We start from the raw sequence: 288,358 nt of genomic DNA on the forward strand, positions 1-288,358 counted from the left end.
TCAGTGACCACCTGCCATTCCATCAGATGCCAGCGAGACGCCAGAGTCATGTGACACTGCCACACGTGCATCCTGAAGTCCCAAAGGACAGTTTCTTGGCTCCTTTTCTGGGAATTAGCAGATCCAAAGGTGTGCTTCTCACCCTCTTTCTGTGAGGTGGAGGAGAGGGAGGAAGGAGAGGCAGAGAGCAAGGTGGACCTAACCGTCAAGCTCAGGCTCAGAGGGACCCTCACCAAGGCTCTGGCTGTTCTGGCTTTGAGGACAAGCAGCCCCCAGCTTCAGATCAGACCAGTGGTTCTCAACGTGTGGGTCGGGACCCTTTGGAGGTCGAATGGCCCTTTCTCGGGAGTCACGTTATCAGATACTCTGCAGATCAGATATTTACGTCCTGATTCATAATAGTAGCAAAATGACATGAAGTAGCCATGAAAATAATCTTACGGTTAGGGGCAGGATGTCATCATAAAATGAGGAACTGTATTAAAGGGCCACAGCATTCGAAAGGCTGAGAACCACTGGGTCAGACCCATTGCTCCACTGGTACTTATATAAGAGATCCCAAACTCAAGTAGCCTACAGCATTGGACTGGAAATCACCCAGCTGATGGAGAGCCACCCAGTGATGCTACCTCGTGACACAGATATGTCCCCCCAATAATCCTTGCTAATAAAAAGATCCTGACCTAACTTCTGAGGACCTTTGTGATTGTTTTCTGTGGTGCTGAGAACAACATGGGTGGGCAAACAAAAATCCTTCTAGAACCTTCTAGCTTAACCCAACACCTAGCCAGGTAGGTACAACTAAATAGTTAAACCCAACCGAGGCCACAGAATGTAAGGAATCTAGAATTAGGGGAGTTGCTTTGGGTCACAGAAGGGCCACAGTAGAGACCTACCCTGGGTATAATGGAGATCAACTCTCTAGGAGGACCTGTTCATGATGAAGTCTTTCGCTGCAGCTAAAGATGCAGGGACCAGTATTGCATGGGACCCCGAGTGTGTCCTCCTCTCCTCTGGCTCCCCGTCACCCCTGCTGTTCCCATTTTAACTCCTGTAGCTTTAATATATTCTGACTGCACGGGCTGAAATGAACGCTTCCAGCTGGCGGGGTAGAGGTCAGCTTTGATTCCTCCCTGTCCCCAGGAGCCTCCAGAGGATTGCCATCACAGTCACATCTCTTCTTTAATAAGGGAGCGACCCGTCATGGGCATTCCCATGTCAAAAATAACATAACCCTAGGCAGGTGGGACCATGTTCATATTTGCTTCCCCGGGGTCACCCGTGAACCTTCACCGTGATTAGGTGGCCCGCCATGCATATTGTGCCGTGTTTTGCCCATCTGGCATCTGCTTCTTCCGCATGCAGCAATGAAGCCCTGATATTGCTCTGGGCAGCTTCCTCGTCCCTGTGTAATCATTCCTCGGCTGCCTAGCCTTGTCCACAGGGCTGCATAGCCAGAGGCCACCCACCCCTTTCATAGGAAAGTGGGGCAGAGAGAGGGTTGGGGCATACCGTTCCTGAAACGGAGCAGCCAGCCCGGTCAAACAAATGCACTGGGCGGACTGGAAACAGATGGAGTAAGCTAGCTAAATCAAGTCTCCGTCATGTAAACTTCCTCGGGAGGGGACAAATGATAGTGTGCACTTCTTGGGGACAAGCCAAGGTAGCAGTGGCCTTGAAAGGTCCCTCTGCCCAGCCTGGGCAGCCTGTTAGAATCTTGTCTCCTGTTCTACCACACATGTGGTCTTTGTGAAGCCTCGCCATCTCCTGCCTCAGTTTTCTCCTCTGTGAACATGGAATCCCTGCAGGACAATCACAGAGCCATTGGGATGATTGTGGATGTGCAAGGTGTAGCCCAATCTGCTAGTCTGTGGCCAGTGTGTTGGAAATGTCAGTCACTGCTCCTGGTTGTGTGGCTGCGGAATGCTTTTGCTATCCCTGTATGGTTCTTGTGCCCAGGTTGACATTGACTTATGAGAGGTTCCGTGGAGAACCTGGCTCTTTATAAATTGTGTCACACTGAAGTAGAGACAGAGATTGGGGGGGGGGTCTCTACTGAAGCATCATGGTTACGTTCGCCCACGTACCCGCTCTGCCAAGCTCTGCTGGGAACACTGCAATCTGTCCCCTGATTCTTGCAGCATCTCAGTTAGAGCCAGATCTGATTTTCTCTGTTTTGCAGATCAAGGAACTGAGGCCCCTAGACATCAAATCACTTGCCCAGTGCCCAGCCAGTACCCAGTGGAGCCGGCATCCACGCTGCAGGCAGGCTGACATGCAAGTCTACCCTCTGTGTATTTGAAGTTTCCTTCCTGCTAACTCCTAATCATGTCTGACCTGGTCCTCCAATCTCTGGAGCTCGCTGCACAATATAAGGAATCTTCTTGGCCACTTAAGAGTTGGCCAAACCCTTCCTTGGATCAGATGGATTTTGTCTGTTCCCATTGGGATCTGCTGAACTTCTTGTTTGCTTTGTGCTTCTTGCTCCCCAGTAAACACTGATTCAAAGTTGTTGTTTTATTAAACAGAGGATTTTGATTATGTATAAAGTTTTCAGACATGAATCAGAGAGACCAGACACCCCTACACAAGGCAGTAGTCCCTATCGCTCATGGGCGCACTATCTGCCTGCCGCTGTACGGACAATTATGGTTTGTCAGCTCACTGTGACACATCTCAGTGAGATAGCATTCCAGGGTCTTCCATTTCATTGACAAATGACTAGAGGCTCTGGGTGGTCACGTGCCCAAGGCCCACAGCACTCATCCCAGGATGGCTGGCTGACTCAGGTTGAGGGAAACATCCAGGCAGGAGCCACCCACCCGGCCAATGCTGCACTCTTGGTGAGCAGCCTGGGCTGACATGCTGGGGCCACTCCAGGAGGGTTGGGGTTCCTGGGTGAAGCCCCTGAGCAAAACAGAAAGTCTGAATCAGAGCTAGTGCTTAGCATGTGAAGCAGCAGGAGGCAGGGGTGAGTGCTCCTGGAGACCAGAAGACATGCCTTCCCAATGCTGTGGCTGGCATCTAGGGCGCCCCAGGACTCCTGTGCAGAAAGCTTGGTTCTAGAGTATAATGCTTCTGGAAGATGGTGAAACCTTTAGGGAAGACCCGGAGGGAAGAAGTCAGGGTTTTTTGGGGGGGGCAGGGGTTGGGGAAGAAAGGTGTTTTTAAAGGGGATATTAGGACCCTGGCTTCTTCCTCTCTTGGCTGCTATCACGACTAACCAAGACGTGAACAGCTTGCCTACCCTCCATTTCTTTCTTTCCTTTAACTTTTAAAAGATTTACTTTATTTTATGTATATGAATACTTTGCCTGCATGCACATATGTGAGTTCCATGGATCCCTTGGAACAGGAATTGCAGACACTTGTGAGCTGCCATGTGGATGCTGGGAACTGAACTGAGGTCCTCCAGAGGAGTACCCAGTGCTCCTAACCACTCAGCCATTTCTGCTCTCCATGTCTACAAGTCCAAAAATCAATGTGGATAATTAACCACGGACTTAAGCTCTGACTGCCAGAGCTAAAGTAAACTTTCCCCCTTAATCTATTACTGCAGGTATTTTGTATATGACAGAAGGCCAACTGGCACCATAAGGTAGCACGAACCTGAGCTTGCAGGGAACTTCTGGCTTCATTGGTGGCAGGCACTGGGAGGTGGAGTCGCTGCTCCCAGGTAAGAGTGTCTTCAACAGAACAGGAATTACCTCTGTCATCAGCAATCAGGCACGAGTGACAGATTTGTATGACCCCCATGCCCATGTTGAAGCCCCAGGCTCTCTACTGCTTTGTGATAACAATACTGGCCAATCCTCTCTCTGCTACAGGATCCAACATAGCTCTTGAGCATACAGCTCCCTTGGGGAGAAGGAAGAGAAAGAGTTTGGCAGTGACTGGGAAGGGCTGCCTGCTATCCGCTCTCTCACCTGTTGGGCAGTCCATAGTTACATGATTATGCCTTGCTGCAAGGGATGCTGGCTTGTGTCTTTTTTCTGAGATACAATGTATCCAGCTACATCCAGGAGGCTGTAAGCTACTGCAGAGGGATGGACTCCTGGGGATGCAGCCCTGCCCCAGGGCACCAGGGTGTGTCTGCAGCACTGACAGCCTTCCATCTGTGACTGGAACCAGTTCCAGGCAGGTGAGGGAACTCAAGAGATGGACAGCAGCCTGCGCAGATGGTCCCTGACAAGCTGGAGAAGGGAAGTCAAGCTGGGGAGTTCAGACAAGCTGGGATTTTCAGTCGTGAGACTCATTTTCCTAGAAGTGATTGGAGGTCACAAATTCAAAGGTGAAAAAGGAAAGACGAGAGCTGGGAGATCTGGCTGCACGGGGAAGGAGCTGGAAACTGTTGCTTTGGTGTTCATGCCCCAGCGTGAGGGCACACTGCAGATGGGGCATTGTTAGTTTTGTTTCTCCTGTTGGGCATCACGAGCAGCTGTGACAGGCCTTGGCACACACGTCCTGTGACTCATGTGTCCCCCCCTTCCACATAAAGCCCCGTGCCCAGCCCCCGCCCCCACCAGCCTTTCTTCCCTTGGTCTCTGACACCGCGTGGAGAGCTCAGTGGATGAGCTATTCTATCCATTTACTCACGGACACGTGACCAGAGGCTGGCAACCACTTCTCAGTATCCACCCCAGGCCAGACACCGCAGCAGAGAGTAGACAGCTAAAGGGAGCGGGGAGAGTCAGCTAGTCTGCCTTTTATCCAGCAGAGGCATTAAAAATGCACATGGCTGCATCTGCTGGGTGAAGCCAATGCCATAACTGTGAGCTGCCATCCTGTCCCTGGCACTGTAGGCCATCAGTTTACCTCCCCTAAGCTAGATCAGGGTCTTGGTGGACACATGGAGAAGGGAGGTCAAGGCCATGAGGGGAAGGGCATCTTAAATGGAGTCAGAGTAAGGCAAATGAAGATAGTGTCCTGGTTGTGGCTGCCATCATCTCCAAAGCCAGGGCAGCCCCAGGCGGGGCTACTCCTTTTATAGTCCTCCCACAGGCTGTCACATGACTCTCCCCAGGGCCTGCTATGTGCAGCCCTTCCTCAGTCCCCAGCAGCTTCTAGTGGGTTTGTATGTAGAACTCCATGAATGTCGGCTTCACACAGGTCCCCGACATGTCCAGACTCAACCCTGCCACTGACCATTGCTGACCACAAGCGTCTAGCTGATTGCAGTCCTATTTGTGCTTGCAGAGGTCAGAAACAAAGGTGGGGGTACCGATTTCCATCTGGATGCGCTGTCTTCCCTTGACATGGTCTAGCGTCCGAGAGCAATCGTGTTGTGTCGCCACCCCCCCACCCCCGCTTATCAGAGAACAGACAATGGCTCATCTCAGACACAGCCTGAGATGCAATCACAGAGACTTTGCCTCTGGCTTCCTCCTCCTGATCAGTATTCCTCAGACGCTGACATCCCCATGCACACACCTAGATTCAAAGTGCTAACCTAGATGGAGCAGGCAGTCACTTAATGGTGCAAAGAGCTGACGTTCCAGGAGTGTCTGTCACCCATTTCAGGAACACTGATGATCCAGCAAGTCACCTCGCGCCGTTGGCTTCCTCCGTGACAGCCGGAAGATAGAGGACATCATATCCATTGATGATGCCAGTGAGTGACTCGAATCCCTTGTGAGGAGCGGCAGAGCCTGTGGCTTGAGGACACAGACAGACTTCAGAGCCAGCATGACTGCCAGTGTGACTCCTGGAATACATGGGACTCCAGTGGTTCTCATGGCCACTGAGTTTGGAGAACAGATCTGAGGCCAGGTTTTCTTCTCATCTGGTGGCGGTGCCGTGTCTACTTGTGGTATCGGGGCTGACAGCTACCAAATCTGCTTCCTTGACCCCCCCCCCACATACACACACACACACACACACACACACACATCTTTCTGTATCATGGCTGTGGCTGCCACAGTCACGGGGTCAAGGAGTTCAAATGGGCTATGGTGCTTAGGTTTCTGTACTCACTGTTCAGGCTGGTGACTGTGTTACCTACTTGCCTTATTGCCGCAGCAACAAAGAAGGAAGGAAGGGCTTATTTTGACTTACAGTTCACAGTGCTGTGGTCCAGCATGGCATAGCCATGCAAACAGGAAGTTCTGTTCATATTGCATCCATACGCAGGAAGCAGGAAGTGATGAAGACTGATCCTCTGCTCACTTCCTCCTTTTTATTCATCCTGAGACATCCATGCATGAATTGGTAGCACCCACAGTTGGGGTGGATCTTCCCTACCCAAATGAACCTAATCTAGACAATTCTTCACAGGCATTCCCTAGATAATCCCCCACAGGTGTGCTAGAAGGCTTGTCCCTAGGCAATCCTAGATCCCATTGATAATCAGTATTGACCCCTCATAGTTACTGAATGGCCACGGGTCATGAATTCACACCAGGACTTAACGCTCATCAGTCTAGCATCCTCCACCTTTGGTGACAAGTAACCCTTGCTCTCTTAGAATATGTTTTTAGTTCCTCCCAACCATGTGGTTCTGGAGAGGTATAACGCTTCTGTGGGACCCCACCCCATAGGTCTGTAAACACTGGCCTTTATGAGTCATTGACCTAGCACAGTGTGGGCAGTATCTGGGAAGAGGGGAGTCAGAATAACTTAGAGAGGAACTTACACAGGCCATAGCAATCCCCACTGGTCCCAGTAGCAATTTTCTTGTTTCTTTTCCTCATAAGTCCTAGTTCTTTGTGTGGTTCCTCACAGGACAAGGCATTTCTCAAACCAATAAGTAAGTGAGTACAGAGGCTGTCAAAGCTCAATAATGCTGTTGGATGACTAGACGAAAGGACAAGAGAGAGAACCACAGAAGCTTTCTCTGTCATCTATCCATCAGCCATCTACCCACCTGTCTACTCATCCATTTATCCAGCCACCACCCACCTACCTACTTATACTCCTATCCATCTCTCCATCCTTCTATCCAAACATCCAGCCACCCAGTCACCTATTTATCCATCCATCCATCCATCCATCCATCCATCCATCCATCCATCCATCTATGCATCCACCCGCCAACGCACACATCCATCCACCCACCCACCCATCCATCCGTCCATTCATCTGTCCATCTGTTCACCTACCAACCCATCCATCCATCCATCCATCTACCCATCCATCATCCATCTTTACATCCATCCATCCATCCATCCATCCATCCATCCTCCCATCCATCCATCCATCCACCCACCCACCCAACTATTCGTCTGTCCATTCGTCCATTCATCTGTCCATCTGTCCACCCACCAACCATCTACCCATCCATCCATCCATCCATCCATCCATCCATCCATCCATCCATCATCCATCCACCCATCAATCCATACATCCCTCCTATCCATTGTACTACAGCAAAAGCCGTTACTCTTTCATCCTCTTTCACTCACTCTTTGTAGTCTCTTTCTCAAAACATCTTAAGTTGATCTTTGTTGTGATAAAACACAGAGGGTCTCAAAGAAGAGCCTCTATTTTCATGGACCTTTACAAAGCCAGCAGCTGCCTATCTGTGTCTATGACATACAACGAAAGTTTTTAAAATGAGAGAATGAATGAATAGGTGAGTGTATAAGTGGGTAGATAGATTGGTGTGAGGGTGGATGAGTGCATGGCTAGAATAAAGATGGATGGAGGGATGATGGATGAGGAGATATGTATAAAGGTAGACTGGATGGGTGGATGAGTGCTGTGATGTTGATGGGTGGTGGACTGATGGGTGGGTGGGTTGGAGGGGGGACAGACAGATGATGGATGAGTGATAGGTAGATACGTGAAGGTATATTGGATAGATGGGTAAGTGATGGATAGATGTATATATGGATCAGTGGATGTGTAAATGGACAGATGGTTGGATGGTAGGTGGATGATGTATGGATGGATGAATGGGTAGGTGATGGATGGATAAACAGGTGAATGGGAGGACAGATAGATGGAAGATGGGTACACGATAGGTGGATATATGGATAAGTATATGTTTGTTAAGTATGGGTGTGGGATAATTGAATAGAGGGGTAGATGGATGACTGATGAATGCATCATCCATGGATGAATGGATGGATAAGTAGATGGATGGTAGATATATGGATAAATGTTCATTTTCATCTGCACTGTCTGGAAGTCAGTTACTTCTCCAAAAGAAATCGGAATGGGGCAGAGACATCATAAAGGCCATATCTAACCTTATCAGTGGCCTTTATTTGTAGTTGAACCTCCACATACAATCAACTTGACAGCAGTGGCTCCTCCTTTGATCAAGTTAGAAAGCCAAGCATCTAGCATTCCCCTGCACATCACATTGGGCAATCACACAGGTGCTTCTGAGCACTCCCTGGAGCCAAGATCTTGGACGTTGTTCCTCAAGCCCACCTTCCCTTCTGTAAGTGTGATGAACCCAACATCTCAAATGTAACCCAAAAGAGATGAGGTGTCATGTGTGCTGTGTGGGGAACAAATGTGGTCAGGAGTGGACACATGAAGTGACCCTCATGACGGATCTATTTATGCAGGTTCTATTTATCTCAATGCTGATCTCATTAGGGGCGACATTTGGTCTAGGCCTTTACCATGGTCTGTTGCCTTTCTAGGATAGACAATTTTGTTCCTTTCCCCCCGAGTCCCTCAGCTGATCAGGCTGAGTCGCCAGCATTAGGGTTCATTTCTCTATGTCATCCACACTGAGTCTCCATCCCTGACCGAGCTGAGACATTCTCAACCGCATTAGGAATTAACCAGCCCAGGGATTCAGACATCAGCAACTCCATACCTGGTTAGGTCCATCACTTCTCTGGGTAGGCTTCTGGACATTTGGTCAATTGGCTAGAGAGTGGGTAGTCCTGGTCCTGAGGGAGCACAACCAGTAAGTGCTAAAGCCACAGAACTGGAATTCCAGCTGCCTAGCCATGCACCCCTGGGGGTTGAAGGTGAAACCCAATGGGGTGAAGTCTTAGCGTGAGAGTTGAGAGAAACACCAGAGGTCAGGGAGTCTGCAACACAGTCAAGCTCGGGAGCAACAACTGTTGCCATGGTGCGTTTCTCCCCTCAGGGTGTGTAGAACTGGTCTGCCAACAGAGAACGGGTGCATTCTGCAGAAGTGTCCCAGGCCTCAGGGGCAAGGCCTGTTGCACAGTGACTATGAGGCCAGCAAGCCTGCTGGTTCTGGCCCCTCTAGCCAGGACTCTGTATTAGGAAGGACACCTCTCTTACATGAGAGAGCTGACCCAGATCAGTGTGGCCCGGCTCACAAGAGGCTTTCCCACCCCTCAGGGCAGCACACAGGTTCATGCGGAACTTCTGAGGTCTACAGCTGTGACAGCTAGTCTTGGTTGTCAATTTGACACACCTGATAAGAGGGGGCCTCGACTGAAGAATTGTCTCCATCAGACTGGCTTGTGGGTATCTGTAGGGGATGTTCTCTTGATTACTAATTGATGTAGACGGGCATTGTCCACCATGAGTGGTACCATTCCGAGGCAGGGGGGCCTGGGATGTATACAAAACGTAGCTGAACTTGAGCCTGGGAGCAAGCCAGTGAGTAACATTCCTCCATAGGTTTTCCTTCAAGTTTCAGCTCTACTAGAGTTCCCACCCTGGCTTCCCTCAAGGACGGACTGTAACCTGGAAGATGAAATAAACCCTTTCCTCCCCGAGTTGCTTTGGGTCATGGTGTTTATTACAGCTACAGAGAGCCAACAAAGACAAGATCAGGTTCCCTGACACTGGGCTCCCTAGAATAAGGATGGTGTGGCCCCCATGCCTTTAGGGATCTCAAGCTGTTTTTGGACTCCTCCTAGGTGGTTCTCACTGGAGGGTAGGTTCACTGTGCACTGGTTGCAACCCCAACTGAGGATCTCTCCTACTTACAGGGATCATCAAAGGCTATCACTGGCCTGACCACTGGAGCTCGAGGCTGGACCACTCCGGTCCACTGCACTGTGCGCTGGAGTTTCCATCACAGGCATGAACCTGGTGAGGGAGAACCCTTTCTCACAGCAACCCCAGTGAAGCACCTTTACCCCTTGTAGACAGGCAGCAGTGGACAACAGAAATCTGGGGTCCATGGAGAGCCAGTCACCATGGCTCAGGAATGTTGCTGAGGTGATGGGTTCTTGTCTTTGGAGCATGGTGTTGCACTACTGCAGAGGAACTCCGGCCAGTGGCCAGAAGCCTACCCTGGGCTTCACATTCTGGTGCCATATGATAACTAGGCTCAAGCATCGAGGGATGCTATCACCAGGAGCACAGGGCAGAAGTCAGCCAAGCAACTAGCATTCCCTGGACATCCCATCAGGCAATCACACAGGTGCTTCTGAGCACTCCCTGAGCAGAAGTCAGGTGGGGAGTGAGGGAAGCCCTGAGTAAGTGTGTAAAGAGTGATGGAATCCTGAGGGAGTGTGTTTTGTTAACATGGACACGACCATGTCAAGGACCCAATGCCTCTGCCAATCCCGTGGAAACGGCAAAGCCTCCTCTCCCCTGGGCTGAGGCTCAGAGGGACATCAAAGCCTTCCTCTGGTGTGAACGGTGGCAGTGTGCACAAGTGTGAGTGTTTACAAAGGAGTGTTGTGGAGGATCTGGGCTTGGTCCCACTGTCTCACAGCCACTTGTAACCCCCTTTCCAGGGGATCTGATGCCCTCTTCTGGCCTCCTTGGACCTGTACTACGTGGAGTACATACAGACAAGCAGGCGCATGCGCGCGCGCACACACACACACACACACACACACACACACATAAACAAAAGTTTAAAAGCCACAGGAACACAGGGTAGTGATGGGTCAGTCAAGTATACTTTGTGTGATGGCTAACCTTGGTGCCAACTTGACCAGGCTGGGATCAACTAAAAAGGAAGCTACTGGGCACAGCTGTGAAGTTTTTTCTCCAGTAGGTTATTTGAAGTAGAGAGACCCACTTTAACCGTGGGTGGCATCTTCTGATGGCAGCCCAGAGGAAAGGACAGGAAAGAGGGAAACTTTGCTCTTTTCTTTTTTTTTTTTTTTTGCCTGCTTCCATTCACTCTTGCTGGCAGCCTCATCTCTCCTGTTGCTGCTGCTTTCCTTTACTGATGTTAGAACCAACTCATTGGGACTATGATGTAGGCCTAGAGGACAATAACTTTCCAGGAATCCCCCAGGCCTACAGAACTAGATGGAGACTGCAGAGGCATCCAGCCTTGTGGACTAAATGATTACTGTGTTCTCAGCCTTTCCAGTGAGAGACAGCCATTGCTGGAGTACCCAGACTGTATCCTGGACGCTAAGCTAATAAATGTCTCTTTAATATACATTAATTTTATCTGTTCTCTTCCCCTAGAGAACCCTAAAACACTTGGGGTCCATCCTACACTGTCCAGGCTCTGGTGGCAGGCCCTCTCCTCCAGCCCCACCTGCCGGCCTTTGGTGGGAAATGCAGCCACTTTCGGTTCATTTGCCACATGCTGCCCATCTGGGCTCTAAACAGACCACCCACCTTCGGCGCGACTGTCCTTTTGTCTGAGTTCTCTGGTTTCCTCTCAGCCAGTGATTCGCCAATTCTGCTGCATGTTGGGTTCACCTGGGAGCCTAACGAGTCCCCACCACAAGCCAATTAGCTGAGAATTTCTGGCAGAGGGAAGCAGGCATCCGTTCCAGGTCCCTGGGAGGCTCTGGTGTGCAGCAGGTGTGAGAGCCAAATGCTCGCAGCAGCATGCCTTGGGCGTAATGAGCACAGCTTCTGGGGAGGGGAGGGCTTGTTAAAATGCAGGCTGAGATTGGGAGGCAGGTGACACGGATGTGCAGGTTTCCGATTTGGGAGACGCAGAAGCCTGAGAGAGGGAAGGATGTGACTTTCATTTGGGGATGATTTCAAAAGGTGGGGAGACTAGGGGTTAATACGCAAGAATTCCACGGGAGAGCATTTGCCCAGCATGCTCAAGGGCCTGGCTCCAATCCCCAGGATCATAAAAACGTTTAAAAAAAAAGGAAGAAGAAAAGGAAAGAAAGAAAAGAAAAAAAAAAGTTAAGAGTGAAGAACAGCAACAAACCCACTATTGAAACCCAGCACTTGCTTGCTGCCAGTCTACTCTGCAAGGAGAGGTGGAAGGGATGGATGCCTGGCAGCTGCCAAGGAAGGGCAGAGGGCACATGGGTAGCTATCACCAACATACACAGGAGGCACCTAGCACTGTGACCCAGGGCAGAGGCAGAGGAACTGCCATGCCCACAGCGTCCTTCTCTCTCCAGGCCAAAAGGACAGGGACACCTTAGGACTCTCCAGTGTCTTCGGATGCCAGCAGGTTAGGGGAGACAGCTGTGAGAAGCAGATGTGGCTGTCCACCAGACCTAGGCTCTTTTTAGACGCTGGAATGGCTGAGAACCATGGAGGCTGACTCCTACTCAGAAGATCTCGGTTCTGGAGACAGACCCCCACCCCCAGCAGCAATCGGAGTGATATGAATGCAGAAATCCAGGAACTATCTACTCACCATGCGATGGAGATGGGACTGGCTTCTGTTGACCTTGGACTCACCAGACCCACTTCTGTTAAAAAGACAGGCAGGTAACTTAGAAAGAGGAACTCTGCATGCCACCCAGGAGCACAGCGTTCATCTCTCAGTTGGACCACTCTGTCCATAGGCGGGACCTGTCAATCTCTGGTCAATCTCCCCAGCAACGATCATGGGAAAACTCTAACTTTCTACTCTTGGTGATTAGGATTAAGAAAACAGGATGGGAATTCGTATTAGGAGTGTTTGTGGGAGGGCCTCCTGGAGAGGTGATATTTGAGCAGAGACCTGGATGGACCAGGAGTGGATTGATGAATCGATGGGTGGATGTATAAATGATGGGTTGGTAGAGAGGTGGCTGGGTGGATAATGGATTGATGGGTGATGAGTGGTAATCAATGGGTTAGACGGGTAGGTGGCTGGATGGATAGTGGATTGATGGTAATGAGTGGTAAGTGATGGGTAGATGGATAGAGGGATGGATGGATGGTGAGTGGCAGATAGGTAAGCGGATGGATAGATGACCCAGAGGACCAGCGACTCTGGATGGAAGAGGTCTGGAAATTTAGTATCTAGCCTCTCGTTTTTTTGTTTTCTTGTAGACATTTCTTGCCTTCTATATTCCTGCATAGGGGCCTGGACAGCTCCTGAACTCAGAGATCTCTAGGCTGTCCCCGTTATTGCTATCTGCCCTGAGAGGAGATCTTGGACAAAGTCCCACTTCCAGATTCTTGTTGGACACTACTCACACAGCTTCCCTGGGCAGACAGAAAAACAGACACATGGAGGCAAGAACTTACCCAAGGCTCAGAGGGCTGTTGAGGCAGGGACCAGGAGAGCAGACCCGTCTACCTGCTCAACACTTTCTTTATGCCCAAAACTGCATATGGAACATTCCCCCAGGTCACACTGTGCCATCTGTGTCTTCAGGGAAGCCTAGGTCCTCATAGGGGACAGAGGAATCTTGAGGAGGCAGAGGCTGTTCTCATGGCTGTGGTGGGCTTAGGGGGCAGGCAAGGGGAAGGCTTTGAAGGACCTGAACCTGGCTCTGACCCTGAGACTCAGGATCTCAGGTTCTGCACTCAGGAAAGGGGAAGATGATGAGGGCACAGTGCAGGAAACCCAGGCATGACAACTTCGATGGAACATGTCTGTGTCACAGACGCCACAGACATCCCTAATGCTGTCTCCATTCCTCTGGGACAAACTTCCCTCAGAGAGCCAACGTCTCTGAGCATCATGCTCCCTCATGTCCCCCTTACACTACCTAACATTCAAGGACAGAGATTGGCTCTGTCGTTCTTCATAGTCACCCTTTCTCTGGGACACACCTTTCAAGAAATACTATTTGATGGAAGGATGAATGGATGAAGAGATAGATGAATGAATGAATGAATGAATGAATGAATGAATGAGTGAATGGATGGATGAATGAATGACCAAGTCAGGCTTTGATAATTCTTCTCAACAGGACAAGCATGACTCTAAGTTAATACCTCCGCTGGTCAGTAGCACCTGTGGGCTCTGCTTCTGAGTGGATCTATTGTCATCTCTGTCCTGGTCCTTGACTTGGCCTCACCCACTGGGGACCAGAGTCACATCAATGGGGCACTTTGAAGACCAAAAGGACACAGCTGGCACTCCCAACAGAAACCTGACATTTCTGGGACTTGTGTGTGTGCTTACAAGGGGAGCCAGTCAATGCACACTGCCTGGCCATAGTCCTATCCCCTCCCCCATCACCGTAGCAACCACTCCACTGTCAGGAATCCTCAGGCAGGGACTGGAGCATCACTTGTCTCTCTTATAGACTCCCATGGCTGTGCACTCATCCACCTTCTCTTCGTAGCCCCAGCCCCCGGATACAGGTTCTCGTGTCCCAGAAACTCACAGGAAAGAGGGCTCCCAGGCACCCTGCCCCCCAGCACCCGACTTGATGAACCTCTCAGGGCCCCTCACCTGGTAGAAGACATATCACTGCTTCACATGCGACAGATCAGGGAAGCGTTGTGCCCGAGTCAGCCAGACCTATGTAATTTCTACATTCTGGACCGGGGACTCCGATAGTGCAGGAGTGACAGCTTACACCAATTCTGCCCCCTACTCCAGGTGGGAGAACGGTGGCTGCCTCTATCGCTCAGGCCACAGCTGGGAATTATCATGGTCACCGTCACCACCATCGTCACCACCACTATCACCATCACCACCATCACTACCATTATTGTCACTACAATTATCTTCATCACCATTACCATAGTCATCATCATGACAATTATCACTGTCACACCCCCCCCCACCAGCACTTATTCCATCACAGGACCATAAGCTCAATATGAACAAAATTTGTGTGTCGTCCCCCTTAGCTGGCTTTTAGAGCCATGCCTGGCACATTGCATGCATATTTATTGGATGCATGCAGGAGCTAATGAATGAATGCAAAGGGAACACTCAGTGGGCTTCTGCGATGATGCCAGCATCCCAGGGGATACACAGCTCACTGCTGGAGCCCAGATGCCACAGGGCCACAGGGAAAAGCTACCTTCGGACCACTCTCAATGCTCTTCTTGCCTGGCCTCCTCTCCTGGCACCCTTCCCATCTCATGGGGCTCCATGCAGACTAATTGATTAAATGCCCAGGTCCACTAAGTGATGGATTTAGCATCAATACACGCTGCCCTGGGGGCAGACCTGGGCAGGAAGCTCTCTAAATAAAGACATCTAATGATGAGTGTGAGACCTGGGTACAGGGAGTCAGGGGAGGAAGCCACCGACCGCTCCATTAGCCAGGACCAGAGTGGCTGAGCAGCAAGCCTGAGGCCTCAGCGGCAGAGTGGCAGGAGGTAAGCCTGGCTGGAGGGCTGGCTGAGCCACTGGGCAGAGGCCATAGGCTCCCATGAGTGGCCCTGGTTCCCCAGCCTTCCAGCTGGCCTGCCAGCATCTCAGGAGAGATCTGAGGGATCTTAGGGTAGCCACTGAGCAGGGCCTGATATAGACAGGTGGATTTGTATTTCATCACCTCCTGGGTCAATGTGGCTGAATAGGGACTTGCGATCTGTACCGCATTCCCATGTCAAAGAAGTGGAAAGGCTCCCTGCTGCGGCTTGCTGTTGCTTTCGATGATTTGCCACTTGGAAATGTCACTCAGAATGTTTCTTCTAGATAATTTAGTTCTTAATTAACTTCTTATATTTCCCATACTCCACCTGGAATGAAGCTGGATCCCAGGTGTTTCTGTATCAACTCACCCAGTCCCCCCGCCCCGCCCCGTCCCTGCTAAGATGCCCAAGGCTTGGGAAGGTATTGGATGGAGAGAAAAAGACTGTCTGAAAATCCGGCCACTCTACTCCTCAGCAGGGACTACACTGACTCCCCCCAGCAGCTCACCGTTTTAGTACCAATGGTGGTTTCTAGCCCCTTTGTCCTTCAATGACAGGTGCAAGGGGGCAGAGAGGACAGAAACTAGCCTTAGGCCACCCACAGTGTCTCTATAGTCTCATTATTCCTGCCTGCTTCTCCCTTACAGCAGCCCCTCTCCCAGGTGCCTCTTGCCCTCACCTTGCTGCTGGTCAGTTTGTCAGAAGACTCAGCAGTGACCCTGTTCGAAGACACTTGCTGTTGGTTCCCACGACCTCTTGGCTCTTTCCTTGGGGTTGACATGGGTGTTCAGACCCATTGCCCCAGGGAAGGTCCCATGCCATGGAGAGTGGAGCCAGAGGCTTTGTTTTTTCCTTGTGGCATCGAGTTGGAGGACACATGAGAAGTCTTGGTGGATTTGACTACATCACCCAAATGAAATAAGGCAGCCCAGTTTGACAGTGGACGGAGCAGTCTAGGGAGGTCACAGTTGAGTGACCTGGGGAAATAAAAGAGGAGAACCCCAGAATCAGAGGACTGACGCACCTAAACGGGGAACCCCAGATCAGCTCCTCCACAGATCCCACATCACCCTCCCACCCTCTGACCACGCTCTGCCTCAGACCTGAATTGAGGATGGAGAATGGGCTCTGATTCCTGACCGCACAGGTCATTTCTGTGTGTCATCCTTTCCTGATTTACTGAGGGAAAACTGACGAGCCCTCTGCAGAGAACAAGTGAGATGTGTGCCTACACAAGTGACAAGTGACTGTATGCCGACAGTGTCCATGTGTACTCATTCTCCTTGCCACAGATACTCTCCACACGCTCCCTCTGCCCTCTGACCTGGAGATGACTGACACCACAGATGCCAGTCTCAGCCTCCAGTGAGCTTGCTCAACAGATGTCCCAGCAACAGGGTGGTATAGGGACAAAGCTGGTGGATTCCCCAGCACCACCTAGAACAATTTTCTCATGTCAGTATGGAACACAGCCCTCTCTGAACTCCTTGATGCTGTCCCCTGTCCTGATGCTCAGGCTTATGGTCTGTCCTTTGGTCCCCAAGTCTCTGATGGGTTCCTTGTGCCTCCCTACAGCCCTGCGAGCAATGTCCTCTTTATTTTTATTTCTTCTGATCTCACCATATAATGCTTGATGGTTTGGAATTGGCTATGGAAACCAGGTTTCAGGCTGGGGGCACATGCTATTGTGTTCGGTCAAATAATCTTAAAACTTTTCTTGTAAGCTTCTGAGCTTGATTCTGTGCTTGACAGGGCCCTAGTCTGTGCCCTAAAATAACAAGGGACTGATAGAGACCCTGAGACCATTGGGTATCCCCCAAGTGCTGGGGAATGGGTCTGGGTAAGAATCAACTGAGGGGAACCCCCCAGAGCTCAGGTATGGAGATAGGGCAGGAATCCTCTGGGTGGTTTCCAGCAGGTGAGAACTGTACAGGCAGCAGTATAGGGAACTCAGAGCTTGGATGAACAGATGTGGGCCACAGCTGCCCTACTCCACAGCCTCCTCTCTGCTCCGAGTACCCATCCTCCCCCTTCCTGGATGTGAATTCGTAGTCTGCTGATGTTCAGACACCGGTTCTTCCAGATGAAGCTGAGAATGGCAGGCTCTGGCAAGGATGAGCTGCAGAGACAGGGTCACCTACATCTTTCCTGGAGCCTGGCCTGGCTTTTCCTGAGTCCCCAGATCAGCAGGGCATGGATTCCTATGGCAGGTGATGCACTTGGGGCATTCCTCAAGTCAGGGGAACAAACCTGAACTCTTAGCCTTTCTCTCCTCTGCACCAAGCAGGGAGTGACATGACTCCTAGAGAAGACATATCCCTGGTCATTTAGGGCCACTGTGCTGGGTGATGACTGTTTTGTCCTAGGTGGAAGAAGCTGTGTAGGGTGGCTCAGAAGAGTACTGTCCACACAGCCCCATGCCTCTAGGTTCCTCTGGTCACATTTATATGATGACCACTGGGGAATTTATTAGGGACAGTTACCATTCCAGGTAATTTCATATTAGCTCCAAGTGTTCAATGGCCTTGTAAAAAGTCACAGCCGCCATTAGCAGGATAGCGTCCTCATCTGCTGTGTGCTTTGGAAGTCAAAGCCGAGCCGAACCTCCAGGCTGCCTGCAGCCCGTGTCCCCTCAGGCCACTAAATTACCTGTCTGGACAGCATTCCAGGATGGAGTTATTAAATGCAGACACGCTGACCGTCTTAAATGGGCTTCCTGTAAATTTGCTGCGGGAAAAGTGATGAGGGAAAGGAAGTTGTGTGCCTGGACACAAGCGACCAAATGCTGAGGGAGCAGGTGGAGGTAGAATCATCCCTGGCGTTGGGAACTTATAAGGCGCGTCTGAACTCCCTAGGCGTGCCTGCTCCCAGGTAAGACTTTGTTCTTTCTGCGGGGTGTGAGACCCCGGACTCACCAGTCTGGAGCAGAAACGGAAGCAGTGTCTGTTCGGAGCTGACTTGTGGATGCCTGGCTCCATTTTAACACGAGTTCTCAGACCTTTAGCAGTCAGCTCTGTGTCTCCCTCTGGAGAGGAAAAGCTCTAGCCTCAGTTGTGATTCCCAAACTCCGGCTCTCTCTCCCCTGCGTCATTAACTTGCCCCACTACAGTGAGGCTGGGTGCAGCTGACCAGGGAAGGAGAAGTGTCTCCATTTTGAACCCCTAATAGAGGGAACAGAGCTGGGAAGAACAGTGCACGGTTCAAATCCCAACCCCTGGAATAGCGTATAAGTATGTGTTGGGGCATGGGATGAGATGTCATGGAATGTCACTCTATCTCTAACCAGGGTCCTGAGTTTGATTCCCAGTACCGAATAGACCAGGTATGGTGATGCCTATCATCCCAGCAGGATCAGAAATTCAAGGTCATCCTTGGTGTCTTACAGAATTTGAGGTCATCCTGTATTCATGAGCTCCTGTCTAAAGAAAAAAAAATGGTTGAGGCAGAGGCTGATCAAGTATAAGGCTGCCAAGAACTTTCAGATAGTATGATTCTGTGACCGGGAAGATGGCTTCTTCTAGAAGCCAGAGGTTGACTCTGTCTCTCCACAGTGAAGGCCACACAGGGTGAAGGGGCTCCACACTTGAGCCTGCATTCAGGAGTACTGACACGGGGTCAAAGTCCCACCTCTCCTCATCCCAGGCCACAGTCAGGAGGGGTTGGTCTGTAAAGGGTCCAGGGAAGGTTGTACCTAAACCTGGGGCCCCGTAGGTGCACCCCACCATCCTGCTCCGTGAGCGTGTGCACCTGAGAAGGAAAGTCAGTGCCCTGTCTCCCCTCTTCTCCCCTTTGCTGTTTCCTCTGCTTGGGAAGAACACCTGACCCAGGTCTGCAGAGGATGAACCTGGTCATAGCTGCCTGTGGTCCACAGTCCTGTTCACTGTGTCCGATGGGCTCGGGCTACCTGCGGGATGGGAAACTGGCATCCTCCTAGTTTCCCTGTCCCTGCCTGTGACCAGCCCTGTAGTACCGCCATCTCTTAGCCGCTGCTGAGCAAAGCTACCGCTAGCTCAGCCTGAGGACCCAGGAGCGACTCCTGCGCCCTGACTTGCAGTTACAGAGGAAGGCTTTTGGGCAATGGGAGAAAATCTTGGGAGTCCAAGCAGAGAGGCTCAGAGGTCTGCAGCCTGGAGAGAGGCTTCAAGACTCAGCTCACCTTTAAAGGGGGAGCGACAATGCCTATGCATGTTTGCTCTTGGCCCAGCCCCAGGGCCTCAGATTCCAGAATCCAGGGCTTGGGGCCTCAGCCCTTTCCCATGTGGCTAGTGTGGACACAAGCATTGGTGGCAGTGTGCACAGGAGGCAGCAGGGGGATGGCAGGAAGTCACTTTCACCTCTGCTGGTCCCTATGAGCTGTGGGAATGATGGACTCCTAAAGCTGGGGCTACAAGGTACTCTGTCCCTGTTCTGGGTACAGTGGGGGACTTGTGGGAGTTTCTTTGGGTGTGCATTAGGTTCTTAAGACTTTTACTCTGGAGGGGGGGCAAGAGGGTATGTGGGTAAGTGTGGGAGGGGCCAACAAGGTCCGCAGGGCAGAGAGGCAAAGGGAGGCTGACTTTCACCAGTGGAAGGGGTTTTGTACATTCTCTGTTCCTAGTGAGCTCTGCCACATGGACCAGGTGATTCTCTTCCTCCAAGGCCTCAGACTAGTTCTAGGCACACTCCATGAAGACAAGTCCATTTCCCTCTACTGTCAAGGGGCCCTGTACTTGGATCGGTGTCTGTCTTGGGGCAAATTTTCATGAGGTATCTGTGGAAATGTAGGAAAAGAGAAGGTAGGCCAGCATTAGTCAGAGGAAGGACTCTGGGTCTACTGGCCGGCCAGCACCAGCCTAAAGTTTGAGTTTTGGAACTCTTGAAAACTGATAAGCCAGGCATGGACCTGGGACCCTTAGGTGCACCGGAGCTTTGTACCTAGGGACCTGCTTTCTGGAGTAGAAGCTACTTCCGTCTGCCTGCTACCCTTCTCAGTCTAAGTGGGAGGAGGGGCCGTTGCATCTGCAGGCTGCCTCCTCTTCGGTGATGCTCTGTTTGTTCCACTCCTAGTACTGCAGTGAATCTCCATGCCCCATAACTCTGTGCCCAGTGTCTGGGTGTAATCCCATGGGTGCTCAGCTCTGCCACCATCCTCCTCAAGGAAGAAATGCTGGCTGACCGTCTGTCCTGCAAAAGACGTGACCGTATTACATACCGCATCACTGAATCATCAGACAGTGGTTAGAAGCGCGATTTGCCATGAGTGTCCTGGATTTTTAGCAGAATATTAAATGCATGAATCTGATGCAAAAATTCTTAGTATCAAATAAAAAGGAATGCCGGAATTGTTAGCATTAAAGGGTATTCCCTAATAAGTAAGTCAGGCTAATTTAATAATTCAGGAGGCAGCCCTGAATCCAAGCTGATGACGTTCGTGCCTCAGGACAACACTCAAAGACATACCGGTTATTTATTCCTTTAATTCCCCTGAAATGTGGCTATAAATTCGTATTACAAGATTTTAATGAATATTCATTTTTAAAATGAAATACGTAGTTGCTCTAGTTTTTTAATGGAAGGTGGAGGGGGTTGAAGATGGCGGATACCGATACTGCAGATCTGAATTCTGGGGCAGCCCAAGGACCCATGGGTACCAGGGCAGGAGACCTGGCAACAGGAGTCTGCAGGGGGTTCTAGAGAAACACTGGATGGGCACAGTGCTTTACAGTATGCAGTGTCCTCCCACCAATTCATGTTCATGTAGTGTAGTGGGATTGTCACATCACATAGACATTTACTTAGTCATGGGGTCCCCTGAGCCACTAGTCCCCAGGGATCAGCTGACTTAGTCTGATAGCTCTATCTCACCTGGGTAGGCTGGGAACACTTTCCATCCTCCCACGATCTCGTCCTGCCCACAAACATGCCCTTACAAGAAAGACGTGAATCCTTCCGGAAGGATTGTGGCATCTTATACTGTGTGTAAACTGTCGTCTTTGGACAGAGGCACTGGTCTAGATTTTTAGGTCACTGCGGGTGACCAGGGAGGTGTGTGAACAAGGAGGAGGAAGACATCCCCCTACTCCCCAACCCCCACTCTCAGCCCCCGGTGACTGAGGAAGCATGAGCACAGGCCTAGGAGGGAGTTCTTGTTCCTTGTGGACTCCTATGCCCTCTGTTCTGCTGTATTTGGACGTGGAAGGGGCAAGGGCAAGGCCAGCCTCTCATACTCCCTCCTGGTCATTGCCATGGGTCCTGGACGGCAGCAAAGGAGGGGCTCTGGGCCTTGGGCAGTGAGAGCTGAGTAGCTGACTGTTTATTCCTTTATTAAGTAAAAACTGAGTTGATTTAAGGAAAAAAAAATCTAAAAAGTACTGCCAGAGATAGTGGCGTGTATCCGGCCCACAAAGTGTAGAGGTCAACCGGGTGAGCCCCTTGCTCCACCAGCCAATATATCCCTAATTAGCCCAGGCTGCCTCACTAGCCCATTTCCTCCTTCAGTCCAGTTCTTTCTCCAGCCTTCTACTTGGGATGACTTCTCACCCCCTCCCCAATTGAGGTTCCTCCTCCCTGGGACATCCTGGAAGTATATACTACTGTTCATTTGTTTTGGTTTGCTCGAGGCAACCTTAGCTGTCCCAGAACTCACTTTGTAGACAAGGCTGGCCTCAAACTCACAGAGATCTGCCTTCCTCTGCCTCCCAAATGTTGGGATTACAGGTGTGCACCACCATGCCCTGCTGATCCATGTAGCTCTTTTTTTTGTTTGTTTTTTGTTTTGTTTTTTGAGACAGGGTTTCTCTGTAGCTTTGGAGCCTATCCTGGAACTTGCTCTGTAGACCAGGTTAGCCTCGAACTCACAGAGAACCGCCTGTCTCTGCCTCCTGAATGCTGGAATTAAGGGCGAGTGCCACCACTTCCTGACTGATCGAGGAATTTTCTAACCAGTGTTTTGTTAGTGTCTCTTCTCTCTTCATCTGCTTCCCCAACAGGATGTGTCCTGTCTTGCAACAGAACAGACATCAACTTCTTCCATCCAGGAGGGAAGAGAGAGGACTCTCAGTCCTAGGCACACCTCTTCCCATTGCAAGTCAGAGACACTGGGCTAGTGGAAGCGAGATGCACCTGATGCTAGACGCTCCTCACTGTAACAGGACTCATGTTTCCGTTTCCAAGCAAGAGCCGTCTGACATCTCAGGAAACTAACTTTTATCGGTTAGTTAATATCTGATAAACCAACATCACTTGGGCCCTTCCACTCATGGCTGCTCCAGCCCAGAGATCCAGTGGCTGTAGGACTGACCTCACATGGCCAGTCCAGCCAGCAGAGAGGGTACTGTGGTAGAGCCTGGAGCTCGCCGGTATCCAAGAGGCGCCATCTTAGGTTCAGAAACCCACTCCCTTTCGTCTGCCCTTGAGTTGTTTGTGCTTCTGGCTCTGTTTATATTGCTCACTTTTCTTTCCTTTCTTCACGAAGAATCAGTCCAGTGGAAAAGCCAATTAAAACAAGGAGAGATTAAAAGAGGGGCTTCAGAAAGAGACAGTCACTACACACGCCTTTAAACAGCCCTGGGAATAAACAGCTTAGAGTCTACTCACATTAAAATTAAGCAAATATTTTATATTGTTTCTATGGAAATGTGCATCACTTGTAGTACAAAAAAGTTTATCCCAGGTCCCCTGGTCTTTGTGTCCACCTATGGCCCTTTCCCTCGTGCCGAGGACTGACCATTCAGTGAAGTCTGGAGTGGGAATGCCTTCTTCAAGTACGGCATCCTTGTACATACTGTTCTGTGGGTTAATGAAACTTTGTCTCAGGACCGTGAGCCCACATTTTGTGGGAACAGAGGACAGTAAGCGTCCTCAGATCCAGGTTGTGTGGGACTCGACTATGATCAGTTTCCAGGAGGAAGCAGGGCCCTGCCCCAGTTCTCACTCAACCACAAGCAATGCCCTGGGGTCCACGGGACAGCAGCAGGAATGCTAATTGAGAACCGAGACCGAAAAGAAACATCCAGATAAACTCCATCTCTGGACAGTCAGCAAGCCTCATTAGTTCCTCTGAAACCCCAGGGATGGGCAGCCGACCAAAGACCATGATAGTAGGGTACTAGCAGGAACCAACCCCAGCTGGTAAATTTGCACGTGATGTGTCCTCAACCAAAGCTCGTGCTGAAGGCTTGGTGCCCAGCTAAGGGTCCAATCATTGATAGGTAAGGATAGGAGATCTCTGACCTAATGAATGAATTAGCAATGGTGGATTTATAATAAATGAATTAGGAGGTGTTATGCATAATAGAAAGTGAACGTGGCTGGAGGAAGTAGGGGCATGCTCTTGGGGTTCTACCTTGTCTTGGGTGTCTCCTCTGCCACTTCCTGGATGCTCCACCACACCCTTCCACCACGATGTTCTGCCCCAACAGGCCTACTGTGATGGGGCCAAACAACCTGGACCATTTGAAACCTCTGAAATGTCATCTGGGTCTTTGGTCACAGCAACGAAAAGTCGATACACCCAACTCAGCACAACAGTGCAGTTTACCTGTGGGGCAGTGGGATCATCCTGGCTGTGCTCAGGAGAGACTCAACAGGATATCCAGGGACAGCTGCTGTATTGAAGTGAAGTCTTCATGCTGGTCAGGACTCAAACAAATTGCGGAGGAGTCAGGGTCCCAGGGGAGGTGACCGGCCTGAAGGGGGTACCGTCTGTGACCCTGCCTGTAGCTTGCTGCCTGAGGTTTCTGAGGCCAGGGATGGCATGCCCTTTGCATCAGCAAGACTGGACACATTCTCCACTGTTACAGAGTCCTTGGAATCGAGGGTGAGCTCTACAGAACTTGGAGCTAGCCCCTGGGAAGAATATAGGAAAGTGTAGGCTGCAGTCTCTGGGGCAGGACCAGATCTTGGCCTGTTCGTTTAGCTTTTGCCTTGAGCCCAGGGACACCAAGACCCTTAGGCTGAGCCTTCTCTTGACTGGGGGAGGTGGTAGACCTTGGGGCTGGGATTCTGCCTCTCAGAGGAGCTGTCTGTAGCGCATGCGTGGAAGCAGGGCTCTGTTACTGGTGCTCTCCTGTTGAGACTGTATTTATTCTTTAAGACTTAAATGTTTTAAAAATAATATGTCTGGGCGGGTACCTGAGGAAGGCAGAAATGTCCAGTGCCCTGGAGCGGGAGTTGGAAGTGGTTTTAACCTTACCTGACAAGCGCTGGGAACTGAGTTCAGGTCCTCTGCAAGAGCAGCAAGTGTTCTTACCCCAGGTCATCTCTCCAGCTCCACCTCGCAGCCCTACACTTTGGCTGGATCCTGGTTTCTTCAGCGACACGTCAGCACACCACAATTCATTTGTGGAGCTCTATCTGTGTTGCATTGTCACCTAGGCTTTCTCAGTCTTCTGATGGAACCTGTTGCGACCCATCTCTGTCCTTGCTGCCTCTCGGCTATTGAGCCTGGAACCCCATTTCTATTTATTTTGGCTTGCACATTCAGGGAGTCTCAGCTTCTCGTAGTGGGGAAGGCGTGGAGGCAGTGGACTGTGGGTGTGTGTGGCGGAGCCTTCTTCACATCAGGGTACAGTACAGCCGGAACCAGACAGAACAGGCAGGAACCAGAGGCCACCACTAGTGACCCACTGCCCACATTCAGGCCCCGCCTCCCTGAGATTTCACACCCTCCCTGAACAGCACCACCAGATGGGAAACAAGCAAACAAAACAGGAGCCTGTGGGGACATCTCAGACACAAACTCCAGCACCAGTATTCCTGCCTCTGACTGCTTCCCCCCACGGAGAGAAGCCACTAGCTCCTCTCATTTAGACAACTACGGGGAAGGCCTGCTATTTTCCCTCCAAACGGCAGTTGGTAAAGTGACTGACATGTGGGTTTCACAGTGTCAGCGGTCTGCGAGGTGTGAAGGGGCCCGACATCACACGGTGATGAATTGTCGGTTTGCTTTTGGATTGTTGATAAACATTTCTAAGCATAGTTGGGTTATTTCTTTTTCAGTGGCCTTGCTTCCGGCTACTTACTGGAAACCGACTCAAAAGTAATAAAAACTGCATTTAACACTTGACAGTCACTTAGTCGGAAATGGCCCTGTCCCAAAATACTTGACGAGTACTTGACTCCCATTAGCTTACTCTCCTCGAAGGCTGGAAGAACGGATGCTGTCTTCGTATTACTTATTCATCTGCAACTTGCTTCCGTTGTCTTTTTCTGGAGACAGGTTCTTGCTATATAGCCCAAGCTGACCTCAGGATCAACTCAGGATCCTCCTGCCTCAGCTTCCTTGATGCTGTGATTTTCAGCATGTACCTGACTTTGGCAACTTTTATACAACTGGTTTCTTTTGAAAGGAGAAAAACCCAAAAGTAGGAGAGAAAGGAAAAGGGGACCATGACTCATGCCTCCTCCAGTGAGGGGGCTCACACCCACAAACTCACTAGGATGCCTTTAAGATGAGAGAAGATGAGGTTGAGAACGTGACCCAAAAGGGACGTCTGTTATTGGGATAATGAAGTTTATCTACCCCTGCTAGGCCCTCTGTGGTCCCCTGGAGGGGTGAAGTCAACAGGGTGCCAAATTTGCATTACCCTTTCGGGCATGCTCTTTCTCCTCATAGTCCAGTACCTATGTACGTAATAGAGAGGTCTTCCCCCTGGACCTGTTGCGGTCCTGGGGGACCTTCAGATTGGAGGGGCAGCACCATTTGAAGGCGACCTTCTAGAATGTTCCACACAGCAGACATTGATGCATGTGTGTGCTGGTTACCAGGCCTCCAGGCTTGAGAATTAGTATCTCTAGAGTTGGGGGGTCTCAGAGCCCCCAGTACATCAGACAGGCCAGGGAGTACTGCTTTGAAATGATAGCTCTTAAACAACAAAGGGAGAATCTTCTAGGGGCTTGTTGAAATGTGTATAGGAGAATTTTGCCTCTGGAGTCTAATCTGGTAGCGGTGTAGTGGGGACCTGACTTTTAAAGTGCTGGGTGGGATGGGGTGGGGTGGGGAGATGACTTAGCAAGTTAAGTGCTTGCTAGGCAAACACGAGAACCCGAGTTTAATTCCCAGGATCCATATAGAAAAACCTGGTGTGGCAGCACACGCTTGTCCCAAATCTGAGAAATCTGAGACAGGAGGATCCCTGGGACTTACTGGCTAGTCAACTTATAATCGAGGAGTTCCAGTCTAAGGAGAGACCCTGTCTCAAAACAAACAAACAAACAAAAACCCAAGGTGATTGGCACCTGAGGAACAGTACCTGAGGTTGTTGTCAGGCCCCCACAAGCACAAATGCGTGTGTCTGAACCCATACACACGTGTGAACCCACTTACACATCCATACAAACTCCTCACCCACAAGTGCTGGATTACTCTGAGTATCAAACACTGTGCTCTGTAGCAAATGGGGAGTTTAGCAATGTGTCTCCATGACAAAGAGAGCATTGGTGGTTAAAATAGATGTCAGACTGGTGGCCTCATGGGCAGATACCCAAAGTCTGGTGGTCTGGAAGCTTCTGAGCACAGAGCTGTGTGCCCAGAAGGAAGACACATCACATAGGGAGCTGTCAATCATCTTTGAGCTGTCAATCATCTCTGCAATCTCCCTCTGTTCCTGGAGTCAGTCCCTCTTAGTAGATTCCAGACGTCCGTTAGAGACACCTATGCACATTCCTGTGCATAACCCCCATTCTCTCTCTCTGTCCCCGTCTCTGTCTCTGTCTTTCTCTCTCTCTCTCTCATACACACACACACAAGCACACGCATACACACACACACCCTGCAGTAAAGTCCTGTGCTGAGCTCTCCTTTCCAACCTCCTTGTATCAGTTGCTTTTTCCATTGTTGTGACAAACGTGATGTAAAGAAAGGAGGTTTATTGTGGCTCAAAATCCACCATGGCAAGGAAGGCATGGCAGCGGAAACGTGAGGCAGCTGGTCAGTCACATTGCATTCCCAGTCAGGGAGCAGAGAGAGATGAAGGCTGGTGCTAAATCACTTTTTCAGTCCAGGATCCCAGCCTAGGGAATGGTGCTGCCCACATTCAGGGTGGGTCTTCTTTCCTCTTAAGCCACCCTGAAAACACCCTCACAGAGAAGCCCTAGAAAGTCTCCTAGGTAATTTCAAAGCCATTCAAGTTGACAACAAGGATGAACTGTCACCCCCTCCCCTCTTCCTGTTCACCCCCCCTTTTGTTTTAGCAATGCAAAATATATATGCACAGAAGATGGACAGATATCATTCTTAAAGGCTCCACAATATTCCATTACAAGGACATGGCAAACACATGGAATTTAGATTATTTCTCATCTGGTCAAAACAGGGAACAGTGATCATCTGTACATCTGTCCATCTGCATGTGTGTGAGTAGCTACATCACCAGGATAAACCACTTAAAGTAAAGCTCCTGTCTAGCTGAGTTATAAGCACGCTGTATTTTTAAGACATCACTAACTCTCTAGGAAAGGTTCTTTGTAAATCGTATTCGTTATGGATTCAACCAAGCATGAGTTGAGATTTCTTTTTCCAGAGAGGAAAATGTGTCTTCACTAAAATGAATGCAGGCATTTCCTTGTCATTATCACCTAAACAGCACAGTAAGTACTTGTGTATTTTACGGTCTTTGTTATTTTCGACAGCTAGAGATGTGTTAGGGTCTGCAGGATGCATGGATAGGCTGTGTTGCAAGTACAATGCCAGTCCATGCAAGGAAGTTGGGAATCAAAGCATTTATTATTGTAGGGGTCTGGCACGGGTTCCCCGTGGACACTGAGAAGCAGCTACTCACATGCCTCCTTTGAGACCATCCTGAGTTTGAGTGGGCCAATATTGTATGAACAAAGTATTCCTCAAATAGCCTACCCAAACCTTGGCAGGTTGCCTTTTGCAAAAACTGGCATACTGATTTTAGGTGAGTACAAGAATAACCAGGAGGGCTGACCAGCTGGGTTGAAGGACTCTGCTGTCAGACACGACACCTATAATAAAGTCACGATCCCCTGATCACGGAGCTTTAACACCCTCCACGTAGTGAAGCAGGCTGAAAGTAAACACATAGATAACACATACACACACATACACACACCACATAAACACACAAATCCATAAACTAAACATTTACCACACACAAAGCACATACACTACACACAAATATCACATACACAAGCACAGGAACACATACCACACATAAACATATACCACACACAAACATTCATATGCAGCTTGCAATACACAAAAAATGCATACAAACACACATTTAATTTATGGAGAGTTGCCCCCGGATCCTTTCCTTTTCTAAGAGCTTGAGTGAACTTTTACGTACGTCTTATCCCTCCTCGCCCTTAACCATTTAAGGTAGAACCTTGGTCTGAATAGGAAAGAACCTTTGGAGGATGATGGGGTGGGGTGGGGGTAACTTCGTGGCTTTGGGTCAGGGAAAGACTTGAAACCAAAAATAAATCTATGAGGTATAGCAATGGCTAGATTAGAAATACTTGAACAAACACTGATCATTTGGAACATTTTGGAGTGAAAATGTAAGTCACCAGTGGGAAGGGTTCTTCACTGCACATGTATTGGGTGACGCACTCGTGTTCAGAACATAGGAAAAGCATCCATAACCCAGAGACCCGCATAATACAATAGAACATGAACCAAGAGTAGCGTCTGGTAGATCTCCTAGTGAAAGCAACCCCACATCAGCGCTCGCTCTCTCTCTCTCTCTCTCTCTCTCTCTCTCTCTCTCTCTCTCCTCTCTCTCTCCACATTTCACTCTTTACCCAACTCAAGAGACCAATACCTTTGGGAATTATCTGTTTGTATTTTGAGACACAATGCATAAAGGTGTAATTTTGTGACATCCACCACTGAGAATCGTGGGTGGGGGGAGGTGTTGCAGAGCCGAGTTCTTGTGTGTTATTAAAGTTAAGCTGGTCTAAATCCAAATTAGAGTGTAATAACCTTAAGTCATTACATGTAATCCCCATGGTAACCACAAAGAAAACGCTATAGAATACACACAAAAGGAAAATGAGATAGGAATTTAAACATTTAACGACAAAATAAAAATCAACTCAGCACAAAGGGAGATGGTAACTTGGAAAACGAAGGAAGCTAGAAAGCAGAACAGAGAGAAGTGAATTTGTTCTTACCAGTGACCTTCCAGGGAAAGGAAGTTCACCTGCTACCGCTGGCATGGGTCCGAGAGGCTTCTGCTCAGATAAACGACTCAGATGCAAGTCTCCTGCCTCTGCACTTCTGTGGCTCCCCAAGTCCAGCTGTGCAATCAGTGTGTGCATCCTGCTTCTCCAGGAGGCCTCCACGTGACTGGAGTCCTGGTTCACACCCCTGCCCCCTCCACCAACCCAAGGTACTGGCAATTGCATGGTTGTCCTAGGCTGGGTGGCCGCTGTCACTTGGGCTTCTGCGTTTCCAGGTCTCTGCACTGGGCATCTCTGTACACACTAGCTTGAGTCGGATTTGACTTTCCAGTAGATGAAGACTGGAATTTATCTCTTTACTCAGGAGTTTCACAGCTAAGCCCACATGATTCCTAGGCTCATAGGAAAAATACGGACAAGAATGTCTTCCACAACTTTCTCAGAACCCAGCAGTGCACTCTCTAGCTATCCAGTGATGTCTTACTTCAACAACTCAGATGGGCTTTGCACCACCCTTAGCAGCAAAGGATTATGGGGGTACCATGGTCCACCCATCAACTGGAAATGAATATACATGAGAATACATGGCTATACTCACGATATATAATGCCTATTGATTAGGGCCATTCCCTGCCGTGCCCACTGAAACCTAATGTCTTCCACGGAGAGAACTCTGAGAACTTTGCCACACCCTTAGAAGAAATGACATCAGGACACAAAGTCACTGTATGAAAAAAAATAGGAAGGTGGGGAGGGAGGACCTGTGTGGAGGAGTGTGGTCACTCATGTGGTGCTTAGCTACAGACTGAAGGTGTTCAGCTTAGCTGGAGCAGGCATTCCTACCTCCCTCTCAGAACCTGGGCTGAGGGTGTGTGTGTGTGTGTGTGTGTGTGTGTGTGTGTGTGCATGTGTATGCACTTATGTGCAGAACCAAAACCATTAACATGGCCACTCTGAAGCCCTGCAAGTTGACACCTGCTGAAACTCTTCATGGAGTATGGAGATACACATCTTCCCTGCAAGCTGCATCCCCCATAGTGCTGACCTGAGTAGACAGGAAGCTGGCCCAGGGCTGGGAAGGCAGCTGAGGATGTCACCCTCACGCTGTGGGTCAGGCTGTGTCAGGTATGGCTAGGGGCAGTGCTGGCTGCTGGTCACGATTTCAGTCTTGTGTGACTCCTGAGTTTCCCCCTAGAAGGGAAAGCCATGAAGTCATTCTTTCAAAACAGGACTTTAAGAAACCACTGCCTCAGGCATCTCTGGGACTCTGAGTAGGACTGGAGCCTCAGGGTAAGTGACCATACATCGGAAGAATGTGACAGAAATGTTTGAGTGGCAGCTTCTATCTGTTTTGAGCCCGGAAGCAGGTGAGGAAAATCCACTCTGGGCCTTGGTGGCTGAGGAGGACTCAGGAGAGCAAACAAAGACCTCTCCCTGAGCTGGGAATTCACGGTGCAAGCTATGCATCCCGTGAGGATCTGGTACATGCGGCCCTGAGCACCACTGAGTACTAGCATGCACTGTTTCCTGTGACAGCCATCTACCCAGAGGTCACCTGACACATCCAGAACCCTCCCCACCCAAGAACTAAAGGAGGGGGGATTTCCAGTGAAGTTGCTTTGCCTGTCAAAACAACTCTTGCTAGGAATGTCCCCTGAGGTACTATCTACTTCTGGGACCCCCATATGGCTTAGGTTGGAGCTCTTTTCATAGGGTCTTACCCAGGATCTGGCCTCGGCTTGACCCTAAGGAATCCTTCAGTGAGGGCCGAGGATCCCCCCCCCCCGCCCCAGCTCTGTCCTCTCACATCCTGGTGATTCCTGGCCATTCTCCTCATTCCTACCCTTTCATATGGAGTCCAAGATACTCGCTCCACATAGAGCCTGTGAGGGGAGGTCCTCCTCCCCGCTCCAATGGCATTGTGCAGGACACTGGAGGTTTCGCTTCCTGTTGGTGTTTTGCCTACCATCTTCAGGGCATGTGCCTGCCACGGGGATCAGGGACTAAGAAAATGGCGCTTGTCACGCTTCCAGCAGAACATTAGTTTCTGGAACTCCATCAACCGCGACCAGCCACTGGGCAAATGGCTGAAAAGAAGGATTGCCCGTGGCTTCACTTTGAGGGCTGCAGTCCCCAAGCTGGGCTGTTTCATCATCTCTGCGTTGTTTTCCCCAAAAATTGCCTTCTTTAGTTTTATGCCTGGAGCCCGTGACTGAATCTGTTCCCACGCTTAGCCCTGGGTAGGAAGAACCACAGAGGACACAACTGGTTACCTGCAGGCTGAGTGTTCAGTTTGGATTTGACTTCCTGTGGGGCAGGGATGACTGGGTGGGGGGCGCGGAGGCTGGAGAAAGCCAGGCAGTCAGTCATAACACCAACAGTCTCTCCAGTGCCCCCTGCCCATTCTGTGTGGGCAGAGAATGAATATGCATGCTGTTGGCCATGCCATTTGATTTGACCCAGAGGTCTGGGTAATTGAAGAGGTGGGTGTAGCTTAGCCGGCAGTAGGGAGGGCCAGCCCCACGATGTAGGGTAGAAAGAATTCTGTTCAGAGGGAGCAGGGAGAAAGACTGGAGTCACTTCAGGCCCTACTCCAGCCCTAGCACATCTTGAGCAGTGGAGGAAGGGAGCAAAGAGATGAGATTCACCCAAGGGGTCCTGGGGACCCGACGATAGTAACAGGGTGTCTATGGGATTTGGCTTCTTGTGGAGGCTGAGCCCTCTTAAGAGCCAAGGTGAGAGAAAAGATAGGTACTCGCTATTCACCTGGAGATCCGGTGGGAGGGGAGGTGGGAACCCGTCCCAGCTGCCACTTACCATGGTGGATCCGCATGAATAGTTTGTACCCAGAGGCAAAGGCCCTGGTGAGAAGAATGGAGAGGGCTAAGGCCTGGGAGTCCCACGCCCATGTGCTTTGGAATTCCTGGGTGCCACTGTCATCTCTATTTGGCTGAGAAAAAGAGTGGGGTGGATCCTAAGCCTGGGAGAGATGGGTGTCACATGGGTCCCCATGGAGGGGTGGCCACTGGCCCCAACGTGCTTCAAGACAGGTGGGTAGATGCTGGTGGACTCTTTTGCTGGAATGGGTTCTGTGATGTGGAATTACCCATTATCTCTGACTTCTGAAGGTTGGTTCATAGGTTTCAGGCCTCGCTGGCCCAAAGCTAGTGTGGCAGACAGGAAGTGGCCCTTCTGGGAGTGCTTGTGGCTGCCCTGCGGCTCTATGGAGCATGGTGTACAGGACCTCACAGTCAGCATATGTCCACCATGGTGGCAGTGTCCAGCTCGGGCCCAGTAGGACAAAAGCTGATGGTTTACATTTTCTGGGTGCAACAGTAGCCACCACTGGCAGTCTGCATGGGGCGAAACCTTCTCCTACCAGTAGTCCAGGAAGTGGTTGCTTAAAGTGTGTGCTCATAGCTTCCGGTCTTTGCCCAAGAACCCTGCCCAACCATCTCTCAAGTTCTTGGCTTGAATAAGTCATGTGCTTTGGGAAGTCACAGGGCATCAGACACTTTTCAGAAGATCCTTTGGCCAGTGATGGCTTCCCATAGTCTCCCTATGCTCTGAGGAAACTCTGTGTGTGTGTGTGTGTGTGTGTGCGCGCGCGCGCGCGTGTGTGTGTGCCTGTGCACTAATGGCTCTGCACACCCACGTGTATGTGCACAGGTGTGCACGAAGAGGCCAGAAAACAGCCTTGGTTATTGTTTGTCAGGTTCTCCTCCCCTCCTTCCCCTGTTCTCTCCTCCCGACTCATTTTAAAAAGACTTTTTAAAAAGGTTTATTTATGTGTATGCGTGCCTGCATGAGTTTATGTCTGCAGACACCCATGGGAGCTAGAAGAGGCCACTGGAACTGGTGTTATAAGAAGCTTTGAACTGCTATGTGGGTGTCGGGAACCGAACCTGGATTCTTTGCAAGGGCAGACAGTGCTCCTAACCACTGAGCCAAGTAGGCTAGGCTGGCAGGCCAGTAAGTCCCAGGGATCCACTTTGTCCATCTCCCCATGGCTGAGATACAAACGTGCATCACCACACCCAGTTTTTTGGTTTAACATACATAGGAGGGATCAAACTCAGGTTTTTGTAAGACAAACTATTTGTTGACTGATCCATCTCCTCCACCCCCAGGAGGCCTTTCATCCAGGATTTGAGGACCGCTGTCCAGGTCTGTGAGCATGAGGCTAGAGTGAGATGTCTGGTCTTAGGAGACACGAGGAGCTTTCCCTAGGCCTTTCCCATGTCCTGAGGGCAGTGACAGGATTTCCAACCCTCTCTTTCACCACGTGCACCCTTTCTCTGATGGGCTGACCCTCCTGCCCCCGAGATGATGGCCAGGCCCTAGTCTTGACATCTGCCACTTCTGTCAATTAAATTCTTGCACCCAAAGTCTTCCATGCAGAAGACAGTCTCTCCTAATTGTTCATTTTGGGGTCTCATCAGGTATTTTCATGCCAAGAGGTTGTGGCTATGATGTTAATGGAAAAAAATTATATTTGGCATTTCCGTTCACTTCCCACCAAAGGCCCCAGGTCTTGTTTCTTATTAGATTTCTGCTGGCAGATTTACTTTTGCATTTCCTCTTTATTACAGGGCTTAGGGGAGTCAGAGGTGCCGGAGGGGGGTAGATACAGAGCTATTTGTGCCTCAAAGCTCTCAACAAAGGACAGGCCTGGGACAGGCAGGGGCTTGGGGGGTGTGGGGAGGGAGAGTGTGATCTGTCTGAGGGGCATTCCCCTGTGTCCCTGGCTTTGGGGACATAGCTGGGGGTGGGGGGTGCAGAGTCCAGTGTGGCTAAACTTGTGGGTTGTTGAAGAGCATGCTGGCACCTGCTTTCCCAGAAGAGGTGGCGGCGGCTGCTGGCCCTGCAGGCCATGCTCTGTGCAAAGGCCACTGGCTTTTCTGTGTGTACTTGCTGTTAAGGGGAAAGACAAATCAAACAACGAGAAAACATGTCCTGTAAAACGGGAAGTTGACAAAGTAGCTGTCAGCATGTCCCCCGCCACCCTCGGGCTTCTGTTCACTTTTCATGCATTAACACTGTACATGTATTGAGAACAAAATTGCTTATAAAGTATGAAAAAGCTTTTTTTTTAATTATTTCACATTGTGCCCTGGGCATTTTCTCAAGGGATTTGGGCCTGTGTTATTTTTCAGAAGGCAGCATTTTTATTTATTTTTTGACAGTTTCATACATAACCCCCCCACACACACACACTCTCTATCCCTAGACACCCTCTAACAAGCACCCCTTCGCCTCCATGCTTCCTCTCTTTTTTTTTTTTTTTTTTTTTTTTAATTCACTGAGTCCAATTAGTGCTGCCGGCTAGAATATTGACTGATCTTGTTGGCTGGGTCCTGTGAAGGTGACCGTAACTGTAGTTAATGAATATGACGGCCATGTCATGTCCCGAAGACATTTCATACCATCCCTCTCCATCCTTGGGTTTCTTTCTGCTCCACCCCTTTCCACAGTGTTCTCTGAGACATGGTTGGATTGACATCGATGTCCCATTTAGGAAGAACACGCAGTAATCACTTTTTCTCGTTAGTTTTTCCTGTTGGGAGTCCCTGCACTAACTGCTGCCCATTGCACAAAGAAATTGCTGTGACCAAGCCTGGGCAGAGCTGATCTATGGGTGTAAACACAGGCAGTTTGACAATGTGTCCAGTTAGCAAAGCAACAGTAGCACATTCCCGGCTAGGGCGTATGATCTCCAGCCATGGACTTTTAAGTAGTTTTACAGCACCAGGCTGGAATTCCTTTCTGTGGAGCAGGCTTCAGATCTAAGCAGAAATTGTTTGGTTACCCCTAGAACCTTCATGCCACTATTGTACCATAGGGCGCATCTAGAGCAAAGCAGTTTTGGCGGAGGAACACACCCACCACAGGAAGCCGGTGTCTCTCTTGGTATAGAAAGAAATGCAACAGAAGTGATTTCATGAAGATAAAATGCATGGGTTGTGGTTGCCCAAGGCCTGACCTACAAGTTTCTGGCTTCAGAAACTATGATGGGAGACGAGGTGAGTGAGAGGGAACTGGAAACAGCACCTTGGAAAGGCAGAACAACATCACAGGGGGCTACGTTGAGGACTCTGCAAAGAGGCAGAGGATGGAATGCACCAAGCAGAGCTATGTTGGGGTGTGCATAGGAAATGAGGGGTCACCAAAGGGAGTAAATAGAAAGATGTCCTCCCTGCCTGCTGCTCAGCCACCTCCATGTTTATTCCATTTCTGAGATAGAGCTATGGTCGAAATTGAGTTTGTAGCCTAAGGCACACATTTATCTCACATAGTGTTAATGACAGAAACAGAGCGTGTGTGCGGGTGCTTGTGTATGTGTGCCCATTCTCGGATCAGGAAAACATTCTGAGTGTACACAAAGGTAGAAGGCAGGTCACACCTATATACACCCCACCGCTTGACATCAACCATCACAGACCTTGTACCTCCCCGGGGATAGACTCAGGAAGGTAACCAATCAGCAGTGATCATAAAGTCCAGAGAGCACTAGGGCAGGGCATGGTCCAGAGTCCAGGGAATTGAGAAGGCCGGTAGCTTATCAAGTTGGAGAACTAGTGAGCCCAGAGTTGTTGGGACCCTATTCTGAGTAAGAGGGTGTCATCCAGCTGGTGGGTACATGGCTATCTCCTCAGTAAGCCAGAGTTACAGAGCTGCGGTTAGCAAGAGGCAAAGGCCCAGCAGCAGCCTACAGCATTTGAAAAGCAGGGACTACGTACTTTGGATGAGTGTCCCTTCTGAAGGATCCTAACATGTCAAAGGACTCAGCACTGAGGTCAGCCTCCAGCCCAGAGCTGGGTGGAGAGGACCAAGGGGACCTGGAGGAGGAGGGCAGGAAGCACACTGCCCATCTCATGCTGGATACTGATGTGTCCCCATGTGCCCTGACAAGGAAGCTGCTGGTCCCCCTCACCCATGCTGCGCCAATTGCAAGCAGGTCAGCGGGCTCTTTGGTGTGGAGCTTGACATTGTAGTCAAGCACAGTCGAGTCCCCAAGGTCGGAAACTCATCATCAAGAGGCGGTAGCCTTCAGAAGGAAAAGGATCATGAGGGTGGAGCCTCATGGTTGGGATAAGGATTGTTACAAAATGACTGGAGAGTTGTTTGGCCTTGCACACTGAGTAAGATTCAACCAGGAGGTCTGTGAGCCAAGACACCTCCCCTCATCTCATGCCAGGTCTGTAGGCATCTCAGTCTCGGAATTCATCTTCCAGTACCTGGAGCAGTACCGGGCTGTTATTTATGAGAATCCTGGTCTATGACAGGGACTTTGCCATGGCAACCTAATAGGACTGTGTCAAAACCACAGGCCATATACAAGCCCTTGGTTCTTTAGACAACAAATATCAGTAGCCAGATCACGCTGTTAGAAAACATTTCCCAGCATCTTCACATCTAGAGCAGTGTCCTTCCTACCCCTGAAGGACGTTGCTGTCTCCAGGGGCCTTGTGAGGAAGCCAGTCAGATGTCTTGTCAGAAGATTGTGTTCTGATTTTAACTGGTGGCTCCTGCAGGGCTGGTTAACTTGCTTGGCGTCTACTGAAGGCTGCAGACTGGACACTGAGTGTTGAGAGTCCGGGGTTTGGCTTCCGGGATGATTGACAGGCAAGGTATGACTTCTGTGTGTTATCACACCCCAATACAGATGACTGCTCAGTCTGATCAAGAGTTCTTGTGGCAGACTTTGGATGGTAGATTCTGGTTGGTTTGAAGCTCTGATACCTGATTCCACTGGTATAGGTTTCCACATTCATCTTATACTGGTGGATTAGCATCACTAATGAAAATAACAGTTAATTTAAAAAAAGAAAGTGTTGAAGCTCCGAATTTCCTCATTCCTCCTGAAATTGATTGCTATAGACAGATTAAGCATACTTTTCCCTCATCCTCCAGGGGTGTGAATCTCCTGGAAACACAGTTCACTATATATCAGGACAATGTTCTATTTTTATTTTTTGTTGCTGTGATAAAAACGAAACAAAGAAAAAGCAGCTGAGCTATGGTGACCCAGCTTTAGCACTTGGGAGACAGAGACAGGAGAGTTCAAGACCAGCGTGGACTACAGAGCTAATCTAATTCCAGGACAGCCAGGGCTACACAGAGAAACCCTGTCTAAAAACAAACAAACAAACAAACAAACAAACCAAAACAAACAAAAGGACCTCTGACAAAAAGCAACTCAGGAAAAATGGGGTTTAGTTCAACTTATATTATGCCAGGTTATGGTCAGTCACTGTGGGGAAGCCAAGGCAGGAACCTCACACAGCTTCCACTGCAGTCAGAGGCAGGGAGAAAGGAACGCATGTGTGCTCACTCACTTGCGCTCAACTCCATTTCTCCACTCTTACACAGTCCAGGATCCTTTGCCTAGGGAATGGGGCCACCCGCAGTGGACTGGGTCTTCCCACATCCATTGTCTTAATTAAGACAATACCACAGACACGGCTACAGGCTGACCCAATGTAGGCAGTCCTTCACTGAGACTCTTTTCCCAGTTGATTCCAGTTAACAATTTTTGTATCAAGTTAACAATTAAAGCCAGCCATCACAGCAGGATAAACGAGGCTCTCCTTCCTGCGTTCAAGTAGCAGACTGACAAGTCGATATTCTAGCCCCATTTGGGAGTGGACCTGCGTGTGTGTGTGTGTGTGTGTGTGTGTGTGTGTATGTGTGTGTCTTTTCTCTTTTCTACTTACACAGATACTATTTTACTAAAAGCTTTCTTTATTGAACCGGATTTCATACAACAGAAATAAAACCTTGAAGCACATGACTTAACGGCATTTAGTGCATACCTTCCACAGCGGTGCCAACCCCACATCTGACTCCGTCCTTTGGTCTCTGTTCTGCTATTCAATGCTCTGCAGTCCATCTTCATGGGGACTCCGGTCATTGCATCCCCTCTAGTTTTAGATGTGAGCTGTTCTGTTGCACGGGTAGCCCCCCTTCATCTCTCACAGATCTATTACTGGATATTTGTGTAGTTTATGGGTTTTGTTGTTGTCGTTATCAGGATTGGCCCTGTGAGCATTAACAATGGCTGGTATTTGAAGGGGTTTGGACTTAGTGGCAACACTTCTGGACCCTCTGGTGATTTTGTATCTAATCAGAGGCCCACCAACCAGTTTTCCAAGGGAGCCATGCCATTTTCCAGCCCCCTGCAACGCAGTCACAAAAGAGGCCACACTTCCTCTGTGTTCTGCCAAGTTCTTCTTAGACTCTGTCACATCCTTATTGTTAGTGGGACTGCTGTAGCTTTGAGTTCTCCGTTTCTTCCTGAGTCAGCTTTGGCAATATGTATTTGCTTCTAGCACCTTCTGGGTTCTATCTAGGCCATCTAGTAACTGACATCAGATCTTCACAGCACTGTCTGAGTCACTGAGCTGCGCGAGGTGGTGGTGCCCCACATCCGTTCTTGGCGCTTACGGCTCCTCGTGTGGCCAATGTCTTCCCCTTTACTGGGTTGCCACTGTCCTCGTTGTGACTGTATTATCCCCCTCCCTGTTAAGTGAGGGATACACTGGATGGCTGGGTCCTGTTACAGCGTGTCAGCCTTGGCAGCCTCCCTCCGTAGGAGACATCAAAAGGACCCCTTAGTAATCGGGTCCATTGAAGCAAATGTTCTAACAACTGAAGACCTTGGCTGACCAGCTCTGTTCTGTGCTCTCCCAATTCCCTCCGTGCCAATAGCTCTCTGCACAGCACTGGAGTTAAGGGGCTCTCTCTCTCTCTCTCTCTCTCTCTCTCTCTCTCTCTCTCTCACACACACACACACACACCTGCACCCCCATAGACTTCGACTCACCATCTCTGTAGCATTTAAGGCTGTCTGGGGCTTACATGCTTAGGGTCTGGGACTGACCTGAGTGGGGCTTGTAAGGGATGCTGCCAGGCAGAAGGCAGTGCAACACCATATAGAGACTACAGACCCAGAGGTCCTGCCTGGCCTGGTGGTAGCCATGGCAGTTCTTGGCAGGGGAGCAACACAGTGACAGGCAGCCGTAAGAAAAGCATTTTTTGCTAGCAAGAACCTGGCTGGCTTCAGCCGCTTGCAACTCAAAATCTTGGCTCTTAAAATATTTCCAAATGTTTAGAATTTGTTTCTTCTACCCGTTACTAAGACAACCCACATAGTCTGATGAGCTAGTGGTGGCCAGGGTAGGGGGGACGCACAGAGAGAAGGAGAGGCCAGGGTTGTTCCCTGACAGTTTATCCTCCCTCAGTCAGGGAGGGGAGCACGCTGGTTAAGTATTAGAGTATCAGCCACTGACTGAGCATCCCAGCAGGCCAGATGCCTGTGTCTCAGAGTGCTTCAAACTTCATGTATCCAGGGGGTGGGAGTGGGGTGGGGGAGACACACAGGAAGTAGGGAGAGTCACTCTGAGCACAGCTTACACTGGGGAGACAGGTGTCAAGCGGAGAGAATGCCTTTTAAATGTCCTCAAGCTGGTGATGGCTCACCCTCCTCACTGGCCAATTCCTGCTCTGCTTTTGGTGACTCATCCCAGCCTGCAGTGGGGGCTGGACGGGAAAGGACATTACAAAACAAAAACAACAACAGAAAATCACCAAACCATTCTGTAGAGACTGGAAGCCCCTGCGCCGCTCCTTGCTTGTCTGAGAAGAGGGAAGCAGAGGTCGGAGGAGAGAAGGTCCCCACAGCTGGGCCATCTGTGAGAAGGACAGAGCTGTGAAAAGCCCTCAGAGAGGGACACAGGGCAGCATTGTGTGGGGAGCAGGCTCCCCTCAGCCGAGGGTTCCACCCAGCAAAGTTTAGGGATGAAGATCAGCCAGCTGCAGTGTGGGACTCTCCAGGGGTCACTGAAGGTCTAGTTCTAGCTCGGACCACAGAGTGGGAAGGGTCGCAGTTCTCTGGATAGGAGGCAGGGCAGGAGTCTGGCTGTGAGGGAGACTGCGCTGAATCGGCCAAGTATCTCCCTGCTCAGGACCCTGAGAGAAGAACGACCATGACCCCGTGCGCATGCGTGCGTGCGTGCGTGCGTGCGTGCGTGTGTGTGTGTGTGTGTGTGTGTGTGTGTGTGTGTCTTGGGCGGGATGTAGGGGTGAAAGGGCGGTTTCATCTTTGTCCTAAATACTCTCAGTTCTGCTCCTCCTCCCTCCCCAAGCTGCTGCCTCTTTCCTCATCTGGCTGCCCTCTGATCCCTGGTACCCAGTAGGCACCCCGGTAGCTTTCACGCTCCATAAAGACACCCAGTGAGTGCCCAGGGTGACAATGGTGATGACTCAGACCTTTGTCTGGTGCTGTGAGCAACAAATGCCAACAAACAGCCCGGAAAGGATTTGTCAAAGGCCTAGATCTGGGAATCCCACGCACAGAGGCCTGAGTGCAAATCCTTCTCTGCTGCAGTTGGGGAGCCGCTGAACCTGTCTTCCTTTCTGGGCCTCAGTTTTGCCTTCTGTAAAGTGGGAAGGAGGATAACGAGCAGAGACTGATAGGCGGTTACTAGGACAACTAAGGAACTAAACGGGCAAAGGCTGAGGCCAGCGCTCCACCCAGGCAGGAGTGAGGCTGCCCCCCAGCACCAAGCATCCCCCCAGCTTTCAGTCATGAGAAGCTCGCAGGGTTCCCAGGGAAGGTGAAGCCGGCAAGCATACTGCAAGAAGGCGTGACAGGTGACCTCAGGGGAGGAGAGTGGACCAGCCCTGCCTCTGCTCAGCTGGGATTTCATCCCCTTGAGATGCTCTCCCCATGGGCTCTCCCAGTCTGCAAGCCTATTTTTGTCGCCCAAGCCTCATTTTCTGAGTGACTGCCCCTCCTGCTGTGTGACTGAGACACAGCCACAGGCCTCTCACTAATTGATGAGAGGCAGCAATCAGCCATTTACAGCAGTGCAAGCGCTGGTAATGGGATTTCTAATTCTGAAGGGAAACCGAGTTAAACTGTGTTCAGAGCAAACGAAAGCTTGAAATCCAAGATGTTTTTGATTCAGAGTTCTGTTCTAGTAAGTAATGGTTTGGAAGTTGTTCAACTTCCTGTGAGAGACCAGAGATAATGTCCCAGCGTCACACAAATGTTGGGGAAGAGGGAGTGACTTGGTCTCCCCCCAGCAGACCCTGTGGTTGCGGCCTCAGAGAACATAGGATGGAGTTTGCCAGGGAGTGTGCATCTCTGCCTCTGCCTCCAGTATTAGTGAGAGAGATGCCGAGACAGCTCTCAGAGGAGTGGCTCTCAACATGTGGGTCATGACCCCTACGGCAAGCCTCTAGCTCCAAAAATATTTCACATTGTGATTCATAACAGTAGCAAAACTACAGTTATGAAGTCGCAATGAAATAATTTCATGGGTGGGGGTCACCCCAACATGAGGAACTGTGCTAAAGTTTTGCAGCACTAGGAAGGTTGAGAACTATTGTTCTAGAAGGACTCTGGGCACCTTGTGAGGTCCCAGTTCCACACTGACCTCTTCCTAGTCAGCTCCAGGCCTCTGCTTTGCTGATGAGGTTGGAATAAAGGATATGTGGGGTCTGGTGAAAGAGAACATAGCATAGAGGGAACAGTGCCTGCCCCATCTGTGCTTCAAAACCATCCACGAAAATGACCTTGCTGGCCAATGGCCTCTTACCTATCCCTACAGCTTGCAAGGTTAAACACCATCCTCCTAAACGGGACAAGCATAACAGTGTAGAGGAGTCCCTGAAAGGTGGGTGGGGAAGGCCTGGAGATCCACAGTGGGTAGGAAAAATTAAAAGGGAAATGTATGTTTCTTCGTGTTCAGGGGTTCTAAAGTTTATTTGTTTGTTTAGTTAATGTGTATGGTGTTTTGCCTGCGTGTAATCTGTGCATCGCATACATGCATGGTGCCCGCAGAAGCCAGAAAAGGATATTGAATGCTGACTTACTTAGGGTTTCCATTGCTGTGCAAAAGCACCATGACCACAGCAACTCTTACAAAGGAGAACGTTTAATTGGGGCTGGCTTACAGTTTCAGAGGTTCAGCCCATTGACATCACGGTGGAGAGCATGGCAGATGGAAGTATGGGGATGTGCAGGCAGATGTGGTACTGGAGAACTCTACATCTTGATCCAAAGGCAATAGGAAGTGAACTGAGACACTGGATGTATCTTTAGCCCAGGAGACCTCAAAGCCCACCCTCACAGTGACACACTTCTCCAACAAAGCCACACCTCCCAACAGAGCCACTCCCTATGAGCTTATGGGGACCAATTACATTTAGAGTATTATAGATAGCCTGGAACTGGAGTTACAGGTGACTGTGAGCCTCCATGTGTGTGCTGGGAATTGAACTCATGTTCTCTGGAAGAGCAACCATTGCGGAGCCATCTCTCCAGCTCCAATGGTTAGAATTTCCAAATGGAAGGGTGCTCAAGGGAAAGTCTCAGGGTTCCATGGCTTCCTTACCTTGTTTAAGTGTCCAGTTTCAATTGCTCGTGGGGTTTCTAAACTGGTCCCCGGAATCCTAAGTCAACCTACCTGAAACCATCAGACCTGGAAGACACCTCCTACTCCATTGTGCCTCTCCTCGACTTGTGTCCACCTCCCCTGCACCTAGGACTGTGTCCCTCCCCCACCTGTGCCCCATTCCCCTGCACCTGGGTCTGTGCACCTCCCCATCCATGTCCCCCTCCTCTGCCCCTGAGTCTGTGTCCCCCTACCACCACCACCTGTGTCCACCTCCCTCTGCTCCAGGGTCTGTGCCCCTCCCTGGCCTTCACCACTCCCCTGCCTCTGGGTCTGGTCAGAGAGAACTGTTCTGCCCCCCCCCCATAGGCCACCCTCCCTCCTCTCCCCAGTCTTGTGCAGACCCTGGCAGGGGTGGCACAACTCAGCTTAGCCAGCACGCATGCTGGCCCCCTCTAGACCAGCAGGCTTCACACCTCTTCTACAGAGCCCAAGCCAGCGTGCTGAAAGGGATCTTCTCCCGTACTTTCGAGCTGGTGTTTACTATTTCTTTTTTAAAGCTGAGACCGGTTGCACGGGACACAGCCCCTGTGGTTTGCAAACACTGACACTCCACACTCTAACTGGTGTCTCGTCCCCATGGATCCAGTGAGCCACCGACAACGCGTTCCCTCCATTGTCTCTTCTCAGCCTCACCTGTCATGAAATCTACAGGGGAAGTTCACAGGCCCCTCCCCAGACTCTCATTCTCACTGTTCCCCGCATCTAGGCTGTGCTGAGATGCTGACAGATTCCTCTGCAGAGCTGAGTTCCCCAGAGCAGGAGCTCCGACTCTCTGGTCACTTTCACTTTCCTCATCTGCACCCCACCCCCAACCCACACCTGCAGGGCTAAATTCTAAATACAAAATAGTTACTGTGCCTGCAGAGCTCCAAGGGTTAGCTGGTTCTTCTGGATCACGTGTCCCTGCATTGTGGGCAGCTGAGTTATCAACACAGCATCAGCAGCCTCGCGTTTATCTTATTATATAAATACGCACCTTCATTATGTGATGTCATTTGTAACACCCCCAGAGTGCGCATCATAGGTTCACCTAGTTAACACTGAAGGCAAACACGCCTTTCTTTAGGAAAGAGATCATGGACTTTTCTTGTGTGGAGGGCTTTCCTTGCCTTTCTATGTAGACCAGTCTGGTTTCAGACTCATAGGGATCCACCTGCCTCTGCCTCCCAAGTGCTGGAATTAAAGGCATGCGCCACCACAGCCAGCTCCTCTCCTTTCCTACAAAAGCAAAAGCAGAACCAACCAACCAAAAACCCAACCGTGGCAATGGGTATGCTTGTGCAGCACCATCTGCGGCTTCACCCTCCACTTCTTCACGCCTCGTGAAGCTGAGCATCACTTCTTCCCCTTGTGGAGCTGCTGCTTGTACTCTGGGGAGCAGAATGTCTGTGAAACGCTTGCCGGTAAAGAACACTGGGGCCATTGTTTGGCTGGTATTGCATCTGAGGTTATTTTTATGTTCTGCACACAAGTGCATTGTTGCATATGAATTGTAGATGTTTCCTGCCCAGCTGCGGCCAGCCCGTCCTCTCTTAACAGTGTCTTCGGCAGAGCAAAAGATTTTAACTTTGATGGAATCGCCCGATTTTCCTCCACGGCTCTTGCTTTCGGCCTCCCCTATGCCAAGGTCACAAAATGGCTCCTTTCCTCCTCTGAGAAATGACAGTCTTGCATTTCACATAGTGTCCTTGATGCATTTGGAGGCAGTTTTCACAGAAGGTCTAAGGTTGTCTTTGCTCAATTGCTAAGATGACGTGCGATGGAAAAAAATCTCTTTCCTCTGGCCAGTGGCCTGGCAAAAAAAACATGATAAATAATAATATTTAATGGAGAAATCATCTCAATCACTCCCACTTGTTGAAGGAATGGAGTGAAGGGCAACCGGGCCAGGAGAGACCTTACTCTCCTTGGCATCAGCACAGGCGATGGACACCCTCTGTCTTGGTGTGGTGCTGGCATCTGTTTTTCCGGTCCTAGGAAGGAGTTACCAGCCCTAACACACAGTCCCCCCCGTCCCCCTAGAGACATGAACACTCCAGTGAACCACATCTCAGGTGGCCTTCAGGTTCTAACACTTTCCGTGATCCTAGGCTTCCAGAGTGTTTTGGGATTGGTCTGGGTGCTGAGTGAGCCATGGTCCATCCCACTGCCCCTGGATTGGAGGCCGAGTTCCTCCCTCTTTTGCTTGGAGGCCCAGTGCTGCCCCAGACTGCCTCCTTTCTGATACCTAGCTCTTGCTGGGAGCCTGGGCATTGTCACCTCTCTGAGCTCTCTGAGGAGTCATAATTGTGCTTCTCAGCAAGGAGAGGGTAAAACGACATTCTCACACGAATGAACTGATGCTCTCCAAAGCGCTGATCTGAGATGAAAACTGAGGTTGATAGAGACCACTTCTCTGGGTTGGAAAGTTGGCTCAGAGGTTAAGAGGACTTTGCTTCTCTTACTGAGGACACGGGTCCAATTCCCAGCACCAGGATTGCAGCTCACAACCTCCTGTAACTCTGGTTCCAGGGGATCCAACACCCTCTGCTGACCTATGCAGGCAGGGGACACAGACACTCTGTGCTGGCCAGTTTTATGTTGACTTGATAAATGCTGGCGTCATCAGAGGTGAGGGAACTTTAGTTGAGAAAATACCCCAGAATATCAGGCTGTAGACAAGCCTGTAGGCCATTTTCTTAATTAGTTATTGATTGAGGAAGACCAAGCCCATTGTGGGTGGTGCCATCCCTGGGATGGTGATCCTGGGTTCTATAAGAAAGCAGGCTGAGCAAGGCGTGGGGAGCAAGCCAGTAAGCAGCGCTCCTCCATGATGTCTGCATCAGCTCCTGCCTCCGGGTCCCTTCCTTATTTGGGTTCTTGCCCTGACTGATGTTGATGTTGAGCTATAATATGGAAGAGCGAATGAAATAAACCCTTTCTTCTCCATGTTGCTTTTGGCTGTGTTGCTTCATCACACCAAGAGAAACCATAACCAAGATACATATAAAATAGCATAAATAAATCTAAAAAAAATTTAAAAAGAAGTCACTGCTCTGTGTGCAGCAGGGTCACAGGGGCTGCTCCTCTGGGCTGAGACCTTGACCCCACATTTGTCTGCTCTTCAGCGTCACTCACTGTGGGTGAGGGGTGCTGGGGAAGCTCCTGCCTAGTGATGAGGAAGAAGCCGGACGCCTGAGTCACCTGGGTCCTTGAGCGAGCGGTTGAGTGTGGGTAGCTGGGGGAGCAGATGAGAGCAGACAATTCTCTTAAGGTCATATCACAAGTGAACTTTATGTCCCTTGATCACACCCAAGTCAAAATCATGAATGCACATGGCCGGCTCTGGAGGCTTTGACACTAGGTTTCTGTGTCTTGCAGATACTTGTTCTTCTGGTGGCTAAAGTGACAAGTGACAGGAGCAGGCTCACTGATGGTGTTTATTCCCTGTACAGAGCCCTGGCACAGGATTCTAGTCACTGTCTATGTGAGTCCCCAGGACTTCAATCCTGTGTTCCCCACAGCACACCTTTGTACTGAAGCCATCGTTTGTCTGTGTTTCAGATAACTGAGTCAAGCAGCTTTGATGGTACTCAATCCTTGAGCCTGGGCTGACTGTAAACCCTTCCTGGTCAGTTCTTTTTTCTACATGCTCACCTCGAGGACAGCTGCTACCTTAGGATTTAGGCATCGTATACACATGGACACACATGAGCTCATGTTCTCCTGTCCCACCTCGGGCCATCTGACTTGTTGGGGTCTGAGAGGTACCTTGGCTCCTGGGGAGGCTCCAGGAGTCTATACCTCGGCTGGAGGAGAGGGGGGAATCTCAGCTTCAGAAGACAGTCAGGGAACTTGTCCACCTGGCTTTATAAATCAAATCAGAATGAGAGTCCAGGACGGCAGAGTCTGTTTCTAGATGGCACCAGGAAGGGGATGTTCCTGGAACAGAGTCCTGCCCCCACGAAGGAGATGACAGGTCATTGGCAGGAGTGTGTCAGTGAAGGGAGCTTCACATTAGAAAAGAACATGAACTGCCCCTCAGATCCCAGCGTGATCTCCAGGAACCCTTTCTCCCTGAATGGCTCGCATGGGCTTAAGGATGCCACAATCCTCTTTGCCCTAAGTTCTCTCCTTTGGGTATAAGCTGCAAAGAGGTGAGGGGTGGGTGGATTCCCAACTCCTTCCTGATCTCGTGGGACATGATGGTTGAAATAATACTCCCCTGGATTGTTAAAATAGAACACTGACCAATCAGAATGGAAGGCGTATGCAATCAGGCTGAACCTGGGCCAATCAAGATGGACCGTGGAATGTGCAGAATGGAGTGTGGGTCAATTGGGATGGAGCATGGGCCAATCAGATGAGAGTGGGCCAGTCAGTATGAAGCATGGAACACACAGGGTAGCATGTGGTCCTATTACAGAAGAAATGCCCACATACCCAAGGCGCGGGGAACTGTGCATCTAGCCTAGGGCCACATTGTACCTCCTGGTCTCTCTTCTCCAGACAATGGATCTGTGACAGGAACCCGAAAGATCCAAGCTGCCTCCCCTCCTGTACAGGGTTCACCTCTCTAAGAGAAGATTTTATTGGGCAGAGGGACAGGAGTCCTGGAATGTGCTGGTTTTTCTGTGTTAAACCCAGGTATCTTAGATAGTGTCAACTGCCAAGGACACATTCTTCCTGCACTGAGTCTCTGCAGATCCTTACAGCACAGATGATTTAGACGTGTCCCCAGGAGCTGGCTGCAACTTGGTGAATTAATTTTTAATAGTCAGTTGACACTTATTGTGAAGGATGAATGTCCTCGCCAGTCCTCATCCATCCCATCCTTGGGACCAAATGCAGGACATCACTTTAATTGCTTTACTGTGTGTATTTCCCACACAGACTTTACAGCTGTGAATTTCTGTTTATCATTGGGGACACTTTTACAGCACTGTTTGCTGCTTCATGGAGATCTTTGGCTCCTGGAAGGCTCTGGTAGGAAGGGAAGAACCCGTGGAAAGCATCTGTCATGCCCTAAGTATCTCCTCAGCTTTCTTGTGACCAGAGACTGACACCTTCAAGGACAATCCAGTCAGAGGTTACAGCCCAGGATGGGGGGATGCACTATACCTACATGTCCCATACTGTGTAGCTTAGAGTTCTCTCCACTGCTAATCTGTGCTTCTCCTTGACACATCAAAAGAGACAGTTTTTGGGGGTGCGTTCTACCCAACAGCCTTTACCCCAATGTCTATTCCAGCACCCTAAGGGTGCACCCATTCTAGAGTTTGAAATTCTTTCCAGTCCAGGGACAGATCACAGGGCCAGTTCTCAGACAATTGGCACCCTGCCGGCAATGCAGGAAAAATAGACATTCAGATAGCAGGATATTAGAGGCATCTGCTAAAGTCAAGAGCACAGTAAAGATGCCAGATGTAATTGTCAGGGACATTTGGTGAAGGTTCTGAAAGTTACACGGGACAAGAAATACATAATATGAAATCAAATGGAAGAAACACATTTATTAACATTTGCAAAATATGTGTCTGCTTACATTAAAAAGCTGAAATTAACTAACACTATATATAGTGAGAATCTCAAGGAAAATCCAAAACACAGAAACAAAAGATTTCCTCATGTGATAGGGGTGGGATTTCACCGGGACCACTCATAGGTCAGGAGACTTTAAGTGAGAGGCTCTGACCTCCTTTCCTACTGTATGTGACTAAAGGTAGGTATGGACACAGGACGGCCAGTGGGAACCCAGAGAGGAGGGTGCCTGAGGGATTACTGAGACCACAAGTCCATGGTCACTCTTTGCTTTCCTTAAGAGAGCCAGATCATCCCCTTGAGGTTGAACTAAGATGCTGAGTTAAGGTGTGTTGTCATTAAGAAGGAAGGGTGAAATGGTCCTCACTTCAGAAGATCATCAGAGGATGGGGAGAAGTTCTTAGAGTCCACCTGACACTACCCAGAGTTTGGGAAAGGGTTACTGTGTTGACTCCATGTCTGCAGGATGGAACAGATGGTCTTCAGCAGTCCATCATTAGAGGGCGAGACTCACTGTACTGATGTCACGTTCTCATCCCTGTCATCCTAGGGCATAGGTGATGAGGACAGCAGCCACCCCAGCATGTGATGACTCACAGAACTCCCCGCACACCGCTGGGAGCCAACTGAGCTGGAGTCCCCTGCTCCTAGCTGTTGTTATTGTTTATGTAACCCTGGGGACCTGCCTTGTGAATCTTGTGACTTTCTTAGATTCCGAATCCTGTAAGTTGCACGAGTTTCTTTCTTGCCTCAAGGAGAAAGAGTTTCAATGCAGAAGAAAGGGCTACAGGGTTCAGGCAGTCCCTTTCTTGCAGCTGCTTGCCTGGACGGAGTACCTCCACACGTCTGGGGACTGTCCAAGGTGCTGAAATCTTCTTTGGCTTCCAGGACAGGAATGTGGATTATGTCCCTGTGAGCAGTGCTTGGGACACTCAGAACACCTACCTGTATAGAATGTATCTGGTGTTCTTGTCTTCCGTAATTCCAACACATTAACCATAAGAATGTATCTCACGTACAACATCCCACCTAGAAGACACTTCTGGCCAAAAGTGGGAAATGCGACTTCACCATGAGGAGTCCGATTGGCCACCATCCATGAGGCTTGCTTCCTGGTGTGCTCAGGTCTGTGACACTGGTGACAGGGGACCACAAGGTGGGAGCATGCATCATCTCAGCAATGTCCATAAAACGTGTATGAGTACAACCCTGTATAAATCCCTTGGCCCTCAGAGGGCTGGGCTGTCACCTTGGTCTGGAGAGTAAAGCCAAGGAGTGGGCCTAAGCAAGCATCTCAAAGGAACAAGGAGTTGGCAATTGCCTGGAAACTGCTCTCCCTTGTACCAGCTCTGAGTGTATTTTTCCATCACTGGGAATTGAGCGTCTTTTAAAAGTTTTTGTGACAATAGGTGCAAATGAAATTTAGAGTGTTGTCAATGTGTGTTGTTCACAGAACTGGGAGAGACAGACTCACATAGCAGGATATTAGAGCACCTGCTGAAGTGAGGAGTGCAGTGAAGATGCCAGGTGTCGTGATCAGGGACGTTTGGTGAAGGTTATGGAAATGACACAGGATAAGAAGTAAATAATATAAACCCAACTGGAAGAAACCCATTTGTCAACATTTGCAGAATACATGACTGTTTACGAAAAAAAAAAGCTGAATTAACAAATACCAGCATGAGGACCTAAGGGGAAATTCAAAATACAAAGGCAGCAAAAAATATCTTTCTTATTAGAATTCACCAATTTGAGAATTAACTAAGATTTGAGATAACAGAGCAGCAAGGCATGTAGTGAGTGAGCAAGCCTTGCAATGCTGTCCAGTGTGTGTGAGGATGGCTTGAGAGCTCGCCTGAGAGAGGGGAAGACCCTGAACAAAAGGGGAGGGATGAGGCATACATAGCTCAGTTAGTAGAGTATTTTCCTAGCATGTGTGAAGCCTTGGGATTGATCTCCAGTACAATAGGAACCAGGTGCAGCGACTGACACCTGCAGTCCCATCTCTAAGGAGGTTGAGGTGCAGGAACATCAGAAGTACAAGATCATTCTCAAATACATTGTGTGTTCAAGATCAATCTGAGTTACTTGAAATCCTGTCTCAAAAACCATAGAAGAAGAAAAAGAGAAGGAGGAGGTGGAAAAGGAGTGGGGAGGATGAGGGGGGAGAAGCAAGGGGTGAGAGAAGTGGGAGGAGAAAGCAGGAACTGTGGGAGAAGACAGGCCACATTCCAAACAGAAAGTCAAGCATGGACCAGCTCTCCACCCTCCTATGCTCATTAACATGCTCAGTGCGACACAGAACTTGTTTTGAGAGAATCACAAATGGATCAAGGAATTCACCATGAAGACAAAGCTCAAGAATAGCAAAGTGTGGGGGTAGAATAAAAGAGAGAATGGGAGGAAGAGGAGGAGACGAGAGCTGTCCTAGATTTCACTGCACAGGGGATAGAGTCTGTGGGTGGGTGGAGCCACAAGGCAGAGCAAAGAGGTCAACAGAGCAGGCACTCAGTTCCAGACACAGGGCAGAGAGTGAGCGTCAAACCCCAGGAAGGAGCTGTGGCTCATTTGTAGCCTTCATGGAGAGACATAGTATTGAAAGAGTCCCTTCTTGCTAAAGAAAATGCAAAATTAAACTTTTACTTCATAGTCCAGATACTTTCAGATGGACTTGAACATTAAATACAAGACAAAGCTGTAAAACTTTGTATAGGAATATCTGAAAACCTAACCCGGGGATGCACACAAGACTAACAAAGCCAGAAACTGCAGAAGACTGAAATAAAGAACACACGCTGAAATTTCAAATTCCTGTAGGATGAAAGATCTTGCTAAGAGATTAGAAAAGGAGCCAAAGGAAACATTCACACAATAAATAACAAAGACTCCCATACAGAATACGTTGTAACACCCTGTATAACCACGTGATCAAGATAAGTAGCTGTATAGGGAATCAGCAAATAATATGAACCATTCAGAGGAGAGAATATTAACAGTCCCCAAGTGCAGAAAATGCCCCCCTCCCAGCAGAGCAAGGAGAAAGGGGGTAAAACAGGATGCAGGGCATTGCTGGTTCGGTCGAGGGAAACAATATATCAAGGGTTAACTAACAGGCTAAGACAACTCTCTCTCACCACATAGATGAGAGGTGGCTTAGCATCATGAGAAATGTTGTTGCCAACTGTGAAATAGGAACCGCGAAAATATTGGTGATGGTGATGATTGTAATGGTGCTGATGATAATACTGATGATGCTGGTAATGGTATTATGATGCTGGTGATAATATGGATGATACTAGTGATGGTCATGATGCTGGCGATGATGGTGATCATGGTAACCATGATGTTGGTGAAGGTGATGATTGATAGTAACAGTGATTGATGATGCTGACATTCTTGCTTCATCTAAGGAATAAGATTTGGTTCGGTTACACCGTGACCGAGTTCAAAGCTGGGCAGGGGTATTTGAAATAGACATATTATTGTTATCACTGTCTTCCCGCTTTCCTTTTTAACACAGAGCTACCTTCCCCCACCCTCCCACCCCCACCAAGCCATGTCTTCTATGCTGAGTTCCCTCTGCTTAAGAAACCTTGGCCAGAAGTGTTTAAGTTGGCCATGTGGGGCTGTGAAGAAGGCTGGCGTGATGATTAATTGCAACTGTCAACCTCCTGAGATCTAAACTGCTGCCCGGGAGATACCTGTGGGGAATTATCCGATTAGGCTAATTCAGGTGGCAAGACCTGCCCACTGTGGGTGGCACCAGTATATTGTCACAGTCACTGAAGAAAGCAGGAACCATAGTCCACCTTCTAGGACCCTATGTGTCCTTGTCTCACTCAAAGTTCTAACCAACCTGACTCGCTCCTTCTTGAGGAGGGTCCCTAAGCTTTGATAAAGCCTCTGTGTTTTCCCAAGTGCCCCTCGGCCCTGTATGCCACCACTCAGCTGTATCTTTGTACACTTGGGTGTTTTCTTATTTCTGGGACACCCCTGTGTGTGTAACGTTAAAAAAAATTAGATGTGTGCCTTTTGTTTTGTTTACTTGTATTTGTTAGCTTAATTCGCATGTCTCCAGCTACTGAACCCAGGAGAGTGGAATAAATGCTTTTCTCCCCACAGCGCTTTGAAATGAGTTTTCTCACCTGTGTCTCTGCCTGCCCACCCACAATCAGTGGAGATTTCCAGCTAACTCAGGGAGGGTTTGTTAAAGCGAAGGCATAGATGCAGTCAGAGGAAGCCATTGTCCCAGCAATTTCCATGTTAAAGCCTTTCCCCAGAGTGCTTCAAGTTGGGGTATTTTGGGCCCTGCCAATCAGTGTGAGGTCATGAGGAACCTTCTGGCTGGGATTCTGTGGAGCTTTGCATGGTGAAATCACAGGTGGGAGGTGGGACAGTCACAGCCTGGATGCATACGAGGCAGGGTCTGAGGGTCTAAAGTATAGTCTACAGGGACCCCGGTCATAGCTGACTCCAGCAGGAACCTACCTATCTCCGGAGCCTTCTGTCCCCTCTGGGGCTCATGAAGCAGCTTCAGAATCTAGTGGCTCAGGGGACACTGCCTGTTCCTCCTCCCCCATGACTCCGACAACCCGAGACTCAAGCCCCCTCCAGTATTTCCTAGCCTGGACCCCTGTCTCCTCCTCTGATGGGTCAACATTCTGGTGATGTGTAGGACTGCTGTGATCCATGATGGAAACTGGTTGTCACCCACTCTTTGGTGCAGTCACTGAGGGAGAACTTCACAGCCAGAGTCCCTGTGCTGCTGGGGAGGTGGGAGTTTGGGGGTGGGGCCATCTCCTCAACTGCTATGAGGTTTATGCATTATCTTAGGCCCCTTGAACTTCTGTCTCACGTCAGAGTTCCTCTGGCTACCTCCAGCCACCCTCCTGGTGAGTCAAGTGTCACTGGGGTAATTTATCACATGAGGGAAATACTTGCATTTAAACTGTTTTTCTCAACTGTAAAAAGCAATACTGGGACTCACACTCATGAATAAGTTTCAATTTGCCTTATGAGAGCCCAACACCGTGGGAAACAAAGATGGCTGGGGCAGCTGAGAGATACAGGGCACAGATGGCTTCCTCCTGCCTCTCTCTCAGCTTTACCCCTGGTATAGGATAGAAACTGTGAGGTCACCTTTTATGGTCACACTGTGAAGGGCTGGGTCCTGGGGCTGGGGAATCTCAGGGTCTCCATCCCCATTCCCAGGCCAGGGGGAGTCTGTAGGATAAGGAGAGAACCCTATATTCTCAACAACCATGGCCATGATACCCAAAGACTGTGCAGGGCCCAGGTCTGAGGATCTAGGTGAGCAGAGACTCTGGCACATCCTGCTATCCATGTGTGCTAGGGAGGGTCTCCCCTCTGCAGGAAAGACGCACAAGGACACAGAAAGATCTCCAGTGTTCATCTCAGAAATGCCATCCCTTCCGTCCCCTACCAATCTCATGTGTCTGAATTAAAACACTCCGACAAGTAGAGGAGAGACAGACGCGCACGATACCTGGTGAATTGAAACAGCCCGGTGGAAATGCATCTGGTTTCAGCCAGGCACAAGATGAATGAGCTTCTTGGGCTTGCGGATTCAGAGGGAGGAAGTTTTTAAAAAGATCAAGAGCTTCGGAAATGTCCGATCTCATGCCTGAGGAACAAAGCACACTCTCCTCAAACCAGAACAGGGCCAGCCCTGCCTCCCCAGACCCTCTTGTCACCCCATTGGTCAGTGAAGTCCACCTCAAAAGGAGCCCCTGGATGTGCTAAACCTTACCCCCAAAGTCATTTCAGAGGCATGGCTGACAGCTCACTGTTGTGTGTGATGTTGTAAATGAGGCCCCTGTGACATCCCCCTGTCTGTCCCCACACTTCCAACTGGTAGTTGAGGCCGGGAGGTGGTTCAGCAGTTGGTGGTGTGTATCAGTCAGGGTGGGCTATGCTGAGCTGCAGTAACAAAGAAGCCTGTGGGCTCAGGTGTATCTCCTAAGCAAGGCCTCAGTGACCCTCATATAGTGACTCAGGAACCCAGGTCAGACCCTCTGTTGTTTACTTACCCTGGATCCTGACAACAGGGGAGAGGAAAGACTTGGGGAGACCCTGAATCTAACCCTAAACTATAACTCTTACCCTAATTGCAAAGTCCAATCTCAAGCTCTTAACGGGATGAAGATAGCTCCTCTACTCCCTGCCCCCGTGGAGCTGGTTATGACCTTCAGGGGACATGTAGGAGTGAAGGCTGCTTAGAAATGGCCAATCCCCTGCAGTGAGGAGCAGCTGTCCTGTGGAACCAGGCAGGTTTGGGCCAGCCTTGCTAGAGAGGAACACTGGGAGAAGCAGCAGGGGCCCTGGCCTCCCTGCTGTGGGAACAGCTCCTCTTCCAGATGGCAGGACCCAACAGAGCAGGGACAGCCTTGGGGGAACATGGAGCAGCAGCCCCTGGACCCAGCGCCCCATGAAAGATTCATCCCAGAGCCCCAGGGCCTCAGTGCCAGCTGTGCAGCCTCCTTGATGCAGGGACAACGGACTAAGTGGGGTCTGCCTCCCTGAAGCTGTCCCTAGTCTCAGGGCTGCAGGAGCATTTACATCAGAGTCAAAGAGGAGCACCTGTGCCCACTGTCACCTCTGCAAAGCTCCAAACCACGTGGCTTTGTTGTTGTTATTCTCTACATGCAACCTTACTCCATGAAATCAATAATTGATAACCTACTTCCTCAAGCCGGCCCCAGCCAGGGCCAGGCAGAGCACCAGGACTTCTGCTTGGGGCTCAGGACAGAGGCTGGGGTGGGCAGCAAGGGCAGGAAAACGGCACACACAGGTACCAATGCTCGGCATGCAGATGAGCTCAGCTGCCCAGGTCCCCACTTCAGGGGATGAGGAGTCACATGGCCTTGGGTCTTGTGGGAGGCATACTGTATGTGGGAGCTCAGGAAGCCAGGGTGTGGACACCATACTACCTCTGACCTCCTACGTTGGTGTATTCTAGACTCCTAACCTGCCTGTGCCTAAAATTTCTCACCTGAAAACCAGGAGGGCCTGCCCTGCTTCTAAAGTTGTTCCTGACTGACCACCGAGGGTGAAGGAGCCCAGATGACACTTGGTTTTCCATGGTGGGCAGCTTAGAAGGTGACACGTGGAGCCCATGAACATGATCTTCAAATTGCCCAGGACACAGAGTCCCTTGACGTGGTACTAAAGAAACTCTAGCTGTGAATGGGTGGATAAGCAAGAGGATGGATGGATGGATGGATGGATGGATGGATGGATGGATGGGTAAATGAGTAAGTGAATGAGTGAGTTGCTAAGTGAACGAATGAATGAATGAGTAAACAATTTAGTAAAATGAACGAATGAAGTTTTGAGTGACTGCTCCTTTGTCATCCCCTCTGCACCTATGTGTATCACTAGTGGAGCCCATGCCAGTGTCCTGGGCTTCGGTGTTTATGGGCAGAATCCCAGGCCTGGCTTCATCCAGTTCCTTCTGTCATCAGGTTTGCTTTTGGGCACGGGTCAGAGCATAGTAAAGCTTCCAGGCACAGACTAGGAGTGAGTGAGGTGTTAAACGAATATTTCAGGAGCACACTGGCACTGGGGAATACAGCTGGGCGCAAGCATTGAGCAGTTCTGAATTCTGTGAAGTCAAATGCTTGGCATGGATGTCTGGCCTTCAGCAGCAATGAGTTGGTGACACCTCCTAAGGAGGAGAACCCACTCCCCTCCCATCTTGTGGGTCCCCATCACTGGTTCCCTATGACCTGGGGACCCTGTTGATATTCAAGCAAGGACGGCCATTGGTCCTGCCTTTGAGAGGCCACTGTGCCTTCGTGTTAATGGACATGAAGGACAAAGAGTGCTGACCTGTAATGAGCCGATATAAAGCCGAGGGGACGTGAGAAGGCAGAGTGACTGAAGTCAGGTTGTTGGCAGTTTAAGACACGATGTTACAACTCGAAAGTGTTTTCTGTGGTTCCCACAGTGAGCGTGAGAGGAGCTACAAGAGATGCAGGAAGGATAAGTCATGGGATGTCCCCATGAAATCAACAAGACAGCAAGGAAGGCTGTGAGGGGGAGGGAGGGACAAAGGAACAAGGCAGAAGGTTAAGCAGCCAGTGGCCACGCACAGCTGGAGTGCTTCTATCCGAACTTCTTTTGAGACATGAAAGAGCCAAACTCTGAGCTTAAGGCAGAGCAGCTAAACCAGAAATAAAGCAAGATCCAAACACAGGCTGTCAGGAAGATAATTTATTCATTATTTTAAAATTTTTGTTTACATTTTTATCTTATTATTACTGTGTGGTATGTGTTGTGTGTGTGTGTGTAGTATGGGTACACGAGTATCCAGGTGCATGTGTGGAGGTCAGAGGACAATCTTGGGTGTAAGTCCCCACTGTCACCTGTTTGAGGCAGGGTTTTTTATTTGTTGCTGTGTACACCAGCCTAGCTGGTCCAGGAGCCTCCAGGGATTCTCCTGCCTGGTTCCCATCATGCTCTAGGAGCACTGGGATTGCAGGTGATCGGCCGTGTCTGACTTTGATATGAGTTATGTGTGTTTGAACTCAGGTCCTCTCGCGTGCACAGCAAGCACTTTACCTACTGAGCCATATCCCTTATCTTCTGTTTTGTCTTTTTTTTTAAAAAAAAAAAAGTCTTTGTGTGTAGATATGTGTGAAGACACTTTAGATACAAGGACATACACAGATTTAAAAGGGAAAGGCAGAAAAATGTATTTCATACAGATGGAGACAGAAGGGAGAGCAGAGGGGGCCACAGGTGTATTAGACAAAGCAGACACGCAGAGGAAGCCTGCCACGCGAGGCAGGAGGGACCTAGCATGAGGGGATTCAGCAGGAGTCACACATAGTCAGTGTGTGACTATGATGGTACCTGCCAGGAAAGCCACGGTGAATGAAACATTCTCAGCATTAGTGAGGGGTCTCATGCCACATGCCCCAGCAGCAGATTACAGCAGGAACCCCAAGAACAGGTGGGTCAGCCAGAGAGACCATGAGGAAATAAAAGCCCTGGAAGACACTGCTGCCCAGATGCACACAATGCCACACATAACACCAAAACACACCGTCTTCCTGAGGCAACAAACCTTCCCCAGGATGTATCCCATAATAAGCCCCAGAACAGAGCCTTGCACATGGGAGAATGCTGAGATTGTGCCAGGTTCTTTCTTCCACCACAGCAGAGGGCGCTAGGAGTGAGATGCATTTGCTGATGACATGTTCTTACTCAGAGAAAACCCCAAACATGACCATAAATGTCAGCAAGGATGAACAAAGGCAGCAAGGTCACAGAATGAGCAACACGTGAAAACTAGCCTTGTTCTGAGACAGCAACTCGACCAGCCCCAAGGAAGTTAGGCAGAGGATTCCACTTTCAGTAGCAGTGAGGAGGACACACCCAGGAAGGGACTTGGCCAGAGAGACTAGGTGGAGGATTGCAAACACTGCTGAGAGAAAACAGAAACACATGGAAGGACGCCTCATCTTGGAAGAGTGGTATTGAAAAATGGCTGTATTACCCAACACAACCCACATCCTGCCAGTATCAAAGAGGCTTTGGGGGGGGGGCACAACTTAAATAATAAAATAAAATTCATAGGGATCTCAAGGGACCCCCAAAGAACCAAAACAGTTTTGAGAAAGGAAAACCCATGGCTCCTGACTTTGGGAAGGCTGTAAGACTCGGGAGTCTGTCCAGGAGGTTGTGGACATGAAGACAGACAGACAGACAGACAGACAGACAGATAGACCAACAGGACAGAACAGAGAGCATGGGAAGAAAACTTCAGGGCAGTGGTAGACTTTGAGAAGGGGTCAAGGTCAGACACTTCAACCCATGGTGCTGGGAAACTCAGTGTCAAGTTACTTTTCTAAGGCTAAGATACCATGATAAAGAGAACTTGTAGTAAAGCTTTTAATTTGAGGTTCATGGTTCTAGAAGATTAGCATCCATGTTCATCATGGCCAGGAGCATGGCAGCAAGCAAGCAGGCATGCAGACACACAGGCATGCAGACACACAGGCATGCAGACACGCAGGCATGCAGACACACAGGCATGCAGGCACACAGGCATGCAGGCACACAGGCATGCAGGCACACAAACATGCAGACACACAGGCATGCAGGCACACAGGCATGCAGACACACAAGCATGCAGACACACAGGCATGCAGGCACACAGGCATGCAGGCACGCAGGCATGCAGACACGCAAGCATGCAGGCATTGTGCTGGAGCTGAGAACTCACATCTTGATAGGTAAGGGCTTTTGAAACCTCAAAGCCTACACCCAGTGATACACTTCCTCCAAGAAGGCCCTGTCTCTGAATCCTTCCCAAATAGTTCCACCAACTGTGGACCAAGCATTCAAACTTACAAGCTGTTGGGGGCCATTCTCATTCAAATCATCACACTCAACATCCACATGCAGGTTGAAGCTGGGCTCTTTCCTCACACAACATGAAGGATGAACTCAGACAAGTCAAATGTGCAGGCAGGCTCAGGAATAGCTGTGGAGCTGTTAAGGGGAGATGGCAGGGGGAGGGGGCCAGGGCAATCCTGTGTAGTGATGTCCTAGACCTGTACAGACAGCAAAAGTGACAGCTGAGGATGCAAACAACAATCTCAAAGTTTTGGAATGTGTAAGAAAGGGGGAGTTGTGAAAGGGAATGCCCCACTTGCAGAATGGACAAAATGCCTTCCTACCTCATTAGTAATCAGGGTTAATCCCAAAACATGTAATCAGCTTCTGCCACTCAGCAGGAAAAATAAACAAACCACCCCAGTGAAGTGAGTAAAGGACTTAGACACTTCCCTGAAGCTACATAAATGGCCGCCAGCAGACACACTGAAAGACACTCAAGGTCACCAATCCCTGGGAAAGTGAAAATCAGACCACAGTGCCCCATCGCTTATGGAGCAGCTACCACGAAAAAGTGAAATCAGAAAGTAACAAAAGTTGGCAAGGACTTGGAGAAATAGGGATGAAAATTAGCGCAGCTGCCCTGAGAAGCAGTGTGGAGGTTCCCCAGAACCCACAAGCAGGCCTGCCTGTGACCCAGACATCCCATTGCTGGGCACTTATCCAGAACCACTGGCAGGATCTGGAGGTTTTAACTCATGTGAGCCAAGATCTCGACACGCCCAAATATCTGGATGTGTGGGGCTGATGTGGTACGCCCATTCAACGGAATAGCATCAGTCTTAAAAGGAGAAGGAACTGCACGATTATACTTACCCAATGTGTCTAAAGTGGCCAGACCTGGAGAAACAGTAAAGAAGGTGTTGTTGCCAAGGACAGGGGCTGGAGGTTGCTCCATGGAGACAGAGGTTGTTGGTGGGGTGAACATGTCCCAGGTATCTCTCACACTCCAGTGTGTACATGGTTAAGACTACTGTGCTTCCCAGTAACAAACATTTAAGATGATCACTGTGTCTCAGGCACCGCGTATACAGAGAGAAAGGTTAGGCAGGAGTTGTGACATGGAGGCTTCAGCCAATGGCCTGGAAGGTGTCCAGAGTCACAGGTCTTCCCTTCACTTTTCTGTTGTATGGCTTGCGTGCCCTTTATTCCTACCTATGCCCTAGAAAGGAGTCTCAATCCCTGTCTCTCACTGTCCACAGATGTACTCAGTCCGTCCAGATGCCTGAGAGGATGGGGCACTCAGACCTTCTACCGGGATGCCTCCCACCAGCCTCTATCCTTGTAGGACCTCTGACTCACACCAGGTGGCAAAGAGGCCAGTGTCTGAGGTGATGGAGAATTGAGGGAGCTGGGAGTGGAAGAACTCGAGATGAGGCCCCTCTCTCCATCCTTTCATCCCTCTGTGCCTCCAATGTCTCAGGCCCCCTCTGCTGTGCACTCAGGGCTAATCAAGGGTGTGATTGCTGAGAGAGGAGACACAGTCTGTGGGTGCATGGCAGAGTCCCCCTCCGCACTGCAGTGATTAGACCCAATCCAACCAGAGCAGGACCAAAATAGCTCCCTGCGAGCATCCGCTGAGCAGGCAAAGGCCATTGCTCCTGCAGAAGCATAGACTCCTCTGATGCCCGAGTGAGTGCACTGGCTGGCTTGTGAAAGAGTGGGCAGCAGGATGATTCTTCTAGAATTGCAGACCTGGCCCCTCTATCCTCAAAGCTCTTGGTGGTTTTGACCCTGAATCAAACAAGTCCAGACCAGAGCCTGGTGCCTCAGGTCTGCAGAAGCCCCTTTGCTGTGGCCTTCTGATGGCTCCAAACTCACTCCCTGTCTCCTATTCTCCATCTGGAGTCTCAGATCTTTCTGGAACAAGCCAACTCCTTCACCTCTGGACCTTGACACAAGCTGCTCCCTCTGCTAGGAAAACTCTCCCAACAGTCCCTGCTCCCTACATCCGGGTTTCTCCAGCATGTCCCACCCATGTCCTTGCAAGGGGTCATTTCGTAGAGGAACCCCAGCAGTTGGGCAGTGAGCATTACCTCATGTCCTCGGCCTCCCCCATCTCAGGGCATGATTCGGGCTTACTCGTCATAGGTGCCATACTGACTCTGGGGCTCGCTTGTATTGGGAGAGAAAATACTTTTGAACACTGGAGGGATCCATGAGGGTATGCACATTCATGGCTGTTATCACACTTGCTGGTTCTGAACTTGGGTACAGGTTCTGGGACCTTTGATGCTAAGCCTGAGCTATGAGTGCTGGGTACCACACATACTAAGTGTGAGCTGGGGGTGCTAGGTTACAGGTGATACATGTGAGTGTGAGTGTTGGCATCGGATGTGCTGTGCCTGAGTTGTGGGTCCGGGCTACAAGCTGTGGGTTTGAGGCTGTTGGTGATGGGGTTATGGGTACAGAGTTTGATCTGTGAGTACTAGGCTGGGGGTACTGGGCTCATGTACTAGGTAGGAATTTGGCTTCTGGATCAGTGGGTGCTGGGAATGGGTGTGGGGCTGTTGGGGGTTGGGATTGTGGGTGCTGGAGTTATTGGCGTTAAAACAAATTCACACTGGCTCCTGTGAGCTAACTGTCCAACCATCAGAAATTACCTGCTGATGATTAAACCCCACCATAACCATCAATTAATTATATAAACTTATAATGAAACAAGCTACATGGGAGGCGAAGGTGTCTGTGCCCTTGCTTTCTGCATCATTCTCTGACCTCCACACATCACAGTGACAGCTGGAGTCAGAGTCCCGGAACCATGGCCACTTCTAACAGTGAGATCCAGGGGGCTGCCTTTCTAGACTCGAGAAAGCACATAGCCAACACGTTGTAGAGGGTGCAAGAAGCCAGGGGACTTTTGTCCGGAGTTCAAGAACTGCATCCCAACTAGGCAAATCTTTCCACATAGCGAAGCAGGTTTCTGTGACCTGCTTCCCCTAAACTCAGGCTAATGTTGAGCTTTGCGCCTGGCTTCCTGGGACTGAAATCACACAGGAGGTTTCACTACAGCCTGCATACCTGCCCAATCTGTGCCTCCGCAGAGAATGGGATGGCTAGCTTTGTCATCTTGGCACAGCCTAGAAGTACCAGGGAAGGGAGTCTCAGTGAAGAGCGGTCTGGACCAGGTTGGCCCATGGGGTGTTATCTTGGTTGCCTTAATTGATGTGGGAAGGCCTAGCTTGAAAGTGGGTGGTACTATCCCCTGGGTTTGGTCCTGGACTATGTTAAGTGTAGAGAAAACAAGCTGAGTGTTAACCACCCAAGCGTTCATTCTCGCCCTGCTCTTGGATATGCTGTGACTAGCTGGCCCAAGTTCTTGCTTGACTTCCCTGCAATGATAGACCGCAAGTTGGAACTATAAGCCAAATAAATCCTTTATCCCCTGCATTGCGCTTTGTCAGGGAATTTTATCATAGCCAGAGAAATAAAACCGGGACACGGGTGAGCTGCAGTCGGCTGGACTCTTGATGTTTAGAGTCAGCCATGGCGGATTCCTCTGCAAAGAGGGATCTCATGGTTTTGTCAGTGAGGAAAGCTTTCCCAGAGGCCTGTGATTCTCACAGAGGCCGAGACAATGAGAGGCTCACTATGCCAAGAAAAGAATTTGCCAGAGGTGGGAGAGGCTGATACATAGGCCAGGCCCTGGAGATGCCAACTGTGCAGGAATAGCTCCAGCAACCAGGCCCAGACCCCTCCTGACATGGTCTTCCCCAACCTCCACGGATGTTGCTGGGCACTACTTTTCTGGGCTTTTTTTCACCCACCAGGCAGAGCAGGGAGTCTCAAAATCCAGAAGTCATGCATTGATATCCTGAAGGCAAGAGCTGATGGAGAAGCCACAGAGGACCATTGCTTCCTGGCTTTCTTAGAGTACCCAGGACCATCTGCCCAGGGGTGGTACATCCCACAGTGGGCTGGCTGAGTCCTCCCAAGTCAATCAACAAGAAAATGCCCCACAATCATGCCCACGGGCCAGTCTGTTGGAGGCATTTCTTTTAGTGAGCTCCATTCCTCTAGCATGACTCTAGTTAGTGTCAAGTTGACAAACACCAGTGTGCCTGTCTTCTGTGGGTCTGCTGCTCCCACGGTACATGTTCCTGCCCTTCAGTGTCTTACTCGCTATTTTTCATCATTATTATGTACCTGGAGTCGAGCCTGCAGGGTGGGGAGGAAAAAGAGGAGGTGACCGATGGCTTCCTCCCTTTCTACCACATCAGAGAGAAGAAGAAAGAACAGAGCACCTGCTAAGAATGGGGGAGGTGTCCCTGTATGATGGCCAGCAAGTGGCGCTGCCCTTGCCCTTGGAACACCTGACACAGGGCACATCTTTCTCTGGATTCCGAGAGGCCATGCTAACATGGGAGCCCTGGACCTCCCTTCTCTCTTCTCGTCTGCTCTCCTCTCCTCACAAGGCTTACTAACACCCACTGCAGTGGCTTTTCCTGCCCCCATGCACCTTGCTCTGAAAGCCTTTCCCATGGTCTTGCGGAAGCTCCCGTCCTGATGGCCCCACCCTGCCTTCTCTCCTAATTACCTCTCGCCGCTCCTCTGTGGCAGGCCGGATTAAGCCGTGAAAGGCAGGCTGTAGCTTGGATATGCCCTTTGGTTAGCAGCTGGAGCCTTCTGGCTTGGGATGCTGTTGCTAAAATTAAGAGAGATGTTGTTTGCCCCTGGGCTCTGCTCACACCCGCATGAGGCGCACCCTTCCTTGAAGGCTCTGCTGCCTGGGGCCATAGCGATGGGTGCCATAGCAACCCACCTACACTAGAGCAGGTAGAGTCCTAAGCCGGGGCTAATTTAGTGACACTTGTCCTGGTGAATGGAGCACCAAGTCACCTTGAATACAAAGCAGGACTGTACAAGATTAGAACTAAGAGGCCGGTCCCCAAGGGCTGCAGAGAGACAGAAGCACCATTTTCAACCCCTGTGAGTGTCTGTGGTCATGGCCATGCACTCAGTGAAGACAAAGGAATCGGGGAGATTTAAAGGAATAGAAACCGTCTTGGCCAGGCCCAGGACACAGTGGCATCCAAAACCTCTCCTAGGGTCCCTCCACATGAAGCCACTCAGTATGTGGTAGGAAATAGCCATCTTCCTACAACATGAGACCCAACTGCTGGGGCTCCTGGTGAGGATGGCTGACCAGATGGTGCCCTGGGGGTCTCCAGCTTGATTTGGGTCAAGACAGGGGAAGCTGGTGCCGAGGGATATGACCAGGAAGGCAGCTTTCTGCAGAGAAGTGAGGAAAGAGAGAGGGGACTGGTGGCAGGAGCTGGGACTTGCTGTCCCCTAAAGGAGGAAGTTCTTGGGTGCAAAGTTTAGAGGCAAAGGGTGGTGCTGGAATGGTGTCAGTGTGGACCGCGAAGGAGTCTGGAGGGACAGAGAGACATGGAGGATGGGCAGAGTCCAGAGCAAGGAAGGTCAATGAGGTATAGGGTGGATTCCTGGAGAGAGAAAGAATAATGGGCTTTGCGGGGGACGGGGGATGAGGAAAAGAGGAGAGAGGTATGCCATGGACAGTGTCCCATCAGTCGGGGCTACCACAGAACCACAGTGTCCCCTTCAGCCTCCTGGCTCTCCCAGCCTGACTCTCTTTGGATATGGAGTAGCTGACAGGCCTCAGATCAGTAACAGGAACAGCCACATCAGCATGTCCCTGCCGTGCACTTAGATCTGGGATGTGTCCATGTTGGATGTCCCCATCACTCATAATGTGTCAGGACCCATCTACATCAGCAGCCCGAACTGGACCACATTCGTTCCTGAGAGGGCACTGTGACAACTGTCCACACTTCAGAGGAGAAACTGAGTCTGAGCATCACAATAAAGCTTGTGCCCCTCTGAGCCCCAAGCCTCCTGCTGCTCTGGAGGCTGCATCCCCCATATGCAGAAACCTAATGTGCTCCCACACCATTCCAGCCCAGTTACAGTGCTTTCCTTTCCCATTTCCCGGAACACAGTTAGGTCTCCGGGAGCAGCAGGTGCTGGAGTGAAGCCATGGCTGTGTCGCCAACAGTAGTCAAAGTGGCAGCTTTGCATCCTGTAAATCACAGGCGGAAACAGCGCAGCATCAATCAGGGTGATAATTGCTGCAAACCCTCTGTGGGGGAGAAATGCAGGCTCAGCAGAGCCTCCTGGAGACTCAGCCCGAAGGATGAAAGCCTTATGCGAACCTCATCATCAAGGGGCCCAAGCCAGTGCCACAAGTCTGGAATTACTACAGCCAGAAACTCAATCTATTACTCAAGTGAAATAGCCCCGGGCTCCCAACTTCATCTTCCCGACTGCATTTAGAACAGCGCTCAGAGAGTCTTAGACTCTGAACCTATGGATTTGCAGCTGAAAGACCTGTAGGCATCGCAGGAATGATTGCACAATGACTGCTGATCGTGGAGGACCCACGGCCACTGCATGTGAAGGATGCGCACCTTACGGCCACCTCTGGTCCCCCACCTCAGCGCAGCCGACAGCTGTTCTTGACCTTCCATTTGAAGTCGACCCCTCCCCTGCCTTTGGTTCATGTGGGCCAGGGGAGCCTCCGTGTTCTTCCCTTGTGTGAATCATGTGACCCGGGACCACCTCATAAACATAGCATCCTGTTTCGGAGGTGCTGGGGTGAGGCGTGGAGCTTGCCTGGGCTGTCCCAGTCTCTTCTCTGTTGATGTAACAAAGTATCAGAGACTGGAAAGTTACCAAGACAAAGGAGGTGTTGCCGTAATGGTTACATGTCTGTAACCCCAGCATGTGACAGACAGAAACAGGATGAAGTTTGGGGCTTGTCCTCTCTGGGAACAGCAGTTGGACCCTGCTGTCATATGAATGTCTAGAAGCTGGGAGCCGTGGTCCATGACTGCGTTGTCAATGGCGCTTTAAACGAGTCTAATTTAGGAAGTACTTGTTCACGATCAAGGGCCTGTCACAAAAATACACTGCTTTGTTTTAATTCCCGAGGGAGTCAGTGAGCTAGCCACAGTTGTCTCTGCCTACAGGACTATGCAACCTGGGTGGTTCGTATCCGGCAGCTTTCTCAGCCATAAAACTCAGCAAGCCCCAAGTCCAGAAACAGATACTCAGCTTTGTCACTGTGCCGCCCCCAAAGAGCAAACAGAGACAGTCATAGCTGCTGTTGCCTTGCAAGTATCCCGTGAACACTCTGCAGTTGCTCCACAAGCTTTGGGGCTGGGGCTGAAGATGGCACCCTTCATTTAACAGGCAGCTCTGAAACAAGAGGCTGAAGATCTGTGTGTCCCTCCAAGTGACATCCACAATTGCTGAGCCCAGTTGGATGGCTGAATGAGTTCAGCAAAGCCCAGTCACTTTGTGTGAGCCCCACTGTCCATCCGCTCCCCGAGATTTCCCTGTAAAGTAAGTACCAGTGCTACCGTGATGGGGCCATGCTGTCTGGTGCCCATGATCCCAGCGTCTGCCCTACTCTTAGACCCCAAAGGGGAAATTCCAGGACTATGTGTCAGGTGGGCCAAAAACTGATTCTATGCTCACTGGTCTGTGACTGTACCTGCAGTTCTTGATAATTTTGCCTTTAAATTTGTTTCATGAGTGAGGTCTGGCTGTATCTATGCTGGGGCACATACCTCATTCTCTCGATCTCCACAGATGCCCTCCCCCATCCTGAACTGCATTTTCTCACCCCTGGATGCTGATTCCTGGTATCCCAGCCCTGTTCAGCTTTTTTTCTGCCTGATGGCTGCTGCCTTCACCCATGGCAGTGCCAGGGAAACCATGTCTTTAAAAAATGAAAAGATTCATTTATTATGTATAGTGTTCTGTCTGCACGTATGCCTGCAGGGTAGAAGAGGGCACCAGATCTCATTACAGATGGTTGTGAGCCACCATGTGGTTGCTGGGAATTGAACTCAGGACCTCGGGGAGAGCAGTCTGTGCTCTTAATCTCTGAGCCATCTCTCCAGCCTGTAAAACTGTCTTATCCTGTAATCTTTAGCAGGGGCTTGGGGGTCAGGTTCCAGGAGTGCTGGATTCTGAGTGTATTTATCTAGTGACATCACCACTTATTCTACTTATGAAGAGATTGCCCGTTGTCTAGTTCCATCACGTGATTCCTCTAGATTGGACACAGATACATCATGTAATACTCGAGACCACCCCCCTCCCATCCCACCCTGACTTGCCTGGTTCTCAATTCTATGTGTTCTATATGAGCATAGGGATAGAACCCGGCCCCCAGACCCTGAGGACCCAGCACTTGGGGCCCTAAGAGCAGTTCAGTTACTGCTTCCCTCCCAACTCTTGTGCCCTGATGTCAGGAACAAGCAGGCACCAAAAGAACTCAGTTGATGCCGAGTGTCACCCCAGTCACAGCCTGAGTTCAGGAAGGAAACAGACTACCTCAGTTAGGCTATCATCTTTCAGGACACACCCACTTCCAATGCAGGCATTTGACTCCCACCTCTTTGAAGATGCGTGAGGGGCATCTCGTTCCAAACCCTTTTTCTACTCTGCAGCATCTTCTTCAGTGTTTGCAGTACAGAAGGCAACAAGATATAGGAAGGAGGAGAGAAGGGACTGGACGACAATAATAGAGAAGGCCACAAGTTGAGAGGGACAGAGGGCAGCGGAGGAAACACTGGTGAGCTCGGGCTTCCTGCCTCTGTCTACAGCTCCCAGCTGTGTGCGGGAATCTCTGGTTTGCGTGTGACCGCTGGGTCTGAGTGCAAAGTCTCTGCCTCTGACCTCGAGTCTATGTGATTGGCCCCTCTCATTGGACGGGAGCATCCCCATGACTTTATGCTCATTCTGCAGGGAAGGGGCAGTTGACAGCTCCTTGTATGTGGTCCAGAACAAGGGCAGCATAGCCTCCTACACACTGTGACGTTCTGCACCCACACGGCACATTCTCTGGAGTTCCTCCAGACACCTGGAAGTCAGGCTTCCTGGTGTCCCATGGGTACCTGATCTGCTCTAGAACCAGAGACCGTGAACCACGATCTGCTTTCCCTTCTGGTCTTGAATAGAAACTAGAGCAACGCCTATTTCACTTTAGAAATGAATATTCATTAAAGTCGCTTAGTACAGATTTATGCCTGCATTTGGAGGGGCAAATTAAAGAAATAAATAACTCGTAAGCCTCTGTGTTTTGTGCTTAGGTAGAAATGCCTCCATTCCCCACCCCCACCCCCAGCCCTTAAGGCCATCTATTGAATTTATATAAATTAGTTAAACTTGGATATTAGTAAATAGTCAAAATTGTACCAGTTCCCTATTTTTTATTAAGGACAAATGCTTATGCAAAGAGTTTGGATTTATTGTTCTGACGTGGGCTCAGTGAACTCCATGTAATGAACACTTTTTAAACAGAATTCAGTAATATTTTGGATATGACTGAAGTCCCAGGCTCTTAGGACGGATGACCAGCACTTAGCTTCTTCCCTGGGGAAAGGCCGTGGTAGGGGTGGGGGTACTATGGAATTGTACCCAGGCCAGGAGTGCCAAACACAGGGATTCAACGCTGTGCCAGGGAGGGTGCTGAAGGGTGAACCCTGAGCTGGTGGGGTCAGAGGACTGCCCTGGAGGAAGAAACCTGAATGTGCAATAGACCCTCCATTTTGCAAGGACTGAGACTCCTGGGGGCAGAACTAGGCAGCAGGCAGATTGGAAATGGCTTGTTCTGGAAGACCTGACCCTCCAGGCACAATCCTGAGGGGTCCCAGGTCCCTGCCTGACTCACCAGAGAATCTCACACTAGATAGATTGACTCTCTCAGTGATGACATGATGCCAAACAAGAAAGCGCTGTCCCTGCCAGCAGAGCCCAAGGCCTCTCCTCAGACTGTTCTGGATCTAGAGACCCTGCAGAGACATCAGTTTCTGGGGTGCCTCAGGGCAACTCTGTGGAGCTGGCATGCAACCCTGGAAACCTCCCCCGTTTAGGGTAAATCACACTCTTCCCCACCTCCCAAAGGCCAGCTTGTCTGTAGGATCTGTGTAACCGATCTGGGACTTAGTCATCCTAGATCAATGGTTCTCAATCTTCTTTTTTTTATTATTAAATTTATTTATTTATTTCTTTATTAAAGATTTCTGCCTCCTCCGCGCCACCACCTCCCATTTCCCTCCCCCTCCCCCAATCAAGTCCCCCTTCCTCGTCAGCCCTAAGAGCAATCAGGGTTCCCTGCCCTGTGGGAAGTCCAAGGACCACCCACCTCCATCCAGGTCTAGTAAGGTGAGCATCCAAGCTGCCTAGGCTCCCACAAAGCCAGTACGTGCAGTAGGATCAAAAACCCATTGCCATTGTTCTTGAGTTCTCAGTAGTCCTCATAGTCCGCCATGTTCAGCGAGTCCGGTTTTATCCCATGCTTTTTCAGACCCAGCCCAGTTGGCCTTGGTGAGTTCCAGATAGAACATCCCCATTGTCTCAGTCTCAACCTTCTTAATGCTTTGGCCATTTAACACAGTTCTTCATGCTGCAGTGACCCCAACCACAAAATTAGTTTTATTGCTATTTCATAACTGTGATTTTGCGACTGTTATGAACCATGATGCAAATAACCCACAGACCGAGAACCAAGGGCCTAGGGGGGGTGTGTGATTCCTGACTTGGCAGCCAGCCATTAGCAATGACTTGATGTTATAATGCCACTTCCAACAGGCTGCTTAAGGGGGACTTGGATCACTGGGTGGGATGAGAGGTGGGGCACCAGAAGCCACTGTGAAAGCTAACCCCCCGCAGGGACTAGGTGGAATTCCTGGGCCTGTTGGGTGACCTGTGCTATCAGGCAGTTAGGACAAGGGAAATGCCAGGGCAGTAGAATACAAGCAGAGTGTTGTTAAATAAAAATAAGAAAAGGGCAGCTCTGCCGGCACAAAAAAAGTCCAATTAGGTCAAATCAAACCAAATCAAAATGCCCATTGTTTTATTAAGTAAGACTCTCTCGGGTGGCTGAGTGCAGGGCAGGGAGACAGGACAGCAGGGAGCCCATGCAAACCCAGAACCACGTGTTTTTCCTCTGGGAGCCCACTTAAATACCCTGTGGGAGTGGTCTTGACCCCCTTCCATGGAAGGGTCAGGACCTGGCATGTTGGGATTTGGAGTCCAGACCAAAGCAACTCCCAGGCCAGGGGGGCTGGGTTGGATGCCAGAGGCTGGAGGCTATGCTCTCAACTTAACAGGTGTGAGGTAAGGACATCCTCACCAGTGTGACTTCCTCATGGAGCAAGGGTCTCAGAAAGAGCCGGCGCATCTGCTCTTGACATAGCCACTTAAGAACTGAGGACGATGGAAAAGGAACTCAGGACTCACCAGGTTGATGTCTGTTTCCAGCAATCTCTCCGGTCACTTTCCCCTACCTCTCTGTCACAATCAACCTGTGCATGGCTGCTCAGAAGGACTTAGAGAAAGAAACAGAAGAGGGGACCACGTGGCCTAGGACTTGAGGAGTATGAGGCAACTGGCTTTCTGGGCCCAGATGCTGCCTCATCAGACTCTTCCACTTCCCACTGAGGGGGGCAAACATACCTTCTCCCTGCCTCAGTCACCGCACAGCTCAGGGAGATCAGCGGAAGGTGAAGGACCTCCCTGCCTGCTGACTGCTATTAATGACTGTGTACACACTGGTCATGCAGGGCAGGGTCAAGGGGCCTACCCTTTCTTGCAGTTTGGAATCAGAGGCTGGATCTGAAAAAGGCTTTGTTGTTCTACCTTCATGGTGAGCTGAGGCCTGAGGTGGTTCTAAGACTCTCTCTGGGGACTCTAGCGATGGCCACGCTAATGCTCTCATTAAGGAGCATTGTCCTTTCTGGAAAGCTCCACCTGTAATCCCAGCTTCAGGGCACAGGGAAGGTTCACTTGAGCTAGCTGACCTGGAGGCAGCCTGGCTCAGCGGGTGCTGAGGGATGGGGCTTCGATTGCCTGGGGTTGAGGCACTTAGAGCTGCTCACACGGGGCCTGTATAGATGAGAACCAAGAGGACAGCAGGAGCAGGAGCAGGAGACAGCACTGTGGCACCAGAGTGATTCTGGTTAGATACACAGACAGGTCCCGGTTCTGCACTCTGTAGACCCTGCTGGGGTCTTTCCCTGGGGCAGAAGAAATGAAGAGTGTCTCCCTCCATAAGTGTACACACCCGGGGAGCTGCAGTTGGTGGACCTATGGGGTCCCTGGCTCGGATCCTTGGGGGTTTCCTAGGATTCTCAGAGGCTGTGACTATGCAAATATGCTGACTTCTGCCTGTGGACTGGGGTGAGGGGAGGAGGGACTTGGGCAGGGGCTCTGCCCCTGTCTCACTCCCAAATTCAAGCTTGGGTGGAACCCTGCTGCAGCCTCCCTGCCATGGAGAGAAGTCTTTGGCTTCTCTAGCGGCACAGCCGCCTGCAAGTTCCTGGCTTGTCTATGTGTCCTGGTGTTTATGGAATATGAGGCTCCCAGGAATAAAACAGTCAGAGTATTCAAAACTGAACAACTAAGTCCGGAGTCCTGCCTCCAGCCAGGGGTCAAAGAGCGCCAGTGAAGCTGGGCTTACCGGCAAGCTACTGGAGGCCTGGCCGTGCTTCCTTAGGGAAGGGCTTTGAGTCCTCATTCAGAGAGACTCTGTGTTGATGCGTCTTCTGTCCTTAAAAGTCTGGACCCAGCGTAAAGAACTCCAGCTTGCAGATTCTGCCTCAGTTGATCTCCACACCTGGAAGGGGGGTAAGGACCTTCGTACAGAGCAGCGGCGGTACAAGAGAAAGACACGGGCCCAATGAAGACCAGTATAGACACCGGAACAGCTCTGAGGGCTAGACCCATGTTAATCTGTCTACACTGGCCCTTTGAAATTCCCAGTATCAGAGACCAATATCTCTGTCTCCTTTTCCTTCCCCAGCATTTGGGACTTGGGTCTCTATGACCCTCCTCTTTGCTCCTTTGTCCTACACAGCACTTCCCACGACCGTTCTTCCTCTGCCCTTACAGGAAGCGGGCTTCTGGGGCCAACACATCTTTACTTTTCTTCAAGCACATTTACAGGAAGTTGCCTTCCTGGGGCCAGCGTGTCTGTATTTAATAACTCCATCCTGGAATGCTGTCCAGACAGGTAATTTAGTGGCCTGAGGGAACACAGGCTGCAGGCAGCCTGGAGGTTTGGCTCGGCTCTGACTTCCAAAGCACACTGCAGGTGAGGGCGCTATCCTGCTAATGGCGGCTGTGACTTTTTACAGGGACATTGAATGCTCCTAGCTAATGTGATGGTGCTAGGGAAATTACCTGTAATGACAGCTCACCCATCATTGATAAATTCCCCAGTGGTCGTCATATTAATATACCAAAGGACACTGGCCTCCTCCTTACAACATCTCTGCGGGCAACATCCTGCTGAGCCACCCTGAACAACTTCCCCTGCCCGAGAAGGAGACAGACCTGGGAACAGCCCAGCATGGGGACCCACTGTGGCTTCTTTGGTATGGCTTGCAACTTCCTGTCCTGATGCAGGGAGAGCCTAAGAGTGTAAATCTGTTCTATGACTGTGTCCTTAGCCTCTGTCCAGAGATGGACACTAGGCACATTCTTATGGACCACATGCTACAGTGGTCTGTCTCTTGCTGTTCTGAAGCCTCAGATCCAGCGGAGATGCCAGGGAGGCCCTGAGGAATGCAAGCATCCCTATCCTGCAGGTCTTCCCTGTGAAACACCACACACTGCCATGTGTCTGAGCATCAAGGGACTATGCATCCACATCCCGGAGGGGAGAGAGAAATAAGTGACTTTGAGGAGAAGGTGGGACTGGTGTGGGTGGGTCCCCTGCACCCATCCAGCTCTAAGGAAAAGGACAGTGCGTGCTGGTGGGTGTTAGTTCTCGTTCTCATCCCTCATCACTAAGAGTCATCCAGAGGATTCCTTCCCAGTTCCCACCTCCACTCCTGGGGACTCGCTCATGGATTTGCATATGGTCCCCAGGCCCCAGGTCGGGGGTGGCCTCAGCACCACCCTCTAGTCAGAGAGCACGGCAGAGTAGTCAGCACACGGAAAGTGATGTGGAGTGTGGCGTGATGACATACAGTGAATGACCGCATTGCAGAATGACTGGCACAGAGATGGTCTACACATGGACATTGGCCACAAACAGTAAGTGACCGCACACACAGAGTGACCATAATACAGAGATGTGAAGGCCTGTACTGTCTGTTATGGAGCCTATTCTCCTCTACCCTCAAGTCAGGGGCTTTTGTGAAGCAGGGTCAGAGGGTTGAGAGTGGGGTGAAAGATCTGATTTGGGGTGAAGTGAGTCTATTCTGGGGTTCTATCTTTATGGAGGGCCAGATCCCCTGATTCTGGGCTCTTCCGCTTTTGTTTTGTTTTTTTCCCTGGGCTCTCCTCCAAGCTTCTCTTGCCTGCTCTGCTCACTGTCAGACCGGCCACTTTTATCTCATTTAAATGACCTGGTCAAACCTGCCAAAACTTCCCACATTCCCTTCAACATGATGCCATGGGTCCCAAAGGCAAACCAAAGCCTTGGCTTCCATTATCATTACCCCTTGCCTTTCTCTGAGGCAGTGATCTGATATCCACACTGTTGGATGAAAGAGGCAAGGGCTGGGGAGAAGAAACAGCCCAGGGCTAGAGCAGATGCTTTCTGTGGTGGTTTGAAAGAAAATGTCCCCAAGGGAGTGACACTATTAGGAGGTGTTGTCTTGTTGAAGCAGTTGTGACCTTGGAGGAAGTATGTCACTGTGGAGGCTGGCTTTGAGGTCTCATATATGTTTGAGCAACACCCGAGTGAGACAGATCGCTTCCTGTAAGATGTAAGGACTCTCAGCTCCTTCACTAGCACCATGTCTACCTGCATGCTGCCTTGCTTCCTGTCATTGATGATAATGGACTAAACCTCTGAACTGTAAGTGAGCCACCACAATTAAATGTTTTCCTTTATAAGAGCTGGTGTGCATGGTGTCTCTTCACAGCAATAGACACCTTCAAATAGGGTGATTTCTGGGTACTCCCATCAGGGTGGCTGACAGCAAGGCAAGGGTAAGAGACACCTGAAGTAGGGTAGGATAGGACTTTGGGGTTGCAAGAATATGCTGGGAAGCTTTAGGCAAGCTCTCTAAGCCTTGGGCTGTTCATCGAAGAGTGAAGGAGTGATACACTCTTACCAGGACAAAGAGTTAAATACAAGGTAACCAGGGACAAGTCAGCTGCATCTCCAGGCATACAGAGCAACCCTTTGTGGTTAAATATCCTTGAGGCTGCAGTTAGGTTGTTCCCACAATAACAGAAGCTGAGGCACCAGGACATTTTCCTGTCTGTCGTGCATGTGCACTCACCAAAGGTCTGCTGCACCCTCCAAAGACCCGGGCTTCACTGCTGCAACATTTGCAGCAAACTTTAGATCTCCCCTCCCTGGGAGCCTTCTAAAGATTCATGGGGGGAAAACACCCTGAGTAAGAAAGTGGGTCCCCTGTGATTGGAAGAGAGAAAAGGGGGCCACCTTACTCCATGAATATGCTACCAGCTTCCTAAACATTCATAGACCCCACTGGACCACTGTCCATTTCAAGTGCACTGCATTCCAGTCTCGATGTTGCTTTGCTAAATAAACTTCTGCTTAAATCAACTGTATATCCGAACTGAATTCTTTCCTCCAGCAGATGAGAACCAAGGGATCCCTGTAGCAGACGTGCAAAGCACTGAGGTACCTGTGAAGCCACGGCTCAGTGCAATCCTTGCTGAAGGCTAGAACAGCCAGGGCCTGAGTTGTCATTGCATCTCTATCCAATAGCCGCCCCAGGGTCTGGGCAGTTCAGCAGGAAAAAGCTGGAGGTATTGATACAGGAGCCCCCAGAATCCAGGTTCCAGGGAATATAAGCAGCATTAAGAAACAATTCTCCAGAACACATTTCGGCATGATATTTTCAAGTGTCACCTTCTCCTTTGCAAGCAGGAGCCAGCAATGGCAGTTCTTTCACGTTCTTCACCAAGGTGCCACCCCAAGTCCCCACTCTGCCTTCTATGGCCAAGGTGTAAAATACTCCTTCCTTCCTTGCCAGGCATTGTCTAATGGCTGTCCCAAGCTGTCTGAGACCTCTCCAAGAAGGTAGGCCACGAGGTCTAGGACTTGTCTCTTTAAATGTGTGGGAGCCTCAGAGTTCCTCATCAGACAGTCCTCAAAGCCTCTGCCCCGCAGCCCAGGCTGCCCCCCAGCCAGCCTCACTTGGCTTAGAGGCCAGTGCAGTTGAGGACTCACATCTTCTTCCACCCTGTGCATCCGTTCCAGGTTAACAGAGCTTTCTCCTGCATCTCTCCACCAGGTCAACCCATCATGAGATATCTTTATTTAGAGAACTGTCTGCCCAGTTCTGCCCCCAGGGCAGCCTGTATTGATGGTAAATCGATTATCTAGTAGGCCTGGACATTTAATCAATGAGGCTGCATGAAGCCTTGTGAAGTAGGAAGGGCTCCAGGGAAGGAGGCCAGGCCAGAATAACATTTAGAGTGCATGGGAGGTCACTTTTATGGTGGTCCTGTGGTGTCTATGCTCTAGCAGCATGGTAGCTTGAATGAGAATGTCCCCCATGGGGTCATATATTTGCAGCGCTTAGTCCCCAGATGATGAACTATTTGGAAGAATTGGGAGGTATGGACTTGTTGAAGGAGATTTGGTCCTGGAGGGGATGTAGCCTTGTTGGAGGTGGTATGTCTCTGGAGGTGGGCTTTGAGGTTTCAAAGGCCCAGTGTCTCTTTTTCTTGCTGCTGCCTGGGAATCAGCATCTAAAGCCCTCAGCTACTGCCCCACAGCCACTCCTGCCTGTGTGCCACTATGCTCCCTGCCATGATGATAACAGACTAAGCCTCTGAAACCATAAGCAAGCCCCCGATTGTAAGAGTTGCCTTGGTCATAGTGTCTCTTTACAGTGATAGAACCGAGACCAAACCAAGCAGTAAACTGTGTATCCCGTCGAATGTTGGCGTCACAGGAGAAGCTCACTGGGTGCTTTCCATTCTTTTACTCATTAACTCCCATGTGCATCCAGTCAACACATGTGGGCTGTGCTAGTCATTCTCCTAGAGCCAGGCAGGAGGGACAAGCATGCAGATCTTTGCTCATTCTGAGCTTATGGTCCTGTGAGGGAATGAGTGTTGATGGCGGCGGTGATGATGATAAAGGTTATGGTTGTGATGGTGATGATGGTGTGATAGTGTTATTAGTAGAGGTGAAGGTGGCGACGATAACGATGGTAGCAGTAATGGTGATGATGATGCTGACAATGATGACAACAATAGTGTTGATGATGGTGGTGGTGATGGTAACGACAGTGATGATGTTGTTAGTCATCACAGTGAAGGTCATAATTCTCATTGGTCCACAGGGTGATGCGTGGATTCATTTCAGGTCGGCATTCTTTTCCCCACTATGTCCCTGGGTGAAATGCAAGCGCCCACCCAGAGGGGTCTTCACAGAGCAAAATGTGCAGCTCTGGAAACGAACAGTTCAATAGAGGAGTTGTACGTAGTGAATTGCAGTAGAAGCTAAGACCATTTACTCCCTCAACTGCCAGATCCTGCGCTGTCAATGGCGTGAGAAATGATCTCTTATGGCGCCAGCGAAGAATCCAGCAGCGCCCTCCATGCCGCCACTTGGCCTCGGATCAGACCTCAGGGGTGTTCCCGAGGCCAATCCTTTTCTTCTTTTTAATGTCCCCTAATGGACATCCTGAACTCTGCCATTATTTTGCAGTGCTCCCTGCCAAGATAAATGCTGCTTCACAGCCATCTGCCACGCTGGCCATCCTGGGCTTGGCTGTTGGGGTGCCCTGGGGCTCAGGATTGATCACAGGAACCAGGAGCTCTGACTCAGAACAAGTGACAACTGGAACCGATGCTCACGAAGACTAAACGTGGCCATTATCACCAGCCTGCAGCACTTCGGCTGGACGGATGCCTGTACAGAGCCGGCCTCAGTGTGGTCTGACATCTTCAGGATGGGCTGTGAAGGACCATTGTTGCTACCTTAAGTGGAGGTGACATGCGGACTGCCATTGTAGCGCCATCAGAACCAGAGACGTGTCAAGGCTTGGCAGGGGAAGACCCTGGAATCTCAAGCTCTGGCAGGGAGGCCCTGAACCACCTGCTGGTTTGGGCATGTTTTATCAGTGCCTTGGCTACTGGCTCCAGTTTCCTGTGGTGCCTATGTGTGTACCCGAGATCCTGTTGTCCCTTGGTCTTTTTGCCCTCTCCTCAACTGCTGTGTTTAGGGAAAAAGTTCTCTTGCTCTCCCTAAGACAGTCGAACATCCCCAGATACAGACTTTAACGAAAGACACACAAATGCCAACCATGGTTTATTTTCTTATTATGGTGATTCATTGGTCATGGCTTGAAAAATAGAGGAAATTATAGAGGAAATAAAAATAAAAACCTGTGCATATTTATATACGTAAAACAAAACGACAACGCCATTGACATAAAGGTAATTCCAATTTGTTCCTTTTAAAATAAGCTTTAATTACGATGAAATACAGGAACATAAAATTTGCTAGCTTTACTGTATAAAGTGAGGGCATGGCTGCTCCAAGGGTATGGTGCAGGGGAAGGTTTTTATTGTAGATTTGAGGGAGAAACAGTCAGAGGCATCTGGGAGGGTCCAGAGCAGGGAGAGAATGTGGTAGACCACACGCGGCCAGCAGATTGGACAGGGCCATGAGAGGAGGGTGGGGCAAGAGAGGGAGACAAAAGAGAGAGGGACCTTAAGAACACAGAGCTGAAATGGCAGGATTGTAGAGGAATGAGGAGTTGGGGGAAGGAAAGCTTGTGGGCTATAGAGGTTTAGGGTAGGGGACTGAGTGAGAAGAGCTGACAAGAACTGCAGATGATTTTGATACTTAGAGAGCCTGGGGGCCAGCATGAGCTTTGGTATGCTAGCAGACACCACAGTTAGCCATCTTGTTCCCCTGTCCCCCAGTTTCTTTTGGACCTGATGCCTTTTTCCCTCTGATACAGGGCTTCTCTCTGTAGTTCTGGCTGTCCTGGAACTCACTCTGTAGACCAGGCTGGCCTCAAACTCAGAGATCACCTGCATCTGCCTTCTGAGGGCTGGGATTAAAGGTGTACGCTACTGCCAGGCTGACACTTAGCTGTGTTCAGTTAACATGTGAACTTGGGTTTGGTGCTAAGCACACAGCCCAGAGACCATCACTGTGATCTGCCTCTCCCAGGACTGCCATAAGCAGAACCACTCAGAACCATCACCACGGTCCGCACCACTTGAGGACCAGCAGCACCACCCTCCCTGGTGGCTCAAGGCCTCAGAGCTGCGCATCTGCTGGCGATCAGCTCAGGTGCTGAGACCTGCAAGAAGAGTCAGCTCTGTGTGACACTTGGTCTCATCAGGCAGGAACCGGATTCTCATGGACCCTGAGGCTTGTTCCTCACTTCTGTGGGTCCCCACAGGCATCCTGAGATACTAGAGAGACCAAGGAGATGACAACAGGGTAGCTTGTGCTTTTGTCCAAGCTTTCTGTGGGGAGGTCAGGACACCGTAGACATGGCAGTTCCTCAGCTTTTGCCCCGCCCCAGTACCTGAGCGTGCATGGCCCCCTCTGCCCTTCCCTGGAGAGCCTTTCAATGTATACCAAGTAACACTGGGTTTCCACGACGATTTGTGTTTGCTTCTCTCGACTGTGAAGTTGTTTTCACAGTTCCAAATGTCCAGAAATTTATTCAAAATGCATGGTGCCTCCAAAATAGGCCCCCCAATCCCTTTAGGATGCTCTGGGGACTCACTCCTTCTTAGGGTCCATGGGCAGGCTGCCAAGGCATTTCCTGGAGCTTGTTAGAGACATGGACTCCCAGCTGTATTAAAATCCATAGATCCAGAACCCGATTCCGCCAAGGCTCCAGGGATGCAGGTGGCTCCAGGCTGTGGAGAGTCGGGACTCATGTTGACTGTACAATGGCATCTCCTGAAAACTTGTGTTTTCACCCAGAGATTCTGGGTGACTTTTGACTTCTTATAGATCTACTAGTCCCAACAGTTGGGGTCCAAGATCTCCTGGACATCCAGGGCCAGCATGTGGAAAGTGAAAATGGCAATTAAGAACTAGACACCTGTGCCAGCCATGGTCACTCTGCTTCGAACTATCCTTGATCTAATAAATCAAGGGTGGTCATTTGGGGGACCAGCCTTGTATAAACTCAGGTAGACCCGGCATGCTTGTTTCCGCTCAGGTGTCTGAGTCCTTCCACTCCATTCGGACCAGACAAGAAGCTCCCCAGAACTGTCAGCCTTGGATCCTGAAGTACCCAGTGCCTGAGAGCTGAACCAGCAGAGTGTTGCTAAAACTCCTTCCTGGTGGGGACAGTGTAAGTAACATCTGTTCTTGTCTGGAGGTTCCAATGACAAACTGAGGCACAGTTCCACCAAAGTTCACTTGTGGGAACCAAGGAGTTTATTGGGGTTCATTTCAGAACATAGGTGAGGGGTGATTTACAGGGGTGTGGGTGCTCTTCTGTGCCAAAGGCCGCAGTGAAAGTCGACTTCAGCAGGGATGGTGCGACTCCCCACATCTCCATGGGGTGTAAAGAGTCAGCAAACCCAGCAGGAGTATACCCTTTTACAATGGAGTGCAGCTGAACTCCTCAAGATGGTGGCTGCTTGGCTCTGAGGCTAGCCACATACCACACACACCTAGAAGCTAACAACTCTGGGCACTGAGAGCCAAGGGCCTTATGCTCCAGGCCTTGGCTTTCAGGACCCTACCTGAAGGTTTATTGTTGTAGGATTTAGCCAGCAGCCCTTGGGAGCTCTTGTAATCCTCTCAACTCTCCACAGTAGCAGAAGCAACCTGCTAGTGTTACAGCTCCCAAACAGCCTCCAGAGCTGGGACTCTCGGCCCTATGGTGACGGTGTCACCCTCGAGTGCCAGAGACCCTTGGTTCTTTTTTGTTTTGTTTTTCAAGACAGGGTTTCTCTGTAGCTTTAGAGCCTGTCCTGGAACTAGCTCTTGTATACCAGGCTGGCCTGGATCACAGAGATCTGCCTACCTCTCCCTTCCAAGTGCTGGGATTAAAGACGTGCGCCACCACTGCCTGGTTCTTAAACCATGACAGCTTCTGGCAGCTTTTCTGTGACCAGGGCCGCAATCTCTTGTCTTCAGTTTTTCCTAGCTCTGCTGTCCCTATGACTTCTGCTCCCCATGTTTTCCGTCCTAAACGCACTCTGGAGATTTCCAACTACCCTGTCACCATTATTGTCACCTCTTGTCACCCCTGTTGTATTCACCATGATTCTGCTTCTGCTTGCCACCTTCCCTTCCTGTTACCAGCTTAGCCCATTCTACTAATGTGAAGGTCAAAAACAGACAAGGAAAGACCAGCAGAGGAGACTAATCAAGTGTTGGGCCAGTGAGCCAAACAGCCTGCTCATATACTCAAAAAGGGGTATGGCCAGGATGATTTAGCCAATCTAGTGAGCCTTCATGTAAATGAAGGACTGTGCTTGCACCAATCAAAGGCCTTAGGCTGGAGCAGTAGGGTAGTCCTCCCCATCTGGCCCTAGAGAGGAGAGCTGTAGGGTAAACAAGGTCCTCTAGAATTTAGAGACTTGTGTAGGCAAAAAGATCTAGTGCAGGCTGTTTAAACCAGCTGCAATTAGAACAATGCTTTCGCAGCCAGACTGGTGCACACTGGCAGCAAGTAGCTGTGGCTGCCATGCAGCTTCCTGGAGGTAAACTGGGGAACATGCAGAGGAAGATGACAGAGGGGGGGGAGGAGGGAGGGAGGGAGGGAGGGAGGGAGGGAGGAGAGAGGAGAAAGGAGAGGGAGGGATGGAGGGAGGGAGGGAGGGAGGGAGGGGAGAGGGGAGAGGAGAGGGAGGGAGGGAGGGAAGGACGGAGGGAAGGAGGGGGAGAGAGGAAGGAGCCCCACAGTCAGCCTTAACTTCCACAAACAGAGATGGTTAGATGCTTATGACCAACTTTGTCATGAATGGTCTTCTTAAAAGTAAGGATTAGCCTGCACAGATGGAGCTGATTTTCATCTGGGACTTGTGTGTGTGCCCCAGACACTGGAGCAGCTGAGGAAAACACACACAGTCCCCAGCGAAGGTTGTGACAGGTCCTGGGGTGGGTGACAGAAGAAGAGGACCCACTGATGCTGCCCAAACATTGATCAGGAAGCTAACTGCAGTTGGCTCGGTAACCTCTGTGGCTCTTTCTCTCTGACTGCACCTACATTCCCCGAGAGGGGACCGGCCATCTCTGACTCTAGCAGTAACCCCCAGCCCAGCATGGAAGAGCAACAGGCAGGGAGACAATGGTCCTGAAGTGTAACCTTAGAAACACACCTGAACGTGCATCCTTAGCTAGGTTCCTGGGGGGTCCTTCAGGGACTCTCTCAGGACACATCCAGTTGACGAGGACATTCAGAAACCAGAAGCAGTCACCCGAGTGAGGGATACAGATTGCATCCCTTGCCTGTGTGTGAGACAGTGCCCCTGTGACACTAACTGGGAGGACAGTTGTTCTCAGGATGGAGAGGTGAGCCGTCAGCAGCTCTGGGGAAAATAATCCCTTGTTAAAGAGTGTCTGGTGTTCATAGTTGCGGCGCTGACTTCATGCAGCAGACTCAGCCGTGTGCAGTTTTAATGCCCCAGCTGGACAAAAGGCAGACTAGTTGACCCCCCCCCCTTCAGCTATCAGCTCTCCACTGCGGTGTCTGGCCCGGGGTGCATACTGAGAAGCTGTCCCCAGCCTCTGGTCACATCTTTCTGCATAAATAGACGAAACATCTAAGTCCCTGAATTCCCCCATGTGGTGTCAGAGACCAAGGAATCCAGAGCTGCTGGGGAGAGCCACGCCTGTCGCTTACATAACAAATAGAGGGACCAGCATCACAGGGGATGAGTGGTAAGCCTTGTCATGGTGGAACTGCTCACGATGCCCAACAGGAGAAACAAAACTAACAACGCCCCATCTGCAGTGTGCCCTCACGCTGGGGCATGAACACCAAAGCAACAGTTTCCAGCTCCTTCCCCGTGCAGCCAGATCTCGTCTTTCCTTTTTCACCTTTGAATTTGTGACCTCCAATCACTTCTAGGAAAATGAGTCTCCCGACTGAAAATCCCAGCTTGTCTGAACTCCCCAGCTTGACTTCCCTTTTCCAGCTTGTCGGGGACCATCTGTGCAGGCTGCTGTCCATCTCTTGAGTTCCCTCACCTGCCTGGAACTGATTAAGTCACAGATGGAAGGCTGTCAGTGCTGTGGACACACCCTGGAGCTCTGGGGCAGGGCTGCATCTCCAGGAGTCCATCCCTCTGCAGTAGCTTACAGCCTCCTGAATGTAGCTGGATACATTGTATCCCAGAACAAAGACACAACCCAGCATCCCTTGCAGCAAGGCACAATCATGTAACCATGGACTGTTCAATGGATGAGAGAGGAGCTAGCAGGTAGCACCTCCTAGTCACTGCCATGCCCTGGAGGGAGCTGGAGATAGGATGGGCCAGGGTAGGTGATACAAAGCAGTAGAGAGCCTGGGACTTCAACATAGGGCAGTGGACACACAACGCTGAACAGCTTGTACCTGATTGTTGATGACGGAGGTGTGTAGATGGAAGTTTCCTTCCCGCCCGGTCCATTCTGTTGAAGACACACTTTACCTGGGACTCTGTTCCTGCAGGGGCTCCACCTCTTGATGCTCCCATCTCCCCACCCCTATCCCCTTGTACCCAAATCCCTGGCCCCATCTCTCAGTCTAGATGTTTGTCATCTCACAGTGTTCCATCCACCCCAGCCTTGTTCCACTGCTTATGCTGGGCACTAACTCCACAACAAGCTTTATGTCTTGTCTCAGGGTTGCAGCTAGGAACTCCAGGTCCTTTATGTGCACTGTGCACGTAAGTTCTGTCCAGTTCACGGGCAGCCTGGGTGGGAGGAAGTGAAGACATGTTGTGTAGCATCATCTGGGGGGATTCTTCCAGAAAGTTTCTCTCAACCCCTAAACTCTACCATGCTGTAGAGCAGGAACCCCACTCAATCCATCTCCCTTATCCAAGACCTGGTCATGTGACCGCTTTGGGGCCAGTGGATGGAGAGAAAGATTCCCTGAGAGGTTAGTAGGGATTGATGGGCCAGAAGCGACTGTCAGAATCATGGAAACCCTGCAGAGCTACAAACCTGCTGTGCATTGCTCGGGGAGCTGCTCCTGTGCCTCTGTCACTGCCCCAGGCTGAAACCGCAGTGTTAATCACTTTTTCCACACATTGGAGATATCTCTTTCAACATGTTCTTAAATACTCCCTCCTGGATCCTCCCCTTCAGCTAAGATGAAACAAGACAAGACGCTCTGCTGTCATTTGGCAGAGATTCCCAGGTGAACTCTGAACACCCAGCTCAGCACAAGAGCATGTGTGTGTCAGTCATCTATACGGAGAGTCTGGGGAGGCAGGATAAAAGACTCTGGTGAACTCGGGCAGGGTGGTAGCCCACACCCTCACATTACGGCCCTCCGTTTCCTAGACACCATTGGCACCAGGGTCATTTCACTTCCTTTGATTTCTAACGTGTGTGTCTATGTGGTGTGCATACATTCTTGCATGTATGTGTGTGTGTTCCAGTGTGTGGGAACACACGTGCCTGCAGGTGGACATGCACATCTGTGAGCATGTGCCTGGAGGGCACCGGGTGGTGCTGGATGCCTTCCTTGATTGCTTTCTACTTCATCTGTGTAAGCAGGGTCTCCAGTTGAATCCAGAAGCCATTGATTCAGATACTTCAGCTAGCCCACCCCTGGTATCTCCTGTCTTCACCCCCTACCCTAGCTCTGGGATTATATGCAGGTTGTCACTTCTTTCTGGATTTTTAGTGAGGGCTAGGGATCCAAACACTGGTCCTTGTGCTTGCTCAGCAAGTGCTGTGTCCACTAAGCCCTGGCACCAGCCCTGGGGTTTCTCTACCCATACTGTCGTTATTGTGTACACAAAGGAGCCCCGCCCAGTGTCAAGGTTCAGGGTCCTTGTGCAGATAAGTTTTGCCCACATAGCCCTTCTTGTCGATGCTGGACCCTGAGGTTTTGATGGCAAGGAACTGAGCAAAGGGTGCCTTTCTGCTGCAGCAGTCAGTGTTCCCGGTGGGAAAAGAGGAGGGAAGAAGGGGTAATCTAAACACCGTGGGTGTGGCAGAGATGCCGTGCACACCTTGAGAACTGCCCATGCCACCAGCTTCGACAGTTGAAGCCTTTGGGGTGTTTGGAATGCAGACCACATTTTCCTCTGTTCTCTTTAGCTACGTGTGACCAATTTTTGACCAATAGCCCATGAAAGAAGCAGTGCCCTTAAAGAGGAAGACCACGTGTGGTCTCCAGTGGGGCTGCAGAGTGCCGCAAAGAGCATCATTTCCATGCTAACAAGGAGAAGCCAGACAGTCTTTAAGATCGCAGCGGAAAGAGCCAAGGTTTCAGGGACACTGGCTCCCTCCAAACAAAGACATTTGGCTTCCAGGAGAGGTGGTTGGGGACATTGGCTTGCTAGGACAGAATGGGGACTACCCAGGGATTCTCAGAATGTTTGGCTCAAGATCTTTAACAGGCTCTAAGCTCAGTGTGCCCTAGCTGGTGAGTCCAGGGTAACAGCCATTACATGGCTGCAGGCAGCAGGGAGAAACTTCTAGGGTTTCTCACAGAGCTTGGCAGGATTAGGGAGACGGTGTCAGCTGTTGGGGATTGGGGATCACAGGTGTCATTGCAGAGGTGGAAAGCAACCCTTCTGGATCTCTCTACCCTGTCTGACCCTTGGTACAAAGTTTTGATCAATTGAAGCTCTGGAGTCAGCAGTCCTGGTTCCTCCAGGGGCAGGTGAGGAGCCACTGAAGCTGAGAGCAGAGAGGAGGCCCTTGAGGAAGCCAGCACAGGTTTCCAGGTCCTGGAAGCACTAGAATCCTTTGTATGATGAGGAAGAGTTGAGGGGGGTTCGATGGGCTGATTAGGTGGGCAGGAGGATATCCTGTATCAACACTGCTCAGGATAGCTGAGGATACTCACAGTATATAGCGATTATCCTGTCCCAACTATGAGGCCCAAGGCATTGGCCTTCCCCTACCGAGAGCCCAAGAAAGAGATGTGGGCAGAAATCTCTGTGGGTCTTGTAAATACAGCCTGGAGATGAGAAGGGACTGGAGCAGTGACAAACATCTAGTAGCTAAATCTTCACTGCAGGCCTGGAGGAACAGTGGACAGCCACTCAAGGACTCCGTTGTTTTTTTTTTTTTAATATTTTTATGGTTTATTTAACTTTATTTTATGTGCATTGGTGTGAATGTGTCAGATCCCATGCAACTGGATCTTCAGATAGTTGTAAGCTGCCTGTGGGTGCTGGGAATTAAACCCAGGTCCTCTGGAAGAGTAGTCAGTGCTCTTAACCACTGAGCCATATCTCTAACCCCAAGGACTTTGTTTTGTCATGAGAGCAGCCATGATCAGCAGCCACCAGATCCAGATCAGTTCTGTCCAAAGTCACACCCATCTTACTCCAAATGAGGTCCTGGGAGAGTAAGAGGCAAGTTATCTTCAGACACACACACCATCACCTCTACTTCCATGTCCTGTCCCATGTCTACCTTTTTTTCTCTTCTTCACTTTTACTACTCAAGACATTTTTAATAAGCGTGCATGTGCTATGTTCATGCATGTGTGCCTGTGTGTCTGCATTTGCATGTGTGTGTGTCTGTTCTTGTAAGGCCCAGAGACTGGTGCCACTGTCTCTCTCGATTTCTCCACTTGATTTTCTGAGCTTGAGTCTCTCACTGAACCTGGAGGTTTAGCCAATCTGCAGGGTGGGCTGACAGGTGAACTTCAGGAACTTCACCTCCCCAGTTGCTACATCTGGCTTTTATGTGGGTCCTGGGAATCCAAATCCGGGTCCGGTTCTCACATCTGCATGACAAATGTTTTACCAGCTGAGCCATCTCCATAGCTTCCTTACTCAAACCATTCTCTCTCTCTCTCTCTCTCTCTCTCTCTCTCTCTCTCTCTCCCTCATTTCTATCAAGTATGTGTATACACATTCATGAGCAAGTGTGGAGGCCAGAGGACAAACTCGCAGAAGTCAGTTCTTTCCCATAGTGTAGATCCAAGAGATTGAACTAAGATCATTGGGTTTAGCAGCAAGCTCCTTTACCTGCTGAGCCATCTCACTGGCCCATAAACATTTTTATAGGCAGGTGCATGCACTCATTGGACAGTGTTGGGTTTTAAGAAGATACATATGTCATGTGCTTTTGCCATATCTACTTCAGGCTTTGTCCTCTCCCCTTTTCGCCCTCCCACTAATCTCCCCCACACTCCATCTCTCTCTTCTACTTTCATGTAATATATATGCATATGCATACATATATATATATAAATCATATGTGTTACAAATATAAATGCTTTTACACGTAAGTAAAAAATTCTAGGATCCACAAATAAAAGAGAATGTAATATTTGTCTTTTTGTGTCTTTCTTACTTTACTTAATATGGTAAAGTCCAGTTGCATCCATTCCTTGCAAATGGCAAAATTTCATTTTTCTTCCTGGCTGAAAAATCTCCCCTATCTCTCTATTCTCTATCCATTCTTCTGTTGGTGCGCACTTCTGGGTATGCACCGGAAGAACTCTTAAGCCGGCAATGCCACAAAGACGCCTGCACGTCCATGTTTATTGAACCAGTCCTCTCAGTAGCCAAGTGATGGAATTAGTTGTGACAAACTCTCAACCAAAGATCACAGCGCGGCAGAAGAGGCAGGGGAGAATCCAGACACAAAGCAACAAACACAGCCAGGCCGGGGTATGATGCAGTCACTGATCAGTGTGTTAGAGCCTGGAGTGAGAACAGAGCCCGCGTGGACGCCACAGATGCCAGCAGAGACTGGAGCTGGAGGATGATGGATCAAAGGTTTGTCAGGATCAGGTTCCACGGAAATCTCTGTGAATGCAGCTCAGAGGTAAGAAGGGAGAGATGATACGAGGCAAGTTAACACAAAAGGTTAAATCCTTTTGATACAAGGGCTTAGCCCATCCTCAGTCATCAAGAAGATGCTGTACTTTGTGCAATGAGCTCCAGAGAATGGAGGGATGGGTCAGACACGATTAGGAGTTAGCAGGAAGGAAACTTCAAATACACAGAGGGTAAAGACTTGTGTGTCAGCCTGCCTGCAGCGTGGATGCCGGCTCCACTGGGTACTGGCTGGGCGCTGGGCAAGTGATTTGATGTCTAGGGGCCTCAGTTCCTTGATCTGCAAAACAGAGAAAACTAGATCTGACTCTAGCTGAGATGCAGCAGGATTCAGGGGACAGATTGCAGTGTTCCCAGCAGAGTTTGGCAGAGCGGGTGCCTGGGCGAAAGTAACCATGATGCTTCAGCAGAGACCCCTGCCCATCTCTTCAGTGTGACACAATTTATAAAGAGTCAGGTCCTCAGCGGAATCTCCCATGAGTCAATGTCCACCTTTGCACAAGAACCACACAGGGATACCAAGAACATTCCGCAGCCACACAACCAGGAGCAGTGACTGACATTTCCTACACACTGGCAGACCTGGGTTATATCTTGCACATCCACGCTCATCCCAATGGCTCTGTGATTGTCCTGCAGGGATTCCATGTTCACAGAGGAGGAAACTGAGGCAGGAGATGGCGAGGTTTCACGAATGTCACACATGTGGTGGAACGCACGAGAAACAGGACTCAAATGGGCTGCTGAAGTCTAGGCTGGGCAAACCTGCCCTTGAGTTCATTGTTTCTCCTAGTGTGGCACAGGTTCATTGCTTGATGTTTGTGGAGGACCAACCTGGCTCACAGAAGAGCTACAAGTGGTGAAGGCCTGTGTCCACTCGGCAGAGCACAGGAGAGCAAGAAAAAAGTCCTTTGGGTCTCAGGTAACCAGACCCTGAGTGGAGGTGGCACATAGCGGGGCGGGGAGGAAGGATGGGACGATGAGGGACACAGGATGTGCATTCCTATACCGGCTTTCTAGAGAGTGAGGATTCCTTCGGGAAACACAAAGATGAATGGCAGGCAAGTTGGAGAAGCATCTGCGTGGTGACATTTCTCAGGGGCAGAGCTGCTCTGAGGGGGATGTGACAGGCATGGTGAGGATGTCTGTGCTGAGCTGACTTCTCACAGAGGCAGACACTTACATCCAGTGACCAAATCACACTGAGGAGAGAGAGAGAGTCCGAATTAAGGGCCGTGGAGCTGCTGAGAGCGGGAGGTGATGAGGAAATAGCTTTTGCTCATTGCTGGCGCCCTCTGCATTTGACATCCTCAGCAAAAATGGCTTGCTTGATGAGAACAGCCATCCTGCTTGGCTCTGGGGACATACCCAGGTCATGTCCCCCGTGGCCTCCTGAAGCTGGGGCTGAGTAGAGCTGGCATGTAGCAGAAAGCAAATGCCATTGCCACCAGCTGTGACCAAGGACCAGCTGTGGGTATCTGGCTCTTCACCGCAGTGGGGGCTCTCGCCCATGGTAGCCCTCCTCCTCCATTCTCTTTTCCCCTCCCTTCCTCCTCTCTCCCTTCCTCTTCGCACTTTCCCTCCTGAGAATATACAACACTTAAGCAGTTCATAGATGAGGACTTTATTCTCTTATCAATGCTGAGGAAGAAAGGAGGTGGAATTGATCAGTCTAGCCATTAAATCAATATCAGGGCTCTACTGGGATCCATGGGAGCCCCAAGGGCTGGTGAGAGTTGAAGGCACCATGTAAGAAGTATCCAGGAAGTCACACATCCACAGAGCAGGGTCGTACCTGCCTCTGTCCACTCATCCATTTCCACTGGCTTCCTCTGTGAGGAGCCTGGGACCACGCTGTTACGTGAAAACAAACATCAGGATTAAAGTGAACACTGGGGTCAAAAGAGCCAGGCAGGTTAGAAGCAATGAAGGCAGCAAATAAAAGAGCTCGCAGCTGGGAATGGTTCTAGATGTGTGTTTGAGTCCCAGGGTGCCCACGGAAGCTTCCAGGTGCTTGTGTCTCCGGACAAAGAATTGCACCAGAGACATATGGTTACATACAGCAATTGAGACATTTTATCACGAGAAAGAGGTTTCTGCAGAGCTCAGAGAGAGCATCTGGCTCAGGTGAAAAGAGCCCTTGGCAAGAGATGGCAGCTCTCAGCTGGTGACAAAGACCAGGAGGAGCCCTCAAGACATTCGCTTTATAGTTGAGGGGAGAAGAAGCACCCCTGAGGGACAGTGACATCAACCTCCTGGGGAAGCTTACATGCTGGAGACTGGATCTACTTAAATTACTTGATCTGTTCTCAATTGGCCCAACATGTTTGTTTACCTGGGCAGGCTGCTCAGATTTTAGAAGCGCATGCGCCAAACCTCCCTCTCTGCCCCACTTTCCTCTGACAGGGAGGGAGGCTGTGGCCACGCAGCCCTGTGGACAAGGTGGGGAGGTAGAAGAGTGATTGCATGGGGAGAGGAGAGCTGCCCGAAGCAGTAGCAGGACTTTGCTGCAGGACTTAGAAGGAGCAAGATGCTAGGTGGGCAAAACAGCATGGCATGTAGCCACCTGACTCCAACGAAAGTTATGCAGATGACCCTGGGGGAGGTTCCACTTGGCTTGGGGCTGTGGCATTTTTGTGACATGGAAGTACTCATGCTAGGTCATTAAAGAGCCCTCCCCCCCCCCCCCCCGCCGCCTTGCAATCTACATCTCTGGATTCCTCACATTCTATGGCCAAGGCACAGAAGGGCCAGAGGGCCAGCTCAAGGGCTTTCTACGTGGCCATGACCTGGCTCACTCCCTCAGCTAGGACTAGACCAGCATGTTCTGGTGTGAACTGGAAGATTCTGGAAGTGTTTATGTGTGGGTTACATGCACGTGTACACGTGTGTGTGTGTGTGTGTGTGCAGGTTCATGTGTACATGTATGTTTGTGTACATGTAGACAGACGTCACAGGACAGCCTCAGCTGTCATTCCACACTGTTTGAGGCAGGGTCTTTCGCTGACCTGGAGATCATCAAGTAGGCTAGGGAGGCTAGAGAGCCCATGGATCTGCATTTCTTCACCTCTCCGGGGCGGGGATCCTAAGCACACACGTCTGGCATTTGACAAAGGTTCTGAGGTTTGACTCAGGTCCTCGCCCTCGCAAGGCAAGAACTTTAATAGCTGAGCCACCTCCCCAGTTGGTTCGGGGAGACTTTAAAGCATCTGCCCTAATTGTTTTCAACTATTATTGAAGTCGTGGGGATTTTGTGGGGAACATTTCGTCACTAGAGAAGGAATCAGGATCAGGTCTTTCACAGGAGCAGCGATCCCCAGTCCTGACCCCCAGATTGTTTAGAGCAAGCTCTGAGGCTGAGGCTGAGGCTGAGGCTGAGGCTGCTTGTCCTTGAAGCTGTAGCAACCAGCACCATGGGAAAGGTCGTTGTGGGCCTGAACTTGAGGTTTTGATTTAAGCTCTGCCCAGCATCCCTCATTCCTCCATCTCCTTGGCCCCCATGGAAGAAAGAGTTGGAGACTCTGAGAAGCATGCCCTTTGATTTGCTAATTCCTGGCAAACGGAGCCAAGAAATTGCCCTTTGGGGCTTAGGGCACAGAGGCAATGGCTCCAGCTGATGCCACAGCTCACAGGCATCTGATGGGATGACAGGTGGTCAGGGGGCGGGACTGAGATTTGCTGTAATTCCTAGGTGGCATTTTGGGATCTGAATCGCCATGAGTCTCACGAGAGATCCAACCCCAGAGCCGACAGAAGCCCAGGAGCCCTGCAGAGCGAGAGAACCTGTACCCATGTTCCCGGCTACCTAAGCCACAGAGAGCGGTGGAAGCAGGAGACGAAGCCTCTTAAACATTTCAGGTTCTTTGGCAAAGTCACCATTTCCATATCCTGCTGAGGCCTCCCTTGCTCCAGTCAAGAGTGGTTCCCAGCCACACTAATGGAAACTTTCACTAGATTAGAAGTGAGATTTAAAGATGGAGGAGGCTGTGCTGGGAGCCCAGAAGGTGGTGGATGCTGGGAACGCTGACGCTGGAGATATGAAGTCATCTAGCTAATTTCATTCTGTGGAAGCGGAAACTGAGGCCTGGGGGTCAATGGGACTCGCCTGGGTCACTGAGCAAGGCTGGGGGAGAGATGAGACCAGAACAGAGGCAGCTGTCCCCACTCTGTGTGTGGTTGATCACTGCTGGCTGCTCACTCAACAGCAGGAGGCTTCTGAGACAGGACAGTATCCTCTCCCCTGTAGGATTCCTGACAGCTTCTTATCTCTGTCCAGCATGGGGTTTCCAGATTCAAATTCTTAGAACAACACGTCTCAATTCACAGCATATGTATGTACCCAAACCTCTGGGTCGAGGGGACAGACTTGGTCCTCAATCTGTGGTGCTCTGGACACGCGGAGCCTTCAAAAGGTGAGGCTCCTGGAAGTCCTCTTGGGGATGCTCTCTCTCCCTTTTTGTGCTCCTCCCACTGATGGCGGCTGATGTCAGATGTACAGGAGATAGTAACATGTGAACACTTGTGCCCTGCAGGAAGGAGGGCAGCTGTGGATTCCCGCTCAGTCGCTCCAGAGACATTCTCACCCAGGTCACAAGGACGGTGTTCAGATGCTGCCACAGTGACTGTGATGGCTGGGAGGGGCCCCTGCGTGAATGGAGGTTCCTGAGAGAACGAGGTGGCGGTGGAGTGTGGGGTGCATGAGACGTACTTAGCGGGGAGACCCCAGGAGGTAGTGTGTGTTTAGTAAAGAGTAGGCAGTTACAAGATTGGGATTTGTAAAAATAAATGTGTAATAAACAGAACCAGATAACAACGCCATGGGTGTTCATGCCCAGAGGATTGTAAGAGCACTGTGCAAAGGCTGATTCACACAGAGACGGCCCCAAGCCCCGCCTATGACCGAGCAGGAAGGGAATCTCAGAAAAGGCCCTGAGTAGACACATCCATCACTGGATACAGGAGCAGAGGAAACACAGCAGGTGCCTGACATATTTCATAATCCTCCAGGGTCAGAAAGGGGGGGTGTTGGAGAAGGGAATGAAGGAGATAGCCATTGAGGCAGTGTGCAGGCAGCCAGAACAAAGGGCAGATAGTGTCTTACCTAAAAAGGGGGTCAATTACACCCATGGTCTGGAGGAACTGCCAGGACGTGGAGGAGGGAAGAGGCTCAAGGACATTCAGGGCCCCACGGAGATGGATGAGGTTGTGTGTCCTTCGTTCCCTGTTCAGGATCCCTGTGGATCCCATGCATTTATGAGTTCTGTCCCTCTCAGGTCTGGGTTTGGCAGGGAGCCCTGAGGAGTATCAGAACAGACACACTGTATCCAACCCTTTTGTGGGCACAGTTAGGATGATGGATAGGGCTGAAGCCAGGTCCTTGAAGTCAGCATTTTTTCCCTGCATTCCCTATTTTCAATTTCATCTCAACCAGAAGCATTTTTAGAGTTGGAAAAACGTGGACACCATCCACGGCAGCTACCTTGGGAAGGAGGCAGATTTCAGACCCTAGAGTGGAGATGGGGCTCTCCCTGTCACCCGAGGCTATACCCCTCCCGTGGGGTCTCTATGGAGCTTATTTTGACTGACAGTTTCTGAGGGTCTCAGTGTGTCACAGAGGGGAGGCTGGCAGAGAGTGGTTGTCTTGGTGGCTGGAGCAGGGGACAGCGCTGTGCACATGGTGTGGACTAGGAAACAGAGCGAGGGGTCCTCCTGAGATATGAGTCAAGAGAGTGCTAGAAGGGTCCAGGATCCGTTGAGACCCAGGAAGGCAGGGGACAACCAAGGTCTAGCCTCCTTTGAACAGAGACCTCTGACATGGCTCAAGCTGATCTTGACATGACAGGCTGGGAACAATGGGCCTTGTCACCCCAGGCCTGGTGTCTCCAGCTTTCCTCTCATGCCCTGACTTTGGAACTTTATTTCCTATCCAACCAGAGCCCAGGGCAGTTTGGCTCCTGTACACCAGGCTGGGTTCCCCGGAGGCACAGCACGGAGGTCAGCAGCCCAGGGCTCTTCAGGCCGGGAGGTGGGTGTCCTCTTCCCCTCCAGGCTGAGCAGTTCACGGCTCTCTCTGCCTCCCAGGGTCTCTGCCTCACCTTGTCACAGAGCTGGCTGGCACCACAGGTCTGGATACAAAATGTCCATTCAACAGAAACTGACAAACTCTGACAGCAGGTACCACCTTTCCACTTGAGAAAGTTTAAGGTCAGAGTTCATGTTCACAAACACTTGGTCATGGAAGCTGGACGTCTTAGGTCAAACCCCTGTTAACACACATCCTGAACTTCTCAAAAATGACAAATGCAGCGAAAGGTGAGGGGCTCCTGTGCCCCACTTGATCATCTCTGCTCAGCCAATCTGGGAGCCAGGGAGGTTGACTAGGGACCCAGAGTCAAGTCATTGGTCCCTTACAGCAGCAAGCATTGCTTACAGGAACTGGAGAGACTCACCTGGTTTCCAAGCCCAGCAAGGATGATGTCTGACTGCTGGCAGCAAGGACTAAGCCATGGAGAGTGTGAATTCCAGAAAATCAAGTCAGCCCTAGAGTTACAATGATCAAGATAAGCGATAACCCGCCAATCAATACAACAGACACCCTGCCAGTCAGCACAACAACCCGCCAATCGCCACCAAAAAGCAAGTTGCCCATCAACACAATAACTTTCCAATCAATACAAGAAACCAACTGCAAATCAATGCCACAACCCACCTGTGGTGTCTACGTGGGGCTCACTTGACCTCACGGTTTCGGAGGGTGTGTCACAGAGGGAGGCTTGTGGAGAACCACTGTCTTGGTAGCAGGAACATGAGGCAGCACTGTGCACACGGTGTGGACTAGAATGCAGAAAGAAATACTGTAACCAGGGGTGAGTTCAGTCTCCAGAGACCTGACCCTGGTGACCTACGAGTCAGATCCCTTCCTCCTAAGGATCCCACAGTCTTCAAAATAGTGCCACTAGCTGGAGACGCAATATCCAAACACCCCTGTGCGAGCATTTCAGATCCCACTGATCACACTCAGCTCAGCAGCAGGAAGCAAGAGATCGGTCCTGGCCCAGAAGAGCTACAGTGACATGCCCAGAGTAACCAGCAGGATCTGGCTGAGTAGACCTGGTTGCAGGAAGATAAGGCCTAGGAGTCCAAGAGATGAGCAAACCCGGAGTTGCCTGAGAGCCTAGCAACAGACGCTGTCAGAGGTCCTGAACGTGCCTAGCCAATGTGGGGGCAAACATGCAATGTCACCAGATTGGGACGTAGCCCGGGTGCTGGGAGGGTATATGAGGTTCTCCCCATCTCTGAATAAGTGAGTCTGCTGTTTACCTTTTACCTGACTTCCAGTATCTATGCCTTGACACTGTACCTTCTCACCCCCTCCTCCGAGAAGCCGTTAGGACCCAGCAACACCTGGTCTAGATGGTTCAGTGCCACAGTTGCAGGCTGAGCCCTCCAGGGCTTTCTGGGGATTCCATGGGACTCCTGTGTGCCTTCTACCCTTATTCAGCCAGTACCAGAGAGACAGGTGAGGGACAGTCTTCAATGTGTCCACTATGTGGTATCTCAGATTGTGACAGATCTGGTCCATCTGCCTGATTTTGCTCCCCTCAGGTAGGTGCAACTACCCGGGCCATGTAGGCAACTCTTGAAAACCCTGTCCTCTCATACCTACGTCCAACCAAAACCCACAAGAGGGGGACGCGAAGACTCCAGGTATTGGGAAAGGACTAGGATTCTGGGGTGATGGAGGAAACACTGTTTTCACTCAGTTTCCGTGTTCCCTTCTGGGTTAGAATGAGGAGCCCAGGCAACCTTAGGTCTGGTGCCTGCATGACACACTGGTAGGGACTCTATGGAAAGCCTTCAGTCTCCTGAAGGTGGGATTCGTCTTTAATGTTCTGTTTGGAAGTACGGCCTTGGGTTGAGACAGCAGCCTGATCAGCTACTGCCACAGCATGTCGTGTCTCAACCTCAGTCACGATGTGACTCCAAACCCTCCTGTGCCCATCTCAATACACTCCTCATCTCCCAGCAGTAAGTTGGTTTTTATCTGTGGGTGAGGAGTCAACTGGTATGCCATCATGACCAGCCATTGTGTCAGGGGACCCTGAAACTTTGTTGGGAACCCTAAAGACAAGGACATTGAGGTGGCTCTACTTTGGGGGTGAAGAAACCTGGGGTCCAGTGTGTGAGGAGAGGCATGCTCTACTGAGTTAGGCTTAGCCTAGATACGGTGAGCAGTGTCAGGGAGGGGGTTATGCTGGTTTCATTTCATCCTCTGCAATCTGCTGAGGGGACCCATAGCAAGTTTCCTTCTGTATATTTCTATCCAGATGTGCACACAGCTGGATATCATCTGAGAGAGGTTTGTGGTGACCCCCCCCCATCCATACCCAGCTGCAGGAGCCTACAAAATCACTTTCCACTGGGAATGGGGAAAACCATATCACAATGAGTCTGGAGGTGCTGCAGTGAACTGCTGTGCTCCCTCTGTCACTGCTATGCTCCCTCTATTGCTGATGTGCTCCCTTTGTTGCTGCTGTGTGCCTACTGTTACTGCTATGAACCCTCTGTTGCTGCTGTGCGTCCTCTGTTGCTGCTGTGCTCCCTCTGTTGCTGCTGTGCTTCCTCTGTTGCTGCCGTGCTTCCTCTGTTGCTGCCGTGCCCCCTCTGTTGCTGCCGTGCGCCCTCTGTTGCTGCCGTGCACCCTCTGTTGCTGCCGTGCACTCTCTGTTGCTGCTGTGCTCCCTCTGTTGCTGCTGTGCTCCCTTTGTTGCTGCTGTGAGTCCTCTGTTGCTGCTGTGCTCCCTCTGTTGCTGCTGTGCACTCTCTGTTGCTGCTGTGCTCCCTCTGTCGCTGCTGTGCTCCCTCTGTCGTTGCTGTGCTCCCTCTGTCGCTGCTGTGTTCCCTCTGTCGCTGTTGTGCACTCTCTATTGCTGCTGTGCTCCCTCTGTTGCTTTTGTGCTCCCTCTGTTGCTGCTGTCCCCAAACCATCCCTGAGAGAAGCCAACAGACTACCCTGGACCTGGGCACCAGTACCCTCAAGTCTATACCCTGCCTGTACTAGCTTTTCTCGGAGGTCATGTGATTAAAAGTTCTATTGGCCAGCTGGTGCTGTTGAGGTGCGAAGAGCAGAGGGAAAGATAGGGAAGACTCTCTAGGGCCCTCTGTCTCCTGTATAAAGGCTGGAGGCTACCTTGGCCCCCTCGTCACTAGCAGCAGAGAACACACATAGATACTCTTCGACTATGGTCAATTCCCTCCAGTTTTTCTCTGCAGATTCTCTTTACCGGTACCTTCTACCACATTACACTGAACCTAAGTGAGTTTTCCCAGGATTGACCAAATTATGTTTCCCACGTAGCCAGAATATTGGGGCACAGAGCGGGTTATGCGAAAGTGATTGCATCTGGCACCGCTGATTTATGAGTTTTGAAATGAAAGGCTGTGGGAGGGGGGATGGGGGAGGTGGGAAAGCTGTCTCTATCCTGCCAGCCCTCCCCAGCTCTCCGTCTCAGGGTAACTGCGGTCTATGTGTGGACTAGGACTGGGGTAGACAACAGAGAGCAGCTGACGAGGATCCACGTGCAGGGAGCACCGAGTGTGTCCACAGCTCAGGCCCAGGGATCTGGGGACCGCAGCCCCAATCGACAGGATCTCCCTAGGTCTGAGGCTGGTCCCCTCCCACAGTGGCCGTGATGAGAGTAGGTGCCATCCGCCGAAGCCAGCAGTGCAAGGGGCATAGGGGAGGAGACAGGGAGCAGGACAGGAAGGTCTGCAGCCACTATAGGTCCCTAAGAGGAGGGAGGGGCCACAAATCCGGTGGCTTCTCTTCTAGGGGAGCACAGAGTTGACATCTACAGCAGGACCCTACCTGTGAGGACTCCCACTGCCTTTCCAGAGCTGCGAGGGGTCAGCTGCCAGCCATTGACCTCCTGCCCCAGGCAATGACCAGCCACATCTTTCATAGGCCTCCAGTGCAAACTCCTGGGCAAATTTTCAGGGACACCTGGACACCAGGGTCTGGTGATATGGTGATTAAGAAGACATGTGTGACTCTCTCAGAAGCAACCATAGTGGGTCTGAGTCCACAGGAAGGCCCAGCCCCATGTGTCCCTCAGAACCATACTCCCTAGGGTCCGTGGAAGATCCCATCAGTGGGGGCATGGAGAGGGGATAATACCTTTCTTTCTGCCACACCCACCAGACACTCAGATCACATGACTCCCTTGCAAGGCAGGCTGAAAAATAAAATCATAAAGGCCAACCCTGTGCACCCTGGTGGAAAGATGAACTCAGGGGCAGCCCCAGGCATCAACCTCAGCTCTGCTCAAACTCTGCCAGCAGTACTCTGTCAGTGTATGTCCCCTGGTTGTGTGTCCCATGTCCCCGCATCTCCAAAGCAAGGTGGGAATTCGTAGATCATCTCAGACTCCAGAGCCAAGAGCCCAGGCTCTTGCTATATGTCTGCTTGAGACCCGCACTGGCTCAGTGCTGAGAAACTTGTGATGAAGACTCTGTGGATAGGAAGCCCGAACCCAGGCAGGAAGGACAGAAGCTTCCTCTCTTGGCATTAGAGTCTGTGCTGGAGTGTACCAGTGTGAGGGTCACAGAGCCGAGCAGAAAGCTCCAGCTTGAGTCTGGCTAAACAGAAACATAAGGTCTCTAGTGAGAGGACGGTTCTTCTCAGACATGGATCAGTAGAACACAACATCCCAGGAGCTCCTGGGAACCAGGACCAGAAGATACGAAAATCAATCACCTTGCTTTATCTAAGCGCTCTGGTCATGGTGGTCCTCAGCAGGAAAAGATGGCTACCTGAGGAGAGATCACTCCTCAGAGCTGTGGCAGGGACCGCGCACCACGGGTTGGCAGCCTGTGTGGGCAGGTGGCACAAGTCTGGCTACTGCCATTGAGACCTCCCACGGTGGCAGGTGGCATTTTTCAGTGCCTTACAAGTCATCCCAACTGCCATTGGACCTGGTGCTTGAACCCTGGAGCTCAGACTGCTCAGAGGTCAAGAGCTTCTTCAAAAGAGCAAGCTACCCATGATGCCTGTGTTTAGTCTGGAGTTGCCGCTACTCTGAGCGGAAGTGTTACGGCTCTGAGTGGAAAGGTATCCTGGCAGTCAGGAGCCAAGGGCCACCACAAAGTCACACCGTACAACAAACCTCACACAAGAGATTGGTTGGGAAAGGCACAAGTGGGTGCTACCTCTGCTCGGAGAGGAGCAATAGAGAACAGAGCAGGAGGCAGGCTTTATAGAGGGTTTTTTGTGGGATGGAGCTTTTCAGGGTGGCCTGGGATTGGAAGGATGTGGTGGCCCAATCTTGAGACAAATTCAGGGATTAGTGAGATGTTATGACCCTAATCTTAATTTTTTTTCCCTGTAGGGCAGGGCCTGTCGCTCTCCCACCTCAAGGGGCTAGAAACCGCCATTATGATTGTTGAAGAAGTTGGAGGGGAGGTTAGGTGCTTGTGCCTTGGGGTGTTTACACTGAGGATGACATCTGGACGGATGAAGCTAGTTATGTCTGGTCACCAGAGCTGAGCCGATACAGCGCACAGTCGTGCTTAGAGGGGACCTCATGAAGACAGTGTTTCTTTCTCCTAGTCTCCTAAAATATATTTCCACACTGTAATTCTGAGATAACCAAACAGGAATGAGCTCATTCTGGGTAAATCACCCAAGGAGTGCCCTGGAACCTGTAGGCCCCAGCACATACCTCCCCAGGATACAGCTGAGAAGAGTGCCATCAGGACTCTCCTCAGGGAGCCAGGAAAAGCCAGGGACATGCATGGGAACACATCAAAACTTAATGCCCCCATCCACGCTTTAGCCAGTGCCACCACCGGCTACCCCCCAGAGCCACAGGTGTTGGAGTTGCAGGGTTGAGTATGGTACAGGAACCCCCAGGGTCACAGTACACAAGAATCCAGGCAGACTCCCTGGAAATCCAGGAGGATACAGGCTCTGGTTGGTTTGGGCACAGGCAGCCTATGGAGAGCATTTAGGGATCAGCAGGTCACCAGCAGATGGTAGAATAGATGCAACAGAAAGAGCAAATGAGGGTGGGTAGCACTCACAGGGATGCCCCATGAAGGTTTCAGGATGCCTGAAGATCTAGAAAAAGAGTAGGAAATTAGCTTCAGGGCACCTTGCCACCAGCATATCGCCCAGGATAGACACAGAGAGGCAAGCGGAGTGAGAAGTGATATCAAAATGAAGCCAGTAACCTTAAAAAGATGGTGTGCCGGGGTAGGGCTACGCAGGCACCGTTGAGTAATAATATCAACAGAGAAGTTTAAAAATAAAGCAGAGGAGACAGGCCATGTATTAACAGCCCATCAGCCCAGGCAAAGATCCGAATTAATCACTATAATCTAGAAGGGAGGTGGGAACATTAATTCATTTAAGGTGCAATCAATTAAATGCGCATTTTTAAAGGGGTTACCAAGAGCAGAGAGAGGCAGAAGGTATAGCTCACAAATGAGTAGGGGAGGAGACGGCATGAGAAGGTGCTGGAGAGGTTGGGAGGGAGTGTGGTGTGCGGTTAAAGAGCACGCGCCATAGCAGCATCCTTCGCCAGAACCTGGAAACAACCTAGATGCCCCTCAACCAGAAAACACATAAGGAAAATGGGGTGCGTTTACACAGCGGAGTATTACTAAGCTGCAAAAGCAAACAAACAGAAAACAATGGCCTCATGAAATTTACAGGCCATTTAGTAGAAAAAAATTGCTGAGTGAGGTAACCCAGACCCAGAAAGACAAACATGGTATGTACTCACTCATAAGTGGATTTTAGGAGTGAGATACAGGATGAGCGACCGACATCCACAGTAACCAAAGGGGTCTAAAATGGAATGCATGGATTTCTCTGAGAACGGGAAATAGAAGAGATCTCCTGGGGAAAGGGGGTGGGAGTGGAGGTGATGGGAACATGAGGGAGCATGTTAGGCAGGCTGGGTGTGGGAGGTGGATTGGGGTGGGACAGATGGAAAAGTAATAAAAGAGGGTAGGGGGCTTTTGGGGGTTCGGGAGAAACCTGGTGCCAAGGAATTTCCCAGGAATCCTCAAGGATAACTGCAGCTAAGACTCCTAGCATTAGTGGAGAGGGGGCCTGAACTGGTCATCTACTGTCATCAGATTGGTGACTACCCTAATTGTTGTCAGAGAGCCTTTATCCAGTAACTGATGGAAGCAGATGCAGAGACCCACAGCCAAGCGCTGGCCTGAGCTCCGGGAGTCTTGCTGAAGAAAGGGAAGGAGTGTATGTACTAAGGTGGGGGGTCGGGTGTCAAGGTCATGATGGGGAGACCACAGAGACCTGAGCTCATGGGAGCATGTGGACCCTGGACCAACAGTTAGGGAGCCTGCATGGGACTGACCGAGGCCCTCTGCCTGTATGTTACAGTTGTGTAGAGACTACAAACAGTGAGATCAGGACCTGTCCCTGGTGCTTAGCTGGCTTTGGGGAACCTGCTCCCCATGCTGGATGACCTCACCTAGCCTTGATACAGGGGGAGGAGCTCAGTCCTACCTCAACTTGATGTGCCCTGCTTTGTCCAAATCCATGGGAGGCCTGCCTGTTTCTGAATGGAGAAGGAGTGAATGGGGAGGGGTGATAGATGGGAGCGGGAGGACTGGAGGAGAGAAGGGAGGGGAAACTGGGGTCAGAATGTAAATAAATGAAAAAAATGTTAATAATATAAAGTTAAATTAAGAAAATAAAGAGCATGTAACAGAGTTTGGGATATGTTTACAGTCTACTGAGGTAGATAATATAGAGTAAACCCAAAGCCCTCACCAGAGTGGGGGCCATTGGGGATGATGTCACTTATGAAACTTACAACATCTTCCAAGTGAAAATAAACTCAATAAATAAATTGTAAAAAATGATTAAATTTTAGCTGTGGAAAGAAGGTGTGCTGAAAGGAGAGTCTATCCCTCCAGAGAAGAATGGAATGGATGAGAGGGGCAGGTTGCAGCTGGGAAATAGGAGGTGACCTTAGGGTGAACACTGTGAGTCATGGTGAAGGCAGCACACACACGGGGTCAGCCTGGCTGCTGGGAGCAGCTTGGGTCTCCGTGGGAGCCTCTGTGTGTCTGTTGTAGGTGATTAGTGTCTCCTTAGATTAGGAAAGTGAGGCAAAGGTGTGCTAGGTTTTGGATGGGCAGACCTGGAAGGTAGGTGAGGTAGTGCAAGCGGTGACGGCGGGAAAACTCACACCCAGAGGCCACAGAGACATGGGGCCCGGTGGGCCTCGACACACATGAGTCTGAGAACTGGTGGAAAGCCACTGTCCTGGGCAGGAAGAGGGGACAGAGCTGACCCAGCGTCTACCCAGGTCCGTGGGAGATCCGATAGTGGCATCCACAACTTTCGCTCCAACTTCCTCTTTCCTCAAACTGGCTCCTTCATCATCATCCTGTTATCGATGTTACCTTCCTCTCATGATGGCTGTCAAGGGCCCAAACTGTCCAGGTGACATCAGCAGATACTTGAGTCCTCAGCCTCAGGAGCGCAGGTAGATGTGGAGGATGCCATGCCAGCTATCTGCCCAGAAGTTTTGTGTGACACCCAGTATAGAGTTATATTAAAAACTCCAGCAGACATCGATAGGACCAAAGGGACAGGAATGTGACAGGCATGATTTATGGTTCAGTTCATTTTAATAAGCAGAGTCAAGCCTCAAATCAGTCCAGCACTTTCCATCAGAGACCCGAGGCTCTCATCAGCAATGGCCATCTCTTCTGTCATCAGCCCCAAACAGGTCCCCTTCCCCATCACATAGTCAACTTTTCCCAACCCCCGCCAGCATGTCCCTAGGGAGCTGGACAAAGTCATCTTTGAGCTTTCTCCCCCTCCAGGATAGACTACAGCTGTGCTCAAGGGAACTGTGTCCTCTTGATTTGAAGGAACAGCAGTGATACCATGGGCTAGCCTGGGCCAACTTAGAAGAGAAACTGACACTATTGCAGCCTGAGCTACCAGGATCTGGAGACCTTTGGGAATCGGAGGCTGGGACCAGAGAATGGAATCCAAAAGGGTGGGCAGGGATGTATGTCATAGTCCAGAACCTCCTGCGCAGGCCTAGCTGATGAGCCGCCACCCATCTGGTCCTCCTGGCCTGGAGTCTCAGAATGCACAGGATGAGCCTTGACTGGTCAGACCACCATCACTTCTCCAACCCTGCCTGGACTTGGAGATGGGTAGAATCTCGGCCCCAGAGCATCCAGGGAGGAACTGCATAGGATGATGGGAGACGAGCATGGCCTGTGTTAGTCGGTTTGTGGATGACATCACAAATATGTGAGAAGGACACTTCATAAGAGGACAGATGGTTTGGGCTCACAGCCGCAGGCTTCAGTGCACAGTGGGTTGGCTCATGGCGTTGGGCCTGCGGTAAGAAGAGCATCATGGTAGGGGTATGTGATGGGAAGGTTGCTCAGCTCATAGAAGCTACAAAGCAGAGGAGCAAGGATGGATAGGCCAGGGACAAGATGTCTCCTCCCAGAGCACACCCCAGTGACCATGTCCCGCGCAGGCCCCACCTCTACCAGGTCCCAAAGTCTGTCAGAATGAACCCTCTATGGATTGGTCCAATGATCAAGTCAGAATTCCCGTGACCCATGACCTCCCAACAACTAGATCTACCATGGGGACCAAACCTTCAACAATGAGTCTTTGCTTCATCTCCACATCACAACACCCCCAAATCATCACGATGTGACCCCAAAGAGCAGGTGTTGGCCAGGGTAAGTGTCTCCTGCACAGTGAAGAGGTGGGATGGGGCAGTCTGTGGCTGGCAAACCCAGAGAGGTGAAGCTGGCATCTCTGGACATTCTCTCTGGAGACCAGGGAGGGTAACAAGAGTGCCCAGGGGACTTCTGTATCAGGACAAGAGTCTATGGACAGACACAAAATGGTTCCTTTAGGGTGCCCCCACCCCCTGATTTTACACTCACAAGCCTGTGACCTCCGGTGCCTTCCACATGTCTACAGCTGAACAGGGCAGAAAAAAAGCCCTGGCCTTTCTGACCAGAGAACATCGTGGCAGCCAGAGTGTGAACATTTCCTCAATTGGAGGAAAACTGAATTTGAACAACAGTCAAAGAGATTAGCTTTTTTCCTGGGCTGCCTCAGGCAAACTCTGCTCTCTGGCTCTCTTGTGTAAGGCAGACATACATCTTGCATCCCACACCAGCCCAGAGGCCAAGGGGACTGGTTACCTTAGGTTAATGGCCATGGCTCAGAGCGGGCAGACCCTGTCACCAGTCCTGACCAGCGACTGTGGTCCCAGGGGACAGGTAGCCAAGGGATTTACAGGAAATGGAGCCACCTAGGCACAGGTAGGCAAGGCAATGCAAGGAATGGGGGGATGGGCAGAGTTAGGCCTGCAGGGCTTAGACACTGGCAGTCAGCAGGTATTTAGGGTGACTCCCAGTGGTCCTGAGACAGAGGGGAAGGTAGGACTGAATGCCATATCCAATTCAAGCAGATGATACTGTGTGTATATGGCAGCTAGTTGGGATATGTGGTGTCCTGTTGTGTAGCACATGACCCTCGGATCTCAGTACCCTGATTCCTGGCCTGTGCTCTCTGTCCTTGGTCCTATGGCTGGGGTATTGTTTCTTTTGTAAAAACAACTTATTTACATTTTTCACATGTATGTACATATAGAAGTAAGGGATTAGGCACAGGAACCATTCCGCAGAATTCATCTACCTTATTTTTTGAGTTAGGGTCTTTTATTGACTTGCTGAGTAGGCTAGGGTGTCTGGCCAGCAAGCCCCAGAGAGCTGTCTCTGTTCTCTCAATGCTAGGATTACAACCGGGCACTGCCAGCCCTGGCTTCTCATGTGGGTGCTGGGACTCAAACTCAGACTGTCAAGCGTTCATGGAGTGGACTTTCCCGACTGTTATATCTCCTTAGATATCTGTGCTTACAGATAGCAGTAGGGAAAGTAGAACTATTAAACACACAGAGGGGTTTATACCTGCTTATGCTCAGAAAACTAGGAATGGACATTTTTAATAGCCAGGCGATCCTCACTCCCTGTAGGGCCAGGCTTCCCCTGAATCCTTCCAGACTATCATGTTTACCCCAGACTGGTCACACAGGGACCTTTCTCTGTCACTTGCCAGCAAATGTGTTCAATCTGCCCCAAGATCTGTCAGCTTCCTGGAGGCACAGGCAGGGAGAGGTGCATGATCTTGTGATTTGATGTGGCTTCCTTGCAGCTTAGCTCTAGATCAGATCCTGGATGAAGACTGGGACCTCCATGTGTCCCTGTGCACCTGCCATGTCAGCTGCCTTGTGCCACGGTGCAAAATTGGACACATAGCACCCCATGAGCTGTGTGAGGATTCAGAAGGCTGGTGGATGGCTGATCCCTGGAACTACTTAAATAAAGGCAGGTGGATATCCTGGGTCCCCAGTACTCAATCTGGGTCCCCAGTTCTTGGCTTGGATTCTGTAGCAGCAAAGCCCTCAGAAAATGTGTGATAAGGGGAGACTGAGACTGTGAACAAACACCCCTATGAAGAGGGGGATCCTAGACAACCTGACCCTGGAACGGTAGTTCTCAACCTGCCTATTGCTGTGACCCTTTAATACGGTTGCTCACATTGTGGTAACCCCCAACCATAAAATTATTTCATTGCTACTTCATAACTGTAATTTTGCTACTGTTATGAATCATAATGTAAATCTGATAGGCAGGATATCTGACATGTGACCGCCAAAGGGGTTGCAACACACAAGTCGAGAACCGCTACCCTATATGATGAAGATCATGGGCTAATTGTTCCAGAAGGAGTGGGGTTCAACTGGAGAGAGGGGGATGGTGATGGGTTTGTCTACTGACCAGCACAGAGCTGAATGAAAGCCTCTCTTTGGCTCATGGGAGAACACTCCATGCCATGAGACACATGTGGTACATAGCCATGTGAGGACATGTCTACTGAAGGTGGTGTGTATGGGTACAAAAATCACACATTATGATACCGGTTAGGAATTCTTCTGTGCTACTCTATCCTGTGTTTGGCAAGAAAAGAGACATAATTTTCTATAAAAATAACACTGGCAAGAGGACTGTCAAAATATTACTATAGAGCCAAATGACCAGCCTTTTATTCTCCTCATCCAAATAGTGATTCCATTTTAATTTCACAGTAACTAAGTGCATTGTCTTTGTAAGTATCTGAATAGTGTGTGTCTTTTTAAATAAGGAAATAAGACAAGCAAACCACAAAGGAAAATTATTCCACTATTTCAGAGAAATCAATGACACATAAAAGAAAAACATTCATTTCTAAAGAAAGAAAGGACAAAGATTTGGATCTGCTACTGCAGCTGGAGGGGGTGGGGATGATGGTGGGTGGTGATGATGATGGTGATGCTGAGGATGATGAAGATGATGCTAGTGGTGGTGATGCTAGATAATCCAAGGATGGTGCTGGCACTGTTGCCAATTGTGGCGATAATTATGAGTGAGATATTAATACTGGTGAATATGAAGCTAGTACATTACCCACTGGCTTGTGCCCTTGGACAAGTGAGTGCATCACTTCTGTGACTCAGTTTCTTCGTCTCCAAACTGAGCAAAGACGACCTGACTCTTGGGGTAGGGACCAGTGGGCTGGTCCTACAATCAGAACTTCCGTGGGTAGGGCAGCTCAAAGCCAGCATTGGGAATGCTGGTTTTTCACAATGGTCAGTGGAGACCCAGTGTCCTCCTCCACGGCTGGCATGTCACTCCTGCTAGAATGCCCACGGCTGAGCTGTGACTCCCAGGAGAGTGGCTTTTCTCTTCAGCTGTCACTACAGAAGCCCGGGCTGACTATTAAACAAGCTGCTCCGACTCCACGTCCTGCTTTCCTGTCAGCGGGAGAACTACCGCTCCAGAGGACAGATCTTCTATAAGGAGAGACAAAGTGTCACTAGCAGGGATCAAATCAAGAGTGAGTCCTTTGGTAGCAGGTGTGGGCCGGGCTGCAGGGAGGCCAGGCCCACTCAGTTCCAATTTGTTTCGTTCCAAGTCGGTGTCTCCCAGCTGCCCACACAGCCCATGCTCACCTTCAGATCTGGGACTCTGGCGAGGAGCAGCAGGAGGATGAGAGGGCAGAGAGGACGTCATGGTCATGATGTTACCATGGACTGTGATGTAAAGATGTGAGGTATTTGAGATGATGAAGACACCTTGTCCTTTTCTTTGCCCTGCCCTGGCCTTGCTGTCTACCATCAGAACCATGGCCAACCTAACAACAGGCTGTGTCCAAATCATCCTTGAAGACATTCGGGATCTGAGGTGTGGCATCTATGGGAGTAGAGGATTGGCTCCTGGAGAACTCTGCACTGTCCAGAATCAGCAGCAGCAAAGGGCAGCAGCAGTGCTGAGGGCTGAGCCCTCCGGCTGGGAGAGGCACTGCCCGGGAATGAGTGCATCATTACACGGAGGAGGGTCTGACGCTGACCGGGTGGTGGTACTCTGGGGTGAGTGAGCCTAAGGTGCAACCTGCTGTGTTGAGGGGAGGAACTCTCCAAGCAGACCAGGTAAGTGTGGGCAGAACCACTGACCAAGAGGGTGGACTGTGAGACCAGACACTGGGTCTGAGACCTGGGCACCATGGAGAATCTCTGAACCTTCTCCTGACTCAGCTTCTTCAGCATTAAAATGGAGGTGGTGATGACACTTACCTTCTAGACTTGTGATGACAACAGAGACGAGACCAATGGAAAGAACACGGGGCAGGCACTGGTACATGTTAAGCATCACGTTCAGAGGCAGAAAAGGTGATGGTATTTCGGGCAACGGTGACATGAAGGGGGTGATGATGGTGACACTATAGGTAGATGGGAAAGATAATGAAGATGATGATGATGATGATGACGATGATAGCAAGGATGATGCCTTAGTTATGCTTCCTATTGCTGTGGTCAAACACCTTGACCAAAAGCAACTTGGGGAGGAAAGGGTTTTACTTCAGCTTAGATGTCCTGATTACAGTTCATCAGGAAGGGAAGTTAGGGCGGGAACCTAAAGCAGAAATTGAAGCAGGGACTACAGAGGAGTGTTGTCCACTGGCTTGGTCCTACTCACCTGTTCAATTTACTCTCTTGTACACCTCAGGATGACTTTCCCAAGGAGGGCACCACCCACAGTAGGCTGGACAGATGGTGAAGATGACAAAGGTGATAAGGAAAGCGGAGACCAGGATGAAGAAGATGATGACAGTGATTCCAATGACAATGGTGATGATGGTTATGCTCCAGCTGATGATAAGAAATTAATGATGACTGTGAAGATAATGCAATAGCAATGGTGGTGGCAATGATGGGGGTAAGGGTGACGATGGTGAGGGTGCTGGTGATGTTCGTGTCAGTGATGCAATGGTGAAGAGACTAACAATAACAGCAATGACGACTCTAACAAGGATAGAGATACTGCGGCTGCAGCTGGTGATGGTTCGGATGCTGCCAGGGATGCTGAATTAGTGATAACATGAAACAATAGAGTATAGAGCAAAGACTCCCCATCCATGGACATGAGCTGATTGCTCAGGAACCCAAGTCAAGGTGATACCCGGGCCATGGAGGGGATTGGGAGCAGGCGTGATTTCACCTTCCTTCCATCAGAGCTAAGCTCTACACCCACCTTTGCAGAGTGAAGATGCCCTTCACACCTGTGTGATGGGGTTGTTATGACTACCGCATCAACGATGGGCAGCACACTTGGGCAGCAGAGGTGATGGTGAGTATAGATTCCTGAAACCTGCTGATCCTTCCCTCCTCACTCTCTCTGGTCCTACCATGACTTACACATCAATGGGGACCCAGTGAAGGCCCCTGATCAAAGCCTATCACCGAGACACATTGTCTATTCTCTCTTCCCTCACCCTGGAGAAGAGGATCTGGGGGAAAGGTGTCACTCTCCAGGACAGGTGGTGGCATCCCTCTACTCCTGGACTCTGTGGAAGTGGTTGCCTTCTGAGGGCAGCACCACCCTCTTAAGCCAAGGACCCGGTCTCACCAGCCTTGTCAAGGGCATTCTGTGAGCCAAGCAGGGAGCAGGTCTATCTATAGATTGATCTGCATGCTGATGGAGACCATCAATGAATTGCTGTCATTGCCCAGTGCTGGGTAGGAATTAAGCTCCTATTGGAATATCATCTCCCGTGGGCTAGCAAGGAAGCGACTTAAAATTACAAATGAAGATCACACTAGGTGAGAAGCCTCACCCTCCCAGAAAGGGGACCATTGTTTTATTCTATTCTGTTTTTATTTTAGAAATTATCTTTCCTCACCCAGAAACGCATGCTCAGACCATAAGCTTAGTCATGCATCTCTGCAAGCCCACCTCCCTTGCTGAAGGCGGTCAGGCTGCCGTGACATCCTGTTTCCAGCCATGCCTTGGGCTGCTTTTGTCACCAGAACTGCGAGGAGTGTCCCCAGGGCCTCCAGATAGTCTAGTCAGAGGCTGTGTGGTGCAGACGCTGTCACAGAAACTGGGGAGGTGAGAGTCTAGAAGCAAACAGTTGGGGGACAAGCAAATCTTAGAACTGACCAGGGTTGCCTGAAGAGGGCCGAGCCTCTGAAGACCCAGGCTCCTCCTGAGGGCAAGCAGAGCATCCCAGGGAGCCAGGCCCCCATCTCCAGCCTTAGCACACATAATGGGATTTCATGGAATTACTAATTTCAAGTGCAGTTACTGCTCAATCACTGCCTTGCAAATGTGATTTTCTTCCTTTGAAATGGATTAGTGGGACTGACTTGGCCTGGGTACAAATCGGCATTTGTGGCTGGAGCACGGACATATGCTAATGTCCCCATTGTCCCTGTGCAGTCCCTCTGCCAGACCCAAAAGGCAGATTCCACATCATACCAGATTGGGGTCAAAGTGCATCCTGCCTGCTCTGCTCTTGGGGGAGCCACAGGTTGCCACTGCCGGGGGCATACTGCCCAGAGGCCAACCTTGTCAAATAACATCCCAAGTAAAAAGTCAGCGGCAATTGATCCTTATTGTTAGACTGTTCACCACTGTTTCCGAGCCCTGAGACACTCCCTGACCTGAAAGAGACGGGGACATAGCAGTCCATCTGGACCAGGGCTGCCAGTCATCCCAGAAACCATTTGCCACAAGAGCCTGCTGTCTCATGGGAGTTCCATCCAACAACTCCTTTTACTCGAGGGTGAGTGGCTGGTTCAGCAGGCTAGCTTCGTCCAGCAACTCTGGAGACTTGGGACAGGAAAAGTCTGGGGTGAGGTCTCCCCACCCTTGCCTTGTAGGTGGAGTGCTTCTAAGTTTATCCATATGCTGTGCACGAGGGCGTATCTGGGGCTTTTATTCAGAAATGGATGTGTAATTCTGTGCATGTATCTGGACCTATTCTTCATTCTTTCTGGGCCCACTGTATCCAGCATCAGAAAACATATTCTAAGATACTCCCATCTTGATAGGGGGATAGGAGGGACCAATGGGGATACCTGCATATTCTATATTTTAAAGATGCGCTTGTACTCCCTCCATGCTGTAAAGAGGAAGCAGCGCAAACAAATCATCACTAGCTTAGCCTGTACACACTAGTAAGGGCTGGCTTGTCTGAGTCAGCCCCTCCCATCCAGATGCCCCTGGAAGAAGAGAAGGTTCACACCAGCGTCAGCTAAACATACCAAGAGGTACCAGAGCCTGAACAGCCGTGAGGGAAGTGTGTGAGGGGTGATAACAGAAGAAGACCAAATGTCACAGACCTCAGAAACATGGTAAAGCACCCCACCAGAGAGGGCCCCCTGAGCTCTGCAGTGACCCACTCCCCCCTCCCTCGCCTTTCCCAGAGCCTATATGTAAGGCAGATACTTAGGATGGTAATCCCACCTTCTCAGGCCATCAGCTGTCTGAATGAAACACACAACTAAAAGATGCAATTCCGGTCTCTGCTAATTAGCCCCCGTTGAGCCGGGCGGTGTGAGCTCCGGTATTCTGGTTACAGTCTTGCTCTTTGGCCCCAGTCCTGTGGTTGCTGTCTCACCGGGATCTTCACTCTGTCAGCACAACTCTGATGGATTCTGTGGGGGAGGGGAGAAAGGGTACACTCCATTCCACTTCCTGTCCCCTACTTTAATGTGCACCTCACTCACCAGCCTGATTTAGGGGTGGCTCAGATTAAGCTGGCCAAGCCTGGGGACACAGACTGTTCCCATCCTACAGACCCAGGGGAAGCTGACTCTGGGCAGCCCAGGTGGGCACCCTGAAGCTCCCAGATCCCCTTAGGGCAAAAGAGGTCCAGTCAGCCCTCTAAGGGCTGCTCCCAGAAGGTCACTCAGCTTGTCCTTTCAGCCTTGAGCTCCCCTAATGTCCAGCATCCCTCCTGCATAGCCACCCACACAGAGGGACCCTACTCAGGGCCATCTTCTTCCTGGGTTCTTTATCAGGGCAGGGGCTCATGGGCAGGTGAGGGATGTGATTGAAGGGAAACTGGGAAGTGTAGAGGTGGCTTCCTCTTCATAACAGTGAAAGGCAGAAGGAGTGAAAGGTCTCCGCAGAACAGAGTTCAGGGGAGGGGGCAGTCTACAAGGACTTGGTCACAAGAGACGTGACCAGCGGAACTTGTTCTCGCCTGGTCACTCCTCTTGCTCTGCACCCTTACCACACCTCTGTTCCCCATACACAGGGTCCACCTACCCGGAGCCTCGATCTCTCTCCTCCCACATCTCCATCTAGACCTCCCCCAAATGTCACCTCCTTGGACAGCCCTTCAACAGATTTAGAGTGACCCTTCTTGTTGATCGCTGTAGCATAGAGCCCACATCAAAGAGCACAGTGGCCAGACTCTACCCTCTCCCTCAGGCAAGGGTCTCCATGCTTCCAGCTCAGCTTGCCAGACACAGGCCACAGATTCCAGCCATTGATGCCCACGGGGGTCTTCAAAACAGATAAAGCTCCAGAAGTAATTGCACCAAGTTTACTCCAGAAGTAATCCCATCCCAGGGATGAGGCTGAGCTGCTATCACACAGTTGTGCCTATGGCATCCTTTAGCAGACTGGATGAAGAGCCTCCCTCTCTAGCATGGCCAGCATCCCCCTGTTCCTGTCCCACGTCCCTGCTATCAGAATACAGCACCAACCTTTACACTCATGGGTCCTCGATAGATGGGTCCCTGCATGAGCATAGATGCTCTAAGGATTCCAGTGCCTAAAAGAGGAAGAGTTCAGACCGGAACTGGCCATGTGTCCACCGGAAGCAGGTGGCACACACACTCTGCTGTATTTCTCACAGCGAATCCCCTCCCCCACCAGAGAGCCCACCTACACGCCCTGGAAAGAAGATGGAAGAGGTGCAGCTGGGCATGGGCCTCAGGGTCATGGCTGCTGCCGTAGACACCTCCCTCCTGATGTGCAGGTACCGTCTGGATCTTCTTAGTAAGGACACCGTGGCTACAGTGGGATGTAGCCAGGGCTTGGAGCCTCTCCATTTTGTTGATGGACAGATCAGAGATGGAGGGTGTGGAAAGTGGATGGGAGAGACCCCTGGGGCTGTAGGCTTACTGTGTTCTCCCCACACGAAGACCCTCCCTTGTGCATCTAGTTCTTTATGAGTTGAGTCACTCAACCACTGGCTAGAAATGATCAAGGGGGCCATTCAAGTGCTTTGTTTTGTTTTTTTGTTTTGTTTTGTATTTTTTTAAAACGCAGAATTGGATTTAAACCACACTCACCCGGGGCACCTTGATGCTATTTCTGTCCTGGCTACTTATGCTTCAGAGCTCCGAAGCACGACCCTGGTGTTCAGGGTCCAGCTTGGGGAGGAGGCAGCATGTGAATACTGGATCCAGCCTTACTGCATATGAGGCTATACGGGGGTCATCTCTTGGTAGCTCAGTTTCCTCTTGCTAAAATGCTGACATTGGTACCCAGAGCACCGAGTGAAGGTCAAATACGAGCAATCTTCAGTAGCCCTGGGTGCAGGCCCACACAGCAGACTCTTGGTAAACACTGTCAGTACTGACTTCCCCGGTGCTGGCGGACAGTCAAGGGTGCAGGGTTGGGAATCCACTGGGTTGTCTAAGCGTGTCTCTTGGTGACGGAGGTGCTGGGATGCGAGGCTTTAATCAGACAATGCCCCCTCCCTCAGAAACAGAGTTCTGGCCTCCGTAATTATTTATGTTAATATCCACTTCTTTCCCTAAACCAGCATTCCTTATCACCTCAGTCCCAATATTTAAACGTCCATTTTGGGATAATCAAGGGAGCTGGCGAGACTATTTGTTATTTTTTAACACGGAAATTGATATTCCGGTTTCATAAATCCTGCCTTTCACGCATCGCCTATGGGTTATTAGCGTTCAGTCAGCGCATTCATTTCGCCCCTTCATATCTCATTTCTCCGGCTCACCTTCCTGAGGAAGGAGACAGGCTCATGAGTCCGCAGTCAGCTCACTCTGGGCTCTTTTTAATTTACACCTGACAGAAAACTAAAATTGCTCAAACTTCAACTTCCCATTTTCCCTCCGCTGTCTTTTCAGCCACTATTGTTCCCTTTTCTCCTTGTTTCTTTTTTTTAAAGATAAAACTTCAAAAATGCAGAGTGAATGATTTGCAAGTGGGCAGGTCAACGGCATATTCATGATGTTTGGCAGAGGCTTGGAGTCTTCTGGGTGTAACTCTTTCTCCTGCTTGGCTAGAGTGAGATACATTTGTATACATTTTACCCCTTTAGCTTCTGCAATAAATAGAATTGTTTCATAATTGTGTTTTAGATTGTTCTTTGGTGATTGAATATGAACAGCTGGGCTTTGTGTTGATCGTGCTTCTTGCCACTCTGCTGAGTTTGTTAATGCATATGTGGGTGGGGAAGGGAGAAAGAGAGGGAGAGAGACTTTGCAGTTGTTAAAATAAGACTTGACTTGATTTTTAATGGTGCTTGTGTGCCAGTGAACAGGAGCGCAGGTGCCAAAGAGGCCAGAAAGGGGCGAGAGATCCGCAGGAGCTGGAGTTACATGTGGTTGTGAGGTCCCAGACCCCCATGCTAAGAACCAACTCAGCAATAAAAACAATAAGAAAAGAATCAGATCAAGAGTAGTGGGTACCCTTAATCACCGAGCCATCTCTCCAGTGTACTAGCCAGAGGTTGTGGGGGTCCATCCTTGACGGGGTTCAAATGTTCCAGGATAGGATCATCTGAATTAGAAAAAATAGGTAGGAGGAATAAAGATACAACGGAAATACAGAATAGACAGAATAGAACCGGGAGAGTTATCCAGTGTGTACTGAATACTGAATATGCCTGTTTATTTTCCACATGTTTATATACCCCAAGCCATAAAAGGGAGGAAGAGAAGGCAAAAGACTGCATTAACATGACTCAAAGGGCAAACAGAACAATCACTTAGTTTAATACTTGAAATATCAAGCAACTATATCCTTTAGTTAAGCTTTCTGTTGTTTAGGCAGGACATGTAATGACCACACCTTAGACCAAGCATTCTGCAGGCAGCCGCTCCCTGGCTCAAACCTCCTGTCATATCCTGGAAGGAGCAAGAATAGGCTTGAATTTTTGACCTTTGGTCATGGTGGAGTTGATCCACCTCTATGGGCCACCTTAATATCCAGAACACCAGGTAACCACACCCTAGGCCAGGATATCTTATTTGTAGCTGCTCCTTAAGTCAGACTTCTTGTCAATAACCTTGAAAGAGCAAGAGCAGGCTTGAGCTCTCTGACCTCAGTCAAGGTGAAGCGGCGCCTCTGTGGGCCTCCACACTCCAGCCACCAGTTGTTTGGAAGTTTTTTTTTCTTTTTAAGAACTAGCTATAGGTTTTCCTGAATCAGCTGATTTTTCTATCTTATCTCTGCTGTGTCCTTTGTTCCCTCTCTCCCACTGGTTTTGGATTAACTTTGCTCATCTTTAGAAAAGTATGAAGTAAGATCACGGATTTGACCTCTTTCTGTTTTAACTTTGCTGTTCACAGCTGTATATTACCCTGGCAGAGCAGCTTTCCCTGCAGTCCAAAAGCTTGGTGTCTTTTTAATCTTTTTCTTCTTTATTTCATTCTAAAGGTAGTTCCCCCAGGACTTCTTCTTCTAAGAGCTTTTTATTATTATTTATTTATTTTGGATTTTTTTTCTTTTCTTTCTTTCTTTTTTTTTTTTTTTTCGAGACAGGGTTTCTCTGTGTAGCTTTGGTTCCTGTCCTGGAACTAGCTCTTGTAGACCAGGTTGACCTCAAACTCACAGAGATCCACCTGCCTCTGCCTCCCAAGTGCTGGGATTAAAGGCGTACGCCATCACCACTCAGCCTTCTGACAGCTCTCGAGAGTGTGTGGCTCGGTGCCTTTGTACATCTCTGCTGTCTTTCTCTCGCCCTCGGCTAGCTTCGATCCATTCTGTGTTGTTAATCATTTGAAACAAAGACAAAGAAAAGGTCTGTCCTGGACAAGGCTCCACACGGGCATGCATCCTGTGGGTGTTGGCAGTGTGTCCCTGGTATCTTGGTCCAGCTGGATCGTGGCATCCGACTCCCCCATTTGGTTTCCATCCCTGTCCATCGTCGCTGCTCCCAGCAGCACCTCCATTTCTCTTCTCATTTTCAATGCCCTTGCATAAAGCTTCCCTCAATGAACCCCCAGTTCATCAGAGCACCCCGACAACTAGGCCTATCCCCCCACAACACACACCAGATACCACCCATTTCTTCTCCTGCCCATTATTATCTCAGGAAGGCCCAACCACAGGAGAGGCTGTGGCTTCACCTCCCAGATGCAATGAGAGGCCAATGATGAGGGTGGTCGCCAAGGGACACAGCTGAGGTTTGACACATGGTTGAGAAAACATTAATTATCTGGAAAATAGAATTCAAAATATTTTAGGTGAAGTCAAATTAGCCTCCAGCTGGGACTCCGGCTGAGCAGATGTCACCGTATCACATCTCGTTGCTTCTGTCTTCCCTGCATCTCTGCCACGTGAGTTTAATTCACAGAACTTAGCCTTGCTCTCCTGCTCGCATGCCACACCTGAGAGGCCTGGACCGGTGCAGTCACAGCAGCCAGTGGTGAGGTAGTGCCGCAGGCCAGGGGGTCAAAGTCCAGGGCCCACCCAGCCAAGGTCTTGTCTTGGACACAGGCTCTCATCACAAAATCCACATGGGCTCCAGAAAAGACAGGGCCTGTCCCCACAAGGTGCAGACAGTGTTCAGGGGCTCGTGCCTGAACCAGCGATGACAGAGAGGAATTCCCCGCTGCTCTGTAAGTGATGGTGTATAGCTCAGAGCTGCCAGCGAGAGGATAAATGGCCCCCAAGAGCCTGTGGATGTGTGAAAGCCCAGATCATAAAGAGCAGTTTTCTTAACAAAATCCATCTTTAGATGTATGGTTTTCACAGCCGGGATGGGAAAAGCACAAAACACCCTTATCTGAACAGAACACGAAAACACTCTGGCAGATCCAAGAGCTCTCTGAGCCGGGAGGCCACTGCTGGGCCTCCACCAGGTTTGTTTAGAAACGGCAGCATTGTTCGCAAGGTGGGGACTCACAGGGTCTTGGCTCAGCTGGTGGGCCTGTCAGGACTCTGCACGAAGCTGTGCCAGTCCCTCTGGGGCACGCCCTTCTCACCCCTGGCTCCTGTCAATCTCAAGGTCAGCTCCACCCCTGAAAATGAAAGCCAGCTTGCTTCCATAGAAGAGTTGTTTTCCTCTACTTTTGAAAACCTGGCCTCCCGCATCAGCTTCCTGCCACCACCTTCAAAACCCACCACTGACTTCGGGGCTCAGCGGATGCATGTGTGATTTTGTTTTGTTTTGTTTACTTTTTTTATAGATCAGAAATTGGAAATAGGCATCACACGGCTCAAGTCAAAGCATCAGTAGGCTGCTCGCCTTTCTAGAGACCTGAGGGGAAGCGTGTTGAAGGATTCAGGTTTTAACACTGAGGTCCCTTTCCCCTGATGGCTGCCAGTTGAAGTTTTATCAGCTTCTCGTGCCCTTGTGTTCACTGTGGCTCACATCTCCTCTGTCCTCAAAGATATTTCTTCGCTCTGATTTGTCAGTGGGCTCCTTCGGGGCACGATTATCTTACCAGAAAAACTCACGGGGTGACACTGGTCTGCCTTGGGTCCTTCAAGCTCCCTGTGATCTCCAGTTCCACAACCCTAATCACAAAGCATTTTTCCTTAGATTGGTGACATGTTCACAGATTCTGGGAATTGTAGTGGACGTCTAAGGGACCATTGTCCGCCCGCCAACCACAGCATCTTGAGTAGAGTTGGGGTGGAGGTTATCCTGACTCCATTTCCCCACACGAGCTGCCCTGTAACTTGATGAGGGATTCTCTGTCCACCTCATCCAACTTTAAGGCCAAACTTCCCAAGGTCAACGGCTTCCAAAGGTTCTTCGCAGAACTTGAGTCTGTTTGTAGTGAGATCCTCGGGATGTCCACAGATGTGGGTTTCTAGAGTACAGTGGACAGAAGTTGATCGAGTCGGTCCCCTTTGAAGTGTGGTAGCATCTGTGCCTGTCAGTTATGGCCAGTGAGAACAGGGATAGATGTCCAAGAAAATTAGGAATAGGGATTCTAGGCCAATGCTCAACTTTCAAGCCCTGGGAATGACTTCCCCTCTCTAAGCACAGATGAGGTTAAATGAACATGCGAGGGCCCTTCTGGCATGTAACCTCGTGTACAATCTACATCCAGGGAAATGCCTGTTTAAATCCAACAGAGTCTCTTTCATAGGCCTGTCAATCAGATCTGATCTTATCTTTTTTTCCTTCATCTCCACAGAGCCAGAAGGCTTTCTCCAGCTAACAATGCCGCCACCCCTGTCTCCCACCTCTTTCCTTGCAGCAGCTCCAGCCCACCCCCACTGTGCTCCTACCCTAAGCCTTGACTTCCTGGTTTCTTCTCCTGGGATACGTACCCCCACACACACACAATTACCATCTTGAAGAACCTCCCTTGGTGGGGCTTGCCAATTTCTCCAGGGGCCTTCGAAGCAAAATTGAAATATACATGAAATATACATGAAATTTTCAAAGACTGATTAGAAAGGATAAGGAATAAACACAGTAAAACTAATCCATCAGACATGCCAGATACCAACGGTGAACTCTAATCCTTGCACAAGAGACTGCAGCATGTGGCCTTTATCTCTGAGCCCTGGGATGTAGGATGCTGAGTGATAGCTAAACTGGGCAACGGCAGAGCCCAAGGCATGCAGGAGGACGCGTGTCACTTCCCTGCTGGCTCTGCTTCTTCTCCATCACAAGATATGCCTTCTTTGGTAACAGATGCAGAAGAGGATCGTGGCCATAATCATTTCCAAACATCTGTCCTTACAAAGCTATGTCCGTCCCTGTCCTAGTTAACTTCAGCTGTCAATTAACACAGCCTAGAGGCATATGGGGGGAAAGCCTCCATTGAGGAACTGCCTAGGTCAGATTGGCCTGTGGGAATGTGTAGAAGGGTCAGCCCACTGTGGGTGATGTCATTCCCCAGGCTGGTGGTTTTAGGTGGTACAAGAAGGCTGTGTAAGCGTGAGGGAGTGATTGAGCCAGCAAGCAATGTTCTTCCATGGTTTCTTCTTTGGGTTTCTGTTTAAGTTCCTGTCCCAGCTTCCCTCAGTGACAGACTCTGACCTGGAAGTATAAGCCAAATCAACCCTTCCCTTCCCTAAGTTGCTTTGTTTAGGTCAGAGAGTTTTAGCTCAACCACAGAAAGGAAATGAGAACAACTTCCTAGCCATACCACCTGCCCATCTCTACGGATAAGAGATTCTGTGCTCACTGCCATCAATGCAGGGCCAGGCCACCACTATCTCCATTGCCAAGAAGAGGGGCTATGATGGCACACACCCCAAAAGTCAGATGTCTCTGCACCTGCGATCTCAAGGAGTAACAACGTAGCCAGCCTCAATGCGGCCACCCCTTATTGCAGGAGGGGTAGATGAACTGCAGAATGGAACAACTTTTTCAGTGACTCCAGCTGCTACCAAGGGGTTCCGAGGCGGAAGGGCTGCAGCAGATACGAGGGGAGCTTGAGAGGTGCCCGCAGAGAAAGACAGACAGATGTTCGCAGAGCCTCACAGAGATTTGCTCGCTCCCTTTTCAGTCAGACCATTCTGAATCTTGCTGGCTAGCTGCTGCTGTGGTGGGCCAAGGGCCACAGGGCCCTGGGCTCTTTCTCTCTGTAAAACCTCAGATCTCTCCATGGGGCTTGTGCCTCCCTCCTCTGGATAGAACTGTAGCTACTGCAATCCCATCAGCTCCCTGGAGACTCCACCAAGAGCTCACCACCTTCCGCGTCTGTCTCAAAGCTTCCCATGTCATTAGGCCGCGTTCCTGGTTCCCGAATGAAGCGGAAAATCCCGGGACTAGGGTTTCACGCCAGCGCGCACGTCCACAGTCTGCAGCTCTCTGATAGCCCGGCTCAGTGGTGGATGATCCTGTCAGCTTCCGAGGGTGTATGCTAAGCATTTAGGATACAAACTCAAAATCCACTCCCCGCTTGGGGACCCACCCAATTACAGCCTATTCCATATGGAGTGGATGTAGGAAGTAAGAGGAGGTACTGAGACTCAGGGGCATCACCCATGTGGGTCCTAAGAGGACCACGCCATTGCTGGGTCTAGGGGGAAGGGGGCTGGTAGCTCTGTAGAAACAGGCGAAAGCTGGGGGTGTATGTGTGACCTGAAGGCAACCGGAGGGGGGGGGGGCTGAGAAAGTGGAGCTGACTGAGTGACAAGCAGATGTCCAGGCCAGTCCCATCTTAATGTCTGGAATCCTGAAGGTGGGGGACTGTGGTGGTATGAATAGCCGTGGCCCTCAAAGACTCATGTATTTGAAAGCTGGGCCCATAGGGAATGGCACTGTTAGGAGACCCATTAGGCACAATGGCACTTGTTGGAGAAGGTGTGGCCTTGTTAGAGGAAGTGTGTCCCTGTGGGGGCAGGCTTTGAGGTCTCCTATGCTCAAGCTACACACAGTGTGATAGCTTCTGCTGCCTGCAGATCAAGATGGAGAACTCTCAGCACCTTCTCCAGCACCATGTTTGCCTGCATGCTGCCATGTCCCACCGTGATGATCATGGACTAAACCTCTGGACTGTAAGACAGCCCCAATCAAATGTTTTCCTTTATGTTACTGTGGTCATGGTGTCTCTTCACGACAATAAAACCCTAGCTAAGACAGGAACTTTCCAGGCAACAGAACAAGGAAAATCTTTATATTGGGTCCCTTGGGAGCCTGAGACCCTGGTGGGCAGCATCTCTGATCCCGTGATCCAAGCCTGTTCTTTGTCTCTGATTGGTGCAGGGATGGTCTGCACATGGTCCAGCCAGTCCAATCCCAGGAAATGTGATTTGTCCTAGGGCGGGTGGCAAAGGCTCTCACACTTTCCATGCCCTATACCCAGCCTCTAGAGATCAACTCATGGCCAATCAGAGTGAGGGTCAGACCTGCCCCGGGACTGACAGGAGCTGGGTCTGGGAGGAAGCAAGGGTGACCAATGTCCATCCTGGCACAGTAGCCACAGCTTCTGGATCCTGAAGTCAAAACTTGAGAAGCCACAGCAACAGCTGAGATGGAAGGACTGAGCTTGGCTCTGATGACGTCATGAAGCCCTACCCCCAGCCTGGCTGGAGCCAGGCCTGCTCTCTGTAGAGATTTGATTCTGAGAGCCAGCCCTGCCCCTCCCCTTTTGTTTCCTGAACACACCCAGGGTAGTAGCTTTTGTTCCTGTCACCTAGCTCTGCCACACTGAGCGCTCAAGCCTCAGTTTCCCCTCTGTGAGAGGAGTCAGGGAGGCTCCCAAATGAAGCTGTCACTGGCATGAGGGCATTGGGGACATGGGTGTCCAGAAGGGCCATTTTTTCATTTCTCCACTTCTCTACCCACCCTGAGGACGAGGCAGGGAAACACTGGCTATCCAGAAACCTTGCTGCCCCGAAAAGATGCTGTTCCCTAAAGCAAGATCCACTGCCCATCTGGGTTCTCTGCATCCATCCTGGTCAGATCGAAAGGAGCTGGCAGGAGAGGCTCTGCCCACTGGGGCTGGAGACCATGGAGAGTTCTGCCTGCGTAGACATTGCTGCCCAGGGCTTGTCCTTATAGAGTTCCTCCCCGACACTCAAGCAGGCTTCCATGCTGTCCCTGTGAGAGGAGAGTGAGCTTAGCCTTGGCAATGCTGTTAGTCTTCTCCAGGCACCAAAGACCCATGGGAAGGAGTTGAATGCACACCCTATACCATTTGGAGAGAGTGGGGTGCTATAGGGAACCACTTGTGGGCAGCCAACTCTGCACACCCTACACCATTTGGAGAGAGTGGGGTGCTATAGGGAACCACTTGTGGGCAGCCAACTCTGCACACCCTACACCATTTGGAGAGAGTGGGGTGCTATAGGGAACCACTTGTGGGCAGCATTCATGGGAGTGAGGCATCTGGTCACCAGGAGAACACAGACAGATATGATCACTGTAAGTGACACACGCATCACCACATGTGAGCTGCAGGGAGCACACATGCTGGAGTCACAGAACATACACACATAATGCATGTAAGTGACCTGCAGAGTCACACTCCCCTGTGGCAGTGAGAACATGCCAAAGCAGACACAGGGATCCCAAAATGACACACAGAGAGAGACCATAACACAGGAAATGCACAAAAATCACCCATATCAGCCCCGTGCTCAACCATGTGACCCACAGGGTAAGACAGGAAGAAACAGGCACCCCAGATAAACACTAACACAATGACACGTGCAAGGGACTCAAGATGGTGACACATTCTAGTAACAAGGCAGTTTAAACACAAGCGATGTGGACAATAGACCAAAGCCGCTCACACCTCAACATAATACATGTGAGGAGCCCACCTGTTGCCCAAGTGAGCACGCACAGGCTCCACATAGCCTGTGTTTGGTGGGCATATATAATACAAGAGGGTTGCCTTATTTCCCAGTGTCAATTGTTCAGTAAGTGCTTTGCAGTAAAGCCTTTATCTCCTAGATTAAAAAAAAAAATGCTTATGCAGACAGTCCTGGTTGACATCTACATAAATCTCTCTGTTGCATTCTGCTGCCCAGGCTTGCCCCCAGCACCCCTGCTCTTCCTGGAAATGCAGCACAGCCGGGGGGTGTGACTGCTGAGTCCAGATGTGAGAGAGCACAGGACCCAGGAAGTCTCTGGAAGCTCCAGCTTGGCTGGCACTGCTGAGAAAACGCCTGCTTCCTGCATTATTAAAGGACTCTCAGGATGCGGCTGGTGGACCGTGGGAGTGATGCTGGTCCCAGCTGTCCATCTTTGCATCTTTCATGGTAAAGTGATGCAGCTGTATTATCTTCCAGCACTCACCACACTGGCTGTCGGAAGACCGTGGACCACAGGTAGTCTAGGTCCCTGAGGGGAGCACAGGAATGCAGGCTGCTGGGTACCAGCCACTTCAGCGTGACGCTGTCTGATCCGCGCCCTTCCCCACACCATGTGACACGCACAGGGCTTTAGACCCAGGTTTTCTAGAAAGGCAGTTCACTCTGGTGCTTTTGATGCATGGGTCTGGCGTGATACAAGTGGACTCAGAGTCCTTGACTTCCTAGGTGTGCATCTAGCCAATCAATTTTCTTGTCTTTAAAACAGGGTGTAAGGATTTGAGGTGTGTAACTATGCAATTAATATCCTTGTCTTTAAGGTGGGGTGTAAATGAGAAGGTGTGCTCCTGTCATCTGAACTGCCCAGAGTCACAGTCTGCAGCTTGGGACCCAGGAACCAGGAGCCAGTCCTAGAGATGATGGCCTGAGACCACAACACAGCATGGGTTTGAACTCTCTGACCACAAACACTGCTGCCCGGGCTCCGGTACCCACTCAGTGCATATGGATTCCAGACACGCCACGGCCATGCTCTTTGAGACAGGCTTGGGAATTAGACCATGCCTTATAATGACTCTGCCCAAACTGCCCTGGCTCTCCTCCTAAACTGGCTCTCCTGCCAGCATGCCACCTATTCATGACGCTCGCTCTTGGAGGAGCACGGAGAGCTAAGAAGGGATGTTCTGTGTGAATTAAAAGTGCATTAAAGCTCTCAAAAGACATCAAAGTCAATTTCAGTTTTCCAGAACAAAGTGCATATCTCAGAACGGCGTCATGGTTCCCAGCGTTAGGAGTGCCCCCTGCAGCGCCATCTCTACCGCTCACTTCCTGGGCGTGGTCTGTGCCGTGACACTGGCCGTCGTTTTAATCACAAGCCCATAATGCACAAATGTAATTAGGAAGAAAGGAGACACAGGCCCCTTGGAGGGTAATTATGTGCTTGTTACGGCTCATTTTCCGTGTCTCATGGTGTGTGTAACTCACTCTAGGAGCCCAGCAAGGACCTGGGTGGAGCGGTGCCATGTGTCACTCTGTACACATTTCTAAGTTTCTGTGTCCAGGCTCTGTCTTGTTGCTGTAGGTATAATACTGCAGACAGAGCACCCTGGCCCCTGGGGTGTCTCCCATCTACAGCGGATTCGGAAGGAGGCCTGAGACTTTCCTATCAAGGCACGAGTTAAGCCAATGGACATTACAAAGAGAGAGCATGGCAGGCTCTAATGACATGGTGCAGAAATCTGGGGAAGAAGTCCCCAGGAGAAGACATTTAAACTGAGAACTTTGAGCCAGGTAGGTGAGAGACTGAGAAGAAATACAGAGCCGCAAGTTCATGATGAGGTCACAAAGAGACCCTGGGTATTCAAAGCTATGTCCCCGCTCCCAGCCTTTAGGTTATTCCATACCCCTTGGGGCCTCCCTTAGGGCACCATGAGGCCCAGTTGAGAACCTGCCAAGAACGGAGCCAGAAGTGGTTGGGAAAGGGCACAGACCGACCACAGCTCAGCAGGAAGTCAGGCATGTCTCCAGGGACATTGTCATGACACTTTGTCACTGAGCTTTAGAGGAAATGGATGACACCATCACAAGTCAGCACCCTGCCAGGCAGGCGAGGAAAAGCACAGGCTGTGGCTGCACCTGCTGGCACATCCTGCCATCACCCATTGTTGCCCGATCGCTGAGGAAACTCGTGGGGCAGCCAGGTGACAGCAGGTGACTTGCTAGTCCTCCCTGGAGGCTGAAGAAGAGTGGAGAAGTCCTTGCTCCTGAGAGGCTCCTATATTTAGAACCTATGACCAGCTGGCGAGGGTTAGATGGATGTCCTGCATTGGCAGGCAACACACCTAGAAGTTCCAGAGGCAGGGCCCTCGAAGACCCACTGCCATAAAGTTGGGGCTCTGCACCATGGTGTATCCCACAGAGATGGTCACCTGCTCCTGGGACACAGTGAGGACCACAGGGAACTAAGGGCACACCCCACAATGAAGGCATGAACACATGGGACCCTGGGTACCCAGAATGCTTAGGGGATGACCATGAACAGCTAAATGCTTGTGGAACACTGAGAGGGAGAGTCACTGGGGGCTGTGAGGGGTACAGCTGAACCCCAGCTGCAGGGAGCTGCTCTCTGCAGTCAGTCCACCAGACATCACTCCTCTAGTGACAGTGGGCCATCTGTGAGTATTGAGAACTCCATGCCACAGGAGCTGAGACAGGACAAAAGCTTACTTCCCTAACAAACCTAAGTGGACAGTATCATGCAGGGCTGGCCTTGTGTTTACCTCTGCTGGGGAAGGGCCTGTTCTGTCCTGTCTCTAGGGTCCCCTCTGTGTTTTACTTCTCTGAAGTTCCACCATGGCTGCTGAAACTCTAGCTCCACGTCAATGACAGGCTGTGGCAGGAAGGCCACCATCCCTCCTGACTCTAGTCTGACTGCCCCAGCCCCCTCCCAGCTTGGGTACCGGCTTCACACTGAGTTACATCCTGAGATGTACCCAGGGAGAGGCAAAGACATTCTCCCAGCATGGCCAGAGGAGAGGAAGGGTGTCGTGGGCACCAGCCCCCAGCCCTTGTGGAAGGAGCCTGGCCAGCGTCCATCCACAGCACACAGCAAGAGAGAAGGATGACCATTCCGCAATAGCAAGCGGCGAACGCAGAGCAGGAGGCCGCCTGCAGCATAGCTGAGCTCAGAGCTGCAAACCCAAAGGATGCAGAAGAGGCTATGGGGCCAATTACAGAGCAGCTGAGCTGGAGGCAGGAGGCGCCAGGATCCTGGATCCCTGGACAGACTCCATTAGGCCCATCCTTTCTTCCTGATTAAATCTCCTCTAAGTGCAGCCTTCCTAAGGGAGAAAGAGAGCTGAAGGCTTGCCGCTTGCAAGAACCACAGGTGGCATCCCCCAGAACCCTGCTGAAGCTTCCAGCTGGAGGTGATGTGTGGTACAGTCCTTCCCGCCAGAGTGATATCCTGGGGATCATGCAGTGACCCACCAGGGCCTCCATAGTGTGTCCAAGAAGGGGTTCCGCGGTGCATTGGAGGGCTACTGTATCCCAGCCAGGGACCTGGGTCTCTCACATCCATCCTCACTGATCAACTGTACCTAGAAACTTCTTTATACTAACTACCTGTGGGCTCTAAAATTGACAGCACAGTGTCCCTGGGAAATAGGGGCAGCCACCCTTGTAGCTCAGGGGCTGAGGGGCTGCTATGCCAATCCCTAGAGACGGGGAAATGACAGAGATTGAGCCTGGAGTAGTGTCGCACGCCTTTAATCCCAGCACTCAGGAAGCAGAGACAGCCGGATCTCTGAGTTCGAGGCCAGCCTGGTCTACAGAGTTAGTTCCAGGACAGCCAGAGCTACACAGTGAAACCCTGACTTAAAAACCAAATAAATAAAGTTTCTGTGGTTAATGTCTTAAGCATCATCATGGAAAAGGAACAAAGCATGCAAAACAGATGGGAGAGGTCAATAGGCAGACACAGAAGTGACTATCAGAATGCAATCTTCCACTTAAAGCCCTCCTCCAGCAATACAGAAGGCCTCCGGAGACCATGGTGACTCCAGACAGCCAGGGAAGGAGTGAGTAGTTTGTAAACAGACTAAGAAACTGCTAAACAGAAACAGAAGGTGTTCTAAGAGTCCTGGGGGCAGGAGCTGACTCCCCTCCCCCCCCACATGAAAGAGGAAGCTGTGTGAACCTGGGAAGAGACTGTAGTGTGTGTGTGTGTGTGTGTGTGTGTGTGTGTGTGTGTGTGTGTGTGTGTAACAATGACTGGTCAGTGAGTGACTCAGTTGGTAAAGGTACTTGATGCCAGGCCTGCCAACCTGAGTTGATCTCCAGAACCCGCAGGATGGAAGGAGAAACCAATACCAGCATATAGCCCTCTGATTCAACCATGAACTCCAGCATGGGCTAGGTCTGAGTCTCTGTCTCTCTCAAAGTAATTTTAAAAATAAAGACAGGAGCTAGAGAGACAGCTCATTGCTTAAGAGCATTTCCTGTTCTGGTAGAGTACTGGGGGTGCATCTCCAGCACCCACATGCCAGTTCATAACTGTCTGTAACTCTAGCTCCAGGAGACTGATACCCTCTTTGGGTATTGTACACACATGGTGCACAGACATATACACAGGTGAAAGACCCACAGACATGAAGTTCTTTTTTTTTTTTCTTTTCTTTTTTTGGTTTTTTTGAGACAGCGTTTCTCTGTAGCTTTGGTGCCTGTCCCGGAACTAGCTCTTACAGACCAGGCTAGCCTCAAACTCCCAGAGATCCGCCTGCCTCTGCCTCCTGAGTGCTGGGATTAAAGGCGAGCGCCACCACTGCCCGGCATGAAGATCTTTTAATCATATGATGTTTTCAATTAAAATGAATAAAGTCAACAGTAATGACTGAGAGCTTCCCAACATACCAACTATGCATGCAGGAAGCTTGCATGGAGCAACACACACACACGCACACACACACACACACACACTCGGAAAGTCAACCAAGACGCGCCATTAAAATTGTGCAAAGCCCAGGTAAATTTCTCCTTAGTCGGATGTGGGAGCCCAGATTACCCACAAAGTAACAAGAATAGCATTCCAGGGAACTTCCTATCAACTCTGCTCAGGAAGATGGTGGTGGTGGTGGGGGTGATAGCTGAGCAATTGAAAGAAGAAAACACACCAGTGTCGAATTACATAATTCTAGCAAAATCACCCTATGAAGAAAATTATCTCAGACAAGTGGCCGGGGGATGGATACTCAGCACAGCTTCCTGGCAGGAAATGGTGAGTTTCTTCAGAAAGCAGAGAGATTAGATCGGATAGAAGCCCTAATTAACGTGAAGAACAGAGCCCCAGGAGTGGAATATCCGAGAAGAAATAAGGGAAGGTGGGATAAAACGCTGTTTTGGTTCCTAATTGATTTAAGAACTAACCGTTCAGCTACGGTAGCACGGCAGCAGTCTTACCTTATTGAGTTTTACCTTTTGCAGTTTCTGCTACCTGTGGTCTGCCACAGTCTAAAAGTGTGAAAGGAAAAGATCCCAGAAATAAATAATTAAATTTTTTAAAAAACTGCATGCCCTTCTGAGGGATGCCATAAAACCTCATGCTGTCCTGTTCTATCCACCTGGAATGTGAATCTTCCGTCTGTCTAGTGTGTCCATGTCATGCATGCCTCCTGCCTGTTAGCTGGAAGCATCCGCACCACATGATGCTTCCTGCTCGTCCGGCTAGCACATGTCCCGCCACATATAGGATCGATCCATCAGTGTACAGCAGCCACACTGTACGTGCCCCCTGCTTGTTGGTCTGTCACATCCATGCCATATATTCTTCTCAGCAGCCTTGGTCATGAGATCAGCAGTGACTGGATCAAATCATGCTTTATCTAGGAGGCTAATGTTACGCTATGATGCCCAGGTCATCAACACATCTCATCTGGTCTCACAGGCATTGTGCCACCTCCCATCCTCCCAGGAAGAAAACACAAGCATAGTGCATTAAGAGAAATATCAGAGTCACGCCTCTCCTGACATTGCTATAGTTTGACGATCACTGTTGCTTTTAATCTTTTACTAGGACTATAAGTCACAACCCACCGGCCAATGAGAGGGGCTGGACCTACCGTAAGGGTGGCTGGTGAAATCAAACACCTGCTAGGCTGCACATCAACCAAACTCTCCAGCATTAGCCCAAACCTTCCCCTGCCACCAAGAGCTAATTTTAGCAGAATAAAGAAGCAGCAGGTTGCAGCCAGTGAGGGAAATGCAATTGGAAGGACCGTCTACTACAGCAAACAGCCTAGAAAGACCCAAGCCAGACAGCTCCCTCTGTGGTTCCCTTCCTTCCCGAGCCTGCCGTCTGCGCTGGGGTGCTCCCACCCACCCCTGGATACAGACCCCTGGGCTGGAATATACCGGGTATGCAGTAGGCGCTGGGGCTTTGGGGACAGCGTCGTGTTCAGGTGCCACTAAGCACAGATTGTGAAGCTCGACACTCTAGTTAAGGACATTAAGAGTTTATTTCATCAAAATCGCAACATGTCTTCACGATAGCAGCAACTCATCATCTCCCCTCTGCCGTAACTTCTCACACACACCATTCTTTCTAATTTATGTGGGGCCAAATTACACACAGATAATAAATGATTGCAGAAGCCAAAGTCGGTAGTCTATAAATAAACCGCACGCTCTCACTCACTGGGAACGGGTAGCCGAGACAGGGTCTGCTCTTGACTTCTCTCTATATATCAGCTACGTAAGAGCGAGTATTACCAAAAAGCCAGAAACTGAGCATTCCGTGGGAAGTAAAGCCAGCCCTGGCCTGCCATGCATCAGTGGGAGCCCAGTACGCGTGGAAGGGATACAGTGTTCTCACTACTGGGAGCTCAGCAGGGCAGGTTGGACCCTGGGTCACTGGTGTCTGGTTTGAGGAGTAGTGAGATGCTGAGCAGTGACCACACACATTCTATAGACGGGACTTGTCACCGAGCACAGAGTCTCGGCATGGCCTCAGCCTGCATTGGCCACAGGGGCTGCAGGAGAGTCACAGGGGCCCAGTTGGCTGATAGATTTAAGTCCTGGCTTGAACAGCACAAAGTCGGGTCCTATAGCCTTATGGCTTCTGGAAGAGATGCCTGCATGGGGGCTGTCACTTAGGGGCTGGGGTGTGGCTCAGTGTGGAGTGCTTGCCTAGCTATGCCAGGCCCTGGCTCCATTTCTGTACAGTGGAGAAAAGAAGAGAAAACAATTTAAGCCAAAAAGATCCATAGAACTGAGTGGAAACATATTCTAAAGCCAAGAAAGTGGGCGGGGGGGGGGGGTGCAGGTAGGAGCTCAGGGATGTCATGGGAAGTGAGGATTTTCCAGTATCAGGGCCAGACTGGTCGTCTGGGCTGTGCATGTCACAAACACTTAGGTTCCTGTCCTAAGACAACTTAGGCTAGTTGGACCTTCACAGCCTGTTCCATTATTCTCCGTGATCCCCACCCACACGAGGATCTTGTTGACAAGCGGTTGTCACAGTGACTGCACCTCCCAGAGCTAAGTCATACCTCCAGTGGCCACCCTGCCTAGTGGTGGAGACTTGGTGCGGTCACTAATGGTGTGGATGGTCTGATGTGTGACATGAAGGACATCCAGCTGTTTTGTTCCTCACTGGCTCTTACACAGAGGTGGTAATGCCAAAGCCACGAGAAAGCAGACCATAGGGGTAGCTGCACTAGCAGAAAATCAGGAGACTCTGATGCAGGTGGATGTCCAGCAGGGGGTCTCGGCCCTGGAGGAGGCAAGGGACAGTAGAGAGGCTCATGTCTGAAAAGGCTTTCTAAGGCTGGCTTTAGGTCCAGCAAGGCACAGCTTGCAAGAAGTAGGCTGAGTCAGTTCCTAAGCAGTGGCTCCGTTAGGCTGTCTTCACAAGACTCCATACACAGGAGAGTGGGTGACTCCAGACAGGCAAAGGCAGAGACCCCAGAACTGGTGAGAGGTGGCCCAATTAGTGGCCCTTTACATAAAGATGTACATTCCAATTGGTGCTGTCCTCATTCCCCCACATAACCCAGCTACCTCTGTTGACCCTTTGGAGACACACAGGAGCTGAAATATCCCCCAGGACTCCGAGTCTCCATCAAGGCTGAGGCTATGCCCTCCTGTGGCTGCATCCTTAGGCCTCATTTACCACAGCCTTGCTGGTGCGGTGCTCTGTGCACAGGGTAACAAGGGAGGTTTACACTTAGGTGTCACCAAGGACTACTTTGTGCTCTGGGGTCCACAGAGAACAGAAGTGCCTACCGCATCAGTGAAGAAGGGTCACATCATCGCTGGCCACACCCCCCTGAGTCAACTTGCAGTGCTAGGGAAACACTCTGTACTGCATAGGTCGGGGCTGTAAACTCAGGCCGAGGCAGCAAGGAAAGGGACCCATGATGGAGGCAGGGTGTGCATTTTTCTCTGCTACAGGGAAGGCACTCGTTTTGAGTGGCAGTCACCCTGATCACACAGCGGATAGGTCCACACGGTGGGCAGAATGGCTGCTCTTGTCCCATGGGCTTAACTTTGTAGATGCCGTGCCTGGCCGGGTCCCGTTGACCTACAAAACACAAAGGGAGGTGTGGAGATAATTTCAAGAGATAGAGTTCATTCCGTGTGAATACAAAGAGCTTTGGGTCGGGGACCATGTGAGGATCTGGGGTCCCACTTCTGAGACACAGGTTCTGAACACTCAAAGAGTCCAGACCAGAACCCATGCAGGTTCCTTGCCCACCCAGCCCAGGTTCTTTGCTCATTACCAGTCAGCCAGGTGCACTCTCTTCATGGAACATGCCATACGTGTGGAGGGGTGGGGGGTTGGGGGCTGCTAGACAAAGCTAAGCTTCATCTTTGCTCTCCTGAGTTGTTTATTCCCGTGAAGAAGATAGACAATGGCCATTAGGCAAATGGCTGAGGTGGGAGTTTGGCCATAAGTCAGCAACACTTTTACCTAGTGCCATCCAAGGAGGAAACCCTAGAGCAGTGGTTCTCAACCTGTGGGTCTCGACCCCTTTGGAGGTTGCCTATCAGATATCCTGCGTATCCGATATTTACATTATGACTCATAACCGTAGCAAAATTGCAGTTACAAAGCAGCAATGAAAATAATTTTATGGATGTGGGGGTGGTCACAACACGAGGAACTGCATTAAAGGGTCGCAGCATTAGGGAGGTTGAGAACTGCAAGGGGTTAGTAAATGGCAGAGAATTGGACTGCATCTACACCTTTCCAGGGGCCTGGAGAAGAGGGTGCAGTGGGTGGAGCTCTGTATTTAAACAATGGCTTGCAAGGAGCATGCATCCTCCATTAAGCAGAGGCTATGTCTGTCTGCGAAGCAGGCTTGCAGCCAGGTTGATGTCCAGGTTTGCTGGTTCAGGTAACAGCCACACTAACAAGGACCCTGAGAATGGTGAGGGGGAAGAGGAAGGCATTTGGAACTGGTTTAGTAAAGCCAGGGAAGGGGCTCAGGAAGACCTGACCCATTGTACTCACGATATCTGAACTGAAGGGCTTCGTGCTTGTGGTACGGCCAGAGCTGCTCGTGAGGGACCACACCTTGGTCTTGTGCTTGAAGGCGGCTCTCACCTTGAAAGGCAGAAGAAGGAGCCTTAGCAGGAACTCCAGAGAATGGCATAGCAAATTCTCAGGGGTCGTTGCCAACAGCCTCTAGAGACTTGCTCTGTCCTGAGCCCCAAGCACCCAACGCAAGGGCAGGGCATCAAAGTTGGTACAGTATCGACTTCAAAGCCAGTGGTTCCTAAGGAGAGCCTGACAAGGGTTGTATCACCCTAGACAGCACTGCCCTTCTCTGTGCCCTCATGGAAGTGAGAAGTCACTTGGAGCTGTGAGGGGGTGGGATAGACGTACCTCTGAGTTTAGGAGACAGTGAAAAAGGAAGATGAAAAGGCCCTGGGAAGGAAGGGAAGAGAGTGTCAGAGCCACGCATGACACAAGGTCCCCCCAACACTCAATTCTGATGGTGACATGAGCACAGGTCACTGTAGGGGGCTTGCAGCCCCAGGGAAGGGGAGATTTCCAGATGGCTCAATTCAGGGACAGTCTAAGACCCTGATCATCACCCCAATTTCCAAGCAGAGGACACCAGACTGCCTTAGCTGCGTCTTGGTGTTCACACCCAACAGGGATGATGGGAGCAGACCATGCTGCCAACCTGTTGGCCTGCAGGCTCCCCTTACCTGCAAGGAGTTGAGCACAGCAAACATATATTGGAAGACCAGGGCCCGGTCACTGACAGCAAGCACTCCAAACACCCATGAGGTTCCCAGAATGGGTAGCAACACAGCAACAGCCTTGGCTGTCAACCTGGAACAAGGGAGGTGGCATTCATGTTAGCAGTGGGCAGGCAGACTAGACCAGGAGGGCCTTGGGGTGCCAAGTCTGCAGGGAGAAGAAATGGCTCAGTGGGGAATGAGATTGGTTGTCTGTGGACACTTGAGGGCATGGTGCTTTCCACTGTAGCTCTGCCTTCCCAGAGTACACTTATACCTGAAGCCTCTGGAGCCCAGATAGGGCCAGCACTTGGTGGTGCTTCTGCAGAGAGACGTAGGGGTGAAAAGACCTCCTAGCTGAGCTCTGGGAGAGATGGCGGATAGAACGGGGGTAGTAGGATTGCATATGTCCTGGACACAGTGCCAACCTTGGTACTACAGGGGCCAGGCTAAGATAGGAACAAAAACCTGGGCTGGGTATGAAAGCTGGGTAAGGATGGTGACCCTGACCACTGAAGGCCTTAGGGCTGAAGGTGGAGTGAGAAAGAACAGCCCCCCTCCCGGTCAGGCCACAGTGGGCAGGGGACAGACCCAGGATCCCCTACCCCTCAGAGGAAAGTGGACAGGAAGTGCTCCTGATGCTCCTGAATGTGCTTCCTCATTCAGGCACAGCCTAGAAGGTTCCAGGGGGCAGAAAAAGCCCAAGAGAGCTGCCACTTCTCAAGTTAATGTATAGGGTTTAGAATAATTATCTCATTGATTTGCTGTTGCCTGTTCATAGTTTTTTGCTCAATACACTGTTTTTAAAGTGGCTTACAGGATACCAGTAGCCTGGCACCCCAGTTGTTATTGCAGGAGCTCCCAAACCACCTGTGACGGGGCTCTCAGCCGTGATCCTTAGGGTTCAGGATACTGACAGTTCCCTATGGTCAAGGAGGACTATGAGTCTTGGGTTCATGAGTCCCAGGAGTGAATCCCACTCCACTGGGTACAAGGTCTGACCATGATCACCATAGCGTTCCCGCCCCCCACCACCACCAAACAGGAAGGAAGACACTCTCCCAAAGAGGACACTGGCCACTGCTGTTCTGCCTCTGGTCAGAGGGGGGAGTGTGGATTTGGGCATGAAGCCCATTCAAAGGAGAGACACAAAATGGGAACTGAGCCCAGGGGGCTGTATCTTCGTCTATGGGGTATCTTATAGGCTCAGGACTTTATGGTCACTGTGTCTCCTGCCCCATCCAGTTGCTGCAGGTTTTTCTGATATTTGCCATTGGCAGGCCCCAGTAGATAAACACCAGGAACCCAGGCAACCTCAATTGACATGTCAATTCCGTGGGAGATGGGGTAGTTCCAAAGACTCCTTCTCCTTTAGTGGTAGCCCAGTGTGCGTGGAACACTGCTTTCTAGGATGCTCCCTCGCACGGCATCCCAAGAAGAGGGCCCTGATAGTCCCTTTCCACTGTGAAGGAAGTGAGGGTCAGAGGGGCCCATTGCTGCTGGAATTAGAAGTCAAATTTCCATCTCTAGAATCTTCGTTTCCCCTCCCTCCAGCTGTCTCTGATTCTGACTAGAGAAGCCCCCAGGGGACATATTCATACGGCTGCATTAAGATCTCATCTTGCGTCACCAGGAGTAAGGAGAGGAATAAGGACCCAAACCAACCAAGACTGGCCATGCAGGTCTTGTGAATGCAGAGCCAGGTGAAGACTCAGGTGCGGGTCCCGGGAAGCAACCTTGTCCCCCCTGAAGCCTCAAGTGGCCCCCATGGGCAGTGCAGTGGGGTGTGGACACTTGGGGTCAACTTACTTGAAGGCACTAGGGTCCCCATGTATCTTGTAGTTGTCGGTGCTGACGTGGGAGATGACCCTCGTCACAGCTACCAGGATGACAATGTTGACCTGCGAGAGAGGAGAGAGAGGGAAGCAGTGAGAAGCAGGGCCCACCCTCAGGACACAGGGACATGCCCCGCGACAGCCACTCCTCCGCCAACAGGGACACAGCAGGGACAGATTCAAGGCAATTCTCTGGGCTTTCAGCAGGACAGATGCCACCTAAGCCTGTCCCGCAAGCATCATGGCAGGAAGCATGAGTGTGACCTTTGGGGTCAAATGAGTCAGTCAGAGCTCATCTCATGCTTGTTCACTCCGTCTGACCTTGGACACCTCTGTGGGTCTTGGGAATCTCTGCTTCCCACCAAGTGAGAAAGATTGGCTAGGGCAAACTGACCGGGGAAAGAGTAGATGCCTCATTTGTCCAGCCCTTGTATGGCAGCTGGCTCTCACCACACACATACTGATTGATGTTTGAAAGTCACAGCAGTGAGGTGTGTTATCTGTACCCAGAACTGCCTCTGTTCCAGGGTGGGGACATGGGGACATGCTGGGTGGCTCCCATGCTGGGCCAGCAATCAGGAGTCTCAGCTCTGGCCCAGCTCCTCCCCTCCTGGCAGTCTCTTGAATCCTAACTGCTAAGGGACACGGTGTGACTAGCTGGGGGAATGACTCACAGTCTCTTTCTGCTTGAGGGACCTCCAGTAGGTTGGGAGAGCCACACTTGTAGCCAGAGCCCATTCCCTTAAGTGCTAAAATCTTCATGGTCATTAGGAAGCCAGCTCCAGGCTCATGACCTTAGAACTGACAGAGCTTTCGCCATCAGGCCTCCCAGGGACACTGTTAGCCTGTCCAGCCTTGTGCACTGCCAGACCGGGCAGACCTGGAGAGGCCTGCAGTCAAGACCTCTGACCCCCACAGCCTTGCAGCAAGATGCCTGCATCCGTAGCCAAGGTGACTGTGTCCCAGTCCATTCTGAGACCCCTCTGATTTGGGGGGACTTGGGACGCTTTCCCCTCCCGGATTCCAGCTGGTACTTTTCCACTGCAGCCCTCTCCCTTTGCCTCCTCCTGGCTCCCATCCGTCATTGGGAGCCTTTTGTTAAAGGTTTTCAGCAGAGACAATTCTGGGTCTGTGCTCTGCCGGGAAAATGAGGCACCGTGGGTACCTTGCCTGTCCTGTCTAGACTCTTGCTTATGCTACCGTCAGACACGAACAAAAGCTTAACCGTCACTTTCCCCTGGTGCCTTGTTGCCCTGGGTAACAACAGAGTCTCCCGAGGTCGGAGAAGATGAGAAAGGTTAATGCATAACCAGCTAGCACAGTGTCACGCAGCATCCAGTAATTCAGCTTCCCTCCAGCCTTCCCACAACTGATGACAGCGGCCAGAAAACCGCATTTGACAGGAGCAAGAAGAGGCAGTGGGAGTGGTGGGCCGCTGGCTTTTAGACTCAGTTGTGCTCCAAGTCGGACAATGACAGAAGTCGGAGGGAGCTATTTGTGGTGACTGATTCAAGGGGCAGGGGCGTCACCTCAGACCACTACGGCCATTGACACCTGCGAGCATCCTGCTGTCTTCAGTCACGGTGCCCCAGGCTGTGTGCCCCCATATCTTACAGAGCACCCACTGTGTTCCCAAGAGAGAGTGGAGAAACCCCAGCTCACAAAGTCATGGACCCTTCTGATCATCCTGAAATTCAGCAGATTTGGGGGGGAGGGGCGATTAATAAATGCTGTTTTGTTTGTATGCTTTCAGTTCCTTTCCGGGGTGCTGGGTTTCTAATAACACAATTCTTCCTGCTGTCCTCCTGATTGGGGAGGGTGGTAAGAGCAATTCCCTTTCTCGTTGGCATGCTGTCAGCCTGCCCCTTTCAGTTTGGGAATTTATAGCTTAACTACCTCACACACCTGCAAAGCCTGTTGGCTAATGATTGGAAGCAAATTGGTTATGCACTGCGGGGCTCTCTATAGGACAGACCTGTGACACAGCCATGGTCCCTTCTTCTGCCTAAAGCCCCAAGGCCCTGGATCCCCTGAAGGAAACACTACTAGTGTAAAGATACAGATGGAGGTGCCCAGTCTGCAGAAAACCCTTGGTGATGGGGAAGCTAGTACCAAGCCTGCTCCCTTGAAGATAGTTGATACTTGGGGATGGAGGAATGGATGTGGGCAAAGATTGTTCATATATCCAGATCTTTTTCATATATTGTCTGACTACTTTTTAATTTGGAGCAATTATAAATTAAAAGGAAAATCACTTGAAACTCATTTCGGCGAACACGTCAACAGCATCCCTGGGGTGGGGTCCCAAAGCTATTTAGCTGGGCTAGGTTCTAGTGACTCAGGGATGGTAGTGGACCTGGCGACGGGCCACTGGGATGCTGCCTGTGGGAGAGATTCTGATACCTTGTGTGAGGTCAGAGGTCATACTAGCCAGCTCCTCATGTGAGTTGAGAAACTGCATCATGACCAGCAGGTCACTTGAGCTCACAGTCACAGCTCCTCCTCCACACACTAGAAAAGGAGGCTCCATCTCAGATCTCAGATTAAAGACCAGAGGTATAGCTTCATGTTCCCAGTCTTGCTTCCTAAACCAGGCTGCCAACAGGGCCACCAACTCATGTTGGTGTTTCACACACATGCAGATGTAACAGGCGGTGACTTCAGGGCTCTTTGACTGAACTGCTCAAGAACCACAGTGTTTCAGCACCAGCACGGCTGCTCATATTGCTCCATCCCCCACTCATCACAATTTCTATTTTTTAAATGTTTCTCTGGGTTTGATTTCTGCCCTCCACACAGCCAAGGACCTTAGACCTGGTCCACCATATCTGTAGCGACTTATCCACATCTGTGGGTTTGCATCTGTTGCTGTGCCAGGACCATCCTGGCGGCTGCGGCACCGGGAGAGGCTGATCCTGCATCTGTGTAGGAATTCAAGCTAGTGGCTTACAGACAACATAATCTAGAATTGCACAGAACTACAAAACAGGGTGGCCTCTTGGCTCGGTTCTTCTCGCTCTGGTCCACGTTCAGCTCCGTTCTGTTCGCTCTGTTCTAGCAGAATTAGGGAGGCCTGATTTGGTTGAGATGCTGTGTAACGTGACTGTCAGGGGTTTGCAGCAATTTGCGTGGCCCGTCAGGATGAGGACAAACTATTGAGGGCAAATAATAAAGGTACAATTCCAAGCTGTATTTCAGAATAGAAGAGGAAAACTGCACACCAGGCAGTCAAACCTAAAACCGATCACAGGCCAACATGACCCAGGAAAAGATTACGGTGGCCTCTGGGGGACAAAGGAGGCATGGTAGGTGAAGTGAAGCCTCTGGGGTTGGGCCAGGCTCTGCAGCTCTGTCAGCTCAGGGCTATCTTGGAGCTTGTGGAAAACCATTGGGATGAGCACCAGCGTTTTACAGGGAGAAGAAGCTATCCACATCTGCACACACATACACAATTTATAGTGTTCCCAGTGCTACACTGTGTCCCAGAATTCCTGTGTCTATGTCTGCCTGGGAACTCTAAAGCCGCAGCCTTGTATGTGGCTCTGGACTTATGTGCCTATAGCTCTGTATCTTTGTGCCTGTATTTCTGTGTAATCATGGATCTATGTGCCCATAGCTCTATCTATCTATGTGCCTATAATTCTGTGTCTGTAGTTCTGTCTGTCTGTCTATCTATCTATCTATCTATCTGGACCTGTAGCTTCGTGGATCTGAGGATCTATGTCTGTAGCTCTGTGTATTTATATACATATGAACCTGTAGCTCTATAGACTGTGGATCTAGGAGCCTATAGCCTTGTGGATCTGAGGATCTATGGGCCTGTAGCTCTGCATCTGCATCTATACTTGTGTCTGTGTCTATAGTTGGCTTCTCGGGAAAGACAGGGATTTTGAATACTAGACTCCTCTTTCTTATACCTGGAGGCACCGTCCTCCTCTCCTTGTTGGGACAGGCACAGCCCAATCCACCGTGGGCCACAGTCTGCAGTACCCATTCTCTTCCTGAAGTCTCTCTTCTTCGTGGGGGATGGTAGTGTCCTTGCTCCTTGAGCTAACCTGCATTCCCTTGTGGTCAAGCTTCTACTGCATAACCACAGACTATCACAGCGTTTTGAGGTGGGGCATTCAAAGAGGTGATATATTAAACTGAGGTCATTTGTATGGGTTGTACTCAAACAGAACTATGGCCTCCCACAGGCAAATGGCCAAGGAGAGAGGGAACCAGGGAAACTGACCTGCTGAGCTTTTGATTTCAGATAGCTGGCTTCTGGAATAGTAAGAGAGTAATTTCCTTCATTCAAGCCCCTGGTCTATGGTACTTTCTTGCAAGATCTTGAGCAGATGAAGTCCTGGGGGAACTTCTGGTCCATTGGACAGGGCTTCATTTAGCATCATTAAGTGGGATGCTGGGTCCTGATGCTGGGGGCTCAGTTCTGCTTTTCTCTTTGGCTCAAGGTCTCGGTGGTCAGCTACTGTGCACAACCTCCCACACCTGCAGCCTAGCCCTCGCTAGAACAAGTAAAACTACACCTTCGGACACATATCCTACTTTTTAAAATGACTCTACTTGAGAAGTTTGCAAACCAGCCGGGCGGTGGTTGCGCACCCTTTTAATCCCCGCACCAGGGAGGCAGGTGGATCTCTGGGTTCAAGGCCAGCACAGAATACAGAGTGAGTCTCAGAACAGCCAGGGCCACACGGAGAAACCCTGTCTCCAAAACCTGGGCTGGAAAGGGGGTTCTGCAGTTAAGAGCATGTACTGCTCTTGCAAAGGACCTGAGGCTGGTTCCCAGCAGCGACACCGGGGGTCTCATAACTGACTGTAACCCCTGCTCTGAGGAATCCTGTGCTTCCAGTCTCCACGGGCTCCTGCACTCACACTCACGGGCACAAACCCGCACAAAGATGCATACATCCACAACATTAAAAATGATAAAAATAAATCTTGAAAACTGTGCCAGCCGTGCAGGGTGGGTTTTTTTTAATGCATATAAAGTCTAAGCTTGGGGAGGTAGTTCCACACTGCTCCCCAGGGAGCCGCCATTTGGGAGTATCCGCCCCACATTTTCTCAGCCATTTCCCACTTGCATGAGAATAAGTGCCCATGGAGAGCTTTTACACAAATGGGGTCAGGCCACGCTTGACATCCAAAACTTGCTTCCTTCATTTGGAAGTAAGGCAGAGAACCACTGGGTGAATGAGGGCATGGCTCAGGAGGGCACAAACCACTCCATCTTCGGGGGGCAGGGGGCGGGGCATGAAAATGCCATTCCACCTTTTACCCCAGCACCCAGTCTGAGGCCTGGCAGTCAGCAGGACTGGCCACGGTGTGCCTCACACCAGAGATTGGCTACCTCTTTCTGCCAAGGGCTGGGTTGTAAATACTTGGGGCTCTGAAGGCTGCGGTGTCTGCTGCAGAGTGTCTCAGCACTGCAATCAGAACAGCTGCAGACACATTGTAAATCAGCGGGTGCGGCTATGGCCCAAAGCCTGACCTTAAAGTAGGCGTGGTCATGTCTGTTGCACACAACCAACCCTGTCCTTTACCATGGAGCCCTTAGAGCAGTGATTCTCAGCCTTCCTAATGTGTGACTCATTAATACAGTTCCTCACAATGTGGTGACCCCTAACCATAAAAATTATTTCCGTTGCTACTTCATAACTGTAATTTTGTTTCTGTCATGAATCATAATGTAAATGTCTGTTTTCTGATGGTCTTAGGGGGCCCCTGGGAGAAGGCCATTCAATCCCCACCAACAGGACAAGCTTTAAACATCACATGGTATGACTGAGGACTTCCATCTCTGAGGTTAAGAATGACTGACCCAGCCGGATAATGGTGGTGCATGCCTTTAATTCCAGCACTCAGAGAGGCAGAGGCAGGAGGATCTCTGTGAGTTCAAAGCCAGCCTGGTCTACAGAGTGAGTTCCAGGACAGCCAGAGATGCACAGTGAAAGAAAATAGACCAAACCTCAAACACAAGCCCTCCCTTTCTTCATCCTACCCACAGGTGACTTCATGCTGATGGTGCCCCCTGAGCCAAGAGGGAGTGTGGAGGAGTGGGAATCTCCACTGAAAACGCATTCGCATTTTGGTTGGCATGATGAGGGGTCCTGCTAAACCCCAGACAGTGGGACGACTTAGTGCCAACATCTTGTCCAAGCCTCCATGAGGCCACCAAAACAACTTAAAGTGGCAGCTGGCCCTCCTGTAGGCTTTGGCACAGCTCAGCTCTGGCATGGGAAGCTCCATGGCACTATAATATGTTGCGGTCTCTACACTGAGAGCCACTAATGGGAAGAACCCCATGTGGAGACCAGAGCTCTTTGCAGACAAGCCTGGAGGAGCTAGGCTCCACTTTGTCCCTAGTCTAGACCTCACAGCCCTCCTTGAAAGTGACTCCCACACTGAATGGGACCCTTTCTAGACCCTGGGAGCCTCCCTGCTGGGTCACCACTTCCAGGTCCTCTGGGCTCCTTTTCCCAAGAGGCTGTCCAAGTTTGCCTAGGATAGAAGCCAAGCCCTGGGAGTTACCTCAGGCGACCGACCTGTAAACATAGATCCTGGGCGAAACCTCAGCCAGGACCCAGTCTGGCTAATAACCTCAAAGCCCTCATGGTCCACCCAACCCCACCCCCAAGAACAGAGGAAATGACTTCCAGGACCCTGGGGCCTATGGACCCCATAGAGCAGAGCTTCCAGTGGGAAAAGGTGCAGCAAGCTCACCGGAGTAAGTCAGGAACTACAACAGTCACGTGTTTAGCAGCAGCCACATGTGTAGTGACAGTGCCTGGCCTCCCCACCCCAAAGGGTACTGTGATGCCAGTTCACTCTCTGCCCTCTGTAAACCCCCAGCCAAGAGAGGCATCATTGTGCCCATCAGCACGAGGGCATCAGAGGAATTCCTATGAAGAAGAACGGGTCCAGCCATTTGGCATCTTCCTCAATTTCCTTTATAATTTACTAACAGGAAAAGGAGAGGAGCAGGATGGGGTTATGACCTTCTTGAAGTGTGCGTGTAGATGGAGGAAGAGGGTGGCCCTCAGATGCAGTCCAAGATTTCCCAGAGGTCACCCCACCCTTTATCTGGTGAGATGTGTAGTCTGGTGTCACCTAAGATGTGAGGACGACGCGTGTATGTGTCTCCCCCCACACACCACTCTGCTATCAAGATGGAACTGGGATATCCCATCTTGGGGTGGCAAACCAACCTACTGAAGGCCAATGTACCTCTATAAAGGGTATCCTTCGGCACTGGCCAGCAACGGCCCACGCTGGACCCATAAAGGGCACAACACCATGCAAAGGTAGCAGGGAGGTGGGCAGAAGCTCCAGATCCCCGTTATGACTCAGTCTAGGCAGGGGTGGTGATGGTGTCCCAACCCCTATGACTCAGTTGGCTCTGTGAACTCCCACATCCCAACAGACATGAGCCTCAGCACACAAGCACTGAGGTCAGCAGGAGGAAGTAGCCATGGTTACAAGGATGCTGAATGGGTCTGGCTGCTTGCTAACTCTGGGGCACCTACCACAGAGAATAGCCACAGGGAAGATAAAAAGCTCCTTAGCCAAGGGCTGGCGTCCCGCTTTGAGCTATGTGGCTGATACCGGTACCTATGCCCCTGACTGTCCTCGCTGACGCTTGTCTTCACTTCACAATATGAGTCTCCACTTACATGCGGGGTTCTCATGAGCACCCTCTAGCACACCAGCCTTTGGGTTCCAGGGCAGGCCTCTGGGCCTGAGCTCAGTGAGGTGCACTGAGGACTTGTTGGGGTTGCTGCAAACTCAGGACTTTCCTGAGGCTATGGGTAGCCAACCCCTCCCCCCAAAGAGAAAGCAAGTATAAAAGATAAATGTCAGCATGATGCTATATCTTGGGGTGTATTCTCAGGGAGCCTGTAACAGTTCACATGGCTCTTCCCCTGACCTGCCTGACTCTGCCCATGAAGTGGGGGGACTTACCACAATGACAAGCAGGGCAGGGCCCACAAAGGCCCAAATGGCACCGCTCCCCAGTGACAGCCAGCAGCTGTGGAGAGAAAAGAGTTACCTGGGTAACCTTGTCCACCCTCCACAGAGGCACCTCTACCCCAGTGGTCCTCAGCAACTACAACGGCAGGGCCTCAGCACAGTGAAAGAATTCATCGGCTCCAAGAGCTGCCACGACACCCACACTTCATCCTATCACTCCTGTGGTGACCTCGGGGTTTTTTTTCTTGGAGAGGATTTCTCAGAATCGATGCCTAGGTCCGCCATTTCTGGGGAGCTCAGCCAGAGCCCAGGGTAGATTTCTGCTTCATTACCACAATAAACAAAAGCCATACCATGGACTGGCTCGGGTCTTTGCAGAGCAAGTCAAGTGCTGGCCAGGGAGGCGCCTTCAGTGGGGCTCAGGGAACTGGTTGGTCACATGCCCAGCACACACACACACATTCCCATGCACAGGAGAAGTTCCAGTGCGTCCCAGCAATTGCTCAAACATGCCGGGGTACAGCGACTAGGGTGTGGGAGTCTACCTGTTCTCAGAGACATGGCCCCTAACTCAGGCAAGATGGCCGGCTTCCCCACAGGGTTCCGTGTCCTTCCAGTGCTGGAGTGGAGTCTAGGAATGTCATCTTCTCAATCCTGGACACTAATGCTCCTTCCTCATGACACAATTGGGACCCACTGAGACAGCAGGAAAGGGCAGCCCAGACCTCCCAGACAAGTGGGGGCTACAAGACCCATCAGCCTGTGCATTCCAGACTGTGCTCTTCTGCATATTCTCTTATTCCCTCAGCCAGATGCTCTATATTCACTAACACCCGAGAAAGGCCTGAAGGTCACAGACATGGGCTTCACAGGTGACTAGAGCCACGCAGCTGGAAGAAGAACATGGATTTCAAAATTCCCATCAGAAGGATCGGGGGTAAAAGCACTTTCTGTCAGGCCTCCTGACAACGTGAGTTCGAATCCCAGGACCCATGCCATGGAAGGAAGGGATTGACTTCTGAAAGGTGCCCTCTGACCTCCACATGTGTGCCATGGCGTGTGTGTACATGCATATATGCATGTGCAATCAAGTACATTTACACACACACACATACACTGAATAAATAAATGCAAAAAAGAAAAGAAAACCTGGAACATTGTAACAACCATATTGAGGTTCTTTTTTGTTGGTGTTTTTGTTGTTGCTTGCTTTTGTTTTTATTTTTGTTTTCAAGACAGGGTTTCTCTGGCTAGTCCTGGCTGCCCTGGAACTTGCTTTGTAGACCAGGCTGGCCTCAAACTCAGAAATCCTCCTGCCTCTGCTTCCCGAGTGGTGGGATTAAAGGTGTGTGCCACCACCACCTGGCTCCCATTGCTGGTTCTAAGAGCATAAGAGGATTGCTATTCTGTGCAGGCTTGGGGTAGCCAGCGGATGATCACTCTCCACCCAGGTGAATGTGGGCATCTGAGACTGTGGGCACCTTCCAGCATCCTCCTCTACAGGAGGCCTGCCAATCATATGGCATATTCAGAGGACAGAGGGTCACTCACCTGTCACTCGTCCCATAACTGTCCATAGAGGATGACACGGAGATGATGCAGATGAGGAGCGGGCACCCTGCGGAGAGATGGAGGTGTCACGTGGCGTGTTTCCATCCCTTCCGTCCACAGACATGTGTGCTCAGCTCATAGCTGGCATGTGCCGTGGAGACTATGGCTGAGCCCTGGGCCCAGAGCGCTGTTAGACGCAAGGAACTCACAAGCTAAGCCAGAGGTCACACATGGTCTCACTCACAGGAGCCTAGGAGTCTGTCACAGTCCTGTGCTTGGGGCAGGGTGGTTCATGGTGACAAGAAGGGATGCTTGGTGACCTCTGTTTTGGTCACAATTCCTAGCTAGCTCAAATTGACTTACAAGAAGCATGTATGAGTGGCTGAGGACATTTTGTGTATGTTAACAAGGATATGTGTCCTGGGCATTCAGTAGGCAGAGGCCCAGGCCTCTGTTGAACACCCCACATTCCACAGGTTGGCTCCCTAGGGTGCTTTGAATAGGAATAGCCCCCAAAGACTCGTGTGTTTGAATGCTTGGCATATAGGGAGTGACCCTTATCGTGTGATGATAAGGGCTAAACATCTGAAACTGTAAGCCAGCCTCAACTAAATGTTTTTCTTTATAATAGTTGCTTTGTGGGCAGTGGTGGCGCATACCTTTAGTCCCAGCACTCAGGAGGCAGAGGCAGGCTGATCTCTGTGAGTTTGAGGCCAGCCTGATCTACAAGAGCTAGTTCCAGGACAGCCATGGCTGTTACACCGAGGAATCCTGTCTTGAAAAATTAATTAAATAAATAAGCAAAATCATTTTTATAAATATATGACTTCCAGTTTAGTATTTTTAATGGGATTCCTGGGTGTGAGAATGAATGGGTCTCCGGTTCTTGGGCCTTCTCTTGGTTTGTCCTAATCTTCTTCAATGTGATAGTTTTGGTTTTATCTTATTATATCTTATTTTGTTATATTTTAAGAAATAAATGAATAAATGAAAGCCTAGCCAAAAAAAAAAATAGTTGCTGTGGTCATTGTGCCTATTTACAGCAATAAAACCTAAGGTACTCCCTAAGAGAGTGTGAGGACAGAAACCACTCCATAGACACAGGGGAAGGACTAGACTATCAAGTATACAGTTCCCACGCTGCCAGTGTTTGAGCCCATAACTCTCCAGCCAGCCATTCTGCTCCACAGATGGGGCCCAGAGACTGACTCCTTCCTGGCTCTCAGGCATGTGACCCATGACTGTCACAGAGGACCATCAATCCCCCCTTGGCCATAGGATTTATTGAAAGATGGACATGTGACCTGGATAAATCAATAAGACTCCAGCAGGGACTTAAAAGCAAGACTGCCTTTGAGACTGGGAAGGAAGAAGAACCCTCTCCTCATGGCATTGCAGAGAGGTCAAGGACATTGGTGGGACGGGTGGGGCTTGTGCAGCCACCTTGGCACTGTGGGGAGTTCAGGAAAGCTCAGGGCACTGCCAGTGAGAACATCAACAAAGGCAAATTTGTGTTGTGCAAGTCCAAGGATCAAGACCCAAATGTAACTACCATGGACCTCTTTTGGCCATACGAACCATTCATTTCCCTTTGTGCCTAAGCCACTTTGAGCTGGATTTGTTTTTAAAAGCAACAAAAACCTCAGCGAGGTCTAAGAACAAACTAGAAAAACATCTAGACCAGCAATTCCCACAGCATTCCTTCTCCCTGCCAAGCAAGAACTCCAGGTCAAACTGCTCTCAGAGCCAGGCAGCCCAGAGCTAGCTGACTGCTCCCTGCACTTCACAAGTTCAGGGCATTTATATATATATATATTCAGACCAGACGTGAGCCTCCACGAGGAGGAAGTTGCTCAGCGTTCTTCAGCTCAGCTACGGTGTGGGGTTTCACTCTGAAACATGACTGCACTTCCCCCCAACACATGTGAACTTTCAGGCTGAGCCTCTCTAAGATTACAAACATTTCTCGCCACTCAGCATTTCCACCAGCTCGGGATCTGGTCCCTTTGCCTTCTCCATGGGGGGGGCCAAAGAGCCGAAGGAACTGGATCCCTCCAAGGAGAAAGGGCTCTAGAGAAGTGGTTCTCACCTGGGGGGGGTGGGGGGGCACATGACCCTTTCACAGGGCCACATATCAGATATTTACATTACAATTCATAACAGTAGCAAAATTACAGTTATGAAGTAGCAACAAAGATAATTTTATGATTGGGGGTCACCACAACGTGAGGCACTGCATTAAGGGGTCTCAGCGTTAGGAAGACTGAGAACCATTGCCTAGAGGAAACTATTTTCCAGCTTCACCCAGATGTGTGAGAGGAGTCCAGTGTCTCCACCCCACAGCTCTCTAGTGCCCCCTGCAGACGGGGAGCTATTCATGCCTCTATTCTCTCATCAGAATTGAGGTTTGGAGTCTAGCTTCATCTTTTAAGACATTTCCCCCCACATCCTTTGCCTCTGAGGCAAGGACCAGTTTAAACCCAAAGACATGAGACATCAGGGAGTCTCTGAACGCAGTGGCCAGCACAGGAAACAGCCAGTGCTGTGGACCCCAGTCACCCTCAGCCTCCCCTGCAAGTGCCGCTGGGAAAAGATGGACGCTTCTCCATGGTGATTGGAGGAAATGTTGGCGATGACTCTCTGCTCCCCGCTGGATGCAGCCACAGCCTCGAGCATCAAGAAGACACTGAGGCAAGAGATGATGCAGCGCCCCCAGGCTCTGGAAGGCACATCTTACGCCAGGCTCTCACAGTCCACCCTAGATGGCAACATTGCCTCTGGTACTTTGGAAGATTGACCTGGACCCAGGTCATGACTGTATGTCATCACATGACTGATGACCAGCCAGGGGACAGCAAGAGGGTGGGTAGATTGCTCAGGAGACAGTGCCAAGCAGAGAAGTGGAAAACCTGGGGGCTTCATCCACCCATCCACCCCTCTCTTTCCCTCTCTCTCCCTTTCTCTTTACCGCTCTCCCTTCCTTCCTTCCTTCCTTCCTTCCTTCCTTCCTTCCTTCCTTCCTTCCTTCCTTCCTTCCTTTCTTCCTTTCTTTCATCCATGTGACCTGCTTTGGGAATCTGATTATGTGTCTTTGGGGTCCAAAATTAGAAAGAAAAGTTCACAGACAGAAAAACAAGGACAGTAGACACAGACAAAAGACAACAAAGGGAAGAAGCCTGGGTCGTGGGATCAAATGACACCTTGCTCCCTTCCTGAGAACACACCAAACCTGATGTGCAACCTCAGGGAGCCGGCTGGACCTCTCTGGGCATCCATGCTCTCATTTATGAAATGGGGATCAAATGGGGCAAGGACCCCATGACATGCATATGAACAGTAAAGCCCTCGTGTGTGACACTGATCCCTGTCCTAAACAGCATCCTGGGTGACTCAGGTTCCCCAGCTGCTCCCACCTGAAACTGTCTTCCCCAAAACCCCAGCAAACTTGTGCCACTCCTTTGTGGGCCATCTGGAGTCCTTCTGACCCTGTCACTGCAAATATCATCTCACTGGGTTGAGATGCACTCCTCTCAGGAACAGTGATGCTTTTCAGAGGGCCCGGCCTAATGCCATGCCTGGATTTGGCCTCCTAAGATCCTGGTAGGGGTGACAGACATATCTGGGGAACTACTGCTGGGGAATGCTTGGACACCTCCCGAGAAATTACTGAGGCCGCCTTTCCATGTTTGCTGTTGTTCCACCTGTGACAAGCATGCACTCTGCACGGCGAGGCTCCTGGGACCTTGTTCTGCGTGGCAAGCTGGAATGTCGTGTGCTTTTCACAGGTTCAGCACTGAATTCCCAGCACTGGTTCTGGTGGTGACCTCTCCACTCTGGACTCCAGGTTCTTGACCCTCTCGCTGGCACTGTTCAGGGTGGACTGGTCTCAAAAACTCCAAGCCAGTGCTTGGCATTTGTATTGGCTAGTTTTCGGACAACTTGGCACCAGCTAGAGTCAACAGGGGGAGCCTCGGTTGAGAACGCCATAGGATCCAGCTGTAAGGCATTTTCTTAATTAGTGATTGCGGTGGGGGAAGGAGGGTCCAGCCCATGGTGGGTGGTGTTATCCCTGGGCTGGTGGTCCTGGGTTTTATAAGAAGAAAGACTGAGCAAACTGTGGGGAGCAAGCCAGTAAGCAGCACCCCTCCATGACCTCTGCATCAGCTCCTGCCTCGCGGCTCCTGCCCTGCTTGAGTTCCTGTCCTCACTGTCTCTGAAGAGGAACTGTTACATGGGCCTGTGAATGAAATAAACCCTTTCCTCCCCAAGTTGATGTTTGGTCACGGTGTTTCATCACAGCAGTAATAACCCTAACGCGGACAGCATTTAAACCCAGCCAAAGGTAGGAAGCTGGTTATTACCACAGCGTCACCCAGCAGGCCCTGATTAATAACCCACCACCGCACAGAGGCTGAGCTGGCATCCTAAATAAAAATGCAGAGGAAGGCAGGCCTGGAACGGGCTTCGATGGGGTCTCGCCCCACATGATGGGGGAAGTCACAGAAGACATCAAGTTCAATAGAGAACAATAAACCTTGTGACATCTCTCGGGGCTGAGTTGGTAATCAAATTCCAGCTGGCTCCATCAAAATGCAGGCACCACAGTCCCTCGTCTCCCTGGGGACACAACCTGTTCCCCTCGCTTCCACAAACCCCTGTCCCCAGCTCAGGGTGCGGCTGCCAGCAAACCTGTACCTGACTCCATGCCTCCCCACCTCACCTCAGCTTCCACAAAGCATTAGATTCCTAAAAGCTTCGGTTATGTGCAGGGTGAAGCACCACCAGGGAGCAATCTGAGGGGAAGCAGCTATGTTTCCTGGGGTCTCTGCCCGTAGCAGGGTCTTCTGAGCCAGTTCCAATTCCTTCTTCATTAGGGGCTGGGGGCTAAAAACCCTGCTGCCGGCAGACTGACTGTACTTAGGCCCGAAGCCAACCTAGCGCTGGCAAGATGAAAGACACAGTTCACGGGCTCCTGACGAAATTAATTAAAGGCAGGATGGTGGGAAGATGGATGGAGGCTGCGGGGGTCAGAGCTGCCTGGAGTTCTGTTTGTAGAGAGCTTGTATCAGGGCTGCGGACTGAGTTCTGTGAGGACCGCAAGTGTGGGCATCAGAAGATGCCAGGTCCTGCCACACTGGGAAGCAGGATGCCCTGCCCTCTCGGTTTTCAAAGGGATTTTGCCATTGTAGGTAATGTCCCATGGTGTTTTAATATTGACCAATAGCTCATTTTTCTCCAGTACTGGCAGACCAAGTAAAATATTCCTCCAGGATGGATAGGGTGGATTGTCACACACTCGCACACCAACACACACACATTCACAATCCGTTCACACACCCATCACACCACACACCCACTCACACACTCACAACCCACCCATACACCCATCACACCACACACCTACTCACACACTCACAACCCACTCACACACCCATCACACCACACACTCACAACCCACCCACACACCCATCACACACCTATCCACACACCCACGCACACATCCACACACGCCGTCTATCAGTCCCGAGCACCTGGCCCTCTCTACCAGAATGACCAGTTTCCATGAAGAAATTAGTAAGCTACAGTAGGTCGTCATCCACGTCTTTCTAGATCTTTCCTAACTGAAGTCAGAAGTCACAGGAAGGAACCACCCTCCAACTAGGGCAATCAGGGGGCCTGAGGGAACAGGTCACATTTGAACCAGCCTCCCTGAAGGGATGGAGAGCAGGGGACGCCCAGCCTTGTGCCATACATATACTGAAACTGTAAGCAGTCAGGCTGAACAGGAACAGGGATAAACTAAGTAGTCATGCTGAGTGGGAACCGTGGGGACAGAGGGTACCAGCTGCATGGCCTGCAGCCGTAGGAGGTAGCTGCCCACTCACATCCTCTGCTCTCGGCTCTTCTGGGAATCCCAAGGAAAGTGTCAAGTGTCAACGCCTCCACTTTGGTCTCAAATAAATGACACTTGCCAACGCGAAGCGCACACAGTAAACACGGTTAATCTGCTGTTTGCATAATGAGGGCTGAGGAAATTAAACCCATTTGAAGGGAAGTAGAAATAAGCAGCAGGTCCCTGACGCCTGGCCCGTGTTTTATAACAATTGCAAACGCGGTGGGTGCCCATCCTCTGGGCGACACTGGCAGGAAGCGAATCCACTGTGCTGGCAGCGGTTCCTTGGGATGGGCAAGAGTCAATACAGCCAACAAGCCGAGACCAGGACGCTGCACAGGCCGTGGCCCAGTGAGACTATGGATGATAAGGATCGGACTTTTGAAACTTTCAAAATCCCTGTAAACTTTCCTAAGTGTGTGCAGCAGATTGAGGTAAACAATCTCACAGACATCTACAAAATCCATGTAAGAATAGGGAGGTCAGGGACACTTGAGTGGCTCACCTGCTTAACTGGCTGGTGACACAGCCAAGGCTCAGCCCTTCTCATGCTCCCCAGCCCAGGCCTGCAGGATATTTGTGGGAGATAGAGCCAGAATCCATAGCCCTCAGCTCTACATTGGAAAGATCCATTTGAAGGAAGCCATTGACACCCGTGCTGCTTGCCTGCCTCCAACCCTAGTCTGAAGGGTGCTCATCTATACAGATGTGGCATCTATCTGTGTCCTACCTCAGCTGACTCTTAGGATAGAGAGGAGCTCTGCAGATCAGAGGCCACTGTCCCTTCCCAGAGACCTACGAAGAACAGCATGACACCAGGTGGGCACTGTCCTCCCTCTGTCCCTGCTCTCCCATGCCCTGCTAGGAAAGGCCAGTCCAGGACCAGCGTCAAGCAGTTCAAACAACAGAGCAGCAAGCCAGCAGACAAGTGGACACTTGAGGAGGCTCAGAGCCCTGAGCGAGCTCATCCCAAAACACCAGACCCTCAGCAAAGGTTCTAAGTCATATAGGATCGCAGAAAAATGTGACCCGCGCAGCCGCCTGGGAGGGGCCAATGTCATTGAAGATGCTGAAAGAACTAACTAAAGCCACCAGCAGAGTGACGGGCGGGCGAGGTATCTTCAGGGTATCAGAGAGCAGATGGGAATTCTAAAAAAATGAAAAAGGAGAAACAAGGATCAAATGGGCACTCCGGAAGTGAAAAGTATAATCGCTGAAATGGAAGCTCCACTAGAGGAGCCAGCAGGGGCCAAGCAGCAGGAGGAAGAGTCAGAGGACTCAAACACCACGAAAACTTCGTGACTTGAAGATCAGAGGAAGCAGGAGCCAACAGAGTCCCCAGAGAAACGCAGACACCATAGGACTTCGGGCAGGCACCAGAGAGTGCCAGAGAGGAGAGCAGAGTGAACCGGGTGTCTGAAGACACTGTGGCCGCCGCTTCGACAGCCGATAAGGTCCAGGAAGAACACCAGAGAATGCGGGAGGGAGGCAGCCTGGACACGACTGAGTGCAAAGGCTGAAAGGAAGTGAAACTGCTGAACACCTTGGGAGAAAAGCAGCCCTTCAGCTCCAGGATCTGGATAAAGAACAGACTTCAGAGCCAGCCATGGAGACAGAGGCAATGAGGGGCCACAAAGTGCCCCAGGGGAAAGGATCTGTGTCCTGTATGACTGCCTTGTAAAATGAAGGTGAGACAGACACTCCCAGATAAACAACCATCTGAGCATGTGCTCAGAGGGCCTGCCTCACCCGACGCAGGCACCAAAGGCGATGACATGCACAGATATGCACATCAGTGCATGCACAAAGCCACATGCATGCAGACATACAGAAACACACACGCACAGAGAGACACACACCTACGCGCACAAATACACACACACACACATAGAAACACAGACCTACACACACAACAGCGCTGATAAATTATGGAATTATCAGCAACAATAGAGTTGTGCGCCCTCTTTTTTTCCCCTCAATTGAGTTAAAAAGCAATAATATCAAATGACATTTATAGAGCTGCATTATTAGGACCATAACAAATAGAAATGCAATATGCTTCCGAGGCATGCAGGGGAGGGAGAGTGACAAAGCTGTGTTGGGGCACGGTGACAAGGCCAGATGGCAATTCAAACTCACAGGGACAAACGCAGAGGAGCAGACACAGTGCGTCCGATGGATAACAGGACAAAAGCTGGGTACACAACCCATCTCCTCTCTCGGCCTCTTTAAGAGAGGCGAAGTTGATAAAGTAATATTATAGCCTGCCCCCCCCCCATGTAGTTGTGATATGTATAGCAATAACCACAGAAAGAGGAATAAAGTAATAGAACCACTTAAAAGCAGCGTTTCCGTGTTGCGCTGTAATTTAGTAAGAACATAAAATAGATTTTAATATGCTGAAATGCATACAATAAGCACGGGGGCAACCACTAAGAAAACAACCCAGAAAAAAAGCGGTGGAAAACTCATTAGGAGAATTAAAATGCTGCGCAGGAAAATACCCACTTAATTCAAAAGAAGGCGAAAGGGGGAAAACAGGAAACAGACCAAGTGACGTCACTACCTCACTTCAAAGAGCTGGAAGAGCAACTAGAGGAAAGATCTAGGCCAAAACAGAGGGCTTGGGTGTCACCTTGAGACAGCTAAGCCTGGCACTGAGAGAACACACATCCCAACAGCAGACAGCACATTCTTCCCAAAGTGACAGAACATTAATAAGCCATGTTCAAAAGTTGAAGCATGCTGACAGGTGCCATCTTCACCAGTGCTACCCCACAACCTGATCTGCCCAATCCCATCCCATCCCCACCTGATCCCATCCCATCCCCACCTGATCCCATCCCATCCCCACCTGATCCCATCCCATCCCCACGTGATCCCATCCCCACTTGATCCCATCCCATCTCCACCTGATCCCATCCCCACCTGATCCCATCCCATCCCCACCTGATCCCATCCCCACCTGATCCCATCCCATCCCCACCTGATCCCATCCCCACCTGATCCCATCCCCATCTGACCTCATCCCATCCCCACCTGATCCCATCCCATCCCCACCTGATCCCATCCCACCTCCGTAAGACCTGTCTCTTCTCCCCCAAACCCTGTCCCACATCCACCTCCTCTGCTTCACTGCCACTAAGACCCACTCCACCCCACCTGTCCCACTTTTGCTTGACCCACCTCATCCCTCCCTACTTATCTTAATTGGCTCCACCCCTGCCACCTGCCCCACCCCTACCACATAGCTCAGCCTATCCCTGCCATCTGCCCACCCCCCTACATACCCCAGCCTATCCCATAGTAGTAGAGATGCTTGCTGTCCTCTGACCCGAAGACCTTGATCACCATACTGTAGAGATGCAGGCCCTCCACCATCATCCAAGCAAAGGCACTCAGGAAGAAGTAGTGCAGGAGGACAGCCAGCACCTGGCATGGGACCTGGGGGTCAAACAAAGATGCAGGGTGAGGCCATGAGGTGCCCAGCAGCCCTGCTGAGGTTTTTCTTCCCTGTGTCTATTTCCTGGACGCCTCTAGTCACATGACCTAATTTTCACCCCAGGGAGCTGAGGCTCGGTTTCTCAGTCCAAAGTTGTTCTAACAATTTCTGATCTGTTACTCAGCACCCATGCCCACTCCTAACACATCCCCTCCCCGGTGTCCCCTGAAGAGACGCCTGGGTGCAGAGGGACAGCAACAGGGTGGGGATCAGCACCTACTCACCGTGCCAGGCTCCATACGGAAACTGATGAGCAGCAGGACCTGGGCCACCAGGACAGCAAAGGACAGGTTGGCATGGATGTGGTAACGCTGGTTCCGAATGGTACTGACAGAACTGGAGACAGAGAGGCCAGTATGAGTCCCGGAGTCCGCCTTGACACCCTATCCCCATTCTGGTCCCCTCCCTACTTCTCTTTGAGACACCATGGGTATCTTTATAGACCCTACTCCTCCATGCTGTCACTCCCTGCTTGGACCCTCAGCTGCTCCCTTTCACTCTTAGCTAGCATCCCAGCTCCTTTCATAAACCCAACCACCCTGCACAGCCTGAGCCTTTCTGGCATTCCAATGGCTCTTCTAAATTCCCTGGGTCCTCTTCTGTTCCACACCCTCCACCCTGGGGAGGGGGCGGGCAGGGGCATTAATCTGAATTTTGAATCAGAACCTGCAAGAATATGCACCTCGTGACATCATGGACATCATCGAGGATAACAGGAAGGGAAGGAGCCGCTTGGATACAGGAGAATGGTTTTGGGGCCTGCCACTCTTTTATAGCCATTCCTGGCAGGGCTCTGCCTGTAGTATTGGATGATAACCAACAGGGATAGCTTCCTAGCCTCCCAACCCAAGATGCTCACCTCTGCACTGTCTCCTTGTGCATGGCAGACTGCGCAAGAAAGCATTTAGTTATTCCTTGGCTTTCTTGGTTATTGATGGGCCCCATCCAAAGGCATTTATGCATGACTTGGCCTCATAGCCTGCTGAGGAGGGGAGAGTCAAGGATGCCTGTGCTCGCTCTTGCCTGACTTAGATCTCCCCCTGCCCCCAGAACTCCTCAAGTGTCGATATGGGGTTTTCCAGACCTTTCAAGTGTGTCTAAAACCTGCTAACGCCACTCCACGGGCCTTGCTATTTCTTTGTATCTTCCCTGCACATCAGATTTTGAAAGTGAGCATCACTGGGAGAACAGTCACATAGTCACATCTGTACTCCACCTAGCAGGGCTCAGACACACCCCCAGGGTCTTCAAAGTCAGAGAGGGGTATGACCAGAGTGACAGGATGCATAGACATTTCCAGTAAGTTGCTAGACCTCCTGGGGACACGGGGAGAGGGTGACTCACGACAGTACTGCGAAGGTGACCAGTGTGGCAGCCAGGCAGAGGACTGACAGAGAGCAGCCAACGTAACTGATGGACGACAGCGCCACCTGGTGTCCGCGTGAGAGCTGCAGGAATAAAACAAGGTGTGGGCGGCTGGCCTTCTACCCCATTCCAGGACCGGGAGGGGTACCACGTGATGCCATAGTGATGCTGACCACCAAGGCCGGGCTCCTGCCCCAGCCACAAGCAGAGGGATATGCCACACTGGACTTCAGGTTTCACATTTCTTACACTTCAGGCTGCTATGCCGAATCTCCTGGATTCCTGACTTAGGCTACCTGACCTATTCTATGACAACACCCCCAGGCTCAAGGCAATCCATCCATGTAACCAAAGACATATGTCTCCCCTGGCTATGAAATGCAGGAAATAATAGTGAGGGACTTGAAGAGGGGAAGGGTCAGTGCATTCATAGACATAAAGGAGTCATGCTACGAAGATTACACACAGCATGGTGGTTGAAAGGCTCTTATGATGCACAGAAAGTCAATACCCTCTCTGGCCCTCAGTTCAAGAGCATTGCTAGTCCCCAAATTGACAGTCACCATATGCTTGTCTTCATTGGCAGGCACACGCCACCCTTCGGGACTTTCTCTTGAGTGGACACTCATGTGGTCACCTCGACTGACCTCTGTTGTAGTAGAGCATCTTTCATGGCATAACAAGACATGTGTAAACAGAATGCACCCGACTAGAGCCTAGCTTTATAGCATTTGTTGACTACAGGCAGGAGCCTGGCTAGGGCTGACCCCGGACTGTCAGCATTCTGTGTCCCATGGAGAAGGATGCAAAGAGCAGGCAGAGGTGGGCATGAGCCACTCGGCTGTTGTAGCAGGATAGAGATGCCACCCGGCCACTGTGGCAGCATGGAGATGCCATGACCTCCCCCTCCAGCTCAGGTCACCTCATGAGAGTCAACTAAGGGGTCCAGGGCTCCAGCACCTCCTCCTAGGACCCAGGAGTCTCTGTGTATCCCATCAGCCACCTGGCTTACCAGGAAAGCAAGGTATATCTGCCCTTCACAGTGAACAAAATTCAGGACTTTCATCAAAAGCTCAGGGCTGATGAAGTGACTAAGATGTCAATCCCGGCTATAGGGCAGAACCCACGGCCTGGGGTCCTAGTGGGAACTGGAGCCATAGCAGAATGCAGTCACTCTTCCAAGAGGCACTTGTAGCCCACAGAAGAAAAAAACTATCGGGCTCTTTCTCCATCATCTGAACTGGTTGTCAGAAACTAAGGTCAGCCTGCAGTGCAAAGCCAGGCAGGGATGGATAAGAAACCCTTGAACCAAAGACACAGGGCCGGGTGTGACATAGGTTCTCAGGACTGAGTCCTTTATAAACACAAGCCACCAGAAGAAAAGGACCCTCTACCTGGGCTGGCAAGCCCTGACTCCTAATTGCTGGGGAAAGAAGTAACTGCAGGCAAAGGTTCCCCCTGCTTTCAGAATCATAACTAAGCAATTTAAGATAGTGGCATGGGTTTTAACATTGAAATTCTTGGGCTTCAGATTTACCAAGAGGACAGCACCCAAAAGAGGAGGTGAAGGGGTGTGTGACATATCACCCTTGTTTGAAATGGCTAGAGAGACAACCACCACTAAAGCATGCCCCCATGGAGGCCAGAGTCCTGGGGAGACACAGCAGTGGGTCCCATGAATGTGGCTGGTCTGTATGCACCTAGCCGGAGCAATCGCCAAGATGCATGGATTCATTTGTGAAAAGAGAGCAATCTTCACCCTTTGTTCAGAGAACAAAGGGTGCTTGCTGCAGGCTCAGAAGGCATGTCGGTGATGATGGAAAAGCCCGTGTGTGTGCAGGACCCAGAAGACAGGAGAGATGGAGAGAGAGGCGGGATGTTGGTTTGCTCTCTGCCCAGTGTGTGTGTATACTCTCTACAGAATCCACAAAGAATTCCTCCACTTCCTTATGCCCCTTCCATCTGGTTCTTGGACTCCTGTGGGGTACCCTGTCCATAAGGAGGTCACAACCTAGGCTATGGTACATTCCAACCTTGTAGCCAGAGCTGCCCATGCTGGCCATCCTCAGCCCTTTGCTTCATTTGGGGCCCTCTAGGGTGCAGACTTCCCTCTGCCCCATCTGCCCTGTCTCTGCACCTATAGCCACCAAGCCTATCCTTGCCCTTGGAGAAAGAACCCCATTCTGAAGGCAGCCTCCTCCTGAAATAGGATCCCAAAGGAGGCAGGCAGCTTCACTTTGCAGAGAGCTCCTGCCTCCCCCCACACACAGAGAGCTCCTGCCCCCACCCCCACAGCTCAGAGCAGCTGATTCTTAGTGAAGATTCTAGAATAATACCGGCACCATTCATGTCTCTATTTCAACTGTGGCATCGTGGGTCTGGCTAGAGGAGCTGATATCAGCGAGTCAGAAGGGGGACCCCAGAGTAAGGAGCCAGAGCAGGGCTCCCCAGAGGTACCTGGCAGTCTTGTGCACACTTCCCCTTCATCTCCTGTGTCCCAGGTGCCCTCCTCTCTCCTTCCCTCCCTCGCCCTCCTAAGAGCAGTTTGCACGGTTTTCTCTCTTGTTACTCCTAGGCTCACTTCCATGACCCAGGCGGCCCAGGAGCCTCCCCAGAGCCTAAAGGGAAAGAGGCCTGGCAGGGAGTGGCCAACAGGGGGGCTGCTGTGGGGGAGAGAATGAGAGAATGGGAGACAAGATGGGGGCCAGAAATGAACTTGAAAAGGGAAGCGATGGAAGGGACAGGACAGGAAGCAGGGAAGTGAGGAAGAGGAGAGTTTACTGTGAGACCTCCAACCTGCACAGGTGACATTGGCATCCGGTATCCCCTTCAGTCACTCTCCTCGCTTTATTACTGGGACAAGGTCTTTTGCTGAAGCCAGAGCCTCATGGGTTAGCCCAGTTAGCCAGCTTGCGCCAGGGATTCACCTAAGCCCATTCTGTTTTTCTTTGGGTGGCTAGGGACATAAACTATAGTCCGCACTTGCATGGTAAATACTTTATTCGCTGAACCGCTTCCAGTGCTGACATTTTAATGCAAAAGGTTCACAGCCCCGGTGGGAGTGGCTAGACCCACCCCTCATCCTCCTCTCTCTACCTCAACCTGACATGAGGACATCCCTAAGACCCTCATGCTCGGAGCGCATTCTGGGTCAGGCACAGAGTTCAGGGGATGGGGACTCAGGGCTGGGCATTAGGGAATGATGGCTGGTTTGGAGACTGACCCCACAACAGAGTGTTTGGGGTTAGAGACTCAAGGCGGGGTGCTGAGGCTGGGTTCCCAGACTGGATGGTGCCCACTCCTCCCCTTATGCTATCTGCCATGGGCCCCCAGAGACAAGCCCCCCCATGCCCCACCCTGCTGCAGATGGCAGAGCTGAGCTCAGCAGACCCACATAGCACATGTCAAGGAGGAACCCAGTGTACCCCAGTAGCTGGCACAGTTGACTTACAGTATTTACTGGAGGCTGCCTGGCATGCATAGGCTGGACGTCCTGCAGAAGGAGCCTGTTTATGCCCGGTCCTCATATATATACTTCTCCAGCCCCAAGAAACACCCACATGACCCTGGCTATGCTACAATCCTGGGACCATGCAAGTGGCTCACACAGTGGTCACACCAGTCTCATCACTCCTTGCTTTCATGCCTACATATGGTCCCCTTTCATGGCTACATATGACTACCCTTATCTTGGATCTCGGCTAGAGATGGTGCAGTGGTCACGAGTGGGAAAGGGTTCTACGACAGACCCCACATAACACACCCAGCACCAGTTTCAGGACAGCATTGTGTACACTGGCTGTGCTCTTTCTTTCCCGCCATGGCCAGATTTAGAAATGCAAAAGCAAACAAAACAAAAAAAGACAAAACGTGGTGTTGGTTTCAGGGCTGGATCCCTCTGAGTCAGCGACCACAAACTCAATGCCCTTGAAGTGCCCGGAGAGACTGCAGGAGGTCAGCTGAGGCTCCCCACCAGGCAGGCACTCTGCCCAAAGAGCCCCTTGGAGCAGCCAGGTCATTCTCTCTACTACACAGGAATGAAAAGTGTTGCTCTCTTCAGCACAAACTGAAGGTGTATGTGTGTGTGCACATGTGTGTGTGAAAGGCACATGTGTATGGTGCATGTGCACAGGAGTGCTTACATGTGGAGGCCTGAGCTTGATATCAGAAATCTTCCCCCACCCCTCTTCCACCTTATTCACTGAGCAGGGTCTCTCGGTCAAACCCAGAGCTTTCCCAAGTGGCTAGTCTAGCTAGTTAGCTTGCTCTGGTGATCCCACCCCTACCCTCCAAGGTTGGAATTACATGAAAATCCATGCAACACTTAAGTGTATTTCTGGAACAAACTCCAGTGTTCATGCTTGCAAGGCAGGCGCTTTAATCACTAAGCCTTCTCCCAAGCCCTGTTTTACTTTTCTGCAAACCAGAAATTGAGACTTTCAGGTAAAGTATCTGAGCATGAGCTTCTGATGCGATAGCCAAGCCTTCCACCTTTAAACTTCATCGATACTTAAGTGGCCAAGGCCAGCCTCAGACACATTCTTGAGTCTCCTAGGACACAATCCATTTTGGTGTCTCCTGGGGCATCAGCCTAGAACATCCCTCCTAACAGTGGTCCAGAGATGCCTCGTATCTATTAAGATTGCCCAGAAAGGCCACACTCACTCACCCAGGAAGAAGACAGAAGCCTCCAGAAGTGAGTGCCTAGGAAGAAGCCAGGTGTGGAGAAGGCCTGGAGAGTCCTCAGAGGGTAAAAGAGATGGGGACACAATGGGACGAAAACGTCCAAGGGCAGGCTTGAACCACAAGCTCAAAGGCCATGAGAGTGAATTTAAGTGCCCAGGAAGAAGCTGGCTTGGTATCAAGGAGATGAGGTCATTTGTGCCACCTTTTGAAGTCTATAAGTGTGCCCCAGGCTTGGCCTCACTTGTGAGATCTGCCTTAATTTCGTTAATGTTCATGAACAGTTCCTTTTAAACAGGGATAATTTTAAACCATTTTCAAATCAACCTTTCCTAGCAATGAATAGATGTGAATCTTCTCCCACGAAGACACCCACGGGCTGTCTAAATTTGGTGTCACCAATACTGACTGGTGACAGATTTATGATATAAATGAGTCTGGATTTCCTTCTTCTTCTGTTTTTTTTCTCTCCTTTTTGACTTTGGAGATTGGATATCTCTTGGGATAAATGCCAGGCATGAGTCCACTTCCTGGAGAGTACACATCTCTTTGTTTTGCTCAGCAGACCCTCCTGGGTAGGCCAAAGAAGAGCAGACTATCCCTCAGTTCAGCGGTCCAGCATGTGGAGGCCCCAGAGGAGAAAGCTCTCTACCCTGGTGTCGTTTGAAATGTCCCCAACAGTGTGAAAGCTCCTGCCTCCCTCAGTGAGTCTAGGGGTGCACTTGCGCCTTCCCTCTGAGTGGTCTTTGGGGACATTCAGGTTCCCAGCCAGCACACTGGATGCTCACTTGTTTAACCGCCCACAAAGAAGAAAGGAACATTCACTGACCAAGGTACCTTCCCTGCTCCTCTTGGTGTATGCTTGTTGGAAGCCATTGGCTCATTCCCTACAACTTTAGAGCATCTTCCCAGGGAGGTTCACAGTCTCCCACTGATCTCCCCTCCAGGCCTGTGGTCTGTGTCCAATGTCCCGTTAATGCACCCTTAACCAAGGTAGGTTTCCATGTGAACCACATGTCAGCCTCCCCAGCTTGCTCTTCAAAGACGATAATGTGTCCGGCCACCTCCCAGATACGAGATCAGTTTGTAGACAGAGTCCAGATCTGTTCCGAGGGCGGTGACAGCTGCCGCGCGACCCAAGGGCCAGGCGGCATCTATGTGGCACTCACCTGCAGTGGGACCACTTGCATGAGGATGGCAAAGTTGGTGAGATGGGTACAGTGGCACACTGAGTGGGTGAGGTTTCCCTCTGTGAGCGCACAGCCCTGACTTGACCAGACGCCTTCCCCGGAGCTGAGGACACAATGGACAGGCATGATTAGTGGGAACAGTGGCACCCCTCAGCCCCACAGGCTCAACAGCTCACTGACTAACTCTGATGCCAGGGTGCAAATTGCCTTTGGGTATTGAAACTGGGAAGTGACTGGCACTAGTGAGACCCCAGAAAGATCTCTTCTGAGACAGAGAGAGGCTGGGGCCACTGCCCTCAGCTTGGTTCACTGGGGAAGCACCTAGACCTCTCCCACTCTGGGAAGAAATATGTGTGGTCCAGAGTCCAGCTTGGGAACCCAAACACTCGGGGAATCATGAGTGATCTAAGAAAATGTGTTACAGTTCTTAAGCGCATGTCCGGGGACAGATATGTAAAACACAAGGTGTATATAAGTAATATAAAAATAACTAAAATGCAGTACCTGCAAATATATGATGTGGTATGTATAAACATGAAACTCCTACATAGCATTTTAGAAACATTAGGGCTGGAGATACGGTTCAGTGGTCAGTGTTACTCGCTGTGCAGTGATGAAGACCTGCATTTGATTCCCAGCATCTGTGTAGCAGCTGGGCATGGTCCTGTGTCCTCCTATAAACCCAGTGCTGTAGACAAGTAGAAGCAGGGGGATTGCTAGAATTGTCAGTCCAGCCAATAAGAACGCCAGCTCAAGATTCAAGGAGAGACCCTGACTCACAGGCTAAGCTGGGGGAGTATAGAAGGCACTTGATGGCCTCCTCTAAACATGACATAAGCGTGGGCATGTGCAGCCACACACACACACACACACAACATACAAACACACACACATGCACTCTGCATGCACACACATTATTGTCACTTAAAATTTTATCTAAAGGATTTTATTTTATTGTGTGTGTGTGTGTGAGTGTGTGTGTGTGTGTTTGTGGAGGGCTGGGGATATCTATATGGAAATACAGGTGCCTGCAGAGGCCAGAAGAGGGCATCAGATCTCCTGAAGCTGGAGTTACAGATGGTTGTGAGCCGCCATGTGTGTGCTAGGAATTGAACTCAGGTCCTCTGGAAAGCAGTCTGTGCTCTTTACGGCCGAGCCATCTCTCCAATCCCCAAGAACTTATTCTAAAAATAACCCTTGGCCAGTGTCTATCATTACACACAAAACACAGAAACGACACACACAATATCATAATGGTATGCAGGAGGCAACAGCTACCTGGTTTTTGTGAACGCACACATAAATGAATGCAAATTACTGAGGAACTGACAGCCTCCTCACAGTGGTCTTCAAACTCCGGGGGAAGAGGTCGGGGAGGGAGGCTGGGGTCAAACGGAATGTTTGCTTTTCTGAAATGTTCAAGTCTCTAATTGCTGCTGGAGCTACGATTTCTTCTCACAGTGACACCCAGGCCAGTATGCACTGAAGCCAGCCGGTTTATCTCTGCAGCGAGTGTGCTGGCCACTGTCATTTTCTCGTGTGTACTTCTCTGCCCTTTCAAATGACAAGCAGGTATCTTTGTTCGCAAAGACAAACCTGTGTCTCAGCTTGAGGCAGGAGCCCCCAGTCTACCCAGCTGAAGGAGTCTGAGGCTCAGACTGTCTCTGATTTGTATTCTGCTATAGTTCCTACTTCTACCCCGAGGGGGTAGGCGCTTGGAGCGAGGTAATCCATGCCCCCATCTTGCACCCCTGACGATATCCATGAACACCCCGCTATAGCAATTTTATATTCCAAAGAGGCCTGTAGCCCTTGCAATAGTAACCCTGCTGGGGGGTGGGGCTGAGAGTGTGGGAACGGGGCCGCGGTGTGGGCACTGCACCTGGTAACTGAGATGCAGGGACCAGCAGCTTTCTGGGTGGTTTTCATGATGAATGAGCCACTCTTGCGGGAGGTCGGAGGCAACCGGCAGAAAGCAAAGCCTGAGCCAGTGGAACCACATGTAGAGGAACCAGATCCCCATCAACAACAGCAGAATACAAAGGAGTTGTGGGCCCCTCCCCCACCCCACATTTGGATCTAAATTTCCCAGGACCTGGAGAAGGACCGCCATACAGGCGATTGTGTTTTATGCAGCTACTTTGTATGCCTACTTAATGCGAAGATGCCACATTTCCATTTGAGGTGACCCTGAGAATTAACAGGGGTGGAAACAATCCTGAGGGTGGACGTGGCCCTCGGCTCTAGTGAAGGGGGCGCAGACCATCCATGAAAGTCATGTCCCGAAACAGAACCCTGCAGGTGTGACTCTGCCATAATCAGCCAGGGAAGCTGAGTTCTGAGAGGTGTTACCTCTGGATGGGATGGAAATCTGCTCCCCAGGGAGGTGGTGGGGATGAGAGGGAAGCTTCCCAGTTGCGCACAAATAAATCTGCCCAGAAGACAGCTGAGCCGTTTCAGATAGCATCAAAAAATATGCACAGCCTGTGACCTGGGACGTCCACGCCGTGGCAGCAATATGGTCACTCAGGTACATAAATACAATGTGACGTATATAAACACAGTAAAAGAAGCAGGCATCAATAGAGGCAGAACCCAAAGAAAATGGTGTAGAACGATGGGACTGAAAACACTTCCGTATATTTCCTATGAATGCAAGTATACATGACACATAAATTATTTCAAAACACATGCTTAAACTCAGGGTAAGATGTGAAAAAAGAAGAGGTATTTGTCTTCTAAAAAAAAATAAGGTTTTGTCTTTAAAAATGAGAAGAATGATATTTCAAAGCCCAGACGTGATGGTACACGCCTGTAATCTTAACACTTGGGAGGCTGAGACAGGAGGCTTGCTGTGAGTTCGAGGCCAGTCTGGGCTAGACATTACATTTTAAGCTAGTTGGTAAAGTGAGGCCCATCTCAAACAAATGGAAAAGAGGAATGTGGATCTATTAGGGGGTGGGGGTGGGGTTCAGTGGTAGAGCACGTGCCTAGCATGAACAGCTCTGGGTTCCATCCTGGGTCCCACAAAGGAAATAAGTAAAAGCATATATTCATAAATATTCAATATATACCAAGAGAGTCACTGTATAATTTCTTAGAGCATTAATCTTTTCCAAAAGCGACCCATGTCTCCTGGCAGAATGGCTCCTCAGCCAGTAAAAGCATTTTGCTGTCAAATCTGAGGGCCTAAGTCCAATTGATCTCTGGGGCACACAGGGTAGAAGGAGAGAGCTGACTCGGGCTGCAGGTCATCCTCTGATCACCCCACACACACTCTGGAGTGATTGTAGCTACACCCAACTACACGTGTACGCACAGAAACAAATATGTTTAAGATTACAAATAATAAAAAATAAATAAAATTAGAAAAAGTAGCCTAGAATTATAAGACCAGGGAAGATATCTTTCAAAACTGAAAGAGAACTTGTTCTCAGACGATCGAGCGATAACTGAATTCACTTCCAGCAGGCTCGCAATACAAGGAAGGTTAAAGGGACCTTACGCCAGACAGAAACGTGGCTCTGCACAAAGGCATAAAAACAGCTAGAGATGAGATAAGTGTAGGCGTCCATGGCATGGCCCTGGTCTTGTCTGTAATTACTCTACAAGATAGCTGATTGTCGATTGTCTGGGGGCAGAAACAAAAAAAAAAAACCTGTAAAGATCTACTGACAGCAGTGACAACCTTCCAATCGATGGGCAGGAGGAACTACAGGTGCGTATTAATTACATTTTAGAATACTCTTAAAGTCATGCCATATCCATTGCAGCCAGACACGAGGGCATGAAATGTCAATCGTCTGAACAAGGCTAAGAGATGGTCTTTAAAGCCCTACTTTTAATAAAAGAGAATTAAAAGAAAATGATGGGTGAAGATCTAGCACTAGAAAATACATACTGAAGGGGTAGAGCAAAGCCCAGAGAAATCATTTGGGAATTAAGAGTACTTATTGCTCTTCCAGAGGACCCAAACGCCTGCACTGGGAGACTACAACCACCTGTAACTCTAGCTCCAACTGATCCAATATCTCTGGTTTCTAGCTATCTCTATCTTCCAGCTTGTGTGCATATACCTACAGATGCACACACACACACACACACACACCTAATTAAAAATAATAAAAATTGCTTTTTTAAAGGGGCAGCAGAATTGTGTCTCAATGTGATGGGGTGGACCTCAGTGTAGCACTTATAACAAAGAAGGGACCACAGAGAAGAGCAAATTATCCCAGGCCACCATCAATCACAGTGGAGAATCTGTACGCCTCTTCTCAGGTGGTCTTTCTTAGGTCTTGTTCACTCTACCTCTCAAATTGAACCAAGAGCCTCAAGCATGCTAAGCAAGGGTTCTACCACTAAGCCATATCTCCACCACCCTTTTTACTTTTTGTTTTGAGACAGGGTCTCGCTGAGCTGCCTGGGATAGCCTTGAACTCACTCTGTAGCCTCAGCAGGCTTTGATCTTGCTGTCTTCCTGTCTTCCTGGCCTGTGAGTTTGAGCCCAGCTTCTTACTCTTGGAATTGGTTCCCAGAGCCCTCCAAAGAAATTCAAAGATTTAAAGTGGCCCGAAGTTTGCAAAAAGCCACCACATACCCTCTTATGTTAGTGTCCAGATGATGCATAATATCCAATGCAATGCGAATGGCATAATATCCAATGCAATGCGAATGGCATAATATCCAATGCAATGTGAATGGCATAATATCCAATGCAATGTGAATGGCATAATATCCAATGCAATGTGAATGGCATGTGGATGCTTATGTCAAGGTAGGAATAATGACAGGCAGAAGTCTGCCCATGCTATTAAAGGTGTAATTTCCCCCCAGCCCAAACATTTCAGGTTTGTAGTTGGTTGGATATCTACTACAAAAGTATGGGTACTGAGGGCTGGGTGTAATTGGCAGGACAAGTTAACAGAACAGTAGCAAGACCAGAAGACCTGCGCATAACTGCCTCTTAATATGACCTCACTGACATTTATGGAACTCCAGCCACGAATGCGTTGTTTCCCAGGAGCTCTATAGTATGCGTGTGAACAACTTAGAGCACCTTTTAAAAACCGAGGCTATCGAAAGCACCTTTTTTAGGTCATTAAATATTTAATTATAAATCACCAGCAGAAAGGACTCTAGAAATGCTCCCACTGTGGAGAAGTTAAGCAGCTCCCCTCCAAATGAACCAAGGGATGGGAGCGATGGTTCAGGAGGTAAAGGCACTTGCTGTCAAGTCAGGTGACCTGAGTTCCATCTCTGGGACCCACACAGTAGAAAGAGAGAACTGACTCCCCGGGGTTGTCCTCTGACCTCCAGATGCAGAGCATGGGGAGAACATTTGAAGTGCGCAGTATTGTCCTAGAGCTCGGTCACGTGATCGTACAGCTGTGTTCACTCATCAAAACCAAGAGAACTATGCTTTTCAAACTGAATCTTCCTGAATACATAATAAGGAATCATTTGAAAAGTGCTGTGGCTGGATGCTTGTGGTGTGGCTGTCTCTGGGAGCTATCGAAAGTACCTTTTAGATCATAAAATATTTTTAATTATAAATCTGGGGCTGAAGAGAATTGCACTATGCATGCATATCAACGTGGGCTGATACTCATATCTTGTCTATGGTGTGCAACGCTGGGAAGACATTCTCTCTAACACACCGACTTCCTTTCTTTGGATGTACAGAGGCAGTGGGTCTGATTTCTTTTCTTGAAGAACGTCCATACTGATTTCCACAACGGCTGTGCTGACTCAGCCTCCCCGTTTCTCCACACCCTGGCCGGCTTTGCTGTCTGCTGTAGTTCGTCTCAGCTGTCAACCTGACATGACCCAGAAGCACCTGGGAGGAGGGAACCTCAGTTGAAGAGGTGCCTCCATCAGATTGATCTGTGGTCACATTTGAGAGGTATTTCTTTAACTGCTAATTGATGTGGGCAGGCCCTTCCCACTGTAGGTGGTGCCATTCCCTAGGCAGGTGGGCGTGGCTGGTCTGAGAAAGGTAGCTGAGCAAGCCATGGGGAGTAAGCAATGTCCCTTCGTGGTCTCTGCTTCAGTTCCTGCCCTTGACTGTCCTCCTTGATGGACTCTACCATGTAAGCCAAATGAACTGTTTCCTTCCCCGTGTTGCTTTTGGTCTGAGTTTTATCACAGCAATAGAATCTAGCCAGAATGCTGGCTTTTATCTTTCTCTTTAAGAGTCAAATAGCTCACTTGGTAGCAAGGAGTGAAAAGAAATCCGTGTATGTGTGTGTGTGGTGTGTGGTGTGTGTGTGTGTAGTGTGTGTGTGTGTGTGTGGTGTGTGTGTGGTGTGTGTGTGTGGTATGTGTGTTTGTGTGTGTGTGGTGTGTGCTTGTGGTGTATGTGGTGTGTGGTGTGTGTGTGTGTGAAACTCATAAATCTTCTCTCATCTTGTGGCTGACTGAACTGTGGTGGTCAAAAGGCCGGTGACAGCAGAATCCCCTCGCAGGCTTGATCTTTTGCAGAAATGAAAAGAGGCCAGAGTTACTCGACTTGCAATTATCCTCTAGACAAGAGTCCCGACCGCTGGGCACCCAGCGTCTCAATGGCTGCTACAGTCTCCTTCTTGTGTTATTGGAATCTGTGCAAAGTTTCCCTAATGTCTTCAGTGCCTGCGCCTTAGCCGGCTGTCGGGAGCAGGTTGTATTCCAGGGCTGTGAACATGCCCCCTCCTTCTGCCTCTCCCAGGATTCCCTTGGATTCCACCCGTATCTCTCCGGGGCACTTTACTGGAAATACCACAATTCCCTCCTCCAATTTACAACTCCTAGAGTCGGCTGCTTGTCCCTTGACCCCTTCTCCTTGAAGGTCATAGAAATGAGCCCTGCCCCCAGAAGCTCCCTTGGATTGGATCCTCCCTGCTGCCTTAGGGTGTCAGTGAGGTGCTCCTCCAAGCTGCAGGTGACTGTACTCTTGGATGAAATGAGAGATGTGTGTTTACACGGAACTCACACTGGCGCAGGTTCTCCTCAATGCCTGTCCTCTGGTGAATGGCTTCACTACAGCCTCTGACTCGGGTCTGGGCCCTTTCTGTCCGGCCTCTTTCTCTGCCACACTCTCCTCAACTTTCAGGATTCTCTGTGTTCACTCTTGCTCACTTTGAGCTCATTACCCACTCTTATCTCAGTTTCTTGCACTGTGCCCATCACCCCTGAGGTCCCACCCACAACCCTCCTCTTGTTCCTAATGCCATCCCTACCGTGGTGGGGATCCGTCTTACTGTGGTCTTACTTGCATTTCCCTGGGGAGTGGGATATTGATTTGCTCTTTATTTTCTGTATCTGCTGCACATTTTTGTTTCTTCTTTTGGCAAATGACAATTTAGGTCTGTCGCCCATGACTTAACCAGAGTACTTGGGTCTCTGACTAGTGGGTTGTTTGAATCTTTGGAAACTATTTCTGGATATTAACCTCAACACTAAACATCAAATAGAGAGATGTTTTTATTACATTATTCATATGTTTGGGGGCGATGTATGTGTGCATGTTAGCACATGCATGTGGAGATCAGGGGAGTTGACTCTTTCCTTCCACCATGTCCTAGGGACCAAAGTTTGGGTTATGAGACTTGACAGAAGACACCTTCACCCACTGAGCCATCTCACTGGCCCCAACGCTAAGATATTGATATGCTAGCCAGTGAATGCTGTTTCCCAAAGACCCGCATCCCAGTCCTCCCTCAAGACACTCTTTAGAGAAGGCTGTGGATCAGTATTTCCACGTGGCCTCATAGTGCCCTGATGAAATGATTCTAAGGACTACAAAAAGACCTTTGAATCCACACAACCTCCAGTCATACCCAACCAGGTCTTGCCTCACGCACAGTCATGCAAACACGTTGGCTTCATAAACAAGTGAGCACAACCCTGCCCTGTGTGGTGTGAGAGCGCCCTGGGGCGGACACCTTGAGCCACTGGACATCTTGTTGTCTTCCGATCTTCCCCGTTTCTCCCCATTCTGTCCACCTGGTAGCCCCCATACTCACAGTACCTGAAGTTAAGGAAGGCGCAATACAGGAAGAGGCGGTTGCTCTCGTTGGTGGCATCAGCATACTGCTTATGAGTCTGAAAGGAAAGGAAAGGGATACAGCTGTGATAAGAAAGGCCAAACACCTGTCCTGGAGTGGGGACAGGATTCCACACAGGGGCTGAGATGATGGTTCACCAAGTAAAAGCATTTGCCATGCAGGACCTGATGACTTGAACTCAATCCCCAAACCCAAATAGAAACCAGATGTTGTGGTGCACATCTGTAATCCCAGAGCCCTTATGAATAATGAGGCTGAGAGAGTTGGAAGCTGTGAGCCAGCTAACCTGGGTATGTGGCACCGTTCCTAAACAAGACAGAGCCTGCAACAAGGGAGAAAGCAAGAACTGCCTCCTGAAAGTTGTCTCTGACCTTCACGCATGTGCCATGGTACACACATACCTGCATCAATACACACAAAGTTTAAAGTGTTTGCAATTAATTTATTTATTTAAACAGATTTTCGAACTTTAAGATGTATGTGCGTATGTGTGTATCTGTATCTGTGTATGCATGCATGTGAGTGCAGTGCCCACAGAGATCAGAAGGGGGCACGGGACCTCCTGGAGCTAATTATAGGTAGTTGTGGGCCACCTGAAATGGGTGCTGGGAACCGAACTTGGCTCTGCTGCAAGAACAGCACACACTCTAAACTGTGGAGCCATCCCTCCAGCAGCAGAATTTTTTTATTTCCCAAAGATCTCTCACATTCTGAACATCCAGGGTGCCTGTGACCTAGCTGGAGAAGCCACGCCCTCCAGGGCTTCCCCAGGTCAGCACCTGCAGGCTTCCAGCTCTCTTATCTGCTCAGAAACAGCCTGCATGGAGGAGTGAGGCAATCAGAGCGCTTTTGAGTTTCTGCGCATGAAGAAGGAAGAACTCTATGGAATGGTGCGGGAACCTGGAATTAGAAGTGCTTGCCTCAGAGTGGAACAGAAAGGGCTTTCATATCGTCCCTCTTCCTAGGTACCACACATCCATAAGGCACTCCAGGGAAGGTTTAACACAAGGGACACAGAGTACTCCATGTCTGCATCCACACTTGGCATAAACAGCTTCTGGTAGGGGAGGCAGTGCAGGCACAGGAGCCTATGGAGGGTGGATGATGTAACACTGAGCTGGAAGTTAGGAAGGACAACCTTGGTGACGACCGGCCCAGGTAAAGATGCATCTCTACTGGAATACAAGCCCTGTGTTTAATATCTCCTCTGGACCCAAACTGCGCAGAAATGTCTAAGAGATACGTCTCTGTGTCACCCAGGTCATTTAGAAGTATTTAAAGCAAGCAGGTGGCCAAAGGAAGCCATCCCCAGCCCCCCATGACACAAGAGACGCGGCCTCTAGGGAGGTGTTCGGAAGACTGTCTTCTCTTGGGTGGTTTACTTCTGCTCCTCCCACCCCCGGAGACCAGAGTTTAAATCATCCTTCAAAGAAAAAGTGCAGCTGGCCAGTGTGCAGAAAAAGCCAAGTGTGTGTGGTCCACAAGGGAGGAGTAGACTAGCCGTCTTGGGTGTGGGGCCAAGGTCACAGTCCTGACCAGGAATTCCCTGCTCAGCTGGTCCTCAAACTCTGGCCCAGGCTCAGCTCTTTGGCTGGGAAAAGCAAGTTGCTTAAAAAATAAAAAATAAATAAATAAGGAAGCCTTGACATTTCCAGAGAGATTCTAACATATGGGAATGCAGCTGTGCCAAAGAAAAGGTGAGTCACCTTGCACAGCCCACGTTCCGCTTGAAGAGGACCGTGGGAGGCCAACAGTCCATCCAAGTCCCAGTTGCCTGGGCTGGAGAGAAAAACCATTTCCGCAGGTCAGCAGGATGCTGGGCATCCGGAAGGGCCTGGCAGCGTCTCTCTGAAGATCCTAGCAGAGAACCCCGGGACCAGCCCACACAAGCCTGGTGGTTCCCCTGCAGACACACGCTGTGTGTCCAGAGCTTCAGAGGCTGCACAATAGCCCCTGCCATTTCACAGGCCCCCTCCACCTCTGCAGTGAGCTTCCCAACGGGATTAGCCAGCCAATTACTCATAACCTGCTGCTTACAGGCGAAGTGTGGGCTTCTGAACATGAAAGGGAAGGAAATACATCTGAGAAGTTCCCTTAACATCCCTTGTTCAGACATGTGTTTACTTTGTGTTTTAGTGTGTGGCTTTACTGATAAAGAAATTGGGAGACACTTCTTCATCACTGTCCCCAAGCAGAAGGCAGATGGCACTGTCACCATGATCCTTAATTGTGACCCTCGGCAAAGCAGCATCACAGACCGAAATAGCCACATCCCCAGCCTAGGGCCAGACACAGGCAGAGACTAGCAGAGGTCCCACTCCATCCTCACTGCTTTTTTACCTCCCACTGGCCTTTTCCCACAGCCAGGCCCAGCTCTGATTGGCGAAGGGGCTCACAAGACAAAGGCCTGATGTTCTCTGGTTTCAGAGACTCTTAGGATAGATAGCCCTTCATTGCCCATGAAAGCGCTGACATGGAAGACTGGTGGACCCTCTGGGTCAGAGCCAGAAAGGAACCAATGAGATGTGCAGGTTCCTATCCCAGGATCTGCATCCCTATCACAGGTCAATGGGATGGGCCACCCTGAGGGCAGAAGGGAAAGACCAAGCCAGGCAACATCCTGTCTGTGCCTTGTGCTCAATGTTTTCCCAAACTATGTGTTTGCTGCCTGATTTTTGACTCTCTTGTCCCAAGCCAAGAAGTAGAAAGAGTCCCCCACTCCTACCCCATCTAGGCCATCAACTCCATCCAGACTCTGTCTGAACTAACCAGGGTGCACATACGACCCCATAGACTTGGTGATGTCAGGCGTGTCTCCTTAGCAATAGGTTACGTGTGGGCCTCAGTCCTATAGAAGGGCCACCCTCACCTCTCAACACACATCTTTTCTACAGGTGCAGCTTCCCATGACTATAACACAGCCGTGGGAGCACCACCACAGCCATGGGAGCACCACCACAGGGCTGCCCCAGGGTCAGAGAGAGCACGGTCAGCCTCTGCCCCAGAGGTACAAGAAATGATGTTCCCATAGCACAGAATCCAGGTTTCAATCTCTACATGGCCAGTGCGAGCCCTTGGCCATGAAAGGAAAGACCCATTCCTTTAACAGGAGCTAATTTCTCAGTCACACCCCTCCAGGGCTTCCCCAGGTCAGCACCTGCAGGCTTCCAGCTCTCTTATCTGCTCAGAAACAGCCTGCACTGAGGAGTGAGGCAATCAGAGCGCTTTTGAGTTTCTGCGCATGAAGAAGGAAGAACTCTATAGAATGGTGCGGGAACCTGGAATTAGAAGCGCTTGCCTCAGAGTGGAACAGAAAGGGCTTTTATATCTTCCCTCTTCCTAGGTACCACACATCCATAAGGCACTCCAGGGAAGGTTTAACACAAGAGACACAGAGTACTCCATGCCTGCATCTACACTTGGCATAAACAGCTTCTGGTTACCCAGTGATGGAGAGGTAGGGGAGGCAGTGCAGGCACAGAAACCTATGGAGGGTGGTCGAGATGAAGGCAGAAGCTAGGCAGGATAACCCCAGATGAGAGCTGGGCCAGGTGAGGGTACGTCTCTAATGACCCAGGATCCCTGAGCCCTAACTAACCTTCCACCATCCTGAACAGGCCAGACCTCCTGGCAGAGGAGTCCTGCCACCGGTAGAGATATCCAAAGATGCCTCTGGTGTCAGGTAGCACCCCCTGCAGTGGTCCCCCTCCATCTCCCTCAGACCTGCCTCTTTCTTTCCCATCTCTCCCAGTTTTCAAGGGACCATACTTGCTTTCACACTGACCTCACCTCTTCTTATCTGAACTACAGGTGTGTGGCCTGAAGAAGACCCGCCTACGTGCTTCCTGTGATCTCGTGCACGCTACCATCCAGCCTAGCACATCCGCATGGCCACCTGGGTCCAGCAGCTCAGGCAGCTACTGACGGCCCTCCCACAGCCTCTCCTGCCCTTGACCTCCATCCTCCCCCCTCCACGGCCTTGTAGCCTCTCCTGCCCTTGACCTCCATCCTCCCCCCTCCACGGCCTTGTCTTTTACACAGCACACATCTAATCCTATCGTACACTTAAGATCTTGAAGGGAAAGATGGAACAGAGACAGCTCAGACACCTGAGGGTTGAAAGCCACCCTCCCTTTGTGGCACTGCCTTCTGCTTTAGCCGAGCCTACCCTGTCTGCTTGTCCCACCTACCACTCATCCACCTATCTGTCCTCCCATCAGTCTATCTTTCCTACTTGCCTATCTACCCTCCCATTGTCCTGTTCATCTGTCTGACAACTTCTACCTCATCACCAATCCCTCCCGGGCATCTGCCCACCTCTGTCTACCCCTACCTGACCGCCCACCTTTCCCTCTACCTCCCTTCCACTCACTCACTTCCTCATTCATCCAGCTACCCATCCCATGAAGCCACCCCCTATCACCTTACTCCCCCCCCATCCTACCAACATAGCCCTCCCTTGCCCATCCTCTTTCCCATCATCCACAGTGCCCATCCACACACACCTCTCCTGAGCTTACCCACCTTGCTACAGCTGCCTGGGAGGCCTAACCCTCCTGACACGCCAGCAGAGCTCACCCTCACGGAAGCCCCAGGCTCCCCCATGGGTGCCATCCTCTGCTGTGTTTCCCTCCCTCTTCTCTGCATACTCTTGCATCCGATAAATCCCAACCCTTTCCCGGGGTGTCAAAGCCCCAGAGCAGGCCCCACCCTCGTAACCACCCCCTTACACAGTGCCCATTACCAGATAGGTAAGTTGTATACACAGAGACTCATGAACCGGACAGTCACCCCGCTCTCTGTGAGCTCCCATGGGAACCCCAGTCATGCCCTGGGATCTGCCCCTAACACATCTACAGAGCTGTAGAAGGACAGGAAGGTGACTCGGGTATAGATTAGAAGAGTGGAATGAGGAGGGGACCTCTGAAAGTCATCTGTCTTCTCAAGTGACTCCAGATAGCTGTGGTGACATCTGATCAGTATTCACTTCCCAGTTCTTGCTAGCAGAACGAGTTCTGTTCAGGATGACAGCGGGGCCCTGGGTCTGTCTGTCTAGCACCTGCTCTCATCCTACATTGCGGGGGGGGGGGGGGTAGAGGGACAGTCTTCTCCAGCTCACCAACAAACACACTCACTCACTCGTGTACTCCTACTATGTTCACACCGGGCCTTGCTGATACTTCTGCACACTCTGGCTGCTCCTTCCTCCCCTCGGACACCAGCCTGGTCTCCTAAGGGACAGAGTCAAGTGTAGCTCAGACCCACAGAATGGGGCTGTGTGGAACTCCTGCCCATCAAGGCCCAGCACCGTGACAGATCCACAGCCCTTTCCCACAAAGACTACCCGCTGACTGGCTGGGCTATTTCCCCTTCCAGAGGCCTTTGTTCAAGGACTATGCCTATTGATAGTTATTTTTCTCAAGATGCATATTTAGAAATTCCAAAGATACATGATCCTCTTTCTGATGTCACTCTGCTGTGATACAAGGTGAGATAGAGTAGAGCCTGGACCACGGACCACACCTGCCCCGCCTGGACTCTCCATCTCATCCCCCTCATTCTTCCTGCCCCGGGATTCTGCTGCGTTGAGAATCATGAAGATGGTCTTCGGTAGACCTGAGCCTGCCACTCAAACTGTGCTGTTTTATCCTCCCCCCCCCCGTGTGTGTGTGTGTGTGATGTGTGTGTGATGTCCGTGTATGTGCATGTGTATGCATACATGCACGTGGAAGTACAAAGTCAACCTCAAGTGCTCAAGTGTTGCTTCTCAATAGCCCTCCATCTTGTTATTGTCTTTCATTGGTCAGAGGCTCAATCAACTCAGCTAGGCTGGCTAATGAGCCTCCTGGATCTGTCTGATCCCTCATATCCTTGGAAAGGATGGCGCTGGCTTACAGAACTGTGAAATCCCCACCTCTCCTGCAGCTGATCCTATGGCTGTTGGTGGTGGAGTGTGGTGACTGTGTACCCTCGAACATGCCACGTGAAAACGCTGGTTTCCCCACAAGAAAGGAGCTGGTTTACTTAGAAAAGAATGCAAATGTTTGATGGGCTGTAGTGGTATCTATTTCTGTGCAGTGTGTGCGTGTGTGTATGTGTGTGTGTGTGCGCGCGCATGTGTTTGTGTTCATATGGGTGTGTCTGTGTGCATACATACAGAGGCCAGAGTCCAACCTTGGGTGTCATTGCTCAGAGGCTTCCTACCTTGTTCCTTTGAGCTAAGGACTCTCCTTAGCCTGGAGCTCACTGGGTACGCTAGGCAGTCTGGCTAGAATGCATCAGGAACTTGCATGTTTCTGTTGGAACGACAGGTAGGTGCCTCAGTGCCTGGCTTTTTAAGGTGGGTGCTGGGAATTGAACTCATTTTCCTCTTTGCTCAGCAAGTACTTTCCCAACAGAGCTACCTCCAAGTTTGGTCTTTGTTCCTTATCTCCCCATCTGCTGCTCTATTTTACAAGCTTTTAAATGATACAGCTCAATCCCAATCTCCCTGCGCCCCAAGTATACACACACACACATACACATACACACACACACATATACACACACACATACACACACACATACACACACACACATACACACTCATGCACATGTGCACTGTTTAAGAAAATGGACAACCTGCTTCTGGGATCCTCCCCCTGATGAAGGGTTAACATTTAAAAAGGTGCATGAAGATTCCTTACAGACACAAGGAGAAAGGTCTAATCTCACTCACTAATTAACACGGGACTAGCAGACATAACTGGTCCTTCTAGGAAGAAGAAGTCTCATAGCAGGTGAGGCTATCAGAACTACTGAAGCAAATTTGCTTAATAGCCACAAAACATTCAGAACTGGCCGATATCCACACGGAGGGAATCAAGAAGTCTGCGCCAGACAGCATTTACATTTCAGTGGGAAGAATGAGGTCTTGAAGCCTCGTCAGTATGCACGTTGAAGCGCTGTGCAGGAGTGCAAGGGTGAGGGGAGGGATGGGGGGAGGACGGCACAACAGAATAGAACCAGGAGGAGCTAGACAACAGCCAGGTAAGACCTAGGTGAACATGCTGTGTGTCCTTCTGCTTCTAAGTCCTCCACAGTTATTTCTTCTACAAGTTAATCACACACACACACACACACACACACACAGAGAGAGAGAGAGAGAGAGAGAGAGAGAGAGAGAGAGAGAGAGAGAGAGAGAGAAATAAAATGCAATCTTGATTGGTCAGGCACGGAATGAGGGAGTCTGAGTGGAAGTAACAAAGAGCAATGATCCTACTCATCAGGGCAGGGCAGTTTGGGAGTCTTGCTCCTAGAAGCAATGAATCCATCAGGATGGCGGATGCATCAGGATGGTGCATAGCCCAATGAGCAGTAGCGGGTGGAGAAGGGAGGTCGCTGACAAGGGGCTCACTGACAGCCAGTTTTTAGCTGGGAGAATTTCCAGATGGTAGAGATGGAGGGAAGACATGAACAGATTCCAGCCAACTCCCTGGTGCCGAGAATTGAAGAGTGGCTTCCCAGAGGGCATGGCCCTGAGACCCCACAATGGCTTCTACCTGTTCTCAACACGGTGATGGATCAAATGCCCAGTGAGCAGTCAAGGAAGCGAAAGTAGGCTGGGAAAGAACAGCTCACTGGGCAGGACAGCCTGAGGACCACTGACCAGAAAACCACACACTTACAGTCTGGTGGGCGGACTGCTTGGAAGATTCTCATCTCGCCTGACTTCACTGGCAGCAGGTAGCATGATAAGACAATGCCCAGCCAGAGCACAGTAGCTCAGTCCCAGGATGCTCTAGAAAACTTGCCTTCAGCAGCAGTACAGACTACAGAGGCTGTGAACCACATTGGGAAAAGTCTCAGAGGCTGGAGGTGGAGATGGTCGAAAGGGGGCTAGGGGGTTTTGAGTGAGAAACACATTCCCTGGTCATCCTGGCAGTGATGGGCTGCACTCTGGAAACAGCAGACTTTAAATATGTGTGGCTTCTGTTTGTTTTCTGTACTGTGCTTTGGAGGGTGCAGATGGAGCAGCTCCGGGGCCTGCAGGTCAACCCAGAGGAAGGCTGCCCTGGTGAGGGTCGGCAGGAACTAATGGTGCACAGAGATCTGTGTGGAAAAGCACACAGACTTCATGCCAGCACAAACTGGTACATCTGGTGGTGCTGGTGAGCAAGCAGGGATGCTCTGCAGCGCAGTGTGATGCTAGGTGCAGTTGTCGTAGCCCCAGAACCAGAAGATAGGGTGCAGCGGTGATTTGACGGCCATTGTGTGATGGTGGATTCCCAGCTCCAGCCATCTGCACTGGGCCAGCACAGAAGAGTCCCAGTGTACAATTAGCCAGGGATGGGACGAGAGCTCGTGGGACCTTACCTCTTACTGCTGAACTATTGGCCATTCACAGATTCTGGGAAAGGGGAAGTCATGATCTTCACTTGTGTGCCCACTAATGAGCCCAGGAGGCTTCAACAGATACCTCCAAACCAGTGGTCACGAAACAAACAGATAAAAGTGAGAAAGATTTCTAGGTAACAGTGCAGGGAGAATGGTATGGTAGGGATTTGGAAGTAGGTAAGGGAGTCAGAGAGGCCAGGGTGTGTGTGTGGGGGGGGGGGGCAGGAGAGAGAGAGAGAGACTGACAAGGGGCAAATTTAATTAATAGAAAAGTAAACATGTTAAAAACTGAGCCTATTCCTAACTGTGACCCGTGCCCCCTCTCCCAAACCAACTCTTGAGTCACGGATTAGTGAGACCCACCATGGACTGCGCACAGACACGTCAGTGAGACCCACCATGGACTGTGCACAGACACGTCAATGAGACCCACTGTGGACTGCACACAGACACTCACCTCCCACTGTAGGGAAGGACTGGGTTCCGTGTCCCTGGAAAAGGGTGATGTTCTATTTATTCACTTTAGCAATGACTAAAATTCACAAAAACAGTCCTGTTTATGGGGTCACCATGGGGTTATGGCTGATTGCTTCTGGGACATCACCTGTCACTCCCAGGGCACAAAAACCACTTCAGGTCCTTACCAAAGCACTGCGGTGTTCAGTGGAAAAGCTTTTACTTAGAGGCATATTTCCCTGTTCAGCAGAGCACTTTAGCAGAATTAAACAGCCTGAACAAAGAAACACATCCGAGGGAGAAAAAAAAGAAAGAAAGAGAAAAAGGAAAACACTTATCACTGGCAATGGCCCAGACAGTAGAGTCCCCAGATAGGCTCAGGCAAAGTGGAGGGGAAAGAGCCTTGGGGTTCCCTGGGCTCAGTTAGCAACATTCCCACCTTGCCTCCTGGCAGAGCAGATGCGATCCCACAGAAGGGAACCAGAAAAGAGGAAATGGCTGGGGGCTATTACCCAGCTCTAACAGAGCATAGCTCCAGCATCGTCCATTGGGAAATGACCATAGGGTCAGCGGCCCCGTCCTCTGACCACCAGCATGATATGGCAGGGTGCCCACCTCATGATGCAAACTGTGACCTGGGCTGAACTGGGGGGCAGGTGTCTCAGAGCCCCATTCTTCTGTACAGTTCTGCCCCCACCCTATTAGACATCAGATTGCTTCCTGACCGGACACGAACTGAAAAGGAGGTGATGAGTGAGGGACGGAACTGCCAGAGGAGATGTCAACATGGCCAAGAAGCGAAGAACAAAGAGCCTGGACACGTCCAAGGACAAGAGCTAACTGAACCTCCTGGCCACAGCTGCCACCAAGGATTTCTCGGCGCAGACTGTGCAGATGATAATGGCTATTTCCATTGAGAAGCTGGGGACATCCGCTCTCTAAGGGCTACCAGTGGGCAGCAAGCCCATTGCTCTGCCTGGGACGTGCCAAATCCCCAGTTTCCTGCACACTGTTCTGGAACCTCGTGTCTCCAACACATTTTCCAACACTGCAGACAGAACACGTTTGCTCATTTCCACAGGGATGAAGCCAGCTGAGGTAGAGCAGAAGCCATTTCCTGGGCCACCCAGGATGACACCCGGGAGCCCCACGCAGTCATCCTCCTAATCAGACTGAGTGAACGGATCGGCACCTGGTAACAGTCCCCACCCTCACCTGCAGGCTCCAGTCACAGACCTGGCAGTGGGTTCCTTTAGGAGCCCACTAATGCCACCACAAGATAGCCAGTCCTGCCAGATAACTTGATTCTCTGTCCATCTCTCATCCAAGCAAAGACATCTCTGTGAGGCTGGTCCCAGAATCACCACCCCCACCGCAATCTGCACCTCCACAATGCACTTTTTATACCCAGGCAAACGGCACACAATCACCGTGCTGGTGATAACTAGTCAGAGACACCTGTAGCCCTCAGAGAGGACCACTTCTGATCTCTAAGGTCATTGGTGTAGACCAGAACACTATACTATGAGCACATTATTCCGGGTGTGTTGGGCTGACATTGCTAAAATAAGGAGGAAGCAGACATTTGAGGGGGGTAAACTTATCAAGATGAAGCAAACATAGGCATTACGCATCTGAAGGAAGAGAGACTGGGTGGGCGAGACTCGAGAGAGGAGTCCAGAGCAGGCATTAAAGTCACGGCTCCCATGACCTACTCCTTCTGCGAAGCCAGCCACACAGCCCCAGTCCTGCTGCTGGTACTTGGTGTGGCCATCCCTCAGCCCTGGGCTCAAACAGTATCAAAGGCCTCACCCAACAGTGAGGGAAGCTGAGGTCAGAGACCAAGGGACTTGTCTATTGTCTGACAGTAAACCAACCCAAGGCACACCTTGGTAAACTCCTGGGTGCCTGACTTTCTCCTCCTCATCTCTCACTCCTTGTACCTGATCTATTTTCTTGTCCCCTTCCTTCTCCCTTCTTTCCCAACTTTAATCTTGAGCATGAGGAAAAGCCAGACCTATCGTAAAGCTGAAAACCTCTGTCAACAAATGGTGCCACGTGGACAGCTGCATCCACATAAAGCCTGAGAGAGCGTGGGAAGTAATTCTAGACAGAAAGGAATAGAGTAAAGCATGGCTTATTGATAGCAGCACTTTCTCCAGTGGGCTCTCTTTGCTAGAGACAAGCACATCTCATTTAAGAGAGGCTTTCTGACGCAGCTTTAGCTGTGAAACCTTATAGCTCTTTTAAGAGGCCCTGCCACCAAACACTTAAATGATGTTTATGAATAGCTGACAGCATGCTTTTTGGTAGTGGCAGAGATCTTAAAACGCCATAGAGTTGAACAATAAACAGGGCTCCAGCCAATACCTCTGCCTTGAGGCTAGACTCTCATGAAAGCTAAGGAATGGGTTGGATGTAGCCATCAAAGCCACGGCTTTAATCCTATCCATATCACTTAGCAAATTAAAGACTCATGTGGTCAGAAAAAGAGAGATATACAGTTAAGATAGATTCAAAGGCAAAGAAAACCTCTAAATAGTATACAGTGTGTTTAAAAATATATGTAGGCAAAAAGAAAAAAAATATGTGTAGGCTTGAAAGACAAAGGAAAAGGATAAAGTCCTTAAAATAAAAAAGAAAGAGAGTAGTTGGGTGTGGTGGCATACACCTTTAAAACTAGCACTTGGGCGACAGAGACAGGCAGATCTCTGTGAGTTCAAGGACACCCTGGTCAGAGTGATTTCCAGGACAGCCAAAGATACACAGAGAAACCCTGTCTCAAAAAGCCAAAAATTAAAAATAAAAGAAATAGAGGTTAAAATAAAGCCATGTAAAGGTGAAAAATGCACAGAGAGTCTGGAGACTGTATGTTATTGTGTTGTCTTTAAATTGTAGGGGTGGCTGAGGAAGGAGCAAAAACTGCTAAAAAGATATTTGTTTATAAGAGCTGCTGGATTAATCTGACATATATATTTTAAAAATGCCTTGACTTCAAAATTTAAGTCAAAAGGTATGTTACTTTGGAGAAGAGGTTTTGCTTTTGCCTCGACAGGAAATGAGAGTCTGTGGATTCGTTCTGGATTAAGAAAAAAATCAGGATTGATCAAGGAAGACCCCCTGAGAAATCTCCAGTAGGAGTGGATGGCCCAGATGTCTGAGTTCTATATCCAGAACAGATTCAAGACTGCTACCTGAGATGATGAAGCCTCACAGGATACTTCAGTCATGACTTGATCATAATTCTAAATTTTCTTTAGGTCCCCATAAGATTATCAGTACTCCCAATCAGCAGGAAGTATCCAGTAAAACTATGCCGGCAATCCCCAAAATATGGATTATGGATGTTTGCCCTTGTTTAGAATGTTGGTTACAAGTTGCATGGATAATGGACAGGAAGAAAACTAAACAAGGGAGACTTGATTCAGAGTTCTTGTTTTGTAAAAAAAAAAAAGGAGGTAGTACTGTGGGACAATGTTTTTACCCTGTAAATATTTATTTCTTATACTTGTTTAATAAAATACTGATTGGCCAGTAGTCAGGCAGAAAGTATAGGTGAGGTACCAGGCAGAAAGTAGAGGCAGAGCAATGAGAGCAGGGGAATTCTGGGAAGAGGGAAGAGTCAGTCTGCAGTCATTATCCAGACACAGAGGAAGCAAGATGTGACTGTCTCACAAAAACAGGTACCAAGCCACGTGGCTAACACAGAGGATTATGGGCTAATATAAGTTATAAGAGTTAATAAGAAGTCTGAGCTAACAGGCCAGTCTGCTTATAATTGATATAGACCTCTGTGTATTTCTTTGGAACTGAACGACTGTGGGACCTGGTGGGACAGAAACCCCAGTCAACAGACACCTGGGAGCTCCATAGAGGAAGACACAGAGAGGGCTGGTCCTGCCCACAAACAAGGGACAGTTTCTCAGCAGACAAGTCTTTTAGCATAACTATAAAAAGCAGCTGGCTTCACAACCTATGATCATTGTGGGATAAATGGCAGATCTGAATGCTGGCTGAGATGGAGCTGCCATCTCAGTGGGCCCCCACCCTGTGCATCTGAGGAACAGCCAGGCCCACATACCACCCACTCATCCCACTCTTCCTGGAGGCCGTGTGTGCATGCCAGAGAGATGGGTGGCCCTTCTGCGCATCGGTACCGAGTGTGTAGGACCAGCAGAGGACCTATGGGTGCATTCCCACAGATACAAAATGAGCGGGGCAGAAATGAGCTCTGGCAGGGAAGAGAAGGAGGACCCGGGGCTGCCAGCCACCACAACTTCAGAGATACTGCTCCCCACTGAGCCCACATCTTTCCTCAGTAATCCACACCAAGCAAGCAGACGTTATGGGTAACAGGTAGATGTCTCTCATGAGCCAAACTAAGAGCACCTATCATGACTAATGACTCCACCCCAGCAACTGGATGCTTCAGTCCACACATTCTCTTATATAGGAGCGGACCCATCATGTGGGAGGCCTAGAAGCCTTACTTGGAAAGACTGCATGGAAGCCTGTTGGGGGGGCCAATCACCAGACCCACCAATGCTCTGCAAAAAAAAAAAAAAGTCCAAGGGATCACACCCATGTAATGTAAGTTTCAATTCTGTAGTTAAGCATACAAGCCTACCTCATCTATCTGCAGGACACACAGGGATAGTCTTATAACCCTCAAGGCCATTCAGTTGAATGGAGTTCTTGACTGGTTCCCTTGCTTATTCCAGCAGCCCTTCCTGCTCACTTTGTTCTGGGTGCACCCCTGTGTCCATGTGGCAGTAATGTCTTCCTCCAGGGTGGAGCTAGCGTGACCAGCACACACACAGAGCTGTCACAGCCCTGACCTCGGGGCAAGACTCTTTCTCTCCTTCAGGGTGATAGAGGCCAGTAGACTGTCACCTCTGCAGTGTGGGGGGCAGAAAGATGCTCCCATTACACACAGAAGCTGTGATGCATTTGGTTGGGCAGTGAGTGCGTGGTGAGAGGCAGCGTAATGCCCACATGCTGCTGGCAGCAGCTTCCCTCTCCCCAGGGACTTGAGAACCTGGCTTCTACTCCCAGTTCTGAATTTTGTAGCCAAGACAGAGTCCCAACAAACTCAATCCCTCATCAGCCGCAGGCTCTCACAGCGCCCCCTACATTCCCTGTAAAAGCTATTAGAGGGGATCATAGGTCTAGGCAGCAATGTTTTGTTAAATATAGTTAACTTTGCAGGGGCTCCCGATGTTCCTGGGACACCAAGGACACTTACCACCTTGTCTCTGCACCTAGAGTGTCCTCCCCAGCACCCCCACTCTTCCTTTGCCCCTCTAGGACAGCTGAGGCTTCAGCCATAGGCAGGGTGTGAACAGGGTTCTGAGCAGTGGGGAGGGGAGGCCATGCTCTGGTCAGACACTCAGGGAAATGGAGGGTTGAACACAGTGGCTCGCTTGGCCCATTACCTGTTCCCATGTGAAGCTGTATAAGACTCAACATAGCTTTGCCTGTCACCAGTGGAATGAATGGAGGATCTGGCACCTTAAATTCTGGCTTGAAGAACAGCAGAGCAAAAGGCTTTCACCGAGCGTGTGCACCCAGCTGTATGGATACTACCTCTTGGGTCATGTGGATGCCACATAAAGACGCACCTCAGTGGACCCACGGAAGACGGCCAGGAAGATATGCATGTGTGTGTCTGCCAGAACAGGTTTGTGGGGTGGGGACTGAAAAGTGTCTGAATGATTTTGAGGGTTAATAGGCCAGCCCTGCATGCTGTCTGCTCTCTCCTTCCTGGTCCTTAGGAATGTGAATGAGCACCCTCAAAGTCGTGCTACCGCAAACCCAAGCTGCACCCAGCACCATGGTGGACTACGTGCCCTGAACCATGGGTCAAAATAAGTCTGCTTCCCCTAAGTTGCTATTATCGGGTGTTTGTTCACCACAATGAGAAAAATAGCTAATAAGACGTTAGCAGTTCTCGCACTGGCAGCAATACCTTCCGAGCCAGCTGTGCAAAGCCTGTGGAACTCAGTAACTTGCCTGTCTATAACCCTGTGAGGCTAAGCTCCAATTGTCACAGCCTTGGTTGATGGTAAGCCATATGACCTGTTCTCCTCTCAACTGGAGGATTGATCCTGGTGTGCATTTGGGGATCATATGGGTTACATCATGAGGAGTGGGGAGAAAAATGAAGAGGGTAAGCAGGAAGGAAGGGGCAGAAAAGGAAGGAGATGATATCAGTGTAGTGGAGGCAGGTAACAGATGCACTGAGGAGTTCCAGTCCATGTCCTAATGACCCATCCTTCCCTCCTACTCTAGACTACTGGGAAAGCATAGCAGATAGGACTCAGCCACCTCGGCAGGGGCAAAAGTCGCTGCATCTCTTCACCTAGGCACCAACCTTCTGGACACGTAGGGCAAGGCAGGGCCAGGCAGGCCCTTCAGTCATGTCCCTAGATGGAGTCTGGAACCCAGCACAAAGACTACTGTCGTGTGTGTGAACATGGCCTCTTGTCAGGGCCTCCTGTGTCAATGGCATTTATAAATCCAGATTTGCATGTGGTGCCTCGAGGCTCTAAGACAGTCACAGCCATAATCCCAGTGGGCAGAAAGCAGATGCAGGAGGATTGCAATGAGTTTAAGACTTTAGGCTACAGAGCAGATCAGCCTAGGCTGTAAAGTGAGACCAAACATCAAAACCAGCCAACCAAGTAAAGTAATAACACAGACATCTGCTAACAATTCCCTATTTTAAAATAGAAAGGAAGAAAGGAAGTCAGGGTCTCTGGGGCAAAGCCCTGCCTGAAGCAGGTGTTCAAAGGGAGGCTGTTTCCAGGAGGTTCCAGAAGGGTGTCAAGGAGGGGCTGTGGACAGGGGAGCCTGTCCGGGCAGGCTATTCCTCACCGCGTCAGAATTACCAGGCTGGTGACTCCTCCTCACCGTTACCCAGTGAGGAGCTGCTAGACCTAAGAAATGCTTCTGCCAGCTCCAAGTCCCCACCCCCTCCCCCAGGGTATCTAATTTAGGTAAGGACGGTCTGGTCCCACAACCTGGGGTCACAGGCCACGTTACACAGAACATTCTAAGGGATACAGCCTGGCCATTCTTGTAATTCCCCAGCGTCTTGCATGCTTGCCCAGCCTCCAGCTTTCAAAAAAAAATCTCCAAGAAGCAAGCAAGCACAGATCCCCAGGACCACTCACCACGAGGCCATTGCTTGCCCCCAGGTATCAGCTTGTGCCCCCTTCCTGTGTATATGTACTCACGCATGTACTGATATGTTTAAACATAAGCCAGTGTTACATGCATAGTCAGCAATCAGAAGATGGGATGGGTACCCCCCTGAGCTGGGGGTGGTGGTGGAGCTCAGACTTGTTTTCTTCTAATCCCTTTGTCAAGGCCAGTTCACCCGTCACCCCCAACTCTTAGATGTATTCTTGACTTAGGAAAGTGATCCCTCTGTCACTTCTGCTCCATCAGGGGGTGCAGTAATAGTAAGGGGTTCTCAGGTACCTGGGCCCCTCGGTGACTGACCCTGGGTACTGCACCTCGTCTGCTCCAGAAAGCAAATATTCAATTTCTGCCCCTGGCACTGACCTCTATGCAGGAAGAAAAGATAGACCTGGTGTCACCAACAGCCTGGCTCCTCTCTGGAGAAGTGGCTCTGAGATACCACATGCAAGAGTAGGCACTCAGTGATGTGACAGACAGGTGATGAACAGGGCTGGGAGCTGCAGGAATCTCAATAGTGTGGCCGGATAAATCTACCCAGCACCTGTGGGTGGTTTGTCACTGTGACGACAAAGCCAGGTCGTCCACAGTGCTAGCTGTTGGAACAGCTGACAAAGACTCCTAGATTCATCTCCACTACTGCTCATGTTCTCATAGCTGGGGAAGACGCCATGGTGTGTGGCTCGGGCAGAGGGGTGGGGATTCCACTCACGCAAGCTACAAGACCCACAGCTCCTGGTGATCCAGGTGCCTGCTGGAGGAAGCCTGGCAAAGAGAGACTGAACCTGAGCAGGGTTCTAGTCCACGGACACCAACGCACCTTTAAAACTCAAATGCGAGTCTGGGGAGATGACTCAGCAGGTAAAGGGGCTTGCAGTTAAGCCTTACAACTTGAGTTTGATCCCCAGGACCCACTTGGTGCAAAGAAAGAGACAACGCCTGAAAGTTGTCCCTGAACTCCACAGGAGTGCCACGGCACGTGGGACCCCACCTCCCCTATAAACAAGGAGCAAACCATATCTAGTGCACCACTTCCCTCTGCAGTGATTTCTGGGTGAATAAATCTCCCAGAGCCCAGTTTGCTTTTGTGGAGCTGGTAAAAATAATTAGCCAAGGAAACAGATCTCATCCGCATTGTGATTCCCTCCACGTAACCCTCTGTGTGCATTAGACATCTGTAGAGCTAGACCCGGACCTAGGCAAGTGGGCGGATTTCTCTCCTTTCGTTTTGACCCCCATTAGCATTGTTAGAATACGGTTTCTCTGGGACATAACAATAGCGCTGTCTCAGGCTCAGCTTCCTGCAGCTTCTCCATTGTCCAGTCTTAGAAGAAGAAAGTGAGCGTCCTCTGTGGGGCTGGTGATTGCTACTGCGCCATCATCTAAGCACAGCAAAGAGACTGCTGCTTGGCGGAGAGGTGGGGGCTTGAGCCTAGGCTGAATGTGGAGAAAGAGAGCCCAGTGGAGCTCATTTGAAGAGCGCAAGGCAGAGACCAGGGCTGCGTTTGAGCTCAGTGCTGCAAGTCCTGCAGGCTCCATGCTTTGGGCCTGATACCCCCTGCTGACTAGCTCTCAGAAACACGGTGTTTCCTGTGCAGTGGCAACTCCTACTGTGCTCCACATGGGACACCTGGCATGGCACACATGTCCAAATGTACAGAGGAACATTGGTGCCCTGGGGAAGGGACATCGTGAGCAAGCCTCACCAGCTCTGTGAGGGCAATGGGAGACAGTGGAGCCTGGGCACAAGAACAAGACAGAGCCTCGTGTGTAAAAGCTCCAGGGCCAGGGAGTGGAATGTGGAGTGGGGGCTGCATGAAAGAAGCCCAAGCTGTATAAGGGCCTCTGGGAGGGCTTGTCCTCACTCCACTCGGGGATTAGGGGACCTGGGCAGGAGGGCTCACAGCACATGGAGAGGTGACTGGATCTACCTCTTCCAGGACCTTGTACCATCGGAGAGAGGGTGGCAATGCTAATACAGCATCTCAAGGCCAATGAGGAGGCCCAACAGCAAACAGGCAGAGAGCACCATCATGCTAAGCCAGGGTGTGAGGCCTGGAAGTGGAAACCCGGGGTCCAGGCACAGTTGAGTGTTGTCAAGGTCACCTGGTGAAGGGAGAGCCTCAGGAAAGAGCCACCATCCTCAGAGCTCATGCTGACCAAGCTGTGCACCCATGTGGTTCAGGGTCCTCTGTGTTTGATGTTTTCTTTCATGTAGGTATTCAGTCAACAAACATTGGTAGAGATCCTAGAGGTTGTACTCTTGCTCTCTCTCTCTCTCTCTCTCTCTCTCTCTCTCTCTCTCTGTGTGTGTGTGTGTGTGTGTGTGTGTGTGTGTGTGTGTGTGTGTGCACGTCATGGAAGCTGCTTTCTACCAGAGAAGACAGACAGCGTCCACCTCCATAACGGGAACAAAGGTAGTAGACAGGTTAGGATGTGGCCGGAGTGTGCGGCTAATTCTTCGAGGACGGTTGGGCTGTGGAACAGACTCTGCAAAGGTGGTAGCCATTCAGGGACCTGAAGAAGAGCATTCCGTTCAGGAGGGAAAAATGTAAGGAAAGCGCCTGACTTATGTGAGGAAGGGCCAGGAGGAGGCGGTGGTAGCTGGAGGCTGGGAATGCATGACACAGAAAAAGGTTTTCAATGCACGGGTGACAGTTTTAAAGCACACTGAACATTTATTCATTTCTGCTTATTGTTTTTTTTTTTATGCATGTGTTGAGTGGTTTTGCCTGTATGTGTGCCACATGCATGCAGGGCCTGCAGAGGCCAGAAGAGGGCATCAGATCCCCTAGAACGGGAGTGATGAGTGGTTATTAGAAGTCATGCCCGTGCTGGGAACTGAACCCTCTGCAAGAGAAGCAAGCCTTCTTAAGCATTAAGCCATCTCTCCAGCTACATTTTGAATAGACCTCTGTGTGTTGAGTTGAAAGTGGGGCCAAGTCTGGATAAGGGGACAGCTAGGGGGTGTGGCTGTCTTATCAGAGGGATGCCAGAGACTAAGATAAGGATGGAAGTTGGGGGCATAGAACTCAGATACAGCTAGAAGCTGAGCCTTTTTCTCTTTTGTAGCAGTATTGGCAGAAGGTAGGGTTTCCCCGCCTGGGAGGCAGAGCAAGCCACGCACACTGGTGCCCAGGAACACCCTGGGCCTGGCTTCCTACCTCATCCCATGCTCAAGTGAGGCAACAGCTTTGGAAATGGACCCATGGAAGATGGAGCTGAGTGGCTCTGGCTAGGCACTCCCTGTTCACAGTCCCAGAGACCACTGTGTCCCCACCCTGCGATTAGTCTCTGTGGTCACCAATCAACTCTGGCATCAGGGAGGTGCGTCCCTTCTGCACCGAGAGCTGCCTGTCTGGACACTCATAAGGGATGAAAAGTCAGTGATCCCTGACTGACAGCCAAAGAAAAGAACTTGAACAATCCCACCCTGCATCTCACCACACACCCCACCCCTGTCTGTATAGAAGTGGGAAGTCAGGAGCACTCACTCAAGTCTGCCTAGCTCATTCTAGAGCACACTCACACCACACAAGACAGAAAGCAAGCCCTGTAGTGATGCCTGCTAACGACTTGCCCACTAGGGGCCCCAGACATCTGCTCAGGCAGACACGAACCTTGGAACCTCCCCCATAGTGTTGTGACGCCTTGGTTTAACAGAGGTGGACACTGGGCAGGTATGAGTTGCTAAAATAAGAGACTGGGTGAATTCATGGTCTCTCAGCTGGAGCTAGAGTTGGGGGAGGCCCTGAGGCCCTGTCAGTACTAACTATTTCTAAGTCCCCTCTATGCTTGCTGTTGTCCCCAGGCTGTGGGTTCAGTTTGTGTCACTACGACTCTTGATAAACCAACCAAGGACTGCTCTGAGTCCCTAGTTTCCTGAGTCCCTGCCCACTGATGGGGGAGTACTCATTGCTTTGGACTCTGTTGAGGTACCAGATGGCAACAGCGAGGAATGTGTGGCAAAGCAAACCTATTCACCTCTTGGCCAAGCATCAAAAGAGAGAAAAAGGAGGCGAACAGGGTCCCATTTTCTCCTTCAGAATAATGAAGCACCCAATGAGGTAAAGACGCCATCACTCACTATCTCCCAACAGACAGCGGAGCAAACCTACACTGGACCTCTGAGAGCAAAAGATTCACATGATAGCCAGGTGAAATGAAGAGGCCCCTTCGGGAGAGCACACCCCACCACAAATGAGAAAGATCCTGTGGAAGAACACTCGGGGCTGCCTCCCCCCATAAACAGTGACATATCAATGGTGGGAGATTTGAACAAGAACATGAGTGAGGTACACTAGCACACAAAATTTCCAGAGTTGGTGTCAGAATACATCACACCGGGGACCTGGAAGAACACACACTGCCCAGAGAGGGTTAAGCTGTGGATTTCTCTGCAAAGCCACACTATGAGTTCCCAACTCTGACGGGCAATGACTGGCAATGGAGGGTCTGCTCCTACCATATGGGGGCTTCAGTGGGGTCTTGGGACGCTGTATGTCCTCCAGGGTAGGGCCTGCCTCATGTCTGATTCTGCAGGAAGCTTCAAAGGGTACCTGTGGGGCGGGTCCCCTTTTTGTGAGTCATGGTTGCCAGAGTCCTAGAGACAAACACTGGGAGAGACTCAGGCCACTCACAGGTGCCCTGGCCCAGCAGCATGTCACAGAGGTACCTGGTTGGCTGTCTGGTTCTACATGGGTAGGGCTGGAAGCAGAAGAGGGCAGTGCCCCCCTGCAGTCCCCAGAACTGACCCCTAGAAGGAAGCCAAATGACTTTTGCTCCTTCGGCTAGTGACCAGCATCCCTCAATGCCCTGACGCACAGCGAGGGAAACCCTACATTGGACTTCTCTATTGGGGGTGGGAATGACACCCCTGACATCTCTCTCACCTTTTGAGTGTCTTGTCACCCATAGAAAAAGAAAGGGTTGAACAAAAAAGAACCTCAACCACCAAGTAGGTAAAGAAGGAAGAGTCTGTCAGCCCACACAGTGGCCATCTTCTCTAAAAAGGGCTGTGACTGTCTGCCTAAGGTGTCCACACTCCCAGTGTGTGTGTATGAGGGGGGTTGTTGCATATGTGGGGGATGTTGTGGGTGTAGGGGGGTGTCTCCATGTGGCAAAGGCTCTATGCCGATGTCTTTCAATCAAGGGTCTTGAGATTAAAGATCACCCTGGATCACTCAAGTGGTCTAAAATCATTCATGCAGCCCTTGCGAGAGGGAGGTAGCAGGGTCAGAACTGGAGTGGGGGAGAAGAAGAGATACCAATGCAAGGACTGGTAAAATGGTTCAGAGGCATGGACCCGAGAGTGTCTCTAGAAGCTAGGCAAGAAAGAAGTTGCCCTTCTGGGGCTCTGACACCCGGAGTTTAGCACAAGGAGACTGGTTCTGCACATCAGCCCTCCAGGACTCTCAGATTGTAAAGCTATGTTGTTCCAAGCCACTGGGTTTATGTGCATTTGTCACAGCAGCCGTGGGGAGCTAAGACATCTTTCTAGAGGAAATGGTTGACACCCTTGACAACACAGAACCCTTTAACTTGCACAAGGCAAAAAAAAAAAAATTGTCAAAATAAAACACAGCTATGGCGGATGGCAGCAGGCGATGTGCTATCTGCGAGATGAGCAGAGATCTTTGAAGTCAGTAATGAAGGAAACGGCAGAAACCCGAAAAATCAAGGCAAGAGTGCATGATCTGAAAGAAAAATGCAGATGGCCAAGTCACTCAGGGAAGGGCGCTCAGCGTTGCAGGCAATCAAAGGAACTCAAACAGAAACAAGCAGATGTAACTTTTGCCCATCAGAGTCTAGAGCTAAGTGGGACGCGGGCTAACGAGGCCCGGTGGTGACAGCGCTGATCTTAGAATCCTTCTGAAGGCACTTCCGCGGTGAACATCAGTCGTTTAAGATGTAGATTCCGCCATCCACAGCCCAGGCGAAGCAGGAGGGTTAGCATGGCTTTAGCATAAAGCCCCTGAAGTTAGGGAGATAGAAACAGCCAGCTTGATGGATGCAGAAGGCAGCCCAGCCGCCTAAGGCAGAGGTTTATCTTGCCAACAGGTGGAGCCTGGTAAGTTGGGCATCATGTGGGGAAAATAAATCTTGGCCCTACCTCGCCACACAATGGCACAATTAGACGACAACCGCAGAACTTAATGGAAGCGAGCCGAACGAGCGGTGACCGCTTCAGGCAGCACCCGAGCTTCTCTGTGACCTCTAGTCAGATGAGATTCCTTGACCAGGACACCAAGAGGCACGAAGCTCAAGGCAGGAGCTTGATAAATGGGCTCACATGAAAATTTAAAGCAGCCACTCATCAACAGACACCCTGAGAGCAAAAAGGCCAGGCGCAGCGGAAGAAGGAGTTTGCAGTACAAATGCCTCATATCTGAGATGGGCCAGGAACGGAAAATCGATAAGGAAACAAAAGCAGCAACTAGATGGGAAAATGGGGGTAGATTCTTTCTACATCTATATAAAAAAGGGGGATGATAATGCCCAATAAACACATAAAAATATCACCAGTGTCATAGAGAAAAACAAATAGAAACCAGAATGAGGCAATACAAGGCCCCTGGACAACAACCAGCCAAGAGAAGATTGACAGTCCCAAACATGATTGACAGGTTCATATGTTCATTGGGTTTTGTAATGGTGCCCTCTTTGGGAAATGTGATCAGTTATTGGTGCTATTCATCACACACACACACACACATGCACACACACATCTGCCCAAGGACGAGCAACTATACTCCCCGGCTCATGCCCAACAGAAGTGAGCACACACCAGGTAGGTCCGGAATGTCCCGGTCATGTTCCCTGCACAGCACACTTTGGGATGGAGCTGTGCATCTAATGGACATTCAGACACTGACTGCATTCTGCCACTTGGGATGATCTCACGAGCATGTCTACTCTGTGAGGCGTGTGACGCTCATGCCGACAGGTGGCTTCCTGGGAGGTTGTTTCCTGCCCTGATGCATGTTCCCCAGAGGGGAGTGGAGGAGTTTGCTCTGAATTACCCTAACCCCCTGTACTGGGTGGTTTTGTGTGTCAACCCAAGCTATAGAGTCGTCAGAGGAAGGAGCCTCAGCTGAGAAAATACATCCTTAGATCCAGCTGTAAGCCATTTTCTCATTTAGTGATCCATGGCAGAGGGCCCAGTCCATCGTGGGTGGTGCCATCCCTGGGCTGCTGCTCCTGGGTTCTATAAGAAGGTGGGCTGAGCAAGTCATAAGAAGCAAGCCAGTGAGAAGCTCTCCTCCATGGCCTCTGCATCAGCTCCTGCTTCCAGGATCCGGCCCAGTTTGGGTTCCTGTCCTGACTTCCTTCAGTGATGAACAGCAATGCTGAAGTGTGAGCCAAATAAACCCTTTCCTCCCCAGCTTGCCTTTTGGGCATTGTGTTTTGTTGCAGTCATAGAAACCTTAGCTAAGACACCCCCACAGCTCAAATTCTGAGCCCAAGCTCACAGGTCTACTGTCTCCCCCTGAGCATAAACACATGCTTGGCTTAAACATCACAAACAAGTTAGAAATGACCACTTAACCAAATAAATCTACTCCTAAGACCTTATCGCAGAGAGAGAGAGCTGCGTGGGCACACAGTGGTTCATCACAGCCTTGTCTGTTAGGGCGGAGACTGGGAAAAGCCAGACGCAACAGCGGGAGACAGGGTGTGGGCTATGACGCAGCCGTGGAAATGACCGGGAAGTTTATGGCAATTGACCTGGACATTCAGACAGATTGAACCAAAAACTGGGAAAAACAGCATGACTGGCTTCACCTCATTTACACAAGTCTGTGTGTGTGCCCTGGTCTCCACACAGCCCTGTAGGAAGTTCATCAGAGCTCGACATTCATTGTAGATGAATATAATAATAATAATAATAATAGTCACAGTCTGCAGAGAGGGGCTACCCGTCCCAGACAGAGCACCACAGCAAGAGAGGAAAATCTTAATGTTACAGCAAGACTTCTCTTCTCATGGGGCCAACAAGATGGCTTAGTGGGTATTTGCTCCAAAACCTGTTGACCTAAGTGCAAAACTCTCATGTGGAAGGAGGGAAACTGATGCCCACAAGTTGTCCCTTGGCCTCTGTACACATCCACAGCACGTGAGCACACACATACACACAAATAAAGGTAATTTTTAAAAAGACCTTTTCTAATTCACAACAGATCATAGCAAAATAATAGCTGCAAACCACTGGCTTTTAAGTGTTTTTCTTTGGGAAACAGAAAAGTGACTGTGCTTAATAATCTAAAGTGGAAAACAACCCAAGCACACCCCAGGAGATAAAGGATAGAACATCCACACAACGGAGTATTATATAGCAACAGCAATAATCTAGCTGTTACTACTGCAATGACATATGGGATTCTCAACTGGGAATCTCCCAGGGCATTCCTGGCAATGTCTAGAGATGTATTTGGTTGTCACGGCCGGAGATTCTGCTCCGAGCATTGAGTGAATAGAGGCTACAGATGTCGCGGGATGCCCTACAGTTTATCAACGGTGCCCACAAATCCCCACATCCCGACGGCATCTTGCTGAGTCAAGAGGCCACAGCTGTTCCAGCAGAGAGGTCAGTTGCTGCTGAAAGATTAGGCAGCATCTGGATCCCATGCCTGAGTGTGCCATGCAGACAAAACTTCCAGCTCCGTGGGGGCATTAAACTGAAAGATTTTCACATGATCCACAAGCCTTTGGCATCTACTCCCCACATACTATTAATTCCAGTGACGAGGAAGGATGGGTAGATATGTACTACTTTGCATGCAGAAGGGCTCCCAGGACTCAAAATAACACTCCAAGAGAAGGCCTGGCTTCTGGTAAGCTTAGAGGGGAACATGGGATAAGACAGTCTCAGGGATGGACCAAGAAAGGTGGTGCAGTGACCTAAGACATAGCATAGCAGATATCCCTGCGGTCTGGCCAATCCGTAGATACACCAAGCCTGGGCAGGTCGTCTGTGTGCAGAGGGACAGCACCCAACACTGGCCTGATTCAGAACCTTCTCAGCGCATTTGTCCTCTGCAGCCTGAGCATCCAGGGTGGTGGACAGGACCTAGCCCGTTCAGAGCAATGAAACCTTAGGTCCCAGAGCTTTTCAGCAGGTTTGAAATGAGATGGACTATGGACCGGGGTGGGGTAGCCTATGCTGTACCTACCCCTCACCCCTAGAACTCACCAGGCGCCTGCTCAGGAGCCTCCAGGACATGCCTGGTAGTGTGCTATGATGATGAGCTTTTTTGTTTGTTTGTTTGTTTGTTTGTTTAGTTTGGGTTTGGTGGATGCTATTGTTGTTGTTAACTTTAGATAACCAGGGTCATCTGGAAAGAGGGAACCTCAGTTGAAAAAATGCCTCTGATAAATTGAACTTCTGGCAAGTCTGTAGGACGTTTTCTAGATTAATGATTGACATGAGAGGGCTAAGGCACTGTGGGTGCTGCCACCCCTGGGCAGGTAGTTCAGGAAGACAGAAGAAAGTTAGCTGAACCTGAGCCTGAGCAGCAAACTGGGGAGCAATGTCCCTGCACGGCCTCTGCTTCCATCCCTGCCCCGACTTCCCTTCATGATCAACGGCGATCAGGGCACATACACCAAATAAACCCTTTCCACCCTACGTTGCTTGGGAGCATGGTGTTTATCACAGCAATAGAAAGCAAGCTTTGACGGGTACCTATCCCTTCGAGATCCTGGGGAGCCCATGTCAACCATAGTTTAGGACAAGAAGAGAGGACCCCTCAGCCTGGAACCCCAGTGTTGGCCTGTATGTACTTTAAAGTGTTGGAAGATGGAAGACAGTACTGTGACCGCTGCTCCATGCTTCATGGATACAGCTGGGGAAGACAAGGCTGAAGCCACGCCGCAAAAAAAGAAAGAAAGAAAGGAAGGAAGAAAGAGAAAAGAAAAAAAGAAAGAAAGAAAACCTCTCCCTCTCTGTTCATTCCCATCAGCTCCAGAGAGGGCGACACAGGAACTGTCCCACGCAGCTGCAGCAGCAGCAGCAGCTCTCCTAAGCATCCTCAGAAGGACAACAGGAACCTTCAACTAAAAAAAACCCCACACAAACAACAACAAAAACCCCAAACTCTTGAGGACACTCAGTTGAGTCTGTCTCTAATTACTGTTCTCTTCTGGGAGGATAAAAATTCCCCTCCGTCTCTCTTTAAGGCACAATCCCTCTTTCAAGCTCTTTGTTAAAAATAACTCCAGCAACCGGCCATTAAACCGAGAATGTGTCTTAGCCTACCCTTCCTTATTTTCTCTGGTTTGCAAATTGGCACCTTCCCAGAATTTCACAGAAGACAAAAAAAAAAAAAAAAAAAAAGAAAAAGAAAAAAAAAAGGAGAGTCTTCCACAGGCCACCACCAACAGCATTGGGATAGCAGGCAGGATCTGTAGTCCCAGGGAAATGGGAGGCCATCCTCTCATCTCAGGCTGGCTGATCGCCCCTGGTTGTGGTCCTGGTGTGTGTGTATGTGTGTGTGTGTGTGTGTGTGTGTGTGTGTGTGTGTGTGTGTGTAGGTGAGAGGATAATTTGCAGGAGTCAGTACTGTCCTTCTACAATATGAGTCCCAGAACGAGTGGTGTGTGTGTGTGTGTGTATGTGTGTGTGTGTGTTTAAGTTAGCAGATAACTTGTAGAAGTTGGTTCTGTCCCAGGCATCGAATTCAGGTTGTCTGGTGGCAGGGCCCCTATCAGCTGAGCAGTCTCACTGACCCCAGCTCTACCTTCTTAAGTAGAGCTGGCACTTGAAACAGAAACATACATCCTAAGAACAGACAGCCCCACTCAGGTAGGTTTATAGCTCCTCACCAGCTCCTTGGACATCTTGGTCTTCTGGGTCCCCACATAAGCCATCATCTCCTTGCCAACAGGACCAGTTGTGCAAGCCTGCAGCCATCCACCCCTGCTGCTGCCTCTCCCTGAACATCCAGGGAGCAGGTTAGCAGCCGACATCTGCTTCCCGAGCCCACACTCCAGTCAGCTCTGCTGGGCAGGGTGAACATTTGGGTGGTGAACTCCAGTTTTTACTGCTGTTGCAAAGCTCCATAAGATATTGAGATATTCTGTTTTCAGGACTCACCGTTAGTCTGTCCTTGACTGCTCATAAATCTACATCTTCAGAGGCGAGTCTCACACACAGACACATGACCCCAAGCAAGATGGGTGGAGTGGGGGGCTGCAATCTGTCATTGTCACCCTACCAGGATGATAACCTCAGAGCCTTCTCCTGTACCACCCTCCCCCGTGTGTGTGTGTTGCTGTTTCTGTCTCTATTTCTATCTCTCTCTTTCTCTCCCCCTACCTCCCTCTAACTGCTTCCATGGCATGGCGAGGGGGGGAGGTACCAGAAGGAGAAAGCTGGATGGAGGGGCCTATTAGCAAAGAAGTCTCTTTGCAGGTGGATAAAAACTTTCCAGAGAACTGGGCAGACCCTGCTACTGTGCTATTCATGGCAAACCTAGAATTCTCAGAGGAGGCTGTTGAATACCGGGAGCCGTGTAAATCGGGTTAGGGGGCAGGTCCACCAGCACCATGCAGCTGACAAAACTGGGGTTTCTGGGACCAGTCTGGAGACATTTCGAACACAAAGAAGAGGGAGAAGAGCAGGAGTGTCTCCCTTGGCGAGGGAGAGAGGAAATGACACCAGGACACAGGATGGAAACAAACATGCATTTTATGTCTTAGATGTCTTAGCTCCAGCCAGCCCAAGCGCATGAGGGCCCACGTGTACACGTAAACACATACACACACGCATGTGAGCTCTCCTGGGCATATGGATAACATGAAGCCCTGGTTCTGAGCTGGTTTGTCTGCCTTCTGCCCTCAGAGGCTCTTGTACCACCCTCCTGCCTCCAGAGAGCATCCCTGACTGTGCTTTCCAACCTGCCTCCAGCTGGCCTCCTGATAGCAATTGTCACTCACGAGTTCTCTCTCCAGGACCCTCACGCAAAGCCTCACCAATGCTTCATCAAGGCCTCACCAAGATCTCAGTGACCCCCGACCGTGTGTGCCCAGCGCCATCCTCAAGATCGAGGTGCCAGCTATAAGCCTCTGAGAGAAGCACAGGAAGACGAAGCCTGTCCATGTGTGCGCACAGTCACTCGAGCATCTTAGGAACCACGGCACATCAGCCTCCATCTCTGCCATTCTCACTTACAGGCAGAGCTACATAAAGATGAGAGAGCCTCAGCGCGGATGAACGCATCAGGACAAACAGCTCATCCCTCCATACTCAAAGCACAGAGGTGTTTCTCTCAACCTCTGAAGCAGCGCGCGACCAGGCTCAGCTCTGCATCTTGCTAACAGCCTGCCTGCTAAGTGACACTGAGACAACAGTACCTCTGATCCAAGCAAAACAACGACGCAAGCTAGGGGCATACACCCATAAGGGCTGTACTTGCCTTGGAGAGCCACGGCAGGCCCCAGAGGCCTCTTCACTCAGTGTCAGCCCAAGTGTCATTGGCAAGGCTCAGTCACGTATTTCAAGAATAAAATTGCAAGGAGATGTACTCTGGGATGCAGAAAGTGCTCCTTGCCCAGCCCCAGGCCCACGAAAGGTTCTTCACACAATGTTGCAGGCAACAAAACGCATCCGGGGCCCGCGAAGGCGAATGCCTCCCGCTCACCAGTTTGTGCCTGAGGTGGACAGTAATCAGAGGAGAGCCCGATAGGTTCTGGGACAGAGTGGGCGGCGGGGACACCTCCAGGGAGATCAGCCGGCTGGCGACAGACAGCAAGCAGTCTCTGCAGTTCACAGCCTCGGGAATCCTTGGAAACGAAGAGAAACGGGTTACAACGGCTAGACTGTGTAACCTCAAGGTCAAGAGTTCTGAGACCAATATTTGACCATGCATCTGGATCAAATCCTTGCTGCTAAACATCTCTATTCTGTCCCTCAGTTCTACCCTCTTGGAAGTGTAACAACATAATCGGGAGGTGAGACAGGGCAGGACCTCAAAATACACCAGGGAATTCGGGAAGAACAGGCCTTTGACCTCAGGCTTGGAATCTCAGCGCATTTGCCTGCCTGACCAGGCTCTCACTAGCCGGGGTCTGAACTCCATTCTCCCTGATTACACACACATGAGGCCAGTGCTTATGCGGTGAGGTCTACTGTCTCATTGCCTCCTGTTCATCCCTTTCCTCATGAAGGTGCCTCAGTTTCCCCCCGTTCATGCAGTCGGCCACTCTTCCTCCACTCAGCCATGTACGCAGAACTTAGCCCACGGCTCAGGAGCAAACCTTGCCATCTCCAGCTGAGCTGGGCAGCAGAGCACATTGCTCAAGCCCATGGCAGCCGGAGATGAGGTCGCACTCCAGGAACCTTCCAGAAGAGAGAGTCTCACTTCTCTCTGCTGGATGTCGGTTCTGAAGGACAAGGTCTCCCTGGCTTAAAACTGTAAGGGGACTGTGGGACAGAGAAGGGAGCCCAGCCTGGGATGAGCCCAGAGATGAGATCTGGTAGCAACATCTGGACATCTGGGCCATGCTTGCCCCTGAAGCCAGTTGCTTGTGGGACTTTCGGCTTATACTATTCAACAAGTCCCCACGTGCTTAGAACCATTCATACTAGAATTCCCTGCCCCACTCCAATCTACAGCAACCCCCAGACAGCTCCTAACCCTATGCTGGAGTTCTGAGGCTGAAATGCTGTTTGTGGCCAAAGCCAGGGACAGGGCAGCAAGACACCTGGTGTGCAGAAGTTTGGCTTGGGGTCTGGTGAGCTTGGCCTGTGAACGATCCCGGGGTGAGTTTAATCGTGTGCCTGCACTTCCTGCTCCCCTCATAGCAACTGTGGAGGAAGGAACAAAGGAAGAGAGAAATAGGGAGATGGAGGGAAGAAATCTTCCCGAGGGAGACAACCATAAGGGCAGGTCTGCCGCCTTCCCATTCTCCAGATGTGGAAACTGAGACTCAGAGAGCTCCATTCACGGGTCCCAGATCACTGTCAGCCTAGGGGACGCTGAGGTCTCTAACCTGAGCCTCTGAGCATAGCTGGCCAGTCTGCCCCCAGAGCCTACTGGATCCCACTAAAGGAATTCTTGAGTCTTTTCCAGAGGGCTAAAAACCCAACCTGGCTTGAACAGCAAGGCAGCAGGCCCTGGTAGCAAGAGCTTTCTAACACTAAGTAAACTACGCATGTGTGTGGCAGTGTAGCGTGTCACTGTGGTTGGCCATCCAAGACCACACACACACAAACACACACACATCCCACACGCCACTGTACAACACTCACTTTGTGCTGGCCGGGGGGATGTTGTTCAGGTAATAGTGCAGGGAGTGGTAGAGAAGGCCGACAATGGTGGTCCAGGCTGAGGACAAAGCAGAGGTCAGACACTCGTCAACACTCCTGTTACAAGCGGAGAGCGTGCAGAATCACGCACACGGGGACTGAAGGCCACAACTCAGTGACTCGGGTAGGGTTGGGGGTGGGGAGGAGGAAGAGCCACGGAACAATAACATTTACATCGGACGGAAGCTGTGGCTAGTCCCATGCTCGACTGGAACAATGACCTCCAGCTCTGTCCCCTGTGTTCACTCCAGACACAGGTGCTGAAGCCTGTCTGAGACGCCATAGAGCTACGGGGCCTGGGGACTCTTCACGGGCTGCCAGTTGCCTGGCAATGATTGCATCTCCCATCAGTCTACAGGAGGAGTATGCTAACCCTCAGAAGCAGGTCCACAGCCTAGCAGACACCCAGATGGCTGCAATGGCTCCCCTGCCCCTTATTACAGTGAGAACCACAAACTCAGCTCTTTTCTCCATTCCAGGAGTGTGAGAGCACTCAGCCAGCTGTCACTGGCTGATTCTCTGAGCTTCCCCTGATGTCAACTCAGGACTCACTACATACCAGGCACAGGGATTTATACACATTTTGCCTTGTAAGGTCTGAAACAGTATCATGAAACAGGTACTGTTATTATCCTGGTACAGCATTGCCCAAGGCCACACAGCCAGTAGTGGCTCTAACCACAGAATCTGGGTTAGCTGACAATAAGTGTTGAGAACATGGCTTCTGGCCCTTCTGGAAACCTGGGCTGTTTCTAATGTGTCCTGCAGTGGAACATAGGAGGAGAAGACACTATGCAAGGCTGCTAGGTGGTGCCTCTCTCCTGAGAGCAGGATACACTGAGTCTGAGAAGATGAACATTATGGGCACCTGTCCTCCAGACCAAGAGGTGGATCCTTGCTCGGGGAGAGTCTGTGTGGCATCCTGGGCCTCTGTCAGGGCCCTCTGGGATGAGGATCCACAGCAATCCTCAACTGTGAGTAGACACAAGAGGAAAGGACGCCATCTAGATATGGCCAGAATCGCCTGGTTTTATCCATAGGAGCCCTTGGCTTCTTGCTCATAATGAGACTTGACTTGGCCCTGTCCTAGGATTGTTTCTGGTTCTCCTACGCAAACATACCTATTCATGGCTACCTTGAACAAGGAGAAGAGGTGTCCCACCTACTCACATTCAACTAACCAGGAGCTGAGAAGATGGGGGTGCACACAGTATCCTGTGTGGTGGGTGAGACTCACTGGAACATAGATTTGCAGAACCCCACTCCAAGTCCCAGCTCAGTCCACAGTGTGTTGTGGGATGAGGTGGTAACGTGTGCCTTGAATCAGAGCCCCCTCTGGGAGCACCCGAACCCACCCTCCTGTGGGGTAGCACCACCAGAGAAGGAAATCACCCAGACTGTACCACCTGAGAACCCGAGAAACCAAATCCACTCACCTTTGCCGTGAAGGGCCTCTCTCGGAATCTCAATGTAACTGTGCCCATGGGCTGGGAATCTGTAGTGGGGGGCACTCAGTGCTGGGGGAAGGACCTTGGCCACGGAGAAATCTGGAGAAGTGGACACAGTAAATGGGGTCAGCAGGCTCACTGGCTGCAAGTCTCAGATTGAAGACTGTGTGTCACTATCCTTCATTTCTTAAACCAAGCCAACTCCTAGGGGAGAGGAATCTCCTCAAAAAAGGGTGACCTAGAACACATGTGTGTTTTTCCCTGTGAGAAAAGGGAAAATTAAAGGACGTGTGTGTGTGTGTGTGTGTGTGTGTGTGTGTGTTGGTGGTGCTTTGGCAGACAGGCAGCTCCAAAAGCTGCCTCTGGAGGCAGATGAGTTCCTGGGCCATGGTGGGGTGCTGTTTGATTCCCCTGCACTCAAGTGTCCTCAGAGAGAAGCTCAAGGCAAGGAGCCCATGCCTGTCTGTGGGGGACCTGACACATCCTGGAAAAGCCAGGCTGCTTCCTCTGAGATGTCCCATTCTGGCATTCACCTAGACTCCTATTCTGGTCTCCTCCTCCTCCAATGGCATTCTTCACCCATTCCCCGTCTCCAAGACAGAGAGCATGCCATTGGATCTTTAAGGACCCAGAGGTTCAAAGCGGTTGGAGTCTGCACTCTGTTTGAGCCCAGACAGCTGTTGAGATACCTGGAGCTCCACATTGCCATGACTGCTTACACAATCTTGTGTGCACACCATGACCTCACACTTCTAGCCTCTTCTAACACACTTGTTTCCAAAACGGGATTTTTCCGCAAGGCACTGGACCTTAGAGAAATGGTGGTTTATCTCAGCTGTTGTGTGAGCCTGAGACAATGTGAAGGCCAGTGGCCCACACACCTGACACTCTCTCTTCCACAACCCCCACTGCCCAACCCCTCCAATCTGATAAGGACTACCTGCCATGGAGGAAGAGCCTGTGAGGGTGACGTGGGGTTCTCTCGACTGCAGGTTGGATGAGATGTGACCCATGACGGTATCGATGGTGTTGACCAAGCCCAGTGTCACGGTGTTGTCCTGCAAGCAGCACAGACATGAGGCTCTGAGGGCCAGTACACCCAGCATCGTGTGGAATGGGCACACAACAGGCTCAGAGCTGCAGTTCCCCATGACGGCCACAAGAGAGAGAAAACCACCCAACTGCCCCACTTGGAAGCCTGGGGCAGTTGACTGAGTTCACAGAGCATGGACTCATGCACCTGACTGAGTTCACAGGGCATGGACACGAGTCAAAGTTGACCCAATGTCATAGCTTTAGCTCCTGAGTGACCAGAGGGCTCAGACATCTGTTTATAGCTCTGCTACAAACCCTTCAAGGACCTGGGCAAGTGTTAGGTCTACCCATGCCTCTGTCTTACAGCTAATGGTCCTGAGGACACCTGCAAGTCTTTTCCACTCTCAGTGAAGCAGCAGCCTCTTTGGAGGTACCAGCCCCCAAAACCCCTCTGGCCTCCTTGACCCTCCACCCAGCAGCCCTCTTCACATACGCTAAGGAAGAAAGGACATCACTGGATTCCACCCACATGAAGGAGGGTCCCTTCTAGTCACACAGACCTCTGCTGCCAGCGTCCGTGTCAGGGTTCACGTCCACCTTGGCCTGACTGTCTTGGACCCCACACACCGCGGCAATAAAGAACGGTTGGCTCCGCCCCCTACCCCGTTTTGCCTGGCTCTCCTCTGTCTACCTCGCACATCCCCTCCAGCCTTCCAAAGACAGCATCTGTCGCTCTCACCCTCTCACGAACACTCCAGGAGGGACTTACTGAGGCGGAACCAGATACACAGGCCAATTTTAGACGTTGTCTCCTAGGCCCGTGGTCTGATTTCAATCAGAACGTCTGTGTCTTTGGCACACACTTCTAGGAGGAGCAGCGATTCATGCGTGCCCTTCTCTTCAATGTGCATAAGCTTGCCTAAGCCTGGATTGTTTTTGCAATTATTCATATTTTGCAGCAGATTTGCATATTTTACATTCAAAGAAAGTTCATTTAAATCAATGGAGAAAAATCTGCCGATCTGAAGCCTCCACTGGCTGCTGCCCCTCTTCTGGCTGTCCCCACTGGCTAGTCTCCCGGGTTTCAGGCTGTAGCTTGTACACAAAGTCCCTTGGAAACCTATCCCTGGAGGTCTACACTTCATGAAAAAGAATGTTTCTACACAAGACTGTGTCATTCTTGACCCCCTTCCCTTCCCGCTTGCCAATGTTATGCAATCTCATTTCACGTGAAGCTGTTCAATAAAGGGCTCACAGAACGCAGCTCCTCATGCCATCTTATTAATAAGGTGAGAATTGGCTGTCGTTTCTGCCTCTCAACCTTGCAAAACCTTTAAAGCTTTGAAAGGAGAAGGGCTCAGGAGAGTGAGCACTTCAGCATGTTGGTATGATCAGGACCCTCCTGGGCATCTGGGAGCCTTCTTCCTCCCTCTCTCCCTGAACTCCTGGAAGCCTTGTGTGGCATGGAAGCTGAGATGCCAAATCACTACAGGGTCTCTGAATACCTGAGAGGTGAATGCCCACTATACCAAATCACTGTGAGGTAGGGTCTGTTGTTACTGTAGCACACCTTATCCTGACCTGACTAACATGGTACTCAGAGGACCTTGGCAAATGTTCTTTTTCCCCTTTTTCCATTTTGTGTGTGTGTATGCAGTATGCAAGCATGTGCATGTTTTTGCATGTGTGGGGGTATATATACGCATATATGTATGTATGCACATGGGACCTGAGGTGTGTGTTGAGAATCAGTCTTCATCACCCTTCCACTTCACTCATTGAGTCGGGGTCTCTCCAGTCAAGCCTAGATCTCACCGATATGACTAGCCATCTAGCTCTGGGGATCCTTTGTCTCTGCCTTCCCAGGTTGGAATTAAAGGGGAGCTGCCGTGCCCAGGCAGCATTTGTGTGGGTGCTTAGGATCTGAACTCCAGTCTGTATGCTTGTGAGCCATCTCCCAACCCCACCTTGGCAAACGTTCTTGGTCAAATTAAGGAAAAGTAGGTTCCGTCAGATGCCTATAGAATGAATGTGCGTGAATGGGCTCGGGTCCCAACTGTGGGGTTGTACAAGGTTGCTCACCGCCACGCTTTCCCTGAAGGCCCTGGACGATTCTTATCTTAGGTATTTTTATCATCTGCCATTGCCACAACTATTCATCGACTGTTCTCATGTTTTAAAGACGTAATATCAATACGGTGGTTTGAAATCAAAGAAGAGCACTCCATTCGGCATCCTGAATTCTGAGTGCAGGGGGACAAAAGCCTTTCATTTTCTCGCTTTAATCACGAGGCGCACTTTCGAGCTCTGCCATCTCACTCAATCCGCTGATCTTAAAATGCCAAATACGGCTCTTATGACTATTCAAGAATGCAGAATAAAAAAAAATACATTGTGTGAAATGACAAGCAAAGGTCAGCCTTCTGGAAGAGCTGGTCCCTTTCCCAGAGCCAGAGATGGTGGTGTAGGGCTGAGGGTCCCAGAGTCCCCAGAAGACCAGAAGACACCATACCCAGGTGCATATCATGCCCAAGAGAAATGAACTTCAGTGTCTTAGACATCAGGACCGGGAAAGGCTTCATTTTTCTTAGAGATCGTTAGGGCCCTAGGATGCCACAGCAGGAAGACAGCCATAATCCAGTACACACATGCTGAAGGTCAAAGCATCCTTCCTCTTACCTCTGATGCCTGGGTCCAGCTGGGCAGTAGAAGCACCTCGCCCACAGTTCTTAAGAAGGTCTAGAAATAAACAGAACAACACTGTTTAGCATAGATCTTCAAGTCCTACACCTGAGTCCATCAGTCTCCTCCGGAGTCTTCCCACATCTCCTCAATCAGTAACTGGTTTAACACAGTGACAGGCAATAATAGCTTATACTTGTGGTGTGAGAACATCTGTGTATACATTGCTTACCTGTATGCGGGCACACTTCCGTGATGGCACACATGGGAGTGCATGTGTGTGCATGTGAAGCCCAAGGCTGGTGTCAGGGTCTGTCCTCCACAGCACGTCCACCTTATTCATTGAGGCAGACTCTCTCAACCAATCCCAGAGCTAGTCAATACAACTAACCCTCACCAGTCAGCTTGCCCTGGGGAGCTCCTGTCTCTGTTTTCTGAGACTGGAATTATAGGCAGGTTACCCACCATGTCCACTCAGCATCCTGTGGAGCCTGGGGATCTGAACTCAGGTCCTCAGGGTTGTGGGTCAAATGCTTTAACCACTGAACCATCTCCCCAGCCTCAGGTTATATCATACAGATGCTGTCTCCTCTCTTGCTGCTTATGACAACCTTGTAAAGTCAGTGATGAGAATGTGGATATCACAAGTGTCCAGGGTGTGTGACAAGCCCCAGCTTGTCTCATTAATGAATGGATGGATGAGCAGGTGAATGGATAGGTAAGTGGATGGGTGGATGGATATATAATCACAGCTCATGAAGCCTACTTTCCTCAGGGACAACCTAACATTAAGCCACTTATACCAGCTGGAAATCGCCTCTACAAAGCAGAAACCACTTATGCCCCGCCCCCATCAGTCACATTTGGTTTGGCTCATTCTTGTTCCAAAACAATGAAATCAATTATAGCATTTTCAAATAGGGAGATTTAAGTGAAAACTGGTCTTCTTGTTTCCTTTTGGGGAAAAAAAAAGGGTGTTAGCCTGCCAGCATCCCAGGTAACCATGGAGTGAAGCTGAGCAGGGTAGCTGCTTCAGCGATGTTTGCCCCAGGCCCTGCCCCTCCCTAGTCACCTGTCTCATCTTTCTGTCTCATCTCCTGCTACAGACACCAGACTCAAACCTGGAGGCCAACTCACCAGCCTCCATTTCCTCTGCCCAGTGGTTCTCAACCTTCCTAATGCTGCTAACTTTTAATACAGTTTCTCATGTTGTGGTGACCCCCCAACCATGAAATTATTTTCATTGCTACTTTATAACTGTAATTTTGCTACTGTTATGAATCGTAATGTAAATATTCTCGGAGACAGAGGGCTGCCTGAAGGGTCACAACCTGCAAGTTGAGAACCTGTGGAGTCTTCATGGTCAACAAAATCCTGTGCTGCTCACCAGATACACTGTCAATGCATAACGTATCATCAGCATTTCCTTCTCCCATTCATCTTCATTCCACAGCTGTTTATTAATATTCAAAAGTGCAGGGGCTTAACTAATGACCGCAAAATGCTCCTGCTTTCTCTCCTTGATCAGAGGAACAGCAAGCATTTTCTTTTATTTCTTATCCCTTCTCCTCCTTCTCCCCCTCCTCTTCTCTCTCTTACTTCCCCTCTTTTTCTTCCTTTCCCTCCTCCTCCTGCCCTCCCTTCTCCTCCTTCTTCTCCTCCCCACCTTTCTCTCCTCCCCTTCTTCCTCTTGCATAAGGTCTCATATAGCCCAGGCCGGCCTCAAATTAATTATACAAAGAACAACCCAGGTCAAGGACAACCTTGAACGGCTGGTCCTCTTCCCTCTGCCTTCCGAGTGCTGGGATTACACTTGTACACCATCACACTTGAGTTGTGCAGTGCTGGGGACCAAACCTAGGACTTCACGTATGTTGGGGTAAGCACTCTTCCAACTGGGCCTTGCCCACAACCCCAGTGAGTTTTCTAAATAGTCACAAAGTAAGGGCTTCAGGTAGCCCGGCTCTACCCGCAGCTCTGCCGCAGAGTGCAGAAGCCAAGCTAGACTGTGCATGAGTGGCCATGTGTCCCTAAAATTTTACTACGGAAATAGGCCATGCATTGACTGAGGGGTAGAGAACAGTTCTTAGAACAGAAATGAATGAACCACATCAGCTAACTTCAATTTTTCCTCTTCTTTTTTTGGGGTGTGTGTGTAGGATCTCATGATGTAGACTTAAGATCCCCCTGCCTCAGTTTCCCAGGTACTGGAATTACAGGTGTGTGCTACCATATACAGCTTTCTATTTCCAATCAGCTGCTTCTATGAGTGGGCTTAAATCAATTAAATAGTATGTTTTATTTACTTTATTCAACACATAAAAATAATATCTTAATATGGATGTCATATTTCTGTTAACTGTTCAGGCTGAGGAGTCCAGCAGGCATCGTCTACACGGGTCACTACTTCCTGTTCATGAACTACAGACCTCATACTTGAGAGCACACAGGACTGGCAGCACAGCCTAGGAAATGGCCTCTGGCCACTGTACTGGGCCATCACCAATGGTTAAGAGCCAGGACACTATGGAAAGCTGTACAATGACTTCCTAAAAAATTTGTATCCTCTTGAATCGGAGTTGAGACGTTCTAGACAAACTCATTCTGTATGATTTGTCCCCAGGGCCATGGAAAGGCCTCAGACTGTTGATCGTTGGCCTCAGCTAGTCTTGAGGGGGCTCTCATTTGATCTCTACACACTTCCTTTTAGAATTCCAGCCATGTTTCAAGACTTAGGGCTTCCCCTACCAAATCAGACGAGATGGACGGGGCTGGAGGTTGAAATCAAGAGGCTTTAGCAGCTGGCTGCGGCTCTCCGTGGGTCAGCTGTCTGCCTGGTGGTCCTGCCCGCTGCATCCATGACTTGGATTGTTGACCCCCAAAGGCATCTGGATTTGCAATCTCTGACTCTGTGATGTTCAGCAGAGAGGTAAAGCGGAAGTAACAGGCAAAGAGCAAAACCACCAAGCTCAGGAAATGTTTTCCACGTGGCCTACATTGAAGTCTGTGTTCCAATACACCATCTTATGAAGAACATGGAACCACCTTGGCCATATGTCCCTGCCTCACTCCATCCCCACCAGCCATCACATAGCTCCACACTAGGTTTAGCAGGACAGTCTGTCTCCCCTGACCCAAGTCCCTTTGAGCTCAGCTCCATGTCCCTCCTGAAAGATGATGGAATCTCTTTCTGTGGCTCTCAGTCACTGTCCCACTCAGTACACACACTCAAGGAAGCAGTGGCTCATGTCTGCCACAGCCCCTCCCTCATCTCCCAGCACATTCCAACTGGAGATAAAGGATCATGGGGCTCGGCCTGGAGCGTACTGAGGGCCTGAGGAACGCAGACTTTTGAAAGATTCCTACACTCTATAAACAGTCTCTGAGGCTAGCTGTCACAGGAACAAAAGGGAGATTTGATGACACGCTTACTGTAGGCCAAGCCCTGCTCCAGTGCATCGCGTACCATCCCCACTGGGCGCCTACAGGATTGCCCAAATTTAGGGATTTTCCACTCGATCCAGACCCTCTTCCTGTGGAAATGGGAAGTGTGCCACACAGGCAATCCTGCCCAGCAAAGATCTCTTTCATGATTGGCTAGCCTGCCATGCTAAATCTGCTCCCCTAGGCTGGTGTAGGTGAGGTCAATGAGCACAGCTATGATCAGTAAGGTTGGGTGGCTACTTCCAGAGCGTCACAGGAAGGCTTCTTTCCTATAAAGATGACTGACCCATCCTCCCCATCCCCGGCACATCCAGATACAAAGGCAAAGGACTAGGTATAGTTGTATGGATGCAGGGACTGGGTCCATTGGACACTAGCCCCAGAACACAGCGACCTCAACACTAATAGATCAGTGGCCAGCATGCATAAAGGAGGGTCACACAGCAGATCCACTAGCCACTGTTAGTGCCAAGGACTCAAACACCACAGTCCACACCTGCTCTAGGCTGAAATCTTATTACTGTCCTGCAGGTACCCGCTAAGCACCCAGGCAGCACGACTCCTCTACACCACCAGGGAAAGTGAGGCCCTGCAGGATTGGACTATGCGCTTACCCAACTATGAAGAGGACAGGGCTGGGATCCTCTCCACCTTGTCCCACTCCAGGGCCTGGACCCTACGCCAAGCTACCCAAGCCCATCCTTCCATAGAGCTTTCCAGAACCTGAATCTATCTCAGTCCCTCAACCTCTTGAGAGCCATGGTAGTTCCAGGTGTTGCAGAATTTTAGAACCTATGTGTTCTGAGAGATGATGAAATATCAGGCGCCCTACTTGCTCCTCCTACCCTAATCAAGAAAGCTACTGAATATCTCCAGCCACCCTGGGAAGCCTCTGATCACTATATCCCAGGTCTGACATGTTTTCCTGGGTGTTCCTTCAGAACTAGGACCCCTAAGAAACTAGAACCCTTGGGAAGAAATGACCCTGTACCAGACAGTAAGGTGTACAGAGACCCCCTTGGTCCCCTGAGATATGGTCACAGTGACTATCAGCTCCAAGTCTCAGAATAGCAAGGAAGCCAGCAACATTCATTCCCTAACAAGGACACACAGTTGTAACCCGCAGGGCAAGTGTGGTCCTAGCAGACAGACTCCACACTGCTTGCTCATAGTCTTGGGGTGTATTTTCAAGAATGGCCCACTTCAAACACCACTTCTTTCTCCATACCAGGCAAGAACCTGGCTCAAGAAGACCATAAAGCCATGAGATACCTCAAGATACCTGATCGGAGCAGAGTCTCCACCTGGAAACTGTTAGAAGGAATGAAGGAAGAGAAAGAACATCTTAACTTTAATGTCCTTAGTACCACACTCACAGAGTGTGACTTTAGGAAGTCACACTGAACATGATGCTCTGTGGCCTCTAACCACATCTGCTAACATTCCCATCTTCCTCATTGCCATGGAGACGTCAGACTTGAGACCATGAGCTACAAGCCCAATTGGCTCTGGAGCCTTGGTAGGTATGTGGATGGACCAGGGAAGTTAGATGCTGGGGAAGCGGAATGAGGGTCCAATTCCCAGCTCAAGGACTGAGCAGCACAGAGCTGGCCAGAGCAACTGCCTGTTTACAAGAAGGCTAAACTCTGTCAGGCAAAGGCGCTCTCTCTCTCTCTCTGTGTTTGTGTATGTGTGCATGAGAGCACACGTGTGTGCGTACGCACATTCATGCACTCATGCATGCATGTACACACACACACAAATTATGCCAGTTTCATATAAATGCCAGTTGAAGCCTGGAAAGAAAAGTGTGTTAGATTCCCTGGATCTGGAATTATGGATGACCGTGATTCACGCAACATGGGTGCTAGGAACTGAATTGCAGTCCTCTGTAAGACCAGCAAGTGTTCTTAACTGCTGAGTCATCTAACCATGGCTCTAGATCTTTCTAACACTCTCATCCATGTTCCAGCCGTGTATCAGCCCCAACCCACCAGTCAAAGGCACCATGAGCCTGACCTGTGTGAGATTCAGCGCGGTTTCTTCCGAGAGGGATTTATTGGGCAAGCTGAGAGACACGTTCTGAAGGTACCGCAGCACCGATCCAGGTCTCTGGAAGCATTTCCTCTCCTCTGTCAGGTTGGTGATGATTGGGTGGTAGGCATCTGTGGGCATCTGAAAAACAGTGGCCACGTGACTTCTTCCTGCCAGGAACTGAAACCAGGGCATTCTATAGATGCTCAAGGTGACCCCTGGCTCTGGTCCCATCAGGACAGCACCAGACTGGTCCCACACACGGATGCTTCTGTGAAGAGCCTGCATAGGACAGTATCCCATCCTCACAGCCACCTTGTAAAACTAGGTAAAACTGAAAGACAAAATTAGTCACAGAGGGGCATTCAGAGTCAATGAATGGTAAATAAGGAGCTGAATCCAAGTGAACTAGCTTGGTCCTCAAAGTTCCTGAGCAAGGGGCATTCTTTAGACACAAAAACTATTTTGAAGTGGCCACATTTTATACGAATCAACCCATTCCTCTGATATCAGAAAAGGTGAGAAGAAACAGGTCTCAATTGCCCAGGAATCCATTTCAGGGGACACTGCCTCCCCAGAATTTCCTTTCTTCCTAGCATTCCAAGGAACAGGAATCAAGGGGATCATTTTTCCAATCACTCTGGGCACCAAGCATTACCCCAAAGCTGGCATCCTTCCCTATATTATTTCATCCTAGGCACGACTCTGGCTTTGCTGGAGCACACACAGCTCAAGTCAACAAACAACAAGGGTGGGGCTATCATTTGAATGTGAGGTGCCATTCAAAGAGCCTTCTATGCTAAAGCTTTGTTCTCTGGTCGGTGACACTATTAAGAGGTGATTGGGTAGTGGCAGGGTTGCTAGCTTCATCCGCAGATTAAACCCACGAGTGAGTTTGTGTGTTTGAAAAATGGGCTGTAGAGGTGGGGCCTGGATGGAGAAAGGATGATATACATTATCCCCAGACTCTCATTCTCTTCCCACCCCACCCCTGCCTCCTGGATGCTCTAGAACATGGAGGAAGCATCTGCCCCCCACTTGGCTTTCTACCCTATTTCTGCCCTGTCTCTGACCCTCAGCAATGCACCTAGCACACTGTGAACTGAAAACCCTTCTCCCTTGGGTTGTCTTCTCAGACGTTTTGTCCCAGCTATGAAATGTGACTCCCACACAGGAAAAGGGAAAAGGCCCCTCCTCACCACAGAATGTGCCGTGGGCATCGCCAGCGGTGTTGAAGACAATAGAGCGTGTTTACCTGAAAAAAAAAAACAACAACAACAACAAAAAAAACACAATGCTTCAGTGGGGGCTAAATTATCCTTTGTCATCCCCAGGGAGGCCTGTCCTTACCCAGAATTTACCAGCTTGAGGTGTCCTACAGAGGCCTGGGATGTTTTGAGTATGGATGTTGCTGAGAAGATAAAGGGCTCATAAATCAGCCTAAAAGGTAGATTATATGGATTTTCCCAGCAGAAATTATTTTTCCATTTATATTGTAAATTGCTTCTGAACACCGTTCATGCAAGCCATCACGTAAAAGGATGGTTTTATGCAAGGTCTCACAAATTTCAGACAAAAGCAGAATGAGGAATAGGCTTCAGGGGCACCCGGACTCATTATAGATAAAACGCAGGGTTCTTAATCACTGGGTGCTACGGTTTGAATCAGTAGCATCTCACACGCTCGAACATTTGGTACCCAGCTGTACTTCCACTCTTTTTGGAAGGCTCTTGACACTCTGGGGAGGCAGAGCCTAACTGGAGAAACGGGGGCCACTAGGGACAGGTCTCTGAGGGAGTATTTATCCCTGCCCACTTCTGTGGCTTTCTCTCTGCTTCCTGCCACACTGTCACGTGAGTCAATGTCCTCCTCGGCCACGATGTCCCACTCAAATGTATGGAGCCCAGTGGCCACCGGCTGAACCCTCCAACATCACGAGCTAATACAAATCAATGCTACTTAAGTAAGTACTTTTGTTCAGGTACATAAAAGAAACTGATACGCTAGGCTAAGATACCACCCCAAAAGTGGTGGAGACAGAACTTTTGCGGTAAGGAGCCTGGTTACACTCTCTACCGACGAGTCATTCCCCATGATTAGATGTCCAAGGTCAAAAACAAAGTCCCCCACTTGTGTTTTTCTGCCTATGCTTCACCAACTATTTCTGACTCTATTGTTTCCTGATGAGGACACACACTTCACTTGATACTTGACCTCGTTTTCGGGAACTGTCTCGAGGTTGCTTGGGTGACCTGAGGAAATGGCATCATCACTCTGGCTGGCTTGAGAGTGATGGGCCCCTTGGGACTGGGTGGGGCCAGGTGGCTGGTGATGTAGAGCTGGACCCCAAAAGCACTTTGTTCTCCAAGATAGAGTGACACTCATTGCTCAGATGCCAAGAAGTGATGGGGCAGCCGTGCCATGTATTCATGACAGGCCATTGTCAACTCTTGTTGACTGTGTGCAGCCAAGAGATCAAGGCGATGGAAACGGGGGCTTCCCTGCACACTGTGGGAGCGGCCATGGGAGACTGAGATGATAAGCCTGACTCCATCATCCCCAGGGTCTGGTTCAGTCCCAGTGTGACTCCTGCCAGGGGGTCGGTCGTCGGGCGAGATGCATGCCGAGATTTCACAGATGAGTGCACTGAGATCTGCACTGACTCTGCATGGGAGCTGCTCCCCACTGGAGCAGCAGAGTCTGGGAATCTTGCTGGGAAAACAGATGCCAACACTCCGTCTTTCTACGAGTCCGTAAGTGATGGGGTTTTATGGAATATCTAGAACAGCTGAACCTCAGAAAGATGAACTAGATTAGTGGCTGCAGAAGGCAGTGACAACTTAACAGACGTGAATGTCCCTTAAGGACAGTGAAATATCTGAGGATGATATAGAAACTGTGTTCGCACCCTGTGAATTTGCTAAACACCACCAAACTCTTTACCCTGTTGCCAATACTTCTTTACTTGTGTGTGTGCACACAGAAGCAGAAGTCAGCCTCGGTATCATCCCTAAGGATCTGTCTATCTTTTTTTTTTAAAACTAGGACTAGAGGCTCACTGGTGATTCTAGCCTGGCTGGAGAGTGAGTCTAAGAGACCCTCCTACCTCTGCCTCCAATGTGCTGGGATTAGAAGCACACCACCACACCCTACTTTTTTAAATATGGGTCCTGGGATTTAGGCTCTCGTGCTTGAGAATCAAGCATTTTACTTACTGAGCTATCACTCTTGTCCTTTTTTTTTAACTGCTCACTTTAAATGGTTACACAAATGTCACATGCAATTTATCAAAGCTTTTTGAAAGTCCCATGGCAAAGTGAAGAACTGAACCGTGTCCACCTGCCAGCAGGCTCCTGCTTGGAGCAATCACCTGTAGATGAGCAAGGAGAAGATATCCCGGGGCCTTAAGGACCCCGCAGAGGATGTGCACACGAGAGGCATGTGTTAAGGGCCTGAATATTTGCCACCCAAACCTCTGTAATCAGCCTCTGTATACCCCCACGGAGCCTGCGAGGATCTGAGAAATATTAATCTCTGCGTGTCTCCTGTGAACTGTTTGCTCATTTATCCTGGGGAACAGGTGTTCAGAAACACGACTATACTTATAAGGTTCATTAAGACACCTCTCACATCTGCCATGGCGAGAACTTGAGAGCTGAAGGGTGGCGAGGATGCTGAGCATCTTTAGGTAGACCCCAGATCTACCCCCAGCCTTCCCGCACACTGACCGACAGCAGCCGTGAAGTACATGTTGATCTCATCGGGAGTGAGTGCACGTTCCCAGATGATGAACTCATCGAAAGCTCCATTCTCGTAATGCTTGGTCTGGTCCTGCTCCGACCCTATGACCAGGTTGACATGGGGATCCCCATAGGTGTGAGACACTTTGCCGCTCGGGTCTGAGGTGCTCAGAGTTCCATTGACATAGACTTTTAGGCCCTCCTTGGGCTTCCACGTGAACAGGACATGAGTCCAATAAGGACCTGGAAGAGAGTGAAGATGCAGCCTGCGCATAGGGGATGAGTTCTACGTAAGCTTACGTTCCTAAGCACATCCCTCTTTCATACGATGCTTGTTCACCCTTTATTATGTTACCACCAGAGCCACAGAGTTAAACATCTTTGACCAAAGGTAATAAAAGAATTGTTTAAAAGGCAAGACTTAAGCACCAACTAATCAGAACATAATCATAGTTGAAAATCTCAAAATGGTCAGAAACAAGACAAGGACATGTTCCTGTCAAAACTCCTGGCAGTCCCTAATATTACAGTAAGCAGGGAAAGAGGCACATGGGTTGGGAAGAACAGAATAAAGATACTTAAAACATCGCAAGATTCTTTCTGCAATTCAGTAGCACAGGTCTCAAGCATGAACTTTGCAGGTCGTAATGTTGTTTTACAGTGCCCAGAGGTCGGACATGCTTGGATCAGTAAGCGAAGTCACGTGGTGTTAGGGAAACAAACGGGTAGATCAGAGGGACAGAACAGACAACCCAAGTATAGAACAATACAGACACCATCTGCTGATACCTGATAGGAACAAAGCCAATTGGAGCAGACAAAGCCACAGTGGAACAAATATAGTCTCTGCAACCAAGGATTCTGGGGAAACCAGAGGGCCATATGCAAAAATAACAGTAAATGAATAAGGGCCTCGTCCCTATGCCCCAAACTAATTCAAAGTGGGTGGTAGATGGAAATACCAAACACAGATCTGCACAACTTCCAGGATACAAAAAGGGGAATCTATAATGACCCTGGGCTTGATTCTGACTTTTGTTTTAAAAAGTTTGTTTCTTTTACTTTACGCATATGAGCGTTGTTTTACTTAGGGTTACCGTTACTGTGATGAAACACCACGGTCAAAGCAAGTTTGGGAGGAAAGGGTTTATTGGCTCATGCTTTCACATCACAGTTCATCATCAAAGAAAGTCAAGGCAGGAACTCAAACAAGGCAGGATTCTGGAGGCAGGAACCACGGAGGCAAAGGCCATGGAAGACTCTGCTTACCGTCTTGTTCCTCATGGCTTACTCAGCCTGCTTTCTTATAGAGCCCAGGACCACCAGCCCAGGGATGGCATCACCCACAATAGACTGGGCTCTCCCACATCAATCACTAGCTAAGAAAATGCCCTACAGGCTTGCGTAGAGCCAGATCTTATGGAGGCATTTTCTCAATTGAGGCTCCCTCCTCTCTGATGATTCTATCACGTGCCAAGTTGACATAAAACTAGGTAGTACAGGTGCCTTGCCAGCATGTGTGTCGTTCACCACATGCATGCAGTGCCCATGAGAGTCAGAGAGGGTGTCAAAGGTCCCAGAATGGAACTTAGAGGCAGTCTTGAACTACCATGTAGGTGCTGGGAATCGAACCCAGGACCTCTGGAAGAGCGGCAAGTACTCTCCGGCCCCTTGATGCTGCTTTTTATCATCAAAAGCAAGATCCGGAGAGAAAACCTGAAAAGCTGGTCTCCATTAAACTGAAAACTTCTGCACCATGGAAGAATTTGTCAACAGAACAAGTGGAAAGGTCAGCCACTCCTGGGGGAAGTGTCTGCGATGGACACTGTCAGACAAAACGCAGAGCCCTCAGAACTCATAGCAAACAAGCAAATAGCCCACTTAAAGAGGTCAGAGGTTGGGACAGATTCTTCCCCAACATACAGAATGTATGACGCCAGGGTGGGACCCTGGCCTCCCTAAAACTAAGCACACACTGGTGTGGTTCGTCACTGGAGGGCAGTGCTGGGATGGGGTGCTACTGGGGAAATGTTGGGGAGCCCCTGGGAGCCCTTTGTTCCTTGTTCTCAACTTCCGTATGAGTTTTTAAATGCCAGGAAAAATGGAGGCTGTTGAAAACAGTAGTACAGTCACACCAGATGAGGGACCACACACCTGGTCTGCGGAACCAGGAAGAGGTAGGAGTAGAGACCTAGTTCCACTGAGGACAGGCCTGTGTGCTGACTGGGCTGTATAGGGAGGTAGCTCCTGGGAGGAACCCTCATCCCTTCTGTCAATAAAAACAAATGAAGTCTCCACTGTCTTTTATTTCCAGAGGAAGTTGGAAGATCTGAATCCGGACATGAAATCATAACAGCTGGTCAGAGTTCATTCAAAACGTCATTGGAAATCTAAGCAGTCACAAGGCAGGGGCTCCCAAACCATCCAAAGGCCTGACCTGATGTAGAATATATGACATTAACCAAAATAGGGTGACGCAATAGCTATGGCCAGCCTCCTGGCTCTGTCATCAACCTCATTAGGAAGCCTCTTGGTCCCTCCTCTCGTCAATGGGAAGACCAGTCCACAAAAGGCCTGGTCTGTTTTGCAAGCCTTGCTGTAAGACATCCTCTTGGGGTTGACAAAGAAGGAACAGGGCAGCCCCGCTAAAGGACACACAGTGCCCCTGCCCGTTGGTCACCATGGATGACCAGTGATTCCATCAGGGCTTCCTGTTGAGGATTGTGTAACACTTTAGTAATTTTGATGCTCTGAAGAACACTTGGATCCTAAGCAGGGCCAAAGCATTCTTGCACTTGACTTTGAAAGTGAGAATAACAAAGCCCTCCAGTGAAGAAATGAGGAGCAGATGACAAGAGGGTGTTTACAAGTCTCTCGGCGTCCCTGGGTGGGAAAACAGCACGTGTTCAGTTTCAAAGAACCTGCTAGATGCCTGATGCCATGCCACAGGCCTAAGGCCCATGGGCGGGGAGGAGAGGATGAGCTGTTACCTAGGAAACCTTGACCACAAGAGGTCCTCACTGAGAGCCATCTCAGAGGTTCAGAAGGAGCCTCGTGAAGCAGGAAGGCAAAAGTGTTTCAGGCCTCGAGAGTGGGAGAGCATCCAGAAATTCAACGCCTTCCCTGGCTGCTGCTTTTCCCCAACCTTACGGAGGAGTTATGTATTCAGTGTAAGCATGTCCAGCACCCACAGGGCAAACCACGTCTCCCAGGATTCTGCAGCCCATTGTTCAAGGCTCTTCCGATTCATCAATTGTCTGTCTCCCCGGGAAATAATAACTGCCACTCTTCGAATGTTACAAATGAAGAAACTGAAGCATCAAGTGATGTACTATGATATCAGGTCCATAAAGCTGTATGGCAGATTTAAAACCTGGCCCGACTGCTTAACAGTTAAGATGAGCTACCTCGTCCAAATGGGCCAGAAGTGGACCCTGAGCTACATCAAAGGCTCTACTTGCTTCTAAGGCAGTGCTTCTCAACCTTCCTAATGCTGCAAGCCTTTGATACAGCTCCTCATCTTATGGTGACCCCCTAACCATAAAATTACTTTCATTGCTACTCCATAACTGTAATTTTGCTACTGTTATGAATCGTAAAGTCAATATTTGGCATGCAACCCCCAAAGGACTGAGAACTGCTGTTCTAGAGGCTTCATATGGAGCGACACCTCCTTCCCCACTTCCCGCCTCCGACCTGGCTGGTTTCTGTCCAGGTCCTCCCTGTACTCCACATGAAACTGCTGGTCACCTTCCTCCTCCAGTATCTTACACTGTCTTCAGTGGCCCTGGTTTCAGGTGTCCAGTGTCCAGCGCAGCTAATGAGCTCCGTAGCGCAGACCATCCGAGCTTCTCCATCTTCTGAAACTCAGGCCCTTGGCACTCTAGTCCCCCCGCCCCGCCACTGGCTCTAAAGGCACATCCTCAACCAAGACCACCCAGTACCCCAGCTTCTCTTCCTGCCTTCCTGCCTGCTGCGCCCTGATTGGCAGTCTGTCTTCCCCAGAACGTTTTATACTTCTGTGAGCATCATCAAAGCCACAATCACTGAATGGCGTGGGGACAGAAGGATTTAGCCACGGTCTGTCTTCACCTCACAGCTTTTTCCCAGCCAATGACTGGGTGCATGCCATGTCACTTCCATTATGCAGAAAGCAAGCCTCACACGGGCACTGGGCAGCAGCAATTACACAGAGAACTCACAGTCAGGTTACCATCTGGGCTTTGACCTTGGCTTTACAGGTGTCCTCCTTGTTCTCCTGGGACCTTCCCAAGCTGCTGGCAGGAAGGACCCATGTTCTGCAAAGACTCCTTCAGTGTCCTATAATCACTGAGGGGCACAAAGGCTCCAGCTGGTGCTCCACTCACCCGGAGGGTTGAAGGTGGCCTTCCATGTCATGGAATTATCACGCGTGTACAGCTCCACAGAGCCCTTCCCTCCACTAGAGCAGATTTTGAAGCCATCAGAGATGACCTGTCCCCCATAAGCGTAGGCGGCTGGTCGAGGCTGCTCTCCTTGAGTCTTCCAGAAAAACGAAAACGTGACTCCTGAAGAGAGAAGCAGGCATTCATCAGCTGGTGCTATCACAGCATCAAATGTCACAGCAATATCTAGTCAAGGCCTGGTACCTTCCCAAGGGTGTGACCTGAGCCATCATCCCTTTTCAAACACTGAGAAGCCTTGCTCTCATTCCCAGGACACAGAAGAGGAAACTGAGGCCGGTGGGTTAGTGACTGATGGAGGTCGGATACAGACCCGTGCTGCCTGACTCTGAGTGTGCAAATGTGCACAAATGTGAACCCCTTCACCCCAGTCTCCACCCCACCTTCTTCCTCAGATCCTGACAACGATTTTACAGAGGAAGGAAACTGTTTCGTTCATTCTGGTTACACACGGCATCTTTTTAAAGATTTACTGCCTCCGGAACGTCCTCCCACATCCCTAAATACACTTTTACACTGTCGGTTTTATGTCTGCCTGGCGTCACATCCTAAACAAGCCCCTGTTTCTGAGTCATATGGTTTCCTTCAAAGTTTTGAAGGAACATTCCAAAGAGAACTTGAAGCTAATTTTTTTTGACATATCTCAAATTGTATATATTTCAGAACATGTTCGGGGGGGGGGGCGTGGTGATGTTCTGGTGAAAAGGGAAGCTGAGTTTTCCAGGTTCACAACGCCTTGGGTGCTGACTGCCTGGGGGTAAAGGTGTGAGGCAGGCAGAGGTAAGAGCAGCTAACATGTTTTGGAAATTCCCAGAATGGGTATGTGTGATGGCTAGTTTTAATCATCATTTTGACACAACCTAAAATCTCCTGGGGAAAGAGTCTCAAGTAGAGAGGACTGTCTCCATCAGGTTGGTCTGTGGGAGTGCCAGGGAGGGATTATCTTGATTGCTTTAATTGGTGTGAGAAGATCCAACCCACTGTGGGCAACACCATTCCCTAGGTTTGGGTCCTGGACTGTATAAGAGTAGAGATAGCTAGCTGATAACAACACATGCGTATATTCATTCTCTCTCTGCTCTTGACCATGAGTGGCATGTGATGCTTTATAAGTTCCTTCTGCTTTGACTTCCCTACAGTGATGAATTATAACTTGGAATTTCCGAACTAAAAGAAAAGGAACTTTCTCTCCTAAGTTGTATTTTGTCAGAGTACTTTATCCTAGTAAGTTCTGAGCCCAGATCCCACACGGGGTGAGGGTGGCACCCCACGAGAACTACGGGGTGGGGTGGCATCCCACAAGAACTATGGGGTGAGGGTGGCACCCCACGTGGACTATGGGGTGAAGGTGGTACCCCATGTGGATTATGTGATCTTTGCTACAAACACCACTGTGAATGAGCCAGGTCACAGTGGATATGGCCTCTTCGTCTCCAGATACAGAGAGAATGTAGCTAACCAGCCAGCCTGCAGATGGCCAAGAGTGTCTGGTATGCACACAGGCAGGTCTGGGCCCACCTTCACTCAGACCCATCGAGGAAGAGACCTGACGGGACCTCGCCCATGGGTTACAGACGTCCCTGGGGTTATGCTGTAGCTTCCCTGTTTCCTGTAACCTGTACCCACTTCCCTTACCAGACACGTACACTGTATGTATGTGCTTGCATATGTGTGTGGATGTTAAGCTGGCCACCTGCTGGACTCTGTGTGTGGATGATAGAAATAAAAAAAAAAAAACTGGCTCCTCCCACCTGGGCAGGGATGTGAGAGGTGTCAGTGACTCTGGCTGATCTCCGCACAGAGCTAATCATAATACGCTATGGATCAGGGTACAAATCGGGAGGAGGGAAAGAAGTGTGGGGACCTTTGTTCTGGCCTTATTAATAGAAATGGCACCAAATCACTTTAGCTGTTATCAACAAATTGAGGTCACACACAGAGGTGTCCAAGACACCTATCTCTTGTGTGTAGACTGGTGTCTCATTGCTGGCCATCTTTGCCGCAAGGGCTTATGGGTTGGTCTGTCAGAGTCTTTTGAAGGACATATGACAATAGTGCTGGCTTGGAATTTCTCCATTTTACTTTTGATCCAAGAATAATCTAAAGATTTTGAATACGCCCCCCAAAAAGATGAACAAGCGGCAAACACTGGGGATGAACAAACTTTGAATCGCCCTGCTCAAGTTAGTCTTCACCATATGGGTGTTGGTGAGACATGCAGTACCCACAGAGTGCATAATCATCTGTGTGGATCAAAAATGAAAAATCAAGACTCAGGATATGGCTCAGTGGTGAAGGCATCTGCCAGGCAAGTGTGACTTCTGAAAAACAGATCTCTATAAACCCACATAAAAGCGTGGCCGTGGCAGGCTGGCTAGAGTTCTGGCCTCAAAAGGCTGAAACAGAGTCCCCAGAGCAAGGTGACTAACAAGACAAACCATATCCATAAGCTCTGGGTTTGATTAAGTGACCTTGCCTCAGTAAATAATGTGGAAGAACAATTGAAGATTCCTGACACCAACCTTGGGCCTTCACATGCCCGCACACATACATGTAAACATGCATACATACATGTAAACATGCATACATACATGTAAACATGCATACACACATACACATGAAAATGACAAAATAAAACAAAGCCAGTCAAGCATGGCGGTACAGGTCTGTTTCTCAGGTACTTGGAAGACTGAGGCAGGAGGATCATAAATAAGCTCAAGACTAGCCTGGGCTACATAGTGATTTCAAGACTATCCTACTAGGCAACTTAGTGAGATCCTGTCTTCCAATAAAAAAAAAAAGAGTGGATCAATAATAGAGCACTTGCCTAATGTGCCAGCCATGGAATTATGTGCATTCATATCTACATATAATATATATCATATGTAGATATGTGCATAAACAGATAGGTGATAGGCAGACAGACACATAGATAGATAAAGGATTTTTTGGCTTCTTTTTGTAGCCTTGGCTGTCCTGGAACTCACTATGTAGGCAAGGCTGACCTCAGGCTCATAGACTCACAGAAATCCACCTGCCTCTGCCTCCCGAGTACTGGAATTAAAGGTATATGTCACTATGTCTGGCTCAAAACTAAGCTCTGTTGTTTTTTAAGAACCTCCAAACGCTAGGAAGGTCCCAGTCCTCTCTGGGGCTCTGGGAGCTCTGAGTAGAATCCAGGTCTAAGGGGCATCCCTGGACTGCTGAGGAAAGTCAGCCTGGGAGGTCTCCAACACCAGGATAGGGTGCTGGTGAGAAGCAGTGCAGAGGCTGGGGGTGCAGGTCCAGGCCACCCTGGTTGTGGAGGAGGGGACTTAGATGACTCCCTCCTGTCCTTCCTCCACCAGGCTCTCCCTCCCCCACCCACCTCTGCTGTACTCAGAAACAACCAGTTCCACATGGAAATGAACAAGATGCATTGTGGAATTTCTGTCTTGAAAAGAATCTCACTTGTGCGAGTCATTTCTCCCCACTCACCCCCAAAATGCTGCTGCTTAAAAAAAATTCCTTTCACTCATCTCAAAACACAAAATGATGCCGCCTCTGCCAAATGTGCCTCTTCCCCAGGAAGAGAAATAAAAATAAAAAATTCAATACGGTGTTAGGTAATAAGAATAAAAATTAAAAATTCAGCATAGTGTTGGACAGGGACAAGGGGAAAGTGGGTCGTGAACTCTGCTGGCGAAGCCGCTCATTTTAGCTCAGCCAACCTGCAAAGTTGGCTGCGGAAGCCCTCATTGAAATATCAGTCTGCGTCTCCACGGACTGGGAAGATTCGCAATGTGCCCACAAGAGCACCTGTCAAAGGCGCAGATCATCAACACAGAGAAGGAAGTCTGAAGGGGAAAGAAATAAGCACAGCACATCAGCACATTGGTTCCATAGTTTGCTCTGGTTAGGATCAGTAAATCCTAATCTCTCCATGGCCCCTTGTCAGGGATGTATCGAGTTAGACAGAAACACCAATGAGGCATCCAGACCGGCTGTGCCTGCTCAATAAATGCACCATGAATACAGCCTAGTGCTGAACTCGGAGAACCAGTGGCGGTCCAGGCAGAATCTCCCACACACATCGTGACAGAGACCAGGAAGGAGATGTGACAGTATTCCACCATCAATCGCCATGTCCTCTATGGAGGATTTGCCACACAGGGGCAGGAAGTCTGAGGCAGAGGCACTTGGCAAGCAAAGGCAGTGTGGAGCAGAGCCCCAGGTCTGCAGGCAGATCCCTAGGTCCGCGGAGAGGCCCTTCCGACTCTCAGCTTCCCCACATGGGTGCTCCGTGAACTGAAGGAGCACAGACTGCTTGCTGCCTGAGGCTGATGCTCTGGGTACCATGTGTGTCTCAGTTAGTAGAACGCTGGCCTAGCATGAAGGCCAGCAAACTCATGCATGAAGCCCTGAGTTTGAGTTCCGGCACTGCATAAAACCATGTGTGAAGCGCATTCCTATAATTCTTGTCATGAAAGAAAGCAAAGTGAAAAGAAAGAGAGAGAAAATAGCCTTGTACGTTTTAATGGATGTTTGAACTGGGGACCAGCTCAACTGTAGTTTAGCAAGCAACAAAACTCTGACACTTTGACCTTAAAATTGCTCCACCGTTTCTCATAAAGCTAAAAATAGGACTACCCAGTGACCTAATTATACCACCTCTGGGCATAACTACCCATCGGACCCCAGACCCTACCGCAGAGACACAATAGCCAGGAAATGGAACCATCCTGGGTGTCCATCAATGGCTGGATGGATAATGAGAGGGTTGTACCTTTACACAACTGAATTTTATTCAGCTGTTGAGAAAAAAAAGAATGAAATCATGAAATTTGCATGAGAATGGGCGGAACCGGAAAATATTATAGTAAGTGAGATCACCCCAGTGTAGAAAGACATAATGTCTCGTGTGTCCTTTCTCATACGCAGATCCTAGCTTTGAATTTCTAGATTTGTGAGTTTAATTTTGAATGCCCATAGAGAAGCCAGAAAGGACCCACGAGAAGGGGAGGAGGAGAGGCCTGAAGGTGTGAGAGGACATTGAACAGCTGGGCTACGAACAGGTGGGAACTCCTGGGGGTTAAAGGGTTAAGAGGGAATGGGGCCACAGGATGAGAGAGAATGAAACTGGGGGTGAATTAACCAAGACCAAAGAGATGTGAAAAACGCTTGTGGAAAATCACTACTTTGTTAGCTACTTAAAATAGAAAATATTTTTAAAAAGGAATTCAAACTTAAGTGCCCCGCATAAGTGAACAACGAGGCTTTCAGAAGTTACCGGTTCTGAAATGAAAATCTCAGTGCCAGGCATGAACACCTCCTTACAGTTATTTCTTGGTCAGAGAGATTCCTGATGGCCAGAGACTCCTGGAGCAACACAGGCTCCTGCCATTGTTCGTGGTTCCCTACCACAGAGCCGAAGACACCACAGGCTCTGGTGGCGGGACGGAGGGAAATCAAGCTAGGACTGACCCACGCGCTTATTTCCTGGTTAGCTTTCACAGCGCTGGAAGGCGTTACGCAGCCCACTGGGAAAGCAAAGTCATCCTCAATTTCATGCATGGCTGGATCCTGCATGATAAAATACCGACCTGCCGGGCGAGGTGTGCCCACTGTCATACCAGCGGCGTGACTGTCATGAAGTAACCAACCACCTTTTAATGGGATTGGAACCTGTTCCCGGGAAGAAGGTCATGCCTGGTACTGTAAACTTGGTCAACAATATGTGGTTGAAGAGGCCATAGACTTTTGTGGGGAATCTACTATTGCTGCTTTGATAAATGGACATGTTATCACCTTCTAAATATTTCTCTTTAGATCCATGGATCAGTGCTCCTGTCAACCTCGGTCAGAGGAGCTTCGTTTCGCAGAGGCTCATGCCGAGATTCGTAACTGTTCAAAGTGTTGAGAATATGTGATTACTGAGTTATCATTGCTAAATGGAACATCTAAGTCAATCCTTCCAAGGCACGGGGACCATCACAGAACAGAAGAGTATAAGAGATGGAGGCTGGGGAGGGGTGTTGTGAAAGGCTGTCTTCTGGACATGACGTGGCTGTTGCCGTCACAAGCCCACACCAGCTGTGGTCACTGTCAATGTCAAGTCAGTCAACGTTCCGACGTGAGCTGGGGAGGGGCTCATGAGGGCCCACTCCCAGGCACGATTGACAGATTTGACTGCTTGAGGAGGAATCGGTTTTCTTTAGGACTGTGGCCACTGGCAGGTTCCCATCCTCTGGTGGATGGCCCCACACCCATGCCCTTGCAGGGAGCACTAACTGGATGAATAGGTTGTGAAAAGGACAGGAGGAAAAGGACATGAAGTTGTCTTGGATGGCAGAGGGTGATGTCCCCAAAGGATTCAAATGTGGCCCAGACTCCAAGGAAAGCAGTGGGGTCTGCCTTCTCTCTGACACACCTGTCATGAGCTCCAGCCACAGGTCATAGGTTGGGAGAGGCCAAGCCACCATCCAACCACCCTCAGTGAACACATAAGAAGTGAGCCCAGTTTGGGGGTTAACAGGCACACCCTGCTCTGCCAGGCCTGACCTGTCATCAACATCCCAGATCCAGAAATAACACTGTGAACCATCAATTTCCTTCCCACAAGTGCCGGGCCCCATCCCAGCCTGAGTGACATCCATCTCCGTGGCTGTGTTCTAAAGCAAGATGTTCCCCATTCCTCTGCAAGGTTCAGTATTTTGACCTCCTGGCTCTGGAGGGCGACGTCTCCAGACTAAATTTCGGTCTCCAGGACCGGAGACCGCATTCGAGTGGCTGCATCCCTTCCCCTCGCCCTCCCTCCACCTTGCATCTGACATTTTGCACACATTGCGGTTGATAAGAAGCCTGTCCTCTTAGGCTGAAGGCGTGATTCAGGAGGGAATGATGCCCACCGCACAAGCATAAGGACCCGAGTTCAGATGTCTAGAACCCACATACAAAAAGAAAAGCCAAGTATGGCAATGCTCACCTATAACCCCAATGCTATGGTGGGGATTTCAAGAGGATTGCTAGGGCCATCAGCCTAGTTCCAGGGTCAATGAGAGACTCCATCTCAGTGGAAAAGGCAGAGAGTAATAGAACAGGACTCCTGATGTCCTCTGGAGCATGGGCACATTTACTGAGTGCACACGCATACATGCATGCACACACGCGCGCGCACACACACACACACACACACACACTGTTCACATGTGCCGTTAGCAGGGTAGCGGACACCCCAGCCTCAACTCACCCTCAGGTCCACACTGGGCCGGGTTGCTGATACAGGATGACTTGTAGCTGCCGTAGTAGAGGAATGTCACCCCCTTCTCCTCCTTGAGGTAAATACCTTTGCTGACCTTCCCTTCCATGATATCTAAGGAAGGAAACGGACATCGTCAGTTACCCTATCGCCACCAGAAGACTAAACACACCTGTCAGACATACAAGCACCTTACAAATGAGTTCCCAGTGTTATCCTCCTCCATGATGCATTTATAATGTCACCCAGTGTGTTCCCGGATAGCAATCACATTCACTAATATTTAATTATTGATGGAGAGAGTGTGAATGATTCATAGGTTTAAAGTGTTAGGGAATAAATTACTACCCTTCTATTAATGTCAGGTCAGCATAACCTATATCTTAAATATAGAAATATTGTAGCTGGCATATTTGCCAACAGTCGAACCCTAAATGCCACTCACGCTGCCGCTATCAGGGTCCCTCCCACTCTGCCTCGCGCTGAGCTTTCTGAATGGAGCACTCTCATTACTTAAGTGTGAGGCCACAGCTGCATTCTGGTCGGACTGGTTACTCACTGAAGCATCTCAGTCCTCCGTATAGGCATCCCTCAGCTTTAGAGCCAGGTCCAGACCCAGGAGAAACCACAGCCCTATTCGGAAGGTCGCTGAAGGGTCTGCCAATCCCAGAGAGCCACAAACCCCTGTCTCCAACACAGCTCACTCAGCTACCTTATTTTGGCATATGCCGCGGCTGGTGTGTCCCAGAGGAAAAGGAAGGTGGCTGCTTTATCGCTAGATAAGCAAAGACTGTAGAAACTATTGGTAGTGTGCTCCCCTAGGCAGAGACTGCCCAACCTGTGTACCAACAGGAAAGTGAGAGTGTACACCCTTCTGGCTACTGGCCAAGTGTGCACCCGAGATCTGGGAACTCTGCTCACACGGACCACTGGCTAGATGCAACCCTCCCTGTCACGTGGACCTCCACGCAAGGGCCTCGTTGTTTAAACTCTGGTTCTACTTATCCTGTTGGCTGCCATGGGAGGGCTATATCTTACTTCACTAAATGGATAACTACCCACCAGACAGCTGAGCCAGACTTCACGGGCCCAAGAACCAGACTGCTTGCTTAGTAAAATCATTTAGAGATGGCAAACAGCCCACAATGGAGCGAGAAATCGGAATATGTGCTAAGAAAAGACAGAGAGGCGTACACAGTCCAAACAGGCTTTCTGCGCCCGTCAGACGCTCGCCACCGTCACTGCTGTCCATCAGCTCTGAGCTCAAGGGAATCACAGGCTCTGGGTTAACTGACAATTGGCTGACTCAAGTGGGCGTGTCTTCTAAAACGGCTCCTAAAGAGTTTTCAGAATACAGCTGCAGAAATGCTGATGGGATGTTTGCGAGACCAGGTTTTGGATGAGTTTTTAAAAATCAGTTTGCAGTTTCCATAAAATGGGTAGGGTGAGACTCCCCCAGCCCCATCCCACAAAGAACACAATATATTCCAGACTCCAGTTTCTTCCAAGCATGGTGGGATACAGCTAGAATCCTAGCCCTGGGGAGAAGCAGGAGTTTTAAGTTCATCCTTGGCTACACAGAGAATTTGAGGCCAGTCTGGGCTACATATACCTTGTCTCCAAAAAGAGTGGGGGCAGGAATCTGCTGTCCTTGCTTAGGAAAGATCTGGGCCATGTTTGGTTTTGATTCTGAGATCAAGTGACTGATTCAAAAGAGCCTGGCAACGTGGAAGAACCTCCACCCCTTCCGGACACAGCCATCAGGGAGGCTTCCTAAGCCAGAGGCTGGTGTGGCTTCTCCCAGCATCTCTCTTGCTGCCCATCACTTGCACCTGGCCACCACTCCTTTACCAGCCAAATGAGTCCTACAGAACCAGATCATTCTGGTCCTTGACTCCAGTGGGCTCCAAATTAGACAGGACCCAGCACCGGTGCTCACCTACGGTCGCAGAGAAGTTGGAGTAGGCAGAGTCATTGGTAAAGACAAAGGTAGCATTGTGGGAGGGAGGCACAGTGAGGTTGTGGGTTCGCAACGCTGGGTGAAATGACAAAAGAGAAGACAACACATGAGTGACATGAGACACAAACAGAAACAGCGCATCTCTCACCCCGACACATATGGAAAGGGTTCCTCCTTCCCTCCTCCTCCTCCTCTGCCCACAGGTTTCTTCAGCAGACTCCATAACCAGTTCCAGTGGAGCCCTGAGTCGGGCCACTGCTGGCCTTGGCCACAATCAAGGAGATAAATGCCTCAATTTGCTGGCCCCCAGTCCCACACAGATGCGTCGTTGAGAGATGTCGAGTTGAACTCAGCCATTTGTGAAGCAGTGGTAACAGAAGGAGGAATGGTGGTGATATGGGGGACCAATGAGAGACAAACATCTGCGTGAGATGGCAACAGACAAGACAACAGAGGGTTTGGCCTCAGGCAAAAGGTTTGAGCATCCAGGAAGTCGTATCCAGAGCCTTTCAGCTGTCCCCAGCCTTGAGAGGTGCTGGTAGATCCCAGCTTGTCTCCTCATCCTGGGGACCTGCTCTCAGGATGGCACACACCTGCTCAGCAACACAGACTGCCGAGGGAACTCCCACAGGAAGCCACAGTGCCAGCGCCACATCGCACAGCGTGGGGACAGACACGGAAGCATTGAGAATTTCACCAGAAGTCAAAACACTCAGTTCCTGCCGTGTGCCTGAGTGATTATGGGACTTCAGAAAACCATAAGCTACCGACTTAATCAGCAGCTGTGAGCCAAGATGGGGAGATGGGGTGAAAATGCCAGGAATGAGGACCCTGGGGGCCCGAAAAATGCTCTTCCACTTGGTCAGGTGATTGCCTCTCAGGGGTTTCAAAATAAGGACTTCCAGACAAGAAATTGAGATTATGACAAAGGCCGATGGTCTGTTTCCCCCGATCCAAGACACCAGCTAGCACAGGATGCTCTTGCCCTTACTACAGCAGAGTGGAAAAATTTTTTGGCTGCCATACAGTCGGTAGGGGCCACCAGCACCCTACCACCTGGGAGGGCCCATGAAGGATGGAGGAGCAGTGTGGTCAGACCAAGTCCATTGCAAAGACCACACCCGCCACCAGCTCTAAGACCCCAGCTGGTGCTTTTAGACTTGGAAGGTTTTTTTTGTTTTTGTTTACTTTTAATTTAAAACAAAATATTATTTATTTTTTGTTTTTCAAAATATACATTTATCTGTTCTATATGCATGTGTATTTTTAATTTTTACTCTTAATTTTAAAAATCACTTATTTTATTTTGTTTTTTAAAATATACATTGATCTGTTGTATGTTCATGTGCACACATGCACATACACGTGCTTATATGACACAGCATGTATGGAGATGTCAGAGGACAACCTGAGGAGAGTGTATTCTCCTCTCCATCATGTGGGTCCTAGAGACTGAACTCAGGCTGAGTCTTAAGAGCAAGCACCTTTATCCACTAACCCATGTTGTCAACTCTTTTTTTAGTTTAGAGAAAGGGGCTTATGTATGCCAGGAAGCATAAGTAGAGATCAGAGGCTAATCTTCAGGATTCAATTCTTCTACCATGTAGGCCCCGAGAATTGAACTCAAGTCATGAGGCTTGGCAGCAAGCGTCTTTATTCACTAGACTATCTCAGCCCGCCCCTGGACTCCAGCATTTTAGGGAGACATTTTAAAACCTCTGTGACAGCTTCCCACCGTACTGGCGTCACATCGATGGGGAAGAGGCCAGGGATCTGAGGTGGACAGCATGCCCAACAACAGTGCTCTGGATGCACTGCACGAGAACCTGTGTCTATCCAGAACAACATCATGTGTGTGTGTGTGTGTGTCCACACTTGACATCCTTGGAGCAATGGGTTTATCAACATAAAGTAAAAGACCTCCAGAACTTATTCTGAATCAGTGCTTTCCAAGAACGGGTTCTTGCTGGAATGGACATGCTCACAACTGCCCTGGGTTCCTCCAATATTAGTGTCTGAGCTCAGCGAGACAGAGACCCTGACACCTCCTGCGGAGTTAGCACCAGGAAGAGCATCTTAGGGAACATTGGCCAGTGTGTGGACAGCTGCTTGGTAGACAGGGGACACCTTGCTTTGTGAAACGGTGACCTTAAAACAAGGGAGTCTGTGACCGTTCATCAGGATCCATACATGGGCTTGCTGTGGCAAGTCAGCTCTGTCCTCCCATAAACAGGTACCCAGACTCACTCCACAGCAGAGGGTTCTACGTTAATTAAGGCTTAGGAAGCCCTGCCCTACTACCATAATAATGTATAAATGTTCTCATTAGACACTTTGCAGTGACCATGAGTTGTTCACTCATCTCCATCCCTACAGCTCCAACGTGTCCTGGGGCATCTAGAGAGTCTTTCTCTCTCCCCAGATGTTCTAGCTCCTGGGAGGCACTATCCCCACACTGCAGGCATGCCCACCTCCCTAAGCCCCTAGAGGGCGCTATCCCCACACTGCAGGCATGCCCACCTCCCTACGCACCTGGGGGGGGGCGCTATCCCCACACTCTGACATTTCTTACCTCCCTATGCCAATAGGAGGCGCTATCCCCGCACTTCAGACATTCTCACCTCCCTACACCCCTGGGGGGCGCTATCCCACACTGCAGGCATGCTCACCACCCTTGTCTACCTCCAGTTGTGTCCTGAAGTTCAAGAATCCCATCCACATTTTCCAAAGGCCAGTAATGAGAAGCAGAAGCCAAGACCGCAAACCCTGCAGAGAAAGGACCAAAAAGTTTACACCACAATTAGGGAGGAAGGAACTGAAGATAAGAGCTGTGTGTGACCCAAGCTCTCGGAGATGGAGAAAGAGTAAAATTGTCATGATGGCCACAGATCTGGCTGAAAAGGCATTAAGAAAAATTCAATACACGCTCCTGGTTAAACAAAAACCACCACTTCAAATTAGAAATCAATGGCTAGTTTCCTAATTGGACAGAGCAGGACAAATAGGGAGGAACAACACCTCCTAACTCAAGAAAACAAAAGCCCCATCCGTGTGTGGGTCCAGGGCTAGGAGCTGCCCATTAGTGTCGGGAAAGGTAAAAATGCCCATTATTGTACTATTACCTGGAGTGGCTGTAGAGGCGACGTCTGAAATAATTGGACCACAGACTGAAACAAGGTTTAAAATGACTTTGCAGGGGGGGGAGATGATAACCCCAATGTCGTGTCAGGCATCACAGAGGCCCTTAACAAACACTCCCCTGTGTCTTTTAGCAGTAACCTGCAAGATAGCACATTCTTCCCCTGTTTGTAAAGAGAAGCCAGAATTCCTGCTGGAGGACTGGGGAGACAGCCCCAGGACAAGCTGCTTACCACACAGGCGTGAGTACCTGCGTTCTGTCCCCAGACTCACGTGAAACCAGGTGTGGTAGTAAATGCTTATGATCCCAGTGCTGGTGAGGCAGACAGAGTCTAGGGGATCCTGGGAGCTCATAGACCTGCCAGGTTAGCAAAAACATGAGCTTCAGGCTCAGTGAGAGATTTTGAGACTCTGCATGCCTGCATGCGCAAGAGCGTGCACACATACACACTCACAGCAAAACATAAAAATAAAAAAAAAAAAGTAAACAAGAATAGCTATAGCCAAGAATAAATAAGAGACCTGGTATGGGAGGGGCGAGTACTGGAGGATGCTGGGGACAGCAGGGGTCATGAGCAGAGCTGGGGACAAGCCTAGAGGTTGCAATAAGGGGACATTGGGTACCACTTGTGTAGGCAGATGTTCAGTGGGAGGAGAGGCCACAGGTGGCGCCACTACATATAGGCAGTTGGCTAGTGGTAAAAGTGGCATCAAAGATTTGTTCACCACAGGTACTGAAGTCAGTTAGGCGTCTGGGAAAAACATAAGATCTCAGCTCATACTTCAGATGGTTCCGAGGGTGAGTGTAACACAAAAGCTGATCTGGAGGCTGGGTGGGGTGGGGTGTGGCTTTAATCTCAGTTTGGGAGGTAGAGGTAAGGGGACCTCTGTGTTCGAGGCCAGCCTGGGCTACATAGTGAGACCCTGTCTAAAAAGAAACAGGTGAGCCAGGTACAGTGACCTGTGCCTTGTGCCCATATGCAATTAAGGGTTTAGGGAACTCGCTCTGCTCTTCAAAAATAACATTTTGAAGTAGTCATTAGTGAACTACCCAGTGCTCCCTCATCTCCATCACCCCACCAGTCCTCCCTCATCCCCATCACCCCACCAGTGCTCCCTCATCCCCATCACCCCACCAGTGCTCCCTCATCTCCATCATCCCAGCTCCAACGTATCCTTCCCTCCCTCTTGTGAGGTGGAAGGATTAGAAGTTCAGAGCCAACCTCCATGATATAGTGAGTTCTAGGTCAACCTGCTGCTTGAGACCCTGATTCAAATAAATACATAAATAAATAGAAACTTTCTAAGGTTTTACATTTAGCTGATTTTGAAAATTTCTATGCAGGAAATAAACAGAATCAAACCATGAGGCAACATTCATGAAGTATATATGATAGAAACTCAATTTCTTTTTTTTAGATGTATTCAATTTACTATATTAATAAAATTCCTGTGGGCTAGGAATATGGTTCAGTGGTAAAATGTTCAACTAATATGTGTGAGGGCCTGGATTCAATCCTCAGACAGAAAAGAAAGAAGGGGGGAAGAAGGAAGGAAGAGGGAGGAGGAAGGGAGAGAGAGAGGGAGGGAGGGAGGGAGGGAGGGAGGGAGGGAGGGAGGAAGGAAGGAAGGAAGGAAGGAAGGAAGGAAGGAAGGAGAAAGAGAAAGAAAACCTATCAATGAAGAGGAAATCAACAGAAAGCTTAGGTGCAGTAAGACAGTTGAAGGAAAAAGAAAGAAAAACATTATAAAGCAGCTCACCCTCCCAGCCGGACTTCTTCTGTTGGAATGGCAACCAAGAAGCCAGATGTTTGAAGCCTATCGGTTCTGACAGAGATTTAGAGGGAGTCAGTGTCAGGTCAGCCTTTCCGGAGGACAATTTGGCTAAGCTGATGCAGAGGTTAAGGGCACTTTTTCTCTGGTGTAACTCTACTCCCAGGAATTTAACTCCGGAGGCTCTCAAATGTACGATCAAAGACCTGTACACAAAGTATTCTCTGTGGAATGTTCCCACAGGGCCGAAAACCAGAGAGCAGCCTGGATGCTCATCCGCGGAGAGTTGACTAAATAATCAGAGCGTATGTGGAGTTAGCTGGTGTGCAGCCGAAGAAACAGCGAAGAATGGCATGCATGGGTTGACATCAGAGTGGTGCTCAGAAGAGCTGGCTCTATAGCTTGCTGGTAGAATGCTTGTCTAGCGTGTGAAAACCCTTGGGCTCTAGACCCAGCAAAATACACACACACACATACACACACACACTTGGTTCCTGTAATGTTTTGTAGTTTTGTTTGTTTGTTGACAATGGGTGTGCTCACTTGTTAGCCCAAGCTGGCCTCAAACCTGACATCCTCCTGCCTCTACCTCCCAAGTACTAGAATTATCCATGTGTGAGACTATAGTGGGCTTACAATGTTCTTTAATTGGTATTGTTAGGGAGAAGCAAAAACAACAAAAACTAAACCAGACAAACAAAAAACTCACCAGGTTGGCAAGACAGGTCAGTGGGTAAAAGTGCTTTCTAGGCAAGCCAGTTAATCTAAGCTCAATTCCCGATCCCACAGTGAAAGGAGAAAATTGACTCCTCCAATACACACACACACACATACATATGCATGCACACACACACACACACATATGCATGCACACACACATATACACACACATATGCATGCACACACACTCTTAACAATTTCTAACACATTGTAGCTAGACAGGGTAGGAAGTTCTGATATTCTGTTGCACGGGAGATTGACTACGGAGAGCAGCCATGACCCATGAATCTCAAAGGTTAGCAGAAATCAGTCTAATTCTCAGGAAGCTGAGGCAGGAGGCTCACGGGTTTGAGGCCAGCATGGGCTGCATTGAAACCTTGTCTCAGAAAAACAGCACAAATAAAAAAAGCTGAAAGAAGGGAGTTTGAACGTCTTTACCATGAAGGGTGATAAATGTCTGTGGAGATGGAAGTCTACCCCGATCTCACAGTGTGTGGCCACACCAAGAGAAGACGTGTGTACCTTTAACACCCCAGGTTCTGTGTTCTTATGAACCAGTTCATAATAAGGCGGGTCAGTGAATTGACTCAGAAAGTGTGCCACCACGTCTGCCACCCTGAGTTCGCCTGCTGGATCCACAAGGTGGTAGGAGAGAACCAACTGCTTCAAGTTGTCCTCTGACCTCAAGCACACACTGTGACGTGCACACACACACACACAGCTACACACTGTGACATGCACACACACACACACTGTGACATGCACACACACTGTGACATGCGCACACACACATACACACACAAATAATAGATAAGTGTAAAAGAAAAGCTGATTAAAATAATAAGCAATAAAAATAATTTAACCAAATACAGTAATACAGATCTTCAAATCTTCAATTCCGGCGCTAGGAAAGGTGAGTTGGGGAGACAATGAGTTCAGGTCAGCCTAGTCTACGGAGTAAGAATCTGTCTCAAAAAACTAAAATAAATAAATTTTAAATACATATATCGAAGTGATAACCAGGCATTGTGGCACACAACCTTCAATTCCAGCACTCGAGAGGCAGAGGTAGGTGGATCTCTGTGAGTTTGAGGCCAGCTTGATCTATATAGTGAGTTCCAGGACAGCCAGGGATATGTAGAGAAACATTGCCACACACACACACACAAAAGAAAGAAAGAAAGAAAGAAAGAAAGAAAGAAAGAAAGAAAGAAAGAAAGAAAGAAAGAAAGAAAAAAGAAAAAGAAGAGAAGGAAGAGTCACATTGTTAGCACGTCCTGTTTTCCAAGCCTCTGACCTGCCTTCCTTGGCAAAACACTGCTAAATCCAACCTTCAAAATCGGGGGTGGGGGTGGGCGTCATCTTGGGGCTGCGTTGACATGATAATCCTAGAAGACAGCTAAAGTACTTTCACACCTCATCTCTTGAACCTCAGATTGCTCCATGTGCCAGTTTGGGTCTTGACTACTTTACGTGCTGCTGTGATCAAATGTCCTGCGGGAAGCAACTCCAGGAAGGATTTTCTGCAGGCTCACAGTTCAGCATGGCGGAGCTTGAGCAGCTCGGCCCCAGTCAGAAAGCCGCGAGAAGTGAACGGACGCTGGCTCTCGGCTCGCTTTCTCCTTCCGGGTCGTGTAGGATCCCTAACCATAGGATGGCACTGCCTACATTTATAGGTAGTGTTCCAGTTAGCTCTATCAACTTGACACAGCCTGGAGTCCTCTGAGAGAAAAGCCTCAACGGATGAATTGTTTAGATAAGATTGGGCATGTCTGGGGGGCGGGGACATATCTTAATTGCTAATTTATATAGGAGGGCCCAGCTCACTGTGGGTAGCACCATTCACTAGGTTGTCTAAGAAAGATAACTGAGAGTGAGCCAAAGAACAAGCCAGGGTCCTCCACGATTTCTTCTTCAGTCTCTTCTTGAATTCCTGCTCTGACTTCCCTCAATGAGGGACTGTGACCTGGGAGCCACAGTTAAATGATTTTATCTGTGTTTATAATCTTCTATAGATGAATATATAATTATAGTCACAGTTTATCTGGTTAAGCCAGATAAACCCTTTCTCCCCTCACCGTTGCTTTCGGTGAAAGTGTTTCATCACAGCCAGGGCAATCAAACTACAACAGTGAGTTTTCCTACCTCAATCAACTCAATCTAGAAAATTCTCCACACGCATGCTCAGAGATTTGCCTCCTGGATGGTTCTGAATTCTGTTGAATTGGAAACATTAACCTTCACGGTTTTCCCCTTTCCCTTTTGTGTTCCCACACAACTCCCAAATGCAAGCCAAAAACAGAAAAAGTCCTCCACTGGGGCCTTAGGAAATTAATCAAGGCCTAATCCTGCATGCAGCCAGGAAGCAGTGCCGGGCAGTCTCCAGCTGGGGAAGGCCGGACTCGGAAAGGCAAAAATCCAAAGCTTTCGTTTTCAACGTCAATTTTTATTTTTAACCCCAGAAGCTGAAGATATTCGGTTTTAAAAACCCTCCAGGGCTTGTTATTTGATTCATGCGGGGGGAAAAAAAATCAGAAACAGAAAGAACATCTATTGGCGAAGACCAACTTTTGGGTCTTCAGAATCCACCTCTGCCACTAAGCTACGCAGACACAGTGTCCTTTCTGCCATCTCTAGTGAACATAGCTACAGCCAGTTCTGGGCAGAAAGACTGACCACTGAAAGTGTGGAGTCACCCCAAAACAAGCCCATGCAAAGGAGATGGGGAGAAAGGTTTGAGCTGAGCACGTTGTCACCATAGTGTTGGCACGAACCCCAAGGCAAGACAAAGCACCCACGCCTCTCCCCTTGTCCTCTGACTACAGCATGAATCTGTCTACACATACGAAGTCGGGGGACAGGCTGCTTAAGAGAAAGGGGGTGGGGCCAGGTGATCCCTGGAAGGACGGCATTCTAGGTTGTTAATGAGTGAGATGGCTGGACACAGGAGCTAGAGCAGAGGACAGAGCAGCCTACTCCGAGCCGTGGCCAGCCTCGGAGCAGGAAAATAAAATCAGGAGAGGGCAGCCAGCCTCTCTGGTCCTAGACTAGACCGGTGTCACACTGTGGGAAGGTTCACCTGGTATCACCAGGTCTCCCATTTTGTATTCGATAAAGTGTAAATCTCAGCACTCTTTAAAGAAACTTCTCTTTGAGACCATTACAGATCACCCCTAATTAGTCAAAATCCATAGAACATAGAGCAAGCGATCACGGGTACCAAGGTCCAGTGGATGTATCTACTATACAGCTCTGGCAAGGAACATCAGAGAGCATCTCAGAAGGCAAAGGTAGGGGTTTCCAAGGGCCAGAGGCCAAGAAATCTGCTGTGAGACTATATGCCCTAGAAATAACGAGGCAGCCTTCACCATGACTCTTTGAAAGTGTGGCCGCATAAACAAGACCCAAACAAGGCCAACAATAGTTGTGCCAGTGTGAAAGGGGGCTATCACAGGGCCCCAACCCTAGATGAAGAACTGCAGGCAGCTAAGAAATGCTGAGAGTACGATAATTATTCCTTTCCAGCAATGAACTACCTCATCCATTTTTGCTTATTTTTTTAATTTTTATTTATTTATTTTTGGTTTTTCAAGACAGGGTTTCTCAGTTAGTTATGGAGTCTGTCCTAGAACTTGCTCTGTAGACCAGGCTGGCCTCGAACTCACAGAGATCCGCCTGCCTCTGCCTCCCCAGCACTGGGATTAAAGACTTGCTCCACCATCCAGCTCATTTTTGTTTATTTTTTAAGGCAAGGTCCTTTGTGGACCAGGCTTACTGTGAACTCAGAATCTTCCCGCCTCTGAGTGCTGGCATGATAGGCGTTTACTAATTGTGCTGACTCAAGGTGCCAGCTTTTGAAAGATGTCAGAAATACAGATGTTTTAAATTGGGTTTTGAAATTTTCACCGATGCTAATATTGCCAGTTTTTTTTTAATTAAAATCGTGTGGTGTTAATAAGATGGGCTAGACCCAACCCACAGGCTCCTTGAACTCCCAACAGGGTCAGATCACCCACACAGTCCTCGAAGTTTCGTAAGAGCAAGACAGCCTCGATCTTTTATGGAAAAGGATAATATATGGCTGTTTTCAAACCGCGAAGGTGAAAAGCCTGTCACAGTTAGTCACATGGCTGCCTCAGACTCCCACAGGGACGGCAGGCTGGTCTCAGGGAGCGAACAGCCTCGAGGGCTGAAAATAATGGCATGGGAAAGGCAGAGAAATGAGAAGGAAGGGGAAGGAGGAAGGGAGAAGAGGAAGAAAGAAAACAAAAACAAAAGACGGGGGAAGGTGACCAAGAGAAAAGTTAGAGACGGGAGTAAGGAGGGGGTGAGAGAACAGAAAGAAGGAAGAAGTGGGAGAGAGGTTTTAGTCTACAACATAACCGTAAGCCAGTTCTTCAGAATTCATTTTTTTTTTTTTTGATTTTCGAGACAGGGTTTCTCCATAGCTTTTGGAGCCTATCCTGGAACTAGCTCTTGTAGACCAGGCTGGCCTCGAACTCACAGAAATCCGCCTGCCTCTGCCTCCCGTGTGCTGGGATTAAAGGCGTGCGCCACCACCGCCCAGCCAGAATTCATTTTTCACGCATACCTAATGTTCCACCGATCTAGTATCAGTTTGCTTTGAGGAGGAGGGAAGGAGGGAGAGAAAGAGCTGAATATCAACACTCAAATCCTCCATGTCTGATCTCTCCCCTTCCCAGCTTGGCTCCCATGGGGTCAGGGACATCCCTTGGGGAACGCTCCTTTGGGCTCTGCTACCAAGACACCACGGACGCCTCTCTGCGGTGGAAAAGTTGGTCTCTCTCTGCCATCTGTAGCTGGCCTTGGACACACAAAACAATAGGTTGCCTGCTGTCTCGATGGTCTGCAATACTGTTCCCCGTGTTTTTCATAGCTACCTCTTTCTTTTTTTATGGTTTATTTAACTTTATTTTATGTGCATTGATGTGAAGGTGTCAGATCCCCTGGAACTGGATTTTCAGACAGTTGTGAGCTACCATGTGGGTGCTGGGAATTGAACCCGGGTCCTTGAGAAGAGCAGTCAGGGCTCTTAACCGCTGAGTCATCTCTCCAGCCCCCCATAGCTACCTCTTTCTAATCTGGATCTCCGTTCCCTCTTGCAAAACTTCCTGATTCCAACGCTCTGTTTTCTCAGCATGGTGTCCCACGACCATGTTTAGTTATGGTCTTTTGTCTGCCTCATCATCTTGATCTTTGAAGGTGGTAGAGGGAGGGGGGTCCATCTCTTCTGTATCATGTGTCTGCTGCATCAAATTACATACAGCCTTTCTGTGTGTATGCGTGCGTGTGTGTGTGTGAAATTCAGGCTTCTGCATTTGCAGCCTCCCGTTTTAAATGTTAGTCATTAAAAACATAACTATATAGGTAGAATGAATGATAGAGTATAAAAACAACTAGACAGATATAATTAAACATAAACATAGAATGACCACAGAATATAATTATATGCATAAAATATATTTATAAATCTAGCATCTCCTAGAAAAATCTCTACTTGCTATGTTTCCATGTTTTTGATATGGAATAAACATTGTTTTTAAAAATTCTATTATGGGGGCTGGAGAGATGGCTCAGTGGTTAAAGCTCTGCCTGCTCTTGCAAAAGAACATGGGTTTGATTGTCAGTACCCACATGGCAGTTCACAACCATGTATAACTCCAGTCCCAGGGGAGCTGATGTCCTTTTCTAACTTTCACGTGCATCAGGCATACATATGGTGCACAGACATACATGTAGGTAAAACATGCATGCACATAAAATTTTCTTTTAACAGCTCCATTGTGAAGACATATTTTTATTTGTGTATTTTTGTTTTGTTTCAAGACAGCGTTTTCTCTGTGTGTTGCTACCTGTCCTAGAACTCACTCTGTAGACCAGTCTGGCCTCGAACTCACATTGAGATCCACCTGCCTCTGCCTCCCTGAGTGCTGGGATTAAAGACGTACACCACCACCACCTGGTTTATATATTATTTTTTTGGCTGGCCCAGCAAAGACGGAGAATGATATTTCTGCTGTGACCCGGTGGTTACAGAAGTCCTTCGTAAGCTACTTCATAAATAACAACTGTCGTTGACTACTTTGTATGCCAAGCAGAGCTGTGAAGTCTGGGGCTGTCCTGGAATCGGCAGTCCCCATGGCCTGGAAGGAAACTAGGTAACGACGTAGCTTGCTATTTTTCTCAAGTTTCCAGTCCCTCGTAGCAAACATCATCTATAAAAGGACATGTTTATAAACTTTTACAAAGTGGCCTGCAATCTTGACAAATGCCATTTATGGGTTTGGATCCACCAACCTCAGCGTTTCCTAGGTCACCCTGGGGAACAGAGGGCTATGAACCAGGACCTGGGGTGTATGTGAGTCCCCTCTCTGGAGTCCTCCTTCCACTCCTGGCTTCCTTCTCAAGTGGAAACTTGGAGCTAAATGGGCTCTAACTACAGCTCTTAGAATTCGGCGGCAATGACAGCCCACGGTCACAGTCACAGGGAGACTCTGAAGGTGTTGGCACTCCGAAGGACCTCGTACCATTTTTGAGATTTCTAAAACTAAGCGATCACTCACATGGTAGATACCTGGTGACCTGGGTCAGGGTAGACACCTAAACACGGGGAGCTGAAAATGCAGGTGGCCTCAGCTGGTTCTCTATTTACAGGATGTCAGCACTGTCTTTACACAGACAAGGCACGGAAGACGGTTGGTGGCTGTTTTCTGAGTCCTGCCTTGTGCATATGGACAGGGATGAAGCCGGAAAAAAGCAATGAAGGATAACAGCTAAGGCGAGTTTTCTGTGTCACTCCTAGGTGACCCCCCACTAGGTGTCAGTTCCCCCAACTCCCTCCAGATGGCGTCGTCTCATTCCTCTGAGCTTGAACTAACCATTCCGGCTACAGGATTGCCACTGACTGGCAGTTGTGCAGGTGTGTGTTTGCACAGGTGGGAGCCAGCTCTGTGTACTTCTTAAGCTGCTTTGGGCAATCTGAAGGATACTCCCTTCCTTGGCAAGTGACATCCAACCCTGACTCTCACTCTGTGTCTGGGCAGTCCCTTGGCTCATGTGTCAACCCTGTGCCCATCTGGGGCTCTCATGGTCGGGTAGCCTGTCAGGGGTCAGGTTTTCCTAAAGTCTCCTTGGGGGCTTCTTGGGCTTTGGAGATAGGAGGAGAAATTCAAAGAGGCCTTGCAGAGAGGGATGGATATTATTTAAAACAAACAAACAAACAAACAAACATAGTCTAAGTCCAAAATGTAAGAAAAGACAGAAATAAGTTGAGGGGGTGAGGAAGTAGAGTGGAGAGGATGAAAGAAACAAGGAACAGAAACAGAGAAGAGGAAAGGAAGGAGGAAAACTGGAAAAGAGAAAAGATGAGCAAGGAGACAGAAAGGAAGGAGGGGAGAGGGGGAAGACGGTCTCTTGGCTGTGCCCTGTGGTCAGTGGAAGCAGAAGGAGTAAGGACAAAGGAGCTACTAGGGATGAGAGTGGGGACCAGAAGGAAGCCCTCTCAGCCTAGTCGGGGACTTTGAGAGGCATCTAGGATCCCTGGCCTAGGCTCCGGGAACCCTCGGGCCATTATTGAGGATGCTCTACCAGAAGAGACTTTGTTCTCCCCATCATCAGGCCGGGTATGAGGCATCTACACAGAACAAAGCTGAATTGGCACCACTGAAGTTCAGGGTCCAGGACGCTAGTTCATGTATGGAGTGGAGGTGTAAGTATGTGCAGACATGTATGCGTGTGTACAGACATGTGTACAAAGGACAAATTCCGCAAATGGCTCTTAATGTTTTCTCTCCTCAGACCAGCCATCTGCACAGTTCTGGGTCTGACTGACTGAAGATGCCTTTTGGTATGAGCAGCCCCCCATATCAGAAGGGAGGGAGATCTTTCCCTAAAACAGCTTCAGTATGTTCTCCAGATCCTCATCCTCTCTGCTGCTCTTCACCATGGCTACCATGTTGGCTCGTGAGCACTGGCTGGGCAGGGCCCCTGTTAAGAGGCAGGCTGATTCGGTTGATCAGTTCTGCTGGGAACCCCAGTGTCTCTGAGCTGAGTCACAGGCTTCTTCGCCGTGACCCACCAGGCTTTCCCAGCAATGGGTCAGACATGCTGGTTCTTTGGCTCTAACCTTCAACGAGAACCCCAGTCCCAGAGGACCTACCGCGAGCAGGCTGCAAGCCTCTTCCTATTCGCCCCCACTGCAGATGTGGCAAGCCTCCTATCTGTAACAGGACTGTGATTTGGACTTCCAAACAAGTGTCACCCTTTTACATCTAAAAGGGGGAGTTACAACAGCCGAAGGCAAGTGTTCTGATCCCCTACACACACCCTCACTGTGCATGTCCAGCACAAGTGGAAGGCACCACATCGTGGTGGCAAGGACCCTTGGAAGGAACAGCCCACAGCACCATGAGGTTGGAGGCACCAGGGAGAGTTCCCATGGTGGCGATCTACATAGGCCCAAGAAAGAGCAAAAGACACCCTACTCTTTTAATTAAGAGTCTGCCTAATATGTCTCCTTAATTAGAAGACAATACCTAACCTGGATCAAGAGGCAGCTGGGACAGAAGCCAGCTTCCTCACCAGCAGCCTGAAGGCGCTCATCACACCAGAGTTGTTGTCTCAAAAGGCAGAATATATTTTCTGGGGCTTCGACTAATGGTTTGTGGCATATCCCAAAGGCAAGGAGCAAAGCGTACAGTCATCAGAACAGGAAGGGATCTTACCTGGGTGCTCCTGGGATCTGGGCTGGGTTCCGCACATCTGTAAGGAAAGGTCACAGGGTAAGTGCGAGAACAGCCTCTGAAGACGCATCCCAGCTGCCTGGGCAGCCCAGGGGTTATCCAGCTGCCTGGGCAGCCGGGGCATTACCTGAAAGCTGCTGAAGGACCAGAGTAGCCAGGCCCAGCGGCAAGACAGTGCTGGCAGATCCCTCATGGTGGGAACCAGGCAGTGGGATCTCCCACAGCCTGCCAGGAACCTCTCTACCTCCAACTTCCTGAGGACAAGGGCATCTTCATCACAGGTCTCTAGCCACAAAGTCTGTCCCCTAAAGTTTGTGCCTGAGTTCAGTTGGGGAGATTCCCCTCTCCAAACTTGAGTCTTCAGGGACCCAGAGTCTGGATGCAGTGTCGGGTTGAGTGAGCACTCCTCCTTGGCTCCACCAGCATCCCCAAGCTCCTGGCTGCTGCTGCTGCTGCTGCTGCTGCTGCTGCTGCTGCTGCTGCTGCTGCTGCTGCTGCTGTTGCTGCTGCTGCTGGGCCGCAGACTGGCCGGCACTTGCCTCCTGTCTCAACCCAGAGCTCAGAGCTCAGCTCACAGCTTGGAGCTCAGAGATGTCTGTGCTGCCTCCCTCTGCAGCTGAGCTCCGCCACACCTCGTTGGCCCAGAGTCCAGCCCGTGGCTTTGGGTGGAGAGCCAGAGTGATGTCAGTGGGCCTCAAACTTTGTTCTCCTCTATTTATATCCGTCCCACTCTGGCTTTTCCTGGGTCCTAACACCAGTCTGCTAGGAACTGCTGAGCCCTTCCCGGGACTTTCCCATCCGAAGGTGGCCAGGCAAGCCTGGGCTGTATGTGTGTGGCGGGTGACAGTGTGAATGGGGGTGCAAGTGTGGGGGAGGTTGTGAGAGTGAGAATGAGTATGAGGGTAGTGTTGAGAGTGTAAGTATTTGAGGTGAGAAAGTGTGTGTGTAGGTATATGCGTGTAAGCGTATGTGTCAGAGTATTGGGGGTGCAAGAAAGTGGGTATTGAGGGATAGTATATATGGGTAGGAGAAGTAAGAATAGGTGTAAGTGAAGAATGAAGAGTGGAGGTAAAAGTGTGACTGCATGTAGGTAGGTATGAGCAAGTGGGTGTGGATGTGGACGTAGGGAGATACAGGTGGCAGGAATATGTGTGGGGTATGGGTGAGTGCAGGCCTATGGATGTTAAGATACCTACTGCTCAAGACTTTCCTAGTCACCGTGTCTTTTCACGTGTGGATGTGTACAAGTGTGTGTGTGTGTGTGTGTGTGTGCTTGTGTAGATGCGGGAGGAGTGAGAATGTATGCATGTGATGTGTGTGTATTCTACAGAGGTGGATGAGTGTGACCGTGTAGGCATGCAAGGTATGCGTGGGTGTGGGTATGGACAGATGTGAGGGAGTATATGTGGGTGTGAGTGTAACTCAGTATGGGTGTGCTGGTGTGGGGTGTACATCATAAGGGCATATTCTCAGCCGCGCCCTCAAAGCCTCGCTAGCATTGAGAGGGATATGGAGCAAGAGAGTTTTCTCAGTGATCAAAAAGCCCTTACAGCTATTGCAGAGGACCTGAGTTCAGTTCTCAGCAGCTCACATCAACCATCTGTAACTCCAATTCTAGGAGATCTAACATCCTCTCTGGACTACTATACCCAAAAGATGCCCATAAACTCATGTAGCTTCACAGAAATAAAAATTATAAACCTTTAAGAGACAAGGTATTAGCACAAGTGTAAGCCGGGTGGTGGCGGCGCACGCCTTTAATCCCAGCACTCGGGAAGCAGAGGCAGGCTGATCTCTGTAAGCTCGAAGCCTGCCTGGTCTACAAAATCTGGTTCCAGGACTGCTAGGATGGTTACACGGAGAAACCTTGTCTCAAAAAACCAAAAATATAAAAAAAAAGAAAAAAAAAGATAAAAATGTGTAGTTGTGGGTGGGTGGGTGGGTGTGACTGGGTGTGACTCTGTACCACAGTGAATATGAGTACATTGCAAGCTCATTCTCATTGGCACCCTCAAAAATCTCTATCAATATTAGTAAGCACAGGTGTGGCTCGAACTGGGAACGCCACTACGATCCGGGTCTTGCTCAAGCATGGGAAAACAGTGATTACACACACACAAGAAAGGTAATGTCTATCCATGCCCCATCCAGAGCTAACCATGCTTTCTCTTCAGCTCACCTGTATGGAATTCAGGACACCCCCTGATGTGTGACACCTTCCTTTACCACACAATCCTACCTTAGCACACCTCAGCACCCAACTGCGTCAGACTTCTGTTAACTGTGCTCCAGTTTAGCCAAGGCCAAGACTTGGCTCACCTTGCTCCAAATGTGCAGACACACTCACACACGTGTATATACATTTCTCACATACACACACAATAGCCATCCCTACAGAGTCTGACCAGTAGCACGGCCACAAGGCACACAGCTGCCTCCTCCCACCTCTCCCCACTTGTGTGCTCTTGGGCAGAGCTGTCTCCCTCCTGAATTCCTCCTCTGCAGACTGGAGACAGCACTGAATGTCCAGGAGACAGAGACTAACATATAAGGCCCTTAAGCCCTTACCACGGAGCTTGGGAGAGAGGTAACACACTCAATAAATGTTCCGATTACTACGATAAAGTGGAACATAACACCCAATAAAAGCGGGCTATCATTATCATCTCAATTGCCCTGACTTTAAATGGGAATTAAGAGTCCTGAGTCCAGCAAGCTTCCTAAAGAGGACAGAAAGAGGGTTTCCAGCCCCTGGGGGCAGGGAGAAGGGATGTCAAAACTCAAGGTGATTGCACTAACTCCCGCCTGCGCTGACAACCTCCCTTACTATCCGGTCACCTCACTAGGGAAGGTTCCAGATGGCTCTGCAGATAGCCCTCCTCCCAGAGCCAGAGAAACTGGACTCTGACCTCCAGGCTGTTTGTAATAATGACCTTTAGCTTGGTGCCCAGGTGCCTGCGGTGTAGGGAAAAGGGGATTTATAAATTACTTCTCATTTTGGTCTTCTAGCCCCTCCCCAAGAGGGAGAGTGGAGGGAGGGGCCCCAGCCCCATTGGAAACTAATAATTAAACACATTGCTGTGTACAGCCCTTTGTTTCCAAAGCCGACAATAAAACCAGGAGTATCTTTTAGCATAAATTTGTCCTTGGATAAAGGGAGACACCTGATTCAATGACAATATAAAAAATCGGATGGAAGGGGGCTGGAGAGATGGCTCAGTGGTTAAGAGCACTGTCTGCTCTTCCAGAAGTCCTGAGTTCAATTCCCAGCAACCATATGGTGGTTCCAAAAGCATCTGTAATGAGATCTGGCGCCTTCCTCTGGCGTGTGGGTATACATGGAGGCAGAAAGTTGTATACATAATAAATAAATAAATCTTTAAAAAAAAATCGGATGGAAAATACATTCCGCAGGACCATCTGCCAGGTGCCAGAGCCTAGCTGTCAGGATCCAACCCACAGGGTACTCACCTGTTCCTAGACTTCCGCATGCTCTCAGGCTAGGGTAGAGACTCCCCTACACCTACACCTCCCTTTTGTGCCATGTTTTCTCAAAACTGGCTTTGAAATCTCAATTGCAGAGAAATTCTCAAAGCTAACTAGGCAAACAAAAGGTGTGGTGTTGCCTGATGTGGAGGTCAGAGGTCATCTTGTAAGAAAGGGTTTTCTCCTTCTACCATGTGGCTCCCAGAGAGGTAACTCTGGCTGTCAGGCTGGGTGGCAAGCACCTTCACCCACTAAGCCATCTTGCTGTCCAGCGTGTTATTTACCATGGTCAGTGCACAGTGCATAGCTAACTAAAGCATCCTCCTCCAGCCTCCTGAGTCTTTGTACCCAGGATCACAGCATGTCCCTTCTCTGACTCGCCGCTTCTAGCCTTCACTGGCTGTGTTGTTCCTATGAAATCGACTTCCTGAGACTCCATATCCAAGCAATCACACCATGTTTGTCTGTGATTTGCTTAGCAGAATTCTGGACATGGATCTGGGGTGGCGTGTGGGCTTGCCATCCAATAACCAAGTCCTTTTGTGAGCCTTGTTCCATCCCTCCCTTGGGTGGCACCCAAGCGTCACCCCGACAGGTGGCTCTCAGCCCTTCCCCATTGTTTTTCTTTCATGGACATTAATCACCACCTGACACACATTGAATCTCCAGCATCCATTACAGTCGCTGCCACGCTTTTCCTGCTGAAATGGGCATGCAGCAGAGCCCCGTGTGCGCTCTGAGACAGGGCAATGTGTGGCATCCAATATTCCAATAGTACCTTTTAAATGGATGCATGCCCACTTAACTTAAATGAATGCATGTGGAGAAATGTTGTGGTTCGGTAAAAATCCATCAGATTTTATTGAGTGGATGCTAATTAAATATTTAAAAAAAATAAGCCTTAAGCTTTGATGAGGCTCTACTCAATAAATGTTTATGGGGTTGCTGCAAGTTGTGGGGGGGGAGCTCGTTGGTGACAGGGCATGAGCGAATTACACAGGGGCCAGCCTGGGCAGGACAGAGGTCCTTCAGGGGTCAGTCTGGAACAGCTGAGGAACTCAGTGGATGAGTTTCTTTGGTGAGTTTTATACCCTCAAGTGCACCTCCCATGCCCTGTCACAGGCCTTCCACCAGCCATCTCAGCCATGTGGGGCAGCTGGCTTGTGTGATTCACTACACACACTCCCTACAGATGGGCAGACAGAACAGCGGCTTCTGCCACACAAAGCGTACATGCCATGCACAGGCAGGAACAGAACAGACCTAGGCAGACTGAGGGGTGGAGTCGTAATGACGTGGAAGCGTTAGCTCCTGGTGGCTGATGGAGGGAAGAAGAGTCCATACAAAAACAAATGAGTGAATAAACAAACAAAACAACCCATGGAAAATACTAAACTCAAGACATTCCTGAGACACAAACTTGTGTGTGCATGCACACACAGACACACAGAGCTGCTGCCGGGGCTGGTGTGTGTGTGTAATACATCTGTAGAGCGCTTCTCTTATATGTGCGGAACCCTTGGCTTCATCCCCAACAACTTCCTGAAAGAGAATAAAAGTCACTGCCTGTAATGATTAGCCTTCACTGTCAACTTGATTGGATTTGGGGTCACCTAGGAGATGCACTTTGGGGTGTGACTATGGGGCCATTCCGAGCAGTGTCGCTGCAAAGACTCAGCCCTATTTCGTGGGTTGGGGTTCCGAACTGAGGAAGTCAGCTGGGTACCAACAGTCACTGTTCTCTGCCTCCTGACTACAGCTGCGGTGTGGCTGGCTGCTTCACGTCCCTGCTGTCACAGCTTGATCCCATGCCTTCACTGCCATGCTGAACTCTACCCTCACACTGTGAGCCCAAACAGACCTTTCGTTCCTTAAGCTGCTTGTGTCGAGCATTTTGTCACAGCGGTGATTAATACAATCTCCTTGTAGCGAGTCGTGGCCCTTGGCCTGTGGACAATAAGACACGGACAGAAGTCTCTGAGGAAAGGACTCCAATGGTATACACCTTCCTTACTCCTTCAGAGCCTCTGGACAGGCTCTTTCGTGGCTTGAAGGTGGCGGCCGGGAGCAGTGGATGAAGAACCGTGTTCTGCTGGTTTGATGATGGCGAAAGCTCCCCCTTCTAAGATGGAGAAAACCGTGAAGATGCTGGCAAGAGAAGCCTGAGCCATGTCCAAAGTCTTCTTGACTTTCCTTGACCCACTAAAGGGGGTGGGGGAAGGAAACATCAAACCTGTCATCCAAAATCACTCAGTCAGACCACAGAAGGGATGGGGCTTGAGCAGTGGCTCGGAGAAACCTGAGCATGGGATGAACAGAGAACTCAGCAGAGACTCCCAAGAGTTACACAAGGAATAAAGGTTGCCCTCAAAAACTATACATGAGGGGCTGGAGAGATGGCTCAGTGGTTAAGAGTATTGCCTGCTCTTCCAAAGGTCCTGAGTTCAATTCCTGGCAACCACATGGTGGCTCACAACAATCTGTAATGAGGTCTGGTGCCCTCTTCTGGCCTGCAGACATACATGCAGACAGAATATTGTAGACGAAAGAAAGAAAGAAAGAAAGAAAGAAAGAAAGAAAGAAAGAAAGAAAGAAAGAAAGAAAGAAGAAAGAAAGAAAGATTTAAAAAAAAACTATACATGAGCCGTTTGCCCCACTTCCACTCTTCTCCAAGGACTCCAGCAGGTGCCCACAAGGAAGGCTGACAATGGGCAGGTAACAGAACAAGTCACAGCACACACCCAGAAGGTCAGCATCACTGTTGAAAAGAACCTGCCAGTCCCGCCCAGACCATCCTTCCTTAGACCAAAACTCTTACCTTCTTGGGAGCTGGACAGCCACCCTACACCATGTGAGAGGAGAAACCTGTAGGAGATCAAGAATGGCAGGAATGGGCTCAGAGTATTTGGGCCCTCGTTCTGCTCAAGATAGGTAGAGTACTTGAGAAAAGCCACCAATGACACAGGGGCGCAGGGCCACTGAGGCAGATCTCACACTGCCCCAACACCAGGCCCATGGGAGGCAGCATTTTGGGGCTAGAGCAAGAAGAATTTGGGAAGGTGATGGTGCATAGGAGGTCTGGACATTGGAAGTGCAGGGAGACAGCGAGAAGCCCTACCCTAGGCCAGAGGAGTATGAAGCAGGAGGATTGTGGGGTCTCCATAGCAATGGAGCCAGACTCAGGGCAACACCCATTTGGCTAGATGGACTTAATGCGCGTAAGAGTGTATGCCTGGGCACACACAGACACACATATGCACACTCTAATGGTTCAGCAGGAACTCGGGCTACATCTGGGACAAACACAGCTTATCAGTCTCCAAAGTCTTCCCAAACTGTCCATTCTAATATGATGACATCCACAAAGGAAGAAAAAAAAATGAAAAGAAAAAATGCCTGCTGTCAAGAAACAAGACGGTCAAAACCAAGAGATGGAAAATGCCGAGGAAAGGGAATGGATTCGCTAAACACTGACAACATTCGCCACCTAGCAGGACTTCTGCAGACATGGAGGTGATGCCAAGAGTCATGTGGAGTGCTGGCCCCCAAACTGGATGACACGCAGAGCTCGTATGACAGACTTAGCTAAGGCAAAGGAAGGGCCGCGACCTTGACAGAGGTCCGTTCAAATCAGTCAAACCGGAGCACAAAGTGGAAAAGTACCTCTTAAAACAGCATGAAAGAGCAGGAGCGCAAGTCAAATCTTCTCTGATGGGGGTGGAATTGGAATTGTAGAACTGAGAAAAAGAGACCAAAGGAAGCTGGGAGACAGGAGGAGAGAGAATAAAGGAGGCAAATGAAAGACAGTTGGTCAGGTTCGGAAAATGCAGACAAGGTAAATGAGAAAGAGGGGAGATCAAGGAGAAGCAAGAAGGAAAGCACACATAGTACACTAAGGAAGGACTCAGAGAAACGTTACCAAAAATTACAATTATACCAGCTAAGGACGATGTGGGGGAATACCTAAATACTGAGGGCTGAGAGCACAGCACAACGGGAGAGCCCTTGCCTAGGATGTCCAGATCCTTAGATTCCGGCCCCAGATCAAAGAAAATGAAGAGGAGGGAGGGGGAGAAGAAGGGGGAAGACAAAGGAGGCAGAGAAAAGGAGAAGGGAAGGGGACAGGAAGGAAAACAGATGTGTGTTTCAAAAGGAGGAGCGTGAGATGCCTTTCGGAATGGGACCAGGGGTGGGGGAGAAGGTGAGCCTGAGACAAGGGCCGGATTTCTTTGGATGATTAATTGTTCTGAAGGTAGAGGAGGATGCCGATGGCAGCTTAATACTGCGGCTAGCCTGCAAACGCTGGGTTTTACCCCTTAAAATAGTGGATTTTATTGTATGTGAATTATGCCTCCATAAAGCAGAAAGAGAAATAAACACCTCTAACAGAAATGAAAAGAATTCAGTAGCAGCAGACCAGGACAGGAAGAAATGTAACCCGTTCTCTATTGGAAACACTGGATTCCCGACAGAAACTCCACCTATGCCAAGAAAGAAGAGTTTAACTCAAGTTAAGTGGGAAAGCCCCCACCCTTCTTTTAATATTTAAGTGGAATTTTTGTTGTTGCTGCTGCTGTTTTCTATTGATTTTCTTCAGATAGAGTCTCACGAAGCCCAAACTGAGGCTGACAACTCTCTACGTAGCCAAGAATGACTTTGACTTTCTCATCCTCCTGCCTCCACCTCCTGAGTGCTGGGATTTCAAGCCTGTGCCACCACACCCAGGTTATCCCATGCTGGGGATTGAACTCAGGGATCTGCGCATTCTAGACAAGCGCTCTCCCAACTGAGCTATGCTCGCTTGTTTGGTTGATACAGAAAGAAGGTGACTGTGTGAAGAAGAGGTGGTGGAGGTAAATTGCTGTGGGCTTTGTGCACGAAGTGAGAGGCAGGAAACACAGTCTAACGTAAGACAGTGCTGAGGGGTTCATCTCTGCGTCTTGTCTTTGGAAAGTGACCTGGGAGCAATTAAAAGATGCCTTCGGTGGCCACTGCTGAGAGAAGCACGCGACAGATCTGAGGACAGCCACTGGAGGGACATAAAGTTAGAGATAAGTCAATAACAGCAAGTCACAAATTCTGAATTAATCCAGGAGCAGATGGAGAAAAGGCTGAGGGAGGAGAGAACAGACAGATGGGACGGAAGATAACTGGCGAAGGGCAAGGTTTTTCTCCCAGGAGTGAGAATAAATGACAGACGAAGAATGGAAGCGCTGACTGCCGGCGCGTGAGACGCGTGTAAGTGTAAACACGGAGGGAGGTTACAGGAAGAGGGTGACACAAACACGAAACAGAAGAAACTGGGTGGCAGCGTGTGCGTGTGTGCGTGTGTGTGTATCTGCACGTGCGTGCATGTGTGCGCGCGCGCGTGTATGTGCGTGCGTGTGTACATGCGTGCGTGTGCGTGTGTGCGCGCGTGAGTGCGTGTGTGTGTGCGTGAGTGTGTACATGCGTGTGTGTGTGTGTGCGCGTGCGTGCGTGTGTGTGTGTGTGTGTGTGTGTGTTCTGAGTTCCCCAGAGACACGGCTCAAGAGTTTAAGAACCCCTACTGCTCCTGGGCGGTGGTGGCACACACCTTTAATCCTTTAATCCCAGCATTTATAGGAGAAAGGCAGGCAGATCTCTGAGTTTGAGGCCAGCCTGTTCTACAGAGCAAGTTCCAAGACAGCCAGGGTTTCACAGAAAAACCCTGTCATGAAAGAACAAAGCAAAACAAAAGAACACACACCGCACCAGTAGAGGACCAGACTTTGATTCCCGGCACCCAAATCAGGAGATCTGTTGTATTGGTTCAGGTTTCTAAATGAAAAGAAAGTTGGGAAGGAAAGGATTTATTCTGCCTACCTTCCACACTGCTGTTCATCCCCAAAAGAAGTCAAGACAGGAACTCAAACAGGAAACTTGCAGGGTCTTCTAGCCCCTCCCCCAGAGGGAGAGTGGAGAGAGGGGCCTCAGCCCCATCTGAACCTAAGAATTAAACACATTGCTGAGTACAGCCCTTTGTTTCCAAAGCCGACAATAAAACCAGGAGTAACTTTTAGCATGAATTTGTCCTTGGATAAAGAGAGACACTTGATTCAATGACAATAACAAAAATTGGATGGAAAACACATTTCACAGGACCATTGACCACTGCTTGAGAAAATTACTACTTGAGAAAAATTCCTCAGCTGAGGCTCCTTCCTCTCTGATGTCTCTAGCTTGTGTCAGGTTGACACACAAAAACGTTCAGTACATGTGTGGAGAGTTGCCTGTAACTACAACTTTATGGGATCACACACACACACACACACACACACAGTCCCATGGTAGGTAGGTAGATAGATAGATAGATAGATAGATAGATAGATAGATAGATAGATAGATAGATGTAGGTAGGTAGGTAGTAGGTAGGTTAATAGATAGGCATGGAAGTCATAGAACCGTAACAATAAACACACAGTGATGACAATATATAAGTTGTAGAATGGACAGGTGAGCTCCCCAAGGTCACAAGAAAAAGGTCAACAGGAAAATCCAAATCTGTTTTAATAAGCTCAAAATTCAGGATCAGAATTAAAATTTATTCATTCCTTGAGACAAGGTCTCATGTAACTTGGGATGGTTTAGAATCACTAGGTAGCCAAGGATGATCTTGAACTTTTGATTCTCCTGCTTCCACCTCCAAACCTCCAAAGCACCACACTGGCAGGCATGTGCCATCATGCTCGGTTTCTGTGATGCTGAGGCTGGAACCCAGGGCCTTTTCTTTGCTAGGCAAGCACTCCAGTAGCTGAGCTAACCCTCCAATACAAATATTTTTAAAATACCATTTACAAGAGAAGCAAAGAAATATAAATACTTATTTTATTTTATATGCACGAGTGTTTTATATGTGTGTGTGTGTGTGTGTGTGTGTGTGTGTGTGTGTGTGTGTCATACCTGGTACCCATGGAGGCCAGAAGAAGGCATCGGATCTCCTGGAACTGGAGTTATGGATAGTTGTGAGCCACCATGTGGGTGCTGGGAATGGAACCCAAGTCCTCTACACCAGCAGTGCTATCTCCTGGAAGTGGAGTTACGGACAGTTGTGAGCCACCACATGGGTGCTGGGAATGGAACCTCAGGACTCTGCAACAGCATCAGTGCTCTTAATCACTGAGCCATCTCTCCAGCCCTTATTCAGGAATATTTTGGGGATGTTGAGTCTATATTGTATCTTGTTATGTTGGTGACACCATAGGAAAGTCTCATAGGTGCCTTCTGGGGAAGAGGGACATTTATTTGTTTATTTGTTTGTTTGTTTATTATTGTTTTTGTTTTGTCTTCTTGAATCAGGGTCTTACCATATAGCCCAGATTAACCTCAAACTCATTATATAACCCAGGCTAGGTTCACTCTTGAAATTCTTTCCCATCACCTCCTGAGGAGCTGGGATCACAGACAGGTGTGTACCGCTACCCACGAGCAAGGGTGATTTATTACTATTATTATTATTATTCCTAAATAAACCCATGTAAAACAAAAACCCCATAAGCTAAGAATAGCACAGCCAAAGGTGAAGGGGATGTGAGTGCTTGGTGATCCTGGACTGTCTGTCTGTCCCTCTGTGTGGCAAAACCTACAGCGTGGCTCTGTTAGATGGAAATTATCTCCAGTTGGGCAGGAGAATTTGAGCCAGCCTCTCCTGGATTATGCATCTTCATCTCAGCTGCTTCTCCCTCCACAGAAACGGGGGGGCTTCTGAGTCATAGTTTATCTATGCTGAGGCATCTCCCTGTGGATCCGTCTTCATTCTCACCTACTTGTGATTGAGAACTAAACACTCTAGATGCTAAAGGAGGGACCCTGCAGTACTAAGGACTCAGCACCTGAGTCACACATCAGTCAGGAGCTGCCGTGCGCATGGCATTTGGAGGTAGGGAAATGATAATCAATTATCTCGAGCCTTTGGAAAAACCATGGCTGAACAGAGAGCAATGATTAATTAACACCTCGGAGGCATCTCTGACTGACAAGGCTGAGCTAGGTGCAAACCTTCAAAGACAGGATGGCACATCAGGGGGTTTATTCAACAGAGCTTACACCAGCATGCGCTCTAACATGGAACCTCATGAAGCCTGCGGCCTGAAATGAAAGAAAGATATCAACTTTGAAAATCAATCTCACGATTCTGTGATGCATGAGCTGTCATCACTTAAAACGGTGACAAAAGAATCTTTTTACAGTTTTCTTCCACACCCCCTCCTCCTTCAAGAGTGACAGCCAGGAGCGAGCCAGGGAGATGGCTCAGCAGTTAAGGCTGCCTGATGCCAACCTTGACGGCCAGCAATTGATGCATAAGACCCATACTCTAGATGAGGCGAAGTGACCACCCACACGAGTTGTCCTCTGACTTCAGCATGTGCATCACGGCACACACACCCACATGCATTAAATAAATAAATGTAATTTTTAAAACAATTAAAGATTGGAAAGATCTCTGAAGCCATCCAGTTTTTTCAAAGGGGGCCAAAATATATGTTTATTCCAGTACTACAAAGTCCCAAGGACAAAATGACCCCACTCAGGGCTCAGTCAGTGGTGTCAGGAATTTATTTTCTACCTCTTTCTTTATCTCCTTTCTTCCTGTTGCTCCATTCTCTATGGAGTTGGTGCCTCGTTGTCATAAGATGGCTGCAGAAGCACCTTTCTGTGTCCTTACATCAGCAGCAAGTGTCCTCCGCCTCTCACTGGGTCATGTGTCCATCTCTGCACCAACCTCTGTGGTTGGAGGGTGTGAGAGCTAATTGATGCAAGTATTGAGTTGGACTCTGTAGTCAAGACCTGGGTCCTAGGCTAGAGCCACAGGTAGCCTTTAGGGGTCGAAATAAGCTAGGACCATCACTGGTGATATCTCACTGTTTCTACTTAGGCTCTTGTTTCTCACGCTTCTGGAATTTGCAGCACAGAGCGCCTGGCTTCAGCTTGTGAAACACGAGTGGTTACTTCCACGCAGAGGAACATATTGAAGATTCAGTCTCCAAACCCCTATGTCACTTTTTACCACCTCTATCCATGAAGAACTGAGATGGTCACACCTTCATCAGAGTGGCTACAAGGAGCCAGACTCCTCTGAACACTGAGTAATGCTCAAAACGAGAACCAAAGCAAAGATGATGACATGTAATAACCACTAAGAGTAGCGGCTGGGCTGTCTTGGTAGGTCGGCTTATGAATTAGGACAGAAATCAAAAGCCTGGACTCACAGGATATAGGGACCAGCCAGGCTCCACTCTGAGATGCTAAGCTGAGATGTTGGTCTGTGCATCTCATCTTAGCTGGCCACACATCTGTTCTTCTGGCCTCTGGGCTCGAGACACTGGAATCATTTATACAGACTGACCCTCCTCCGAGAACCTCCAGCAGGGCCAAGCCCTTTTTCATCCTTCCCTGTCCCTTTCCTCCCACTCACATCCTCCATGGTGCAGACACCATAATGCTACCCCTTCTACATGTTGTTTCTGCAGACAAAAAAGTAGGACTTATGATCTTATTCTACATCTATAGTTGCTTCAGGCCTTTGGTAAGAGCTTAACTCCCCAGGACTCAGCGTATCCATTGGCAATACAAGGGTGATAGTTGTACCTATCTCATACAGCCGGAATAAATGTTAATACTGTGTCAAGTCTATACCAATCATACCTAGCTCACAGTAAGTGCTCGATGACTTCAGTAGCAATCATCACAATGATAGTGGTGATAATGATGGTGATAATGACCATGATAGCAGTGATGATGGTAGATGATAATGTGGGCACTGAAGAGAGGGCTCAGAGATTAAGAGCACTAGATGCTTTTCCAGAGGACCCAGATTCAATTCTCAGCACCCACATGGTAGCTAAGAACCATATATAAGTCCAGTCCTAGGGGATCCAATGCCCTCTTCTAGGTTCCTTGGGCACTAGGCACTCACATGATGCATAAACATACCTGCAAGTAAAACGTTCATAGACATAAAATAAAAAGATTTTTAAAAAGTTAGTGATGATGATGGTGGTGATTATCATGATAGTGATGAAATCAATGGCAATAATGATGGCAATGATAATGGGGATGAAGATGATGATGATGTGACAGTTGTGATGGTGGTGACAATGATGATAATGATGACAATACAATGATATGGTGATGATGATGATGGCAGTGATGCCGATGCTAATGATGACGGTGATGATGGTGAAGATCACAGTGATGATGGTGATGCTAATAATAATGGCAGTGATGGTGATGATGATGACAATGATGCTGATGCTACAATGATGACAGTGATGATGGTGATGATGATGATGACGATGATGATGGTGATGAAGATGACAATGATGCTGCTGTTAATGATAATGACAGTGATGATGGTAATGATGCTAATGACAGAGATACTGAGTATGGTGATGACACTGAGGGTGATAATAGTCATGATGGAGTTCAGGATGCTAATGAACCCGAGGCCTGCTAAACATTCATTTTCCTTCCTACTGTAAATAGAGCCTCATTTTAAAGGATTCCTATCCCTCTATCATTCTTAGCTTCTCAAAAAATCCTTATTGGGTGCCTCCCATGTAGCAGACAATGACCTCCATGTCACCTGTCCATGTTTATAACTAGAAAATGACTTCTGTCTTGAGAAACTTGAATTCATAATTATTAAGAGTTAACAAGGAAATTAAACAAGTCAACAAATAATGCATCTATGACCATGGAAACCAAGCAGTGTTGCACAAGAAGCAAAAGGTAGCATGCACTGGAGAAAGGGAGAGAGCTGGCACTCACAATGCATGTCACAGGCCCAGATGAGGCCATGCCTCCTAATCTACTCAAGTCACAGGGTACATGAGGACCCAGGGGGAGTGTTGGCATCTTCCTCAGACACCTTACATTAAGAGGAGATAGTCTCACTGGGTAGGTGGTGATGGCGCATGCCTTTAATCGCAGCACTTGGGTGGCAGAGACAGGCAGATCTGTGTGAGTTCGAGACCAGCCTGGTTTACAGAGTGAGTTCCAGGACAGGCTCCAAAGCTACAGAGAAACCCTGTCTCGGGGGAGGGGGAGAGAAAGGGATAGTCTCTTGTCCTGCTCATCTCGCTAACCTGGAAGGCTGCAATACTCACGTGGTTGTTGTCCCCTGAGCCTCTGATGAGAAGAACCTGATTCTAAACCAAACCTGAGAAAAACAGCATTGAGAGAACAAGATGATTCCTGATGACCCTGCTCACATCCCTGGGTCCAGTCACAACTGAAATTTCTACACCAATCAATAAGTTTCGTTTTTCTGTCCAAGACCATTTGAAATGAATTGCTTTGGAATTAGTTATTCGACCTTGAAGGAAGACGCTTTGACTGAACCAGGACGAGCAGGCCCTATACCTCCTTGCTTTTGCTCTCAGTCCCTCCTCCGAACACACAATGGCCCAGCTTTCCTCCACACACAGTTCACACACACCTCCCCCCCCCCCCCCGCATCCAGCGTTTACCCTTCCAACCCTGGGCTCTCTGTCATCCCCCGTGCTGAGACCTTAAGGAGAAGCCTCTGCCCTCGCCAGAGTAGCTTCCAGTGTTCTATCTCTGATGGCTCAGCCTGCTCCCCTCTGCGGAGAAAAGCACCGTCCGCCGAAGCTTGCCTTATATAGCGGTGCTCTGGGCAGAATGTGTAAATATAACTACAAATTAGACCTTTCGCATTAATAATTGCCTGTTTCCATCGCCACCAACGTCCACATGCCAACACCCAAGAGCAAATTGCTCAGCACTTCCACTGGACAGCCCCCCAGCCCTCTCTCCAGCCCCCAATGCCCACCCTCCTAACACCAGCCAGAATTGAAGTCCTATCTCGTCACTTTTCCTTTGATACCGTGGTTTTTGTCAAGTTTTCAGAGCTGTCTGTCCCCTTCCTATGACCCAAGCAGTCCCCATCTTCCTACCTCCAATTCAAGGCTATGGACCGAACGTTTGCCTGGCCCACCCTGCTGATTCCTAGGCGAAAGTCCTAGTCCTTAGTATGGTGATCTTTGTGAACAGGGCTGTCTTAAGAATGAAACCCTTGTAAAGGGCGCTCGTGTCCTTTGACAAGAAGCAGGAGGTAGATGACTCCTCTTATTATAGGAAGCACTGAGACATAGCAACTATCATCTATCCACTAGGACAAGTGACAACCCCTTCCCTGGCAGCAGCCATCCGTACTGCAACCTCGGGCTCCTGGCCCCTGGAACTGTGAGAAACACATATCTACTGTCTGAGCATCCAGGTCACAGCAGCCCAGTCTGACAGGGACACTAATCTGGCTCCAAAGACCCTGTGCTCCATCCCACTATCCCTCTCCTCTGGGCTCTGGTCCCAGCACTGCTTCCACAGACGGAACAGTCCCTTGCTAAGAACACTCATTAAGAACAGAAAACCGCCCAGGTGGTGGTGGCGCACTCCTTTAATCCCAGCACTCAGGAGGCAGAGGCAGGTGGATCTCTTGAGTTTGAGGCCAGCCTGGTCTACAAAGCAAGTTCCAGGACAGCCAGAGTTAACAAAACAGAAGACAGTACTGATGAACTGGCTGCCCTCAGAGCAGCCACAATGAGGGTGCTCAGGTGAGCAACAAGGGTCTCCCAGAGGGCTGAGGACAAACGTGGAGGACACAGAAGGATCTCTGAGAGCACAGGAAAAAGCAAAGGCCTCTGGGATTAGAGTCCAGTCTGCTTGGTCCCCTATGTGTCCATGGCAGAATCCCCCGAAACTGTACAAACATTTCTCACAGTCTGCATGGGAAGATGACAAGAAAAAGAGCCGAGCATCTAATGGAGAAGTAGTCAGAACTGAAACAGGCTCAAGTGAAACTCTGGAAAATGTCTGTTGTATTTGAGGAGATGTGGGCAGGGGTGAAGCAGAGAGAACTAAATGAAACAGGGAAAGAGTTTCTCAGACCTGAGGGACGAGAGTGTAAGGATGACGTCATCACTGTCCAGGAACAGGGGAAAGTGATGCACAAAACAACATTCTTGAAGAAAAGATGGTTGTCACATTTACACGTGCGAGAGGTAATCAGTATTTGAATCTGTGGACTCAGCCAAGATCTGCCCTGCTGGGCAAGCCCGTCAGCCAGTCAGTCAAGGAAGGCAGGGACAGGCTTTATTTCTTCCGTCTTTTGTTTTGTTTGTTTTGTTTTGTTTTTTGAGGCAGGGTTTCTCTGTAGCCCTGGCTGTCCTGGAACTCACTCTGTAGACCAGGCTGGCCTCGAACTTAGATATTCGCCTGCCTGTCTCCCGAGTGCTGGGACTAAAGGCATGTGCCATCATATTCAGCAATTTCTCTGTTGTTCTCTGTTGTTTCTCTCTTTATTCTCTTCCCTCCCTCTCTCTCTACTTCGGTACCCTCTTCTTGCTCCCTTCTTCCTTCCTTCCCCACCTTCCTCTCATTCTTTATCCCTTTCTCCCTGTTTCCTGCCCCCTTTCCCTGCACTGAGATTCTCTGTCTTTTTCTGCCCTTGAACATCAGAGCTGTTGGCTCTTGGCCGTCACCCTGGGGTTGACCCTCAGCTGCAGTCCCAGGTCCCCAGCTTGTAGGGAGTGAGGTCAGCCCAGCAGATGACAACTCAGGCTCAGTCCAGGGAGCCTCTTCTTATGTCATTCTCCGAGGGAAGGGAGAAAACACACAGTTGATCAATAGGAGGTGGGTATTCCACTAGCTCTGTTCTCTGCAGAATGCTGACTAACAGAGCCTCGGATAGGACCAGGAGGCAGAAAATTAACCAGGGACTTCGCAGAACGCAACAACGCAAGCAGCCATCTGGATCTAATTGACATTTATGGAGCGCCCCACCCAACAACATCATGATCCATGTTCTTCTCAAATGCGGAGGAGACAGCCACCAAGACAGAACGTTATCTCACACCATAAAATAAAATCTAATCGATATTAAAGAAGTGAAACCATACCAGATATGCCCTCTGGACACTGAACTTGAGCCATAAATCAAAACAGGAAAAATAACAGATAAGTCCCCAATCCCTGGACAATAAAAAAAAGAAAGAAAGAAACCACATATTCTTATGTGACCTGTGAACACAGAAGTAACCCCAGAGAGAAATCAGATTTTCGTTGTTGTTGTTGTTGTTTTCAAGAGAAAGTTTCTCTGTGTAGACCCAGCTATCCCTGAACTCACTCTGTAGATCAGGCTGGCCTCGAACTCACAGTGATCCACCTGCCTCTGCATCCCAAGTACTGGGATTAAAGATGTGCGCCACCACCACCACCCAGCCAGAAAATATTCTGAACTGAGTGAAAATGGCGATCTATTGCATCACACTGTGTGGAGAGCAGCCAAGGCCATGAGTGGAGGAAAATATATAGCATTGAATGCTTTTGCCAGGAAAGAAGAGACCTCCTAAATCAGTCACCTAGACTTCTACGACAAACTAGAAAGAAAAAAATATATATGCTTATTACGTAGCTATATCTCAGGCCAGAGGTGTGCATAAATTAGTGCCTCGCTACAGTTTCCATGCTTAGAGATCTCCAGAGACAGGCAATTGCTCACAGATAAGACGGTTATTGATTTTTCCTATTATGGACCCAATCTCTTCCAAATATAACCACCTTCATATTTCCCATCTAAACGGGAGTTGCCCCAGCCTCCACCCACCATGCACACACCTGCCCCTCACCTGTGAGCACCATGTTCACGAGGTTCTAGTTGGGGGTTTCCTAATCAGCTTCCTCTTTTCGAATGGGAGGGATGGGTTGAGATACTGTCTCCTAGCCCAGGGTGGCCTGGAAGTCACTATGAATTGGAGGCTGGTCTTGGACAGCTGATCTTCCTGCTTCTGCCTCCCCAGTGCTCAGGTGACAGGCAGATGCCACCATGCCTGGCTCAGCTTCCTGTTCAAGTCAGACTATAGCCAACTTTAGGCTGGAATGCCTCCTTTCTACCCACATGCTGATACCTGACACCAACACACCGTGCCTCCCGGGCATCGCTTTACTCTGATGGTTCTAAGGTAGGCACTGATGTCGCTTACAGTCTGTTTCGTGTCTCCCTGTCTGTCCCATGGCTCCTGAGAAGGCACAGGTGGCTCAGCACAGCCCCTTCAGAAACCTCTACAGAGGGAAAACAAGTCTTCCTGAAGCCTTGTAACACGTAAGGTGTAGGATGCCTGCGCATCCTACTGTCTGGAGTGTGAACACTCTTCACCTGCCCGCCTTCTCTGGCCCACAGCAAACAGCCAGTGTGTACCCCAGAACTTTTGCACTCTCCTGACTGTGCCCCCGAGCATCTATCGTCACTTGGAGGCCCCCTATTTAGTTTTAGGGGTGGTATTTCCTAAGTGTCCCCTTCTGTCAATGGAGCTGGACAAGAGGTGGGCTGGAGGTGGCTCATGGCGGGTCAGTCTCTGAAAAGTCACTTTGAGCAAACGAGAAGGGTGTGGTGGTACGCGACTACAATCCCAGAACCAGTAGGCTGAATGAGGAAAGTGACAAGTTCAAGGCCAGCCTGGGTTGCCTAGGAAGACCTTATTTAAAAACACACACACGCACACACATGCATACTTTTTTTTTTTTTTTAAAAAAAAAAAGGAGCTCCTTTCCAGTGTCCCTCCTTCCTCCATAGTCACTGCTCAGTGGTATGTCCAGATACAAGGCACCTTCTTACCTTTGAATCCTCCAAGCCACTGTTAACCTCCCAGTCCTTAGCAAGGTCACCTGCCACCAACCTTGGGGTGCTATTTGTCTAGTGGACGAGACAAGGAAGGAAGGAACTGAAATCCCAGAAGCCCTCCCATCCTGGAGATGGGCACCTTGTCAGACTGTGCTCTCAATGGTTCGCTTGCTCCAAAGACGACCACCGGGGCATCCTTTGCAAAAGGGAAAGAGCTGATTTTCCTAGAAGTTTGACTAATAATGCTGTCAAGAGATCCCCTGCCTTATGCTCTAACCACTCGGGAAGAGAGCATTACAAACCTGCCAGCCTCTAAGTGTCCTTGCCAGGTGGCTCTGCCCCTTATAAAGCCTGACATCCCACTAAAACCCCTAGGGGAGCCAGTCCCCTCATACTGGGCTTGTCTGGGATGGAGCGGCAGAGGCACGGCCCACTGCAGAGGCACAGCACGGCACGGCACGGCAGAGGCACAGTCTGGAGCTCACATTAGAAACACCCTGCCTGGGTTTGTCCCAGGGTGTGGTTTGAGGATCAGCATCCCACATAGAGTACCTATATATTTGGGGGAGGAGGAGATGTCATGGCTCCTGGAAGCAAGAGCAATGCTCATTGCTGCTTTGGAAACCCGGCCCGGAGTCTGGAGGAAAGCATAGGAACGAGGAGCATGCAGAGGGAGGGGCAATGAGAATGGGGTTTTCACATCTTCCCAGAAGATTGCGTGGGTGGTCCATGCCATGTGTTGCTCTGACCCTGACATTTGGATAACTTGGAGCCACACTCCACTGGAAACATTAAGATGCTGTACCATGAACTCATCCTTGGGCCTGAACGGTCATTCCAGAGGGACCCACGTCTCCCAAGAAAAAGATACTATTTCTGCAGTGATCAAGACCATACTTCCTGAGCTTAGAACCCAGAACGAGCTAGTTAATCGCTGGCAATCACGTTAATAGGCGGCATCTGGGCATCCCTCTGCTGGATTAGTCCTGCCGTGTAGCAAAGATCCTTTATTTCCCTTGTACACATGCTCAGAGAGTATTGTTGGGCTAGGAGAGCGCCAAGGGAAAAATATTGACGTAGAGAACAGGAGTCTACATTCGATCTCGGGTTGTGTGTTCAACTGTGGAACAGCATAGCCTTCAGAGAGCATTTGGTTTCTGCTCTAAATTGTATCTCATGTACGGAGTGGGGCAGACCAGCCAAAGGATGTGAGATCCAAATCTATGTTCTGACAATTCCAGATCTTTCGAAGTCATCTGTAAGAACAGAATAACAATGATTCAGAGGAGGAGATAGCATTGGGATGCATGGTACGTTTGCGTGTGTGTGTGTGTGTGTGTGTGTGTGCGGTGTGTGTCTGTGGGTTCATGTGTGTGTTGTGTGTTTGTGAGTGTGACTGACTGTTTATCAGGGTGTGTCTGTGTGCTTGTGATGCAGTGTGTGGGTGTGTGGTTGTGCACGGAAGGGTGTATTTATATCTATGTACATGTGGTGTGTGGTGTGTGTGTACATAGGGAGTACCTATGTCTATGTACATGTGTGCATGTTGTCTGTGCCTGTGGGATGCGCATGTCTGTATGTGGGATGTGGCCTCTGTGTGTGTGTGTGTGGGTGTGGGTGTAGGTGTGCGCGCGCGCATGCGCACGCGCGCACTCACAGAGGAGGGAGGAGAGAGAGTGAGACAAGAGCGATGAACTATTGATTACAAGCCAGCAAAGTAAATTGGCAGGTACTGTACTGAGGGACACACATCTCATTCAGACCTGCAGAAACAGCCAATGGATAAATGAAAGAAATTGCCTTGCTTTTGGCCCTTACTCCAAAATTATTACTGTGCCCATAACCAATCTTGTTTTTCCTTCATTGGGCAAATAGCCTTGAAGTCATGTGACTGCCAAGCTGCGTGCCAGCAGGAGGCATGGGAGCGATGATGTTCTAGCTCATTCTGGAAAATAAGGCCGTAAACTCAAAACTGTAAACCTTTTGGGCATCTGAATGGCGAGCCTCCTTCAGGCATCTCTGGGATGGTTCGACTGTGGAGTCGTGAGTAGATAAACACTGCACAGTCAAGCGGAGTCTGCACCGAGGAGGAAGACACTGGTACCCCTCCCATGCAGCCATGTCCTTTTAGACACAGCATCCTCCTCTTTATTCTCTCTGCCATCCTAGACATCATTCATTGCCAAGGCCAAATGCGGTGGGGTGTGTACTGTTGTAATACCTTTACAGATTGTTTGTTTGTTAATGGGGCATCGATAGGTTAGCTTTGTTTGGGGTATAGCCTTTTTCCCTTTTATGTAGAGACAAAACATTGTAGACTGCCCTCCTCCTAGATGTTCATCAGATCAGCCATGCCTGCTTGCAAGAGATCATCACGACAGGTCTTGTTGACTATTATTGTTTCCGCAGAGAGGAAGGTTTGCAGGTCACTCAACTTCCCCCTGAAGCCAAAGCTTCTTCCAGCCTTTCCATACAATTCTTTCCTAATCACATGTGGCCTCGGGGTCTCAGGAGGGGTACACACAAGCTGAAAAGGGCGATAGGAGGGGTCTCTGTCTGCAGCTGTCAGGAAGCCATTTTCTACGCAGGATGAAGATTTTCCAGTGTGGTTGTTTGGGGTCACCCATGATCTCACGGGTAATCACTTACTCCTGTTCTGTGAGTAAGTCCAGTAAGTCCACTGGTGCCTGGGGTCAACTTTGGTGGAATCAGGCTTTGATTTGTTATTGGGACCTTTTGAGGAAGAAGCAAACTTTTTGCCCCTCCCTCTCCCCCTACTCCCCCACCAGGAAGGAATTCTTTTTATTTATTTATTTGTTTATTTTCTGAGCATTAGTGTTTTACCTACATGTATGTCTGTGTGAGGGTGTTCGGTCCCCTGAAACTGGAGTGACAGATAGTTGTGAGCTGCCGTATGGGAACTGGGAATTGAACCGCTGTCCTTTGGGAGAGCCATCAGTGCTTGTAACTGCAGAACCATCTCTCCAGCCCCTCCCCGCAGGAAGGAATTCTTAAATCATAGGGTCTCACTAAGTGGCCCAGACTTTATAATCTTCCTACCTTAGTCACCCCCCCCCCACACACACACACATTGATTACAGGTCAATGTCCCAGGTCCAACCTCCAAATCAAGTTCTTGACCATGACAGCAAATATCTTGCATATCCAAACATTCCAGAAAAAAATGACAAAAAGAAATTTGCATTTGCAATGTTTCCTGTTACCCTGCTATTGGAGTCTAGCGTGCCAAATACACAAAGCCACACACAGCCTGGACCCTCCTTCCGCTCCCTTCCCACAGATAGGTCTCAGAGAGACACACTTTGCCTACATTCTCACGGATTATTTTTCTGAGGTTTTGTGACGTGTTTTCATGTGCAACAATTCAAAGACCCTGGAAACCTTCCCAGGCTCATAGCATCCTCCTCTCAAGAGAAGGATTGGTTATTTAACCCCACAAAAGAAACCCTCATATTCCACCCTGCCTAGGCCCCCTCTGCAATATCCCTGCTCCCTGACCGTGAGCACCAGGCATGGAAATCTGTGGTCAATGCATCCAGCGGTGTGCTCATTAATGGAGAAAAAGCGTGGCTCCCATTTGCCTCCCTGATAAAATTCTGAGATGCTTTACAAAGAATTTCAAAACGACCGTCTGTCAGGAATGAAGCAGCAGGATCAATGTGCAGTGGGCAGCTGAGGGGTTTGCAGGATGCTTGGCCGCTTCTCTCTCTTGAGGGGAGAACATGATGAGGGCAGGGCAGCAAGCTGCGAGCTCCTTGGCGGGAATTCAAGGGCGATGAACGCAGACCAGGAAACGTAGATGCATGGAGGAGGCGGCCAAACATCTCCCGTATGTCACTTTTCCAGTACATTGGAGCTAAAATGGCTGTGGAGTATGTGGCCAAGTAGGTTACGACAGGGCTACACAGAAAAGAGGGGGGATGTTGTCCTGCATGTAACAAAGTCAGATGCGGACCGATACATGTGTGCAGGTAAGTGAGCATGTTGTAAATACCTAACGGTTTAAACCGCGGGTGGAGCGTGACTGGTCTGGGCTCTTTGCAAGGCTGGCATAAATAGTGGAGCAGAGTTGGGTCATGAGGCAAAAGAGCAGATGCTGAAGCAGGAAAGAAAGATGGCAGCAGCCGACAATGACGCCCTGTGGCTGTGACCCTGTAGGACAGCGGCTCTCCACCTGTGGGTCGTGACCTCTTTCAGGGTTGAACAAACCTTGACCCTTTCACAGGTGTTACCTAAGACCATCCTGCAGATCAGATATTCACATTATGATTCGTAATAGTATCAAAATGACAATTATGTAGTAGCAATGAAAATAATGTTATGGTTGGGGGTCACCACAGCATGAGGAACTGGATTAAAGGGTCACAGCATTAGGAAGGTTGAGAACCTCTGATGTAGGGAGAGAGGGAGATGGATAGGTCCCTGGGAGAAAAGACCACTAATAACCCACTGTAGGTTTGACTGAATCCAGGGATCCTGCCACTCAGCTCACCCTTGTTGAGGACCAAGGTGTCTGAAGCCCCAGGTCCCACCTTCTTCTCTGACTGCCTACAACGATGTTATTAGGACAGTCTTCTGATAACACTCCAGAGAAATTGAGATCATTTTCACTTTGCTTATCGAGGAATGGGATAGATGGATGGGTCCAGGCAAATGAATATGCCGAAGAACCAGCCATGCAGGGCAGAGATCATCATTTTCCTGGAAGGGAGCCTTGGCTTGTCACAGAGGGGCAGGAAGCAGGTTTCAGGACCATGGGGACTTCAGGGGACCAAAGAAACTCAAGGTACTGTAGGTACTAGTGGAAAGCTCTCATAGGCAAGAGGCCTGAGAAACAGAGCCGCCACCATGGTGGAGAGCTGTTTAGGCAAAGCACACACACTCTCTTCTCTGTGTATTTTACCTGTGTGGAGGGTACAGAGGAGATACAAGCAGATGAATACCAAGGAAACATTACTGTAGAGAACTGAGAGAGGGATGGCATCTGTGCCCTCCAGCCCCATGTGTAGCTGTGACCTGCAGGTGTCCGCAATGCTTGAGTTGCAAAGGTCGCTTGCACAGCTCTGAGGCACACATGAAGACTTGCAGCTTCCAGGATGCTTGTTTGCTTGTTTGTCTTTACTGGATGATCTCCACCCATCATTCGGTTTTCAAACCTAGTACTTCAGAATCTGAGCAACAGCTCTGTGTGTGTGTGTGTGTGTGTGCGCACGCGTGTGTATGTATGTGCATGTGTGTATGTGTGTGCATGTGTATGTGTGTATGTGTGTGTACACATGTATGTGCGTGTGTGCATGTGTGTATGTGTGTGTGCATCTGTGTACGTGTATGTGCGTGTGTGTGCATGTGTGCATGTGTATGTGTGTACACATGTATGTGCGTGCGTGCATGTGTGTGTATGTGTGTGCGTGTGTGTGCATGTGTGTACGTGTATGTGTGTGTACACGTGTATGTGTGTGTGCACATGCATGTGTATGTGTGTGTGTGTCGAGGACAGGGGGTGCTGCCTACCCATTCTGTGGCTCCACACATGCCAATAGCTCTTAGACACAGACAGAATAGAAAATAAGGCTCTCCCTGACCGGTTTAGAGATGGGAAGACAGCAGTTAGGGAGCCCAGAGCTCTCCCCAGTGGAGTTCTACTCTCCCGTGTTTGATATGAGGTCTTCTCTGGCATCTGTGACTGTCTCCCGGCTGGGAGGAAAACAGCCCTCCAGAAGCATCTACTACCCCATTGAAGAAGAATGCCTCTTTCCTTTCTTTTTCCCTCTCTCCCATTTTCTCTCCCTCCCTCTCTTTCTGCTTCTGTCTCTGGCCTTCCCTCCCTCTCTCTCTGTCTATGACCTTCCCTCCCTCTCTCTGTCTCTGACCTTCCCTCCCTCTCTCTGTCTCTGGCCTTCCCTCCCTCTCTCTCTGTCTCTGGCCTTCCCTCCCTCTCTGTCTCTGGCCTTCCCTCCCTCTCTCTCTGTCTCTGGCCTTCCCTCCCTCTCTCTCTGTCTCTGGCCTTCCCTTTGTCTCTCTCTCTCTGTCTCTGGCCTTCCCTCCCTCTGTCTCTGGCGTTCCCTCCCTCTCTCTCTGTCTCTGGCCTTCCCTCCCTCTCTCTCTGTCTCTGGCCTTCCCGCCCTCTCTCCGTCTCTGGCCTTCCCTCCTCTCTCTGTCTCTGGCTTTCCCTCCCTTCCCTTTTCCCTCACTTCCTATCTCTCTCATCCAGCCTTCTACCCAGGAGAATGGGGGAGTCTATTTCACAAGATTTCTGAGTTTTGTGGAGATGCTATGAGATTCTAATCTTGTGTAAAACGTTTGGTTTTTACAACATTGCAAATTCAAATGTGCAGCAAATATGTAAGCAGGAAAAAAAATAAGGCCCCAGGGTCCAGTTTCTAATTCCTGTAAATATGTTGGTATCAAAGGATTTGAAAACACAATAACAAGTGGGTTTGGTTAAAAATTGCCTTAGTCCATCTGATAACACACCAGCATGCCCTAGCTAGATTATGAACTCTAGTCAGTCGCTGCTCACAGTCCTGAGGCCAAAAGTTCAAGAACAAAGCTCTGGCAACCTGGCATTTGTTTCCCAACTGTTAAGATCTGCTTGAGAACTGTCCCTCATGGGCTCATGGGTTTGCACACTTGTCTCCTCCACTGAAGGCATTGTTTTACAGGGCTGTGGAAAGTTTGGGACTTGGGGCCTCCTTGGCTGACTATTGGGTGCCCTGGAGGGTTAGAACCCAGCCCTGCTTCCCAATCCACCGAGATCTGAGCAAGCTTAGCCACAAGCTCCAGCTGCCATGCTTGCTCCACCATAATGGACTGAACCCACAAAACTGTGAGCCAACGTAAGCAGTGCCCTCCTTGAGTGGCTTCTGTCAGGGATTTTGCCAGTGAGGGAAGTCACTGACACACCAGTTCCTAGATGGGCTCTCGATGGTCCTTCTGTGGGGGATGCAGGCTCCTTTTTGTAATCCCAGTCACAAGGGCTCCACCCTCGTGACCTAAATACCTCCTGATAATATTGACCCAGGAGCAAGGATTTCAACCTAAACTAAGGGGAAGGACATTCAGACCACAGCAAAGATCCACACCAATGTTTAAATACATACAGCAAAGAGTTGGAAACAGGGCAGCCTCACCCCTTCCTCTCCCTGGTAGATAGTCTTGTCTACAATGAATACAACTGGACATCCCTGGTGGCTAACGCAAGACCCATCACCCCATAGAGAGCTGGGAACTGTGTCGTCCACATCCCATAATCTTGTTTGGTGACACAAAATGGTGTCCTATAACCCCCCCCACACACACACACACATGCACAAACCACTTGTTTTCAACAAGGAAAACAAAAGTTAGCAAAAGAGCCTTGCTCCATTTAGCATTCCTGATAATTTTGCATTCCTGGGTAGTGTTAAATGTTGCTTAGATTTATAATAGGAAGCAATTACCAGACAAATTCACCATCTTCAAGCTAATACAACTCCCTTCGAAATGTGATGTTTCTGAAGAAACAGATAAAAAGCTGGGCCGAAGTGATCACATTTGGGGAGGCAATTCCTTTTATATCTTTGTAAAAGTGATTACAGACAAATTTCCTTTGCCAAAAAAGCCAACGCCTAGTGCATATGTACTTTATTTTCTTGGCATCCCTCAGCCCCTTAATTTTTTTGCAATTAGAGAAAATATTTGATGATAATAACATCCCTCACTTGAGTCAGATAAACTCCCTTCCCCTCCTTCCTCCCTCCCGGCTCCTCCCACTCAGCCAGCTTTTTACCCCCAATCTGCTCTCCACAGAAAACATGTGACTCACTCCTAGAGCTCCTGGGTCACCGCCACCAAATGGTATAGCTTTTACTCCACCCACCCCTGGCCCAGGCACATCAGTCTCTTTCCGTTCCAGGCCAGAACCCACCGGTCCTTATCCTGGGTGGTAAATGGGGTGTGGAATGTGCTTTGGGACAGACAAGATTGATGGACCAGGGCACGGCTCAGTAGGAAAGCTTTTCTAGGGTGTGTGAGGAGGCCCTGGGCTCCAACCTGGCCCTGCGAGGAAATGAAGGGGAGGGGAGGGGAAAGGTAAAGAAAGAGAGGGGAGGGGAGAGAGAGATGGGGGCAAGCAGCCTGTGAAAGGCTGTTGACTTGAGCTTGGCCATCAGGGGGAATGGGAAAAGCACACTTACTAATCAGGGCGGTGTTGTGATTCCCTTGAGATGCTTTTATAAAGGGGCTGACACGGGACAGCTGCTTGTCCTCCTCTCCTCCACACTTAGGAGAGGACCACACTCTCAGGTTCCCACCCCTCCACGTCAGCCCTCAGAGTAGATACTTAAGAAGTTTTACCTGCCCCATGACAGGCCATTCTCACCATATCATTATCATCAAATATGCTTTCTCCCTCCCTCCCTCCCTCCCTCCCTCCCTCCCTCCCTCCCTCCCTCCCTCCCTCCCTCCCTCCCTCCCTCTTTCCCCATGAGCTTCCTATAGCCAAAGCACCTGGCACTCACCAGTTCCTCCCCTTTTTGTACCTCCCAGCATCCCTCGTGGTGACACGGTGTTTCTGGGAATGTGAGCAAACGTGATGTGGGTCACCCACCCCACCCTCCCAAAGTAGTTGGGGCCAGGAATTTTATGGTCCTTGAGGTCATTTCGTTCCTTCCCCCGCACCCCCCACCCCCGCCTGAAGGCACAGGACTCAGAGTTAATGATTATGCCATCCTGAGTCCCCGAATGATCAGACATAGAAGATTATCCACTCTCGGGGACCACCTTAGTTTAAAGGGGCATAAAGTTGTACAATGAGCATAGTTCCCCATCACCCCTGGCTTCTTAAGGCCTTGTCATTGTGTCAGCCGCAGTGAGAGACAATAGATCGTTCTAAGTCAAATGAGGCTTCCCACCCGGAATGTCAAGAATGAACCCTTGACACAGCCTCTTTAGCTTCTGCCCTCTTGCTTGGGACTGAGTCCCAAATGAGCAGCAGACAGTCTGTCTTCGCACAGAGTCAGAGCAGAGCCTCCATGGTCTGGCCTGTCCTGGCTCCTCAGTTGGCTCTGTTACCCACGCATGACCCTCTGGCCCTCACGATCCTACAGACCCCAGCATCTCTCCGGAGACTCCCTTTCGGCCTGAGCGAGCCAAGCTCTGTCTTGCACTTGCAGCTTAGAACCCTGAGTAATACGGCTGATATCAGGACAAAAAAATGTTTACACATGCTTGGGTGTTCTCAGCCAAGCCGGCCACCCCCACCTCCCCAGCCAGATCTGATGCAACGGCCAGGCAGCCACACCCTTGGCTCCAGCTCCACGGACACGTCTCATGAACTTACAATGCTAAAACCACCAGTCCCTGTCCATCCTCTAGATCCTGAGGGTTGAGCCAGACTCCAAGAACCACCTCAGGTCCCCAAGCTATGTGATAAAAACCTGACTCTTCCCAGAATCTGGGTGAGTGGCTTTCAGCAAAGACTAAAGGTTCTGATACCACTCAGCTCTTGTGTGAGACCACCAATGCCAAAATAAAATACACAGCATTTGGGATACGTTCCATCGTTAGGCTGCTTTGTCTATGGATTCCAGGGAATCTAGCTGTGTGATGCAGGGAGGTCAGGGCCACCTGCTCTGAATCCTGACCCATGAGGGGAAATCAATGCTCATCTGTCATATGCAGGGACTCAAGGGTCCCCAAGTAGCCACGACACTCCTCACGCATGCCCTCAGAACAAGTTCCTCCAGCTAAGTCTTACCATATCGCCTTGATACCCTGTACCAAGCCAGAAGAAAGGAGAAAGCATGGTGAAGATGGCTCAGTTGGTAGAGGACTTGCGGCAAAAGCCTGAGGACCTGAGTTCGAATCCCCAGTCCCCATGTACAAGGCTGAGCATGGCAACACACGCCTGTCATTCCAGCTGGGAAGGTAGAGAGAGGTAGCGAAAACCCCTGAAGATTCCTGATCAGCAGGTCCAGCCAACCAGCAAGTTCTAGGTTCAGCACAAGAACCTATCTCAAGAAGTAAAGTGGGTGAGCTGGAGAGATGGCTCTATGGTTAAGAGCACACACTGCTCTGCCAGAAGTCCTGAGGTTGAGTCCCAGCAACCATGTTAGGAGGCACACAACTGCCTGTAGCTCCAGATACAGGGACTCTCTACCCCTCTGGACTCTGCAGGAACCTGCACACATGTAAGTACATAGACCGCATGTATACACATAATTAAAAATAACAAAAGGTTAAATTCCTTAAAAAGTAATAGTATTAATAATAAATATAATGATGATGATAATGATGATGATGATGTGGAAATCAATAAAGGAAAATACCCAACCTTGACCTCTGGCCTACATATATACACACACACACACACACACAAGGCAAGACGAGAGTGGGTAACCAGACATGTGAGGGAAGTATTTACAGGTCAAGACATATGTCCCCAATACCATACCACCTCCTCCTCCTCCTGCTCCTCCTCCTCCTCCTCCTCCTCCTCTTCCTCCTCCTTCTCCTCCTCCTCCTCCTCTACCTCCTCTTTCTCCACCTCCTCCTCCTCCTTCTCTTCCTCCTCCTTTTTGGATTTTCAAGAGAGGGTTTCTCCAGCTTTGGAACCTGTTTTGGAACTCGCTCTGTAGATCGGGCTGGGCTCAAACTCACAGAGATCCACCTGTCTCTGCCTGCCAAGTGCTGGGATTAAAGGCTTGCGCCACCATCGCCTGGCACCCAAAACCTCTTCTAGTCACCTCCCATTCACCGCATCACACCACTGGAACACTGGATCACCGGCCACATGGTTATGCCTGTGCTCAAAATGAAAAGAAAATCGGAACAGAACTGCTGTCTGTCAGCCACCGAGAGTCTCACACATAGGCCACGGGGCTGGGAGGGCACAGACACCCACAAACAGCCTCTCCAGCAAGAACATCAATCATGGCCTGTTGAAAGGGTTCAGCAGTCTGATAGGCTGGCATTTCTGGCGGTTCCTAGGCTGCTCCTGGGAGCTCAAGTCCGTGACAGGAGAGGGAAGTATGACCTCCATTGGTCACCGCAGTTGCTGCACAGGGGCAGATAAGATTTGTTTTCAGGGGCCAATATCCTACGGAGCAGAGACCTCAGTGTGACAGTGTGCATGCGGAGTCCCGGGACTTCTGTGGACATCGACGGATCCTCAGTGCATTTACAGGATGCTGGGGTTTCAGGTCCTTTTTCCTACCATCTTTCCATCTAAGTAAACGGGGGGGGGCACGGGTGGATAAAGGAAGGAAAGAGCTGTTCCTGTGTCCTAATTCACAGTTCGTGATTGCAAACCCGACTGCCGGTGTGGTCTCCCCACACCTGAGAATGACCTCCTGCCCGCTCTGCCATAAGCCTTCTTCTTTGAATGCCAAGAGGGCAGGAGATCCACAGAACGTGCACACTGATAATACCCATGAGGTAACGCCCACGAGGTAGGACCCCCCCCCCAGAGCACACTGAATACATTTGTCCATCTGTCCTCCAGACCACTCCGCCACCCCTCCTCACAGCTAATTCAGAGTTTAATCACTTCTGCCATCTGGAAAACCTCCTCGTGCGTCTGCTGTGGCCTTGCAACAGCACATGAGGGGAATGACATCCTGGAACTGGTATGCAGACGTCCCAAGGTTGAGTAAGAAGTAAGCATCTCTCTCAGGACCACAGTATCCTGGGAACTTGCCATCCCTCAGGTGTATCAGAGGACATCTGAGATAAACAGGAGAGTGTGGACTACCTGCTCCGTCCCCGACCTCTGTCCGGGTGTCTAGAATAAGTCTGCAGGACCCCTCAGTTCTAAAATTCTATGGCGGAACCTCTGCTCCCTCTGCTCTGCTGCCCCCTGGTGGACGATCTCTGCAGAGTCACACTCACGGAAAAGAGCCTTTAGCCCCACTCTTCTTAACAGACCGATGAGCCGGACAACCCGTTAGCGGTGATGTGCCGACTCAGCTCCTTATTTTTTGCCCTCCTTAGTTACCCAACCCCCCAGTACTTCTCTGCCAAAGATCCCCGTCTTTGAAGTTTCCTTCCCAGCGGCTGACCCCATTCGTCTGCAAGACTCCTCCATGCATGATTTCAATCCTATCTTCCAGAGCCAACTGGCACCCAGTCCTGGGCCCGTGTTCGTGTCCACACGGCATTTAGCATCACACTAGTAGACTGTGTGATTAGCTCGCAAACTACAGTGACAGACTGTGACAACACGGGGTCGCGCTATTTTCTTCATCACTCACGCTCCGTCAATAGCAGAGGTCACTTCGAGGGTGACTTAGTGGATGGCTTAGAGGAATATGCAAGCAGGTTACCATGATGTGGGCGCTTGATTTCCTGAACCAATGTCGGAGAAAAAAACCCAAGGGGAGAACAAGGTTTACTGCCCCCTCAGTACGTTTGGGACGCATATTACACTGAGTGTTTACGGCACCAGTATCAGTTGTGTGCTGGAAATACACTCAGGCTCATCAGATCCACCAAGTCACATCTAAACTGTGACAAGATCTTGGGGACTCAAATGCACACGCATCAGCATTTGGAGGCAGCTGCAGTTCCCCCGTAAATACCCTGAGTAAACCAAGCAAGCAGCATCCACAGCTGTACCCTGGTTCTGTGCCACCCTCTCACCCCCCACCCAAAGACCTGACAAGCATCCCTACGATCTTAGGACCCACCACAACAGCCTCATTTAGCCAGACCCTGACGTTCAGAAGCCACCTTTGACGCTAGACGATATCCCAGCTTGCCCGATGTGTCTGTTGCTCGGCATCAACCGAGATGCTGGCAGAGGATGTGGGACTTTGGTACCACTGAAAGGCCTACTGCTTTCGTTTGAACTTCATTTTGCACGTCTCCTAATGGAGCCTCTGCAGAATTCATTCCCTGAATCTTAGACTATCATTTCAGGACAGAGTTTTGAACAGATACACTGTCGTTCATAACAACATGGATGGTAACTGAGCAGCTTGGTCTATTCTAAGAGGGAAATGTGACCCACCCCTACCCAGGCCCCATGATGTCATTTTAGGTTCTTCCTCAATGGTTGAAACCTACATATCTGGGGCTTTGGATACCTATCTTTCGGGAAATGTGTCCCAAGTTTTCCATCCTGTCATGGGTACCCAGAGACACCTCAGGTCCCTTCTCTCAAGGTAAAAATGTTCCAAAAATGTGAGGGTCTCAAAGGAAGTAACCCTAAGACCTGGAATGGAAGGTAGGTGTCTCCAGCCCCTCATAAGGTTCTGTCCAAGCCAAGACCCATGGAGTAGCTTTCCTTCACGACTTCTGACAAACCTGTGTGTTGTAAGGGACTGTCATTTGTAAGGGACTGTCATTGCAGCTGCCTGTGTCCCTTCCAGCCTTGAGGGTCGGGGGTTTACCAAATTTTATACACATGTCTTTGTATTATGTATAAAATATATAAATGTATAATATATATGAAATGAATGTACGCAACACATGTGGGCCTTTTGAACAAATCCCTTGTAGGCTTGTTGCCGCAGTATGGAGCATGAGCGCCCCCAAGTGGCTAATAGGGGAAATGTTCAGGGGTGTTGGCATCTCGAGTCCAGCAGTCCAGAAGACACTAAGGACTTCCAGGTGACGTGGAAATGACAAAGGGACCCCTTCACTGGGGAGCATGCATTCTTGCAGGGTGGGGCATGTCTGCAGTTAGCAGAGAGCATAGCTCACTCACGCAGTCCGGGTCCAGGCAGGCCTCTGTCTGTTAGCTGGTCAGCACTAAGAGCCTAGCAGGCACCTGAGTGATGGGTCAGGCGGATAGACGAACAATAGCAAACTGATGATGAGGACTCGAAACCGTCTGAAAGATTTCTGAGAGCGTGCAGAGCATCACTGTGTCTCCTCCTCCATTCAATCTGTCTCCTTTGCTGTTTCTCTCCATCTCTGTCTCTATCGCTCTGTCTGCCTCTGTATCTCCCAGAGGATGCCTGAATCGAGGAATGGTGAACAACAGCCAAGCCCAAAGATGGGAGTGGGGGCTCTCACCAGTCAGAGGTACTCTGTCATCAGCGCTGGCCGCACAAAGAAAGTCTATGGAATGCCAGGCCGTGACAGTTGAGAAACAGCCCAATGAGCCACTGCACAGGGGGTGAGGGATTCTGCAGGTGGTATGGCTAAGGAGCCCGAAATGGGAGGGTTCCCTAATTACTAGGGAGGTGTTGGCATCATCAGACATAGAACAAGGCACCTAAGGTTTGGAGGAGAGAAGTAGGGGAGGCACAGAGAGGGGGACAGACAGATGCAGGACAGCCTCACCTCAGACAGGATCATGGTGCCTCCCACAGCTGAAAGAAAGGAGAATTCTCCCAGAAGCCTCTGGAAGGCAGCCCTGAAAACACCCTGACTTTTCCATTCTGGCTTCTAGAATTCTAAGGGAATAAATTTAAGTCATAGGAAAGAGAGGAGATAAGGAGTAATTGGGGAGGAAGGGATGAGATAGGGGGAGGAAGTACATGAACTCAGGAGGCTGGCACCTCCCAGAGCAGGGCAAGGCAGGGCAGGGAGGCCCACAGGGATGTCTGGTTTCTTTGGCTATGAAGGGTGGGTACCATCCTCAGAGATCTTTAAGTGGTGTCCTTTTATGAATAGTTAGGGCTCTTAAATGATCCTCTGATGTGGCATTCCCCTCTGCACACTGTGGGACCGGGCAGGACAGAAACCTCCGCCAACAATCCTCTGCCAAGCTGTATTTTCTATGCCTGCCAGCATTGGTGATGATGAAAGAAGATGAGGAAGCTACACTCGGCATGGCACCAGTAGTGAGTCCTCTGGGGATGGTGCCTGCCGCTGCCACGTTGCCACATTAAGAGAGGAAAGACTAAATCTGTGGTTTTCACACCTGGATTCACAGTAGACTGTTCTATGGCTGCACAGAACAGACACCCTGACACATCCCTGAGGAACCCCGTAGAGAGGGACCCCTTAGGTCTCCGTGTTCTGGCGATTTAGATCAGACAGCGGCCCCAGGTATCCAGCTCTACCCTGGTTAGAAAGGCCGAGAAGAGAATTTAAGACTCAATAACAGTAGCTTTTTTTCAGAACAAAGCAAGCGTGTGAAGGAAAATAGAGACTGGAGCTGACCATGAATAGCCCAGCTGCTGTGGGGACCATGGCAATCCAGAGCCACCACTTGACCTGTAAACCCACACTCCTGGCTGTGTATAGAAAGGAAGGAAAAACAGGTGTTCTAAGTATGCCACAGACAAAGGCTGCAGACAATAGCCAGTGAGGAGATACCAAACGCTCGCCAGCAATAAGTGGCTATGCAAATGTGGTCCGTGCATGCATCTCCAGAGCTCAGCCACAGAGAGAAACGAGGTTCTGCCCCATGCTACAAGGTGGGTCGGTCTTAAAACATGATCCAAGTGGGAAGTTAGGCAGAAGGCCACGTTTAAAGGAACTGTCCAGAAGAGGAGAATCCATGCAAATAGAAAACAGATTCGTGGTTGCGGAGGCTGGTGTTCTGGCTTGCTTTTCAGTTCCTAGGAGAAGCAGCATGCCCAAAAACAACGGGTAGAGGAAGGGGTGTATTTGACTTCTGCGTCCAGCTCACACATGAAAGGAAGTCAGGGCAGGAACTTAAGCAGGAGCCAAGGCAGAAACTGTTGGGGGGGAAATGCTTACTGGTTTGTTCTCTCTGATTTATTCTGCAGGCTTTCTTATACAATCCAGATTCACCTAGGGATGGTGCCACCCACAGTGGGCTAAGCATGTCAAGAAAATGCCCCCATGGACATGCCCACAGATCAATCTGATGAAGGCAATTCTCTTGTTGAGGTTTCTTCTTTCCAGGTGGTGAGGTTAGTGCCGAGTTGGCACCGCTGGGGAGGCAGAGTGGGAGCAGTTGTTAACAGAGAGGGATAAAGCCTCCACTGAGGGTTGCATGTGTTAAAGGCTCTGCAGCACCTGGGGTGCTGTGAGGAGAGAGTGGAAACTCTAGAGTGGAGTGTGGTAGGAAAAAGCCGGGCCATCGGAAGTGTGCCCTTGACGGAGATACTGCTGCTTCCTGTCTCTCTGTTTCCCAGAAGCCACGAGGAGACTCACAACTGTCTGGAATGCCAGTGCCAGGGAATACAGTGCCCTCTTCTGGCCTCTGCTGGCATCTGCTCTCATGTGCACAGACACTGCCTTTACCATCTGCTTCCTCTAAGATACTCTGCTGGGCACGGGCCTGAAAAAGAGAACTAAGCAACCATGAACTAAAATCATAAGCCAAAGTAAACATTTCCTCTTCTTAAGCTTCTTCCCTCGGGAGTTTGTTCCAGTAACGAGCACAGGGTGATGAGGCTGAGGAACTAGAAGGTGATGATGATGTTATTGATGATGATGATGATGATGATGATGGTTACCCTACATGGTGAATGTTCTAATCCCACCAAATTTCATGTTGCACGTGATGAGGATGGGAATTTTATGGTTATGGTCCTTGACTATTAAAGAGACAACAGTGTCTGATTTAGGGAGAGAGAGGGCGAGCCTCTAGGAAACCTGGTAATTCATCTGGAGTTTGGGGCCTGTGTGAAAAACATTTGAGATGCTCCAAACATTCCAGGCATCTCCATGCTCATGATCTTGCCCATCAGACACCAGCCTCTCCCAGCCCTAGAGATTGCTGTGTAAATGACACCAAGACAGTCAAAGCAGAGAGACACCATGGGGACCCTTCCTCAAATGCTACAGGACAGGCTTATGCTGGTCCAGACTGGATCTCTAGGGTTTAAATCTGTAGTCATCTTATTCATGGCCTTCCTTGTCTCTGGTGATCTTCCTCAAACTTGTCTCTTCTAGGTCTTTTGTGTTTATAGATTAATTTTTTTTTACAATATCTTATTCATTTCTTCACAATCTGCTGGGACTTTTTTCTGGGTTCATTGCATTTGTAGATCAGTTTGAAGAGAATTGGCATTGTGGTCAGTACCAAAACCAGCAAGCCATGAGCATTTATCAAACCATAAGAAACCTCCATGCTGTGACCTGAAGGTCTGTGCCCGACCCCTCTCATGTTGAAATAGCAATCCCTTGGTGGGGTGGGATCAGAAAGTGGGGTCTTTGGGAGGACACTAATCGTAATGGCACCTCTGTGGCTGGTCTTAGGCCTTCTGACAGAGACTTTGGAGTGTTCCCTCACCAAGTCCTGCCATTGGAGAACCTGGAGGAGGCCTTCCCCAGACATCTTTTCTATTGGGTTCTTGATCTTGGACTTTTCAACCTCTAGAGTGTGGAAAATACATCTTTTCCATTAATACACTGCCCAGGTCATGGAAATTTGTTTTGCAAGCCCAAAAGGACTAAGAAATGCCACTTTATGGGGCAGCACATCCCAATACTGAAAATTACAGATGACATTTATTTTTAATTAGATACATGTGTCTGTGTTCACGCACATAAATGCAGATACCAGCAGAGCCCAGGAGAGGGGGTCGGATTCCTTGGCACTGTGGTTTCAGGCAGTTATGAGTTGTCCGGTGTGAGTGCTGGGAACCCACCCCAATCCTCTGTAAGAACAGTATGTAACAGCAGCCGGGCGGTGGTGGCGCATGCCTTTAATCCCAGCACTTGGGAGGCAGAGGCAGGCGGATCTCTGTGAGTTCGAGATCAGCCTGGTCTACAAGAGCCAGTTCCAGGACAGGCTCCAAAACCACAGAGAAACCCTGTCTCGAAAAACCAAAAAAAAAAAAAAGAACAGTATGTAACAGCAGTGTATACTTCACCACTGAGCCATGCCTTCAGCCCCTGTTCTCGGCGTTTTACAGTGAGCTGGCTGCCCTATCCCAGAAGCTCCCTGGCCATGGGAGACTGACTGATACAGACTTGACTATCCTGTGAGTTATGTATTCCCTCCCCATTGGGGAAAAGCCATTGCCAGGCAGAAGAACTCTTGGGGAGGAGGTGGTGGCAAGGCTGAAGAGGACATGTTGGCAAGAAATCTGGAAGTTATCAAAACCTGGAGGAAATGGCACCCTTTCCTCCCATGAAGGCTGTGAGTGTGGACCATCCAAGCACTCAGCAGAGAGGGAAAGGCTGGAGCAGTTCAGAGTCGTACAAGATAATATCTGGAAATGTGGCGCTAAGACATTCACATCGGTTCCCGGGAGTCGGCGGCGGCCATGGGGAGTGATCAGTCAGGTGGCTCGGCCTGCTATCAAGTCCAGCGCTGTCACCTGCTTGGCCAGCTCTTCATAGTCGCTCAGGAACTTCACTCTCTGCTTGCAGGCCCCCACTTACACGGGACCTTTCTGTTGAGGCTGCCGCCCTATGAGTCTTCGCTATAGAAGCACAAGCCTACTCCTCCATTGGAGAGCCCTCAGAGTTTGAAAAGGGAAAACCACACTTATGTGTCTGGCGTCTATTGTCACTTAAAGGCCTGCTAAGGAAAAGTCCAACTTGGCGCTTCAAACCCTGAGAAGCCCGGAGCACATTCAGTGTATCTCGAAACTCAGAGCACCTCCAGAGGGGAAAGAGACGCAGCGTCAAGGAGCGCGGGGAGCCACATGATCTTTCTGTCGCTGCTCTCTGGAAGACACAGCCCGAGTGTGGCGTCTGAACTTGAGAGCCAGGGGGCTTTCCGCGCCTCTTTGCAAAGGTCACAAGGCAGCCAGCCCATTTTCTTCTCTAAAAACACTTTCGGTTCAGATCTTTGCTTCCCACTTTGGTGTCCCCAGGATTTCGAGATCACTCAGAGCAAGTGCTTTGGGTCTAGGTTGAAGTCAGGACATAAATTGGTCCATAACTCCAGACGTAAAATGTAGAGTGGGCTGAGGGAGAGAGTATGTGCACTGCATGGATGAGGTCTGGCGTTCAGTGATCCCAGGAAGGGTTGAGGAGAAGGGGGAAGGAGAGGCTAACAGGAGAAGAGGAAAGAAACACCCTCCTCTCCTTTCATTTTTTTTTAAGATTTTTTTTTTGTTCGTGTGCTTTGCCTGCATGTATATACGTGAACAGTGTCCATGCCTGGCACTGGAGGAAGCTAGAGGAGGGAACCAGATCTTCATGAACTAGAATTACAGATGATTGTGAGCACCCATGTGGATGCTAGGAATCCAACGCAGGTTCTCGGCCAGAGCAGTCAGTGTTCCTAACCACTGGGCCATCTCTCCAGTCCCCTCTCCCTTCCCTTTAAAGCTCTGTTCTGCTGTGTGAGAACTGCAATTCTTTGAGTCTCCACATGCTGGGGAAGCACCTCTGACCACAGCCTCATTCTATAGACAGGGAAGAGGAAGAAAGAAAGGAGACACCATCAATAGGAGCAAGGCCTTTGGAGAGTAGGGGATGGAGCCTCCCAAAAGTGGCTCCTGTTTGGGCTCTGGTTAGTGCTGCCCTGTCAGTTCTTGACACAAAGCCGGGGGGGGGGGGGGGGGGGGCATCTGAAACCAGACAGCTGTCCACGACATCAACTGAAACATAGGCACAAAAACTAACACAGAGGGCCCAGGAACAGATCATACAAGAACCGCAACAGGAATTAACCCAAGCAGGATTCACTGCAAAAGATCTAGAATGTCTGATGTACAGAAGTCTGACAATATTTTTAAAAAGCACCTCAAGCCAGAAATGGTGGCTGGTGCGTATCTTAAATGCCAGCACTCTGGAGACAGAGGCAGACAGATCTCTGTGAGTTCCAGGTAAACTTTGTCTACACAGTAAGTTCCACAACAGCCAGGGATACATAGTGAAACCTGGTCATATATATATATATATATATATATATATATATATATATATATATGTGTGTGTGTGTGTGTGTGTGTGTGTGTGTGTGTCAATCAGCTAAAAGAACTAAACTAATGATTACATAAATATACTGAAAAGATAATTGAAAACATTGGTGACCATTCTAATCCTATCTCTCTAAATAAATGGGATTTAAAATCATTTAACAGACAGCAAGAATAAGGATCCTCAAGGCAACAAATGCTTTTTCCATTAAAACCAGGGAGGAGACATTGGCATCCATAGTAGCATTATTGCTCAGAGTGGATTAGCAGTCTCTGCAGATTTATAAACACAAGCATCAGTATAAACATCTGGGATGGGATACTGTGACTTCTTTTTCTGAATATGACTGCATACCCTCCAAAAATAAAGACCAGTAAAATAAATTAATGGTACTAGTAAATAAAACAGTGTATAAAGACAGACAGACTGATGATAAAAACTTCTAAGTTATTTTCTGTGTATTAGCCCTAAATAGCTAATAAAAAGTAAAGAAACCATCCCATTTGTCAAAAGTGAGCCAAATGGTATTTAAATAAAAGTATACAACAAAGTTTAATGGTATCTTATTGGAAGCCATAAAAGAAGATTTACACAGACGGGGAAATATAGACAGAGTCAGAGAGAGGAGTTCTAAAGGCACAGCCATTAAATCCTCGTGGCACTGGTACATAAGTGACCATTGTGGTACAGAACAAGTACAGACTGAGCCCAGATGTTCAGCTGTAACAGAGCCATGGTGGTTAACATCGATTGAAAACTCAACAGAGTCACCTAGGAGACAGGCTCCCAGGTGCACCTATGAGGGATTACCGTGACTAGGGTCATTGAGGGGGGAAGACAGTCCCTGTAAGTGGGCAACACCGTTCCCTAGGCTGGGATCCTGGGCTGAGTGAAAGGGAGAAAGTGAGCTAAGCACCAGCATCCATCTCTCTCTGCTTCCTGACTGTGGACACCATGTGACCTGCTGCCTCACGTCCCACTGCCGTGCCTTCTGCTCTGATGGACTGTGCACTCTCAAACCGTGAGCCAGAATAAACTCTTAGGTTGTTTTTCAGGGTGTTAACTGCAGCAACAGAAAAATATAACTAAGACAAGAGGCAAGGGGGCATCTCAGAATATGGAGCATCTTCAGTGACTGTGTGATGATTTATGCATAACAAAGGTAGTAAAATCACACAAAACAATGCCTCCAACACTTGCATGGGGATCAGACTCAATAACAGAAAGCATAAGTCGTAAAACCTGCAATTGCCAAGTGAGTCGACAAATGTCATTATCACTGTGAGGGGAAAATTGCCCTACTACTTCTGACTCAAAATCCAGAAACCATTTTTTAATTGATAAATTCAGAAGCTAAAGAGACAGCTCCATGGTTAAAAGTGCCACTGCTCCTGTAGAGGACCTGAGTTCGGTATCCAGCACACATGTGGCTGCTCACAAACACCTAATATCTCAGTTCTAAGAAAATCAGTTCTGTAACTACAAATATTCTCTCCACCCACCTGGTCCCGCTCACTATGAAATAACCACTTATGAAATAACCACTCTGAGGCTTAATATTAATTACATACTCTTTAGTTTATTAGCTCATATTTTTATTAACTAGCTCTTACATCTTAAATTAACCCATTTCTATTAATCTATGTATCACCATGAGGCTGTAACTTACTGGTAAGGCTCCGGTCTCTTTTTTTCTTTGGCAGCTACATGGCATCTTCTTTACCTCTATCTCTGTTTGGAATTCCCTCCTTGCTATATTCTGCCCTGTCACAGGCCAAAGTAGCTTCTTTATTAACTAGTGGTAATAAAACATATTCACAGCATACAGAGGGGAATCTCACATCATTTTTCCTTTTTATCTAAATAAAAAAGGCCTTTGCATGTCAAAGTAATCTTCAAATGCATTTAAAAAAAATACATACTGGAGAGAAATCCTGTCTCAAAAAACCAAAAATTTGAAAAATAAAATTAAAAAAATAGAGTAGAAAAAATAAGCCACGTAAGGATAAACCATACACAGAGTCTAAATTATGCATATTACTGTGTTTTCTTTAATTTTTTTAACTACTAATGAGCTAACTACAAAAAGACATTTAATTATGGGGGCTGCTAAGCTACACCAACACAATTCCCTCTTCTGGCCTCTGAGGGCACTGTGCTAATATGATACTCACATACATGCAAACACTCATAAAATAAATAAATCATACTTTAATTTGTTAAAAAAGTAAAAATTGATAAATTGAGCTATATTTTAGAAGGCAAAAATCAAGCTAGGTGTAGTAGCTCATACCTTTTATCCCAGCACTTGGGAGGCAGAGTCACAGAGTTCAAGACTAGCCTGATCTACAGAGCTAGTTCCAGGCTAGCCAGGGCTACAAAGTGGAGGCAGAAATATCTCCAACCCTCTAGGCTAGCCTGGTCTACTTAGAGTTCCAGGTCAGCCAGGACTACATAGTGAGAACGGGAAGAAAATATCACCGACGCTCTATCAACAGTATTTTTCCACAATAAAGGGCTCCTAAAAATGACTGAAAACTCCAGGCAGTGGTGGCGTACGCCTTTAAGCCCATCACTCAGGAGGCAGAGGCAGGCAGATCTCTGTGGGTTCGAGGCCAGCCTGGTCTACAGAGCTAGTTCCAGGACAGGCTCCAAAGCTACAGAGAAACCCTGTCTCGAAAAACAAAGCAAAACAAGATGAATGAAAAATGAAATGAAACTTCTGGGGAAAGCACTTGGGGACAGAAGCAGGAAGCCACAAAGAAAGGTCCAGCACCCAGGAATGGCATCAACTCACATCGGAGAGAGATACGAAATTTCAAACCATGCTGAGTTACCAAGAAACTGGCCAAACAGTCAGAACAAGATTCGGAAACCTCAGCTCTTCCAGGACTTGGGGGACGGTCCAAGGTTTGGAAAGACGATTAGGAAACAAGATCTAAACAGAGCAGAGCAGGGACCCAGAAAGGATCCTCCTGGGAACGTCTGTGCTGCTGAAAAGTCTGCACACACATGGCGGATGACAAGCACGCATGGGTTCTGTTTGCAGCTGTGTTCTTAATAACAAAACATTATCAGCAACCCAGGGAGAGAACCAGCTCAATATTCATAATGTGGAGCATTCTCCCAGAGACTATACTGTGCGGGGAGAAAAGCCAGACACCAATAGTGCCTTTGAGTAGAGAGAAAAGAAGGGCCTATATCCTAATTGCTTCTTCTGCATACTCAAATCATGGCAGGACACATGAGAAATAAACACAGGCCCAGAGCTGCAGTGGTGAGAGAGACGCTGCCCAGCCAGGTGCCTCCAGCTCTCCAGCTTTGGCCCATTTGAATGTCTAAGCATCCCTTGTTCAAATAATTCAGAGTATTAAAACCTCACTAAATTCATGCGCACACAGCATGACAAAGGACCACACTATAGAAGGATAACCCAGCAGGCTGTTGCCAATGGTTACATAGATGGGCAGAGGTTTGGGATTGGAGAATGTACTTTCAAAAAGTGCTTGAGAATTACATTCCCTCTGATGAGCAACCGCTATGTGTGAGGTTCTGCCCCAGGGCACATTAGCATACTGCATCTACAGCGTGGGTAATTACCATCTACTCCTGTCTAACTAAAACCAGTCATTTTTATATTTTTTTAACTTGTTCCAGTAAAGGGCCAGAGAGACAGCTTGGTAGGTAATGAGACTTAGCATCCAGGCTGACAACTTGTCTTCCATCCCTGAGACCAACATGGTGGATAGAGAGAGCCAATAATATAAATAAGCATAATATAAAAATCCCAATAAATAAAAGTGTCATTTTAAAAAATCCAAATGAGCAGATTTTTACATTATAGAAGGAAAACATTTAACCCTCTTTTAGTAGAGGGAGAACAAAAGTCAGAGAAGAATGGTTACCATCTGTTAGAAAGAGGTTTTTTTTTTCCTTATTGAAAACATCTTAATGTTTTACTTATGTAGGAGCATGGGATTTAGAATTCAACTGCATGTTTATCTTAGCCTGTATTTTCATTTATTTGTTTTATTTTATTTATTTTACTTTTTTAAGAACATTCTAGCCAGGTGGTGGTGGTGCGTGCATTTAATCCCAGCACTCGGGTGGCAGAGGCAGGTGGATCTCTGTGAGTTCGAGGCCACCCTGGTCTACAAAGCGAGTTTCAGGACAGCCAGGGTTACACATAAACCCCACCCCGGGGGGGTGGGGTAAGAACATTCTAGAGCCACGTATGGCAATGCATACCTGTAATTCTAGCGCTCTGGGGTAGAAGCAGGAAAATCTCAAATTATGGGACAGGTTTAGCAACACAGCGAGACTTAATGTTAGGAAACCAAACACAGGCTAGGCCTTTAATCCCAGTTCTTGAGAGGCAGAGGATGGTAGATCTCTGTGAGTTTGAGGCCAGCCTGGTCTACATAGTGAGCTCCAGAACAGCTAGAACTACATAGAGGGACCCTGTCTCAAAAAGAAAGAAAGAAAGAAAGAAAGAAAGAAAGAAAGAAAGAAAGAAAGAAAGAAAGAAAGAAAGAAAGAAAGGAGGGAGGGAGGGAGGGAGGGAGGGAGGGAGGGAGGGAGGGAGGGAGGGAGGGAGGGAGGAAAGAGAAAGCCAGTAGGTGGTGGAGGTACATGCCTTAAGGAAAGAAGGAAGGGAAGAAGGAAGGAAGGAAGGGAGAGAGGGGGAGGGGGAGGGGAGGGGAGGGAAGAGGAGGGTTAAGCATGGGCCAACAACATAGCTCAGGGGAAAAGGGGCCTGCTGCCAAGCTTGATGACCTGAGTTCTGTCTCTGGACCTAGATGGTGAAAGCAGAGAACCAACTCCCACAAGTTGTCCTCTGATCTCCCCCCATGTTACGTGGCACATGTTCCCACACAGTGCACACAAAATAAATAAATAAAATGTAATAAGAATTTGCCAGGAGATATTGTTGCATGCTTTTAATCCCAGCACTAGGGAGACAGAGGCAGATGAATCTCTGTGAGTTTAAGGCCAGCCTGGTGTACAGAGCAAGTTCCAGGACAGCCAGAGCTACAAAGAGAAACTCTATCTCAAAAAAATAAAAATTTGGGGGACTAGAGAGATGGCTCAGAGGTTAAGAGCACTGACTGCTTCTTCCAGAGGTCCTGAGTTCAATTTCCAGCAAACACATGGTGACTCACAGCCATCTGTAATGAGAGCTGGTTCTCTCTTCTGGACTGCAGGGACACATGCAGGCAGACCACTATACATACTCAATAAATAAATCCTTTAAAAATTTTTAAAAAACAAATTAAAATTTGAAAACAAACAAATGAAAAACTCAACCCCAGATTTCCTAACTCTCCAGGGAAGAAAAAGCATGCTCGTTATTTCCGGGGTACAGTTTCAAGGCTTATGCAGTGTTCTTAGATGATGAGAATCCTATCAGACAACCCTTGGTAAAAATAAGAGCTTCTCAGTCCATTCACAGTTGAGAACACAAAATGACTCTGATGGATATGGTTCTCTCTCTCTCTCTCTCTCTCTCTCTCTCTCTCTCTCTCTCTCTCTCTGTTCTGTGTTTAAAACAGCATAATAAAAGCCTTAAAATTGGAGGAACTGGAGAGATGGCTCACTGGTTGTTCTTCCAGAGGTCCTGGGTTCAATTCCCAGCAACCACATAGTGGCTCACAATCATCTATAGTGGAATCTGATGCCCTCTTCTGGCATAAAGCTGTACATGCAGATAGAGCTCTCACATATAAAATAAATAAATAAATCTTTTTTAAAAGGCATTAAAATCAGCGGTGGTGGCGCATGCATTTAATCCCAGCACTCGGGAGGCAGAGGCAGGTGGATCTCTGTAAGTTCAAATTTAGCCTGGTCTACACAGCAAGTTGCAGACCAGCCAGGGTCATATAGTTAGACCACTTCTTTTAAAAACAAAAATAGCATTAGTCAACAAAATGACCCAGGAGAGAAACTTTTTCTGTTTGATTTGGGAACTGGAAACATTCTTCTAGCACCTCAGCTGTTTCCCTTAAGATGAGCTCTGATAGTCCTTCAAGAAATTCAAAGAATCAGTATCACTGTGCCCAGGGCTCCCCATTCCAACAGGAGTGGGTGCTGAGATACAGCGCTGCTCTGTATCCTATCCCAGAGGGCTGCCTTAAGGTAACCGTAGCAACAGGATGCTTGGCAACTACTGAAGGAACAGATCGATGCTCACAGATGGGTGGATTCGGGCTGAGGGATTTCACGTGGTTTTCAATCTGCCTTGCTGTATGCAAGGTACTGTCTTGATTCTGAATCCTTAAATCACCTTTGTACAGAACCATTTAGTATGAACTGGGCAGAGCTCCTGGGGAAGTCAAGTCGATGATTGTGGAGTAAAAGCCAGCAGACACCTCAATTAATATTTACTGCCCTGGCACTGCTGACTACATAGACACTGGGCAACGAACTCAGAATCTACCAGCTAAAACTCTAAAATTGGGAATATATATATATATATATATATATATATATATATATATATGATAATATGCATATTAGTTTTATCTGGGGCTAAATGAGATAATGACAAAGCATTTGACATTATGGCTGGTACTTATGCTATAGAAACTAATTTGATTAGTTGGTCAGTTTGGGGGTTTTTGAGACAGGGTCTTGCAAAGTTCAGGCATTGTCTCAGACCCAGTATATTACAGCTACTGGACTTAAAGTCCTTATCTTCCTGTTTCTACCTCCCAAATGCTGGGACTACAGATACACACCCCCAAGTCCAGCTGAAATTAGTTTTGGGGTTTTTTTTGGGGGGGGTTGGTTTTTCAAGACAGGATTTCTCTGTAGCTTTGGAGCCTGCCCTGGAACTAGCTCTTGTAGACCAGGCTGGCCTCGAACTCACAGAGATCCGCCTGCCTCTTCTGCCTCCCGAGTGCTGGGATTAAAAGCGTGCACCACCACCGCCCGGCTCAAAATTAGTTGTTTTCAATCATAAACATTGTCTTTTATTAGCTCCCCCACTGTCTTTTTTTTCTCTGAAGAGACACCATAATCACAGCAACTTTCATAAAGGAAAAAACATTCCATTGGAGTGGCTTGCATTTTCAGAGGTTTAGTCCATTATCATCACGGTGTGACATGGTGGCCTGCAGGCAGACATGGTGATGGGAAGTAGCCGAGAGTACTACATCTTTTTTTTTTTTTTTTTTTTTTTTTTTTTTTGGTTTTTCAAGACAGGGTTTCTCTGTGGTTTTGGAGCCTGTCCTGGAACTAGCTCTTGTAGACCAGGCTGGTCTCGAACTCACAGAGATCCGCCTGCCTCTGCCTCCCGAGTCCTGGGATTAAAGGCGTGCGCCACCACCGCCCGGCGAGAGTCCTACATCTTGACTCATCGGCAACAGGAAGTGGTCTGGCTCACTGGACGTGACTTGAGCATATATGAGCCCTCAAAGCCCACCTCCACAGTGCCACACACTTCCCTCCACAAGACCACACCTACTTCAACAAGGCCACACCTCCTAATTATGCCACTTCCTTTGAGGACTTTTTTTTTCCCAAACTTCCATACCCACCAATACATATCAATAATGTATGCCTTCCATGTAATTAAATTAAATTAAATATGTGTGTAGGCAGGCGGATCTCTAAGTTCAAGGCCAGCATAGTCTATAGAGCCAAGAATACATAGAGAAACCCTGTCTCGGAAAAACAAAAATTCAATTAAATATGCTAATAAAAACAAGTGGGAAAAATGAGAGCCCTTTGAAATAGACCACACACTGGAGACTGTATGTTTGTGTATTCTATATGCACATGTGTCTTACACACGTGTATATTAAATATGCATGTATACATGTGTATATGTGTATGCTGTAGCACATTATTACATACGTGCATGGGTGTATTGTATACTTGCGTGTGATTGCATATGTGTGTGTTGTATACACACGTATGTGTGTATCTGTAGGTAGATATATGTGTGTCTGTCTGTGTGTGTATGCACATGCCTGTGTGCCAGAGGACCCTGAGTGTCCTGCTCTATCACTCCCCACCTTACTCCCTTGCAACAGGATCTCTCAGTGGACCTGGAGCGAGGCTGTCTGCTCTGTACAATGTCAGGGTCACAGATGGATGGCCATGCCCAATGTTTTGTATGGGTTCCAGATATTCAAACTTGAATCCTAATGCCATACAGAAAGTGTTTTTATTCATTGTGCCATGCCACTAGCCTCACATTGGAGAGTCTTTTTTGTTTGTTTTTGTTTCTTTGTTTTTGTTTTATGTACATTGGTGTTTTGCTTACATGTACATCTGTGTGAGGGTGTTGGGTCCCTTGGAACAGGAGTTACAGACAGCTGTGAATGGCCATGTGGGTAGTGAGAATTGAACCTGGGTCCTCTGGAAGAGTAGCCAATGCTCATAACCACTGAGCCACCTCTCCACTCCCATTGGAGACTCTTTGTATGTGTCTCTTTGCATTGCCAGCAGATCTGAACTCCAGTCTTTTACAGCTCAGTGCTGGATCTCACTGCAAAAGAAACTCAGGGGACAAATGATGGTCCAGGGTGTCCTGGCCAAGAGGCTATGGCTGAATCACATTAGTATGCTCTAATGCTTTTTTTTTCTTTTTTTTTAAAACAGGGTCTCTCAGGGGCTGGAGAGATGGCTCAGTGGTTAAGAACATTGCTTGCTCTTCCAAAGGTCCTGAGTTCAATTCCCAGCAACCACATGGTGGCTCACAACAATCTGTAATGAGATCTGGTGCCCTCTTCTGGCCTGCAGACATACACACAGACAGAATATTGTATACATAACAAATAAATAAATATTAAAAAAAAAAAAAACAGGGTCTCGCTGTGTCGTTCTAGCTGACCTGGAACTTGCTAGGAAGACCAGGCTGGTCTCAAACCTGTACTCACGAGGATCCCCCGCCTCTGCCTCCTGAGTGCTGGAATTAAAGGCATGTGCCACCACACCAAGTTCCCCCTCCTCATCCTTCTTCTCTTCTTCCTTTCTCCTCGCCCTCCCTACCCTGTCATGGTTCTGGGGATAGAAACTGAGGATCTCACAGACTAGACAAGTGCCCTAGGAGTCACCTACATTCCCCAGACCAAGAACCAAAAGCAAGAACAAAAGCCTGGGAGTGGACTGCAGTGGTCTTGTGTTTATTACCTAGTATGCACAAGGCTCTACATTTTAATTCCCAACCACAACTGGGCGGGGACAGGGGCGGTGAATATTCCTTACTGGGGCTACAACAGGAAGCAAAAATCACCACAAGTCAGTGAGAGGACTGTGACATCCCTCCAAATCCCTCCTGCTCCTTACCCCTGTCCCACACAAACCACAGTTGGGCATCTCAGGGCTTACTCCTCCTGGCCTCCCTGACAGAACCGTAAAGAGCAAGGACATAGCAAAGCACAGAAAAGCAGCAGTGTCTGATAACTGGGGTGGACAGCCATGCCATAGAACTATCCTTGATGACCCACAGCGTCATCAAGAAGCCGAGGCCCGCAGAATGAGAGCAGCGGCGAGCGGAGATGGACACCATCACTCCTAACTGGTGAACACAGACTAATGTGAGCACTTGAGACGCTGGAAGGGCCCTCCGGGAGACTGATGAGGCTTACAAATATTTCTGCTCTAATCTCTTCTGGTGATTGTGCTGTTAGAATCGAGTGTGTGTTGAAGAATAAGCTGTAGTTCTTCAGAGCGAGGGACAAGCCTTCCAGATTTGTGCAGTTCGCTTTGGGCCGGTTCCAGGAA

General features: G+C 49.7%; 1 protein-coding gene across 2 annotated transcripts; it reads right to left on the reverse strand.

Moving 5' to 3' along the window:
• Positions 1 to 127,231: 127,231 nt before the first annotated feature.
• Positions 127,232 to 240,393, reverse strand: Adgrd1 (adhesion G protein-coupled receptor D1). Of its 2 annotated transcripts, XM_057765958.1 has the most exons (26): positions 239,861 to 240,393; positions 239,716 to 239,752; positions 228,023 to 228,106; positions 225,320 to 225,415; positions 223,372 to 223,494; positions 216,069 to 216,248; positions 211,690 to 211,944; positions 209,161 to 209,216; positions 207,947 to 208,102; positions 202,481 to 202,540; positions 199,707 to 199,824; positions 198,755 to 198,865; positions 197,262 to 197,337; positions 195,652 to 195,793; positions 166,939 to 167,012; positions 158,913 to 159,036; positions 153,040 to 153,143; positions 151,920 to 152,031; positions 151,484 to 151,637; positions 142,301 to 142,367; positions 140,741 to 140,807; positions 132,750 to 132,841; positions 130,908 to 131,034; positions 130,579 to 130,620; positions 130,204 to 130,296; positions 127,232 to 129,270 (listed from the first exon to the last, which is right to left on the reverse strand). In XM_057765958.1, exons 1-26 carry the CDS (start codon positions 239,924 to 239,926, stop codon positions 129,175 to 129,177), a joined length of 2,712 nt encoding a protein of 903 aa, XP_057621941.1. In that variant the 5' UTR covers positions 239,927 to 240,393; the 3' UTR covers positions 127,232 to 129,174. The 2 variants fall into 2 exon arrangements, with proteins under 2 accessions (XP_057621941.1, XP_057621940.1); XM_057765957.1 differs by lacking the exon at positions 225,320 to 225,415.
• Positions 240,394 to 288,358: the final 47,965 nt, after the last annotated feature.

The sequence above is a fragment of the Chionomys nivalis genome, chromosome 3 (assembly GCF_950005125.1).
Source record: "Chionomys nivalis chromosome 3, mChiNiv1.1, whole genome shotgun sequence".
NCBI lineage: Eukaryota > Metazoa > Chordata > Mammalia > Rodentia > Cricetidae > Chionomys > Chionomys nivalis.

Coding starts and splice junctions, on each gene's coding strand:
- Adgrd1 (XM_057765958.1), bottom strand. CDS start 239,926: ATGAGGGATCTGCCAGCACTGTCTTGCCGCTGGGCCTGGCTACTCTGG. Junction 216,249..223,371: donor GGCCCAGTGTGGACCTGAGG/GTGAGTTGAGGC, acceptor TTCTCTCTTCAG/GAGTCACGTTTTCGTTTTTC. Junction 159,037..166,938: donor TGCGCCTTCCTTAACTTCAG/GTACTGTGAGTA, acceptor TTGTGTCCTCAG/CTCCGGGGAAGGCGTCTGGT.